We start from the raw sequence: 288,358 nt of genomic DNA on the forward strand, positions 1-288,358 counted from the left end.
TTAACGATAAATTAGGGTTAGGATAAATTCAGTTCCTTCAGATTTCCTATTGTGTTAGCAAAGAAGAAAACAATTATGATACAATACAACTGACTGTACTGTTAAATAATACAGAATCAAGTACGGTAATGGATATCGTATTTATTGTGTGAACAAACACATTAATGTTGAATCTGAAACTAAACCCAGTGGGCCAAATGAAATCAACGAGCTGCACAGGCAGACAGATTGGAGCAGAGGTGTCTTAATGACTCTGTGCAGGCCCAGCTTTACAGATTTGTTGTGTGTGTGTGTGTTCATTTCTTCCTTGTCATCATCAACCATCTACTCTGGTCAGGCAAACCAGTTGTCAGCTCTCTTTACTTATACATTTCTTTAAGTGTGTGTGTGTTTGCTTCCCCATGCAAATGTACATTTATAATAAATTGTGCATGTCACAAATGTTGCAGATCAGTGGGTTGGTCCAATAGGTGAATGGTGCAGACGGCACAAATCCCAATTAGATGCCACAGTTTCTACAGCAGTTTCTGCTGGTCTGTCTTTGGACAGACTGGGATGAGTACTTGACCAGAAACACAAGGTCTGGCGCTCAGGACGAGACAAGCACGATGAAGCTTGCTTGAAAAAGATGGGTCCATTTTTGTGAAGATTGTCACTGCACACGCTGTAGGTCTTGGCATTTCTCTCAACGTTTTGAACATTTTAGAATCAGAATGCAAGCTTAGCTCGATAGCAAATTTTACACATTTACTTGGAAGTGAAATGGCGGCTACCGATTTAAGAAGGAGCTGCACATAAAGTACCTCCGAATGTCTTTTTGGCTGATATTGAAATGCATTCTGTGGATCCACTGGGATGCATCATCTGTGATGTACTGTGGCGTCATCGGGTGTTTCAGGTCTCGCAACATCAGATGCCATCACCCAGGTGACCCAGCCATTGATGATCAGTCCCTGACTTGTGTCCCTGTAGCTTTGCTCCACAGATCACTCCTCTTTATCCAGAGCCATCTTGTGATGGCTCTGATGGCTCTCCTTTTGTCATCCTCTGTCGTGCCTAGCAGAGTGAAGACTCTACAGAGTGCATTGCTGGCAAAGCCCCTACAATGAACTTGCCATCCTTGTCTCTGGTGCTGCTCCAGAAGGCCCTTGTACTTCGCATACGTCCTCTCGTACGACTCCTCCATATGATCCTCCCAGGGCACAATGAGTTCTGTAATCACTAGTTGTCAGACTGAAGACATAGTGCAGCCGTGTGCTTACTCAAGCATTTCAATCTTTTGAAAATGTTATGCTTTGTTTTATAGCACCTTTATCTACTGCAGATATAATGTGTTGGCTTATGGCAGCAGTGCTGAATTATCACCTTTCTGTTTCTTCTTCTTCTTTCATTTGCCTACAGACAACCAGTGGTCCCTCCAGGGTTGTGCTTCCAGCGGTTTTTGTGAGAACCCACTAATTGCAAGTGCCACCCTGGACACTCCTGAAATTTCACAGATCAGCTGCTGCCAGGGCTTCCTGTGCAACAAACCCAGTAAGTGGCTTCACTTTTCTGTTTTCTTCACCAGCAGTCTGGCGATTTCGCATGAATAATATGCCCACTTTTGGTCATCCGTGTTGTCTCTATGTTTGCACTATGGCATCTCAACACGAACTTTAGAATGAGTGTTCTTCACTTGCACTAAAAAGACATCCTAAGAGTTGGAGGCTAAAGCAGCAGAACCAAGGAAAACAGTTAAGTTTAATAAATCTTAGGCACCCATACAAACTAGAATTCAAGTCATAAACTGCTCTGCCTAGATAGATAGATAGATAGATAGATAGATAGATAGATAGATAGATAGATAGATAGATAGATAGATAGATAGATAGATAGATAGATAGATAGATAGATAGATACTTTATTAATCCCAATGGGAAATTCACATTCTTCAGCAGCAGCATACTGATACAATAAATAATATTAAAGAATGATAATAATGCAGGTGAAAAACAGACAATAACTATATATAATGTTAAATGTTAATGTTTACCCCCCGGATGGAATTTTGGGGGAGGAACGATCTCCTCAATCTGTCAGTGGAGCAGGACAGTGACAGCAGTCTGTCGCTGAAGCTGCTCTTCTGTCTGGAGATGATGCCTACAGCACCTTGCTGTACTTTTGTATTCCAAGAGTGGAGAAGAGGACATGTGATATGGCAGGTGGCCACACTCTCCCTGAATGCCCTCTGGTGGTAAAAGTAGTTTTAAAAAAGCAAAAGATCTGAGGCAGCTCCCAAAACTGACAATGACCCCAGTGTAGTGAGTGGTTACTTTTATATGTTAATCATTTGGACACTTCACTTCTTGGCCAATGTAGTCCAGTCTGTCTGGATAGGCAAACAAAACTCTCCTGGGACCCATCAAGGCTGTGTACTGTGCCATGCCTCCATCTTCACCCATGACCGATGATTGCATTGGAGTCATGGACAGAGACTCAGATTTGCAGATGGCACTTCAGTGGTAGGCCTGATCAGAAATGACCATGAGATGAGCTACAGAGAAGAGGTCCAGTATTTGGTGTCCATGAGTATGGAAAACACTAGCAAATCTAAATAGATCATCATGGACCTCAGTGGGATAAGTGGCAGTCGATGAGGCTGAGGTAGAGAGAGCTTACAGCTTCAAATTTCTGGGAGTCCACATTATGGATGTCCTGTCTTGGTTCCTTAATATATCCTCCATAGCAGCGCCCTGTGTTGTCTTGTGAAAATGAAAAGTGTTGACCTGACTTGGAAACTTCTCATCAACTTGTATACAATGAATGCTCAATGGAGAGTCAACTGACAAACTGTACATGAGTGTGGCCCCCAGCAGCAGTGATTAGTGAAGCCTGCCCAATGCATCACTGGCACTCAGTTACCAACCCTACAGGACACCTTTCTGCTTGAGAAGATCCCTTAACATCACCCAGGACACCACCCATCTCCTCCATGGACTGTTCTCCATAATACCATCACTGGCTTCTTCTGCTGAGCTCCATAAACAGACACTCGCAGTGGTCAGCACCATGACTCGGGTAGATCAAGATGGTGGCATCTCCCTAATGGCACCACTGATCACTTTTGTGCATTTCTGGGTATCTACTAACTTGCACAGCTGTTGCCCCTTACCACATTCAGAATGATGTTAATCTGAGTATAATGTAAATAATAAAGAAGACCATCCTCATGTACACGTTGCAGTCATGTGTGTTGTATAGTGGAACATGATACATATGTAAAGAAAAAATGTTAAGGGTTATTACCACCCTCATAGGGAAGAAGGTTAAAGACTTTTTGATTATATCACCATCTTCTAAGACGCACCTACTGACGACTACATGGCTGGAATGTTGTGTCTTTAACCTACTTTCATTTTCATAATAACTACTTTAGATTAGATTAGACAAGCTTTATTAATGCCGGGGGGAAATTCCGATGCACACTGACACGCCCTACACTACCTCCATGAAATGTGTGCTATGCGAGTGTGTGTATATCTTAGTTAGTCTTAACCTTTCACAGCATTATTGTACTTACTTCCCAAGAGTTCCAAAGACTCTTTTCATTGTATGCGTTCTTGTCTATCTAAAATGACAGTCAATTGAATTGAACATAGATGGTGATGGGAGGCAGTGGCACCATCTGGTTAGTGCACAGAAAAGAGATGCCCTAGGAAGGAGAGAGAAGTACACTGGATATCTCCAGATCTCCAGCAAATGCCACTGCATGAGTGTGGGTGCTGCCAGGGGGCAGTAAATCCTTTTGTGCTCCAGAAAATCATAATGAAGGAGCAACACTATGAAAGAGAGCCATGAGGCCTGGTATGTAAAGCTCTCCTATGATGTCAGATTGTAGGCAACCCAGCACTTACTACTAGGCCCTCTGCTTGAGGGCCCTCTGCTTGAGCAAAGATTGCGGAACACGTCTTATTGGGCATAAGCAAGATATAACCAGCCAAAGCGTATCTCTACTGTAATATGTGGACATTTTAAGTGGATGGGCTCACTCAATTCAATAAGTTATGGAAGTAAGAGGAACCGCTGTACTTCATAGGAATTGTTGCATGGGGCTGAGCTAAGGCTGTTGTGGCTTTCAAGATCCAATAGTCCAACAGGATCCTTATTTACACGTCTCCCACAGACCGATGGCGGTGGTACAAACAAATGACGGGCAGTGAATAAAATGACACAAATACAACACTGTGCAATGTCCTGGCTAAGCCAGGGCTCCTCTCCTGGCCTATGTTTAAATGTCTTTTTTCTGTCTTCTCTGTTCCTTATGGTTGATTGTTTTCTATTGTTTCTGATAGCTTTGTTCTGTTCATTTATTATTTGTCTAATTGTGTATTTTCTGTTACTTTTTATTTTAGTTAGTCAGTATTTCATTTCTAGTATTTATATTATGCCCATTTCTGATATTGCTTGCATTTTGTGGGTGGATTGCGGGGTGGGGCGGGGCTACCTGTCAATCACTATTAAGGGACCACCTCAGCCCCATTAAAAAGTCCAGTGCGGTTCATTTAAATGCCCTCCAGTGGATTTTGGTGGTTCTTGTGAGTTTTGCTTTTTTCTTTGTATTTTTCCCTGGTTCTTGATTTTTCGTCTGCTGATCTTGGATTATTCTTGTTGACATCGGTTTAGAACTCAGCTGCCTTGGTTTGCCTTTTATTCACATCTTTTTTTATTACCTTTTGAACCTTGTTGTATTTTAAGTTTTCTTTCAATAAGTCCTTCTTAGTAAGGATGTTTTGTGGCCTTGTTTTATACAAGCCTGGGGTTAATGGTGATCTCCTCTGTTGTGGGGCATTTTGAGTGTGTTTTGCAACATTACTGGATATATTTTTGTGAAATCTAAGAGACAGAAGGCCGAAGCCAGCCACTCAGGGCTGCCTTTTGGTGCCCATCCTCTAAGATGGCTGGTGGGATTCAGGCCTGCTTACTTTTTTATTGGTTTTCAAGAACTTACTCACTTGTGTGATAAATCAAAAGCATACAGTAAATACAAATTCAGACACTCATTTGTCAGTACAAGTGTCACTGTTTCTTGACTCGTTTAACAGGACATTTTGTGTCAGTCCTTGCATGACGGCAGCCATATTGTTTACAGTTGCTACTTCTGTTGCCTCACATGTGACACAGAATTCAAATGACAATGTCATCTTGTCCCACCTATAAAAGATGGCGGCCCACTGCTTCTGACACTTAAGCAGTCAGATCCTTTCCTTTCCTTTAAACAAGCAATGAAGATAAGAGTTAGTTATGGGCAAATAAAACAAGCTAGTGTGAAGACTCTGCAATATTTATTTTGCCTTTGTGTTTTACATGGCCTTAACAGTCAATTTTGATGGTGACATTTGCTTTTCTGACTTTTTGAACACTTCCCAGCTGTTATTTCTCCTTCCATTTGCTGTTCATTTTTCTGTTGTTCCTATTATTTCCTTTGTACGCTTGTGTCTGTGTGTCTATATTACAAACTAGCAAAATACCCGCGCTTTGCAGTGGCGAAGCAAGCTTATGTAAAGGAGTGAGAGAGACTTTACCACCATTACAGCACAAACCAGGAGACTTGCATTTCCACCTAAGAGCTTGACAATACTCACAGTGAACATCGATGGATCCAATGTGTACTGTTTTGTCAGATTCATAATGTATGTTTGGGTCATACGCAAATCCACAATCGGCTTTTTTGAGCCAAACCTGTTGTTTTCGTATGATCGTACCTAGAAACAGAAGCTCTATGAACTTGTGGATTTTTCTGCGAGTATTTGGTGGCAGCGTCATGAAGTTGTTTCCGTCTAGCTGCATCAGAAAATGTACCACGACGTCTGACACACCTCCTTTTTACTGTTTTCTCACAGCCTGTATTGCTGCTGTCATAATCGGTTTCAGTTTCATGGTTTGTTTCAATTACATTAGTATTTGCAGGAGTTATTGTGTTGAAGTGACATTCGGCATCTGTCAAGCGTTGTAAGCATACAACCGGTTACCGGTTTCATCGATAACTTTGTATCCAGCTTTTGAGAGTTGAAACATTCATAAACATCAAAGTGACCACTACTCAAATCGTCGCCTGTGAATCTAAGATGTTTAAGAGGCATTGGCGGTTGTCCAAAGGTGTAAAATATTTGGCCATTTCGGTACACTTCAAAGCGACAACTGAACAATTCAGCGGCAGCCATCAACTCACATGCAGAACCATAGGTGAAGGGCTTAAGCATTTCACTCTTCTAGTGCTCCTGTGTAGTTTAATGATCTCCTGTACCGTCGTCAGTCCACACCTTGAACCTGTCCCAGTCATTCAATACATAAGACACAATCTTTCTCCGGATATCAAAAATCAGCCTGATATGGCCGTGGAATATGTAACACAGAGAATGGAAAAGGCAGGCGCCAACTCCAGGCATGGAAACCACTCGGTGACAGTTCTTTGATCGATGGTGATCACCTCGATAGACATGTTAATGGGGGTACGGTTGGAACGATAAAGGAAATGGGTACCTGAACAATGTAAACTAAGTCTAAAATACCTACACAATAACTATAATCGTAATAAACGAACAATAAAACAGCAGAGAAGCTGTGGATTAAATAAAAAGGCTGCAGTTATCAGCAGGGAGACGTGAATACCGTGGCGAAGCAAGGAAGGGAATGAAGAGACCGAAGCGACGGACGGCCTTATATAGGAAGGCAGTCAACTACGTGGGAGGCATGGGAATGGGGAACCCAACGCCGCCTAACACGGCGACTGAGCTGCAGGCTATGGACGTATATATGTACATAAGCAGGATTCAGTTACGACCGTTATGCGTAGAATTTCTAAATCAATCCTGCTTAACTTTTGTAAGTAAGCTGTAAGGAATGAACCTGCCAAATTTCAGCCATCCACCTACACGGGAAGGTGGAGAATTAGTGATGAGTGAGTCAGTGAGGGCTTTGCCTTTTATTAGTATAGATGATTGTATTATCAGTATTTTTATTGCCTTTGTTTTTTTTTTTTAGGTGATACATTAATTTGCAATTATTGTACTTCATCATCTTCAGAAGCCTGCATTAATGGAATAATTCATTGTAGTCCGTCAACCTTAAGCTGTGGAATGATTATAACGTCAGGCCTAAGTAAGTAAATGAAAATATTTTCAAGTTCTTGTTATTTCAAACATTGGCCAGCATGTGATGCAGGCATGGAGACTGTGCTGTGTCCTTCTTACCTGGACATCGAGCTGGCCTTTGTCCAAGGCGGCCACTGGACTGCACAGGACAAGGCTTCATGTTCTGACTTTCTGTAGATCTTCTGCATTAGATCTCGCAACACATCGGCTCCCTCTTCTCCTAAACATTTCAACACTTCTGCTTGTATTTCATACGGTCCTGCTGCCTTTCCATTTTTCAATCTTGTCATTGCCTGCTTTATTTACCTCCCACTTTTCCATTCCATCGGAACTAGTGTGGTGCTGAGGTGTTGCCCATTTCATGGCTGCACTCGGGTCCTAATCTGAGTTGATTTGTCATGCGGTGGGTGCGGCAATGCGCTGTATCAACGCGTACTCCTAACCACCTCCTCCTCCTCCTCATTTACCTCCCCACTGCTTACTCTTGATCCTAGCCCTTTGTTTGGGACTCCGGCCTCAAGTACTACCCTATAGCTACCCTACAGCTTTTCAAAGTACCTCTTCCATCTAATCTTGACAATTTAACACTCACTTATCACCACACCTTGCTCATCTTTCTTCTGCTTTATCTGACTAACATCCTCTCCAGCCTTGTTCCTTGTCTTTGCTATTCTACAAATCCTTCTCTCTCCCTCTTAAGTCTCTCCAGTTTTTCATACACCTCCTCCAGAGCTTGTGCCTTGGCTCTTGCTACTGCCCTCTTTGCTTCCTTGTTTGTGTGTATGGAAGGAACACTTGGAAGAAGGTGTCAGGCGTATTGTGTGATGGAAGAGGAGATGGTTAAAGGTAATGTTTTCAAGACCGTGGTAAGACCACCAATAATGTTAATGAGCTGAGAGCAGGAGAAGAAGTTGGATGTGGCAGAAATGAGAATGTTGAGATGGATGTGTGGAGTTACAAAAACAGGACAGAATTAGAAATTAGATGATCCAAGGTACAACAAAAGTGGGAGAGAAATCTAAGAAAGGACAGGAAAGGAGGTTGAAGTGGTGTGGGCATGTGACGAGGAGAGACAATGAAGATGTGTGCAAAAGAAAGATGGGAATGGAAGTACAGGGGAAGACAAAGAGAGGAGGATAAAGTGGATGTAGAAGGATAAAATAATAGAAGATCTGAAGGAAAAGGACTTGACTGAGGAGGAGGTGCAGGACTGAGGTGTGTAGAGAAGCTCAATCAAGCACATCAACCCCACACAGAAGTGAGAAGAAGAAGCTTGCTCAGGGTGAACCTGAGAGGGTCCCGTCTCCTGCCTATAGTAAGGCTGTATCCTCGTAAATCCCCTCTATGTGCTGTGATCACTGATGAAAGGCGCTACATGAGGCAAAGGCTGTAAGTTTCTGGCTAGGTCAGTTGTCTATGTTGTAAAATCAGATGAAGCAACAATTCTGTGAATTTCCAAATGTTACTGGAGAATATTAAAAATGTATAATCAAACTTTACGCGTGACATGCTGCATTTTAAATGGGCCGCAGGGAGGCGCTGAATCACCTTACTGCCTTGGCAGTTCAAATCCTGGACCAATCTGGTCAATGTCTGTCTGGAGTGGCCACCTTCTCCCTGTGTCCACGGGCATGTGCTGCTCCTTCCATAGCTCATCATGAGTTGGGTGTACTCTCTGCTAGTCTTTGTGCACCTAGTGGCAGACTGGCAAGTCCTTTATGGTTGCATATTGTGGCCCCTGTGAGACCTTAAATGGGATGAAGTAGGCCAGTGGATGGATGAACGGGGCAGAACCTGATTAAAATGTGTAGGTTTCAGTCCATTAGAATTATGACTGCTTAACTGGACTTTGAGTTTTGGATTTGTGTGTGTTTTTGGTGTTTTAGCCCCATATCATGTCCTGTCATGTTTTGCAAGGCAATTAGCAAGAAATGAGGACATAATAAGTTATGTTTTAGGACTTAAACATGATTCTAAGGAGTAACCCACTTGCAGAGCTGGATAACAAATGTTCTGTTAGCATTTCATTTTCTCTTTCTTTGAATATCTGTCCCCAGTAATCAATATGGCAGGTGTGCTACACAGCCTAATGCTTTCATAAACTCGTTTGCTATGTTGTGAAGACCCTACTGTCATTTTTATGGCTGCTAATTCCAGAATAACTATCACTGAAAGCACCCACCTGTAAATTAAAGAAAAGGCTTAACGCTGTAGGACACTCTGTCTCTGTAAGTGAAGGCCAAATCTCCTTCTTCTTTGCTGTCTTCCAGGTCAGAACAGTTACACACTCAGCTGTGTGGCCTCCTCGATGTGTAACTCTAGCGTGTCGATGAACTACGGACTTGGGAGCCTTGTGTGGATTTCAGAGTGCTGCAGCTCTGACTTGTGCAGCACCCATCAAGGTGAGAATGAAACACACATGTAAAGCGCACACTGAAGCTACAAGTTCAAAGTGGAGCTTAAGGAATTTGTGTGTGAGGAGTTGCCAGATTGTTTGGAATAACAAATGAAATCACACATTTGACTTACTGAAAAATACGGTAGGTCGGCTATATTCAGTCATAAGAACATAAGAAATTTGACAAATGAGAGGAGTCATTCAGTCCATCAAGCGTGTTTCTTTATGTAACAGCTAGGCTGTGCCAACATCTCATCCAAATCCTTCTGTTTTGTATTGGTAGAGTGATATTTTACTCTCCTTTCCCCTTTTGTATTATTAATATGTAGCCTTTGTCAGAATGCCTCAAATCTCACAGACTTACCACAGTTTATCACATATTGTACCATATAAGTTCTCCCCACCTTCCCTTCTACATTTATAACCTCAGGCAATTAGGTGTAGTAAAAGACAAGCAGGAGTTAAGTTACAATTTATATAATGTATTACTGATAATATTTATAAATAATAATAATAGGCAAAGTACAAGTGAATACTGGCAACCATACAACCTGATAAATGCTGATGTGTAGTTTCAGGCGGCACACAGACTTGTTAGTTACTTAAAATGTCTCTAGTTAAGTCTTCATTTTGTGGTCAGCTTTCTTCAGAACAGGTCGCATGCCTGTCTCAATATAGCGGCCGAGTTGTGCTCCTCATGGTAAAGGTGTATTAGAGAGATGCTTCTTCATGGTGATGTTTGTAAGACAGCTAGGGAGGGGTAAAGCAAGCAAATTTATAGATTCTCTGTCCAAACCCTACAGCCAATAGGGCATCATGGTACTTAATGGCTTCTGATATAAGCCAATTTCAACCAGCCATACTTCAGACCAATGGGGGAATAGAACACCTTCACACCAGCTGGGTAGTTGGCCACCATGCCAGGGTTGACTGAGAGAATCCTGCAGAGAATCACTTGCCAAACTGGTTTGAGGCACTTCCCCTAACCCTGTCATAAAATTACAAAGAGACTCAGTCCTAAAAGTGTGTGTGTGTGTGAGGGGGGTGGAAAGGCAGTTCAAAAAGAGACCCCTTTCCAAGTAGGTTGAGCGTGCAGTGGGTATAAATGCAACACAATACACAGAACAGAACACAAGTAATCCTCAATACAATACAATAGTAAAATAATTGGCCATTCCACAGCTGAGACAGCGCTGGGCCAGCAATCCAATGAAGGGACCACTCTTTCCCACGATTCCTGCAATTCTCGATCAGAGATGACTTTACCTTAGGCAGGCAAAACAACTTGGCAAGTGGGCCGTGGCACCAAATGTCTGTGGTATAGCAGGTCCGTGGCTTCAAATGTAATTAAGTAGTGATCAGAAATAACTTCATTTAATGGAGTAATATTTAAATTTTGAATTTCAACTTTGTAAGTTATAATTAAATCTAATGTGTGGTTATGATTATGAGTTGGACCTTTGACAATCCGACAAAATCCTACTGAATTTAACAAATAAGTAAGACATTTGCTAAAAGTGTCAGTTTCCATATCAATGTGTACATTAAAATTCCCCATCACTACTACGTGATCATAATTTATAGCCAAATCAGATAGAAGGTTGCTAAATTCAGTCATGAACAATGAATACGGCCCTGGTGGTCTGTAGACTAGGACTATAATTGTGTTGGAATCTGTTTTAATATTTATAATGAATGCCTCAAAGGATGTAAAGTCGCCTACATTTTTAGACGTGATTTGCATTTTGTTACAGTGAATTATTCCAAGGCCTCCTCCTCGACCAGAATCTCTAGACTTATGAAGGAACGAGTATCCATCTGGTGACGCCTCAGCTAGGGGGACAGTGTCACATTTACTAAGCCAGGTTTCAGTGAGAAGACACAGATCAGATTTTGTACTTAATATAATATCATTTACCAAAACAGCTTTAGTGCCAAGAGAGCGAAAGTTCAATAAGCAGCATTTAAAACTGCAAGCTTCTTTCTGAACTGCTGTTATAGTTTTTGTTTTAATTTGAAGTAAATTTCTGTTAAGAAATTATTCTAAACGTATTGTGAGGGTCTGCTGGGAATGTCTGGCAGAGCCCCCTGTCAGAAGTAGCTACAACTCCCACCTCTGGCAGAACTTCGACCATGTCCCGAGGGAGATGGGGGACATTGAGTCCGAATGGGCCATGTTCCGTGCCTCTATTGTTGAGGCAGCTGACCAGAGCTGTGGCCGTAAGGTGGTCTGTGCCTGTCGTGGCCGCAATCCCCAAACCCGTTGGTGGATAGCGGCGGTGAGGGATACCGTCAAGCTGAAGAAGGAGTCCTACCGGTCCCTTTTGTCCTGTGGGACTCTGGAGGCAGCTAATAGGTACCGGCAGGCCAAGCGGAATGCGGCTTCGGTGGTTGCTGAGGCAAAAACTCGGGCGTGGGAGGAGTTTGGGGAGGCCATGGAGAACGACTTTTGGACGGCTTCGAGGAGATTCTGGTCCACCATCCAGCATCTCAGGGTGGGGAAGCAGTGCAGTGTCAACACTGTATATGGTGGAGATGGTGCGCTGCTGACCTCGACTCGGGACGTTGTTGGTCGGACAGGGGAGTACTTTGAAGACCTCCTCAATCCCACTAACATGCCTTCCAATGAGGAAGCAGAGCCTGAGGACTTGGAGGTGGGCTCCCCCATCTCTGGGACTGAGGTCACCGAGGTGGTCAAAAAACTCCTTGGTGGCAGGGCCACAGGGGTGGATGAGATACGCCCGGAGTTCCTCAAGGCTCTGGATGTTGTAGGACTGTCTTGATTGACACGCCTCTGCAACATCGCATGGACATTGGGGACAGTGCCTCTGGATTGGCAGACCGGGGTGGTGGTCCCCATCTTTAAGAAGGGGGACCGGAGGGTGTGTTCCAACTACAGAGGGATCACACTCCTCAGCCTCCCTGGAAAAGTCTATTCGGGGGTCCTGGAGAGGAGGGTCCATCAGATAGTCGAATCTCGGATTCAGGAGGAACAGTGTGGTTTTCGTCCTGGTCGCGGAACGGTGGACCAGCTCTACACCCTTGGCAGGGCCCTGGAGGATGCATGGAAGTTTGCCCAACCAGTCTACATGTGTTTTGTGGACTTGGAAAAGGCGTTCGACAGTGTCCCTCAGGGAATCCTGTGGGGGGTGCTCCGGGAGTATGGGGTACCAGACCCCCCGATAAGGGCTGTTCGGTCCCTGTATAACCGGTATCAGAGCTTGGTCCGCATTGCCGGCAGTAAGTTCAACCCATTTCCGGTGAGAGTTGGACTCCGCCAGGGCTGCCCTTTGTCACCGATTCTGTTCATAACCTTTATGGACAGAATTTCTAGGCACAGCCAGGGTGTTGAGGGGGTCCGGTTTGGTGGGCTCAGGATTGGGTCACTGCTTTTTGCAGATGATGTTGTCCTGTTTGCTTCATCAGGCCGTAATCTTCAGCTCTCTCTGGATTGGTTTGCAACTGAGTGTGAAGCGCCTGGGATGGGAATCAGCACCTCCAAATCGGAGACCATCAGCCGGAAAAGGGTGGAGTGCCCTCTAAGGGTTGGGGGTGAGATCCTGCCCCAAGTGGAGGAGTTCAAGTATATCGGGGTCTTGTTCACGAGTGAGAGAAGAATGGAGCGTGAGATTGACAGGCGGATCGGTGCGGTGTCCACTGTGATGTGGGCTCTGCATCGGTCTGTCGTGGTGAAAAAGGAGCTGAGCCGTAAGGCAGAGCTCTCAATTTACCAGTCAATCTATGTTCCTACCCTCACCTATGGTCATTAGCTATGGGTAGTGACCGAAAGAACGAGATCACGAATACAAGCGGCTGAAATGAGTTTCCTCCGCAGGGTGTCTGGGCTCTCCTTTAAAGATAGGGTGAGAAGCTCAGTCATCCGGGAGGGTCTCAGAGTAGAGCCGCTGCTCCTCCGCATCGAGAGGAGTCAGATGAGGTGGCTCGGGCATCTGATCAGGATGCCTCCTCGACGCCTCCCTGGTGAGGTGTTCCGGGCACGTCCAACCGGGAGGAGGCCCCGGGGAAGACCCAGGACACGCTGGAGGGACTATGTCTCCCGGTTGGCCTGGGAACGCCTCGGGATTTTCCCGGAAGAGCTAGAAGAAGTGGCCGGGGAGAGGGAAGTCTGGGCATCTCTGCTCAAGCTGCTGCCCCCGCGACCCGACCTCGGATAAGCGGAAGAGGATGGATGGATGGATGGATGGATGGATGGATACATTTCTATTACAGATGCCCCTGGTGGAGTGTCTGGTTTTATCCCTTGGTCTAATACACCTTATTTTTTTGGTTATCAAGTAATTTAAGGTTTGCATCAAGACTAAATTTACTGGTGGCCCCACAACAGGGATTATGGGTAACAGCTTCAGGATAGTAACAGGTGGGATAAACAACAGCCTGTGATTTAAGATCACATGACTGTGGCCTGGATGGTGCTCTGATCAGTCAACCAGGCATATTTTGGAATAATAATAATAATAATAATAATAATAATTCATTACATTTCTATAGCGCTTTTCTCATTACTCAAAGCGCTATCCACACAGGTAGGAACCGGGAAGTGAACCCACAATCTTCCACAGTCTCTTTACTGCAAAGCAGCAAGATCCCCTCCAGTTAGGATGAAGACCATCTCTTTTGAAAAATCCAGGCCTTTCCCAAAAATCATCCCAATTGTTCACAAACGCTATGCTTTTATTTGCACACCAGGTTTCTAGCCAGCAGTGAAGGGAATGCAATTTGCTATAAATCACATCCCCTCTATATAATCTTGGTAAGGGTTCTGATACAACTAAATTCTGACATTTTCTTTTAGCTTTGGTGCATAAGGGGATGAAGTTGCTCTTTAATACCTCAGATTGCTGTAAATGAATATCATTAGTACCGACATGCAGCAGTAAGGTAGATACTTCATCGTCAGCGACACGGTCCAATGCGGCCTCTATGTCAGAAATCTTGGCCCCTGCGAGGCACTTAACATTAACTGCTGGTTTAACAGAGTTTGGAATTCTAACATTCCGTACTATGGAATCTCCATTTATGAGCACTTTCTTATTCTCAGTTTCCACAGGCACGCTGCGGAGTGCTGAGAATCTGTTCTGGGTCCAAATTGGTGACCTGGATGCCAAGGGACTAAATTTTGGCTTCTTAGACCCCCATCTTACTGTTACCCACTCGCCCTGTGGCTGAATTGGTGCCGCTGACTTCTGCCACATACTGACTACAGTGGGACCAGGAGAGACTGACGCCGAATCAGAGGTAGCTGAATTATCTAAACAAACTGAGTCAATTCAATTCTCAGTTTGCCTAAGTGCTATCAGGTTCCTAATGCGGTCCTCCAATTCGCGTATTTTCCCGAACAACTCTAAATTAACTAAACATTTTTGGCAGTTGAGGCTGTCAACACTGTCAGCCGGAAAACCTGAACTGTACATGCTGCAGGACACACAACATATAAACGTGCCCTCAATTGACTTTGATTTCTCACTGCCAGTTATTTCTCCTGGTCGGCTGTCGGCTTTACTCCAGTTTGCAAAGGGCTATGTGCCTATGGGAGACACCGCTGCTCTGTGCTTCTGCTCGCTGCTACTCCGAAGAGGTGGGACCTAAAACAGAGAGAGAGAGCATATGCAAAATATTAGATATTAGATACAGTAGATATGCAAATTTCACACCACAACACCTTCCTAATTGTCCTTACAAACTCTGCCATTCATTTTTCATCATCCATCCCATAGAATTTTGTCTTCATGTGCTAATGGCATAGTATTGTAATAACCTGAGCACAACACAATCAGAGGAGCCCGAGTCTCCCAAAGGCTTTCACCAAGCTTACCTGTTCATCTTCATTCTAGTCAACTTGTCTAGTGAGCCCAATGGACTGGTATGCTGTGCGGGGAATGATGGAAGATGCCAGAACATGGTCAACTGCACAGGCATGGAGGAGTTCTGCTTTGCTTCAGGTATGTAGCTGTGTTTTTAATGTTACCACAATTGTTATAATGACAAATAGCCACCTTCAGGTTCTTCTGTTAGACATTCTTCTCCTTGGTCTTAAAAATGGCCTGAATGCTTTTATGACGCTGGTACACGAGGATCACACAGAAAAAACCTTGACATGGGACATCTGAACATTTTGATGCTTGGGCTCAAAGCATGGGCAAGGATCTTGTTGCTTCCATTTCCTGTGTAGCTCTGTTTTGGACTGTAGAACAAATCCATGTTGTTGAGATGATCAGATTGATAAACAGCTATTTTGGTTATTGTTGTACATTGCAGATGACGGAATTAATGTGTACTATGGATGTGCTTCGAGAAGTGTTTGTGAAAATCCAAGAATTTCAAGCTACGTCTTACAATTTTCCCTCACTTCACAGACTGAGTGCTGCCAAGGAGATCTTTGTAATATGCTCGGTGAGTGATCTTCTCAGTGGGGTGCGGTTGTGATTTGGCATTGATGAAGCCAACGATTGAAATGTTGCTTCCTCTCCTCATGATAACAACGATAACCAGTTCCAGGCCCAGAGACTGAAATGATTTGCTTTGTTGTTTCAATCTCCAGAGTGAGCAGATTAAAAGAAAAACGAGAGCACCAAGTACAGAACGTCATCCGATGTAAGGAGATGTGGCAGATAAGAGACAGATGCAGCATATATTTGCAGTTTCTCTCACTTCATGCTTAAGACAGACATAAACATCAGGTGTGAAAAATTCACAGAAAACAAAGAAAATTCAAAACCTTGAGTTTTGATCCCACTATGGAGATTTTATAGCACATGTCCTGTCATCTAATTTCATCACAATGAGTGTCTCTCCTCACTGCTGTGGTGGGACGATCCACAGATCTCACAATACCTCATCATTGGGCGCCTGATAACAATACATTAGTGTCCCCAGAGTTCCACAAGGTGATTTAGGATGTTCTAGTTTGGCCCCCCATTTCTGGATACTTAGCTGGTCAGCCTGTGCTTTGCAGAAAATGATAACAAGTGGCAGATATAAAATACGAAGGGGCTGCTTAACCAGCGGCTGAAGAAGAGGAGAGGCAGCAAATCAAAGTGTGAAGGAAACAAAAGAAGCACAAATTCCAAGTAAAAACTGAGCAGCAGTGAAAAAGCCTCTAGAGGCTGGGAACATTCATTTGAATGATCCAAAGGTATTGTCATTGAACAGGTACAAGGAACTGTGGTTATCGCATACCCCTTGGAGTCAAGCGCAGGGTCAGCTATCATGCAGCACCCCTGGATCAATCGCAGGGTAAGGGCCTTGCTCAAGGACCCAATGGAGTAGAATCCCTTCTGGCAGTAATGACCTTCCAGATAAATGGCTGGACGTTTCATAGTAATTTTGTCTAAGCTACTAAATGATGAAAATTCCTTAGAAAACACAACGATTATCTAAATTTCATAATGAGGGCTTTTGTAGAAAATCAGGTTGACCATGTAGTCAGTTTTCCTTCTAGACTGGGTTCCTTCCACCAGGGCTCCTGTTCTAGTAAGGCAAGAGACATGAAAAAGCAGGGCACAGACCCTGGCTCGCAGTAATCGTGTTATCCCGAATTCACCGCTGAACGGTCCAGCCAAATTAACATGAACAGACAAAAGCATTCATCTGCCTTTTGACTGACAAAGCAGCCCTGGGTAGGCAATGGCTATAAATGTAGAAAATAAAGAATATCAATATATTAAAATAAAGAAGTGGACTTCACACACTCATTCTTCTTGTTGTCCACGCAGGCACACAGGTCCACACGCAGCTGTGTTCAGATTGTATCTTCTTCACCTAACGGCACGTCCTTGTTGTTGTTTTTTATTCTCTTTTAGCTTCTCCATTGACTTGTAACAACTGTTCTTCTGATCCTTCCGGGTCGTGCAACAACACCGCGACTGTCTGTAGCTCTCAGTGGAGACAATGTGCATCCATTCAAGACTTTTACAGATATAGTGAGTAAAACAAAATAATTAAATATTAAGTGAAAACATTTTAAAAACTTAATTGTCACAGTTTCATTTCAATGCCAAAATATGTGATCGCTATCAAATTTGGTCTGTTTGTGCACAGTAACCTTAATTGTTGTATTTGCTTGTCCTGCTTTTTTCAGTCAAGAATTTAAATGATAGTAGAAAGCCTTGGATGACCATGAAGCTTCAATGACGGCCTCAAAATCACTGGACTGGGCTAAATCTTTAAAAAAAATCAAACAGAGCAAAATGTCAGAATTGGCCTTTGATCACCATGTTACACGCATTCAGACAGAAATGGGCCATTCAGTTCACTACACAGAGCATTCACTATTATAATGATAGAAGAGACCGTCCCATGTTGACCCTGAGGTGTTCCATAGTTGTGGTAGAACCCTAATCTGTAGAGCTCAACCCATGAGCTTTTAACTGGATTGAGATCTTTTGAGGGTAAGGCTGCAACAAAATGGTTAAAAGCCATGTTCCTAGAAACATTTCTGTACTTTCCTAAATTTGTTGCCTAGAGCCTCATTCTGCTAAAAGATATGGTGGGAGATGAATGTTTGAGGAGTCAGTGCTGCCTGGGGCCACTGCTTTTGTTGATATAAATAAATGATTTGGATAAGAATATAAGTAACAAGCTGGTTAAGTTTGCAGATGATACCAAGAGAGGTGGATTGGCAGATAAATGAGAATCTGTTGAATCATCACAGAAGGACTCGGACAGATTTGTGGACAATGAAATTTAATGTCAGCAACTGTAAAGTATTACTTGTAGGAAGTAAAAATGTTAGGTTTGAATACACAATTGGAGGTCGAAAAATTGAAAGTCCACCTTATGAGAAGGATTTAGGAGTCATAGTGGACGATCAACTTCCAGACAGTGTTCAGAAGCCACTGAGAAGGCTAACAGACTGTCAGGTTATATAAGTCACAGGAGGTTCTGCTCAAGCTGTATAACACATTGGTGAGGCTTCATCTAGAGTCCTGTGTGCAGTGTTGGTCTCTGAGCTACAAAAAGGACAAAGCAGCACTAGAAAAGGTCCAGAGAAGAGCAACTAGGCTGATGAATTATGAAGAAAGATTAAAAGAGCTGAGCCTTTACAGTTTAAGCAAAAGGAGATTAAGAAGAAACCTGAGTGAAGTGTTTACAATTATGAAGGGAATTAGTCCAGTGGATCGAGACTGTTATTTTAAAATGAGTTCATCAAGAACATGGGGACACATTTGGATACTTGTGAATGGGAAATTTCACAGAAACATTAGGACGTTTTTCTTTACACAAAGAATGATAGACACTTGGAATAAGGGAACAAGTAGTGTGGTGCACAGGAGGACTTTAGAGACTTTCAAAACTTGATTGATGTTATTTTGGAAGAATTAGATGGACAGGACTGAGGAGGTTTGGTGGGATGAATGGCCTGTCCTCATCTAGATTGTTCTAACATTCTAATGTCCCCATAATGGGATGCAGTGATGTCCAGATGCCATTCCAGTGCAGCTCCTCTGGCATCCCAATGTGAGCATCAATCTGAAAGCCTGTCAACTGGCAACATGGATCCACAGCTCTTGTTAGTTTTTCTCTCATCAACCCAGTATAGTGAATGAGCATCATCTCAACTCTTCACCCAGTCCAATGTCCAGTTTCTGTGTCCATTAGCCAAAGACAACTACAACTTCTTGTGTTTTCAAAAGAAAGGAATGGAGCTCATTAGCGGACATGAGGGCCGTTTTTCGTAAGCCCTGACTAGCGTCCACTGAAACATGCAGTGTTACATCTCATCTGATCCAACGGACCATCTCTGCCATCACGTCCACTGACACTCAGAGAGCACACGTTCTTTTTCTGTGTGGTATGACTGCATTTCTTAATTGAAAGTGCACTGCTGGTGTCTGCTAAATTTCCAATAAAATATAAATAAGAATTTTTTTAGCAATAAGATTCTGTAGTGAAAGGTTGAGTTTCCAGTGTACAGCATACAATTACAATTGGTTGTAAAGACATTTGCTTGTAATAAATGACTAGTGACTCCAATGCAAAGATCAGCAGAATTAAGAGTCACAAGTAAAACGAGTGACACTTTAAAGATAGCTTGTCTTAATGCTAGAGGTATCAAAAATAAAACAAGTGAGTTAGAGTTGTAAGTAGAGGAGCATAATTATGATATTATAGCAATAATGGAAACATGGCTAAGTAACAAAGATGGGGATGAGTGTAACACAGAGGGATACACATTTATTAGGAAGGATAGACAGAACAGAAAAGGAGGTGGGGTTTTCTGTTAGTGTCAAAAACACAGTCCTCTTCAGTTGGATGATGAGCCCCATCTTAGTGAGGATGTCTGGGTTCATCTGGAAAGCATTAGGGCCCTATTTTAGAGTGGATGGCTTCATATCTGGCATCTCTTTCTGTTCCTAAGCAAGTGATGTCTCAGTTCAACAAGTTAGAGAGGCTTGTGTGTTTCTTGGGATTCTGACTTTTTTATATGTAAGTAAAAGCTGTGGTTATTATTGGACACAGAGAGACCTTTAGCACCTGTGAAGGAGTCTTCTGTGTTAAAGCTGATTCGCTCTCCAACTTTATCTCCAGTCCTACAGTGAGCACACTGGAGCTAAAAGTGGAGTTTCAGTTTCTTTGATGTGAAATGCTGTGTATTGACTCCTGGATTGTAACGTCTTTTGCAGGCAACGGGTATGTTCAGAACCAAACTAAGAGAAGCTGCATCCTCTCAAGCGCTTGTAATGTCAGCATATCAGTCGAGCACGTGAACTGGGCCTGGGGATGGACCTCACAATGCTGCGACTCCGATTTGTGCAACGATGACGGTAAATGACGCTTTTGTGTTCCTCTAACATAAGGTCTTATACTTTATATTGTGTCCTTTTGTAGCACATGGGGACTTGTGTCTTCCAATACTAATTCAAAACTGACAACACACTTTAAGAACATTTTGCTGCTGCCTCAAGGATCCAGCGACTCCAAAGGGCCAGTGGACACAGCAATGGACTGGCACCTGGCCTTGTGCCTGGCACTGCCTGGGTTGGCTCTGGTCCCCCATGAGTCTGCATTGGCACAGGTGGACTTAGAATGCTGTGTCAATTTACATTTATTTCCTGCCTTCCGCCCTGGTGCCAATGATTTGGGGACTTTTTTGTGCATCTGTGTATGAAATTAAAGCAAAGTTTAGAAAGGCTTTGTTGGTCTGTAAATGAAAGCAGAAAAAAGAATCCACTGTATGGAAACCATTGCTGGGTCATCATGGGAGACAAGCCACATGGAGTAGGCAACCTAATGGCTCCTGGACGAGACCTAATAGTCCTCAAGATCTAACTTGTGCCACCAGGCCATTACAACAAAGTACAGAATGGGTGGACATGCAAATGGAAGGACTGATAATTCAAACAGAAATTATTTGAAGGTTGCTGTACTCAGTAAGCAGGATGTTTAGGTAACTACATGATGACAGAGCTGCCCTTTGAAGTCCATGCATGAATTCTGGAAGGCCTTGACCTCCGTTTTCTTCTTTGTGTCCCAGTTAATACGGAGCCAAATGGACTGGTGTGCTGTTCAGGGAATGACGACACCTGCCTCACCACCGTGACCTGCACTGGAGACCAGCACTACTGCTTCATCTCAGGTAATGTTTATTTAATTGGGCATATTAATAAGTTTTGCTTTTTTTTATCTGGATTTGCAGATTTGTGACTTTATGGCTTTGTTTTTCCTTTTTTCAAAAATATGTTTTTGGCCCAGTGGTCAGGTTCACATCCTATGTGTGCATAGGTGGCCATGTTAGACTGAGGGGTGCTTCATGTGGCTGTGCCCTACAGCAAGCTGGGGGTCTCATCTAGGGTTGGTTCCTGCCTTGTGCCCCCAAGAAGTTAAACTGATTTAGCTGGTCTGATGATGTTATAACTTCAGAGAATGACACAAGAATGAATTTTAAAAAGTACAGACTGAAACAGACTGAATAACTTCATGTAAGGTTCACAGTTTTTAGTGCTTTGACAAGCAAAGGTTCACTCATAAACTCTCCTCATGCCTCACATTGTCCCATAACCACCACATTTACTTTGACTTCACGTATAAAACCCAAAACACAGAAACAATAAAAAAGTAACTCTTCTGCATCTCAATGTCCCCCCACTCAATTTGTTTATACCTTCTTGCATTAAATGACTGCGTTTTCAGGCAATGAAATACTTCAGTACTGAAAACAAACAGAAGTTAAACATTTTGGTTGGGTGCTACTCAGTTACTTTATTTTATTATTTTCAAAAGAACGAGAATGTGAGATGTTTGACAAATGAGAGTTGGCCGTGTAGTCCACGTGTTGCATCGGTGGTTGGCTCGTATCTCGTCCAAAGGCTTTGAAAACTTGAGGGGACTTCCACTTGAACCCCATAACTCAGCGTTTTGTCCCAGAAGTGATTCTTGGCTTAGATCTTCTCAGTGTTTTCAGATGCCGACCCAGTGCTGTGCCTTATGGGTCTGTTTGACCCGATTCTCACACCTCCTTCAAGGTGACCCTGATATCATACATTTCACACCAGACTTGTTTTGTATTGATTGACCAACCTTAACTGCAGTAGTGATGAGCGTAGTGTTTAGGCCAGGGGACAAGTACAAGTTTTTTGTTGTGAGCAAACAAATACTTTAAATTCAGTAGACAATCTATTAAAGTCAATAATCCAAAGAACACGGCAGCTTTCAAAATGTGTAGCAGATTAACAAAAATCTGGCATTTGTTATTTGGGACTCTTTGGCCTGCTGCTGTTCAAAGAATTCATAAGCACTATGGACATTCCATCCACTCCGGAGCTTTTTACAGATCCTTAGAGAATTAATACTTGCAGGAGATTCTCCCAAATGTAGATGATCCTTCCAGGCTTCACCTCATCTTGGCTGTCACAAACGTGAGTGATGAGTGGTCTTTCTCCAAGCTCAGGCTAGTGGACATTACACTCTGATGCACAATGGGACAGGAGAGGCTGAATCATTTGACATCAGTTGTGAGTGTTTTGGTCTGGAAAGTGAATTTTAGTGATCTTGTTGTCATTTTTGATTCCTCCCTTTCTTATTCTGCCCACATAAACCACATTAAGAAACTTTCTTACTTTCACCTCTGTAACATATCTTGAGTTCGCTCCTTCCTCTCCTTTTCTAATGCTGAGAAACTTGTCCCTGCTTTTATCACATCCCACATCAATTATTGTAAGTCACTACTGGCAGGTGCTCCTTCTAATCTTATATCACAGTTCCAGCTTATTCAAAACTTGGCTGCAAGAGTCCTGACTCGAAGCAGCAGCACATCACACCCATCCTGCTTCGCCTTCGCTGGCTCCCTGTGTCCTACAGGATTGAATATAAAATTCTATTAATAACCTACAAAGCTTTAAATGACCATGCGCCAAACTACATCAGTGACCTTCTAAATCACCAAGGTCCTCTGATTCTGGTAATCTTGTTGTGCCTCACACTAACCTGCACTGTATGGGTGACAGCAGGGCTTTCAGCTCCATAGCACCCAGACTTTGGAATGACATCCCGAAATTAATGAGATCAGCTGACTCCATTCATTCTTTTAAAAAACAACTTCAAACTCATCGATTTAGGGAGGCTTTTAACTTCACTTGACATTCTGCCCTTTCTTTCAGTTTACCTCTCTGTCCAGGTGCTCAGGATCATTTGTGTGTCTGTTTTATCACAAATTAGGTTATTTATTAGGCTTTTCTTTTAGTATTGAATTTAGTATTTTACTCGGATTTATTGTCCTTTATTCTATTAAATGCTTTGTTATCTTTTTCATTTTTCTGTTCAAGTAAACATTTGTATCCAATGTTACATATACCCTGCTGTTTTGTTCTAAGACTCTGTGAAGCACCTTGAGCATGGGACAGGCGCTATATAAATAAAATGTATTATTATTATTATTGTAAGAGCCATTTTCCTTGTTCTATAAGATTCATGAATATTTCTTAGATGACAATGCATAAATAATGGGAGGTTCCTATAATCCCCGTAAATAGAATCGTATTGGTATATTCTTACCATTTCTAACAGCTTGGAGTAAACATTATTAGTCAGTTAGTTAGTGACAGCCTTGCCTTGTATAAGGTGTAGAGGCATACGGTTTTTAACCGTGATTGCACGTCACCGTGCCTGGGCACTTGCACTGTGCCAACCAGCTTACAAGCCTTTTGAGTGTGTGAAGTAAATATGCACTTAACAGCACTTAATTTATGTGTTGTGCCGTACGTAAAGCATACAGAGGAAGAAGCTAAGAACCTTTAAGTAGAGAAAAAGAAACGTGACCGCACGTAACAGTACTCGATGGCCTACGAGCTCTTTGAATGTGAGAAATAACAAGTAAAGAAAACTTGTTTACTTAAGTACCGCACTGTACGCTAAGGCATACAGAAGAAGAAATAAAGAACCTTTAAGTATAGAAATAACTAAAGTCTTTCAAGAAAAGCTAAGTTTAAAGAAGATACATTTTTCTCTTTTTTTTTGCCTTTTATTCTACGTGTGTAACTATTTTTTCTTTTATTCTTGTGTGGATTATTTGCTTTTAACTTTCACTAAATACCTTTAAAATGAACTGTTGGACTCTCAGAATTCTTTTGACACGCGTCTTACCCGTACCGGATGACACCTTATATTTCAGCGGCTACAATTATTATTATTATTATCATTATTATATGATTGAAGACTTTGATGCAAAGAAACCTAATAAAGTACAATTTTGAAAAGCAGGAATGCATGGCCTATGAAGTATTTGACATTCCTGTTCTTGTGGCTCTCAATTTACCAGTCGATCTACGTTCCTACCCTCACCTATGGTCATGAGCTATGGGTAGTGACCGAAATGAGTTTCCTCTGCAGAGTGTCTGGGCTCTCCCTTAAAGATACGGTGAGAAGCTCAGAGTAGAGCCGCTGCTCCTCCACATCGAGAGGAGTCAGATGAGGTGGCTCGGGCATCTGATCAGGATGCCTCCTGGACGCCTCCCTGGTGAGGTGTTCTGGGCACGTCTAACCGGGAGGAGGCCCAGGGGAAGACCCAGGACACGCTGGAGGGACTATGTCTCTCAGCTGGCCTGGGAATGCCTCGGGATTCTCCCGGAAGAGCTAGAAGAAGAGAGGGAAGTCTGGGCATCTCTGCTCAAGCTGCTGCCCCTGCGACCCGACCTCGGATAAGCGGAAGAGGATGGCTCTTGTGGTCGTTTTCAGAAGGGTCTGTGGCTGGCTTATCAAACCTTGGTTTTTGGTGGTCATTTGTCATCTCACAGCAATGGCTCATTATTTCTGAGTGTAAGCCCATGTCATCTACTTCTGTCCTTCAGATTTTTGCCATTCATTTTAAAGCTCAGACTCTTAGTCGTCATTGACTGTACTCCATTAGCCTCAGAGAAGGCCTCCAAAAATGTCTGTAGGTCATGAAACCCGGCCCTGTGAACACCTTGGCCTGACATAAGGACAAAGCTGAGTGTCTTCTGCTTGCAAGAGAATGTGAAGGTCACGTCTTCCAAAGAAAACACATCCAGTGTAAACTGTAAGGGTCCAAATTCTGAATCCTGAGGACCTCCATTTTTGACTTCTGATGATGACGACAAAGCTCTGCCAGCACATTTGTGTAGAGACTGAAATGGATGTAATAAAAATTATTAAAATGCAGTATTTCATGTGAGAATAATCATCTAGCACAAACAGCTGGGATTCAGGGTCCAGAAGGACAGGCAGAAGCACATGAAGATGGCTGCTGGACAATACAGCGCCCCAAATAGAGATAAGGTAAGATAAGGTTTTCATTTTAAAATGATGCGGTGGCCAGTACCGCTGCCTCCCAGGTACTCCCGTGTCGCCCCACATTCACAGGCAGGGGAGGTTAACCGAGACTCTGAATGGTGCCAGTGTCAGTGGGCCCTGTGATGGAAGTCACTGATAAATTTTCAGATTCTGTGTGCTTTGTCTTTCAAGACAGCGATGACTGATTTGATTTATTTTTTAAATTAAAGAAACTGAATATGAGAAGGGCTGCACGTCAAGAGCTGTCTGCGAGGATCCAATAAACGCGTCCGCCTATCTGCCAGAAACCATCGGCGCTCACATCAAGTGCTGCCAAGGAGCCTTCTGTAACAAGCCCAGTAAGTCGTTTGTTTGGAGGTTTAGTTCATTGTGCTGCAGATTTCTTAGCAGTCATTCATTCATGAAGATAATTTGAGATGCAGATTGAAATCACGGGCAGCTTCAGGGCAGGGCAAGAATCTCTCTTTCTCTCTTTTTCTTTTTTTTTAATAATTGTGTTTTCTTCATATTATACTGATTTTTAAAAAAAAATCATATTTCAAATGTTTATATTTTTATTGTGGTGCATATTATTCTGAGCATATTTACATTAAGATCTCAATTAAATGATTTTTAAAGACAAGTGAATAGCTAAGCAAACACCCGATAAAAAGTGCAAAAGCACATGAATGTAAAAGAGATGAGCGTTAATAATTTACTCCGTTTAAACTGTGTCCCATTTCCTTCTACTTGATGCCACTGAAGTCACTTTAATTCATTCATTAATGAGTTTCCCTTTCTCAAAGAAGACGTTAGTTCAGGGCTGCGCCTGGCACCATTTTTTAACCCGTCTTCAGGACATTCAGGGGAGACCTTCATTACGCCCCCAGATCCAGCAGCTCTGAGTGAGTACAAGATGGCAGTTAAGCCAGTGGCCATACCTGGCAGAGTCGTTTGCATTCAGAGATGCCCCACACATGCACACACCATGTCCAGGTGAGTGTGTGACTCTGGGTCCCCGGAGGTGCTGTGATGTGTGTGTTCAAAGAGGACTGTGATGTCATCATTTAGAGTCTCTGTAGGTTCACAGGTGACAAATCAGGCTAATCTGGGCCCAGAAGAGTCTGTGGACAACTCTGACTGGAAGGCTGATTTGGTGCTGAGATTTGCTGTCTCTACTTTCTTTGCGCATCAGCAAGATGCCTTTTGTCATAAGCTGAGGTGGCTGCACACACCAAGGCAAATGTTTCCCAGTTGTCTGTGTTGAGTCCAAAGCTCAACAGGGAGACCTTCAGAGTGTCTTTATCGCGCTTCCTTTGACTACCAAGAGAGCTTTTACTATTCAGAAGTTCACCACAGACCTCTCCCCTGGCAGGCTGTCCTGTGGCGTAAGCACCGCACGGCCAGATGAGGTTATCTGGGCCTTGCATAGCCTGGTGAAAATGCTTGTCACGCCAGAGTGGGTAAGCACCTCGGTGAAAGAGATCTTGTTCTGTCATCTCATTAGCAAATGATGGTGACTGTAGACAATCCATATCTCACATCCGTGTTGGTGTGAGGGTAAGACTTTGAGTTTGTTTTAGTCACCTGCTTGATTCCCACACTGAAAGAGGAGTGGGCCAAACGTGCTACAGGCTTTGGAGATCCACTGGATCACCCAAACACTGCTGGACTCTCATCATTTTGCTGAAGTGCATTTGTAAAGGACCCTAACCCTCTTCATCCATAGCTGTCATGGTGGGTTACTTTACAAGGCTGCCAGGAAAGGTTTAGGATTTCTATGTTAAAATTCCACCAAATTTCATTGCTGACATCATCTTGACATTGATTATATGGTAGTTGTATGCATTTCATTGTACTGGGCACATTTGGGTTAAATAAAACTTTTATATTTGTATTAAGTACATTTAGTCACATCACTCAACATGGTGGATTGAAGCCAACAGAAATGGTGGCCAGCTCCATAAATGTGCTAATTCAGACATCAGTGTCATTTAAGATGGAGTTTGAGTTAAGTCTCTTTGGATAAAAGTGTCTCCTGTACAAATAAATGTACAGTAAATGTAAGTGCAGTCATGCTGTGGGCACAGAGTGTCAAGGTCAGCAATAATAAGCAAACTTGATGGAAAACCAACAATAAAAACATAAATAAGTTAACCCAACCTGATTGGAGAAGCTGTTTTTGTTAAGAGGCCATTGCTCCTTTGATTTTTTTGCAGATTCCACTCTGCTGTGCCAGAATTGCTTCTCCGGCTCCTGGGAGTTTTGCCAGCAGCAAGTTGTTTCCTGTAATCGCCTGACGTCCTCCTGTGGGGTCATCCTGGAGTCCAATCATTGTGAGTCAAACATCATGTGGGCTTCAGACGTTTTGCTAGGGTCTTTTTTTTTTAACTTTTTTTCTTTTATTAAACTTACTTGCTGTAAATGTGCCAAACTTCAAATATTAAATATCGACTGCATTATGATTATCATATTTATTATGTACACACGTCAACAGATCCATAACCAGATCAAAGAAGTAAGTACTTTGAGAAGTTTGCTGGTGCAGACCTCCTTTAACTGGGATCCTGACTGTGTCGCTGATGCTGGGTCCTCACTCTCCCTTTCACATCTTTCACAATCCTTGCACCTCAGACCTTATGACATCTGTAGTATATGACATATTGAGAAAACTGAAGGAATGTGGTGAGCAGTTCCCTGAAAATACATTAATGAAGAATACGACTGCTTTCAATATACTAAATAGGAAAAAATCCAATAATATACACACAAAATGAGCAACTTGTACGAATATTGGGGTGAACCCCAAACTTTGCTTGCTGAACTGCCCTGCTAGTGGTCTGGATGACGTGTTTCATTTTTCTTCTGGTGTGCACTGGTTAGCTCGCTGCCTTTTGGGTTCTAATCATACACCACTCATTGCTCTCCGGAGCTGACACATTCTTCTCATTTCTGTATGGGGTTTCCTCCCACAGTCCCCAGTAGGTACAGGTTAAGTTAAGTTAATTTTCCCTACCAAAGTTAAACTTAACAGTTTTAGTCTGCATCTGCACTCTTACAAAACACTGGGAATTGTGCTATATTATGGTCACGTGACCCTAGTGGTTCAATCACCTCTACACCCTCAATTCTCTCCTGATTATTATCAAATACTAAATCCAGACAGGCTTCACCCGTGTTGGCTCTATAACATGCTGTGTTAATAAACTGTCACTGATTACTTCTAAAAACTCCACCTTGTGCTCCTCCATCTGCAAGGTTATCCCAATTAATATTTGGATAATTAAAGTCCCCCATGACTATAATATCTCCCTGTAACTTGCCTTTTTAATATTACTGAAAAGATGTGCCTAGAAATTACTGTCTTCATTGGGTGGTCTATAACATACTCTTTCCTTAATGTTTTCCTGATGAAAACAGATGTCCTCACTAAGATGGGGTTCATCGCCCAACTGAAGAGGACTTGCACATAAATTCTGTTTGGCATTAACAGCAACTCCACCTTCTTTTCTGTTCTTTCTTTCCTTTCTAATAAATGCACACACCCCTGTCATACGCATCCCCATCTTTGTTATTCAGACAGGTTTCTCTTATTGCTATAATATCATAATTATGCTTCTCATCATACAACTCCAACTCACTTGCCTTATTTTTGATACTTCTACCATTAAGGCAGCTATTTTTAACGTGTTACTCTTTTTACTTTTACATTTACTGTAAACGTTGGGATAGAATTTACATTGCTATGCATTTTTATTTTACTCTACGGTTTGTTCCTCCATGTATAGATCTAAACCTGATCTGTCCTGGACTCCCTGGCTCCCCATTCTCTAGTTTAAATAATTCCCAGCTAACCTACTCATATGCCTCCCCAACTCATTGGTGCCCCTCCAGTTCAGATGTAACCCATCATGGATGAACAGGTCCCATCTGATCCAAAATGAGTTCCAATGCCCCATAAACCTGTACCCTTCTACCCTTCACCAAGATTTGAGCCACACGTTAAGCCTTCTAATCTCCCCAGTCTTACCAGGAATGGTGTGTGGCACAGGCAGAACTTCAGGGAAGACCACCGTGTCAGTTCTGCTCCTCAGCCTGGCACCTAACTCTTTAAATTTGGATTGCAGAACTGACAGACTACCCTTTTGTATGTCATTTATTCCCACATGGACAATTCTGGGGTTGATGCTCCCAAATTGTGAGCACCCTTTACCTTGAGCCTTGTGACAGTGACCCACGTATCTCTACCTGTAGAGTCTGGATTCTCCTCCCACGCCACCTTAGGGGTGCACACTATCTCTGTCTAAAGGACACCTTGGCCATGCCCACCTATTCTCTACTAAAACCCATGTCAGCCAACTCCACCTCCAGTTCAGCGACCCTGAGCTCGAGGTGCTGGATCAGCTGGCATCTCCTGCACATGTACGGTAGCCCTCATAGACAACGGACTCCCCCAAGCCGTCATCTGAAAAGCCCAGCATCCAACAGGACTTACATTGTACTGGCCTCATTGCTAAAATTTGATTTAGGATTAGTAAAACTGCCCTTTTTTAATTAAAATTAAATGATTTAATTTAAATAGTAAAACTAAAACCAATGAATCCAAAGAAATTAGATTATAGAACTGCTACAGCTATTTTACACCTTTTCTCCCCCTTAACTCCTGTAATCTCATGCCCATCGACTGCCATCTGTTTGCCCTTCTATGAGGTTAGCTTTACTTTTCTCTGTTCTCCTAACTTAGCACTCCTCACTTAAAAGCTCTCCCCTTACACCACTTGTACGCCTTCGTATTAATGAACCCTTATGCTGTCGCCCTCCTTACTTCCTGACAGCTAAGAACTCAGTCAGTCAGTCATTGTCCAACCCGCTATATCCTAACACAGGGTCACAGGGGTCTGCTGGAGCCAATCCCAGCCAGCACAGGGCGCAAGGCAGGAACATATCCCAGCCCACCGCAGAACACACACACACACACACACACTAGGGACAATTTAGAATCTCCAATGCACCTAACCTGCATGTCTTTGGACTGTGAGAGGAAACCCACGCAGACACGGGGAGAACATGCAGACTCTACGCAGGGAGGACCTGGGAAGCGAACCCAGGTCTCCTTACTGCAAGGCAGCAGTGCTACCACTGCGCCACCGTGCCGCCCACCATCTAAGAACTGTTCAATTTACAATAAATAAATAAATAAAACTTACTTAGTGAATACTTGCTGACAGTCAGGTTCTTACTGTCTTATCTGCTCCTATAGCCCCTTGTGCCTGATCGGGCATCATAACGCTGGCCTTCCCCATTATTACTTTGAAGACAGTTGTGTTTTCATTCTCTCCTCCTCCACTATGACCTTCAGAGGGTGTCCCATAACTGAGTCTGCCCTTTTAATTGGCTTGTTGATTTGGTGGTCCTCTCTTGAAGTGATGTCACCAGCCCAGCACACCACACTGGCCATCACAGAGTTGTAGAAGTTGTGAAGGAGGTCACTTTTTACATTAAAGGAGCTCATTCTCCTAAGAAAAATAGTCTACTCTGCCCTTTCTTGTATGGTTCCTCTGTTTTATGAAACCAGTCCAACCTGCCATTAATTTGTACTTAGAACAGCCAACAACTCCATATCTACACCTTGAATAGTAATTGGACATAAAGACTCTTTGGTGCCTCCAAAATCAATAAGTAGTTCCTTGGTTTGCTGATGTTGAGCTGTAGACAGTTGTCAAAGTTCTCCCCCGACTCCTCTCCTCTGTCTTATCCCCCTTATCAATACACCCCATAAGTGCAGAATCATCTGAGAATTTCTGCATGTGACCTGACCTGCTGTTGTATTTATAGTCAGAGGTGTACAGAGTGAGGAGAAAAGCAGACAGGCCTGTTCTTGTGGTGGTCCAGTGTTCCTCACATGTCCTTGAGTCTGACAAACAGCAGTCTGTCCAATAGATAGTTCATCAGAACACCACAGGCTGATCTACCTACACATCTCTTAGCAGACCCCTTAACAGTGTTGAAGACACTGGAGAAATCAAAACAGACTTATCAGAACTTCTGGTACTGGTGCACTCTAGTAGAGCTGGATTGAAATGCCGGTTTATTGCCCAATGAATCCGTTACGTAAATTCTGATTGTTATATTTCTTCTTCACACAGTAATATTAATTCATAATATGACATACAGGGGGTCCTCGGGTTACGACACAGTTCCGTTCGTACAACTGTGATGTAACCCGAATTTTGGTGGAAGTCAAAACACACCCTAGCCTAAGTCACTTACCTATCCTAACACATTTGCAAAATCATAATCTAGAACATAAAAGCACAACTAAGCCACAGAAAAAGGACATAAATATGCTGTACTGTACACTGTACTGTAGTAACAGAAAAAATGAGTGTAAAAAAAAATTCCTTACCTTTATTCCTTCTGATCTCTTTACAATGTCTAATTTCACTTCCATCGTGATGGCTTTCCTCTTCTTCCAGGCACTACCATATGAAGACTCACTTTCATTTAGGAGCCATGATAAGAGACACAAAGTTGGCAAACAAAGCAACACAAACAGAACACTTGTGCCGTACGCAACCAAACTAGTTCGCCAACTCCCTCACTCAATCGGCGTGTACTTCCGCCGCGTACAGCCAAACTAGTTTGCCCACGTAGTCTGTAAGTACGATGCTAACGCCGTAAGCCGAAACACTCACGTCTTAATTTTTTTATGGGAGTGAGTGTTGTAAACTCGAAACGTTGTATGTTGAGACGTTGTAACCCAAGGATCCCCTGTACTGTATCTTGCTAGTCTCTTTTTGTGGCCCATGTCATGTCATAAATTGAATTTCTTCACTGTTTACAGACTGCCATCAAGATGTCCCTTTATGCTCAGGCTGGTATCCCTTGTTATTTATTGGGAGAGCATCTGGAGTTCCTTCTGTTCCCAACACTTTTGCTCCCAATATTTTACTTAACTTCTAAAGCACTCACACTCACACACACACACACACACACACATGCACACTAACACAAACACCCCATTACTCCCCACACACACACACGCACACACACGTGGGTTAGGGTTAGATATTTGAAAAAGTAGACATACTGTATTTGAAGAGAAAGCTGCCGTGCTGAGTCATTCAAAGCCTTTGGACTGAAAATGTTCAGGTTACTTTGTGAGCAAATTGCTTTTTGGTTTTAAGGTACGGCCCACATCTGACTTGCTCTACTCACTGATCATGGCAGCCAGGAGTTGTGTCCTGCTGTTGATTAGACACACAAGTAGCCATTTGAATACACTTTATGTGGATGACAGTCCTCCATGTTCTCAGATAGTGCACTGGAACTCCTCAGACCACATCAGTTTTTCCTCTTTGAGCCAAGTCTAGTGTGATAAGCTGCCCGGACGCAGACAGACGGACACCATATTCAAGTAAACCACACGTTTATTGTTCATAATAATAAGTCCAATAAAGTGCACAACCCAGTGCTTCTCACACCAAACTCCCCCAAAGTCCAGGCCTCTTTCTCTCTCTGCCTGCTCTTCAGGCCGCCTCCTCTCTCCTGCCTCGAAACCTTGTCCACTCCTCACCCGACTCCAGTCCTTCTTTACAGGGAGGCGGCCCCTTTTATAATTACCCGGATGGGCTCCAGGTGATTCCCGACACTCCTAAGACACTCCCCTGTGTGGCGGAAGTGCCGGCTATACTCCCAGAAGCCCTCCGGGTGTTCCCTGTCTTCTTTCCCCCAGCACTTCCTGGTGTGGCGGAAGTGTTGGGGTTCCGGGTCCTTCAGGCATGGGGGCGCCCCCTGGCGGAGACCACGGGCTCCTACAGGGTTGGGCATCCAAGCCCTGCACCTGTGGTCCTCAAAGGAACCAGGGCGGCCGCCCCCTCGTGCTCCGGAAGAGGAATGAGCCCTCCTCCTGTCCTCCTGGGCATCCCGGCTGGGCACCACCCCCAGCCGCGTGTCACACTAGATAGATAGATAGATAGATAGATAGATAGATAGATAGATAGATAGATAGATAGATAGATACTTTATTAATCCCAATGGGAAATTCACATAATGAAGTCTATTAATGAAGTTCCCAATCCTCAAATTGCACAATTTACAATTAAATATTTCCTTATACCTTCACAAAGCACTCTGTCAATCTGTAGGCCCAGTCACGGAGCACAGGGTGGTGTCGCTGGGCAGCCATCACTGTGTACTCGTCCCGCCGGTGGGCCGCACTCCTGCTGTGTATCTTGAAGCAGCTCTTGCTCAGTGGGACTTTTTGTTGTGACAGCTCACAAGGACACGAGTTCACTTCACAATTGTTGCAGGTTTCAATGACATAATCCTAATGCTCTCTTCTCCACAGACGGGAACAATTACGATTCTTTTTGCCGAGGCTGTTCATCCTCTGATAACTGCAATGTGAGTCTGTCCATTAACTATGGCTATGGGAGTTACTCGCGGATCACAAAGTGTTGCAGCTCTGATCTGTGCAATACGGAAAATGGTGAGTGTGCCACGGCCTCTGTAACTCAAATAGTGGGATAACCTGACTTTTCTTAATATTGTGATTTATGTATTGTTTAAATGTGGTTCCTCCTCCTGAGGAGCTCTTGGCCCACCACAATTCCAGTGTGACAGCAGAGTCACAGATGTGTGTGTGCAGTCAGTGTGACCTAACACTACGTTTGGCTTCTTGTCATTTAAAAACAGTCACCATGTCCAGTGAACCCAATGGGCTTTCGTGCTGCAAATCGACAGATGGCAACTGCCAGGGGTCTGTGACCTGCACAGGAATTCAAGACCACTGCTTCACTTCAGGTAAGTCACAGTTGTTGTAGAGGTTCATATTTTGTTCTTTAAACATCTGTGTTATGCAATTTATTTTGAACTATTTTGTTTCAAAATCCATTAATATAAGAGTGCAGTTTTTCTTTGAGCTCCCTGACTCGACACAACTGCCACAAACGACATGAAGGTGTTTAAATCTGTGACTGCACTGAAAAGGACTTGTGAGGACGTGACCTTTATAATTATCTGAACCCGCTGCTGGCAGGAAGGCTCCTCTCATTGTAATCTTCTTACATAAAGCAATGCCATGACATCCAAAATATGTAAAGCGAGACAATTTGTTAAATAGCTAAGAGTTATTAGAAATGCAGTTATGCACATTGAGCATTGATATGTGCTCGCAGACACACAAACATACACACACACACACACATGCACACATGTTCATACGTGAAGGTGACATGTGAAGACTTTTATGGTAAGCTAAGCCAGGGGTAGGCAACGTCGGTCCTGGAGTGCCACAGTATGTGCAGATTTTTGTTCCAACCCAGTTCCTTAACGAGAACTCAATTATTGCTGATGAAGCACATATTGCTTAAGTGACATTTTAATGCTTCATTTTAGTGGCCTCGCTTGTTAAGGTTCTCCAACCTTAATTGCTTATTTCAATCTTAAACTGCTGCATTCAGTGTTTTAATTGCTCCTTATTAGCAATAAGATGTAAAACAGGGGTAGGCAATGTCGGTCCTGGTGAGCCGCAGTGGCTACAGGTTTTCATTCCAACCCAATTTCTTAATTAGAAACCAATCATTGCCAATCTCAGACCTTATTTAATTTTATGGCTTGTTAGTCTGTGCAATGTAAGGCTTTTATATCGTAGATTTTTTTCCTTTCCAAGGATATCATCCAAATGATTTGAAGCCTAAAACAGATCATTTTCAGTCTGTCACATTTTTCTATTAAGTGTTTTATTAAATCAAACCGTGCATGATGAACACACACAGATGTAATTGGAAAAAAGATAGCTGGAGAACTGCTGGCTGCTTTGTCTTTTACATCTTATTGCTAATAAGGAGCAATTAAAACACTGAATGCAGCAGTTTAAGATTGAAATAAGCAATTAAGGTTGGAGAACCTTAACAAGCGAGACCACTAAAATGAAGCATTAAAATGTCACTTAACCAATATGTGCTTCATCAGCAATAATTGAGTTCTCGTTAAGGAACTGGGTTGGAACAAAAACCTGCACATACTGTGGCACTCCAGGACCGACGTTGCCTACCCCTGAGCTAAGCAATAACCAGCTACTGATTTTATTCTACAAAGGTCACTGCTGAGAACTGTTAGTAGGGTCTGCCATTTTTATTCTGGAATAAAACGACTGTTTGGTGAACAAAGAGACCGAAGTCACAAACTTTCAAATAATTTTGTGAAGTTTTCTAAATAAGTAGGACTCCATCTCTGATGCCTCTGTATAAATAAACTCAGCCTCAGGCACACTTCATGGCTCCACAGAACACAGAACGTAGCTGACAGTCGTCATCATTTGAAACCTCCGTCTTCATGAAGACACCCGACACGCCAGATTTGGCACACCACACTCCCCAGCTCTAATCCAGGCTTTTATGTACCAAGTCCAGTAAGATGGTGCATATGAACTGTCACTACTTCTCATTTTTATTTTCAATTTTCACAAATCTCATAGACACACAGCTTCAAGAAGTTCATAGATCACTGTACGTTTCACTTGTGTTTTTATCCCAGTTACCCAATTACAGGTGGTCTTCTGCACAGTTTAGCCCTTATGAATGACCAACACAACTTCAATGCCATGGTTACTTCACCCAGATTGGCTCCTTTTTCAGGGCACTTGTAATGCCCTGCGAAGTTTCCAATAATGGATGGCACCTAAATCTGCTAAAAGATCTTTTGCACAGCACTGGGCTATCAGCAGCCACCCATTACCAAGGTAGTCACTGAAGGGACTGTGAAGCAAACAAGTCTCATTCTTCCTATCTGAACCCATTTAACACACTGAGAATATCTGGGTTCACCCTAAATTATTGCCCAGCCATCTCATTGTTGCATGTCTCATCTTAATCAAAATTGAATATGGCCACATAAATAAAGAAATACAGTCAATAAGAGTAAGTTGAAAAATGAATGTACATTCTAATTCCTGATTAAGCAGCAGGGGGCTACAATACACAGTGCAGGGCAGGTAAGGTCAGTTGGCTTATGGCCTGGTGGACGAAGCTGTCCCTGAAGACAGTGGAATGAGGGGTGAGGCTTCCCATAAGGCAGAAGTGACATCAGGGGTTTGAGCTGGGTGGCTGGCGTCAGGGATGATGGTATCAGCTCTCCTCAGACACCTGGTTGAGTAGATGGTATGAAGGTGTGGAAGGTCAGCCCCAATGAGTTTAGAACCTAAGGGATTACCTTAAACCATTGGTTTGTGTAAAAACAGGGTAAACTAAGAATCTTTATAGATAAAAGATGAATTAACAAAAATAAGGCCAAAATACCAAAGAGAGCACAAAAGGTGACCTTACGAAAGGTGAATCACAGCAAACAAATCCCAATTTGCAGACCAGGAAAATACAAGGCAAAACAAAAGCAGAAAATCCAACAAGACTCACAAATACGGCACTGTAAATGAATGACCTCCGGCCCCTGAGCCTTCTCAGCAGCCTTAAATAGGCAGAGGGAGGGATCAGTGATGTTAGGGTGGCCCCGCCTCCTGGGACTCCACCCACAAAGAGCCATCAAAGTGAAACTAACAGAAATAATATCAAGACATGAAAAACAATAATTCATAAAAAAGAATTGTAGACAACCAATCCAAACCAAGGAGAGTGATGTCCAGGGTCAGTGGTCGTCATCTCAGATGATGGCAAACACCTTTGACATCGGGCAGCGCTGCCCTTCAGTTAGTCAGGACAGTTGGGCACTTTAAAAAGCCACCCAAACTTCTCTAGAAATTCTTTTTTTTCCAGTGCCACATGGCTTTTGAATAAAATACGTCAGAGATAAGAAAAATTGAAATGTCTGTGTTGTATGGCTGCTGTTATATTGTTAGAGGTAGGCGGTAAATGATGTTAAATAATTCAACCTTCTGTGTAGCCTTTAATGTGTGGTTCCTATGTGTTCAATGTTTTTCTGTTTTAGATACACCTCTGAAGGTAAAATTAGTGTTTCCTTAAGTAAGTTTGATTGAATAAACCCCTTAAATCCTCGACATTTACAGTGCGATAGCCTGCAGCAGTCCTGGATATTTGACTGCAAACTGAGCCCTCAAGGACTGATTGCATTTATTACACTCAACAGTGATCAATCGACTGCATGCAGAGTTCAAATATTAATTCACACACATCAGCAATTCACATCACCCATCCATCCAATCACTGCTGCTGGAAAGACACATGAAATGGAAGCCCAAAAAGAATCTGGCCGTGTGGCACACAGATCTTCTCAAGTCGCGTCTCTTTTTCCACAGATATGGGCTACATGGGATGCATTTCCGGAGACGCCTGTGAGAATCCAGCGATTGCATTTGGATTCCTGCAGACCTTACATGTCAACTGCTGCCAAGGCACCTTTTGCAACAAAAACTGTAAGTGAAATCGGCGGTGACGCCACCTTCGAGATGTTCTTTTGACCCTTTCTGATGTTATAGCTAATCAAGAGTTATGAATGGGATCTTAAATGCCAGATAGAAATCTTAAATGTTAAAAAAGTCAGACAGCAAAGCCAGCAATGTGGCTTAGTGGTCTGGAGTTGCAGATTCTGTGCCCACTATGGACCCACGACAAGATACTCTGAACTTTCCAGTTATAGGTAGAGTGGCAGACTTGTTCTGAACAGACCAGGAAAATCATTTGGTGAGTTTTGTGTTTAATAGTTAATAAAAGGATGATCAGAGAAAAATGGCCAATGACAGCACTTAATGATGAGGCCACAAACACAAAGCAAATGCAGATTGGGAGCAACAACAATAAATAATAAAGTCCGCATCCATCTGACTAAGGTGAGACCAAACTGGAAGATGTTTGGATGCGATTTTAAACTGTGCAAATGGCAGCTGGTTTGAAAGGAGTTGTTTATAACTGAAGGCTTTAATGTTGCTCATCACAATGTTTACGGTTCTTCTGAATTTCCTTCCACCGACATTCCAAATAGTGGCTGCTTCTCAGAGTTTAGCTTGTGGACATTCACAAACGATTCCAACTTAAACAGATTGTCTAGAAGATCCTGTGATAGGAAATTTAGTTCTTTGTGCTGAAGACGTTTCTGCTAATACTCCATCAAAAATAAAATAATTTAACTCCTATCAGCACTTCTGTAGCAGTTCTTGATGATGAATGAACATTGAGGAGACACCAGGTATAAAAGTCTGCAAACAGAGGAGGCCTTTATTGAAGACACTTGACCAAGGCAACACAGACACAGTGGGCCAATGTCCTCTGAGATACGGCGTCCACTATAGCTTGGCATTGAGATGATGAAAATCAGGCAGGGTCACTAAGAGCCCTCGAGACCTCCACACTGAAGGTCAAGTTACACTTTTAGCCTTGACTTTTAGCGCAGAGAGTCAGTGTTTTTAGTGGAAGGAACCTGACAGGCTCTAAAGGGGGAGCTCAGTGAATGTCCTGAGGTGGCTGTCACTCTTCTTGTTGGCAGTGGGCACAGCTTCAAGTTCTGTATTGCCCTTTTCACTGAGCTGAAACATCAACTTGAAACATTACATCAAAAGTTAACTCACTGCTGCTTCAATCATAATGAACTTTTACTAATATGATTTGCAGAAAGGCACTATATTAGTACAGAATTGATGCAAAGCACAGTGGACCCTTGACTTACGAACTTAATTCGTTCGTGAGGGCCGGTTGTAACTCAAGTTGGTTGTAAGTCAAGACTATTTTTCCCATAAGAAATAATGGAAAAACCCATAATGCGTTCTGAACCTCCCACTGCAACACTTACTTAACCTTTTCATAATAAAAAAGGGTTGTATAATGTGCATAATTTACCAAAACACCAATAATTTTTCTAATGTACTAACCAAAAAGTTATAAAAAGTGCCTAGCCTACCAGAAGTAGGCTAGATTAAGCTAGGAGCATGGCGGCGCGCATGGTCGCAGCGGCTCAGGGCTCTCCTTTTCAGTGCACTTTTTTGTTGTTTTTGTATTTTTTTTTCTTGCTTCTTTGTGCATTATCGGTTCGGCGAACATCTGCTACACCCGTCAGAACCTTATAGACATCGGTGTCCAGAGCCAGACATCTGTTTCGAGTGTTTTTCATCACACGCACAACATCCCAGACAACATAGCGAGACCAGCGGGCTCTCCGTGGATTGTTGTCGGGTCTAGGAGATGACGCAGACGGAGGAGGGAAAGGAAGCAGAAGCGGGGCCGCAGATCCGGCGTTATGCTAAGGCTAAAGAAACAACCATACAAGTCCTATGCAGAACTTTTTTTTTTTGCAACTTTTTTGCATCTTTTTGCACCATTTGTTTATTTGTTTATTTACTTGTTGTGTTCTACACATATGTCTGCACTGAAGGAGCTGCTTTTAATCTCATTGTACGTGTGTATAGTGACAATAAAAGGCATTCTATTCTATTCTAGAAACAACAATTTCATACTGTACTCACCATTTAATTTGACATCTTTGGGCTGCAGGAAAGGAGGAGGAGGAGAATGAAACGAAAGGTGGTTGTTTAGAAGAAGCCTCCTTATGCAAATCTTTTCTTTGTAAAATTGTCGAGATGGTGGATTTCGACATGCTGTACATATTAGCGAGATCGGTCACATGAACAGCACTCTCATATTTCCACACAATTTCCTTCTTTGTTTCGATTGTGATCGCTTTCTTTACCTTCGTTACCTTCTCTTCCTTCTTTAGAAATTATGTGTCTTGCTTGCATGGTCTTAGTGAATTATATATATAGGTAAATCACTGCACTGACCGAAATTATGTCCACAAACACATGTATCTGGGCTCTGACTGACGCTTACTAACGCTCTTGGCTGTTTGTTTACAATCGCGCAAGCGGATACACGTGACCGCATTCGGGTCGTAACGCAAGATGTTGGTCGTAAATCAAAACAAAAATTTTGGTCGTAAATCAAGTTGTTCGCATGTCAGGCCGGTCGTATATTAAGGGTCGACTGTAATAAAATGAAAGCCACGATTTTCCAGTTTTAAAGCAACATGTGAACAATTACAAAATTTGGTATCTGAAGATGGACAGTTCAACCACCATACAATGGCAAGTGCTGCCAACAAAGCTTTATATTTAAAGCACCTATTGTGGTGGCCGTGTCGGTCTGTCTGTCTGAATGAAACAATAAAGTTCACAATGGACCAATTTTGTTGAAATCTGACAACCTAATCCTTCAAGGGAATTTGTCAGGACAGCTGAGTGTTCATTGAGATATCTTGAATGGAGTGCACTGTGCAAAGCGTGGGGATTTTCAAATCTACCTTTGAAAGGCATTGGCAAATTTGCAGTCTTGTTTGTCTTAAAACCAAGGACTGTTTTGTGCAATTTCAATTATTTCAGATTTAGTCTGAGACGGGTCACTGCAGCTCGTGTATTTTGTAGGTTTTCCTTTTTTATCCTCTCCTGATGACGAAAAAGGTCCCCAGTACAGGTTAGTTGAACACCAGGAGAGCTGCAGGTATGGCCACCCACTTCTCTGCTGTTTGTGGTCAACTTAACAGTAAAGGTATTTACTCTGCACCGCAAACATATTTCACATTATGATGATTCAGCGTTTCTCAGACCTGCTCTATATGGTGGTCCAAAGTAGCCAACAGATTTAACTTGAGAGTTGGAGGTATTTTTATTCTTGTTTTTATCTATACTAATAAAGGCCCTAGTGTGTGCTTGGTGTGTGGGTGTGTTTGTGTGTGTCCTGCGGTGGGTTGGCACCCTGCCCGGGATTGGTTCCTGCCTTGTGCCCTGTGTTGGCTGGGATTGGCTCCAGCAGACCCCGGTGACCCTGTGTTCGGATTCAGCGGGTTGGAAAATGGATGGATGGATGGATGGATAATAAAAGGCAAAGCCCTCTCTCACTCACTCACTCACTCACTCACTGACTGACTGACTGACTGACTCACTCATCACTAATTCTCCAACTTCCCGTGTAGGTGGAAGGCTGAAATTTGGCAGGCTCATTCCTTACAGCTTACTTACAAAAGTTAGGCAGGTTTCATTTCGAAATTCTACGCGTAACGGTCATAACTGGAACCTGCTTTCGTTTACTATATACGGCCATAGCAAGCAGCTCGGTTGCTGTGTGAGGCGGTTGCATCTTGCGTCTTGCATCATAATGCCTCCCACGTGATTGAGTGCCTGCCCATATAAGGTAAATATTCGCGGGTGAAGGACTGTGCTTAGCATATTCATAAGCAAATCCACAAGTTCATAGGGACGCTGTGGCTAAATACTCGCAAGCACATCCACAAGTTAATAGGGACGCTGTCGCTAAATACTCGCAAGCGAATCCACAAGTTCATAGGGACGCTGTCGTTAAATACACAGAGGCAAATCCACAAGTTAATAGAGCTTCTGTTTCTAGATACGATCCCAATAATGAAAAGTGGCTCATATGAAAACAACAGGTTTGGCTCAAAAAAGCCAATTGTGGATTTGCGTACGACCCAAACATACATTATGAGTCTGACAAAACAGTACACAAACCTAATTGAGGCAACTATTTTTACTGGCAGTGGCTCAGTGGAGAGAGTTTTTATTCCTCGCATCCCCGTTATACCCTCTGATCTCAAATTCAATTTTTGATCTCTTGATTTCAATTCAAACGCCTCGAATTTCCAGTAAGGCTCTGCTTCACAATGTCTATTAATAAGTCTCAGGGACAGACCCTATAAAAGGTTGGCATTGATTTGAGGCAAGATTGCTTTTCACATGGCCAACTATACGTTGCATGCTCAAGAGTAAGCTCAGTGCACAGCTTGGTCATATTACAACCAGTGGGGCGAACTGACAACGTGGTATACAAACAAATCCTTAACAAATAATTATTTGTATATTTTCCCTCAGTTTAAAAATGTTTACTTTTCTTCTTAATAACAATTTTAAGGCAGTACTTCGCCGCTGTGAAGCGCGGGTATTTTGCTAGTGTTTAATAAATGTGAAGTCTGATTCGTGGCAGACCATCCACAACTGACAGCTGTGCATCAGTCGAAGCTGTTTTCACATCACTTGAATTCGACTGAGTTGTCTGTTGCAGCTTTCGAGCATCACAAAGCCTATTTCAGATAACCCCGATATTGTAAAGAGTTCATATTTAATGTAGTCTACTAACACGTGTATTAGGTCTCTACTATTGCTCTCATGTTTGGATTTGAGTCGCTGCTACAAAATATTTGATAAAAACTAATTTGGTAAGTAACTCTTCAAAGAAGGAATTAAAACATAGAAAATGCTTTAACTTTCATATTGTATCTGAATGTTACGCTCTGCTTAGATTTTCTAACGATTTAATATTTAACTTTAAGGTTTAGGGTTAGGAATTCTAGAGGTTAAGATTTCAAAACTTGTTCGTATTTTTTAGTAAACATGCTGTCTTCATCTTTTTTATTTTCAGATAATCTGACATTTAAGTTATTGCTCTGAAATTCTGTTTATTGAAGGTTATCTTTTTTTTTTTTGTTTTGCATGTGAATTACGTTTTGATAAGAAGCAGACATTCAGCCTAACATGGCTCTGTTCTCCATCTTCTCCTAACCTTAGCACAATATTGTCAAGTCGAGTACCCTGATGTTGGCTACGGCCACTAATTCTATTAATCCGTTTTCAGGAAATCAGAAGCTGGCATTCACTGCACTAATTCCAGTCCTAGTATTATGATTTCACTCATTTTATTAAAAATGCTATCTAGCTCAGTCATCACTGTGCCTGATTTGGGCGCTTGTTTGTAAGTATTTAGTAATCGTGTCTCATGTTTGTCTTTAAAAACACTCCATGAAAGAAGGGCCCTTAGTCTTTTGTAAAATGTTCTTAAAGACCCCTGTGACAGTCTGCGTGTAATGGACCAACAGTCACTAACTGCCATGTTTTGTTTCTTTGTCCTCTTTAGATGCTGGTTTAGCATGTGTCAACTGCAACTCTTCTTACTCCTTTGACTCTTGTGGTGATCTTGTTGTCTCTTGTGACCCTGAGACGTCGGCCTGTGTGTCATATCTACAGGCTCACGGTGAATGTGAGTACGATGAACACAATGGAGACTCAAGTGCCACTCTGCTGTCTGTAATCTGAAATTTTTTTGTTTGATTGCACAACTTTGTGTTGATAGAAATAAAGCAGAAAAGCGACTGTCGCCAAAGAATATGACCTGAAAATCACTTTTTAAAAAGTCAAACCCAACATCACAGGTATACTTCTGCAGCCCCAAATGTCCAAATCATCCTCTAACGCGTCAAGCCCAGTGCAACCCTCTTTTAATGGCGCTCGCAAACGGGGAGGCCGACTGGCACCAACTGGAAATGACTATAAAATGAGTGGAAATTTATAAAATGGAGGCCCACTCTGTGTGCTGCTGCCAGAGTCGCACTGATGTCTGAACACTGATCTGAGTGAAAAAAAACAACTCCTTAGGTTTGTGTAAATTCACCACCTGTACCCCCCTGTTCTTCATAAGGCGTTCCCTTTAAACCTGATGGCTACTGTCTCTGTTCTCTAGCGATTCCCTTTGTAATTTTAAACCCTTTCCTTGTGTCACTCCTCTGTCTCCATTTGCTTTAGCAGCAAATCTCGTCTTCCCCAAACTTTACTGCAGTCAACAATTCAAGTTTCAACTCTTCTGTGAAGGCCTTTGCCCCGTCACATGCCTTTCAGAGGCCAGTAATGTCAGCGTATTGCATCAGGCCTGATGAGTTTATTGCACAGTTTAAGAACTGCTTCACTGGCTGTATTAAGACAAGGAAATGTAGTAAGGTCCAACCTGTCGTCGGCCATGAGTAAGACAGGCGTCAAGATGAAATGTTGGGGTGCCAACCGGGCTAGCCTATTTATTTAAAATAATATGTTTGTTCAAATTAACAGGCACAGCAATAGCACCACAAGAAAACCAAAGCAAAATGTAGCCGTAAATGGCCCCCGAGAGCAGTCAGGCCTCGTGGCACCGGTGGCTCATCTCCTACTGAGTGCGCCCGGCTCTTATAGCTCATGAACCGGAAGGGGTGGGGCCAGTTAACCTCAGTGGGCGGACACAGAGACAGAAGAGTCAGCGATCGCTCCTCCTAGTGTCCTGGGGTGGTAGTGCTTATCACTGGTAAGCTTGGAAGGTGACTCTCTGACGCACATACATGACAACATGCAGCATGTGTCCAGGAAAGAATATGATCAGTAAAAATAATGATAACGGCCCCCCACTTGTGACACACAGAGAGGCCACCTGGGTGCCTCAGCCAGAAACAAGAATAGATTGGACGGGGCTGGGTGTGCCACCAAATCAAAATGGCATATAAAGTGAAAACATGTCTGTCATTAGTGCAGTGAGCTGTGTATTACCCCTGAGCTGCCCGAATAAGGATATTCAGGAGTGGCACATTACTGTCCCATCACCCCCTAGAGCGTGAGAAGTGTGGATTATGCGGTGAGCCCAATATGGATTTGTTTTTCTTTAATTCATCCCTTTTATTCAAGCACATAGGAGCAGTGATTTGGTGCCCTTGTTAGTGTGAAACTTCACTGACACAACTTCTGATCTGAATATGTTCATTTTTGACATCACCTGTTTTTTAATAAAGAGCTGTCGTACTTTCGGTGTAACTATGAGATGCCCCCTTGTCAGACCGCTGTGAGGTGTGTGGAGGGTACGAGGCGTCGCACTGCTGATTTACTTGCTCAAGTGTCTCTGCTTGCTGTTAGTGTGTTTGGTTGATGTCTTATATGGCACTTGTGTTATCGCAGCCCTCTAGTGAAGCTTTGCATTCATCCAAATTTCAAGGTGAAACCAGGTGCCTGAAGCCCACTATTAACACAGGTTGACAGAAGTGTGCAGGACAATGAACAACAACGTCCTATTCTGAAGAATGACCTTTATAAGCACACACATAAAAATGATCTTAACGCACTCTGACTGTTCTGCTACTGGTGCACATCCAAATGACTAGCAGGGGTCTGACGCAGAAAGGCTAACAAATCAGGCAACAAACACCCAAAACGCACAGTCTGAACAGCCCAGCCAAAACTCTGAAAGCTGAAGAACCTTACGGCACGGTACAGGTCAGTTTTTGGGTTATTCATCTACAAGCTATCATCACAACAGACGCCATCATGCTGATGGTGTCACATGATGTGATTTCCGAAGCCATGCCCCTCACCAATGGGCTGTCATGGCAACACACCATCGCCACACCAAAAACAAAATGGCTTTGTGGTAAATTCAAAACATAATTAAACTTGTTGCTCAAATTCCTTGTTTAGGTCTTTTTTGCTCATGTCTGATTTCTTTCTTTTTGTTAATATTATTGATGTCATTTGCATTGTTGGATGTATTGTTTCATTTCTTTATGCCTGTGCCTGATCAGTTCTGTTCCATGTGTCTCGTGGGTGGTTCACCAAGGGGTGGGCTCACATGTCCACCCTATAAAGTTCCTTGTATGTGTACGCTGTGTGCGCTGAGTGTTGGTGAGCTCTCTGTGATTTTTGCTTTGCTTTCTTTGATTCACTGGGATTTACAACAATTCTAATTGTAATTGCACAGCGCAGTACTAATGAAGTCAAGCATGTAATGCCCCGACATCACGTAAAGCCCACAACGTCAGTCACAAAACACCCATTGCGTGCCCAGCTACACTATGGTTAGGTTTAGGATTGTGGAGTTGTGAGGGGCTCATCTGACTCAAAGGGCGTTTTGCGACTGACTTTCAGGGCATCACCTGACTCACATTATACAGTAGGTACTGCAGGCCGCACTTAGACCGGATTTTGACTTCTTTTGCTCTGTTTGTTGGACATTTTCTCTAGATTTGTGTATTGGGATTTGTTTGCTTCCTGGCATTCAGAAAACACAGTTTTGGAATGGAGGATTGATTTTGATTCCGTAGCTATCAATAGTTTTATTTTAGCTTTTGACTGAATTATATTTGTCCTTTTTTTTCAGATGCCAGCAGCTACACAAAGTACCGACAATACTGTGGGGCCCCAGTTGGATGTAACATGACCGGATCGCTTAACTACGGATACGGGAGTAACATTTGGAGCTCGGTGTGCTGCACTACGGACATTTGCAACTCATATCCTGGTTAGAATGAAATGCGCTTTTTAGTGTCATCCCATTGTCTGCTTTTACTGCCCAAACATGAAGGTGACAAACATGGATGGCTGTTCTTGAGATGAATTTGAATTATATCGACTGCATGCAGTTTCTGAAGAGGGTGCATGAATTCTGTACACAATGACATTCTTTTAGTAACATTACCTTCTTCTTCTCTAAGCATCCAAGCAAAACGTTAAGTAAAAAAAAAGAAGAATGGAAAAATCTAAAGGCGCTCAGGCGGTTGAAAATGGAGGATCATTGGAGGATCATTTAATCCATTATTTTAGACAGAATAGTCTGGAATGCCTTTTATTGTCACTATACACATGTACAATGAGATTAAAAGCAGCTCCTTCAGTGCAGACATAAATGTAGAACACAACAGACAAATAAACAAATGGTGCAAAAAAAAGTTCTGCGACACTATATCTATATGGAAAGAATAAATAACTATTGCACTATTGGGTTATTGCACATTATTTAAATACTATAAAAAACATTGTACACTAATGATGATCATGTGCAGTGAGTAGTGGATGTTGGGCCCAGAGAGTAATGATATTGAACAGTTATTATCAGTACCATTTAGATATTGGATATTGCACAGTATGGATAGAAGGAAGTCCAGGGGTTGGGGCGTTAGACTGTGTAGTCAGTGCACGTGTGAGTTTAGAATGGTTATGGCTTTCTGTTCTTGAGTCTGTTTGTCCTTGTTGTGACGCCCCTGTAGCGCCTCCCTGAGGGCAGCAGGTCAAACAGATCAGAGCCAGGGTGGCAGCTGTCCTTGATGATGTTTTTTGCTTTGCAGAGACAGCAGGAGGTATAAATGTCCATCAGGGAGGGGAGAGGGCAGATTTAACAGTCCCTAGCGGTCCAGCGGTAGAACATTTAAGTGGGTGACAGGGTAAGAGTTCATTAATACAAACAGTGTGATTGGAGATTTTATAAGTAAGAGGAGCGCAAAGTTAGGAGAAGAGACAGAGAAAAGTAAAGTTAACTTCATGGAAAGACAAATAGCAGGCAGCTGAGAGGGAGAACAGCACAGGAGCTTAAGGGGAAAAGGTGTAAAATATCTGTAGCAGATCATAGCGTTACCATTTAAGTTAAGGAGCAGCCAAAAGAAGAAGAAATTTAATTTTAAGGAAAAAAAAAGTTAAGGCAGTTTACTAATCCCAAATCAAATTTGAATAATGAGGCCAGTGCAATGCAAGTCCTGTTGGATGTTGGACTTTTTAGATGATCGTTTGGAAGAGCCAGTTGTCTATGAGGGCTACATCTGCAGGACATGCCAGCTGATCCAGCACCTCAAGCTCAGGTTCGCTGAACTGCCCTGCGTTGTAAGAGAATTGGTGGACTTGGCCCAGGTGTCCTTTAGAGAGATAGTGTGCACCCCCAAGGTAGCGCAGGAGGAGATATCAGACCAGACATGTAGAAATAGGTGGGTCACGGTCACAAGGCATAAGGCAAAGGGTGCACACTGTCCAGTAGCATCAACCCCAGAATTAGAAGTGTCAAACCGTTATCATATCCTTGCGGAGCTGGACGGTGTCTCTGATAATTCTGAGGTGGTAGGCAGGGATGAGGAGCCCCAACAGGCCACCTCAAAACCAGTTCCCAAAAAGAGAGAGGTAGTGATAGCTGGGGACTCAGTCATTAGGGTGATCAAAGCGCAGGTGTGCTCCAGATAGAGAGACAGTCTCGCACGGTGTGTTGCCTTCCACGAGCACAGGTGGGGGACCTCCCTGGAAGGGTGGATAGGCTCTTGGCCAGAGTGGGGGTGGATCCAGTTGTCATTGTCCATGTTGGAACAAATGACATACATAAGGGTAGTCTGTCAGTTCTGCGATCCAAATTCAAGGAGTTAGGTGCCAGGCTGAGGAGCAGAACTGACAAGTTAGTCTTCTCCGAAGTTCTGCCTGTGCCACGCGCCAGTCCAGGTAAGACTGAGGAGATTAGAAAGCTTACCACGTGGCTCAGATCTTGGTGCAGGGTAGAAGGGTATAGGTTTATGGGACATTGGGACTCCTTTTGGAACAGATGGGACCTGTTCCACCGTGATGGGTTACATCTGAACTGGAGGGGCACCAATGTATTGGGGAGGCGTATGAGTAGGATAGTCGAGGATTGGGGGGGCAGGGAGTTTAGGACAGGCCAGGTTTAGATCTATACATGGAAGAACAAACAATGGTGTAGAAATAAAAATGAATAGTAATGTAAATTCTAAGCAAACATTTAAATGTAGAAGGAGTAACACATTAAAAATAGCTTGTCTTAATGCTAGAAGTATCAAAAATAAGGTAAGTGAGTTGGAGTCGTATGTAGCAGAGCATAATTATGATATTATAGCAATAACGGAAACCTGGCTAAATAACAAAGATGGGGATGAGTGTAACATAGAAGGATACAGATTTTTAGGAAGGATAGACAGAAAAGAAAAGGGTTGCTGTTTATGTCAAACAGAATTTAAATGTAAGTCCTCTTCAGTTGGATGATGAGCCCCATCTTAGTGAGGACATGTGGCTTCACCTGGAAAATATTAGGGAAAGAGGTCTTATTTTAGGAGTGTGTTATAGACCACCTAATGCAGACAGTAATTTCAACACACATCTTTTTAGTAATATCAAAAAGGCAAGTTTACAGGGAGATATTATAGTCATGGGGGGCTTTAATTATCCAAATTTTAACTGGGATAACCTTACAGATGGCGGAGTACAAGAGCAGGAGTTTTTAGAAGTAATCAGTGACTGTTTTTTTTAACTCAGTATGTTAAAGCACCAACACGGGGTGAAGCCTGTCTGGATTTAGTGTTTTATAATAATCAGGATAGAATTGAGGGTGTAGAGGTGATTGAACCACTAGGGTCAAGTGACCGTAAAATAAAATAAAATTGTTAAGTTGAACTTTGGTAGGCTAATTTTGAGCATATGCGACAAAGTCTAAGCAGGATAGACTGGGATAAGCTTTTAAGTGTGGAGACAGTCAAGGAGCAGTGGAACAGGTTTAGAAATGTTTGACATGTAATGCAGGACAGATACAGACCTCAATTTGGAATTAATAGGAAACTAAAAAAAACTCCATGGTGGATTAATAAACACTTAAAAAAGAAGTTGCAAAGGAAAAAACAGATGAATAAGGCGTATAAGAATAATAACTACAAAGTGAATCATAGAGTATACGAGAACATGAGGGCATCCATCAAAAAGGATATCAGGGAGGCTAAAAGACAGTTGGAGAGGAATATAGCAGATAAGGAGAAAGACGACCCTAAGAGTTTCTTTCAGTATTTTAGTTGTAAAAGAACAGTCAAGTAGGAGGTCAAGTGCATCAGGAATTAAAGGGGAATTAAAGGGGGAATTAAAAGATACAGACAGTGAAATAGCGGATGCCCTACACTTACATTTTTCTGAGGTGTTCACAAGTGAGCAAGTGGATAACCTCAGAGCAGTAACAGGGACTACTAAGGAGGTACTGAGGGATTTGGAAGCTATAGAGGAAGAAGTGCTGCTCAGATTAAATAAGCTGAAATCAAACAAATCACCAGGACCAGATAATATTTATCCTCGAGTTCTTAAGGAGGCTATCGAGTACAGATATATACCCTAGAAACATATTTTTAGGAAGTCACTGCGCACTGGAGAGATTCCAAAGTACTGGAAAATGGCAACTATCATCCCAATATATGAAAAGAGTGACAGGGCAGATCCAAACAACTATAGGCCAGTAAGCTTAACATGCATCACAGGAAAATTAATGGAAGGAATTATTAAGGATAAGACTGAGCAACACCTGGCAAGGACAGGACAGTCAGCATGGGGTCAGAAGAGGGAGGTTGTGTTTTACTAACATGCTGGAATTCTATGAGGAGGCAACAAAAGGATACGATCAAAGTGGAGCAGATGATATTATTTATCTGGACTTTCAGAAAGCATTTGATAAGGTGCCACATGAGAGGTTGGGCATCAAATTAAAAGAAGTAGCAGTTCAGGGTGATGTTTGTAGATGGGTGCAGAATTGGCTCAGATACAGGAAGCAGAGGGTGATGGTGTAAGGAACCACATCAGAACTGGCCAAGGTTAAGAGTGGTGACCAGCAGGGGTCAGTGCTAGGGCCGCTGCTATTTTTAATATATATAAATGATTTAGATAGTAATATAAGTAACAAGCTGGTTAAATTTCCAGATGATACCAAGATAGGTGGATTAGCAGATCATTTGGAATCCGCTATATCATTACAGAAGGACTTGGATAGCATACAGGCTTGGGCAGATTTGTGGCAGATGACATTTGATGTCAGTGAATGTAAAGTATTACACATTGGAAGTAAAAATGTTAGGTTTGAATACACAATGGGTGGTCGGAAAATCGAGAGTCCACCTTATGAGAAGGATTTAGGAGTCACAGTGGACTCTAAGATATTGACTTCCCGACAGTGTTCGGAAGCCATTAAGAAGGCTAACAGAATGTCAGGTTATATAGCGCCTTGATGTGTGGAGTACAAGTCACAGTAGGTTCTGCTCAAGCTTTATAACACACTGGTGAAGCCTCATCTGGAGTCCTGGGTGCAGGTTTGGTCTCCAGGCTACAAAAAGGACATAGCAGCACTAGAGAAGGTCCAGAGAAGAGCGACTAGGCTGATTCCAGGGCTACAGGGGATGAGCTATGAGGAAAGATTAAAAGAGCTGAGCCTTTACAGTTTAACTGAACGAAGATTAAGAGATGACCTGATTGAAGTGTTTAAAATAACGAAGGGAATTAGTCCAGCAGATCAAGACTGTTATTTTAAAATGAGTTCATCAAGAACACGGGGACACAGTTGGAAACTTGTGAAGGGTAAATTTCGCACAAACATTAGGAAGTTTTTCTTTACACAGAGAATGATAGACACTTGGAATAAGTGACCAAGTAGTGTGGTAGACAGTAAGACGTTGGGGACTTTCAAAACTTGACTTGATGTTTTTTTGGAAGGAATAAGTGGATAGGACTTGACGGGCTTTGTTGGGCTGAATGGCCTGTTCTCGTCCAGAGTGTTCTAATGTTCTAATATCAGCTGCCATATTATGCAGAATGACACCCTTGATTAGTTTGTTCCTTCTGTTTGTAGATGTTATAGAAATAACCTAAAAAAAAGACATGTGGCATTCAAAGCAGGTTAGCAAAGTTGCCTGACAGAGCATCAGTTCAAAAAGGCAACTGCTTTAGACAGAACATTTAGGAAGAAAGGACCTGTGGAGACACCAATGGCAGGTCAGGTTGGACCATCAATAGAGTCAGGGAGCAAAGCCAAAGCATACAGTCGGGGAGGCTGGGGTCAGGCGGCACCTCCGACAGGGCGACTTGAACCCCAGATAAACACGTCGATCTTTTTGCTTTATTGTATAACAGCCATTTTTGGACAATGGAGACAGTTCAGCTGGTGTGCAATGAACAAAATTTTCAGTCTGTAAGTTTCATAAAAAAGGATTTAATGGCGAGTTGGGTTTCTAAGGGAATATTTGAGAAGTCAAGCAAAATGAACCCCTTTATTTACTAACTAAAAAGATTACAATCTGCAAGCTTCCAAGGCCCCTTCTTCAGGTTACTAATGAAGTGCTGCATGCAAACTAGGAAGATGTCTAAGATCATGTCTGTGCTCCCCAAGTCCACCCATGTACTCTTTGCCATGATTTCTGGTTTCTTATTAACACCCTGTTTCATTTTTGAGCATTTTTGTACAAGTTTATGGATTTATTGCGCTAATTATTCACTTTGTGTCATTTTTCTCAGCACCATTTTGTTTTATGAATAGTGTCATTTTGAGTGACAGCCATGTGATTTATTATTGATATGCCTGTTGCTGGTCATGTGACAGACACAAGTCATGTGACATGATCTCCTCTCCTCCTCCTCTATAAAGCTGGTGCCATTTCGGTTGTATCTGAGCTTGTGGACTCTCTAAACACACCACGTGCAGCTCTCTTCATATTTGAAAGTCTTGCTGAGGGCACTTCAACGTTTGGTGTGGTTTTGAACTTTCAGCAACATCTTTAGACCGCTGACGTTTTGCTCTTTTTATGTTTTTTTTTCACCCTGCCAGTTTATTAGGCTTTCAGTTTTCCTGCACCTTTGCTTTGTCATCTCCTCATGTTTTTATTCTCCTTTTTATGCCGTTATCAACAGTCCTTTAAAAGCTACCGTAGCTTGATGGGTGACTTTCACTTGTCCCGTTGTTAGACTGCAGAAAGCTGGGTCCATCTATTTATCATTTTCTTCTCAACACTTTCTTTCAAGCTTCTCTTCCCTCTAAACCAAATGGACTCGAGTGCTGTGCTGGGACAGATGGGACTTGCCAGAGCACGGTGATCTGCCTGGGGATTGAAGACCACTGCTTCATCTCAGGTACAAACATCTCTTTGACAATTGAATAAGATGACGTATTTGGTAACATCACAGTGGGACATACAGTACAGGAGAGCCTGGACATGAACTGTGTATTCATTTTTATGGAGAGCCTCTTATCTCTTTATGGTTTTATTTGAATGTTCCTTTACTCAGTCCGAGTCTCATGAACTTTTGCTTCTTCATTCAAGGCAAGGGTAGGCCATTAAACATATTAAAGCAATTTGCTTGTCGAGAGTTGCTTCACACTGATAACATAATGAAGTTGACATTTTATCTGATGGACTTTTGTTTCATATCCTCATCATGCATGTCTTGGCAAATGATAGCAACCATCGACTCCACCAAAGCTAATCGCTCAGCCATGATGTTCACCTCTCAGTTTAAACATCTGGCAGATGGAAAAGAAGAAAAAAGACAATGGTGGCAGACCACCAACAGTTAATTGAGTGGCTAGTCTGGGAAGAACAATCTTCAGTAAAAGTCAAGTTTTAGACCAACAAGCGAGTGCCGTCACAGTGCCATCCGTCCACTCCACTTGAACTTGAATGGAAGGCGGGAGTCTGCATTGGTGAGCCGCCATCCCAGGTTGAATTCGTTTTGTGGTAGGAGGCGTTTAAGTACTGAGATAGCCCCCTGAGAATTCTTGTGAAAGAAGTAAAAATGAATGAGATTTGCCCGTATTTGTTTAAACTGCTTATGTCCAAGTGAAAGTATTCTGTATCTGCTCATTACGTTATGAACTTTACAGATGTACACTGTTGGGGGACAGTTGGGATCTAAATGTGACTTTATGGCAGATTCCATCTGTCCTTGTCCTAAAGCTGCAGGGTCATGGGAAGATGGAGGCCATCACAGCAAGCATTGGGGACCAGGCAGGAACAAACCCTGGACAGGGTGCCAGCCAATCGCAGGGTGACCACACAAACACACACACACCAGGGGCCAATCCAGCTAAAGTACGTGTATTTGGGGTGTCGCAGCAAACCCCACTCAGACACGGAGAGATCTTACAAACTCCATGGCAGGAGCACCCACTGCCACTGTGCCTCCGTGACGAAGGGCACCTCTGTGTGAGAATATATCTAATAAAACCAAAGGCCAATGTGACTAAACTGACACAAAAGAACACAGAAACCTTTGACTGGCTTGACAATTCACACAAAGCATCTCAGATTCTCGTGTGTCACCTCCTCACAAGGAGACACAACAGGTGACGTGTTATTATGAACATTTTCTTCTTTCCTCACTGACTTTACTAAGTGTCACTTTTTGAAAATGTCTGATTGACATTGTTTTGACGGACATTAATGGTAATGTTAGTCCTTAAACAGGAGTAAGAAATGGTGAAAGATGTCCCCTCTTTGGTGAGCTACATGCTTAATGGCTTCAACTTGTGAATAAACGTCAACTGACCTCTTGTATCACTTGTTTCTGTGTCTGCTTATGTCATGAATGGTGCTCCCTGCATTGTGCCCCTCAGATGATGGGACCAACGTCTACCAGGGCTGTTCCTCAAGAAGTGTCTGCGAGAATCCAGGAAACTTCAGCTCTTTCTTGCAAATGTCGCTGAGCCAGTGGACGGAGTGCTGTCAGGGGAGCTTCTGCAATCGACAGAGTAAGTGCTGGCACTAAAACGTCACTGCATCATTGTCTTCTCCCAATGTTAAAACCTCTGGGAAGTTAAACCCCACAAAAAATGAGGGGGTCTCCACTTTACAGGGACAAGGGATGGGGGGGGGGGGGGAGTCCCTGTGACCACCTACACTCTAGCAATAAGTACAGTAAGCGAGGACCTCCCGCATCATGACTGTCACCAAACACAACAGAAGAGGACAGTTTAGAGTCTGACTACACTCCATGAAAAAGAACAAAAGGAGGGACGGTTAAAATAACATTTAATATTAGATTTAAAGAACAAAGAAAGTCGATCAGGAGAAATGATGAAAAAAAAGAAACAAAGAAAACGCATAGGCTAAAAACCCCTGGGACAATGACATCACGCAGAGAGAACATTGGGACATGTCCCCTTGCAATGCCTTGTAATGTCATAGTGACAAAATGGTGAGGCATTTGGATAAAACTGAAACTAAATGTTGTCCCCCGTGGCTCCTCCCACGTAGTAGTGAAACAGAACAAACTTTAAAATTCAATTAAAAAATATATATATATGTAATTCGGGGCAAGCGGAAGGTAGGTACGCTGTAATGTCAAACACTGGCACGCTGTCTGATGGTGTTCAGCTCTGATGGGAGAGTGTTCCCCGCGTGGCCCGTGATATCTCTGCCCTCTAAAACACACGTAGCTCTGATCGCACTCTCAAAAACGTCAAATGTTACTCCTTAACAATCTCTAGATGATAATGCCTGCTGAACAAACAGTATCACTAGATAAGCAGTGATAAGGTCCGCTCCATCACGTGGTGAGAGGTACAGCAACTCGAACAGATTTGCACAAAGAAATCGGTACTGCAAGTGAACTATGACACTTGATACAATGAGAGAAGTCGCAAAATCAACTGGAATGTTCAAGCAAATTATAGAAAAAAACCTGATCTAACTTTGTGGAATAGTTCTCTTGTGAAAAGCAGACAGACAGACAGACAGATGTCGGATTTTATATATAGAGAGATAAAGGAAAGAAAAACAAAAAACATTAAATTATATTACAATATAAAGAGCTGATAAAGATCTTTGGAGCTCTGCCACACCTGGAAGTGAGTGATAGGAGTCACTGGTCAACTCCACACCATTAGAGACCCTGAACAGGTGATCACCAGTCGTGAGAGGGACATCCCTCTGACTTGTTTTTTTAGCCAAACTCGGATGTGTTCATTCTGATTTTATTACATTTTTAGAGAACCTTCTCAATTAAAAACCATCCCACTTCAAACGTCAACCTGAAGCAGTCACTTCTATGGCAGTTGGATGAGTGTCATCCCCCAACCTAAACACACACACACACACATGCAGACCCTTGTGACCTTAAGCACTAATCATCTGTGATTCTCTGAGCTCCTCGTGTCCTCTTCCTCCACAGTTCTCTTGTTCGAGACAGCACAATGTCTCGTGGTTTCAATGTGAATGCTTGTCACAGAAACATGCAGTATCTACTGGTCTTGATTTCGATGACAACATTCTTTGTGTGTGTGTGTGTGTTTGTGTGTGTGTGTGTGTGTGTGTGTGTGTGTGTGCATGTGTGTGTGTGTGTGAAGACCTCAACTCCATTTCTCAGTCAGGTTTAATCATCCCTAATGTAGGAGGACTCTTAGGGTTCACCAGTCAGGCCGTTTAGAGGGTACCTCTGTGTCAAAAGCAGAGCCCTCAAGAGGCCACAAGTGGTCCTCCAGAATTTCAACAGGGCACCATACCATGTGAAACACATGGCGATGGCCGTGGAGAATGTAATGGTCACTGTGAGGGAGGACACAGACAGAAACAAGTGGCTCCTCCATGTTACTTTTTCAAGTAGCAGCTGGTGACCTAAACTGGACACTCAGTGCTTTCAAAATTGATGACTTGAGGATATTAAAAACAAATGGGGGCCATTTGTTAGAGATCAAAGACACTGGAAGTGGTTCTGAAGCTTGAATGGAAGACATCCCATAAGTAACTTTAAAGATGCCACACGACAACGACCTATTTCTGTCAAGTGTCAGTGGTACTGAATTTGCAGGAGAAAGTCCTTCTCAGTGTCGGCAACATCTACCACTACTTTTTTGTGCACGTGTGTGTTTCTAAGCTCCAATACCTGGCTGAGCTACACTCTGAAGGTAAGCTCACCTAACTTGTCTACCACCATGTTACAAACAGAGGTAGTTACAGTGATCCTCTCCTTGTCTGGTGTCCTCTGTCACCTGATCAGTCTGTCCGTAACGCAGCATCCTGCATTGTTCCTGTTCCAAAGCAAGCAGTTGTCTCTTCATCTAATAGCTACAGACCAGTGGCACTTAAGTCTCACATCATGAAGACCTTTGAGAGGCTGGTCCAGGACTCTTTGAGTCCTCTTGTGGTAAACCAGCTGGACCCACTTCTGTTTGTCTATCAGATCAAGGCTGGAGTGGAGGATGTAGTTATCTATCTGCTCCACAAGACTCAACAAAGCTGGCTACACTGTGAAGATTCTGTATTTTGATTTCTCCAGCACCTTCAGTACCATCCAGTCATCCTTGTTAAGGGGTAAACTCAGAGATATACAGGGGGATGAGGCTGTGATGTCCTGGATGATGGACTATCTGTTAGGAAGACCACCATCTGTGAGAGTTAACAACACTTGAGTAGCACAAGGAACAGGCCTGTCTGCTTTACTCTTCACTTGGAAATATAACAGCAGGTCAGGTCACTTGTAGAAATTCGCAGATGATTCTGCACTTATGGGGTGAACTGATAAGGGGGGTGAGACAAAGGAGAGGAGTCAGGGACAGAACTTTGAGAAAACTCTACATCTCACCATCAGCAAAACCAAAGGAGCTGCTTATTGACTTTTGCCACACCAAAGACCCTCTATGTCTGGTTAATATTCAAGGACTGGATGTAGAAGTGGTCCACTCCTACAAGTTACTTGGGGGTCCACATCAATGTCAGGTTGGACTGGCCTTGAAACACAGAGGAACTATAGAAGAAAGGGCACTTCAGGCTGGTTTTCCTTAAGCGTTCCTTTAATGTAGAAAGTGACATCCTTCACGTCTTCTATAACTCTGTGATGGCCAGTGTGGTGTGCTGGGCTGGTAACATCACTTCAAGAGAGGACCACCGAATATCAACAAGCTAATTAAAAGGGCAGGCTCAGTTATGGGACACACTCTGGAAACCCTGAAGGTCATAGCAAAGGAGAGAATGAAGACAAACTGAGTGCCATTATGAACAAAGCTGCACATCCTCTCTGTGACAGACTAACAGTGATACGTCTGTATAGTGCCTCTAGGGACTGGGACTGCCAAGTCACAAGTTCTCTTTCTTTTTAGTCCTTCTGGTTTTTGTGCGTGTGCATATTTAGGTATGTAAGCAGGCAGGCCTTGTGGTGCAGTGTTTATGGCTTTGGACTTCAGACCCTGAGGTTGTGGGTTGAAATCCCGCTACTGACACTGTGTGACCCTGAGCAAGTCACCTGACCTGCCTGTGCTCCAATTGGAAAAACAAAACAAATGTAAGCAATTGGATCATAAAGTCGCTTTGGTTGAAGGCATCATCTAAACAAGTAAATATATGTCAGTATAGGTCAACCGAAGTATTAAAAGCAGAGATTTCTGTCTGTCCACCTAACATCTTGGTCTTACAATTCCAAACCTGATGGACACCAAACTCCACCATGACTGAAAGCGTGATCCTATATACCTTACCACTGATAACACTCTGCATCTCATTTATGTTCCAGTGTTTGTCAAAGGTGGCGATGGCCAAACATCGAAGAGACCATCCGACCAGTAGTTTAAGTGTTGAGTCCCAAATCTTCTGTGTCTTGTTGTCCTTGTTTTCTTTGGATACATATTGTGTTCTTGATGTCTTTTCAGATCTGACGATGACCTGCCAGAGCTGCATTTCTACTGCGATCGACTACTACTGCCCGAATGCAACGATCCAATGTCCTTCTCAGTGGAGAGTTTGTGCGACTTCTGTAGAGCTGTACACGAGTTGTGAGTAACCTTAGTGAAGCTCTGCATCTGTCTTGCTATTCACTTTGATCCCATGGAAGATGCTGAACAACTGACAATATAACTTGATTAATCTCAAAGCTGATAGTTTACAAGCATTGGTTTGAAAGAAAAAGTAAAATGCCGTTTGTATGTGTGATAAACTAGAGAAGAAACAGAGCGTAATGTTGGGTGTCAAACGGTCAGCTCTACACTTGGCATGACAAATGATTGGAAATTCTGATCCAGACCAGATTCAGTGGCAAAGAAACAAATACAAATAGAAGGAGGAAATGTTGGAAGAGAAGTGTCCATGTGTAAAAGACGAGGGAGAGAAACTACAGTATATGGTTGTTCATAAGATGCTTCCACAGTTTGATGGTTCCTGCTCTGTGTTGCAATGACAGGTTACCAGCTTTCTCCTGATTGGCAGGCCTCACTAAGAACCTCTCTGACAAAGAGAGCGTCACTAAAAGGTTTTAGGCAGGGACGTTGGCAAATGCAACATTATGGAGTGGTTAAGAAGATGACAGCCTAGGTGTAGCACACAATGCACCCCAGAGAGACACCTTGCCATTTATCCACAGGGATAGTTAGCCCAGAGTGGAAAAATCAAGATCACCTGTCCAATCGAGGGTATGCAGTAGAAGGAGCTCAGGCCTGTGGCCTTAAACTAAGTGCCGATCACCCTGGAGTGGGTGGCAGTCCTGAGCTGGACGTGATCCCTTTGCTAAGGTTTAAAGCCACCTCACCATCACAGATCATTTCCGAGTTTGATGGGAAGAGGAATGTGGTGCTTTGGGAAGAATTGTGGAAGTTGATCCTTGTGGAGGGCTGTGTAGGTTGGCATGGCCGAGCCACCTGTCTTGACAGATGAGGACTCCAGTCTTGATTAGGAAGACTTGGAGATACGGCAGTGGATTTGATCTCTTCTGGTTGTCATTTTGGCGACTCATTTTTTAGTTATTTTGTATAAGAAATGTGACATGTTTATACACTTTTTGTGATATTCTGGTGTCTCCTGGATGTCATTCATGGTGCTGCCACAATCACAACATCCTAACACACTGCACATTCGGGGTGTATTTGCACATTTGGACTTCATTCTCATTCAATGACATGGCTACTACTACATTTCCGTGGATTGTTACCGATCAGCGGAGCCTTCTCTTGTATTTTATTTCTTGTATAACTTTTCTTTCTGCTGATGTGTTAAGCCTATAATTGACTGTTTGGCAATTCATCTAAATGGGTGCCCTTTCTTCTCCAGATCAGTTCGATGAGCTTTTCTACTCCTACAATGGTTACTACAAATCCCCATATTATTCTCGTCTCTGTGTGACTCCAGACACCTGTAATGGCAGCGGATCTGTTAACTACGGATACAAGAGCTGGACAAAGATTGTGGAGTGTTGCACTTCTGACATGTGTAACAGTGAAGGAGGTAGGAATAAAAGTGAGACTTGTTCAAGAAACAAATTTGATTTTACACACGGCCAGTAGCTCAGAGATGTGCGGTGCATCTTCTGGACGTGTCTTGTCGGCTTTAAAGTGAAGGCCCCTGATGTGCTGTCTATGTCGGTGACAACTGAAAAGACAGCAGATCTCACAAAGTGCCCTCTCTGGTATCTTGGGGCCGCTCTGCATGTGGCGCCCTGCTGGCACTTTACTTCTCGAGAGGCACGTTCTACATCTGTGACCACAGCTTTTCACTCCAAACAAGTCCTATTTTCCCGTTTCTGTCTTTTATCCTGTAATTCCTTACATCATCCTCTCTTTCCTTATTGGTCTTATTTATGTAGCAAGATTCTTCTTCTATTCGTCTTGCTTCTTGTGAAATAGTTTTGATAGTTAAAGTGCTGCTAACTGAATTGGAGGCAGGTGGAGATCACCATGGAGTTTTGCACCCTCGGCTGATCTGCTCTTTGTTAACTCTTTGGACAGAATTAATCCAACCAAAGAGCTTCTTACGGGGCCTAAAAACTGGGACTGAAATCCAAAGTGCATTTGTGTCAAATGATAGTAATTGGTAGCAACATGAGAGCAGAAACGGGACACAGCGATCCCACGTGTGGTCTTTGTCTGTCAGGAGTTCTTTGCACGTCTGTGTGGCTTTTCCGTTGGGTTTCCTCCTGCATCCCCAGAGATGAACAGGTTAGCCTTCAGCCCCCCGTAATGCAGAACTGGATAACCTGGGTTTAAGAATGTCAGCTTGTGATGGGTGATAAGCTTCATGTCTGTGCTGTGACGTGAGAATGAGATGTCATTGTCATTGCAGGTGTCATACCCAGTGAGCCAAATGGACTGGTGTGCTGCTTTGGAAGTAGTGGTGATTGTAAGATGTTTGTGCCCTGCAAAGGCACTGAGGACCACTGCTTTACTTCAGGTAGGTGAACAGTCATTTCAAGGCAATCTCGTCATAATTTAGTTGGCTGCTCTTCAGAGGCACTTGACGTGACATTGTCAAATGTAGAAAATGTTACATTATTAGAACTGATACAATGTTTTGAACCTTTCGTCAAGTTTTTACTTGTAAAATGAAGATGTAAGAGGATCAGTGTGTAATGAAGAGTATCCTAAGAAGGGCTTACCTTCACGCTGTCGTTCCTCAGCTTGGGTTGGCCACTCTGGACTCACACAAATTCCTGTGCTGTGTGCGTCAGTCAGCAGGGCGCCATGAAATGAATGGGCCCAACTCATTCCATAAAGTCGGCCTCCTCTCACGCGTCTCAGGCCATGCTGGCATTCTGGTTCCCACTTGATGACCCATTTCACATTGTGCCACTCAAAAAACAAGTGTGTGATTGATAGATAGATAGATAGATAGATAGATACTTTATTAATCCCAATGGGAAATTCACAATTGATTATTGATTGATTATTATAAGAAACTTTTAATGCATTTTGACATCTTGCCTGAAGAAGGGGCCTGAGTTGCCTCGAAAGCTTGCAAATTGTAATCTTTTTAGTTAGCCAATAAAAGGGGTCATTTTGCTTAGCTTTTCTCAACATCATTTAACCTAAAACATGAATCTGCTTTCACCAACTCTGATTGAACAGAGCGAAAGAAATGAATGGCATCCAGAAAATGACACACATTTCTGCCTAGATTTAGAAAAGTTACTATATTTGGTTGAAAACGTAATTAAGGTAAACTTCTAGCTATCCAAGGCTCTGGATGAAGGGTCAGTTCCAGTTATTTCCTCGTTTGCTCTTTACAAGTTACATGGTGGTACAGGTTGCTACGAGGTTTGCGGTGGTAGCCGATGTAATTCCTTTGGAAGTTGCTAACAGGAACAAACACATCTTAAACTGGAACTTCTTCCTGAATTGCATATCTGAGGTTTGGTTCAGGTCCCTCAATCAGTGGCGTCATATTGAAAGAAGAATCTTCAAGGCCAAGAGATGACCCTTAGGGGCCTGTGTTGGGGCCGCTGTTATATTTAATATATATAAATGATTTCGATAGGCATATACATATTGTGCATAACAAGGTGGTTAAGTTTGCAGATGATACCAAGACAGGTGGACTGGCAGATAATCAAGAATCCATTGACTTATCACAGATGGGCCTGGGCAGATGAAATGTAATGTCAGTAAATGTCAAGTGTTACATGTAGGAAATCAAAATGTTAGGTTTGAATACACAATGGGATATCTGACAGTTGAAAGTAGCCTTATAAGAAGGATTTAGGAGTCACAGTATACTCCATGCTATCAACTGCCAGTCAGTGATCAGAAGCCATGAAGAAGGCTAACAGAATGTCAGGTTATATAGCGCCTTGATGTGTGAGTACAAGTCACAGGAGGTTCTGCTCAAGCTTTATAACACACTGGTGAGGCCTCATCTGGAGTCCTGGGTGCAGTTTTGGTCTCCAGGCTACAAAAAGGATATAACAGCACAAGAGAAGGTCCAGAGAAGAGCGACTAGGCTGATTGAGGGCTACAGGAGGAAAGAGTAAAAGAGCTGAGCCTTTACAGTTTAAGGAAAAGAAGATTAAGAGGAGACCTGACTCATCCATCCATCCATCCATCCATCCATCCTTTCCGCTTATCCGAGGTTGGGTCGCGGGGGCAGCAGCTTGAGCAGAGATGCCCAGACTTCCCTTCCGGGAGAATCCCAAGGCGATCCCAGGCCAGCCGGGAGACATAGTCCCTCCAGTGTGTCCTGGGTCTTCCCCGGGGCCTCCTCCTGGTTGGACGTGCCTGGAACACCTCACCAGGGAGACGTCCAGGAGGCATCCTGATCAGATGCCCGAGCCACCTCATCTGACTCCTCTCGATGCGGAGGAGCAGCGGCTCTACTCTGAGCTTCTCACCCTATCTTTAAAGGAGAGCCCAGACACCCTGCGGAGGAAACTCATTTCAGCCGCTTGTATTCACAATCTCGTTCTTTCGGTCACTACCCATAGCTCATGACCATAGGTGAGGGTAGAAGCGTAGATCGACTGGTAAATTTCACCACGACAGACCGATGTAGAGTCCTCATCACGGTGGATGCCGCACCGATCCGCCTGTCGATCTCATGCTCCATTCTTCTCTCACTCGTGAACAAGACCCCGACATACTTGAACTCCTCCACTTGAGGCAGGATCTCGCTCCCAACCCTGAGAGGGCACTCCACCCTTTTCTGGCTGAGGACCATGGTCTTGGATATGGAGGTGCTGATTCCCATCCCAGCTGCTTCACACTCAGCTGCGAACCGATCCAGAGAGAGCTGACAATCACGGCCTGATGAAGCAAAGAGGACAACATCATCTGCAAAAAGCACTGACCCAATCCTGAGCCCACCAAACCGGACCCCCTCAACGCCCTGGCTGCGCCTAGAAATTCTGTCCATAAAAGTTATGAACAGAATCGGTGACAAAGGGCAGCCCTGGCGGAGTCCAACTCTCACTGGAAACGGGTTCGACTTACTGCTGGCAATGCGAACCAAGCTCTGACACCGGTTGTACAGGGACTGAACAGCCCTTATCAGGGGGTCCGGTACCCCATACTCCCAGAGCACCCCCCACAGGATTCCCCGAGGGACACGGTCGAACGCCTTTTCCAAGTCCACAAAACACAGACTGGTTGGGCGAACTCCCATGCACCCTCCAGGACCCTGCTAAGGGTGTAGAGCTGGTCCACTGTTCCATGACCAGGACGAAAACCACACTGTTCCTCCTGAATCTGAGGCTCGACTATCCGACGGACCCTCCTCTCCAGAACCCTCGAATAGACTTTTCCACGGATGCTGAGGAGTGTGATCCCTCTGTAGTTGGAAAGAGGGGGACCACCACTTAACTCACATGCCATTTAGTTGAAGTCTGAAAGTTCAGAAAGTCCTCCTGTCCACCACTCTGTTTGGTTGTTTGGAGACCTGACTGAAGTGTTTAAAACTATTGAGGGAATTAGTGCAGTGGATCGAGACGGTGACTTTAAAATGAGTTCATCAAGAACACGAGGACACCGTTGGAAACTTGTGAAGGGGATATTTTGCACAAACATTAGGAAGTTTTTCTTCACACAAAGAGCCACAGACACCCGGAATAAGTGACCAAGTGGTGTAGTAGACAGGAGGACTTTAGAGACTTGATAGGACTGGTGTGCTTTGTTGGGCTGAGTGGCCCGTTCTCATCCAGAGTGTTCTAGTGGACCTTTATTGTGGGCCATTTGGTTGAACACTTCTTGTCAATATCCACTTAACTCACATGCCATTTAGTTGAAGTCTGAAAGTTCCTAAAGTCCTCCTGTCCACCAGTCTGTTTGGTTCTTCCTTTTAAAGCTTCAGTCTTTGCGTATACTGTATGTCATCTTCTTTAGAAAAAAGAAATAAAAAGATAAAAATGTTCAGTGTTCACCATGGCCCTGCCACCCTTCTCTGACACTCTCAATTCTTCATCCCATAAAGGCTCATTTTATGGTGGCCCAATTTATGTGTCTGTTCCACCACTGACTGGCTGCCCCTCAAGATGTCCAAAATCTCCAACTTGTGACTGAGACGTGAGACTTGAGAAGGTGCAGGACGTGTCGGAAGGCCTGTCACTCGGTGGATGCCTAATTTGTCAGCAGGAATGACATTTTATGTTTTGTTTTTCCCTTTTGAGTTTTGCTTTTGGAGTGGATCAGCTGTTCAGTTCTGAGGCCATGAACGTTAAATTAGCAGTAGTGTTAGGGTGAACATGGCGCAGCTGTTGCACTGTAGCTTTGTTTGCTGGGGACTGTCATATCCCACAAACCAGCATGCCTTCCAGGTTCATAAAATGAGCTCCTATTGTTTCTGGATTATTGCAGAAAACGGATTCCTGGGATGTGCTTCAAGCAGTGTGTGCAAGAATCCAGGAATAGCAAACCAAATCTTGGAAATTTCGAGCCCTTCACAGATCTCCTGCTGCCAAGGCTATCTTTGTAATAAACCTCGTAAGTAATTTCTTGCATTTGCTCAAATTGTTTTGCCAAAACAGAAAAAAGAATACTGGGAATTTTTTGCATTCCATAAAATGTTGTGTGTTTTCCTCAAAACAAATCTTCTCAACATGAATAAAATATGACCTTTAAAGGTAAGAATTATTACAAGGTGTACAAATAAAAACGTAGAGTATGTTTTATATCATGCCGTTTCATTGAAAGGCAGACTCTGATGTGGAATGAGGTGGTATGACTGGAGCTGCAGACTCCTCGAGGATCTCATGGGAGTGATGGGCTTGTCTTACTGGTGTGGTCCTGTGGTGGTCCTTGCTGTGCACTTTTCATAACTGTATTGTTTCTTTTTTATAGACAAACATAAGAATTACAAAAAAATATTCACGTCTGCTGTGTATACTGCATATAAAATTTAGTAAAGAGCTCTGTTGGTGCCTGCAAAGGGAAAACAAAATGAGGTTATTCCTGCACTGAAAAGGGGAGATGGCAATACAGACAACATTTCAGCTGCATCTCCCGTTTAGCCGTGCTACTGATTCCAAAGCTGGGAATGAGCCCCCGATCTCTAGGAGTCACCTGCTGTATTTCTGAAATGAAATTCAGCCGTGATGCCAAATCTTAGGGTTTCAGAAATTCATCCAGTTTAGCATCCTACAAATATGAGCAGAGCACTGGCTGGGACCCCTTATGTCACATCATGAGATGGTGACCTGATGTTCACTGAGTAATAAACGCCCCAGCTTCCAGTTTTGCATTTAGTCAGATATGTGCCCTGTGCCAGTCTCGGAACAGTGGAAATGCAGGAATAATGTGGGCGAATGAATTCACGTTATAGACGAGGGTCCCCAAAAAAAAAAAAATAAAAGTAAAGAGACTCTGTGGGTCTTCAGAGGATGGGTGACCTTCTTGGGACAACGACAACGCTGTAAGTGGCACGATCACAGGGGCAAGGAAACTACATGATGTACTGAGACATGAGAGGCAACAACGAAAAATGTAAAGGACCGCAAGATACGCGTTAGTCCAAGAACCACACCAAGGTGAAAATCGTGAACTCCATCAGAGCCAAAGGGGGACAATGAAAATTCAGGAGCCAGGACTCAGAGCGAGAAATTTATTACTCGGAAGTCAATACATAAAAGGCTTTTAATAGATTGGAAAGGAAAAGTTTTATCTGCAAAACTTGGATAGGGAAGGTGACCTTTTAGCTGCTTCATGTAATTAATGCCTGACGTCATGATGACGAGATCAGAAAATAGCTGCGCTCACTGAAAATAAAAATGGTGTCATGGCAAGATGCTAAAAAATACTCTACTTAGACATTTTACTTTAAGAACATGACATTCATAATCTTTGTGTCCCAAACCTTAAACAGAAGTGTAGAGTGAATCAGTTGATGCATGGTGAGCCGCATAAAAAATGTAAAAAAATAAAACCAATTAAAACACGCGAGCGACGCAGTGAACGTCAAGGCTGTGTGTGGCCTACTGGCTAAGACATGGAGCCCAACCGTAAATGAGACGGCTGCCCGCTCTCGCGCTGTCTCAGCCTCTGGGCAGTCTTTCATTTTCAGCAGATAATATGACCTGCCAGCCTATGTTGTGCGACACGTCAGTACTTAGAAAGTGGCTCAGCACAGGGTTCAGCTTTAAAGATATTCTACCGAAGCAAGTGAGTTTAAACATAAACAGTTACAATGTTCAACTTACTGTAATGGCCAACAAGAAGAGTTCTTATTAATACTTTATTCCAAAGATTGTTCTCCTCACTTATTCCAATTTCTGTTTGGATTTTACAGCCTCCATACTGCTTTGTCACAACTGTCATATTTACAGTCCTGGGGAAACTTGTGAAAACAAGTCTAACTCCGTTGTGCCCTGCGATTCTTTGTCCTCGATGTGCAGTTCTGGACAGGATGGAAATGGTGAGTCAATTGCTGAAGGTATGCGCAGCTTTAGACCTTCCTGTTATGGGTAATCACAGTAAATTACGAGTTGTAGACGCTGAGGCCATTGGAGCAAATGCACCTCCTGGTGCCGATTTAGGTGTTTTTAGAAAAGTAGTAAAACCAGAGATCATGGCGATGAATCAAATAAATCAGCAGTAGCAGGCAAGCATTAAAAGGTAGGATGGCAAGCAGACAAATACAGGAACGAGGTAATGGGGGGTCTAACTTCCCCATAAAAAATGTAATGACAGCTTGAGGGCCCAGCTCTGAGCACTCACCCAGCAAGGTTCTTCACATGTCTTATCTGGCTGTAATAAGAGGTCCAAGAGAAAGAAAGCAGAGGAGCCATCATCATCATCAGGCACTCTTTGGACGTGAGCAGGTTGGCCTGGAATCAAAATGGCAAAGATTTTAGCAGATGTTTGTTAGTCAGCAAATGTTAAGCAAGCAAGATGATATCTTTTCTACAAGGACACATCTTTCAATTGGAGGGCAGTAGAAACGTAAACAACCTGAAGGGACAGACTCAGAATGAGCAGGAAGAAGAAAACGACGTCAGCCTGCAAGAGCTGAGGTGAAACCGACATATTGTGAGGCTTTGATGAGAACTGGCCACTCTGCCGAATTTGACTTTTCACTTCCTGTTGACCTAAGCACAGGAAGAAGAAATGTGAAGTCAGTCAGTCAGTCATTATCCAACTCGCTATATATCCTAACTACAGGGTCAAGGGGGTCTGCTGGAGCCAATCCCAGCCAACACAGGGCGCAAGGCAGGAAACAAACCCCAGGCCAGGGCGCCAGCCCACCGCAGAGAAATAGGAAGCTTTTTTAAAATCTCTTTAATTGATTACACGTGCGTTCCTGTGGAAGACTTTGCTTTAAAGTAACAGTTGGCATCCACTCCACGTACACCTTTCATATTTTTCAACACATCAAGTATGTTCCCTCTTACTCTCCATTTGCTTAAACTGAAAACGTTCAGCTCCTTCAGTCTCTCCGCACAGCTCAGATGTCTTAGACCTGAATGTGCACAAATCAGCCTGGTCGCTCTTCTCTGGACTTTCTCATTTCTATAACAGGGACACCAAAACTGTCCACGGTAATCCAGGTGAGGCCTCACTAGAACATTATACAACTCCAGCACAACCTCTTTTGGCTTGTACTCCACACGTTGGGGGTGCTATATAATCTGACATTCTGTTAGCCTTCTTCATTGTTTCTTGATGTCAATGAAGGCAAGTCCACTACAACTCTCAGCTTCTGTACTTTCAGGTTTCAGACCTCCATTGCGTATTCAAACCTCACATTTTTATTTCACCACGGAACTCTTTGCATTTACTTACAATAAATTTGATCTGCAACAAGTCTGCCCAGGCCAGTGCTGTCCAAGTCCATCAGTAACAATTTAGCTGACCTCTGCCTATGTTGGTGTCATCCAGCACCACACTCTCCACATGGTCACCCCGATAAATAAAATGTGTAGTTGATGATTTTCCTTCTTATTGCTCAAAATTATGGGATTTCTAGCAGTGTACAAGATACTTTATGGTAATCGAAGGTCCCGTTACTGCGCATTGATGACCAAATGCTGTAATCTTGCTCTTGTACCATTGTACTGTATCTACTGTATGTATATAATAAAATGCTGCATATGCCCAGTCGCTCAAAGCAATCTGATTTGTTCGTTTGGCTTTGGTCTGATTGGTCAGTTTCACTGTGGCTGCTCAGTCAAATGTGACTGGAGACAGGAAGCACCAGGCAAGGCATGCTGACACACATGAGGATTCTGAGGAAAGGCTTAGGAGGAACACTGAGAGTCCCCTTCAAACACGGGAAATAATCACAAGAATATGGAAGATGTTTCCAGAGAGGGCAGTCAAAATGAAGAGCTTGAGAAGCACGTTTTAAAGGAACACAGTCAGGACAGGAAGTGCTGGCTAAGACAAGTTGAGACACACAAAGATAGTAAAGAAAAGTGCAGGACAAACACTTAAGGCAAGAGGGGTAAATATTTATAAATGCATTCTATTGTAGCTAATATGCAATAAATCAAATATGAAAAATGCTCTTAGTTAAGGCTTCTGTAGCCGAGGATCGGACTGCCAAGGTCCCCGCAATCACATCATACACGGACACGGACTACGCACACAAAGGCCACCCCACCCTGAACTTCTGACCGGCATTAAGCCCATCAGAGGCACATTTAGATGCTGTGTGTGAAATGGCGCTGTAATCTGCTCTAGGCACCTGTCTCATGCTGAACACCAGTCCAGCCTAAACTCAAACTGTGCACTGATTCCTCCCATTGCTCCCAGCACACTGCAGGTGACTGCTGGGAACTGAAGTCCTCTCTGTTACTCTGCCATTGACACATTGCAGGAATGGACTTGTCCTTGAATAGACAGAACATCCTCACATCAAACTGGTCACCTGATGGCTGTTTTATGACACTATCTGCTTTATCTGCCCCAATTGCTTAACATTTACCTTTTTGACAAGCATCCCCTTCTCATTTACATTTACTTTTATTTGCTTAGCAGACGCTTTTACCCAAAGTGACCTTAAAGATCAAGTAACATTAGGCTAGGGTCTATTTGTAGTAAGTGTAATAGGAAAGGTAAAAAAAAGTTGATTACCACAAATGAAAAGATGTAATAACTCATACATTTGCAATCGTACATTATAGTCAATGAATAAATGAAACCAAATAACCAAAACTGTAAAGTATCACAGCACAAAGGCTTTTCATTGAACAGATGGGTCACCAATCACCATTTAAATACATTGAGGGAATCAGCAGTACAGGTTGAGGTGGGCAACCTGTTCCACAAACTTGGAACCACCCGTGAAAAGAGTCTGGATTGAAACTTGAGGCCATGTAGAGGTGGCATCACCAGCCACTGTTCTCTGGCAGACTTGAGTGGACAAGAAGGACCATAGCACTTCACCAGTGTTTCCATATACTCTGGTGCTGACCCATTGACTACTCTGTAAATTTGAACTTAATGTGTGCTGCTACAGGGAGCCAATGTAGCGACTTGAAGAGAGGAGTGACATGAGCCCATCTCAAATGTATCTTGAAATGTTTTTGAGATTTTATGTTAGGTGTCAGTTTTGTGGCCCCACCACACTCAATTATGTGAGATTGTTCTCTTCATTGGCCAAACCAGTAGTACACAGACAACCTGTCTACAGACCCACATTGTATTGAAAATCTCATCAGAAACTTCCAAAGACTTTGCTGGACATTTATCGTATCCAACAATCTTGACCAGACATTGTTCTCCTCTCTTGCTTAATGAATCTTAGTCTGAAGAGGTCTATGGATGTTTTACATCTAAGATGTCTCACTTAAAGGTTTTCCAATGCTGTATCTTGTCCTAGAGTGTATATAAACACAGGGAACTCCAGTTTCTGTATTACATCTCACCTGAAGAAGGAGTTGCCTTGAAAGCTTACATATTGTAATTTTTTAGTTGGCCAATAAAAGGGGTCTTTTTGCTTTACTACTCAATACATTGGCCAAACTTGATGTTCTTCTGCACAGGGCACTGTGACCAGATGCCTAGACAAAGGCAGCCAACTTAGATGGATAGATAAATAAATAAATACATAAATAAATATGAATACACACACATTATGATCTGAACACACACACCAAAATGACAATAAAGGAAGAAAAATTAATAAAAATAAAACTTCAGCCTTGACTTTTACAGTCCCAGTGAGGTGCTATACAGGCGTATTGCTGTTGGTATAAAAGAACACCAGTTGTGTTTCTTGGCATGCTTCTGCTAAATAATCATAATAATAATAATTTGTTGACTGGTTTGTCAGAGAGCGGATATGCAGCATTTTTTATAATGGCACCCAGTTTTGTTTTAACTCTCTCCTTCGCTTCTGTCTCCAGAGGGTCCAGGTTGTGTCCCATAATTGAGCCTGCCCTCTCAGTTAGCTTTTTGATTCAGTGAGCCTCTCTTGAAGTGATGATGCCAGCCCAGTACACCACACTGACTATCACAGAGTTGTAGGAGATATGAAGCATGTCACTACCCACAAGCAGTCTCCTAAGGAAAGAGAGCCTGCTCTGCCCTGTCTTCTGCACTTGCTCTGTGCTCTGAGACCAGTCCAACCTGTCATTGATGTGGACCACCTCCACACCCACATCCTGAATAGGGTCTGGACATGTGGCAAAGGTGAATAAGCAGTTCTTTGGTTTTGCTCATGTTAAGTTGCAGACAATTCTTAAAGTTCTCCACCTGACACCTCTCCTCTGTCTCATTCTCATTACTAATAGACCCCTTAAGTGTAGAATCATCTGAGGATTACTTCAAGTGACATGATCTACTGTTATATTTATAATTGAAAATGAACAGAGTTAAGAGAAGAGTGGACAGGCCTGATCTTTGCGGTGTTTCAGTGTTGCTCACACAGTCCTTGAGTCTCAAAAACTGTGGTTTGTCAGACAGATGGTCCATCATCTAGGAGACCACAGGTTGATCCATCTCATCCATCCATCCATCCGTCCTCTTCCGCTTATCCGAGGTCGGGTCGCGGGGGTAGCAGCTTGAGCAGAGATGCCCAGACTTCCCTCTCCCCAGCTTCTAGCTCTTCTGGGAGAATCCCAAGGCATTCCCAGGCCAGCTGGGAGACTAGTCCCTCCAGTGTGTCCTAGGCCTTCCCCAGGGCCTTTTCCCGGTTGGACGTGCCCGGAACACTTCACCAGGGAGGCGTCCAAGAGGCATCCTGATCAGATGCCCGAGCCACCTCATCTGACTCCTCTCGATGCGGAGGAGCAGCGGCTCTACTCAACTGAGCTTCTCACCCTGTCTTTAAGGGAGAGCCCAGACACCCTGCGGAGGAAACTCATTTCAGCCGCTTGTATTCGCGATCTCGTTCTTTCGGTCACTACCCATAGCTCATGACCATAGGTGAGGGTAGGAACATAGATCGACTGGCAAACTGAGAGCTTTGCCTTATGGCTCAGCTCCTTTTTCACCACGAAAGACCGATGCAGAGCCCTCATCACTGCGGATGCCGCACCGATCCGCCTGTCGATCTCGCGCTCCATTCTTCCCTCACTCGTGAACAAGACCCCGAGATACTTGAACTCCTCCACTTGGGGCAGGATCTCGCTACCAACCCTGAGAGGGCACTCCACCCTTTTCCGGCTGAGGACTATGGTCTCGGATTTGGAGGTGCTGATTCCCATCCCAGCCGCTTCACACTCAGCTGTGAACCGATCCAGAGAGAGCTGAAGATCACGGCCTGATGAAGCAAACAGGACAACATAATCTGCAAAAAGCAGTGACCCAATCCTGAGTCCACCAAACCGGACCCCCTCAACACCCTGGCTGCACCTAGAAATTCTGTCCATAAAAGTTATGAACAGAATCGGTAACAAAGGGCAGCCCTGGCGGAGTCCAACTGTCACTGGAAACGGGTTCGACTTACTGCCGGCAATGCAGACCAAGCTCTGGCACTGATCGTACAGAAACTGAACAGCCCTTATCAGGGGGTCCGGTACTCCATACTCCCGGAGTACCCCCAACAGGATTCCCCGAGGGACACAGTCGAATTCCTTTTCCAAGTCCACAAAACACATGTAGATTGGTTGGGCAAACTCCCATGTACCCTCCAGGACCCTGCTAAGGGTGTAGAGCTGGTCCACTGTTCCACTGGTCCAGGACGAAACCACACTGTTCCTCCTGAATCCAAGGTTCGACTATCCGACGGACCCTCCTCTCCAGAACCCTCGAATAGACTTTTCCAGGGAGGCTGAGGAGTGTGATCCCTCTGTAGTTGGAACACACCCTCTGGTCCCCTTTCTTAAAGAGGGGGACCACCACCCCGGTCTGCCAATCCAGAGGCACTGTCCCTGATGTCCATGCGATGTTGCAGAGATGTGTCAACCATCTCCATATCTCTTAATAATAATACATTTTATTTATTTGTAGGCGCCTCTCTAAACACTGAAGGACACTGAGCAATAGATAAAACACAGATTATAAACAGAAGTAAAATACAACATTTAAAATCAGACAGAGCAATTGTAGTGAAAGAGAAAAAGCAGTTTTAAACAAATGAGGTTTAAGTTTAGATTTGAAGAGTGAAAATGATTCAATATTTCTAAGCTCAGATGGTAGTGAGTTCCAAAGCTGGGGAGCAGAGCAACTGAATGCTCTGTTCCCCATAGTGGTAAGACGGGCAAAGGGGACAGTCAAGTGGATGGATGAAGAGGATCTAAGGGTATGGGAGGGAATGGCAACATGGAGGAGGTCAGACAGATATGGAGGGCGAGGTTGTGGAGAACCTTAAAAGTTAACAGAAGAATTTTGAATTAAATGCGGAACTTCACTGGAAGCCAATGAAGCTGCTGCAAAACAGGAGTGATATAGTGAATAGAGGGGTTTCTAGTAATGATGCTGGTGGGCAGCTGAATTCTGGACCAGTTGAAGCTTATAAAGAGATTTGCGAGAAAGACCAAAGAAAAGGGAATTGCAATAATCGAGACGAGACGTGACAAGTCTATGAACGAGGATAGCAGTGGTGTGGCGAGTGAGGGAGGAGCGAATACGATTAATGTTACGAAAGTGGAAATATGCAGACAGGGAGATATTGTTGATGTGGGACTGAAAGGATAAAGTACTGTCAAAGATGACACCTGTGGGGAAGGGGAAACAGAAGAAATATCAATAACAAATGAGACATGATCAGTTTTGGATAATGTTGATTTTGTACCAGTAAGGAGAACCTCAGTTTGACTTTTCTTTAAATGCACCTTGGGGATGTCACAAAATTTAATTTTGTTGTGTTACACAATGACAATAAAGTGCTTGAACTTGAACTTGAAGTTTTGTCACTATTTAATTTAAGAAAGTTTGAAGAAAACCAGGATTTGAGTTCTGCTATGCAATCAATAAGTGAGGAGGGCAAAAAGGAAGCAGTAGGTTTGCTAGTGAGACAGAGCTGGGGGTCATCAGCATACCAGTGGAAGCTAATGTTATATTTATGAAAGTGGAAGGAGATAAATAATTAACAGGAGGGGCCCCAGGACAAAGCCCACCTGAAGTAACAGCGGTGGGTTGGGATTTGAGTTTTAAGCTGAACAAACTGAGTGTGGCCTGAGAGGTAGGATCTGAACCAGTCTAGTGGAGTGTGGGTAATGCCAATCGAAGATAATCTATTGAGAAGAGTCGTGTGACAAATAGTGTCAAAGGCTGCACTCAGATCAAGGAGGAGGAGAATTGGAATTAAACCAGAATCAGCTGCCATAAGGAGGTCATTAGTCATTTTTATATTTGCCGTTTCTGTACTGTGGAGGGGACGAAAACCGGACTGAAACTGTTCATACAGATTATTTTGAGATAAATGAGAATGAAGTTGAATAGCCACTATTTTTTCAAGTATTTTGGAAATGAAGGGTAAATTAGAACTTAGTACAAAAATTACTGAGATTAGTTGGATCGGCACCAGGTGTTTTGAGTATTGGGGTTAGTACAGCAGTTTTAAAAGATGAAGGAACAGTACTAGTAGTGAAAGAAGAGTGGATTATAGCAGAGATAAGGGGGACCAGAAAGGGGGGGCAGGCTTTGACCAGAACTGTAGGGAGGGGGGTCCAGTTGACAGGTGGATGGCTTAGACTTACAGAGATCTGAGATTTATGAGAAAGTAAAAAGTGGAAAAGATGAAAATGAGTGAGTTGGTGAGTGAAATTCAAATGAAGTACTGGAGGAATTCGTACAGAGAGACTGGTGTATCCACTGGATTTTTTCATTAAAAAAGGACATAAGGGAATTGAAGAGCTCAGTTCCAAAATCAGCTAAGTACAAAAGAAAAATTTTGGACATAAATAGGAAAATCTGGGTCTGTAAGCAGATTTTGAAACTAATTTCCTAAAACTATAGCGTTACACTGTTGCAAATTAGCAGGTTTTGAAGCTCAAACATATTTTCGGCGCATGACCAACTGTATGAAAAGTCACAATCACAAGTTCATTAAATTTTACCAAAAGGTGTAATTAGCAGATTTTGGAACTCACATCTTCAATTGCAAAATTCAGTTGAGTAAAGGTGAGAAGGTGAAGAATCTGGGGGTTGTGTGATATTGTTAAGTAGTGAAAACAATGACTTGGTGTTGCCTTCACTGGAAGAAATAATGAGAGTATAATAGATTTAGTTTGGGCAATACAGTCCTTGTAATCAAGTATATGGTTTTTATACATCTCTTTGTGAACAAAGAGTCCAGTTTTTTTATAGAACCGTTCAAGTTGCCGGCCTTTGGCATTCAAAAGCCGAAGTTCAGGTGTGAACCAGGGAGCAGAAAAGGAGAAAGAAACAGATCTAGTTTTTAATGGAGTGACAGAGTTAAGAATCCCATTAAGTCCAGTGTTATAGTGTGAGACCAGTTCTTCAGGAATGTCCATAAGGGAATCAATACTAGAAGAAAGAGAGTCTAAGTTAATATTCTTAATATTACGGAAAGACAGAAGGGAAAGCTTAGTATTGGAAAGTGCAAGATTAACATTGAATGAAATAAGAAAATGATCAGTTCTGGGGAGTTCATCTGCAGTACAATCAAGTGGGGTAACTCCAGGACAGCAAACCAAGTTCAAGATATGTCCTTAGGAATGAGTGGGAACATCAGTGTGCTGCTGGAATCCCAAACTCTCAAGACAGGATGTCAAGTCTCTAGTAAGAGGGACATTGATATTATCCATATGTATATTGAAATCCCCCAGAAGGATTATGTTTGATGAAACAGTAGATAAGTGTGTAAGGAAAACAGTAAAGTCTTTCAGAAAGTCATTATTTGGTTTAGAGGGCCGGTAGACAGTTGCAATAATAGTAGGAATAGAGCCATTTAATTGACATACAAGAGATTCAAAAGAACTGAAGGCAGGAACAGACAATTGCAAGACTTTCCATTTCTCATGATACATTAACACGAGTCCTCCACCTCGGCCAGAGCCACAGGGTTGAGAGATGTAAACAAACCCCAGGGGAGTGGATTCGTTAAGTTGGGAAAAGTCATGGGGTTGCTGCCATGTCTCAGTTAGACAGAAAAAGTCAAACTTATAATCAGCGAGGAGATCGTGGATGAGAGGCCCCTTACTCGTGAGTGAGCGGATGTTCAGCAGACCGAAGTTGACAACGGCGTTATTGCATTTAGCAATGGTGTTAGCCGACCGGGCTGGGCTGGCTAACACACTGTGGTCAGCGACTCTACCTAAATTATGTGGAGGACGTTGAGAACTTGTCCAGATAGAGTTTATTATTATCGAACTGTCAGCTTGGATACTCTGTCGGGACCTGCGGTGGATGTATCTCCGATGGGGGATCAGTCAGTGGAGGCTCGGACAGGTGAAAGCGGAGTCGGAGTAGCTCGGCAGCTGAGTACTGGAGCAGGCCCATCACAGGTTAGATAGTGAGTGACAGGAGGGACCAAACAAACACGAACCAAATAAATATCCTACTGGTCCACATGTTAAACGAAGATGCAGACAAGGGAAAGCAGAAGACAGACAACTCAGATGTCCGGAGAACAAATCCAGGTAAGTCTGAAAGCGGGGATAGGCCTCAGAATAGTCTATACACAGCCAAATCAGCTAGAAATCAGTCTAGCTTTAAATAATTGAAAAATAAAACTCAACGAATAAAACTGTCCACAATGAAAAAAGCTGCTTAGTCCATTAGATTGTAAAAAAAAAAAAAAAGGTTAATCGTAAAAAAGTTAAAAAAGATAAAAAGTTACTGGAGAGCAACGGCGACTACGCCATGCCAGCGTTCACTCAACCGGAAGTTTACCCCTTAGCAGGAATGGCTGGATGGTTTTGAAGACGCTGCCAGGTGAAAATATGGCCTTGTGGAGCAGACAGATAATTGCATCCTCCCCTCTAATCTTTGTCCAATAGGCAAACTGCAGTGGATCCAAGGTGGTCTACCATAAGGGGACTTGTATAGTCCAGGACCAGCCTCTCAAAGGTCTTCATGACATGAGACATACAGTAAGTGCCTGGTCTGTAGTCATGGCAGCTTCTGATTGTGTCAGTAATGTGCTGCTTGATCTTCTCCTTGATTGTGACTTCCATTATAAGCTGACTGACCTTCAGTTATTTGGATTAGAACAGCGTGCAGTCCTTGCCAAGCTGTTACTATCATATCTCTGATATCTGTGCCATCGGAGATCTCTTGTAAAAAGTCTGATTCATGTGTGAAAGCAAATTAATCTCAGAACTAACCAACTTCTGAAGGTAACTAAACAGCTGAAAAATTTTGAATATGGAGTTAGGTTTTAATTTGGTTGCAGGGCTTTGGTTAACATGTAAGGGTCGTTTTCTGAAAATGTAAATATTAGAAGTGGAGTCCCCCTCCAATCAGTGCTGTGGCTGAGGCTTTTTAAGAGATACATCCAGGTCAGGTTCAGGTTAGGTTGGGGAGCATCACTGATAAAGAGCATTGGCGCACCCTCCACACAATGAAAGAGCTCGGGATCCCAGTTTGCAACCCCCGAGGCAGACACACTTTCCAGTCCCACACTCCAGAACTGACCATCTATTTGGTGCAGCCAGGTGTTACATGGGCGACCCCTTAGCCTGGTTCAGCAGTTCATTTCCTCAGCAATGAAACTTCCGTGAGCCGAATCACATTTGAGGAATCATGCCACATGGCCGTTGTAGCTGCTTTTTTCCAAAGTTATCAAAGTTCAGCAGCTCTAACTCAAAAAATGGGATTCAACAAAAACCTGACGTGCAGAAATGATTCCACAGACAAAATATCTTCGAATTTAAAAGTTTAGTTAAGTTTCAAAGTAAAACAGTTCACACAAAAAAGAAAATTAAAATAACAAAAAAGGGAAAAATTTATAATAAGAAAAGTTCAGTTCTAAGCTTAATCTTGTTCCATGTTAAATCGTTACTATTCACTTATCATTTCTGAACCATTTCAAAATGGTCAGAAAACTGTATGCTTATCCCATCTCTGAGTAGAAAATGAGTCTTTCAAGTCCTTCTTTACTGGGACCTGCTCTAAACACAACAGAATCTAATATCACACTGTTGCTCAGTTATAGCAAGAAGGTTCTATCTCTTACTAACTTATAGAGGGAAAAGACCATACCATTGTCTATGACTATGGAAGAAATTATATTCTATTCAAATTAAGCAAACATTAATATGAGTTTAACTCAAAACTTTAACTTTCTAAGATTGGCTCTTACAGCTGTATTGTTGTAACTGACACTCCCTTACAATGCAGGCAATGTAGCTGGTTTGGGACTTTATGAGTAACTGCTCGTTCAACACAAAGTCAAACCAGCGGTACCAATGGATTCTCCGAAGAGGTACCAAAGGAGTTCAGTCTTCTTCTCAGGTCACTGGATAGCGTCCATGTCTTGCAGTCATATAGCAAAACAGGGAGCACCAGGACTCTAAAGACTGAGACCTTCTTGTCCTTTTGTAAAGATATCAGGAGCGCCACACACCCCTTTCAGCGACCTCACGACCCCCTCATGCTCTCTCAATCCGTCTACTGACTTCATAGGAAGAGTCACCAGAGACATGAATGTCACTGCTGAGGTAAGTAAACCTCTCGATGACGAGGTCGACACTCTCTCTGCAGACAGACACACTGCTGATGGCCGTGCCCAAGAGGTCATTAAAGGCCTGGATCTTGGTTTTTATCCAGGACACTTGCAAGCCCAGACACTCAGACTCCTCACTCAGTCTCTCAGGTGAGGAGTCTCTCGGGAAAACTAGCAACACCAACACAACCCTCAAAATATTGAAATGTGACGACACACAATTCTCATATTACCCCAATACCCATGACTAAACGGTGAGGAGCAGGCCTAACATCCTTGAGAAGTTTGCTGATGACACAACAATAATGAGTCTTATTTCTAATGGTAACGAGACTAAATTCAAAGCCCAGAAAATTCCATCTTCCTCAATGTGGCCAAGATGAAAGAGATAATAGTGGCTTTCAAGAAGAAAGAAGACAAACACTCCACTATCACCAACAACGGGCCTGCTATGGAGCCGTTTTAAGAGCTCACATGGACTGTCCATATGGAAAAATTGGTGAAGGAAGTGACTGAAGAAGTTTGGCATAAATCCACACACCCTCAGGCCATGTTAAGGAGCACCATTAAGAGCATCCAAACTGGTTGTGTCACTGCCTGATATTTATGCTGCACTGCCCTCAATCACAAATCATTGGAGATAACGTTCCTAACCTACAAGACATTCTGTATTACTTAGGTGGTAGCTAAGGGAAACCAGGAAAATCATCAATAGCTGCTGTCATCCAAGTCATGGACTATTCACATTATTACCTTCAGGCAGACAGTACCATAGCACTGGATCCATGACCAGCAGGCTCCAAAACACCAAGTTCTTCCATCAAGCAGTTTAGATGCTGAGCTCTGCATAGTGACAGGCCAAAGACTTATCAACAGCCCACCTGCCAGGCGCATCTATGCTGCTGTTCCCTGGTGCCGACAGGCTATCTCTTTACTGCCATTAGTGTATGAGTCGTCGGTATGTCTAATTGTTTACTTACAGTATGTGATGATTTGATATTTACTGTATGTTGATTTATTATGTGTATACTCTAAATGTATTTATTACATGTATGCTTTCATTTAAACATATCTATTTTGTGTATTCTCTATTGTGTATATTTCCACTCAAATTTGTTTTGGACTTTGCACGCTCACTTGCACATGCGTGTTAAGTGACGTGACAATAGAGTTGAATTGACGTGACTGGTCAGTCTCATGTCTGATGTTCATTTCCTCTTGCAGGTGAAGAGTTTCTTAGACAATGCACACCTACTGAGTTGTGTAACAAAAGTGTGTCTTTTGACTATGGAATCGGAAGCATAATGTGGACTTTCAATTGTTGCAGTTCCGACTTGTGCAATTCTCAGAACGGTAAGACTTTATCCCCGCCTGATGGTTCTGGTGTAATGGTGGACTTTTCTCTCCTTCCTTGTATGTTCTGCTTTGTAGTAGATCTTTACATCGGCATGGGTGAGTGATTTGAAAGACACATCTGCTCTATCGGGCTACTTTCACTGTAATAAGGTTTATTTTTTTATTTTTTTGTTTCTTCTAACTTTTGTTGTTTTTTGTATTTCGAAATCCCACATTATGGTAGATAATTCCCTTCCTGGATTTCTGAGCTGAGACTTCATTTGTCTGTAAAAGAACCTGTCATGGAGTCTTCAAGTGGTTGGATTAAAAGTAAAACTAAGGAGTGTAATGTAAAAATAACTAATAATTTAATATTTTCACTTTAGCTAATCCACCGCTTTTCATAGAAGTCTCACAGTTTGGGTAAATGTAACTGAAAGATAAAACATAAACATCTGAGTATCTTCAATATCAAGCAAAAAACACAAACTTGCGAATCAATGCAGGAGAAATAAGCAGCCATAGGAATTTCTTTTGGACTCACGTTCATCCCTTGTTGGAGCGTGTTGGTCATAAATTGTAAGGGACGCGTTGTGCATCCACCATGGTTGTGTTCTTCACTGGGCTGGCATACCAAGGCACCTGAGCACCAGAGGCATTGAAGAAAGAAGGTCAGCAGTGCCTTATGTGTTCCTACTTGAAAATGTCTTTTAAATTGAGCATTTCTCTTTTGTTTTCTCCCATGTAGTCACAGCAATCACATTTGGTGAACCTAATGGACTTGTGTGCTGTGGAGCTGATACTGGCATTTGTGGCAATCTTGTGCAATGCACAGGCATCGAGGAATTCTGCTTTACAAGTGGTGAGTAAGACACCCAGAAGGAAATGCTGCTTTTGTTCATTTTCTGAATTATTTTTATTTTAGTTTAGTTGGCTACTTATTCCTTTGTTCCTGTGATCCAACAATAGGCACAGTGCCATCATGTAATGCTGGAGATGATAGGGAAAAATTGAAGTCCCTCATCCACTTCAGCATTCGCACATGAAAAGGTTCTTCTGACTGCAGCAATATGTAAGAAATTCATGTATTAAAGATGCACCTGGCATTGTAATCTTGGGCGTGACGCCAGTCCTTTATTAGACGAAGCCTTTCTCATGTAGGAATATTCAAGAGAATATCTAGCAGTTTGCTGTAAAAGCGAATCCAAAAAGATAACTTGTTCATCTAATACAATGGCACATTTCATCATTGGGTATTTGGTTACACAGAGACATCCCTGGTGCTTCATTGAAGCCAGGAGCGACCTTGAGGGTCTGCATACTAGAGTGAGGTCATCCTACTTGGACATGTCAGACAAAAGGCGATAGAGCTGAAAGGATTAACAGACTAAAAATGTTACCTAAAGGTTTTCCACTACAGGCTCTTGACCACATAACATGGTAGTTTTGTGACCACATGTTGATGGGTCACATCGAGGTGGTCATACACAAACTTACCAGACACCCTTCTGATCTTTTTAAAATGATTATTGTCTATTTGACTGACACTGGTGTCTTACACAATCCTGGTGTTTATCACCTTATTTGGATGTCTCGAGGAGTGCTGAGTTCAAGGTGAGAACTAAGCAGACAGCCTTGTGTTTACAGCCCACCACACCACACCACCATCACCAGATTGCCGTTTTTTTTGTATGTTGCACTTCTGATTGGCTGGTTGTTCTTCATCTTCATCATGTTTGTTCTGTCCCTTATTTCTTTTGCTTGCTGTTATGAACCGAGAGTCCCCAAACACTAGAGAGCCCCATAAATGCTCAACAGATGCCCACTGGGGGTAATTCACCCTTAAGCCCTGGCTAGATATAAGCGCAACAACAGGGTCTTTATAAAATAAAAGGTTTATTACAAAGTCCTGTTGGAGCACAAAAGGCAAAAAACAAAATTTCTGAAAAAATAAGGCAATCCAGTGGATAGAAAGCAATAATTCAAAAATCCAAAGGGGCAATAAAAAGATGAGTCAATGAATCACAAAAGCAAAGCACAGAAATATCACAACAACTCACCCAAAACTCTGAAGTGAAATCAGATGAACCACAAGAAACTGTGGGTTGTCTCCCCTTTCATAGGACTGAGGGCAGGAGGACCACCCATGAAACACACGAAACATAACACAGGCATAGAAAACAAACTGACGCAACAATGAACAGAAGGGACAAAAACAAGGAATTCAGCCTCAGCCAGAGGAGGAACCCTGACACTTGAGTTACAGTGGTTTGTATCCATAAGGGTCGAGGTTACCGTGCAGGGTGACATCAATGTTTGCTCGCGTTTAGACCAGCAATTTGCCTTAGCAGGGCTTTTAGCCCCCACAGGCTGTCTTCATTGTTTGCTCAGTTTTGGTGTCCTCAGCAGTACTTTCTGCACATAGTCTTTTTTGATCTTAGAGGCCTGCTGGTCACGTCTTTACTAACATCTTTCTTTTATTCTGTGCCTGGATTGCAGACAACCATTTGCACCAAAAACTTGCATTCCCTTCACCCTCATCATTTCTTGCAGTCCAGTCCCACCTGTTAAAGTGAAGGCCACAGCCTGTTTTGAAAGATCCGTCACACATTCTGCCTCAGGACCCCCAAAATATGCAAATGGGGACAACTCTGAATAAAATGGTGGCAGGCCTCATGTACGATGGTGGGAGGAAATGACTGGTCCGGCATTGGCAAGAGTATAAAGATTGTGACTGGGAATGCTGGGAACATAATGGGAAAACCACTTCTGTGATTTTCAACAAGTTTAGCAGCTCACCACTTTGTTTTCTCCCATCTGCCCTGTCTCTCTGTGTGTGTGTCCCACAAAGAAATATTGTTAGGGTTAAATTGTTTTAATTATCAATAAAGTGTAAAAGTTCAGTAACAGTGAAGCCTAGTGGTCACTCAGAAAAACACTAAGACACATGGTGACACTAAAATCAGCATCTTCTAAAATGTCCTTACTAGATGTTTACTGCCTTTAGTCAATAATGTATCACTTTGCAGAGGTGTTGGGAGTTAACACAAGATACAATCAAGGCTGTGCGTCACAAAGCGTCTGTGATACTCCATGGAGATCCAACGTCAACCTGCCGTTTACACATGCCATCAGCTGCTGCCAAGGTTTCCTGTGCAATAAGCCAGGTAAGTGACGCTCAAGAGATTATCCACTGTTTTATTTTTATAGTTTGTAATCACAATAACAAATTAAGGGTGGAACCTCGGGCAGCCTTTTTGTTCTTGGGCACCGTGTCATGTACATTTCGTTTCATGTTCTCATCTTTAAATCTGCCTCTGTGTGTGTGCGTGAGCTGAGCTGGACTCAGCGCTGCTCACCACATCAAGTTGGTTTGCTTGCACTGTGTTATGGTTGTGTAATTGTCTACTGATGTTAATTATGACTACACACACTTGCAACTTCGAATCAATGAAGGAAATTTGTTGTGTCCATCATCAATCCTTGTTTCCAATCTGAAAGTACAGTAAGTGTTTGAAGTAACTGAGGTGTTACTGATGTTGTGATCACTGAAGATGATTCATTTACTGGTATGAAGAGCTCTAGACCCGTGGTCAGTGGCACAGCTAATTAAGCAGGGCATGTTGGGTTTTAATGGTGCTAGAAGTACCGTCATAGTGTTTTTGATTTACAGCAAATACGACCTTGAGTTCATCACTGTGGATAGTGCTATATAAATGTAATGAATTATTATTATTATACATAAGAGACGAGAGTGAGATGGACCTCATCCCACACGATGCAAGGTCGCAGGTTAGCACTTCTGCTGAACAAGCCCAGAGCTAAACACCCATCAGACGTACACAGAAAAGCCAACACACATCACTCAGCATGATGCTCAGTATAGTAGAGGATGATAAAATAAAATAAACTTAAAAAGTAAACTCAGGAATACAAACTCAGGAAAGTCTGTTCTGTAGTTCAGCCTACCGCTGCATGAAGCTAACAAGGCCACTAAAGTAATGCCATTGAGCTGTCAAAATACTCTAAATACCATAGACAAAGTAAAACTGAGCGATATTAAAATCTTTAAACACACAAATACAAAGGCAGATGCTAAACCACTGCACTCACCATTAGAAGAGTCGAAGAAGAAGAGCATGCTAAAGGCTGAAATGTGGACAGTAACATAATGAACCGGAGCAAACGTCAACTAGGACACACCAGCCACAGCTAGATAGATAGATAGATAGATAGATAGATAGATAGATAGATAGATAGATAGATAGATAGATAGATAGATAGATAGATAGATAGATAGATAGATAGATAGATAGATAGATAGATAGATAGATAGATAGATAGATAGATAGATAGATAGACACTTTATTAATCCCAAGGGGAAATTCCCATACTCCAGCAGCAGCATACTGATAAAGACAACATTAAATTAAAGATTGATAACAATGCAGGTATACAGACAGACAATAACTTTGTATAATGTTAACGTTTACCCACCCTGGTGGAATTGAAGAGTCGCATAGTGTGGTGGAGGAACGATCTCCTCAGTCTGTCAGTGGAGCAGGACGGTGACAGCAGTCTGTCGCTGAAGCTGCTCCTCTGTCTGGAGATGATCCTGTTCAGTGGATGCAGTGGATTCTCCATAATTGACAGGAGTCTGCTCAGCGCCCATCACTCTGCCACAGATGTCAAACTGTCCAGCTCCGTGCCTACAATAGAGCCTGCCTTCCTCACCAGTTTGTCCAGGCGTGAGAAGTCCTTCTTCTTAATGCTGCCTCCCCAGCACACCACCGCGTAGAAGAGGGCGCTCGCCACAACCGTCTGATAGAACATCTGCAGCATCTTATTGCAGATGTTGAAGGACGCCAGCCTTCTAAGGAAGTATAGTCTGCTCTGTCCTTTCTTGCACAGAGCATCAGTATTGGCAGTCCAGTCCAATTTATCATCCAGCTGCACTCCCAGGTATTTACAGGTCTGCACCCTCAGCACACAGTCACCTCTGATGATCATGGGGTCCTCCTAAAATCCACCACCAGCTCCTTGGTTTTGCTGGTGTTCAGGTGTAGGTGGTTTGACTCGCACCATTTAACAAAGTCCTTGATGAGGTTCCTATACTCCTCCTCCTGCCCACTCCTGGTGCAGCCCATGATAGCAGTGTCATCAGCGAATTTTTGCACGTGGCAGGACTCTGAGTTGTATTGGAAGTCCGATGTATATAGGCTGAACAGGACCGGAGAAAGTACAGTCCCCTGCGGCGCTCTAGTGTTGCTAACCACAATGTCAGACTTGCAATTCCGAGACGCACATACTGAGGTCTGTCTTTAAGATAGTCCACAATCCATGCCACCAGGTATGAATCTACTTCCATCTCTGTCAGCTTGTTCCTAAGGAGCAGAGGTTGGATTGTGTTGAAGGAGCTAGAGAAGTCCAGAAACATAATTCTTACAGCACCACTGCCTCTGTCCAAGTGGGAGAGGGATCGATGTAGCATATAGATGATGGCATCCTCCGCTCCCACCTTCTCCTGGTATGCGAACTGCAGAGGGTCGAGGGTGTGGCGGACCTGTGGCCTCAGGTGGTGAAGCAACAGCCTTTCCATGGTCTTCATCACATGCGACATCAGAGCGACAGGCCTGAAGTCATTCAGCTCACTAGGACGTGATACCTTTGGGACTGGGGTGATGCAAGATGTTTTCCAAAGCCTTGGGACTCTCCCCTGTTCCAGGCTCAGGTTGAAGATGCACTGTAGAGGACTCCCCAGCTCTAACGCACAGACCTTCAGCAGTCGTGGCGATACTCCATCTGGACCCGCTGCTTTGCTGGCATGAAGTCTCCTCAGCTCTCTGCTTACCAGGGCTGCTGTAATTGTGGGTTGGGGGAAACTCTCTCCTATGCTGGTATCCGCAGATGGATGTGTGGAGGGTGCAGTACTCCGAGGTGAGAGTGGGTTAGGGTGGTCAAACCTGTTAAAGAAGTTGTTCATCTGGTTTGCTCTCTCCACATCTCTCTCGATTGTGGCACCCCGAGCCAGTGATGATCTTCATCCCATCCCACATTTCATTCATGCTGTTATTCTGCAACTTCTGCTCCAGCTTTCTCCTTTACCGATCCTTCGCCACCCTGAGCTGGACTCGGGGTTCCTTCTGCACGCGCTTGAGCTCATGCTGATCACCGCCTTTAACACTAGAATTACCAGAGTCTACGAAAAAACTCGTAGATCCGGCCCACCTTAAATTGCTTCTTAAATCCGTTCACACCTCTTCGCCAGCGTCTTTTGTCCTCTAAATGTGCTGATAAAAGACAAGCTGCCAGCAGCCTGCTATTCCATCCCCCCTCCGACTTAGAACGTGAACGCACTTTTCCCAGCTCATGCCTTGATTGATTGTCTGGGAGTGAACTGGAGTTTTAGACTTGAAATAATACATCGTTATTTGGAACACACAAGTCGGAGGGGGGATGGAATAGCCGGCTGCTGGCAGCTTGTCTTTTATCAGCACATTTAGAGGACAAAAGACGCTGGCGGAGAGGTGTGAACGGATTTAAGAAGCGATTTAAGGTGGGCCAGATCTACGAGTTTTTTCGTAGACTCTGGTAATTCTAGTGTTAAAAGACCTTTTCTTCTGGTTCAAAAGGCCCTTGATGTCACTTGTAATCCATGGTTTGTTGTTAGCATAGCAGCATACTGTTCTTACTGGAACTTCAATGTCCATACAGAAGTTGATGTAGTCAGTAGTGCAGTCAACAACTTCCTCAATGTTTTCACTATGTGATCCCTGCAGGATATCCCAGTCTGTAGTTCCAGTCTCTCAGAGCCTGCTCTGCCTCAGGGGACCACTACCTGAATGAGTGCGTGGTTGTAGGTAGGACCCTCACTCTTGGTTTGTAGTGAGGCTGAAGCAGGACCAGTTTATGATCTGCTTTCCCAAGCGCAGGCAGCGGGGTGGCGCTGTATGCATCTTTAACGTTTGCATACAGTAAATCAATAGTCCTATTTCCTCGGGTGTTACAATCCACATACTGGGAGAAGGCAGGTAATGTTTGTCCAGCGTTACATGGTTGAAGTCTCCAGCAATTAGCACAAGCGCCTCAGGGTGATGCGTTTGCAGTTTAGCAACAGCAGAATGGATGATGTCACCCACTATCTCCACATCTGCCCGAGGAGGGATGTAAACAATAACAACAGTGACGTGTTCAAACTCTCTGGGCAAGTAATAGGGACGCAGACTTACGGCCAACAGTTTGATGTCCCTGCAGCAAGTGGAGATTTTAACGTTTACATGTCCAGAGTTGCACCACGTTGTGTTCATATAGAGAGCGAGTCCACCCCCTTTCTGCTTTCCGCAGGTATTTGCGTCTCTGTCCGCTCTAACTGTGGCAAACCCGGGTAGCTCCACGGTAGCATCTGGGATGTTAGTTGTTAGCCACGTTTCACTAAAACACAACAAACTGCATTCTCTGTAGGTCCTGACATTTTTCAACAGCGCTTTTGCCAGTTCGTCGATCTTATTTGGTAGCGAGTTCACATTTCCCAGGATCACAGAAGGCACCAAAGGCTTGTAGCGCCACTTTCTCGCTAAACGCTTGGCTTTTATCTTAGCGCCGGCTCTGTTGCCATGATACCGTCTTCTTACCTCGTCAGGTAAATAGGGAACCACACCAGCGTGGGCATTTGTTCTCAGCACCTGAAGTTGATTACTTGAGTAGACGAGTCTCGGTGTGTAAAAATCCATGTTAAAGTAGTAAAAAGTGTCCAGGGAACAAGACCACATAAAAGAAAGTGGTAGGAGTGATCAGTAAAATAGAGCAAAAGGTAGAAAGATAAAGTCATACAAGGAGCTGCTGGAAAGGCTGCCACAAGCGGCGGCGCCTGAATCATGTAGCAACATACTGATAGGTGAGAACATTCATCGTAACAAGTCCTGAATATTCACAGTTTAACTACTCAGCTGAAGAATCCAGCACTGGAAACAGAAGACCTTGTAGGCAGCATCAAGATGTTACACAATATAAAGGCACCTCTGACAATCAAACCAACAATTGAAAGTTCTTCTTCTATCTAAATGTGACATCATTATTCCTGCTCATAGGCGATTTGCTAGTGCTTGACCCTCTATGACTAGTATATCACGTTCGGCCTTCTCCACACGGCTGTTCCCCTTATAATATTAATTTCCTCCTCCTTGGGTTCTGCTGCAGTGAATGGATTTCTCCTTCACACAATTTGTCGCAGAGATTTTAACTTACACATTATGATGATGCAATTTGTAAAAGACAAGTAAAATGTTAAGTGAAATTGTGAAAACTATTGAGTGTACGTCAAGGGGCTTTGTATGCAGACTACGTTATGACATTGTTTCACCTTTTTCTGTTTTTTTTTTCTCCAAGCTTCCATGTTGGTTTGCAATCAATGTTCTTCCTCTTCTCTGGAATTGTGTGACAGTACCATGAGTCTTTGCAGCTTTCAATTTAACAACTGCGTGACGGCCCTAAGCCTGTATAGCTCTGGTAAGTCCATTTGCACCACTGTGAAGAAACTGGACTTCACACACACATCGCATCCTAGAGTTTAACTGCAGAAGCAATATAAACTGGGGACCACATTTCTTTCCTTGGGCCTCTTGGTGGATCTTCCACTCTATAGTTGGCCTGATGTTCTTTCAGTGTTCTTCAATGAATGTCCTCTATCAGAATGTTTTTACTTTGCCACATTCGATTGCCTTTCCCTGTGTTAAGGTCATGGATGACGGGATTCTCAGATGACTAACTGGTGTTCCGGGGTCACTGAGGAGTGTGTAATTAAATTAGGTTATTTCATTACATTCCTGAATCTACTCTGCATAATCTTACCGAGCAGACTTTTTCTTCAGTAACATTTCTAAAAGTGTAAGACATTAAAACAATAAAATGAACAGCAGTTGGAGAAAGCTTTACAAAACTACCAAGACGCACGGAGGACACCGGAAAGGCACAGCATGTAGAACTGCTGACTCGCAACATTTGGGCCAAGGCTCAGTTCTAAGTTGCTTTTTCTTTCTTTGTTAAGGAGACTCTGTACTGTGCAGCTATCTTGTCCGCAGTGTCTTCAATCCACGTGTTTCAGAGTGAGAAACCACTCACGTCCTTTTCTAACAGCCTTTTCAGGCAGGAGCAGTTGAAACAATCCTGTGTCACAGGTCAGATAAGAGACGTATGTGGCCATGGCTCTGTTTTTTTATTGCTAAATGTTTTTTCTGCAGGTTCACATAACAGCAGCAGGTTTGAGCGGGATTGTGCAATCATAAACAAATGTAACACGGTGGCGTCCTTTAACTGTGGAGTTGTCAGTGAGACATGGATCACTGAATGCTGCGACACTGACTTTTGTAACAATCAAAGTGGTAAGTAAGCCTTTGGTACTCAATCGTATTTCATGTCTGCATCTTTAATTAAATGAAACAACATCAAGAATTTGAGAAGCAATGGAAACTTTTTATAACTATCAGGCAAAATGTACAAACATCTCATAAATTGGACTGAAAACTCAAAACTGATATGTGAATCGGGTCTGGTGTGCAGTACAGTAAGTGCTGATGCAATGAAAGGCTTGGGCCAGTGAATGTCCAGGCTCTCTTAGACAAGGCTTTTTGAAGAGAAGTCTGCCTGCCTAAATCAAAATGAAAGTGGACAGTCGCCTTGCAGAGCAGGGCATCCACTTATATATTTGAACATTAGGACAATGTCAATGAGACTAAGCCATTCAGCCCAACAAGCTCGCTAATGCTATACTGTACATGAGATTTCTTAACAAAAACATCAAGGAGTTCTGTGGACGAGAACAGAACATTCAGCCCAACAAAGCTTGCCAGTCCTACCAACTTAATTCCTCCAAAAAACATCAAGTTGAGTTTTAAAGGCCCCCTCGGTCCTGCTGTCCACCACACTACTTGGTCACCTAGTGTGTTTACAGCTCACTGTGTGCGAGGTTTTGTGGAATTGACCCTTCATGACTTTCTCACCATGTCCCCGTGTTCTTGTTGATCCTCTGGACTAATTCCTTTAAGAATTTTAAACACTTCAGTCGGGTCACCTCTTCCTCTCTGTTTGAATTAGCTTCGTTTGTCTTTCCTCCTCAGCCATAATTCAGCCTATTCGCTCTTCTCTGGACTTTCTCTTGTGCTGCTTTGTCTTTTTTGTAATATGGAGATCAAAGGTGTGCACAGTACTCCAGGTGAGGCCTGACAGTGCGTTATGAAGATTAAACCTGAAATTGTTCTCCTCCAGTCAGGGCGCTATATAACCTAACATGCTATTTGCTTCTTAATTGTGTCTGATAGTGATGAGTCTACTGTGACTAGCTGGTCCTTCTCATAAGGTTTCCTTTCATGTTTCAAAGGTCACATTGTGTATTCATATCTAACATTTATATGTCCATGTTTAATATTTTATATTTATGTCATCGTCCACAAATCTGTCTACTCCCGTCTTCTGTCCGGGTCCCACTATAAAGATATAACTTCTCTTTGTTTGTTTGTCTGGATAATTGTTAGGTTTAGAATTCGACTGATTGCAAACGACTCGTAAGCTGACATAACAGCTATCGGAGCGCTCTGTTCTCTCCTGTGTTCACGACCAGCACTGAAATTGCAGTCTTAGCAGCTCGCTGAATGTTAGGCAGCAGTAAACGATACAACGGCTTTCTCAGTGAAAACGACGTGACAGTCGGCGTTTCTGTTCAAATAAGGCCAGGCAACGTGTGTCACTGATGTTTCCCCAATGTTTGTATAACCGCTCATGGGGCTAAGAAAGCAGAACTCAACCTGCCGTCATGCAGACTCGCCCCACAGCTTGTGACTTACAGCCTGTGCTGTCAAGCTGGGCACAGAAGAAGTAGGACAGCTGGTTTGGTGCTGATGACGGTGTCCACAAAGTAACGGCAGCAGATTGGTTGCTGAAAAACATCAAGGACAAAACTGGTTTACCCTGAATGAACTGGAAAGAAAATTAGAAAGAGCTGAGGCACCTCGAAGGTTTATTTAATGTTCAAAAATGAAGAAAAAGGCAAAAAAGGGTTTAAAGGTCATTTCAGACTACAATCATATTAGTGACTGGCAAAGATGGCGGTACCACACCTTAAAAGGAGGCCAGACCAGACGGGGTGGGGCCTTGAGAAGGTAACCTGGAAGTGATGTCACCGGGACTGGTGATTGTCCAATCTGTAAGAAAAAAAGGAGATGATGCATTAGGCAACAGCGCCAGCCCTCAGCTCGGGGTGGCATTGCGACTAGATGAGCCCTCAAGCTGTCTCCCAACACCTCCATTTCTCACGATGGGTGTATTAAACATTTCTGGATTTAGGATGAGTCCTTTCTTTTTAGTCATATGTTGATGTTGTTTGGATTTAAAGGTCATTTCTATTGAGATCCACTAGAGATTCCTGCACTCCTGTATTCATTCAGGCTCTGCTCATTTTTTAAACTATAAATGTCAAGAGTGAAGTGTGATCTTCTAGGAAGTCCTAACTGCGATGCGTGTAAGACGGGCCCAGTCTGACCATTTTTCTTTGTGTTTTTATTTTTAGTCACATATCATGGCTACAATGAATCCAATGGCCTTGTGTGTTGTGCAGACCAGAGATGCCAGACGACTGTAAACTGCACAGGTCTTGAAGACAGCTGCTTCATAGGAGGTAAGGACCACGCTAAGAACACGGAGGGCCTGTTAGCTCAAGCTGCCCTCCCACTTAGGTGTCACCCTAAGCCAACTGCTTCTGAAGACTGAGGACTATAAGGGACAGAATCGGCCGTGGCACCTCTGCTAACATTATACTTCTTTCAATCCAAGAATAACTGTGTTGTTAATTCTGCATTTCTCTTATTGCATTTATATTTTCTAACTAAAACATTCTGAGAGATGAGAAACAATTTGTAAGAAATGTGCTCTGTCTAATCGTTGAGTAAAGTTGAGAACACTGCTAGAGTCACATATTCAGGTTTATTATCAAGTAATTCAAAAATCGACTAACATCACGCAGGATTTTCAGATCCGTTCAATTACATTCAAGAGCCCCTCACAGCAGCATCATGTGCAAGGCAGGAGTCACGTCATGGGCCTGTGCGAGTGACAACGGCTCATGTGAGGAGTTTGAGGCACTGCGCATGTCACACTTTGACGTCTGATTTGTTTTGGGCACAAATGAATGGCAGATTGACAAAAAGAAGCCAATTCAACGTGCAGCTTTCAGTTTTACCACCATAAACACCTAGAAGTGAGCCTCTCTTTACCTGATATAGTGCCACTCATTGAGCACAGCATCTCAGGGTGCTTTACAAAGAAATGATGGATATATTTCAAAATAAACACTTCAAAAGCCTTCGGTTAATCTTAACAATGAAAGACAAAAGTGAACACACGTAAAGAAAAAAGTGAGCAGTGGAGTGGAGAAGATGGAAGGCCTGGGAGACTTGCTGGGAGTTGAAGTTTAGCAAAGTGACAGAAGAACTGGATGACCAAAATGATCAGAATGCCAGACAGGGCAGCGGGTTTGGACTTTATAATATAAAATTGTCATTGGCCAATTTCCTTGAATGTGAAATGATTAGACCAGACTTTCACTTGCAGTTGGCCAATCTGAAATCACCAATCAAGTGACAGAGTGTCGGAGAAACTCGAAAGCTCAAGTTCACAAAGTCGCACAGTGCCTGAAATAAAAAAGAAATCACATATCAAAGTCGCAGTGAAAAGGCGAGTCGTAGCCCACCGTCTGAGTGTCATATGAAAGCTTATTAGGGTACAGACAAAAAAAATAGGCACACAGTGGGAAAAAAGCACGAAATGTCAACTTTAATCTCGAAATTTCCGCTTTAATTACATAGTTTATTTTGTCATTAAAGTAGAACATCATAAACTTCATCTTAAAATCATTTAATTTACTAGTTTCTCAAATCCCATCGTAACTAAAGTAGCACATTAAATGCTTTGTTCTGTGTTTGATCTTCTATGTGCTCTATGTGTGTGAATCACTACCTGCTTCCGTTCTTTCTCTTTCTCCAACAGGACACAGAATCCATTACATTCGTGATATTACAGCTCTCTGAATAATTAAAATACTGAGATGTATACGTGATATCTTTTTCATGATGATAGGAATGAAAGCGTGTTATTAAACATGGGAACACGGTGGCGCAGTGATTGTTCATATCTCACGCAAGAGGCTTGCTGCGCCATGTGCGACCTTCGATGAAATAATTTATCACAGCAGTACTGTCTCTTTCAAACGTACTAACCTCCAATTCCTGTCCTTACTTTTCTTTCTCCAAATACCTAAATCACCACACAATCAGCTCTGTAATAGACGTGAAGCCATCTGTACGCTTAGAACGCCGATTCTTCAAAACTTTTAAGGAACATTGAAATATCTTCAAAGTACGTGTTTAATTATTCTATCTATCTGTCCTACCAGTGTCGCGCCAGCCCAGCAAGAATAAAGCACGAGGTATAGAATAATCTGTGAACTAGCCAGCGCTGCGGCACCGTGTCCTCACATGTTTGATTATTAACAATATAGATTATTTAAATGAAGTTAAAGTTATATCTGTATAATATAATCAACATATTTTGCTGCATTTCATCTTAAAAATGATATCGTCATCATATGTAAATACGCGCTTTATAAAGTGGTGCAGGTTGTGTAATATTATAACTGTAGTGCAAGTTTACAGTGAGGTGATTGTACTTATAAGTCCAAACAGTTCTACAAGGAGCACTTGATGGACTGACTGAGTGCGTTTAAAGTTCTTGGAATGAAACTGTTTGTGAACCGCGAGGTCCGCACAGGAAAGGCTCTGAAGCGTTTTGCCGTGGCTGAGGCAGCGTCTGCTTGATGCTGTATTCCTGATAATTCTCTTTCCGATCAGCTGCTGCTGTGATTCCCCACTCAGATACAGTGATATAAATACTCCAAGTGGTGCAGTGAGAGTAATATGGAAAAAGATGATCTGCTGTGGCAACCCTTAACGGGAGCAGCTGAAAGAAGAAAAAGAAGGTGCAGTGAGAGTAACAACGCTAAAGCAGTTATGATATTTGGAATACTATGGCTATTCCCTGGACCATTATATTATTACAGGTTAATTACAATCAGATGCATTACACTTATAAACAATATGCAGTGTGGAAAGTCTTCCAATAAAGAATGAAACGTTCACTAAAACAAAGTTTTGGGGACCGTCCCCTTATATTGTCCTGCAGACAAAGTAGCAAAATAAATGATCAAAGAGAACCAAAGAGGTAACATTTGACACTGTTTATCTGACAAAATGGCATTTTTATACAGTATTGAATTATGGGAATAGGAAATGGTTAGCAGGATGTGACGTTGCAGCAGGAAGCAGAAACAGCGTCGTTTGATGAAACCGGAAGTGATGTCTTTTTGAAGCGTCGGAAGTGACGTCAGTTCATGTGACCGGAAGTGACGTCGTGACGGCCATTTTGGAACCTGGAAATGTTGGAAATTATTTTTCCTCGGTTTTCCTGTGGAGAGAAGAGATTCCAGTAAGTACCACGTGACAACCCTTCATCTCGCGATGTTTCACTCACCTTTAGGCTTTTTGACTGCCTCCTAATCGCACGTGTGTGACAGCAGTTAGTTTCAGTGTATTTATAATGCCGCGTCAGGAATGTGGATCTAAAAAGGAAAGGGTAACCACACAGGAACAGTAGCACTGCTTTGATGCTGGATGCTGCCATTCTCCAAAACAGAGCAGAGAACTTGCGTACGCCAGGGTATGAGCTACCGTGGAAATGTGCATGGCTTTACGCCAAGTTAAGGTTTTATACATTGCGATTTGAGCGTGGAAACGTTCGCATGTAACATTTTTGTGTGTACGCACCGTTTATACATGAGGTCCCAGTTGACTTAACTGGAACATCTTATAAGTTCTGAGAGGAAAAGTAGAGTACCTGGAAGACAACCTGCACAAACATGGGGGGTATGCAAACTCCACATGGACGACAGCCAAGGATGGGATTCCAGCACGGGTTGCTGACTTCCATCATGCAGCTATTTTCAAGGTGTACATTTGAAAGCAAAGAATTCGAAACGTTATTATGGATATTATATGAATTTTCAGCTTTTTTCATTTCAATTCGCTGAGTCCAGGCTCAATGTACTGTAACACATTTAATGGTTAAATACATTTACATTTATTGACTTTAATTACATTTATTGATGCTTTTATCTAACGCAACATAATGGAGTAATCATCAGTTTGAGGAATGATAAAGATGGAGAGTTACAGAAGAAGGAGACATTATTGATCATCACAAGTAAAGAGCTCAGAACCAAATGGAACAACACAAGACTAGTTCATCTTCTCTTAGCTAACAAGAGCCCATCATCAACAACTCGACAGACATTCACAGAACCAGAGGACCTTCAAATGCTTCTCAACACACTGATGGTGCCAGCGTTTCGGATGGAGGTGGGCAGCTCCTTCCATCAGCCAAGAGCTCCACTTGTGGCCTAAGGTTTGATACCACGCTGAGGGGGCATCACCAGAGACCGTTCACTGGCAGACCTGACTTGGGCGAGAAGGAGTTTAGGAATTTATGGGTGCCTCCATACACATGGGTGCTGATCCACTGACTACTCCTCAGCATCAAAGAACTGAACCTAACGAGTGCTGCTACAGGGAGCCAGAGGAGTGACCTGAGAAGAGGAGGGCCATTTTGGCTTATTGAAGACAAGATGTGAATCGCCTTCAGTGGCTTGGCAGCAAAATGTAGGTACTCATCTTGTATGGAGTTTCCTGGACCAGATGTGATGCGTTGTACTCCGTCAGATACACTTTGATTTTACAAATGTCATAGAGAGTGAACCCGCATGAGGAAGAGTGAGTTTTAAATGAGGTCGGTGAAGGAGAGCAGGCCATCCATCATCACCCTAAGGCTGCATGCTCACTTGCCATGTCAGATTTATTTCCAAATAAAGTCTTAACCCAATAGTATGTGGAGGTAATTACCCACAAGGCCAGGGGGTGACGTGGTCCAATAAACCCATTTCTGTTATCTCTGCAGGCCAAATACGCGAAAACCTACCTGATTTAACAGCAACGATGCCACTTCCAGTTCTGGCCTTTTGATGACATCACTTAAAACCGCCATCATCTCACTAATGAAATCCGTTCAGCTGTGGGACTCCAACAGAGCACTACTTGATTTACTTCTTACCCTTTAACAATGAGGGACAATATAAGGGTGGCTGCCCCAAACCTTTTTTGTGTGTTGAGACGTTGATTCTTTCACAGCACATATATAAAAATGTTCATTTAACATTTTTTGTTATTCTTTTTGAAGTTTTTCTGTTTTAAATTAGCAGAGTTATAGGAGGGAAAATAACAGAGAGCACCGTTGCCTCAAAATGTATCTCTGCTGTAAGAGGGAGCCTGCGATGCTGTTGACTGTTTGTCTGCTTTTGTCCCTCTGCACAGAAGTCTACCTGGGATGCATCACAAGAAACATGTGTGGAAGACGAGCCTACATTGCTCAACAGTTTGAAACGTTTCTTGGAGATCAAATAAGCTGCTGTGACAGTGATCTGTGCAATACATACTGTAAGTATCTGTAATGGCGGTCACTGCCTGTCACTCTGTTTATGAAGAGATGCAATGTTAGTACACGGAGTTCATTTCTGCAGGCTCTTAGTTGGCTTTATATGAGCAATACCATGAAGTTTGCTTCTCTTCACTCACTTCAAGTTTACAAAGATGTTTTTCTTGAATGTGTTAGAGTTGCTTAAGGGTCAGCTGACAAAATCACGCTGCTTCTTGGCATACGTTATCATGACAATGACTACCTGAGTATGGCTGTCGTTTTTGTATTTGGTGCCTTTCTGAAATAAAGGTAAGTTTTTCAAGTGAGGTCAGTTAAGGTGTTGACATTCATTTCACATCTGGAGTTGAGTCACTTGTGCAGAAACTGAACTGGCGTCAAATACTCTGACCAGCAGTCAGGACCACGTGGACAATCCACAGTTTTCAATGGCACAGTAATGTGTGTCAGTAAGACGTAGTTTCCAGTACATGGTTATGGTGCCCATTAGGTTTAGTTCACAGACCTGCAACATGTCATTAAGCCAGAAATCAAAGACCACAAATCACGCTGCTGCCTCTTAAATTCAGGTACTCACTTAGCACGTGACTGACTGACTCTAAATGTGTCTGAACAACTCAGAATGAAGCTCTGGAACCTGCCAGTTGTCTCATTGGGCAACCATTGGTGTCCATTGTATGAAGTGAGAACAAGCCAGTCAGAGGAGGAGAAAAAGCCAAAGTTAAACAGTAGGAATGATGCCGCCTCTCGTTTACTTTTCCAGATCAAACGTGCTACACTTGTACCTCGCTGTATTCCTGGGAGTCATGTGAAAACCAGACTTCTTCATGCAGTTCTCATTTCGACAGTTGTGCAAGTGTCATGGAGTCCAGCAGTCTGGGTAAGTGTACTGCGGAGACCTTCAGGGATGTCAGCTTCACGTTTACCGGGAGTCCTCATTGCAGTCTGACTAGTGGGCTATGAGTTGCATTTTCAATCTTGAAAGATCTTAGTGAAGTCAAATCCTAAAGCCACAACCACTTTAAAACTCTGGGGTTGGTCCAGCAACTTTAACTCTTTCTCTTAAATAATAATTCTGTACAAGTCACTTTAACTATTAAAGAAAATGCATCCTTTGATTCACTGCGATTTTCACACTGCACATCTGACGGCCTCGATCTGATGAAGATGTACAAAGCTTGTAGGCACTTTTGTCAGTTTTTGAAGTAAATCATTTCAGGAGGCACTGATCAGCTGCTATATATTGGATTCATGAAATAACATTTTTTACATCTAAGAGGTTAACCATTACCTTTAAATGCAGGATGATCTTTGGATTCCTGTGGCCTTCCAGGTAGCTCAAAACTATTAACAGCAGGTGGCATCGGCTGGAGGTATCTTAACAGGCTGACATGACTGACAAGTGAGGACCCTGACACGTTACTGTTAAAATGTCCAGTTTTGACTTGTCGGCTCTTTCAGGCTTCTCAGGACATTCTTTTGCTTGTTTGTCCTTTTGTGTTCTCGTATTTCTGGTGCCTTAAAGAGTACAGCACTGGAGACTGGGACTTGTTGAAGAAATCAGGTGATGGGGATGGATGAGCTTGTTGGCCTGACTGGCCGTCCTCATCAGATTTTTTTGTTGATGATTCTTAAGACTAGACATGGCAGGCTCTTCAAAATTATGAACATCTAAGTTTAAACTGATGGTTTTTTTTGTGGCCATTTTGAATCCAGTTACTGAAAATAAAGTTCATTCACAGAGTCCTACATCCAAGTCGTCAATTCAGGGTGGTGGATGGCCAGAGCCTGTCCTGACAGCACTGAATGCAAAGCAGGTGTTCTCGATGTGGTCAAAATGTATCATTCTACATGATTTCCAGTTATTTATTTAGCAAACACCTTTTATTCAAAGCGACTTACAACATTCAAGGTCCAATCAGTTCCATTCCTTTTGTTTTTCCCATTGAAGCACAGGTGGGTGAAGTGACTTGCTCAGGGTCATACAGTGGGATTTGAACCCACAACCTCAGTGTCTGAAATCCACTGGACCACACTACCTGCCAGTTGCTAATCGATTCTGTTGTTCATCTTGAAATTATTTTTATAACACACTGAGGTGCATTTGTGAGGCTTTGCTTCAGAGTTTGTCATTTTTATTAATTTTCCACTTAGCTAAGAGAGTTGTTGTGTTTGTCTTATTGGATTATTAAGGAACTTGTCATTTAGCCCGTTACAATAACGGGTGCTAGAACAGTAGTGCATAAACATTAGTAGGAACTGTCTATATTAAATGGCAAGGGACTTTGACCTCATTCTTTTTGTTGGTCGTATTTTTCTTTCTTTCAGCCTTTCTTTTGTTGATGTTTACTTACTGAGCTGACCGTTCTTCGTGGGCTGCCGCCGTGTATTGTGTGTCTTTAATTTTCTGTGACAGTAATACTGTCTTGTGCGTCAGTAATATACCTTTAATTTTCTCTGGCGGTAATACAGGCGTGCGCGTCGGTAGTATGCCTTTAATCTCCTCTGACAGTAATACTGGCTTGTATGTGGCTGTAATGTGCGTCACTGCATTGTGTACCTTTAAATTCCTCTCGCAGTAATACTGGTTTGTATTTCCGTAAAATGCCTGTAACTTTCTCTGACAGTAATATCGCGCATCGCACCGAGCCCCACGCATGCACACTTCACCAGAAGACACACACACAGACACCTGGACGCACAAAGGGATTTTATTAAAGAGGATGTGAAGATGGAAAAGTCATTTTCCTGGAACTGTGATGGCCGTATTTTCTGTATTTCTGAGAATTATTTTTCTGGATTTACTCTACTGTTAATTTTTAAATTAGTGGCCACATACTTATTAAACTACAGAACATTCAAACACATCAACCCATCTGTTTCGAGTCTTGAGAGTCTGCAGTGCACCAAATGGCCTCCTCTTGTTTCTTAAGGTTCTCTTGTTCTTTTGATGAAAATCACACAAATCAAAGAGCTCTGACTGAACCAATGATTTACTAAATGAAACAGGAAGACAGGCAATGGAAGAAAGGGCCAATTAGCCATTGAGAAGAGGTCACACCTAATAAAGTCCAAAAGTATCTCGGTGGACCCTCAGTGCTATCCTTCACAGGAGTCCAACTGAAGTCCATGATAGCAGTTCCTTCATACAGCTCTGAACCGGTCGCTGTGATTGCAACACTGGTGTTGTGTCACTCAGAGGAGAGGAACCACAGAGCTCATTATCTAGTAAAGTCCAGAAGGTGTTGACTTCCTCACACGTAAGTCATGAGCCAAGTCTTTATAGATTACACACTGACTTACCGTCTTTAAAGGGGATGTCAGGATACCAGCAGCCTAGTCCGACAAACACAACCTCTCACTGAGAAGGTATACAATCTGAAAATAAGAACTTAGATAAATCATTTATAACACAAAACAAATATACAGTTATTAACAAAAGCTCACCCCAGTAACCCACAATAACACACACAAACACAGAGCAAGCACAATCCAGTTATCAGTTGTGGATAAAACAATCCAAGTGAAGAACCCTTAGGACATATGGAAACTTTGTCCTACCGTATGATTTGTAAAGGTCAATAAAGCAAAGAGCGCGTGCCATTTGATGTCAACTCCTAATGGACAGTGCAGTGGAGCACTCCAAACAATGTGACAAAGGACACTAAATCCCCAAGAGAACTGTAATCCTTAGTGTTGAATGATGATGAGAAATACAATCTGAAATGTACAAGGCTGCAGCTGTAGATTGAACAGACACACCCAACAAAATCCTCCTTCTTCTTAAAAGCCAGCGTCCTTTTGAAATCACCACCATATTAGGCTCCTTCCCAGTCCTATGAGGCAGAGTGGTGGCTCTGAGGCTAGGGATCTGCACCAGCAATCGGAAGGTTGCCAGTTCAAATCCTGTCAACATTGGAAGTGAATCTTCTCCGTTAGACCCTTGAGCAGGGCCCTTAACCTGCAATTGCTTCATCCTGGGTATGACATTAATCTGCATCCAGCCCTGCAAGCAGGTCCTCCAAGTTACAGGGAAAAACTTGGGGGTTGGTGGCTGGAGTTAAAAACCTCACACTGTTGGTTCAGAGGTGTCACCCGCTGCACTCGGGTCCCAATCCAATTGGTTCATCGTGTGGTGGGTGCGGCAACATGCTATCAATGCATGCTCCATCCAGTCCTATAGGCTGACTGGAACTGCAGTTCTTTTAGGCAGGTCTGTTATCTGTTTTTTCATGTTATAAATGTTTTCTATTGCTATAATTATTAAATTACAGAACTGCCATCATGGATTGTAAATTTTTTTATTGTGTAAGCCGCCATTTTATGTGGTTTTGCATGGCTGTGGCCATATTGTTTGCAGTTGTAACATAAAGTTTTATGTGATATATCCTCACCTATATAAGATGGTGGCACACTACACTCTGTGCCCACATATTGTGTTCAGTCTTTGTCATGTGTTTAACTAATCAAAAGAACCTTTTTAGAGAGTTAAGATCTACAGTGTGTTTTCTTGATTTAGAATTTTTGGATTATGTTTAGGTTTTGGTATTTTGATTGAACTTTTCCTGACTTTTCACCTTCACCTCTTGAGAAAATGATGTTTTCTTACCTCCATATCTTGTGCAAAAATGTTTGTTCCTGCTGTTTTCCATGGGTAGAAAAACACCCCACAAGTTCCCCTCATGTCATCTGTCTTATTATCATATACTCATTTTTCTTGTACATTGCAGATGTTTTGGAGTCCAGTTAATTGATTTATGATCTCTTAAAGCCCTTGATGTTAGTAACAGTAAAAAGCTGGTGGAGGCAGGAAGATCGTGATGATTGTCTGATGGGTCTCATGTCTTATGGGCTGTCTATTGTTGTCTGATGGGTCTCATTTCTCTCTGCAGGTTGGAGCGGTTACACTCTTTTCCAGCAACTCTGCTTGCCCTGGGACAGCTGTAATCTGAATGTGTCTCTCAACTACGGATCCGGGAGCATCACTTGGAAATCAGAGTGTTGTACTTCTGATCTTTGTAACAATGGGAAAGGTTAGAATGAGAACATTTTAAAATAAATTTTGGTATCTTTTCTTTTCATTTCATTTCATTGGAGGCTTGACCAATGCATTCAGAAATGTGAGCATGGCGTTTAGCACCGTGTGGTCTTCCAGGTTCAAAGCCATTTTTTAAAATGCAAGTGACATGGGGAGTCTTACTGCATGGGGAGTGTCATTCGTAAATTCATATAAATAAGGCAGTTTTAACCTGGTCAGAATCCCTGGAATTACCAGGTCAGACCAACTTCTTTCAGGCACATGTGGTAAGACCTCCTGACCACTACAAATCACTAGAAAGGAAAGTGCAGCACTGTGCAGATCATCTAACAGGGTGGGCAAAATGGAGGCTGCTGGGGAGACCTGGCACTCAAGAGTAATTTGAGGGTTCATGGGTATAGAGGCAACAGTCAGGAGAAGAAAGAATTTGGAGCTGATGTTCCTGGTGCAGACAGAGGGATACCACTGACTGTAGAAATCATTCTGGGACTGGATTAGAACTGGAATAAGGTTCAAATCACCTCAACATCAGTGGCAAAGTGTGTCTGCAGTTAGGAGAAGAGTGGGGTTGAGAGACCAGAGTCACAAGAGATGAAAATGGGAGTAATGAGGACACATGGACTGGCTGCTCCACTAGAAAGAAACGCAAAGGTTCAAGAACAGTCTAGGCAGGCCCAATCAGCCTGGAGGTTTTTATTTTGCTTATCTCTCCTGGGTTTTTAATGATAATTAGGTATAAAGCCAAACTGTCACTCTGCTGCAAGAAAGCTTATTAGTGTCCTTTGCTTTGACATATAAGGCAATGGCCAAGTTGCAGCCCACACATGATTTGAACCCAAGGGACAGCTGACTAAGTAGACTTGAAGAGAGCTTTACTGAATGGCGTAACTGATCTCAGATAACCACTTCCATGTTGTTCACTGGTTCCCACATGTTGGGCTCTGTTTTTGTGTTCACATGCCTTCTTTTAACAGATTGTTGACTCTGGTAATCAAAGGAATATCCTAATCTGACTACCATTTTTTATTTGTCTACTTGATGCCAGTCAACATATCAAGTGAGCCAAATGGCCTGGTGTGCTGCGCGGGAAATGACGTGATGTGCCAGACCACCGTGAGCTGCAAGGGAGTTGAAGACCACTGCTTCATCTCAGGTACAAAACTCAGCCGCTTTGTATTTCATTTCTCTTTTCATTTTCTTTTCTTTTTTCTATATATTCATATATAATTGTGGTATATATACACACTCTGAAAGTGAGAACTTGATGTCTGCACCTTATTAATCTGTGCATGTGATGAGTGGACTCTGATGTGGCCTGTTATGAGGGTGTAAAGCCAATTAAATGGGGAGACAGAGAGAAAGAATAGCACGATATAACAGATAGATAGATAGATAGATAGATAGATAGATAGATAGATAGATAGATAGATAGATAGATAGATAGATAGATAGATAGATAGATAGATAGATAGATAGATAGATAGACAGTCCCAGCCCCAGTGAGGTGCTCTTCAGATGGATTTCTTAAGGTATTAAAGACCCCAAGTCGTGTTTCTTGACACACTTCTGCTGAATAATTTATTGGCCTAAAGTCCTCAGTGTTGATGTGTCAAATGTGTGCAGCTTTGTCTATATTGGCACTCAGTTTTGTCTTCATTCCCTCCTTCACTATGACCTCAAGGGGGTCCAGAGTGCTGCCCATAACCTAGATGCCCTTTTAATTAGCTTGTTGATCTGGTGGTTCTCTCTTGAAGTGATGTTACCAGCCCAGCACACCCCACTGGCCATCACAGAGTTATAGAAGGTGTGGAGGATGTCACTTCCCAAATTAAAGTAAAACAGTCTCCTAAAGAAAAACAGCCTGCTCTGCCCGTTCTTCCTCAGTTCCTCTGTGTTCTGAGACCTGTCCAACCTGTCACCAATGTGGATCCACAAGTACTTGCAGGAGTGGACCACCTCCAATCCACACCCTGAATAGTAATCAGTGATGGAGGCTCTTTACGGTGGTGAAAGTCAGTAAACAGTTCCTTGGTTTTGCAGATGTTAAGTTGCAGAAAGTTCTCCCTCTGACTCCTCTCCTCCATCTCATCCCCCTTACCAATAAACCCCATAGGTGCAGACTCATTTCTACAAATGACATGTCCTGCTGTTGTACTGTATTTCTAGTCAAAGGTGCACAGAGTGAAGAGTAAAGCAGACTGGCCTGTTTCATGTGGTGCTCCAGTTTTGCTCACTCAATCCTAGAGTCTCACAGATGGTGGTCTGCCTGACTGATAGTCCGTCGTCATCCAGGACTCCACTGGCTCACCCACCTGCGTGTCTCTGAGTTTACCCCTTAACAGGGATGGCTGGATGGTATTGAAGGCGTTGTCAAAATACAAAATCTTCACAGTGCTGCCTACTTTGTCCAAATGAGAATAAGCAGATAGATAATTGCATCCATCAGTTCAAAGAATCGCAGTAATGAAACAAAAGCAAAGAGTCAGGAAACCTAAAAGGTAAGAACTAAACACACACATGACAGATTGTTTTTAGGGATACCTGCAGACTCTGATGATGATATATCCGAAGCTCCACTTTTTATATTGTTGCATTGATGACGTTAATAATGTCATTTTCAGAGTCACACTCTGTTGCGGATAACCCCATGTTGTAATCCTAATATTTGCAGCGATTTCTCCTCTATGTTGTTTCCAAGCAGTGCAGCGTATCTTCATTGTCATGTCCTGCTGATGGAGGTGCACCTCTGTCGCTGCAGATCTGCACTTTCTCAGGCAGGAGTCATTCTGATCCTGTAGTCTTATAGGATGTCCACCATGTGCCAGTTTGATCACCTTCAGCCCACGCTACCTAATTGAATTTTGTCACCCAGTCTTATTGTGCTTTATTTCGGTCACTACTCTGTGCCATAGCCTGGCCAGACACATTTATTTTAGAAACGTGGCCATTTTGCTCATAGAGGGTCCTATCGATTCCGTGCCACTTGACATTTTATGGAGGACAGCAACAGAAATATGGTGTGGAAAACAACAAATGTAGTCTGATAGACCAACCAAGAACTTCTTGGGCTAACGTTTATGTGCTGTCAGTGGGGTGTGAGGTCTCGGCTGCTCCTCTAAGTGGGTTTAGGACTGCTGAATGTGAAATGATAATCCTTGCATTCATTTACGGCATTTGCTCAGCTGCAGTGGAAGCAAGATGGTGCTCATGTCTTGGATAAAAAAACAGATTGTGTGGAGATTCCCAATTCTGTATTCTGGTTTCTGTGAAGTGACATGGCATGTGTGTCTCTTATTGTGTCTCTCTTGAACAGATGACGGGACTAACTTATACCAGGGCTGTGCTTCCAAAAGCATCTGTGACAACTCGTCAATCTCCTCCAGTTACCTCCATATTAATCTGAACGCAGGCATTCAGTGCTGTCAAGGAACTCTGTGCAATAAGCTTGGTAAGTCGTGTGCTTCTATTCTCCACCATGGTGGCCTTTCATTTGCGTTTTAATCTATGTGTTATTTAGGTTCTTTTTTATTCTTATTTATTATGATCATTGAACTGCTAAGCACCTGTTCTCGTACATGACAAAGCAGTAGAGTCCACTTCCAATGTGGAGGACCAGCCAAAACCCATGTGAGCCTTGAAGGAACTCTTGAGCTGACCCCAAACCTGAAACACAGACACACAAATCAAAAATAACCATAAAAACAATGAAAGAATAATAAAAACAAAAGAATGACAAAGTACAAACCAAACACAAAGATGACAGAGCCCTCTGCCTCAGGACCTGCCTAAATAGTAGCAGTCCCTGACTATGCAGCTCTCGCATGCTCCCTACTAACCTTACCACACTCTTGTTCTTCTTCCTTGTTCTTGCCTTCAGCAGCCATCAGACTCTCAGATCTCTGGACCAAGTGATGGAAGGCCTTATTAACAGTGAGCACTTCCAGGCTCCCAGATGATGACATTGATCAATGGTCACATAAAGGCAGATGTCTCCCTACTGCTGCTAGGTCTTCCTGCAGCGTCCCTTCACTATGGAGGTGTTCCCTCCTGAGGCTTCACCAAATTTCTAGATCTCTAGATGCTAAGGGAACCTCAAAGACTGTGAGAGCATTCCTCTTATAGAACACGGGGCCTTGAGTGACCTCAGCTGTGATGGTGGCGTCTGATCATGACGGGTATCACTAACCCAGATTAGCTTTACCCCGGTCTCCATGAACTGTGCCTCTCCACTGTCCCCATAGCCTTGGCTGTTTGATTCCTGTTTATTGTGCTAACCCAGAGTGTCATCTTTATTTGAAATTTTAGTTATTCATTTCTATCTAGTGTGTTTTTTAACTGAGATTTGTCTATGCCTGAGATTCTGTTGAACCATCTTCACAATTTATGGCCATAGCTAAAGCACTCTACAAATAAATGGATTGCTGCTACTTCCCTTTACAAATCCAGCTAAGATGTCACTTTAGAGAATAAAAGGTAAAGTATCACTTCTGGTTAATAGAAATAGCCCAAACGTTGAAGGAAATCTATGTTTTGTACCTAATACTTGTATGTAAAATTTGGTTGACCTAAGTGAAAGCGTCCTCAAGTTATCGTGTTTACACACACACACACACACATACACGCACACACACACACACACACAGACACACAGACATAATTCCAAAAACGGTATTTGTGGACTCGGGGAGGTATAAAATGTCGAGATTCATCAAAATCTCAACATTGAATTTTTGGACAATTACAATACTTTCCCTATACTTCATATATGAGAAAGTAAAAAGCAACTTACTACATATAAAAAATGGATAAATAATCAAAACAAATTAACAGGAATATCAAAAGCAGCAGTTAAAGAGAAAGCCATTGGCCTTGGAGAGAAGCAGTGAAGCTCAGAGGATTGTGTCAAAGTGCATGAGGAGCCACTGGCGCTCATTTCACATCCTAAACCAGCGAGTTGTAAATCTTGAAACAGGATGAGCTCCTTTAGGCCAACAGGTAGACCATGCTGGTCACCAAAATGTGGCTTGGCAGGGGGCTGGGCACAGACGAGCACGGGGTACACACTCTGTGATATCCCAGAAATGGACGACGGTCAGACACAAAATTGTTCTCTTAACCAAAAAGAGTGGAATGTCCCGAAGCTACCAAATGGAAAGAAGGTTAACTTAAGTGCTCAAGCTATACAAGAAAGCTAAACAGATCTCATATGTGACCTCTTCTAATCTGGTAATGTTTGTACTGGAAGAGGCACAGCCAGGAGACACGCGTGTAGAACTGCTGCGGCTTCACCATTGTCTTGCTGTCGTTTCAGGTTCAGGCCTAACTTGTAGTGACTGCCAGAATTCGTATTCATATGCGAATTGCCAATTGAAGCTGATGTCCTGCGCTGCTGAAGATTCTGCTTGTGCCATCGTCACCAGGCGGACTCGTAAGTTAAACAACTTTGTAATCTTTTTGCGACGTGGAGAAAACAAGAACTGGGCACCCAGGTCTTAAAGAGCAAGACGTCTTGTGCATATTTGGGTTGTGTTTGAATAATTACTTTCATTCAGCACCGTGTAAGAGGAGGCTGACTGGGTGTTGCATCGCTTACTCTGTCGGCCATTACAAATGAAACACCGCTGGTAAATCCCTTGGGCGTGCGGGGCCACTTGATCAACACTACAGTATTTCCTGTGGTAGACCAACAATCCGGAGGCTTTCTTTCTTCTGAAGTTCCAGTGACTTTGCTTTTTGTGGATGTGTACTCTCAACAGCTTTGCTCTGCTGCTCCTAAACCACTTGGGCCTGCACCTCTGGCCACTGTTTGTTGCTTTGTTAGGTGACTTCCATCATCTGGAACAATTTTACTGAGAACATGCCATCAAGACCCACAAGCTCGCCAATCATATTCAACTTTCTTCTCCAAAATAATATTGGGGTCCTCACAAATCCTACTCTGCAACCATCACTTGGTCAATTATTCCATGCGTCTGGATTTCTTTGTGTGAAGTGAAAGTAACATTTGTGTGAAATTTATTCTTAACAAGTTTCCAACTGTGTCCCTGTGTCCTTGTTGAAGAATTCATTTTCAAGTGACAAGCAGCATCCTAAGCCTTTCATAATTGTAAACTCTTCAGTCACGTCACCAGTCACGTCACCTCTTGATCTCTGTTTGAATGTGCCTGTAAGTCCATCTCCTACATTGGGTGTCTAATTTAAGGGTCCACGACTCGCAGCTGTAAAGAAGTGTTGACCCCAATATAACATGTCAGAATCCAAAGCTTCAATTTTAGATTTAAAATGCTTTCACTTTCATAAATGCAGAAGGTGCTCGTTCCACCTTGGTGTCAAAGTCCTTTGCAGATATTTGTGAACCTGATCAGTCGCAGTGACATCACCGTTAATCCTGTTTTGAACTCTGTTTTCTGGACACTCACATTAAGATCCATTTGAATACTTGCATCTCCCACCATGTCCAACAGGTCTTGCATGTCTCCATCAGTTGTGGTTAAAAGCCAAGCAGCGTCCACATGCCTTATGTCCTGTGGTGAGAGGTTTGTGGTGCTGTGCATTTGAAATAAATAAACGGAAGTCTGCAGGCAGGTGCAGGTGGAAATGTGATATGGGTGCTTCACATGCAGATACGAGCGGATCGGTCAAGTGCTTCATTCACACCTTGGAGCAGGTAACTGCAGCACCTGAGCCCGAATGGTGCGTTAAAGGGAGCCTGGGCAGGAAATGGGTAGAGAGGAGAAAAGGAACAGAACAAAGGAATGGAGGTTAAAGGAAAGAGAGAGTGAGAGGCAGGATTAGGGGCCATGCTGCTCAGGATGAAATCAGGTGGTCGGGCGTGTGGCCCAGTGAGGGGCCGAAGAAGATCGCTTCTGCTGAGTGATTAGGATTCTGTAGGCTTGCAGGGTCCCACATGTAACCTCATTTTTATGGATTTATTTAATGCCATTTATCTGGACTTTTACCCTCCTTGATTTTATGGATTATTTATTTATTCATGAAGAACGGAGGCACTGCACATTTTGGACACTTTGTTGTGCACTTTGCACAAACTCTGTGTGTGTCCTCCTTTGCCCAACTCAATGAAGATCAAGTGCACAACATAAAATACGTCAGATGAGCACCCAGCACAAACACAAACAGTTTAGGCCACACAGGAGCTCTGTCCACTACCAGGTTCGGGTCTGAAATGAGATGCTTCCTTCTGGGCCTGTCCCATTTTATGGACTCTGACCAGAGTGGGGGGGCATTAACTTAGTCAAAATACCCTCAACTGGGTGTCTTCTCAGAGCTGCAGGTGGAAGAGGAAGGTCAGTTAGTGGCAGCGCCTCCTCTTGGCTCGTTCTGATGTCGTTTACCTCTATGACTCCTGAAGGTGACCCCCCAAGTGCACATGCATGTCGATGTTCGTAAGATGCTTATGCTCTACCTGTCAAACACGTTTTCAACATCTACAAAGCATACAAATAGATTGTTCTTCATATTAAGGCATTGTTCTACCAAAACCAAAGACTCTCATGGGCTTCTTGGGGTCCCAAACCTGCCCTATATCCAAATGTGTGCATCGCTGATGAATGCTTCACATTTATTCTTTGGATTCTTAAACTACTCACCACATGTGACTCATTAAATGTTTTGTCCTGTACTTGTTGCATTTCTTGGAAGTTGTGACAGATTCTGATTGCAGACCAGTATTGTGGGGTCTTCCTCTAATTAAGTACGGTCGATTGCTGAACGACTTCTGAACGGATTCAGTAGCAGTGCTCTTTCCAGGTTTCATAAATTCAGAATGAATTTTTTGTGGGTTTCTTTGGCTGGAAATTCTCAAAACAAAACTACAATTGTGAAGGCAGCAGTTTAAATATACCAGACACTGTCTTTGTAGAAAGGATTGAGTTTCCGTTTCTCTTAAAGTTATGTTACCACAAGTTTAACGGAGTTTGTGCCAATTTCTTTTCTTTTTTAAGTTTCTTCAGGATTGTTCAATCAACTTACGCCCATGCAGATCATTTTCCGGAGGTACTGCGTTGCCCCTGATGACTGCAGCATTGGCTTCTCCTTTCAAGATAACAACTATGTGTTTTCATGGACTCTCCAGTGCTGCACGTCTCAACTCTGCAATGCCGGGCCTGGTCAGTGTTGGATTTGCTCTGAACCGCCGGTCCTAGCTAACTGAATTCATTCATATTTTGATATTGCTCATGTTGGATGAAGAACAAGCTAATGCTAACTCTTGGCGTTGTCCATTCAGGTAGCACCACATATGTGCCTAACGGCCTGGTGTGCTGTTCGGGGTCAGGCGCACTCTGCCAGAACATCATCAGCTGTGTGGAAAATGAGGACTACTGCTTCACATCAGGTAGGATGGCCTCAGGTGAAGGATCTTATAATCAGCAAAGGGAGATTTGAAGTAAATTTAAAGGTATGTTACAGTGAAGGAAGAAATGACAGAGCACTTTAAACAAATCTAGTGGCGGTGCATTCAAATATGAATTTACTGTAGTAGTGTACCCAATATTGTGTCACTGTGGCAAACAAGGACACTTTACTTGGCATGATGGAATGTGGTGCTCTGGCTATCAATACAACAAAGATGGCTTTTCTCTTAACAGTCGAAGGACCAAACATTTACCAGGGATGTGCTTCATCACGTGTGTGCGAAAGCCCAGGAAACGCGTCCTCCATCCTCCAGATGGACCTCAGTCCGCAGATCCAGTGCTGTCAAGGCAGTCTGTGCAACAAACCAAGTGAGTCCTCTCGGGCCTCTCAATTCTCTTTAATGGAGCGGTCTGGTAGCACAATCATCACACAGCTCATGGGTTCGAGCCTGCACTTCTGGGGTTTGTCGTTAGGTTAGAGGTAGGGTTGTATCTGTAGACTCCATGTTTCCTGTCACCTTCTTCCCAAATCCGTGCAGGTTATAGCAATGAACAGGGTTAGCCAGTGTGGAGCTGATTCCAGCCACGAGGTCAGTCCAGGCAGAATTAGCTCTCTACACTGACTCGCAGATACGTTAAGTGAAAAAGAAAGGAACTGCTAGAGGAACCATAGTCCAAGAAACAAGCTGAGGTCATAATTGTGAGGCAAAGCGATGTTACATCAGAGCCAAAGGGAAACATTCAGGACTCGAGTACCAGAGAAAGACATTTGTTACCTGGAAGACAATAAATGAAAGGCTTTATCTGCAACACTCGGATAGGGACGAGCAGCTAAAGGTGGCCTTTTAACTCCATCATGTAACTGAGGCCTGACATTGTGACCCTTGTGACCACAACCAACTGGCATGCTGACGATGAGATCACAGCAAATTAACGTGACAAGGTGCTAAAAATATTCAGCTTAGTCAGTTTACTTCAAATGCAAAAGCTAACATCAAGGTAGCTCAGAGGCTCAGATCCTAAGACCTTTAAACAGAGTGGATCCATGAATGCAGGGTGAGCTGCCAAAATCAATTTGGAGACACACAGACTGACATTTTCCATGTCTTGTCTATGGTTTGAATTAAAACATCTGTTTCCTTTTTATTTAGGCTCCATAATCATGTGTAACGAGTGCATGTCTACATTCTCCTGGGAAACGTGTCAAGACTTGGTAACAGCATGCTCTTCTCCGAGCCCCTATTGCACCACTGTCTTCAGCACGTCCTCACGTGAGTCTTCATCCACCGGCTTAAGTTTCTGTCTGTTTAGGGGGTCCTCATCAGTGCTACTCTTGGGTGTCTGAATTGGGCATCTTCTGTTGTGAATGTTAGCAGAAGTTCATTTGATGGTATAAGAACAAGACAAAAGTACCTTCAATGTGTTGGGGTCCAAGGCGGTGACCCCATTTCAGAGGAGTAGCTTTCTTAGGGAAAACTGAATGACTTTCCATATTGAAATAAGGAGGACTGTTAGTCCAGGTGATTTAATCATCTGTCTGCAGTGGGATCAGCATCCAAAACAAACACCGACTTGATAGGACCAGAAGGGGCAAAAGTGAGGTCATAGTCCACTCAAAATGTCTTCCTCCACTCAAGAGAACAAAAAGCAACAGCGGTTACAGAGTGTGCTTCACCCCCACACCTTTCCATGATGGCTTTGAGCAGCACAGCAGGCAGCTTCGTCGATTACGATGAAGTTCGGTGTTGTCTCTGCCCAGGCTTTATTCAAACTGCTGTGAGAAGAAGAAGAGCTGTATCCTTCCTCATTCCAGGCAGCATGTGGTGAAGATGTCTGCTGGTCCATCCCACCTTCTGCACCTTCTCTTTCAAAGAGTTCTAAATGCTGCCAGGTAGCTGTAGACAGGTTGATGGGCACATTCTGTAAAGAACTTGCATATCTGAACCAGGTTTATCTCTTTGTAAATATCTCTCCTGCCCTTCCTTGGACTTGAACAGTTTGTTTGTCAAGGCTGCTTGGTTCATTGCTCTAGTCGCTAATATGCTCCAGCAGCCTTGCACATCACACCTGTGCACTTGAACATCTGAGCTGGTCCTTTTGGCGATGTTCTTCTCTCTGTGCCATGTTTATTCTTATTGTTTGGTTAGTGTCACTTGCAGGAATGCACTGTGCCATTATGCCAAATTCCTACATCAGGTGTACCCAGTTGGCAACGTGTTTCTGATTCTCTTAGTTGTTCGCCTTTTCTCTTTCAGCAGTTTCCCAATAGCTGAATGCATGGGGTAGCACAATGGTTAGAACTCAACCATTGGACCTCAGTGCACCTCACTGATCCACTGGCTTGGTTTGAGTTCTCAGTCTGAGTGATTTCTTTGTGATGTCCGCATGTTCTCTCTGTGGCTGTTTTAGCTCACCTCTCACCTCCCCAAGAACTTGCAGGTTAATTGTCCCCAGTATGAATCCAAACTGACAAAAGAAATCTGACAAACGAGTCAAGCTTGTCCTAGCTAAGCTGCCCCAATATTGTTTCATCCAGATCGTTCTTAAAGGTTGTCACGGCTTGATAGTGTGGACACCAGAGGGCACTGATGCTCCTCAAAACCCAACACACAGACACTGAGGACAAGTTAAAAGCACCCAGAAGCTCTTCACAATGGTTCTCCCACCACCACAGCCACAAGTAAAAAGTCCCACAGCACACACATGATTCTTTCTCCTCCGATCCTCCCAGCAATCTTTGTCCACCTTCCGCCTAACTCTGGCTCATCTCTGTGAGGTCGGTCCAGTCCACTTACATTAGCTACCCCGGATGTGCTTCTGCTCTTCTGCCCACATGGTCTGTCAGCACTTCCTGGTTAGACAGAAAGCTCATACCATATAAGTCCTCCACAGCACCCCCTGGTGGCACTCACGTCACCAAACAGGACTGAGACAAAGAACTCCAAGTCCCATGGTTCCCTGCGGCCACTGTAATCCTGGAGAGCTGCCATCTAGCGTGTTAGGGGAGGCAGTGCCCTACACCTTTCCCAATCCTTCCCTCACTTGGGCGTCCCGAACGGGGTTGTCTGCCGGCCGTCTCTTACAGTAGTTTGTTTCAGACTCCCACAACTCTTTGCATGGAGAAGTGTTTCCTGGTTTCAGTCCTAAATACACTTCCCCTTAAACTCCACTGATGTCCTCAAGTATGTGTTCACCATTAAGGTGAAAGAATTTTGCAGGATCTTCTTTATCAAAGCCTTTGAGGATTTTGAAGACCTGAATTAGTTTCTCATGCAGTCTCCTCTGCTCGAGACTAAACAGGTTTAATTCTTGGAGGCTGTCAAAGTAAGTCCTGGGATTCTCCTGGCTGATGTCCTCTGTGCAGCTTCAAGTGCTGCTATGTCTGTTTCATAGTGTGGTGACCAGAACTGCACACAACACTCCCGATGTGTCCCACTAGAGCAGAGTGCCCCTTGGTTGTTATTCAGCAGTTTTAATGATATAACCTAACATTTTATTTGCCATCTTAATCACTTCAGCACATTGCTTAGATGATGAGAATGTTCTGCCATCATAAACCCCAAAATCCTTTTCAGAGATCTCTTCCTGTAGGTCAGTGGCACCCTTGTTGTACTTATAACTGTGTAGTACTTTGCAATTTTCTGCATTCAACTGCATTGTCAACGTGTCCATCCAGTTCGGAAGCTTGTCTTGATTAGTTTTTGCTGCCTCCTCAATGTCTGCCATTGATCCAATTTTAGTATCCTCTGAGATTTACTAACTATACCAAAATCTGTCTCATTAACTCTTTGAGGGCTAATTATTTTTTTTCCATTTTGGCCCAATGCTGAATATTTTTTCAAAAAAACATAAATCGTCATAAAATATTTATTTATGACAAGTGTCCTGGCATTGAATGTTCCATGAGCCTCAACACTATGTGAACTCACATATGTCTTACACAGCATAGTCCTGCGAGCTGCAGCAACATTAGAAGCAGCCAATAGCATGCATTGCTACATTACATTATTGCAGTATGTGCCGCTGTTTCAGGCGTCTGTTGCTGTATCCTGTGACTGCTGTGGCAGATGGTGCCAGCTGTGTGAAGGCAGCCTGGCAAAGGCACCCATCTCAGCCCAGCCGACACAGCCGTCTTCAATCAGCCATCTTCACGCAGCTGTCCTCATGCAGCTGGCACCATCTACCACAGCGGCCACAGTATGCAGCAACAGATGCCTGTGACGGCTGCACCAGTGTAACACATCCTGTAAGCAGCATACTGGTAGCAAATAGAGCCGCACTATCAGGTAACAGCAGGTTTTGGCAAAATTTACAGCTGATTACGACCCTCTACCCTTGGATGTCAACTAATGTGAACTCTGTGTGTCGACGTATGTGGACACCAGCCCTGAAAGACTTAATATTAATCAGAAAAAGTAAGGGTCCTGATGTCCACATTCCACGTGTCTTTATCTCCTGCCCATTTCCCAACCTGCGCTCCAGTTTTGTAGGTTGCCAGCGATGCCAACAGCTTCTAGTTTCAGAATTCATCTTCAGTGTGGCACAACTAAGTCAAAGGCTTCTTGACCGGGTACTTTGCATGTCATCTTTTGCATCCGGTGCTTCAGATGTAGGCCTCTGAGAGCCTGCATTGGAACAAGTGGGTTTGTGAAGGACGCTGATGCGTATGTCATAAGAGATGTCAAGAACTGCTCCTGTTGTTTCCGGTGCATTGTTCCTAATGTTGAATTGATGAAGCTTGTCAGTTTATCAGGGTCCTCTTCACTTTGCCTTTCCTCCACAGTGTCACGGTCTTGTGCCGCTCCGGAGAGTTGCAACTTGAGCATCTCTGTCAACTACGGCATTGGGAGCAGCACCTGGATTTCGGAGTGCTGTGACTCTGACTTGTGCAATACTGGAAACGGTAAGGCCAGGGTTCAAGGGCCAAGTGGGGACGACTTGGGGGAGGAAGGCTTCTGTGGCCATTAGTGTTAGTCTCCATTTGAAATAAATACTTTAATGAATTACCACCTGTTCCACTGTTTATTTTCTTTGAACAACTTTCTTTTGCCTTTAACTACAGTTTCTGTATCCTATGAGCTAAATGGGATGATGTGCTGTGTGGGACCAGACAACGAGTGCACCAGCACTGTGAGCTGCAGCGGCATTCAAGACTCCTGCTTCACCGCACGTACGGAAATGTCTTGACGTTCTCTTTATGTTAGAGTATGCTGGGGACTTGTTTTACTGTCACTCGCTTGTCTTATCTGCATAGGTTTAGTGTATTTCAGGACGTTTTTGTAAAATACAGCAGTTGTCAGACTTTACATTTGGAGAGGGGTGAAACTACTGTCATGCATTAGAAACGCGGCCCTCATTGTGCTCAGCGGGCTGGCAGTTGTTTTTATTCATTCATCATCAGTTCCAGCCTTTCACTCAAGTCCTGTCACCTCGTGACTTCATGGATTCAACTTTAAAACACAAAAAGCTGACATACTTCACAAGACGGAGGCACCTTCATTACAGCTATAGTCACATAGGACTCATTTTATTCCTGACACTTTCATTTCCACTGCTCACTTTTCTTGTTGATTTTATTTTCTTTCTAAATTGTTCACTGTTTATGGTGACAGTGACAAAGTCTTCTAAACACACACAAGTCCAAATACAGAGAGGACTTTGGAACCAACAGCGTATGCATAATGGTAGAGACAAAATCAGGGCTGAGTCTGAGAAACTCCACGCTGGAGTCCACGCATATCTTCAGCTTTAATGTTCTGTCCATTGATTGATGACTGCAGAGGCCACTGGTCTGATTGTCATGTGTGCCTCCATGTTTAGGATGAGTTCCCACTTCCCATTGCCAAATGTCATTCTTAAAATACTTGCTGTTCCATTTTTGACCTTCTCTAACATTTAGCGAGGTTGAGGTTCAGTCTGGAGTTTTAGGTCCCCAAACTGCATTCAGGCTTTTTGATGAGCAGGTTGAAGTTAATACTCTTTAACAAAACTGCATACCACTATGGTGTCCTGTCACAACTCTACCACTGATATTCACATATTCTCAGGGAGGATTACCAGCTGTTGATGACAATTTCAAGACGAGACGCCCATGTAATGCCTGTCTACAGCAGATAGATGGTCATTTCTGGGGGGTGGGATTGGACCGCATGTCTGCCTGAGGTGTTGCCAACCGGGATCCCGAGGTGTTTCATTGTGTGGTGGGTGCGGTAACGCACTGTGCCAGTGCATGCTCCCCAACCGTACTGACCTGACCTGATGACAATTTCATTATGAAATGGCAGCCATTTTGGCCTCCACCAGGATGAGTTGGCCATGGCCTGCTGTATAAATCACATCACTTTATTCAAACTAATAACTTCTGATTCTGGAAATCATGTTTATGTACATTTCTAAGCAAAATTGAACAAAGACTCCTTGTTTGTTATACTTTTTAATGGATTGTTTGTGTCCTGTACTACAAATGTCCCATCGCTTTACTGGTTTGTGCTCATTACTCGCTGGTTTCCATGCTCCATGTGTTTCTCAGCATCTTTTTTTTTTATCAATATCTCACCAATATCTTGTTTTCATGTATACAGTAGACAGTGATGGACAAGTTCTCACGGGATGTGCCTCCCGAGACGTTTGTGAGAATCCCCTCATTGCAGCCACCTACCTGCAGGTTCCTTTCAGTTCTCAGATCAGCTGCTGCCAAGGGATCCTCTGCAACAAACCGAGTGAGTTTGTGTGTCCTTGTAGGATCAATGTCCACATCTGACTTCACGTCTTCAGATCAGACCTCCACCCTCATGTTGTTGGCAGGGCTGGCACTGTCAGAAGTTTGCTTTTCTTTTTTAAAAAGGATTCTGGCCTCGTTCTGAGCCTTTGTTCTGTTTGTCTCCAGCTTTGCTTTGTCCTTTCTCTAATTTCCTAATTTCATTTTGTCACATCACATTGCTGTCTTAGCCCTGAACTTGACATGGATGGGTCTCTCATAAAAGTTCATTGCCTTTACAGATTCTAGTTTGGTGTGCAATGACTGCTTCTCCACCTATTCTTGGCAATGGTGCCAAGCTGGACCTTCTTTCTGCACCTCTAATTCCTCTACCTGTGCGTCTGTTTTGGAATCAATTAATTCCAGTAAGTGAAATAAGAGTCCTTCATATTAATATTTGTCTAAAATTAACTTGGGTTTTAATGACAGCATACACAAAGCATACACTTTATAAAGAACTTACACCAGAAGCCAGTGCTTTCATAAAGGATTTTCCCCTTTCCGGTTTCTACATGTGTTGCAGATTTTGAACCCTGAATTATTCCAGGTCTTCAACCACAATCTAATAGTGTTATGACCTAGGAAGGTCCCAAGTGCAAAAGTCCCAAAAAATACTCAAAATGGCCAGTAGAGAGGGAAATAGTATGAAAAGCTCGGCTAGTCACTCAAAGAACAACGTAAGATCTTTACAAACATAAAAAAATATTATTCCAAAAAAGTTCTATTTAACAAGAAGCTCTGAAGAACACAACAACCACAGAAGGCCACAGCTAACCACAGGCCCATTACGACTTCCAAGTGGCAAAGTCAAAAACCAGAGCAAAGAGTCACAAAAAGCCATACAATCAGAACAATCCAAAAAGCAATAAAAACAGGAGACCACCAAGAGCGTCTTCAATGAGCCACAAGAGATGGTGGGTAGTCCCTGCCTTTGTAGGGCCGAGGGCAGTCCCTTAACGGTGATGGACAGGTAGCCCTGCCCCTTGAGGAACCACCCACAAAACAGAATACACATCAACACATGGAAAATAAATAATCAACATAGAAGATGAACAAAATAAACATAAAAATGGTATCTGAACCTCAGCTAGGGGGTGAAACCAACAAATAGTAGAAGAAGTGCACCTGAGTGGACAAATAACTCATTTCTTTTTACCTATTTTATGTATCTGATGAACAACACATAATGACACAATCAAAACTCTTAAAGAATTCTGGATGAAAAGAAAAGAAAACATATTAATATCTATCAGCTTTCAAAGGCCTACAAAGCCATATCTGAGGTTCTGCAACTCTACTGAACCACAGGGAGAGCCGCACTCTGCCAATGGAGGAAACCTGGAGCAGTAGAAGGAGTGGTGGGCCTGCCAAAGTTATTCTAAGGATTGAATAAAACATCCAAAGAACTGCAGGCTTCTCATGCCCTGCAAAAGGACAACATTGAAGACTCCACAAGCAGAAGCAAGCACTGGAAAGCACTACTGGGCAAGAAGAACAGAAATGAGCTTCTCTCATTTGACAGAGAGCCTTCTGGGATAACATTCTGTGGACAGACAACACAAAAATGAAACATCTTAGCAGACATGGACCCCAATATGTCTGGTGTAAAGCAAACTCAGCATTCCTCAGCAAGAACAACAGACCAACGGTAAATCATGGTGGTGCTGGAGGGATGGTTTGGAAGGGCATTGCTACTCTTACTAACACCAATCCAAATTAGATTGACTAATTAAACGTACATCTTTGAGATGCAAGAGGACATCAAAGTGCTCAGATGAAACCCCACTGAACACTGGGAAAAGCTAGAGTGCACAGACCTGTTAGCTGATGTGCAGTGGAGATGAGCAGATGGTGACAAACACAAATTGGTGGGGACAGGAAGTGTGGAAACAATAGTTTACTTAATACAACGTTTTTTTATTGTTACAGTGTTGCTGAAGGTTTCCCCCTTGCGCTTGCCAAGTCCTTATCACGTTGTTATTCTCTTACAGATTTGTTTCCCTACACACATTTCTGGCGCTCTTGCGTGTCACCTGAATTATGTAATGTCAGCGCATCCATCAACTACGGACATGGCAGTAACATGTGGATCACGCAGTGCTGCAGCTCGGACATGTGCAACTCGGAACAAGGTCAGCAGTGGACTGTCCTTCTTCTAAGGTGTCACCTCATGGTCCTCAGTTAGTGTCTGTCCGTGTGTGTTGGGGGGAGGCTAAATCTTCTCATTGTGGATTTACTGGTGTGTGTGTGTGTGTGTGTGTGTGTGATGGCTGTGTTATGCAACCTTTCTTCACTGACAAAGTGCAAACACAAAATGGGCAAAGGTGTCCTTAAATTATTCATTCTGGATTTTAAACCAGCTGGACTCACATCATGTACTACTTCTCTCAGGATTACTTAGCTCTCTCTGTCATGGAGTTAGGAGTGTTGACACCAGAAGCTGTGCCATGTCTGTGCTCAGCCGCTTCTCACTTTTTTTCCCATCTTATGGCAGTTAACGTGTCTTCTGATCCAAATGGGCTGCTCTGCTGTGTTGACAACACTTGCCAAGGTATCCTGTTGTGCACTGGCATCCAGGACCACTGCTTCATATTTGGTGAGTATCAGCTGGTCGCTGTCAAGTGAGGTCCGCATCACAATGCCTGCACACCACCACAGCACACTCCCTAAGTTCTGCTATTCTGCTGAACATTTGAACCTTATTACTTTATAAGTATTTTTGTGATTAGATAGATAGATAGATAGATAGATAGATAGATAGATAGATAGATAGATAGATAGATAGATAGATAGATAGATAGATAGATAGATAGATAGATAGATAGATAGATAGATAGATAGATAGATGATTTAATGGATTCCAAATTATCTTGGTATCATCTGCAAACTTGACCAGCTTGTTCCTTATATTCCTATCCTATTCCAATTCTGATGAGGTTCCTCTGCTTCCTGTGTCTGTGCCAGTTCTGCACCCAACTACACTCAGCACACCCTGAACCGCCACTCCTTTTAGTTTGATGCCCACCTTCTCATGTGGCACCTCATCAAATGCTTTCTGAAAGTCCACATCAATCATATCATCTGAACCTCATAGAATTCCAGCATGTTAGTAAAATATTTCCCCAGTGATCAGTGACTTCCTAAAAATATGCCTCAAGGGTTTATATATGTACCAGTGGTGCTTGAAAGTTTGTGAACCCTTTAGAATTTTCTATATTTCTGCATAAATATGACCTAAAACATCATCAGATTTTCACTCAAGTCCTAAAAGTAGATAAAGAGAAACCAGTTAAACAAATGAGACAAAAATATTATACTTGGTCATTTATTTATTGAGGAAAATGATCGAATATTACATATTTGTGAGTGGCAAAAGTATGTGAACCTCTAGGATTAGCAGTTAGTTTGAAGGTGAAATTCGAGTCTGGTGTTTTCAATCAATGGGATGACAATCAGCTGTGAGTGGGCACCCTGTGTTATTTAAAGAACAGGGATCTATCAAAGTCTGCTCTTCACAACATGTTTGTGGAAGTGTAGCATGGAACGAACAAAGGAGATTTCTGAGGACCTCCGAAAAAAAGTTGTTGATACTCATCAGGCTGGAAAAGGTTACAAAACCATCTCTAAAGAGTTTGGACTCCACCAATCCACAGTCAGACAGATTGTGTACAAATGGAGGAAATTCAAGACCATTGTTACCCTCCCCAGGAGTGGTCGACCAACAAAGATCACTCCAAGAGCAAGGCGTGTAATAGTCGGTGAGGTCACAAAGGACCCCAGGGTAACTTCTAAGCAACTGAAGGCCTCTCTCACATTGGCTAATGTTCATGTTCATGAGTCCACCATCAGGAGAACACTGAACAACAATGGAGTGCATGGCAGGGTTGCAAAGAGAAAGCCACTGCTCTCCACAAAAAACATTGCTGCTCGTCTGCAGTTTGCTAAAGATCACGTGGACAAACCAGAAGGCTATTGGAAGAATGTTTTGTGGACGGATGAGACCAAAATAGAACTTTTTGGTTTAAATGAAAAGCGTTATGTTTGGAGAAAGGAAAACACTGCATTCTAACATAAGAACCTTATCCCATCTGTGAAACATGGTGGTGGTAGTATCATGGTTTGGGCCTGTTTTGCTGCATCTGGGCCAGGACGGCTTGCCTTCATTGATGGAACAATTAATTCTGAATTATAACTGAGAATTCTAAAGGAAAATGTCAGGACATCTGTTCATGAACTGAATCTCAAGAGAAGGTGGGTCATGCAGCAAGACAACGACCCTAAGCACACAAGTCGTTCTACCAAAGAATGGTTAAAGAACAATAAAGTTCATGTTTTGGAATGGCCAAGTCAAAGTCCTGACCTTAATCCAATCGAAATGCTGGGGAAGGACCTGAAGCGAGCAGTTAATGTGAGGAAACCCACCAACATCCCACAGTTGAAGCTGTTCTGTACGGAGGAATAGGTGAAAATTCCTCCAAGCTGGTGTGCAGGACTGATCAACAGTTACCAGAAATGTTTAGCTGCAGTTATTGCTGCAAAGGGGGGTCACACCAGATACTGAAAGCAAAGGTATACATACTTTTGCCACTCACAAATATGTAATATTCGATCATTTTCCTTAATAAATAAATGACCAAGTATAATATTTTTGTCTCATTTGTTTAACTGGTTTCTCTTTATCTACTTTTAGGACTTGAGTGAAAATCTGATGATGTTTTAGGTCATATTTATGCAGAAATATAGAATATTCTAAAGGGTTCACAAACTTTCAAGCACAACTGTACTCTGTGGAAGAAAACCCCCCGAGGAAGACCGGACAAGTTCAATCAATTCGATTTTTATTCAGTCACAGATGAGTACCTGGATTCTACGTTGTAAGGCAGAAGAGCAAAGTTATATTTTTTTTCGATTGGCTTTTTATTATTTCTTCTTCCTCCATTTTCCCCTTATTTATAACAAAAAAACATAATATCATTTACTTAAGCATTTTATTTTATTACGCTAATGGGCCATCTGTTCTTACTCTTTTCGCTTGCCAGATAGACCCTAACAAGGAAAGGTCATCTTTCCTGTGTCAAATATATGAGGCATTCCTAAAGAAACTGGAAATTGTCTTCTTTGGTTAGCTTACTGCAGCGTCTTATAACAGATGCCTGTATGAACAGCCTGCTGTTAGAGCAAAACACCTTCGTCAGCTATTAACCCTCAGTGGCTTGCAAGCGGTTCATTTTTCTTTCTCAACTCTGCAGCCTCCTTAAGAACTCAATTGTAAATATTATCTGGTCCTGATGATTTGTTTGATTTCAGCCTATTTAATCTGAGCAGCTCTTCTCCCTCTACAATTTCCAAATCCCTCAGTAAGTCCTTAGTTGTCCCTGTTACCACTGGGCGGTTATCCAGTTGCTCACGTGAACAATGTGAGTTTAGAGCAGGGGTGTCGAACTCCAGTCCTGGAGGGCCGCAGTGGCTGCAGGTTTTCATTCTAACCATCTTCTTAATTAGTGACCAGTTTTTGCTGATAATTACTTCTTTTAATTAACTTGACTCAGGCCCCTTAGTTGTTTCTTTTTCCTTAATTAGCGGCCAAGCGATAATGAGACATGAAACAAGTGGCCACATGACCAGCTCACCTGTGCCCATTACACAATATCTGCAAACAGAGAAAGGTGGAGGTCTCAGTAAGTCTGATCTCTCAGGTCATCAAAACATATTGACAGTGTTCTTAGAAAAAAACATAAAATCATCAGTTTTAGAAATGTGGCAGAAAGAATAATTAAATAACGGGTTTAATTAATGGCAAGAATTGGCTTCTCATTAAGAAACTGGTTAGAGTTTGAAGCCCCAGTTTAGCTGGTCATCTGTTGGCTCATTTCACATCTCATTTCTGTTTGGCTGTCATTTAATGAGGAAATGAATCAATTCAGAGCACTGAGTCCTTAAAGACAAGGCTATTAAAATGAAGGGAAAAAAGTGAATTAGCAGTGAAAACTGGTCACTGATTAGGAAAAGGGTTAGAATGAAAACCTGTAGGCCTGGAGTTCGACACCTGTGGTTTAGAGCATCCGCTATTTCACTGTCTGTATTTTTGAATTCCCTTTTCCGAACCCTGATGCACTTCACCTTCTCCTTGACTGTTTTGTATTTTAATGTGGTGACAGAGATGAGGCCTCATGGGTGGGCTGTAGAGTTTAAACAGGGCCTCCATCCATGTTGGGCGCTATATAGCCATACATACGGCCTGATTGAGTGCACTGTGATGTCTTCTTTAAGCCATATTTTCTCTCTTTTTGCTAATCCTATTTCTTAGGCACTTTTTATCTCCAAAAGCAGTGAAAGGTCCCTGATGCGGTCTTCATACTGACTGGAACTCTATGAACTGTGATCGTGCCCTTGGTCTTAAACTCATCTCATCTGTTTTATGTCCAGACAGCAGCGTCGATTCATACAGGGGATGTGTTTCGGCGAGTGTCTGTGACAGCCCAGTCGATGTCAGTGCCCACCTGCAGATTTCCCTTGATTCCCAGATTAGCTGCTGCCAAGGAACTGTCTGCAATAAACCCAGTAAGTACTGGACAGGATTGATGGAGCATGAGTGAAACGTGAGGGAACAAAGTCAGTTGCATGATGAGGCCTTAGATAATAATAATAATTCATTACATTTATATAGCGCTTTTCTCAGTACTCAAAGTGCTATCCACACAGGGAGGAACCAGGAACCGAACTCACAACCTTCCACAGTCTCCTTACTGCAAAGCAGTAGCACTACCACTGCGCCACCTGTGAGGAGACATTACCTTCATTTATTTGTTGGTTTTCATATTTGTCTGAGGGGCTTTCAGAGTGGCACCAGTTTTTGACACCCTTAAAAGCGACTCTCCAGGGAATTATTCAGCAGAAACTTTAGAAATTAACAAGAAGAAAACTGTACTTAACAAACTCCATGTTGTTGCATTTTGATCTTGTTTTGGACGTTGGAGTCACAGTTGACTTGGGCTGCTCTGAGCAGAACTGCTGACTCACAGACTCGCTCGCTGGTTTGGACTTCACATCCCACACCGCGTCTTGGTCTCTGTGGAGTCTGCACGATTTCTTCAAGTGCTCTACTTTTTGTCAAAAATCTTTAATGGCACACAGATAAGGCCAATGGGGGTCTCTAAATTAGCTCGGTATGAGTGTGTGTGTGCCCTGTGATGGACTGTGACCTGGTACAAGTTTAAAACTGCAAGGTGGGCTTAAAACTCTGCAACCCTCAACTGGACACGTGGGTTTGATAACAGCTGGGTGGGCCTTCTCTTTATAAATATGTCTGTGGTTGGCGTGTCACACAACAAATGGAAACAAACAACGGATTAATTCCATGAAACGTATCAAAACTGGGATGGTTTAATAATTTCCAATTTCTTGTTTGATTATGGAGGTTGGTAGAATGTTACGATTACAGCGTTAAAGTTTTCATTATTTAGCTTTGAATTTCCTTCATTTGCTGGGTGGATTTTGAGGTAGCAAATCTATAATGAATGACACATGTGAACGTCCACCCTGTGACACCTGTGTGGCCCAAGAGTGACTTGAATGCTCTCAAGATGGTGTATTTTTTGGCTAAGGGTGCCTTCTTCCTTTTTCTTTATAGATGCAAGTTTAATTTGCTACAGTTGCAACTCGCAGAGTTCCTGGGATGACTGTCAGCTAAACCAGGGGACGCTGTGCGGTTCTGAGGCCTCTGTCTGTGCCACGGTGCTGGAGTCGCAGTCATCAAGTGAGACATTACGAGAGATGGCAGCTCATCCTCCAGACTTCCCTTAAACCCTTCCATGTTGTTCTCTTTTACCCTGAATTGCTCCTCTTTTTGGATATTTTGCTCACAATGACATTTCAAAAAATGTCTTTTTTGTTCAGGCCATCTTTACGTCAAGTTCATTTAAACAGAAATGAGCCACTCAGGAGTTTCCATTAGCTTCACATTTTAATATTTATTTATTTTATTCTGCAGTGTGGGGCACATCCAATTCCTTTGAGAAGTTCTGTTCAACACCAGACATGTGTAACTCAAGCGTGTCCATTAACATCGGCTATGGGAGCACCACATGGACGTCACAATGCTGCACCTCCGACCTGTGCAATGATGGAAACGGTGAGAGCGCCTGCTGTCTAGAGCCTCTGCTTGGTGATTCTGGGTAACGTTCTGATTATAGTATGACGTGAACCGCCCTGAGTGGGCTGTTCAATGGCTGATGTCAAGCCTTCTGCACAACAGACTTATCTGCACCATTCATATCAGATACATTTTATAAGACAGATTGACAAAAAAGTGACCGATGCAACATCTGTGGATGAAACCTGCCAAAATGAACTGAAAGCAGCACACATGTTACTCAAACAGGGCTGACTGTGAGAAAACCTCAACATTTACACTTGACTGCTGTAGCCCTGGACGTGGTGGCCACCTTTTATATTCTGTGCTCATTTATTTGGTATGTCTGACAGCTCTGGCGTGCCTTCCATTGGATTGGCTTAACACTTGGTGAGCTGTGCAAAACCACAAAGCCGAGTGCCAGTGCAGGTACATATAATAAAGGGTGGCACATGGGTGCACGGCCCCAAGGAGTGCTGGCTCTGAGGCTAAGGATCTGCACTGGCAATCGGAAGGTTGCGGGTATCGAATCCCGTAAAATGCCAATAGGGACTCTGCTCTGTTGGGCCCTTGAGCAAGGAAGGCCCTTACCCTGCAATTGCTGAGCGCTTTGAGTAGTGAGAAAAGCGCTATATAAATGCAAAGAATTATTATTATTATTATTATTAAGGACTCAAGTTAAACTCTCAGCCTGGGCGCCGTCTGTGTGAAAGTTGCTCATTCTGTTTGTGTCCACAGACTACAGATGGCTGCTCACTGGGCCAGTAGACCAAATTTAGAGCCTCAGTTGGTGGCCACCATTGAATGAGATTGACTCAAGTGCTGAGTGACACATCCTGCGTTATCACTCAGAGCCAAGAAGTCAGCCACATTTGATTATCAATTTGAGAGAGTTTTTATATCTCCGATGAAACTGCCTTTGTTAATGTGCTTTGGTAATATTCTTTAAAATGTATTTTATAATTCTTAACTACATTACTGCTTAGATTCTATTTTAGGCACTGCAGGGTTTTATATATTTACATAAATGTTCATTGCACCAATGCAGGGAGATGCAAATCTATGTTGGCATGCAGAAGCAGTTAGGCTGGTGGGCATCACATGTGGGTTTCATTTTCTTTTCTTTTCTTTTCTTTTCTTTTCTTTTCTTTTCTTTTCTTTATTGTAGTGACACTCAACACATCAAGCAGCACAAATGGCCTGCTATGCTGTGCAGGAAGTGACGAAACCTGCAACCAGGTGGTGATGTGCACGGGGGCTCAGGACCACTGCTTCACGACAGGTAAGTACGAGGGGGGCTCGGCGGTGCTGATGCTAATCCTATCAGCTGAATTCCATATCTTTGATGTTGAAGGAGTTCAAGTTTGAAGACAGTAAATATGTTTTTATTTATTTTGGTGGTTTGCTTATCTACAGTAACTTACCAGTCACTCATTTTGCCAAAGTCCCGCATGTGAGGCATGAGCAGGCTGAGTTGGTCACAGTGAGAAAAATTTTAGTCTGATGCCTTGGCCACTTGGCCACTCCGCATGTATCGTAAAACGAGGACACTGACTGAGGTCCAGGTGACATGTAAAGACTGGCAGCAGAATGTCTTGGGCATCAAATGAAAAACTGTCAGTATGGGCAGAGGGTGGGCAATCAGAGCCTTCCCGGAGTTTCACTTGAAGTGTCCTGGCTTAGTCATCAGTCATCCATAATGGCAGTAAAGTACAAGGCCACCTGTGTGGACAGTTCACTTGGTACCACTCGAGGCACAACGAAGACAGTCAAATCCCAGTTTCTGCTTTTATCTTTCTTTTGTGATATGCAGTCACTGCTAACGTTAGTCTCTGTGCGCTGTGACTTCTCATAATTCTTCTCCTAGGTGCTGGTGGAAGCGTTTTCAGAGGGTGCTGTTCTGAAAGTGTCTGCCTCAACCCAGTGGGTGCTTTGACCACCTTACAAGTCCCACTCGGACCTCAGTTCAACTGCTGTCAAGGGGACCTGTGTAATAAACCCAGTGAGTGTCTTCTCTCAGCTCCAGTTTACTATCTCTGTTTGATGTTCTCCATCGTTAGTGGATCTTCACCGCACAAGTGAACTTTCTGCTGGCTTGGCCTGGTTTTCTGGAGATAGTTTACTTTGTGATTGTCATCTTCTCATTTAATTTTACTAAACATCAAACTTGTACCTGCATTATGTGAAGCAGATGACATGGCTACAAAGAGAGTGCTGAGCACCTTCTGGAGAGGAGAGCCTGCTTGTGAAATCAGGTTGCAACGCATTCAGTGACCTCGTAGATCTGGGGGCTGAAGTGGCTGCTGATTTTTTTCCCTACATAACTACATTATTAGAGACTAATTATTGCTGATGAATGAACTCCTTTTATTTGACAGCTTGCTAGGGTTTTCATTCTACCACATCAGGTCATTTTTATTTGTGAATTTTTCATCCAAATGTTTTGTGGCCTGGAACATCTGGTAGTTCTCAGTCCTTGGCTGTTATTCTCAGTCCATTTGTTTCCAAATGTTTCATTTAGACTTAATGATGAACACCCAGGCGTAGAAATGAGGAGTCGCCACTTGCATCTCATTGTGATTGGTCAGCTAGTTAAGAAAAACAAGAAATGATTCAAACTGACAATGTCTTGGGAGTCTTAAGAAGGAAGTTTTTGAATATTAAACATGAACAGCAACAACATTTATTTATAAAGTACATTTCCATACAAACAATGAATCTCAAAGTGCTTTACAATACGACAAAGGAAAAGTTACATGAAAAGAAACAATTAAGATTAGGCAATAATATTAAAGAATGAGTAACCAAAAATAAAAAAGGGAAAGACAGATGGCCGGGATGACAGAAACCAAAAAGAAAAAACTCCAATTAGGATGGAGAAAAAAAAACAAAATCTGCAAGGATTCCAAGGCCAAAAAGCCTGGCCAGCCCCCTCTGTGCACTCTACCTAATATAAATGTCCTTAAATCAGTTCTCGTTGTTTTCTTGCTTCACATGACAGTATTTGATGATGCTGGTCTTGTTGACAACATCAGAATGGCTTCATCAGCAGTAATTGGCTTCTAATGAAGAAATTCGGGTGGAATAAAAAGCTGCAGCCACTTTGACCCTCCAGGACAGAACCTGAGGACCCCCAGTGTTTAGTAGATAGTTTTGCGTCTCAGCAGTCATCCACAATGTGCCCACTGTAGGAAGAGCAGCAGAATTTAGTTAGAATAGAAAACAGGAGCTGAGCTCTATCCACAGCCATAAGCGGTAGCTCGTAACCAACATGGGACAAAAATTGCAGGCAGGGATTCAAAAACCAATAAACACACATGAAACCAAAAAAAAGTGACCTTAAATCATAGTCACAACTCATTAACCAGAAATTATTGAGCGCAGCAAAGGGTTTCGAGTTTTAAGGTTTGGGTTGACAACCAGAATGTGCACAATACTTCCATGTTTGATTCGTTTCCTTGTTTCGATCTATTTTTCATTTTCCCGTTGCTATTGTTGTATTTGAGTTTTTATTTTGACCGTTATTTCTGTTACTTAGTTGCCTTCTATCCCCTGTGTTCTGTGGGTGGCACCCCAAGGGGCAGGGACACCCTGACATGACCACTCCCGATGTCCCCCACTAGCTATTTAAGCCCAGAAGACTGGCAGTGGAGCACTGAGTTTAGCGGAGCCTTTGAAAGTTTTATGTTTTCTTTGAATTTGATCTTCTGCCTCGTGACTGTTTTTTTGCTGTGGCTATTGGTTTATTTGATTTGGTTGTGTTTTGGGAATTTGTTTATTACAATTGCCTTTTGGGAAAATTCTTTTTGCTCACTTTTAAAAAATTTGTGATATTTTATTCTTTTGAGCAAAAAGCAAATCATTTATAAAGGTTCCATGTTTGAATTATCTCTATACAACTAGAATTAGAAAGCCTTTATATGAAAATGGAAGTCGTAGTTTTTATGGTTTCTTCTCTTGTGAGGCATTTTTGGTATTTCGAGACTCTAAAGAATCTAAATTTTAAAAGCCAATATCCCCAATTTTGGGCCTAGTTTAGGCCAAAGCCTCAGCTAGCAGTTGGGGACTACAGTAATCCCTCCTCCATCGCGGGGGTTGCGTTCCAGAGCCACCCGCGAAATAAGAAAATCCGCGAAGTAGAAACCATATGTTTATATGGTTATTTTTATATATTTTAAGCCCTTATAAACTCTCCCACACTATTATAAACATTTCACGCACAATTATACAGCATAAACCCTTTGTATTCTCTTAGATATTAGGTAAGATTCGTTGAAATTATGTATGTAAACACAGTTTACATACAGTAAAACCTAAATATTATTTTAAAGATATCGAGCGTCTCCGATATCACATACATTACAGCCATTACAACAGACAGGCCACCAGCAATAAATACGTACAATGCAAGAAAAATTGTATACAGTAAAATGTGTGTACAGCGACACTAAACTATGTACATGTAATAAGTACTGTACGTAAATAATTAATTATGGTTACTCACCAACAATGACACGACGACTTGTCCGATAACAATGAGTTTAATTTTACTGCACAACAAAGGATAGTGTTACAGCTCTTCTAAAGGAGCCTCTTCAGGCGACTGTTTAGCACCGCCGTTGTTCTTCTTCCATCACTCTTCAATCCAAATCCCTAAAGCAGATTCCATCCAGACTACTGCCTTATCACGTCCACTTGCAACTCGTTTTGCGCCCTGGTTAAAGGACACTGCGGCCGTAGTTCTTATATACTTTTCCTCCTTTTTAAATAAAAAGAATCGTGGACTCATTGATGCTGTAATTGTGTCCTGCAGCGGTGAAGCTGTTTCCTTCCTTCAACATATCCAAAACTTTTACCTTTTCTGCAATCCTGAAGCATTAGCAGTAACGTGCATTAATGCTGAATGAGTGAGATGAGACTTCCTGGTTAATGCAGCACTCCATTGCTGAGCCAATCAGCAGCACACAGGAACTTAACTGCGTGCTCTGATTGGGTAGCTTCTCAGTCATCCGCCAATAGCGTCCCTTGTTTGAATTCAAATGCGTCCCTTGTTTGAATTCAAATGGGCAAATCAACTGAGGAAGCACACGTACTATAGACCGCAGATATCCGCGAAGCAGTGAAAAATCCGCGATATATATTCACATATGCTTACATTTAAAATTCGCGATGGAGTGAAGCCGCGAGAGACGAAGCGCGATATAGCGAGGGATCACTGTAGTTAGGTTGCGGTGAACTTTTTCTGGGCTGGCCAGTAAACATCTTAGCTTGCTTTCCCTTGTAGTGTTTATGGCATTGTTCCCCCCGGCTGGGGTATGAATGTTGTTTTTTGTTTGTTTTGTTCATATCTATGTTAACCGATTATTTAGTCTCTTTATATCACGTGGATTCTCTTGTGTTCCTCGTGTTTTGTGGGTGGTCGGCCAAGAGGTTGGACTGTCAAACGACTGCTTTCTGCCCTATAAAGGCTGAGGACAATCAACAGTCTCCTGTGGTTCATTCCGGATGTACTTCTGGTTCTCTTGTGTATTTTGCTTTTTGATTATTTTGTGAAGTCCTGGATTTTTGACCTCATGCCCTGTTTTTGACTTTACTTGCTGAAGTTTTGATTGGGACTCATTTGCCTTGGACAGCCTTTGCCTTTTCTGCCTTTCACTGCTTAACAGAACTTTCTTGAAACTCAGTCTTTAATTATAAAGATTCTTTGTTGCCCTATTTGTGTGGCTGGCTGGGGTTGATGGTTTCCCCCTCTAGTGGTCATTTTAAATCATTGTTTGAGACTTTATGCTTTGGGAAGTCATTACGCTTGTGGCTTTTTTTGTTTTTGGAGGTCTCACACCCATTTTTAAATCTCAGTTATAACAATGACACACACTTTATTACACTCTTGACCCAGATATGTTACCCATTGCACTCCTCCAGCTGACATGGCCATGACAAAGCAACCATCCAGAATTACACCTCAGAAGAATGACAACCATAAGAAAAACAAAATGGCATGACATCTGAGTGGTACTTACCTTCATTATTATAAAAAATGTATCAAGCATAAAATTAGATGTTGCCATGAGATTCCTTGACCTCTAAAAAGTCTAAAAATTTTTTAGGGGTCACAAAGAACTAATAAAAAGATCAGAAACAAGATCCTAATCATTATGCACTTCAGTAAGCTTATATGAAGTCTGACACTCCTGAAAGACACATAGTGAGGAAAAGAAGCCAAGGAAAGTGCAGGGAGACGAGAGAACCAGGGAGTCAGAATTCAAAGTAGACGAGTGGTGACGGTGCCGATTTGAATGCACAGGTCATTCCTGGCTACCACTTGTGGGTTTTGAAGTTGGGTAGCCAACCCATGAAGACAGTATGTGGTAGTTTTGTCACAAATGTTTTTGTAATTTTTTCCTTTTTTTATGTTTTAGGCTCCAGTCTGATCTGCAATACCTGTAACGTGTCTACTTCCTGGGAAGCTTGTGGCAGCCAAATAAGCCAATGCGGTTCTGAGCAGACTACATGTCTCACGTCTCTGTATGCAGTCAGCACAGGTGAGAGGAACTCGCTGTATGCTTGTATGCACATACTGTATATCGTAGGATTCATTTTAACATACTTTATAGGAACACTTCCAAATCCCAGCCCTGGAATTTCCTCTGAAAATTGTATGTAGAAAAAAAATCTTAATTCAATTTTTATATTGAATATCTGATTAAAGAGGATTGTTAAATTTTTGTACACAGCTTGGTGTACCACCTCTTATGAGTAAAGTTTGTAACTGTCAGCTGAATCTGAGTGTTTGAATCGTATGTGTTCATGTACGTTGTGTGCTTGTGTCGTCATGCGTTTTGTGCTCCTCCTTTGTAAATTTAGATTATACATGTTTGTATATCTATAATTATAATTTAATTAAAATGATCTATTTTTTTTGTCTTCATTCTTTTTTTTTCATTGCTCAAAATGATGGCTGTCCCGATTTGTGATTCTGGACATCTGGCAACCCTTCCTGGTAGCCAATGTCGAACAACAGGAAATAAAATTAGAATACCCATGAAAAAATATCAAGTTTTGCATAATCCACATGTCACTTATCCAGTCTTTTCCTCACAATGTCCAAAACACTTGCAGTGTTTGCTAAAATGCTGCTAATTAAACACTTTTGGAAAATTCAGGCATTGCACAAAAGTGCTGTGTGTTCACATGGGGTTGGGCTTTTGAAATGAAGACCAGGGGCCTCATGCATAAGGCTGTGCATAGAATTCACACTAAAACATGGTGTACGGACAAAAGCGGAAATGTGTGTACGCACAAAAAAATGCAGATACATAAAACTTTGCATACACCAACTTCCACATTCTTCCTCTCCATAAATCCCGGTCAGCATGGAAAGTAACGCACGTCCACGCGCCTGCCACCACTCCCCAACTCCTCCCAGAATTACACCTTTTTGAATATGCAAATCAATATACATAGCCCTTTAGCTCAGCGTTCTGTGCAAAGGCAATGGCAAAAGCATGGGGGAAAATAGAAGAAACTGAAAAGTTTAAGTTCAGAAAGTCACAAAATGCCCGAAGTAAAAAAGAAATTGTCATATATCAGAGTCGCTGTGAAAAAACGAGTCGTAGTCCACCATCTGAGTGTCATATGAAAGCTTATTAGGGTTCAAAGAAAAAGTAGGGACATGGTGGGAAAAAAGCTTAAAATGTCAACTTTAATCTCGAAATTTCCACTTTAATCACATAGTTTATTTTGTCATTAAAGTAGAACATCATAAACTTCATCTTAAAATCGTTTAATTTACTAGTTTCTCAAATCCCATCATACTGTAACTAAAGTAGCACGTTAAATGCTTTGTTTTATATTTGATCTTCATAGTGTGTGAATCACTATGTGCTTCCGGGCTTTCTCTTCTTCCGACAGGACACACTCCATTACATTTGTGATATTGCAGCTCTCTGAATAAATTAAACACTGAGATGTATACTTGATATATTTTCAGTATTCATATCATATCAATTAAAGCATGTTACTAAACATGGGAACACGGTGGTGCAGTGGTAGTGATGAGCTGGCACCACATCCAGAGATTGTTCCTGCCTTACGCAAGATGCTTGCTGCGCCGTGCGTGACCTTCGATGAAATAATTTATTGCAGCAGTACTGTCTCTTTCAAACGTAGTAACCTCCAATTCCTGTCCTTCCTTTTCTTTCTCCAAGTACCCAACCGCCACACAATCAGCTCTGTAATAGACGTTAAGCCATCTGTAAGCTTAGAACGCAGATTCTTCAAAACTTCCTCACTGTCCTCACATGTTTAATTATTAAGAATATAGATTATTTAAATGATGTTAACGTTTTATCTATATAATGTAGTAAACATATTTTGCTGCATTTCATCTTAAAAATGATAGTGTCATCATATGTAAATACGCGCTTTATAAAGTGGCTCAGGTTGTGCAATATTATAACTGTATCGCAAGTTTACAGTGAGGTGATTGTACTTATAAGTACAAACAGTTCTACAAGGAGCACTTGATGGATTGATTGACTGCGTTTAGAGCTCTTGGGATGAAACTGTTTGTGAACCGCGAGGTCCGTACAGGAAAGGCACTGAAGAGTTTGTCATATGAGAGCAGTTCAATAGACAGCATGGCTGAGGCAGCGTGTGCTTGATGCTGTATCCCGATAATTCTCTCTCCGATCAACTGCTGTAGATCTGTGATTCCACACTCAGATACAGTGGGATAAATACTTGAGAGTAACAACGCTAAAGCAGCTATGGTATTTGGAATAGTTTGGTCATTCCATGGACCATTATATTGTTACAGGTTAATTACAATCAGATGCATTAAACTAATAAACAATATGCGGTTAATTTCAATGTATATGATAAAGCTGCATCAGGAATGTAGATCTAAAAAAGAAAGGGAAATCACACAGGAACAGCAGCACTGTTTTGACACAGGGTGCCACCAGTTTGCAAAACCGAGCAGAGAACTTATGTACGCCAAGGGTTTAGCTGGCGTGAAAATGTGTGTGGCTTTATGCCAAGTTTAGTTTTTATACATCGCGATGTGAGCGTGGAAACAGGCGTACTCAACATTTTTGTGCGTGCGCACCGTTTACACATGAGGCCTCAGGTTCTTCACTAGTGAGTGAGGGCAGAGGAGGGTCTGCTAGCAATGCCCATTGTTTAAATCACCTCATTTCTAAAACCAAACGGCCATTCAGAGCTTGTGTGACGACCACCAATGTGTGCTCGTTTTTGTTTTAACTTTGTTTAACTTCTTTCCCATACCTGTAATATTTTCTATGGAATGTATATATTTTCTTCAAATTAATAGAAAAGGAGCAATACATTTAAAGGCCTCAATCACATTTTGCCAGAACACCCAGGGGCCCGTGAGGGTATTAATCCGGCCCTGGAGTCACACTGCAATTAGCAGATGGTAGCATGAGAACGTGAACGAGCAGGACGATACTAGGAGCTGCGTGACTCATAAACGTCAAGGAATCAAAACTAAAATTTTTGCTTCTGTCTGGTGTTCTTACACTTATCTCTTTTTCCGTGAATATCTTTAACTGCTCTGTTGGTGCTGTCAGGGAGTACCAGAAACTCTAGTAATTACATTTGAATAATAAAAAAGCATTTCAAAATATGAAATTCAAAATATAAAAACAGTAATTTCAAAAGTGCAAGACTGAAAAACCAAAGAAAAGGACAAGAATTTAAAACAATCATTTAGAAAGCTGGAATTTCCACAAAATTAATGAAAAAATGCTAACTTCCATAAACCATAATCCTAATTGAAATAATTGTGTTCTCAAGTCAGAAATAGTTGAAGAATCAGTGATAATATTTACGACCTTCAACAAGTTTCCTGTGAATTTGTTGGAAACTTGAAAAGCCACTTTGGTGCTCACAAGATGGCTAAAGTCACATTGACTTGACCCAGCATGCACCTGCTGTATTAAAGAAACAGCATAAACATGACATTCATAACGTGCATTTTGTTCATTTTGATTATTCCTTCATAATTTCATCGGATTAGCGCTGTCTCAGCCGTGGAATGGCCAAATGGGGGCGGCAGCTTGATGGCAAATCCAAATCATATTATGTGATATCATCTACGGTTAAATTCTACTCTGTACTTCTAAAATTTTTATTTTTACACTGTATTGAGGATTTGTTCTGTGTACTGTACTGTATTGTATTGTATTGACCCCCTTCTTTTGACACCCACTGCACGCCCAACCTACCTGGAAAGGGGTCTCTCTTTGAACTGCCTTTCCCAGGTTTCTTCCATTTTTTCCCTACTGGGTTTTTTGGGAGTTTTTCCTTGTCTTCTTAGAGAGTCAAGGCTGGGGGGCTGTCTAGAGGCAGGGCCAGTTAAAGCCCATTGCGGCACTTCTTGTGTGATTTTGGGTTATACAAAAATAAATTGTAATATAAACACGAGACAGAGTCGGGAAGTTAAGAACAGTTCAGCCCAAAGACTGGTTTAGAGACTGGTTGAGTAAATCCACCATTTTGTATTCCTTTGTTTCTTTATTCCTTTCCCAGGTGCGTACACTTACAGCGATTTTGTGCAAAGCTGTTCGACCGAGAACGACTGTAATGTCAGTCTGTCAATAAACTTTGGATCTGAGAGCAAAACCTGGATAACCGAATGCTGCAGCTCTGATCTGTGCAATGGAGGAACAGGTAGGCCTCTCCATCTTTTGAGTTACTCACAGGACGCGTATAGGAAGTGGGACAACAGGTGGACTCGTGGCCACCGCCTGCAGGGCCTTCATGTTGCTAAGGGGTCATTTACACGTAGCGGTGACTTATTGTGTCCATGCGCAATGGAAGTCACTAATTGTGAGTCTGTCTTGTGGTGTTAACTTCAGGTTTGCTAAAGCAGCATTTTGTGGTGCAGGTGATAGTTTTATCTTTTATTTACTTTGGACATTTGAGCTCAGTGCTCTGGTAACAGGCCCAGTCAATTAGGACAATGCTAATTTAAGCCGTTTGACAATGGTGGGGCATTTAAGCCATTCTATTTGGTTCATCTCTACATTTGATTGTTCTTTTTTCGTTACAGTTGCTGTTCCTGATAATTTCAACAACCTGACATGCTGTGCAGGAACCTCTGGTGCTTGTGACAGTGTTGTCAACTGTGAAGGGATTCAGGACCACTGCTTCATGGCGAGTAAGTGACAACGTCCGTTGAGACTTCATGTGTGGACTGGGTGGGTAGGAGCAGCTAATGACGCCAACTGCTTCCAAAGAGCCGATGACACTGTTGGAATGTTTCTTCTGCATATGACACGCTTTTGGCATTCGTAACTTTCACAACTGTAGCGTCTTCTGAATACTTAAGTCTGTCAGGTACACAGTCAGATTTGCTATCATTGAATTCATTCCAGCTCGGACAAAAACAGAACACAATGTTAGAATGGGGCGATTCTTGTGTCCCTGCAGCAAACTGCAATAGACAACATGGGTTAGCTGGTTAGCATTCTAGCTGGGATGGGTGGCTCCTTAGCTGGCCTGGAGGCCTTTTAATGGATGGATGTGGGTGGACAGACACCACAACCAGGTTGCTTAGTGGTACCAGTCCTGGTCAGGAAGCTGTCATAATGGAGGGAAACTGTTTCCCCAGTACACTGGGTGGCGACATCCCTCTGACATGCCTCCTGCTCGGACACCTGCAGGGCTGCATGGGAGTTGTAATTTTGGAGGGCAGTCCTTTTGGGGTCCTCGGATGCTGTTAGGGTGAGTTTCTGAAGCACTCCTGCCATGGGGAAGTTCCACCTGACCTGGAAGTGCTTCCTTGATGCAATGTGGTAACGCCAGGCATACTCCTGGGTTGGGTATAAAGGAAGCTGCTCCACTTCACCCAAGGAGTGAGAGTCAGGAGAGGAGAATGGAGGAGTCTTACTGCTGGTGTTGTGGAGTGTGTGAAATTTGTGAAAATAAAATCATTTATTTGCACGTGGAACTGTGTCTGTGCTGCTCTGTCCCCTAGCAGTCAAAAGACACAATCAGAGGGTTCTGAGCTCAGCTCTACTCACAAAAGACGGAGTGGCGGCTCTGTGGCTAAGGATCTGTGCTGGTACCTGGAAAGCTGCTGGTTCAGATCTCGTTACTGCCAGGAGGGATCCTACTCTGTTGGGCCCTTGAACAAGGCTGTACAATGGTTTGACCCTGTGCTCCGACCCCCTTGGGTGTTAGCAAAGTATCTTAAATTAAAAAATCCTTATGACTTTTCTTTCAAGACGTGTGTCTCTTTGTCTTAAAATGTCACAAGTTAGTGGCCACTGGAGTGTCTGATTGGATTTCATTTGCTGACAGACCACAAGTTTGAGCGCTGTGCAGGTGGACTGCAATGGTGGGCCTGTGCCCTGATGAATGTCAGAATGACTAAGGGCTCATTATGTTGCCCAATGCACAGGCACCTGTGATGTCTGATTGTCCTGCTGCGGCCAGGTCTTTAAAAGCAAACCTAGGAGGTCCTCTGTTGTCATCTGTGTCAGTCACCAATATGTAGAACATGTCAGATGTGCTTTCATTGCGAGGCATCAGACTACAGTGTGCTATGACCCAGGTGTCCATGTTGATGTTGTTACTGCTGTCTTTTATAGATAATGGATGGATGATGGGCTGTGCTTCTGAAAGTATCTGCAATGCTCAACTTGGAGCTCTGATCAAGTATGGTTTGGAATTTTCACAGATGACCTGCTGCCAAGGATTCCTCTGCAATCGACCCAGTAAGCACACTTGAGCAGTGTGGTAAGGGCACATCAGGCTGGGGCTCAGAACTACGGGGCACACCTGGCACTCCTGGCACTCACTCCGATATGACACTTTTTATTTCCTGTAACTTGTTTACACCGCGTGACGCTTACTGTGTATTGTACTGTGAGTGTGTGCTAGTAGGCCATTCATCACACTGAAGAGCAAAACAGTGGAGGGTTATAACAGAGGTGGTCCTGTAGGGGGAGGTAGGGGTGTTGTTCTTGTTTAAACAATTAAACAATTAATTTATCTAAAACAATTTTAAGTGCAATTTTATAAATAAATATAAAAATTCAGGGGGACGTTTTCTCGTAGTTACAACCTAGTATCTCATAACTAAGAGATAAGGATCACGAAAATATTACTTAAGTGTCTTATCATTACAAGGTAAGATCTTGCAATTATGAGGTAAGGATCTCATTAATTATGACTTAGTATCTCATTATTTCAAGAAAAGATGAAGATAAGAACTCGTATTTTGAGATTAGGCCTAGGCTCAACATTATGAGATCTGTCATTTATATTATATTATATTATATTATATTATATTATATTATATTATATTATATTATATTATATTATATTATATTATATTATGAGATCATTATGAGATACAAAGTCATATTGTTAAGATCCTTATCTCCTAATTATGAGAAAATGTCCCTCCAGAATGTTTTTCTTTGGTGAACGCAATGCGATTCCATAATATTTAAAAAGTGACGATCACTTCACTACCAACAGCAGCCCATAGGATATGTGGAAGTATCAGGCACGTTTCTCCATTAAAACAAGCAGTGCATATTCACATTCATTTTAACAAACATTTTACTGTCAATGGTGATTCATAACGGAGGTACAGGCAGACATTTTAAAAGAGGAACATAATGGAGGTTCTGTGCCAGACTTTAACATTGCTCTCCATGAAGTGCCAGTGTCCCCTCTGCTTGATGACGTTTTGCTCCTGCCAGATGCTCTGATTTGTTACTCAAATATCGCTGCTGATTTTCTGTATTTTACTGGCTAGTCAGAAAAGCAGTTTGTCAGCACTCTGAGTTTTACTTAAACCCAAACCTGTACATACGTGACCAGCACTGACACTTCAATACATGATTCATTGAAAAAATTGATAAATATTATTTCTGAAGAGAGTAAAAGTGAAGGTGGAACAAGTCCAGCTGACCTCGTCTCGGCCCCTGTGCTGCCTGTCCTCATGACTTTCCTCCACATTGTCACCTCAGTCCTTAAGTCGCGTGTTGTCGGGTGGCCATGTGAATGGATGGATCTACAGTTGCCTTCTTAGATGAATAAGATAACAAAAGTAAAATACAAATGTATCTCATTCTTTTATATTTTCATTTTAGCATCACTGTTGGCATGCTACAACTGTCCATCATTCACTTTCTGGGAAACGTGCAATTCTTTGCAGTTTTGTGCAAATTCTGCTTGTCTCACCTCTGTACAGTCGATTCAGTCAAGTAAGTAAAAAATAAATTCTGAAGTAAAAAAACAAAGATAAGAGGATAATCAAAAATGTAAATGAAATGTAAGAATGTAATTGTAAAAAGTGATGCTGTGCCCAAGGGATGATGCAACGGAAACCATTATTACGCCAGTAGGCTCTCCACACATTAGCTGTTAGGTACTGAAGGGATGAGAGAGAGGGAGAGATAGAGAGACAATTAGAGACAGGGGATGATTAGGGGGCCAGAATGAATGAGGCCAGGGTGGGCAGTTTAGCCAGGATATTCGGATAGACCCTACTCTTTATGAAAGAAGGCCCAGGGATCTTTAATGACCACAGAGAGTCAGGACCTCGGTTTTACGTCTCATCCAAAGGAGAGCACTGTGTCTCTGTTGCTGCACTGGGGTATTGGGATTCACACACAGACCACAGTGTAAGCGCCCCCTGCTGGTGTCCCCCACACCTCTCTCAGCAGCAAACCAAGCTTTTCCTAGATGGTCTCCCATCCAAGTACTGGCCAGGCCTGAACTTGCTTAGCTTCAGGTGGATGACCCGTTCTGAAGTGCAGGTGGTATATCTGTGTAGAGGAGAGGAAAGCCCCCCAAAGCACCCTGGACTGACAGGCTAATGAAATGAAAAGTCTTTACATCTGACTAAAGGCTACCACATGGGGGCCTGATGCCGCTCATCTGAACTCTCAAAGGCATCAAGAAATTTACAAAAGAATCCTGTGAATTATATAAGGCACAATGTTCTTGAGGACACTGAGTGGAGACTAACGAACAGGGCATTCACGATGGAGTCCAGGAAACACTTCTTAACACGAGCGGTGGTGGCAAGCTGGAGAGTCAAGTAGCTTTGTCATAAATGAACTCCAAAACCCACACTGAGAATGTTCAGGCCTCCTCGTGAAACCCACATCAGGAGCTGGAGGAGGCTCCAAGTTGGTATTCCACCTGTAGTTTTCTTATTTGTTTAAGGTTAAGGATAAACAGTTGAATTTCTTCCCATTCCCTTTGCATTCTGTGTAACTTGAGTCACTTAAAATGGTGACAAGCCATAATTGTAGCCCAGATGTCTCCTCACATATCTGAGAGAACCTTAAACCCAAAGTATGAGAAAATCGGGCCAGCCTGGCTGTGAGTCATGCGTTTGTCTTCACGTCCCTGTCCTTCATTTTTAGATGGCTACTCCTGGACCAAGACTTGTGCTGGTTTTGAGAGCTGTAACCTGAGTGCTTCCCTTAACTACGGCAGCGGGACGATGATGTGGATCTCAGAGTGTTGTGCCACCGACCTTTGCAACAACAACAGGGGTAAGAGTCACAGCACACTTATGCATGCAGCTTTTTAAGAAATAAATGACACAATTGCACCAAAAAATGAAGTATGCACAGTTATGGCACCTGGTCAGCCAGTTCAAAATGTGTCATCTCCTCCCAAAACAGCAAAAGATGGCAATGTAATGACTTTCTTTAGGTTCTTCTCTTCTCCCAGACTGGCGTGTTTTGTATTTGTAACGAATAGCTGACCACCCAGGTAGTGTGATTAACAGGGACCACCTGTACAAACATCTCTTCAATCTGTTGTCTTCTCTTTCTGGTGCCAGTCAATGTGTCCAGTGATGCCAATGGCCTGGTGTGCTGTGCAGGAACAAATGGAGCGTGTGAGCAAACGGTGGACTGCGTGGGCCTTCAGGACTTCTGCTTCTCCTCAGGTTTGTAGCTGTGACTGCTCCTGTTTTTATTCCTCTTGAACATTTATAATTTTTAATTGCTTACTTTTCTGCACACCCCCTCCAATGCACTGCTGTCCAGGTCTAATCTCTGCTCTGTGGCCAGTTTAACTCTGGACCCGCAGTGACCCAGATTAAGTGGGTTCAAGAATGACATGACTTGAATAAAACAAGGAGGTGGCTTGGTGGCAAGAGCTGCCATTTGATCACATCTGTAACTTGAGTTCAGTTTGAGGACCGTGTAGCATTTGTGTGGTTTCTCTGTGTCCCTGCCAGCTTTCTTCAGTTTCCTCCCACCTCTGAGAGGAGTGGCAGAACATTTCTTGCTGCGGCTTCACAGCCATGGACATCTGTCTGTGTGAGGTTGTCATGTTTGGCTCTCCTGCTTGTCCTGTGTCCCAAAGTCAAGCAGATCTGATAAAGTTGGACTGTCATGGGTGCACATGGCGAGGGGATAACATGAAGTCAGATGAGAACGGACAACACGTACTTCTCAGAACAAATTAAAATAGTTTTGACTGGCAAAATGAAAAATGAAGAGATGAGCAGAATGAAAGCAGCTCACATAACAACAATCTCAAGTACGTCTGCCAGTGGTAGATGGTCATGTAGTTCTACTCACTAATCAAGTTCTCAGAGAGTGGAGACATGTTACATTTGGAGTAGTACATACAAGTAAAAATGGCACTGTACCCTGTGCATGTGACAAGAAGGACCTCATGAACTTACGAACTAAACCAGAGAGATGGCAGGTCAACGTGTATTGGAAAAGGAAACTAAGAAACATTTTGCCTGGCCTGCTTCATGGCCTTGGTCTCTGTGAAGAGTCCTGCTGTTTAAAGGATTCAAAGCATAAAAGTTTTAATTCATGCAGTGATGTAATTCCATGTTGTCTCCTTTTAATGAACTGTTAATTTATTCATTTTTTCAGCACAGACTTTTCAGTGTTTTGAGATGTTTCAGGTCAGGTTGATCTACTCACTGATGAGGACACCGTGTTGATTAGCCCATACAAGTAAGGACTTCACTGGACTCTGAACTAAGGACAATGAGGACCCTATAAACTATTAAATAAATGTCAATTCATTAGTTATTCTCCTGCTTTGCTTTCCTGAAAATTCAGACTAATTCTCGTTGTGTTATTAGATCAGGAATTTCTTATTTACATTTATCAGTTTGTAAAACTACAAAATTCCATAAGTTTCATTACAAAATGAAAGCTTTAGTGCTGAATCTGCATAAAGTATTCTTGTATGTTATGAAGTTCTCAGAATTCCCTGAAAATTAGTTTGAAAATTACATTTCTTCAGGTGTTCCACTGCCTTAATTAGTTACAACATGGTTCTTTATACAGAACTATCACTTAAGGTTGGCTGTGGTTTTCAGTCGGAAGTATCCTGTCTTGTGTTTCTTCTGGTGAGTAATGCGGTTACAACAAACCCACTTGTTCAGAACTTCCATCTTCCTCTCGCATCAGAACCTCCAGCTCGTTACACATACCTCAGTCAGTTGAGAGCTTTGATCCCTCCGTGGCATCCTGGATTTGTCCCCAGATAACCTCCCAGTGGCACATCTGTGACACATCTCCTGTGGGAGGCACCCAGGGGACCTTCACAGGCTTCTTTTGATCACTAGGCGCAGTGCCTTTGACCCTGAGGTCTCAAAGAGTGTCACAATCCTCACCCTGTCACGGGGAGTGAGATGTTTGGTCACCACCAGGAGTCCATGAGCTTTGGTTGATGAATTACTCTTCAACAATCTTGAAGCACAGCTGAGCAGTCAGACCATTTTGTCTGATTGCTACCCTGTCTTCTTTCTTCTTCTTCTTTCGGCTGCTTCCATTAGGGGTTGCCACAACAGATCACCTTCTTCCATCTCTTTCTGTCCTCTGCATCTTGTTCTGTTACACCCATCACCTGCATGTCCTTTCTCACCACATCCATAAACCTTCTCTTAGTCCTTCCTCTTTTCCTCTTCCCTGGCAGCTCTATCCTTAGCATCCTTCTCCCAATATACCCAGCATCTCTCCTCTGCACATGTCCAAACCAGCGCAATCTCACCTCTCTGACCTTGACTCCCAACCGTCCCACCTGAGCTGACCCTCTGATGTCCTCATTTCTAATCCTGTTCATTCTCATCACACCCAATGCAAATCTTAGCATCTTTAACTCTGCCACCTCCAGCTCTGTCTCCTGCTTTCTGGTCAGTGCCACTGTCTCCAACCCGTATAACATAGCTGGTCTCACTACCATCCTGTAGACCTTCCGTTTCACTCTTGCTGATACCCATCTGTCACAAATCACTCCTGACGCACTTCTCCACCCATTCCACCCTGCCTGCACACTATTTTGCACCTCTCTTCCACAATCCTCGTTACTCTGTACTGTTGATCCCAAGTATTTAAACTCATCCACCTTCACCAACTTTACTCCCCTCATCCTCACCATTCCACTGACCTCCCTCTCATTCACACATATGTATTCTGTCTTGTTCCTACTGACCTTCATTCCTCTCCTCTCATATCTCCACCTCTCCAGGGTCTCCTCAACCTGCTCCCACTATCACTACAGATCACAATGTCATCAGCAAACATCACAGTCCACGGGGACTCCTGTCTAATCTCATCAGCCAACCTGTCCATCACCATTGCAAATAAGAAAGGGCTCAGAGCCGATCCCTGATGTAATCCCACTTCCGTCACTCCTACCACAGACCTCACCACAGTCACACTTCCCTCGTACATATCCTGTACCACTCTTACGTACTTCTCTGCCACTCCCAACTTCCTCATACAATACCACAGCTTCTCTCAGGCACCCTCTCATATGCTTTCTCCAGGTCCACAAAGACACAATGCAACTCCTTCTGGCCTTCTCGAAACCTCTCTATCAACATCCTCAGAGCAAACATCACATCTGTGGTGCTCTTTCTTGGCATGAAACCATCCTGCTGCTCACTAATCATCACCTCACTTCTTAACTGAGCTTCCACTACTCTTTCCCATAACTTGCTGTGGCTCATCAATTTTATCCCCCTGTAGTTACTACAATCCTGCACATCCCCCTTATTCTTAAATATCGGCACCAGTACACTTCTTCTCCACTCCTCAGGAATCCTCCTCACTTCTTTCTCAGCCATTGCACACCCAACTTGTGGTGCATATGCACTAACAACATTCATCATCACACCTGCAATTTCCAGCTTCATAATCATCACTTTGTCTGACACTCTTTTCACCTCCAAAACACTCTTGACGTACTGTTCCTTCAGAATAACTCCTACTCTATTTCTCCTCCCATCCACATCATGATAGAACAATTTGAATCCAAATCCGATCTACCTGGCCTTACTCCCCTTCCATTTAGTCTCTTGCACTCACAATATATCATCCTTCCTTCTCTCCATCATATCTGCTAACTCTCTCCCCTTACCAGTCATACTGCCAACATTCAAAGTTCCTACCCTCAGTTCCACTCTCTTTACCTTCCTCCTCTCCTCCTGCCTCCGGACACGTCTCCCCCCTCATCTTCGGCCAACAGTAGCCCAATTTCTCCCAGCACCCTATTGGCTGACAGTACTGGTGGCGGTTGTTAACCTGGGGCTCAACCGATCCGGTACGGAAATTTGTATTGTTGTCCGCTTATTGATTTGGCAAAATTTTACACCGGATGCCCTTCCTGACGTAATTCTCCCCATTTATCCGGGCTTGGGACCGACACGAAGAAACACATTGGTTTGTGCATCCTCTGTGGCTGGGTTGATTGCTATCCTGTCTACATTGAACAAATCAACAAAATTTTGATTGGCTGATTTTGATATAAAAGACAATCTTGTCATCTCCTTTACAGCTTCTGGTCTGAATACGTACCTGGGGTGTGCCTCACAAGGAGTCTGTGACAATCTGGTGGAATCTTTTCTCATCCTTGGCCTTCCCGTCGCTTCTAATATCACTTGTTGTCAAGGGGACCTGTGCAACAAACCCGGTAAGGGACATGGAGAATACTTTTGGGGTTTTCAAGCCATTCTGTGATATTTAGGGCAGCATGGTAAATGAGCAAACAGCACTGGACCCAAGTTCAGGCCCTAGAAATGGGACCTCCTGTGTCAGCTTTGCGTGTCCTCACTGTGTTTGCATGCGTTTTCTTCTCATAGTACAAACGACAAGGTATCAGTATGATTAGTGAATTCGATTTGGTCAGTGCATCAATGCCCCTCAGTCCTTCTGGCACACATTTTGACCCCTCTGAACTCTTTGAATACACATGAATACACCTCACATACACATCCAGATGGGTGAATGGAGGTGAAGTGGGGCGCTGCTTATGCTGCACCTACAGGCGTTTCAGTGAGAATTCTGGATACCATAATATGTAATGTGCCCTATGCATTTCATTCATGTTCATCTTAGATTTAAAACGTAATGTAGAGACACTGGGGTGGGACAACCATCAAGACTGCAGCCTCAGCACTCGTGAGCTGCGGATTGGAATCCTGAGGCTGGCCTCATTTTCCCTGTTTCTCTGTGGGTTTCTCTTCTGGCACTTGATTACATTGGGGTACCAGACAGTGACACAGAGTTTGGATTCGCCAACATCCACATTTTCAGTTGTATTTAATAAATTTACCTTGAGGTTGAGAAAGACACAATTGAGCAGTTTAAACAAACCTTATTACAATTCATAAAGAAACTGACTTTAAGTCGATGTGACTGTTTGTCTTTCTGTGGCTGTGTGGTCCTCCTCTATCTTCATCATCAGGCCCTCCTGACAACTGTGCCTGTTTGTGCTGACTGGAACAAGAAAGGAGAAAATAAGAAAAGATACACATCACAACATGAACACGTCCAACAGACATGGCCTTCATAACGTCACATACATAAAGCCGATAATCACATCACATTGTGACCATGAGGTTGTGCGCTTAGCTTTGTGTTCTTTCAACTCATACTTTGAGAATTCAGTAGAAATGGCCTTAATAATCAGGACTGGTTCAGTCTGATGGAGTGACGCTGGTGCTGACATGGAGAAGTGACAGTTTCCACTTTGAAAATTCAGAATTGACTTCCAGTGTGGAATAACAGAAGGTGAAATCAGTAAGCCCTTGAAATACAGTTAAGGTCATTTTCAGCTCACAGACAGATTCTATCCACAAACTACCAGGCTACTCCTAAAACAAATGCTGCCCTCTGCTCTTGTTATAATAATAATTTAATAATAAGTACCATATACTCTCTTCATATATACAGTATGTTGCATTCATTGTATGCTTTTTGTTTTTGTATTCCTGCCACCATTCGGAGGACCCATGCAAGTCAGAATTTTGTTATACTCTGACAATAAGTTTGAAGCTAAACTTTGTTAAAAGCGTTGCCTTCAATGTGTCTTAGTCACCAGGTTGACGTGTCTGAGTTGTTACTCTATGGATTCCTGGGACATGTGTGACAACATCTCGATGACATGTACCATCAGTGATGCGGTGTGCACATCTGTCATGGTGTCACAAGCCTTTGGTAAGTAGAAGAAGTGCATTCTGGTGCTTCGCCAGACCCTTATTGTGTGCTTGTTCTGTTGTCTGTCTGCTGGTGTAGCTAAATCCTCTTAAATCTGTGAATTTGGATTGGGGGGATTTTAGCCAAATTCTGTTTGTGTTTTAACGAGAACATCACTGTGGTACACTTGAAGGACACCATGGTAGCTGACCCACCACACTTAGTGATGGGGAGACAAATTTGGTGTATATTGACAGTCGTACGAGGATGATTGTTTGTCCGTATTATAAAATTATTTCCACAAAGCACAAAGCAGAATGCAAAATAATTTCCCCATCACAAGTTTCCAGCTGTGTCCCCGTGTTCTTGATGAACTCATTTTAAAATCACCGTCTCGACCCACTGGACTAATTCCATTCATAATTTTAAACACTTCAGTCAGGTCTCCTCTTAATATTTTTATGCTTAAACTGTAAAGACTCGGCTCTTTTATTCTTTCCTCATAATTCATGCACTCTAGTCCTGGAATCAGCCTAGTCGCTCTTCTCTGGACTCAGGACCTTGGAATGACAAAGTAAAAACAGAATGTTGGGAATTTTTGTAAATGTATTCAAAATAAAAAATGGAATTATCACACTGACACAAGTATTCAGACCCTTTGCTGTGACACTTGAAATCTGGCTCTGGATTCTACAGATCGTTCCTGAGATGTTTCTGTATCTTTGTTGAAGTCCATCTGTGGTCCGTTTCCATTTTTAGGACTGATTAGTAAAGGCACACAACTTTCTATGGAAGGTCCCACAGTTGAGCAAAAACTGAGCTATGAGGTCCAAGGAATTGCCTGCAGAGCTTAAAAACAGGATTGGGTCAAGGCAAGGATATGGGAAAGGCAACAGAAACTTCTGCAGCACTGAAGGTTCCCAAGAGCATAGCTGCCTTCAGAAGTTTGGAACAACCACAAATCTCCCTAGAGCTGGCCACCAGGGATGTTCAAGGCCATGGTAAGAAAGGGGACCAAGAACCAGTGGTCAGTCGAGCTGTGTTCCAGAGAACCTGTGTGGAGATGGGAGAGACTTTCAGAAGGACCACCATTACTGTAAAAAACCACCAATCTGAGCTTTAAGACAGAGTGGCCAGACAGCTGTGTCTCCTCAGTAAAAGACACATTGATGCCTGCTTGGAGTTTGCAGAAATGCACCTAAAGGACTCTCAGACTGTAATAAAACAAGATTTTCTGGTCTAGTGATGCCAAGATTAGAATCCTATCTGGAAGAACCCAGGAACTGCTCCTCAGCTGCACAATGCAATTCCAACAGTGTAGCAAGGTGGGAACAGCATCATGCTGTGGAGTTGTTATTTATTGTCAGTGACTGGAAGACTTGACAGGGTTGAGGGAAAGGTGAACAGAGCAAAGCATGGAGATATCCTTATTGAAAAGTGTTCCAGAGTGACCTGGACTTTGGACAGAGCCAAGGTTTTACCTTCCAACAAGACAGTGACCCTAAACACAAAGGAAAGATAACACAGCAGTGGCTCTGGAACGACTCTGGAAAAATCCTTGAGCGGCCCAGTCAGTCAGAACTTGAACATAATCATTCATCTCTGGAGAAACCCAAAAATATCTGAAGATGCCCATCCAATTTGACAGAACCTGAGGTAATTTGCAGAGACGAATGGCAGAAAATCCCAAATACAGGTGTTGAGTCAGACCCAAGAAGACCCAATGCTAGAATGGTTGCCAAAAGGGTTTCAACTAAATCTGTAGTAAAAAATCTGAATACGTGTGTCAATGTGATACTTCATTATGTTGCTAAAGGTTTTAAAATCCTGGTTATTCTGGTGTTGAGTGTTGCTTGAGGACGGGAGAAATGAATTTAAAAGATTTTAGCACATGGCTGAAACATAATTATACAAGTATGAGAAAGTTGCAGGGTCTGAAGACTTTCTGAATCCATGGCACGTGTAGCAGGATGATGGCGCATGTTAGTGCCGATGATGACAGGTGTACGCCAGCCCTGGTGATACTTGGTGATGTCATTTTTGCCACAGATCATTTTCTTGTGTTTTCCTTTAGGTCAGCAAACTAGCACCAGTTTTGGCCGGTTCTGTGCCAATCCGATGAACTGCAATACAACTTCATCCTTTAATTTTGGGAATGGAAGTTTCATCGAGGTTTCAAACTGCTGTACTTCTGATATGTGTAACACTGAGAGAGGTGAGATATCACAAGAGCTCCATGTCTGATGTCTGAATATTTCACTTCACGCCTCTCATGCTATTAACCCAGCACTGCATGTATGAAACTATTTGATTTCTTTGAGAGCTTTCTCAGACAAATCAAAGTGAAAATGAAAGAAGCTCGTGGTCTTATACCGTAACTAGGAGCTCTCATCTTTGAGTGCTGTTCCATCACTCATGTTCTCTTTTTCCCTTGCTGCATGTTGTTGGTTTCTGAGTTTTCTTCTCTTCCCAGAATGCACACTTTTGACAGTTTAACTCAAATTGCTTCTTGTCTCTTTATTCCCCTATTTACATGTTTGATACTGATAAACCTGACATAACAAAATAATAAGAAATCCTCCTAGTCTCACCAGCTTGTCTCTTCATCTTTCTTTTCAATGGCAGTGAACACGTCTTCTTCCCAGAATGGGCTTTGGTGCTGTTCAGGGACCAATGGAAGCTGTCAGAGTATCATAAATTGTACAAATGAGGAAGACTACTGCTTCACTTCAGGTAAGCCATGATCTGGGATCATTGGAGCACATTTGAGTCACACATGAGTTGGCAGAAGGGAGCCAACGAGGGACAGTAAGGGAAGTGTTTATACCTCCATGTCAATGGATAATCAATCATGAAGCAAGTCCTCTTCAACACCAATAAGGCTGAAGTGTTCCAGCATCAAGCCAATACCTTTGTAGATATTTATGGAAATTGCAGGATAATTCTGGGTTTGTCCAACTTGCAGGTGAGATGGCATCTTGGTGCTGTTGCAGTGCAGGTAACTTGGAAACAAAATGAGCGTACAGCAGTGTGATCTATGGACAGAAAACCAGCACCATGCAGGCTGTGGTGGCAATGTAATGTGGTCGACATTTAACATCTTATTAAAGAATGAAACATCCTCTAACAGGACAACTCAGTATTAAAGCTGCTCATTGTATCTTCTAATTATGCCTTGGCAAAATGCCTTGGAGGGAGCGTTCATCAAAACCAGTCTGTTACAGCCTGGTGAGAATGGTCAGAGAAACAAAGAATAGAGGTTCATTTTATAAACTACTGGATTTACATCCATGTCAATAAATACATACATTTTACTCTGGTTGGTTCATTGGTTTATTTATGTGATATTCTGGTTCTTCTTCTACCTTTTGAGAGGAGTCACCACCCTTGAAATTTCTGTGCATATAACAACTGTCCATTCTCGCTTACAGCACATCTGCTGACTTCTTAGTCCTCTCTTAGTCATCCTTCACTACACTTTGTATATTACATCAACCTTTCTTCTGGTACATTCTTTATTTACTTGGCCATCTCAGGGTTTTTCCTATTTCAGTGCACATTTTGTTGTTCACTTGACCTTTATCTCATTTCCAACATTTATGAAGCCTTTATGCTATTTCTTAAAGATGAATGCTATGTTACCCTAAAATTATTCTTCCACAGTAATGGTGTGCATGCTGGCTTTCTGAGCAGGTCATCTGGGTTTGAATCTTTACAAGTTCACTTAACTTTTACTCGGACCTCTCCTGTTATTTTTATGATAGCCCCACACCACCTAAGCACAAAAGACTCCAAAAAATACTCAAAATGCCCACTAGAGTGGGAAACCACCAACACCGGCTAGTCACATAAAAGGGCAATGAAGAATCTTTATAAATAAAATGGAGGAATAAAAATAAGCTCAGAGGAGCCCAAGGCAAAAAGCACAGAAGGCAATGACTTTGAAAATATGCAATCCCAAAAGTGAACACAGTCCATCCATTCATTATCCAACCCGCTATATCCTAACTACAGGGTCACGGAGGTCCGCTGGAGCCAATCCCAGCCAGCACAGGGCGCAAGGGAGGAAACAAACCCTGGGCAGGGCGCCAGCCCACCTCAGGGCACACACCCACCCACACACCAAGCACACACTTGGGGCAATTTAGAATCACCAATGCACCTAACCTGCATGTCTTTGGACTGTGGGAGGAAACCCACGCAGACACGGGGAGAGTGAGCACAGTCCCAATATGAAATATGAAATCCAACAGGGGACATCAAAAAACACAGCAAAAGGCATCAGAAATCCATAAAATCAGAAAAGCACAGAAAATAACAGCAGAAACTCAGCACACCATGAGTTCATTCACAATGAACTGCAAGGGACTGTTGTTTTTTCCTGGGTCCTTATAGGGCTCAGCACAGTCTACTGCAGTGATGGGCAGGTGGCCCTCACCCTCAAGCAGTATGGAACATAGCAAAAGAACAAGACAGATGTTAACGAGACATTTGTACCCCAGCCAGGGGTGGATCCCCAGCTGAAAACGTGACAATATCATCTTCAGAGTCATTTCTAACATTTTGGCTTTGCAAGAGTAATCTATAGAAGCAATGCAGCTCTTTCTATGCCTGCATATTTGCTCAGATTTCTATGACAAGTGAGGGAGCAACTCAGAGACAGTCCATGTATGGAACATATGCTGCTATGTAGCATCTCAGTGCTTCAACAGGGGTGGAGAGAGTATCGTAATATACTGCGGTGTGGTTTTCCAGTTTTTGTGCTGGCAACCTGACATGGCAAAACAGAACTCTCAAGGCAATATGGCATGGGAAACAGTGGTGGGGGTGTCACTGATTAAAGAAATTTAAATACAGTGGCTGGGAATGACACCAAATTAAGTGTTTACTAGGCCTGCATCACCATCGCCCCACCATGTCAACTCACCCTTTATAATGATGGACTTGGGGAACCTCCGACAAGCCACCCTGTCTGTCATATCTGAAGCTGCATTCTGCTCAGCGTCACCAGGTAGTCAAATTCCATTGTGACCTGGGATCACCAGTCACATCTTGACCAAACCCAATCAACTTCTCCCACTTGAAAATAACAGTAAAGTTTTGAATTATTAGCCAAGCAACAGTGGGAAATGGGTTAAGAACTTCAAACGTTTATAAACCTTGTAGAAGATACACACATTCTTTCCATATGTACTGCCTAAATGTAATTACTTCTAAAATGCACACTCTTTAGGGTCCCCAATACACTAAATGGGTCAAAGAGGGTTAAAGAGTGAATAAAGGAGTGGATGGACAATTTAATGAAGGAAAGTGCCATTAACTATTTAATGTCTGTGTACTTCACAAGCTACTGTGGTGAGTAAAACCCAGCGTGTGACATAATAGGGAGCTGAGTGGCACCATCCTGAGAGAGGCCAATTAGAATGTCACTAAAGTTAAGACTGCCAACGTAACGCCACCCCTGTCTGTGCTTTTCAAATATAAAGTCCAGACAAATTGGCTGGTCGGCAGTCCCCACATCAATGGCAATGACTGACCGGGCCATCACTGCACCCCTTTGTTGTTTCCATTTAGACCTGCTCAGTCAATGCTGAGGGATATTCTCAAAATGTTTTCTAATGAAAAACACTAAATGTGAGTGTTGATTCAGGGCAGCTTTTTTCATTTGTTTTCAAAAATGTGACATTAGCCACAAATGATGGTAATGATGGAGAGAATACACTGGAACAAAAAATAGAACTGACCAAAAGAGATGAGCTAAAAGAGCAGCCTTAATACGAACAAAAGGGCCTAAACTAGAAGGAGACAGAAAAAAATACAAAAAACAAAGCTGGCATCTGTTCAAAAATCTAAATCTTAGTCAAAAGAAAGCAAAAGTTGTGGTTTAACTAAACCAATATCCCTTATCAATTTCCCTAATCTGCAGGGTGTATTTGTTTGCATCCCTTTCTTAAACGGCAGACAGGCAAATGTATTACATCCAGTGAACCCGGCAGTCCGGTGGAAGCAAGAAAAGCCTTTACAGACATAAAGTGGCATCAGTTAGAATACTGCGCAACAATGGACAATTCTTATGATACGTTTAGTGATGTTATCTGTTGTTGGCTGGAGTCACAAACATGGTGAAATGGGGGTGAGGCCTCCAAAATCTAATCACAAAGCTGTCCCAGAAGAGGCTGGCTCACCCAGTCAAGCTGACTCACAACCCATGACCAGTGGGCTTTGGCCTAGCAGGCTCCAAACAGGGGGAGCTGGCAAAATAACCCAAAATATAGCAAAAGCCCTACAAGAGAGTGGATGACCGTAAACTCTTGGCTTGTGCAATTTAGAAATAAAGGATTTATTGGAATGAAATAAAAGAATATGGCAAAAGTGTTTTAAAAGATCAAAAGTAGGTGGAATGAGATGCGTAAAAGACAATGCTGCAGCAAAAAAGTCCAATTCTTAATTCAGAAGAGAAAATAAAACATGGAAACCAGAAAATCCAAGGAAATTTGCAGTTACTCACAAATTGCTTTACAAACTGAATGATCTCCTAGTACTGAGCCTTCTCTGCACTGACCTAAATAGTTAGAGGGCATGCTCAGGAGTGGTGATGTCACATCCACGAAGAACAAAAAATTGAGGTGCATTTAAAATAGCATGACATAAATAGAACAGTAATAACATACAGTGGTGTGAAAAACTATTTGCCCCCTTCCTGATTTCTTATTCTTTTGCATGTTTGTCACACAAAATGTTTCTGATCATCAAACCCATTTAACCATTAGTCAAATATAACACAAGTAAACACAAAATGCATTTTGTAAATGGTGGTTTTTATTATTTAGGGAGAAAAAAAAAATCCAAACCTACATGGCCGTGTGTGAAAAAGTAATTGCCCCCTTGTTAAAAAATAACCTAACTGTGGTGTATCACACCTGAGTTCAATTTCCGTAGCCACCCCCCAGGCCTGATTACTGCCACACCTGTTTCAATCAAGAAATCACTTAAATAGGAGCTGCCTGACACAGAGAAGTAGACCAAAAGCACCTCAAAAGCTAGACATCATGCCAAGATCCAAAGAAATTCAGGAACAAATGAGAACAGAAGTAATTGAGATCTATCAGTCTGGTAAAGGTTATAAAGCCATTTCTAAAGTTTTGGGACTCCAGCGAACCACAGTGAGAGCCATTATCCACAAATGGCAAAAACATGGAACAGTGGTGAACCTTCCCAGGAGTGGCCGGCTGACCAAAATTACCCCAAGAGCGCAGAGATGACTCATCCGAGAGGTCACAAAAGACCCCAGGACAACGTCTAAAGAACTGCAGGCCTCACTTGCCTCAATTAAGGTCAGTGTTCACGACTCCACCATAAGAAAGAGACTGGGCAAAAACGGCCTGCATGGCAGATTTCCAAGACGCAAACCACTGTTAAGCAAAAAGAACATTAGGACTCGTCTCAATTTTGCTAAGAAACATCTCAATGATTGCCAAGACTTTTGGAAAAATACCTTGTGGACTGATGAGGCAAAAGTTGAACTTTTTGGAAGGCAAATGTCCCGTTACATCTGGCGTAAAAGGAACACAGCATTTCAGAAAAAGAACACCATACCAACAGTAAAATATGGTGGTGGTAGTGTGATGGTCTGGGGTTGTTTTGCTGCTTCAGGACCTGGAAGGCTTGCTGTGATAGATGGAACCATGAATTCTACTGTCTACCAAAAAATCCTGAAGGAGAATGTCCGGCCATCTGTTCGTCAACTCAAGCTGAAGCGATCTTGGGTGCTGCAACAGGACAATGACCCAAAACACACCAGCAAATCCACCTCTGAATGGCTGAAGAAAAACAAAATGAAGACTTTGGAGTGGCCTAGTCAAAGTCCTGACCTGAATCCAATTGAGATGCTATGGCATGACCTTAAAAGGCGGTTCATGCTAGAAAACCCTCAAATAAAGCTGAATTACAACAATTTTGCAAAGATGAGTGGGCCAAAATTCCTCCAGAGCGCTGTAAAAGACTCATTGCAAGTTATTGCAAACGCTTGATTGCAGTTATTGCTGCTAAGGGTGGCCCAACCAGTTATTAAGTTCAGGGGGCAATTACTTTTTCACACAGGGCCATGTAGGTTTGGATTTTTTTTTCTCCCTAAATAATAAAAACCACCATTTACAAACTGCATTTTGTGTTTACTTGTGTTATATTTGACTAATGGTTAAATGTGTTTGATGATCAGAAACATTTTGTGTGACAAACATGCAAAAGAATAAGAAATCAGGAAGGGGGCAAATAGTTTTTCACACCACTGTATACAGCAAATCTGAAAAAGTGACTAAAAAAGACTACCAAACTAAAAAACACATAAATGCAGTCTATTACACAGCAATGTCACCTTTTAAACAGAAAAGAAATAAACCATAAGAAAATGCAAACAATGATATTATATCAAATAAATCTGAAATGCCATAACATGGCCAACAATTAATCTTCAAAAGACATCATGAGAGCCGTATATTCAGATTTCTTCATTTCTGCATTTCTCTCCCCAGTTATTGGATCAACTATCTACCAGGGATGTGCATCTCGCTGGGTTTGTGACAACCCGTCTCAGGCTTTTGCTGTTTTGGACCCAATCAGCAATTCACAGGTTCAGTGTTGTGAGGGGAGTCTCTGCAACCAGCCAGGTAAGGAAGTTCTGCCTCGCAGGCGTTTTGTGCTTTTATTGCTGGATGGGTTTTAGATGATTGTTTTAACACTCTTACAAAAGTTAATCAGCTGGTATTGCTTTGCTTCACTTATTGTTATAGGATTGCGAGAGTTTCATCCTAATCTCAAATTCATTTTTTATCGAATCCTTCTGTTACTTTTAAAGTATTTTTTCATAAATATTGTTTTGAATGATAATTTTGCTTTCACTGTTATATTATTTCCTACTAAATGCATTATTTCAAATTTGTTCCTTTGACGATGTGCCTAATGCAGGGGCAGGGCAGCTGGGGGGCTGACCTCTGGCTGTGGGCTCAGGACCTTAATGAAGCTTTGGTTGTTGGTTACATTCAGTCAGCTCTCTGCGGATTGTGGATTTTTAGATTTTTGTGACTCTTCATGTCTGACTCTTTGGTTTGTGAACTTCTTGATTTTGACCCCTTTTAGGAAAACTTTTTAAACTCTTCAAACACACACATACACACGCACAAATATAGGGTGTAGTAACACAATCTGTTTCAACTCTGCTTTAAGAGAGACAGAGGGTTTTTAAGTAATCAATAGAATTTGGGACACCTGTGCTAACTGTTTGCTTCAGCTTGTAAGGTTTAATTTATTTGAATTGCTGCAAAACATCATTAAGTTATAATCTCTTAGTTGTTCCCTGAAGAAGGCCCATTTGTAATATTCTGAAATTTCCTTTTAATTTTCAGTTTTTGCTAACCTAAACTTTAAATATAAACATTAGGGTTAGGGTTAGGGTTAGGATTGGGGTTACTGCTTACCTTTTCACCACTAGTGTTGATAGTGTATATACTGTATGTATATTATATATATAAAGATATATTGCTGCAATTGTGTTGTAGATTTCATTTTAAAATTTTCCATTTCCCCATCACTCTGTAGATCATAACCTATTATTACAAAGTGAAGACATGTTTTTAGGAAAGGTGGTGCAAATTTATTAAAAGTGAAAACTGAAATTTCTTATAAGTATTCAGGCCCTTGGCTGTGTGGTCCTCTCTCTCCTTGAATTCTTCTTGAGATGATGCCAGCACTTTACTGGAGTCCACCTGTGGCAGACTGTCCTGATTGGACATCATTTAGAAGGGCACATGTGTAACCATTTATAGAAGGTCTCACAATGCACACTGCATGTCAATATAAAAACCAAGCCATGAAGTTCAAGGAACTCCCTGAAGACCTCCTGGATAAAATTGTGGTGAAGCACGGATCAGGGCAAGTGGATCAAACCATTTCTAAAGCTTTAAGTGTTCCCAGGGGCACAGTGACGTCAATGATTGTGAAATGGAAGAAGTTTGGAACAAAAGGGACTTTTCTTAGAGTTGGCCATTCAGCCAAAGTGAGTAAATGGCCAAGAAGGGCCTTGGTTATTGAGGTGAACCCAGTGATCACTTTAACAGTTCTCTGTTGGCAACCTGCAGGGGGGACAACCATCTCAGCAGCACTTCATCAAGCGGGTATTTATGGTAGAGCAGCTGTCTCCCAATAAGAGTTTGCAAAATGTTCATTAAAAGACTCTGAAAACACGAGGAAAAGATTCTCTGGCGTGATGAGACAAAAATGCTGGCTAGGGATGAATTTATAAAAAAAATATTAAAGCAACTCTGCACAGGGAGAACCATAAACACATGCAATAAGTTATTGGGTAGCTTAATGGATGGAAAGGCTTGTGGAAGAGAATTTGGGTATTTTGGACACTGCAGTAGTAGAAACTGAGCTGATGTTAGACTTGAAGGGTGGCTCGCATCAGAAGTTGTGTGCTGATTTGTAATATCACTCCTCTTCTATTAATTATTACCCAAAGACTTATTCTAAATTGCACTTACACCTGTATATGATTATTTCATTTCAGATTCCAGCATAGTTTGTTACACTTGTTCATTCGGACAGCCATGCATTGCTACTCTGTGCCAATCTGGGCTTACAAGATGTGCAACAATGACTCAAATCTATGGGACTGGTGAGTTTGTGTCTCTAAATTCTTATTTGTCTTTAAGTTGAAACAGTAGTAAATCCCAAAGAGGACATCTTCTAGTAAAGAGGAAGACTCAAAGATGAAGACTTCTGGTCTCCAGATCTGAATGTGATCATATTGCCATCTTCTTATTCAGATATGTACCCTTGTCCTTCATTAGTTAAACGGCTTGTTCTACGCTTACCTTGTGCCTCTTAATCCTGAATGAGGCTCATCTGTAACACAACTCAAATGGCCAGAAGAGATTTGGCTAAATAAATGAGTGGGAGAGCAGTATTATGACCACACGTTAAGCAAGATGGAGCTCAACTTCCTTGGGGATCTCTGAAGATTGAGCTAATTGTCTAATGCTCATGACGTGGCCTGCGTTTCGTTCGTAGAATTCAATGTCGGTGTTCTGTGTTCTACAGCTCAAACTGTAAATGTTCTCCTGTAAATGACAACAATTGGCAAAAGGTCTGTAACCAGGATGTTAAAACAAGTTGAGTTCAGTTCAGATAATGTTTATCAAGTGCTCTTCACAGAGTGGCAAGTGACAAATTCAGCAGTAAATGCAGTAACAAAAGGTACGATTTAGTAATTACATAAAGTGTACACCTCAAGACATAGACAGGAGAGCTTGATTCACGTAGTGAGGACATAGATAGAATTGAGTCCTGCCAGCCATATCTGCCCATTGATTATGTTGTTGAATTATGGAGAAGAGGAAAACAAAAGCTCCAGACAGAAGCATTCCATGGGGTTCCATGGCCAGTTATAACAGATAAAGATGAAGGACCCAGTCAGACCCAATCACAGTGATGGAGATCTCGGCCAACTGGCCTCCCACCTCCTCTCCTCCTTCTCCAGATGGAAAGGATCTTTCCATCTGTTGCTTGCAAGGCTTCCATTATGTCAGATTCCTTTCCCAATTGCAAGAGAACAGCTTGGCAGTGCCACAGTAGGATACCAAGAAGAAAAACAGAATTGAGGAGGGCTGTGAATCTTCAGCTTGATTTAGAAGCTGACACTGAGGGGGCACATTTTACAGAAGCAGGCAGATCATTCCGCAGCTTCGGGGCCCTGTAGCAAAAAAGCTTGAAATCCCACTCTCATTTTGTTAATCCTTGTAATCTTTAGTAGGCCGACATCTTGAGATCTTAATGTGCGCTCAGATGTGTAAGTAATGATGCGTTCAGGTAAGTAAGCAGGGCCTTGGCCCTTTAAGGCTTTATAAGTTAAAAAGAGGATTTTGGTATTTGCAGGGAACCAGTGTTAGGACTTGAGAACTGGTGTTATGTGTTCGTACTTTCTGATTCTTTTAATAACTGTTACAACAGCATTTTGAATTAACTGGAAGCTGTATAGAGAACGATTTTAACAGTCAGTGAACACAGCATTCCAGTAATCAATCCTACTAGAAATAAATGCAAGAATGGATAAAGGAATCAATTTCTTAAAAACTTCCGTATTTAGGATATGTCTTAATTTTACAACATTTTAAGATGGAACTGCACTGATACATTGCTCTCTGGGACAGGCGTGAAGGTTTCATTTTAGAAATTAAAGTTATGACTTCCTCTTTTGTTACCAAATTACAATTACTAAAGTGGTGTGCGCAAGATGAGACTGGGTTTGCTGATCTAGATTAAAGTTTGTGAGGTAATGCTGAAATCTGGGAGTCTTATATTGTCAATTATTTCTTTAAAGCAGTTCGTAAAGTTTGCACTGCTACTGTCTGCAGTTGTTTTGAATTGTAGCTCAGAATTTATATTTGTTAGACAAGCGACTGCTCTAAACAGGACCCTAGGATTGTTACTGTTGTTCACTTTTTTACACACAGTATGTCCGTGCAATTCAGAGGACTTGCAGCTTTGTTGCCCTCCAGTTTTTGACATTCTAATTTAAAAGCTTGAGTGCTCTCATGTGCTTTAATCACTTTGTTTTAAAGGGAATCTCCCCCAAATTCACACGATAAATTCAGTGAGCTGATCTAATCTTTCCATAATTAAGAATGATTTTCTGAAATATTTGCAAGCATCAATGCAGAGTTGCAATCTACATGTCACACACTTCGTGTTATACTCTGCAATTGCATTGCTAAAGGCACAAAACATCTCAAACATAATTAAGTAGTGATCAGAGATAGCTTTGTTTACTGGAGTAATATTTAAATTTTAAATCTCAAAGCTGTAAGTAATAATTAGATCTTATGATGGAGAGTCCTACTGAGTTTAACAGACAAGTTCATTACCCTTGATTGACTTTGTGCTTAAGAAAAACATTTTTAATACGGGAACAAAAATGAACTACAAATGTTTTAAATGGAGTTGTGGAATTTGCTTGTGAAGGAAGTAGATGAAGAGAAATGAAATTCACCAAAAGTACACAGTTTGTAATTAGCAGTCAAAGGTGAATTTGACCAAATGCAGTTAATTCTGCTTCCAATGGTGCCATGAATTGTTCAGTATTGTGAGGAACCATGATAGATGTAAATTTGATGATGAACAACACACTGAGAGTCCATGGTTTGAATGCTTGTACAGAATTGTATCATCAGAACAAAAATAAAGCATAATCTGTAACTCAGCCTGTGAAAGCATAGTAAAAATTCTGATTCCTCAGTATGTTCATGCATTGTAGCAACAATCTAAAAAGGTCCAGCAAAAGAGACATCAAGCAGTTGGTGATACATGCCAGATCTCACAGACCTGGGGCCTCATGTATAAACGGTGCATGCGCACAAAAATGTTGCATATGCCTGTTTCCATACTCACAACGCGATGTATAAAACCTAAACTTGGCATAAAGCCACACACAATTTCACGCTAGCTCAAACCTTGGCGCATGCAAGTTTTCTGCTCAGTTTTGCAAACTGGCGGCACCCAACATCAAAGCAGTGCTTTTGTTCCTGTGTGGTTTCCCATTCTTTTTTAGATCCACATCCCTGATGCAGCTTTATCATATACACTGAAATTAACCGCATATTGTTTATTAGTTTAAGGCATCTGATTGTAATTAACACGTAACAATATAATGGTCCACGGAATGGACAAAATATTCTACCATAACTGTTTTAGTGTTGTTACCCTTAATGAACCACTCAGAGTATTCATATCACTGTATCTGAGTGTGGAATCACAGCTCTCAAGCAGCTGATCGGAAAGAGAATTATTGGTATACAGCATCAAGAACACGCTGTCTCATCCATGCGCACTGTCTATTTGAACATCTCTTATACGTCAAACGCTTCAGAGCCTTTCCTGTACGGACCTCGCGGTTCACAAACAGTTTTATCCCAAGAGCTGTAAACGCACTTAATCAGTCCATCAAGTGCTCCTTGTAGAACTGTTAGTACTTATAAGTACAATCACCTCACTGTAAACTTGGGATACAGTTATAGTATTACACAACCTGAGCCACTTTATAAAGCGTGTATTTACATATGATGATGATATCATTTTTAAGATGAAATGCAGCAAAATATGTTTATTACATTATACAGATAAAATTTTAACATCATTTAAATAATCTTATTGTTAATAATTACACACGTGAGAACACGGTGTTGCAGCGCTTGCAAAAATCTGGCGCCCCGTCCAGGGATTGTTCCTTCCTTACTCTGTATTCTTACTGGGACTGGTGTAACACTGGAAGGATAGATGGATAGAATAATTAAACATGAACTACGAAGATATTTCAATGTTCCTTAAAAGTTTTAAAGAATCGGCGTTCTAAGCTTACAGATGGCTTAACGTCTATTACAGAGCTGATTGTGCGGAGGTTGGTTACTTGGAGAAAGAAAAGGAAGGACGGAAATTGGGGGTTAGTACGTTTGAAAGAGATAGTACTGCTGCAATAAATTATTTCATCGAAGGTTGTGCAGCAAGCATCTTGTGGGAGGCAGGAACAATCTCTGGTCGAAGTGCCAGCTAATCACTATCATTGTGCCACCGTGTTCCCATGTTTAATATATGCTTTAATTCCTATCATCATGAAAATTATATCAAGTATACATCTCAGTATTTTAATTATTCAGAGAGCTGTAATATCACAAATGTAAAGGATTCTGTGTCCTGTTGGAGGAAGAGAAAGCCTGTTTAAGAAGCACATAGTGATTCACACACATAGAGCACATAGAAGAACACTTAGAATACGAAACAAAGCATTTAACGTGCTACTTTAGTTACGATGGTATTTGAGAAACTAGTAAATTAAACGATTTAAAAATGAAGTTTATGAAGCTTTACTTTAATGACAAAATAAACTACGTGATTAAAGTGGAAATTTCGAGATAAATGTTAACATTTTGAGCTTTTTTCTCATCGTGTTCCTATTTTTTGTTCTTTTCTCTGTACCCTAATAAGCTTTCATATGACACTCAGACAGTGGGTTATGACTCGCCTTTTCACAGCGACTTTGATATCTGACAACTTCTTTTTATTTCAGGCACTGTGCAACTTTGTGAACTTGAGGTTTCGAGTTTCTCCTACACTCTATGTCTTTTGTTTTTTATAGTACTGTTTAAATCAACAACTAGTACGTTTTTTCTTTGCTTCCACTTGGTATTCGCTGAAATTCTTCTATTTTCCCCCGTGCTTTTGCCATTGTCTTTTCACAAAACGCTGATCTTAAGGGCTATTTATATTGATTTGCATATTCAAAGAGGTGTAATTCTGGGAGGAGTTGGGGAGTGGCAGCAGGCACATGCACGTGTGTTACTTTTCACGCTGACCGGGATTTATGTAGCGGAAGAACGTGGAAGTTGGCGAAAGCACAGATTTTTGCATCTGGATTTTTTTGTGCGTACGTACATTTCCACTTTTGTCAATACGCCATGTTGTAGTGTGAATTCTATGCATGGCCTTATGCATGAGGCCCCTGGTTCCTTTGCTTGCACTGGATTTGTCAATCACAATGCCAGCTCTGAGGTTTCACCATACTGTACAGTTCAACAGATGTCAGCAGATTCCAAACAGGAACAAGAGCAAGCAGATGAGCGGAGACTTGATGTAAAGTGAAGCACATGACACCAATCCAACAAGACAAGCAATAACAGAAAGCCTTCAGATAATTGGTAAAACAATGAAAGATTAAAGCTTCTCAGAAGCATAACAGTAATAAAACCTGGCAAAAGAACAGTTTTGAAAAGAACAAAATTGTTCAGATGCATCAGCCACATGTGCAGAGTGTTCTCTCATACGCCAATCATTGTCTTTGCAAAGAACTAAAAATACCCTGTTGAGTGTCCATCTGTAGACCAATATCGCTGCTGAATAACAATATTAAGATCCTGATTAAAGTTTTGGCCAACAGAATGGAAGAAATACGCCCTTCTGTTTTATCACACAATGAAACTGAAATTGCTAAAGGTTGACATCTATTATTGGACTTTTGCCGACTGTTTGATGGAGTTTAAACCTCTTCAGTGTCCATTGGTCCTGCTCTCCCTGGATGTTCTGGGTGGGGTGGGGTGGCATTGGGTGTTGGTTATGACTTCATGCCTTTTAACTTTCTTTCTTTTTGGATATTGTACTGGTGGATTGTGCTTTGCATCTTGATGAGCAGCTCATATCTCTAAGCTGACATTTAGGAGCAGCAACTAACTAACTGTAAATTTGTGATTCTTTAGCCATGTCAGCTTTTGTCTTCTGATTTCTATGCAGGTCAGAATGCCAGCAGCATCATTGTCACTAAATTCTGCGCCTCTCCAGATAGTTGTAATTCCAACGGCTCTATTACTGATGCCTATCAAACGTACACTTGGAGTGTCCAGTGTTGCAGCTCTGATCTCTGCCTCCCAGAAAATGGTCAGACTTTTTGAATTAATATTCATATTTCTGTCTGTTGTCTATCTGCAATTTTTACTGGTGACATGTTCATTTACTTACTTTTGTGGATTAGGTGTATTTAATAAGTCATGAGAATTTATCATCTTCCTTGAATTTTTTTATTGTATGTATTGAACATGTATGTTTATCTCATGATAATTTTAGCTAATATCATTTTAAGTCAGTTACTAATATGAACCTCATGTTTTCATGACAGAAATTCAAACTGCAAGGAAAACACAAATAGACCAAAAGGCAACCCCTAGAATTTCATGTTTCTCTTTAATGGTTTTAGTGTCACTCAGTGGTCCCAATGGCCTGGTCTGCTGTTCAGATACAACTTGTCAGACTTCAGTGAATTGCACAGGATTTCAGGATCATTGTTTTATCCAAGGTTTGTGAAATGTTACATTTTATTGAGGATTGCAGTGTCAAACAAATGGCAGGCTATTGCTACGTCTTACTTTTTCAGTCAGGAGAGGATTAAACATCTGTGAAGAGAGAAAAGAACTAGAAAGTCTAAATCAAGGAGTATATGTTTACATTATACACTGGGAATTCTTTAGGAAAAAAGTTCAAAAAACTTCCAAAAATGCTCACTAGAGGGGAGATGTTGCCATCAAACTCTGGCTACTAATAAGGACAAACACAGGATCTTTCTTAAATAAACAGATTTATTTTTCACAAGAGTTCTCTGAACAAGAAGCAAGCTCATTGGACCACAAAAGAAACAAAGGGAGTTTCCCAACACAAGTGGCAATCCAAGTGAACAAAATCCCAATCCAAAGTGTGTAACAGAAAATAAAGTCAAAAATCCAATAAATCACAAGGCACAGCAACATCTCAAAGAAACACTCACCAACTCCCAGGTATGTTCAAATGAACCACAAGAGACTGTGGGCTGCCTCACATTTATAGGACTGAGGGCAGTCCCTTGTGATGATGGGCAGGTGGCCCCGCCTCTTGGGGAACCAGTCACAAAACTTAAAGCCGATAACAAAGGCACAAATGCAGATACATAAAAAGCAAAGAGTAATGCAAATTATAAGGAAAGGCAATATAAACAAAGACAATGGAATAACAAATAAACAAGCAAGAAATACAAATAGCGTTTAAACCAAAGCCGGGAGTTTCCCAGAAACAGCTCAGTAATCTGTGATGCCTTTATAGTAAGAGGGAAGATCCAATAGCAGTGATGTCAAAGTGGCCCCGCCTACTGGGACTTCTCTCATAAACCTTTAAACAGACAAGCATTGCACAGCTGGGGTTCACCTGCCTTTATTGTGTCACCTTTGTTCACTGTTGACTCTTTTGTTTCTTTTAATATTTCTGTTTGTTTAATGCAGTATTCTTTGTTTTTGAGTTCGTCTGTGTATGCCAGGCTTCTGTTGTCTTCCATGTGTTTTGTAGGTAGTTCTCCAAGAGGTGGGGCAACCTGTCCATCCCCACAAGGTACTGCCCTATGAAGGCAGAGGGCATCCCATAGTACCTTGTGGTTCATTGTGAATGCACTTGGGAGTTGCAGAGTTTTTGTGTCTTTTGCTTTGATTTTGTGCTTTTGTGCTTTTCTGTTTTTTAACTTTGCCATTGGTTTACTGATTTTGGACTTTATTATCGGATTGCCTTTTTTACAGGCAACTCCTTTTGCCTTTTGTGCTCATTAGAGCTTCTTTTGTTAATGAACATTTTTTAAAAAAGAAATCTTTTATTTTACCAATTTCCTGTGTTTAGCCCTTCACCTAGCCGAGGTTTTATGGTATAACCCCTTCTAGTGGGCACTTTTGGAACTGTTTTTGGGACTTTATGCTTTGGGCCTCCAGTTCATAACAAACCTAATGGAAAATACAGAAAAATTAGGGTTGACAAATAACTCAGACTTGACAATAAAGCATAAATACACTTAATACACACACCCATACATTACACATGCACAGCCATACTGTAAGGCTTTCATTTTCTACCTTTGTTGTGGTTGTGGCTCTTTTGTGTCATGTAGCTCAGAAGATGAAGTTCTCCTCTTTGACTGAAGTCCCATTCTGTGTAAAAACAGAAGGTGATAAATGATCTCAACTCACACCCACAAGCCTCCATTAACTCCGATATTCTAACAGTCCTGAGGCCATCGACTGAAGTCCGTCCTGTCTGTGCTTTTTTGGAAACTCTGCCGATGTAATCGTAAGCCATGACGGTCTTATCCTGACTGAGCAATGACTGCTGTGGTGTGTATTTTATTTTTTTCAGGTAACGGATTGTATGTCCAGATGGGATGTGTTTCAAACAGTGAATGTTCACTGAGAACTTGTTGTGAGGGAAACTTCTGCAATAAACCAAGTGAGTGTTTTTATGTTTTTTATGCTTAAGTTACCCTGTGAGAGTAAATGCAGTAAATGGTTGGTTTTTCTACCAAACTACTTAAAAGCGTCTGAAAGAGTGTGATTATTTTAGTAACAAACTGCATGAAAAGAATGGGTGTAATGTCAAATTTAGCATAGTGGTGCTTTATTATTGGAATGATGGGTGCGGTGCACACCACCGTCTGTGCCATCTGAATCCTGGTGCTTTTGGTGCCACCTCAGTGGCATAGAGTCACAACATGGCTAGAAAGAGTCAGGTGAAGATCAAACACAGTCATTTAATCTCAAGGAAATGGAGGTTGAGAGGAGGAGAAGTGGTGGAACTGCTTAAGTAACTAAACTGATGTTCATTTTATGAATTACGTTTATTGGGATCAACATGCCATGCAGAAGAACGCTGAATCAGGAGAATTTCAAGGTTACACCACAAAGAATCTTGGACACCTAATAGACGTTGACAAATGGTGTACTTGTCGGCAGCACCCTCAGACCTCCAGTTCTCCTCTAAGTTTAGAAATATGAGGTGCTCATCATATTCAGTTTATCAAGCCCATTAGAAAATACACCACATTTACTAAGAAGGGGTGTAGAATCAATTATAATATGAAGAATAGTGATCAGGATTTACAAGACCCACTCCTCTGATCAACTCCATTGGCCATGGCCACCGTTGAAGTGAACAGGAGAGAGTGATTCATAAATGGTTCATATCATGTGCATCTTGGATGACAGTTTAATACTCTCACACATGCATACGCAGACAGCCAAAAGAAATCTGTCTAATGCAAGACGAAGAGTGCGTTATTGAAATCCATGCATTTATTCAACTCCTGCATAGGCTCAGAGCACAGCTGCTGTGTAGTCTGATGACGGTAAAATGCTAAAACTTATAACATCTGCCGAGCTCAACGCACAGGGTAGAATTAAGAAGGTAATGGCGGTGGGAAGTCCTGGTGACACATCAGTGCCAGTCCAAGCAGTTAACAGGGGAAAAGAGGAAAGCAAAAACCACAGTTAGCAAAATGTCTGCAAAACATAAACCACTGGGGCTCCACGTCTCCCCAGATTTCATCATCCTGGCACTCTTTAGTTAGAGATTAAAAACAGCTTAAAAAGATTCTTTATTTGTGATATGCATTTGTTGTTGTTGTTGTCGGTCAGGAGCCCCTCTGACGTGTCACAGCTGCTCTTCTTCAGATTCCTGGGACTCGTGTCTCAGTAGCAACGTGTCGTGCAGCTCCGCAGACTCGCTGTGTGCCTCAGGCGTCCTGTCCTACAGCCCAGGTACGTCCGCCATGTCGTTTTGTTATTTTCCTTTCTGTCTTTGTTTTCCATATCTAATGAGATGTTTATATTTTACATTTCCATTTATTTGCTTAAGAAATTCTTTTATCCAAAGCGACTTATCACTGTTCAGTTCTTCTAGGGGGCCTTGTTTTTGCTTTTTTGCACTGCTCTTCATTTTTACTTTTTTAAATGCTATTCTTTTCTTTAACCAGATAAGTGGATTCAAACAATTCTCATTTACAGTGATGACCTAAAGAGAAGGCTCCATGCCAAACAAGCAACGATACCAACACACAAACACAGATATACAAATAAATACGTAGAGTGGTCATTATATTTTATTTTGTCCATCAGTCTTCTAAAACAAGATGGAGAGCACACATTAAACTCACTGTTTTAACACACAAATCCTCACTAAAATTCACTTGACTTTTCTATTTTTATCCTTTTTATTTCTGTCTGTTCACATTTTTAACATTAAACTTGCTATTTTTCAAGTCAAAGTTATTTCTTTATGATCATGGTACATATTAGTTTATTACATGAAATTGTGCTCCTGCGTTTTAAAATGATGTTCAAGGGGCACCAGTCCAGATGTGTACACAATTTCATGTAGCAAATGAACTTCTACTACGATTGTGAAGAAATAACTTCCAGATCATACTAAAGCTAAACCTGTTCTTTAAATCTCTCCCATGATACGTCCTGAAGACGAGTTCTCCCCACTCTGCTGACTTCAGCATCATTTCAGTTTATCGCCAGTGAATTGCCATGAATGTCCATTGGCATGACCAGCCTATGCTGCTGATGGTTCTGTCATTCCTCCATTTCAGGGTCCCAGACGTACACGAGGACCTGTGTAGAGCCAACCACCTGTAACACAAATGGCTCTCTCAACTACGGTTATGGGAGCGTCACATGGATTTTCAAGTGCTGCAACACTGACCTCTGCAATGACGACACAGGTACGAGTGACCACGGCCATGAACGGCGCTGTTGTTATGCTTAGGCACAGAATTGAACTGTCTGAATGCCATTCATTTGTTATGTTTTTCTTTCAGTGTCCTTTCCTAACAATACAAACAGCTTGTATTGCTGTGCGGGGACAGACATGACATGTCAGAACACCGTCAACTGCACAGGATTGCAGGACAGCTGCTTCACCTCAGGTGCGTCACATCAGCCCGTCTTGTGGCCTCAGGTTGACATCTCTGATGCATCTGTGATCTTTTCATTTTTGTCCTCTTCTAGTTGATCAAGGGCACTGCAGACCACCGGGTTTTTCTGTCTCTAGTAATGTCTGTCTTACTGTTTTTTTACTGAGTTAGCTTTTTTCATATTTTGATCAAGTATTGTAACTTCAGCTTGCTGACTGTTTAAGTTTAATCCATCCTAAAGCTGATGGATGTGTCCTGTGTGAGCTAAACAGCCCGGACACAACCAGACGGACACCAGCAGTTCTTCAAACACACACACTTTAATAAACAAAGGTCCCAAAACCCCAGTCCCGCACACATACAGTGCTTCCAGCACCACAACACCCTTCTACGGGCCTTCAATGTCCGTAGGCCGCCTCTCTTCTCCCTGTCGCTGGAGCGTCGTTCACCTCCAGCTCCTGACTCTCGCTCCGACTGTAGGAAGGCTGCCCCTTTTATATTCACCCGGATGTTCTCCAGGTGCTTGCTGATGACCTTACGGTGGCACTTCCTGGTGTAGCAGAAGTGCTGTATGAGCACCCGGAAGCACTCCGGGCATTCCTGGAAGGTTCTACCTCCACCTGCCTAGGTGTGACGGAAGTGCAGCTTTCCCAGCTTCCACGATACTCGGGGCACCCCCTGGTGGCGGCCACGGGCCCCAGTGGGATTGAACCTCCTGGGTCCATCCCCGTGGTCCCCTCATTATTCAGGGCGGTTGCCCCCTCGTGGCCTGGGGGACGTAAACACTGACTCCCAGTCCTTCCAGGCGTCCCGGTTGGGTCTGCCTCCCAGCCACCTGCCACACCGCATTGCAGTCCGGGGTATTAAACTGAATGAGGAAGAGACGTACTGACTGGGAGTCACTGGGCTTCACCATACAGGCATAGTTACCAAAATGGCTGAATCAAATTCAAGATGGTGTGGCACACGAGACGAGACGAGACCACAGTGCCACATACAATGGAGCTGAGACCCCGAGTGGCTCTGACACTCCACAGCCGCAGAGTTGAATGTGCAGGACTTCAGTCGTTTACCACTCCGCTGGCTGTTCACATTTCATTTGCACAAATCTGAAGAAGTTTGTGTTTAGATGACATTATTCGCTTTTTATTATTGCTGATCAATGAAAATGATCTTCCGATTATATACGTTTAAAGAGTCATTCCAAACACCTTCAAGAAGCCTTTGGATGTCAGTGTTATAGTTTGGAGGCCATATCTGAGACCACAGTTAAGTGGTTAATATGGCAGAATGACATGTGGTGAGCTCCCTTTACAGCTTTTAAATCACAAAATTTTTAGTGTTGACTCTGAGATGCCCAAGTCTTTAGTTTGTTAGGATGAAATACAACCAATGATTGGCTCTTCAGAGGCCTGTGGAAAATGAATGTTTGGAAATCTAAAATGAAATCTTTCTAATGATGCTCTAATACAGAAGAAAAAAAAATCATCTATCAGAAAATTGATTAAAAAAATGTAGGCAGTCTAAAACTTTTGCATGATACGGTAATACATTGAGGTGTAGGCCACTATATAATAGATAGACAGACAGATGGATCAAGCAGTCTCTGATGCCACAGTACAGCCATGACAGCAGTGACACCACTCCACCCATCTGTACAATCTGCTCAGTGGCCTTTCCATTTGAAGTGTTTATGTGCATCTGTCAAAGTCCGCCACTGGTGCACAGCCAAAAAGTGGAAAAGTGGGAGACCACAAAGCCAGAGAAAAACTGCTGTGAAAAGGTGAGGCCTTTAAAAAGACCAACAAAAAGCAGGCCAGAATCCTGACCGACCTTCCCCAAAATAGGACTTACCCGAGGGGATCCGGACTCTAGGAAACTGTGAGGCTTCAGGCCTGGCTAGGACTCAAAATGGAGAACAGGGCTGCAATGTTCAAAATTCAAAAAAGAGTCTCAAATATCTCACAAGAAGTAGAATGTACAGTGAATAAGCCTCGCCAGAATCTTTATAAAAAGAAGATTTAGTAACAAAACAGCAAAAACAACACAAAATTTAAAAGAAGAAAAACAAACAAAAGTAGTCGATTACCAGTGAATCTGAAAACAAACCAGTCCAAAAACACAATTGTAATTTGAAAATCCTTAAAACAGAAGCAAAATCTTTTAAAGAAACTGGAAAAAACAAAGAAACAAAGCATTGCTTGAATGCTTCAATGAACCACAAGGGACTGTGCTAACCCAGCCTGCCTTTATTGGTGGGGTCAGTCCCTTAATGGTGAGTTAGGGTGATCCTGACTCTTGAAAAACCAGCTACAAAACACAAAGAACATAGAAGAACAAATATATGCACATAGAAAAGAAAGCAAAACAAATTAAACAAAATGTATAACAAGACTATATATGTAACCATATTTACATAAAAGAAAGTAAGTAAAGCATCAAAAAAGCACAATAAAAGGAACTCAAACCAATGGGGAAAAACGAAACATAAGTCAGCAACGTGTCAGGCACACCCCAATAAATCAGGCCCATCCTGCTACAAAAAATAAACCAAAGTCGTAGTCAGAATCACAAGCACTCATTCATTTACCAGAAAACATCCACCATCAGCTCCGCTCTCAGAGCTCATCCACAACTTTGGACAATGAGTCACTTGTGGTGCCAGCTTAGATGTGGGCAGTCCAATGATGTCACATGACGCAACTGCCAGGACACGTCCCCTAGCAACTGGACACACCCCTCCCAATGGGATATTACATCACACTGGCAACCATAGAAAAACAGAAAGCCATTGACTTATGAATCAAAATCAAATGAAAAGTTAAGTTCAATGAGTTTTAAAGTCTACAAAAACACTACAATTGGAAACCAAAGTAGCAAAGGATTCTCTGTAATTCTATACTGCAAAAATATATATGTGTGCTCACAAATAAGTTTTATAAAGCTCATAAAACTTCAAAATAATAACAACTGGTACTTTTGTTTTGTTCATTCCATCGTTCCATACGTTCGTCTATCAAGGCTGCTCCATTTGACGAGCTCACGCTCACAATAATTCAAGACGAGCCTTACAAGGGTTAAACGTGAATGTTGTTACAAAATGCAACATTTGCATATGACAAATAAAGGAATGGCGTTAGGATGAACCCCGCAGGGCTCTTGTCCTTAAGGTGAGGGCTCTTTTCTCAGCCCTCCATATCACCCTGATCAGGAGAGAAGAAATTGGAAAACACTCGTAGCTAAACCGATTGTCATGGACCGGTCTTATAGCTTCCATGAGATGTTATGTTTTTGGAATTTCTAGGTTCATGTTTACTGTTATTTATTTATTTTAATATCACAGTGCTGATGTCATTGCAGTGTCATTTTATGCTCAGTTTTTCTCGTGATGGCTCCTATTTTGTGTGTGCTGCAGTGTTGTTTCTAGCAATAACTTTGTTGCTTGTTATATTGTTATAATATTTAAGCTGTATTATTTGCTACAGGCATTGCGTGGTGGAAGGCATTGGGGGCCTGAGGTTTTGTACAGGAATCCAGGAATGTTATGAAGAAGGTCCATGTTTGTGGTTGGTAAAAGTTTAAGTTATAAAAGGAGCTCCAGAGAGTCACCTTGAGCAGCTGTAACACACATTCTTAATTCCTGACCCTGCGAGGTCATTGTGCCAGCCCTATTTAAAATCCTGGTGTCGGATCCCTCTTGTAAATAAACTTTGCATTTGGGGAAAAGAAACTCAAGATGGTGTTAGGACTTCTGACTTCAAATCTTGGTTTAAGGCTTTGGTTAGTTTTTGGTTTCTCAGTTCCCTCTTCAAACTAAAAGTTCGCTTTTCTCTTAAAATGGTGTTGGTCCTCAGCTGGTTAAGTGTTGATTGACAAAATTTACCAAAGTGGTTTCCACAGCAAATATGCTCTATTTTTGCTGATGACCTTGTTTTATAAATTTTTCTTGGGAATGTGCCATGCTGCCAAGTTTAGACTAATAGTTTTTTCCCCAATGGGCCCCACGGAAGATGACAACTGTGTCTTTTGTTGTTTGTTGGCACACATAGCACACATCATATTTTTGACGGCCACAATAATTGGTCCAGCATAGTTGGCAGACACCTCCCTGGCCCCCAGGAACACTTAAAATGAGTTTGGTTCCTCTGCCCGACTGACTTGAGTGCAGTTGAGTAGTGAACTGGTTTCCTTGGCCTTCTCTCATTACTGCTGCTTAATTTCCATCAATTAAAGCTAATCTCTGAACATCTCCTTTATCACAGACATTTCTAACATTCGCATCATGAGGCTTTCTTCTTGTTACGATGAAATATTTATAAAGCCAACATGAATTAGATCAGCTGATATTTAGGGCTCAGTGCCCATAAGAAAAAAACAGAGGAGACAGCATGAGTCCATTTGAAACTGAACATAAGTCGGAGTCTGAGGAGCTTTCCTATAGCTGGTCAATGAGTTGATCTTCACTTTTATGTACCCTAACAGCTAATGGAGCCAGCGTGTACCTGGGCTGCTCCTCTGTGACAATCTGTGAGGACCACAATCTCGCTTCTCTCCTTGGACTTTCTGCCACCTCCGTGATTAGCTGTTGTGAAGGAAACCTGTGCAACCAACCCGGTAAGCCATTGCTTTCACTTGACATGCTTCACATGCTTAATTTCTCTAATTTCTGAGGAAAAAAGGTATTTGTGATAAATCTCAAGGCCGTGCTCCATTACTTGTTCCATGACACATAAACATGTCTTCATTTTTAGATGGACAGCTTGAGGTCCAAATGGGGAACAATTTCATTGAGTCTGCAGCCATGTTTTTAGCATCTGGAGGAGTTGACTCTTTTCACATGATAACAACATTTATGTATACAGCACATTTTCATACAAATGATGTAGCTCAAAGTGCTTTACAAGATGAAGAAAGAAAAGTTCATAAAAAATAAAAATATAAAAATAAAATTAGACAATACTAATTAACAAAGAATAAAGTAAGGCCTGATGGCTGGGAGGACAGAAAAAAACAAAAAAAATCTCCAGAGGGTTGGAAAAAAAAATCTGCAGAAGTTCCAAAGCCACAAGACCACCCAGCCCCGTCTAGGCATTCTACCTAACATAAATGATCTCAATCAGTCCTCATGGTGTTCAGGCATTGCATGGAAGAATTTGATGATGATGGTCATGTGGACCTCTGGCCTTCAATCCATCAATGTAGGGACTACATAGTGCCCTGATCAGGTGGTGGTGGTGCAGAAAAAGAACAGCAGAGAAAGTAGGGGTTAGTATGGATTGCGGAGCCAACATGAATGATATTGATAATTAAATGCATATACAGAATATCAGGGTTCTGAGAAAGCCTTGTTACAATAATGAGTTTTTAGTAGTGTTTTAAAGTGCTCCACTGTATTAGCCTGGCGAATTTCTATCAGTCAGCTATTCCAGATTTGAGGTGCACAACAGCAGATGGCCATCTCACCAGTTCTTTTAAATTTAGCTCTTGGAATTCTAAGCAGACACTCATTTGAAGATCTAAGGTTGCAATTTGGAGTGTAAGGTGACAAACATTCTGAAAAATAAGATGGAGCAGATTATTTAATGCTTTGTAAACCATCAGCACTATTTTAAAGTCAATTCTAAATGACACAGGTAATGTAGTGACATCAAAACTGGTGTGATATGCTCGGATTTTCTTTTCCTAGTTAAGATTCTGGTAGCTCCATTCTGCACTCGTTGTAACTGATTGATGTCTTTTTTGGGTGGTCCTGAGAGGAGTGCGTTACATTAATCTAGCCGACTCAAAACAAAATTGTGAGCTCATTTTTAAGTGTCTTGCAAAATTATAAGGGATCTAACTTTTGCTATATTTCTTAAGTAAAAAATGCTGTCCTAGTAATCTGATTAATGTGCGTTTTAAAATTCAGGTCAGAGTCAATAATTACCCCTAAATTCTTTACCTCTGTCTTGACTTTTAAGGCTAATGGTTAAAGTTTATTGCTAAACCCCTCATTATATCCATTTTTGCCAATCACTAAGATTTCTGTTTTCCCCTTCTTTAGTTTGAAAAAATTACTATTCAGCCATTTAGGAGCACAAGTAAGACATTGGGTCAGTGAATCCAGAGAGTCGGGGTCATCAGGTGCTGTTGATAAATACAGTTGTGTGTCGTCAGCATAGCTGTGGTAGCTCACGTTATGCATTGAGATTATCTGACCTCATGGAGGTATGGAGATTGAAAACAGTAGCAGACCCAGGACAGAGCCTTGTGGACCACCATATAGAATATCAGGTGTCTTTGAAGTATAATTACCACAACTAACAAAGTTGTGTTAAGTAAGATTCAAACCAATTTAAGACCCTGCCAGAGAGGCCAATCCACTGACTAAGGTGATTTCTAAGAATGTTGTGATCAATGGTGTTAAATGCAGCATTCAGATCTCAGAGGATGAGAACAGATAAATGGCCTCTATCTGCATTTACCTGCAAGTCATTGACTACTTTAACGAGTGCAGTTTCTGTACTGTGATTTGTTCTAAAACCTGACTGAAACTTGACAAGAATAGCAGGTTTATTCATTTGGCTCCATAATTACTGCCTTTCCTAGGATTTTACTTAAGAAAAGCAAGTTAGAAATTGGTCTAAAATTGTCAAAAACAAAGGAGTCAGTCTGGGAAGACCCCCGTATCTAATGATGAATTTACTATGTCAAGCACAAATGATAAGCACTAATTCACTTGTTCTTTCATGTGTAAAGAAACATGACAGCAGCGATCATTGTGTGATTTTTTATCAATTATTTAATCATAAAAATTGCTACAGAAGGACTTCTGTGGAGCTTCCCTTTACTGTTAGGCAGAGACACCCATACAAAGCACTGTGAGAAACATCCATTAGAATTGAGGAGATGTATTTCATCAGTCTACTTGACAGCACGATGTCAGCGTCCGCACACTTTTTGCCACATAACTGCTCCTCCAAGCTGTTTTTATTTTGTATTCTTTTCTTTTTTGTAGGTAATGCATCCATCCTCCAAAATGCACTGGTGTGCTGCACAGGATCGGACATCAGCTGTCAGAACACAGTGACCTGTGCCAACACTGATGACTTCTGCTTCATTTATGGTATTGAAGACTTTAACATCAACATCATTTGGGACTGGCATCAGGGGGTCATTTGTGGGGTTTAATGAAAGTCGTGTCTGTGGCGGATTGACTGATAACTTTTATAAAGGAAAGACATTTGGATACAAATTTTATAAGGGGAGCCAAAAGGACCAGTCAGCTTAAAGGGGATGTCCAAGTCATTTTCAAACTGATGCAGTCCTCTTTGGGGTCATGGGAGTACATGGGAGTCCCAGCAGTAGTGGATGTAAGGCAATAAACAGTCCTGGTTGTGGTGCCAGTCTGGAGTCAACAGTCCAACTAACCTGCACTGCTTTGGAGACAGCGTCTGGGTGTAGAAAGAAAATGTTGGCAGTCAATCTGTAGAAAAATACACACACACTAGTGACAGGTGAGGATGCCACCAACAACACAAACGTAGAAAACAAAGCATAGTCACGGGTCATGAAAACATCTCACAAGGGGTGACTGAACCAAGTGCGAAGCTCATTAGCAGTTTAAATACAACACGTAAATGGCTTAAGACTTGATATTTGAAATGGCCATCTGTGACGTGGCCAGGGACAAGCTGCCTATGGAGGGTCTTTAGGTGCCCCTATTCTCCCATTTATACTCTTTACTATGCAAACTCTTACCCTCCTGTCAGTTACTGTCAGTTACTGTAATTCAGCAGGTCCATATTCCTTTTATATCTGTAACCCCAGGCAGTTAGACAATATAAAAGAACAGGCCAGAGAATTACGCTTTTAATTAGTATGTACTAAATGTAATGTAATGAAGCTCAAGAGTCCTAAAGCATGTATGACCTAAACAGTTTCAAAACTGTCCACAAAAAGTGGAAATCCCAACAAAAAGCCAGGTTTAATTCACATGGAATCTTAAGAAATACAAGATTTATTTAAAAAAAAAGGCTTGTTACACAAGGCAGCTCCAAAAGGTACAAGAGACAAAGCACAGAATACCTGCAAAGACAAGGCAATCCAAGACAAACAAGCCCAAAACGTAAAGTCAAACGACAGAGAACAGGTCAAAAATGCAGAAATACATTAAAAAAGCCAAGAAAACTGCAAAGAACGTTGACCTGCCTGTATAGGGCTGAGCCCAGTGAGGGGCAGGTGGCTCTGCCTCTTAGAGTACTACCCACAAAACACACAGAATATACAGTAACACAGGCATAGGAAATACAGAAAATAATAAACCAAAGTAACATTAACATAAATCAGAGACTCAAATGTGATCAAAGCAACATAAAACAAGAATTTAAACACCAGCTGAAATACAACAAGTAAAACACCCAAGATGCTAAACAAAACACAATTGTGAGTGCTGGCCAACCACCATGCCCAGTGGTGCCACTTATGTAGTTTCAGACAGCACATGAACTTGCAGTTACATTCGATTCTTATTTCAAAGTTCATTTCCAGCAGCTCTCCTCAAGTCATCATCTCTATAGGACCAAGCAGCATGTCAGAATATGACGCCTGAGAGTGACATATTCTCAAGATGGAGACTGACAGAGAGAATAGAGAGAGAGAGAGACAGGCAGAGGGACTGAACTTGTACCAGTTGTGGCATAGTGTGCACCCCAATTCAATGACCAATCCCTCAGTCCTTGAGACCCTGCTTTGTACCAGGGGCCTCATGTATAAATGGTATATACGCACAAAAATGTTGTGTACACCAATTTTCATGCTCAGTTTGAGGCACGCACATTTTCACAGCAGCCTTACCCTGTGCGTACACAAGTTTCCACTCATTTTTGCAAACTGGCGGCACCCAGTGTCAAAGCAGTACTACTGTTCCTGTGTGGTTTCCCTGTGTTTTTTAGATTCACACCCCTGACGTGGCTTTATCAAATACCCTGAAATTAATCATATATCATTTATAAATTTAAGGCATCTGATCGTAATCAACCTGTAATAATATAATGGTTCATGGAATGGCCAAACTATTCAAAATACCACCGTGTTAGCCATTATGAATGTAGTGAAAAGTCAAGAGAAAAGCCAAGCAAAATGACCCCTTTTATTGGCTAACTAAAAAGATTACAATATGCAAGCTTTCGAGGCAACTCCGGCCCCTTCTTCAGGCGAGATGTAATACCAAGACTGGAGTTCCCTATGTTTATATACACACTCTAGGACAAGAAACAACATTGGTAAATCTTTAAATGAGAAATTTTAAATGTAAAACATTAATAGATTCATTCAGGCTAGGGTTAATTTAACAAGAGAGAGAAGAACAATGTATTGTCAAGATCTTTGGATAAGATAACTGTCCAACAAAGTCTTTTGAAGTTTGTAATGAGGTTTTCAGTACAATGTGGATCTGTAGTCAGGTTGTCTGTCATTCTGAGAGATGCAAACAATCCTCATATCTGGCCATAAAACTCTTGTCTTTATTCAAGCCATGTTGTAAAGTATTAAATTTTAGCGTGAGTTTAACTTCCCATTCTCTTCTCTCTTGCTGTGTTTAGATGTTGCCCATAAGCCCTGTGACTTTAAAGTCCTTCTCACAGTGTCCATGGCTGTTGAAGTGGGCCGCTACAGGAACATCTGTGTGGCCATGTTTAATGTGGAACCTGTGTAAATTCATTCTCTGGTGGAGTGTTTGTCCAGTTTCTCCCACATAGAGTGCAGTGTCAGGACATTTCATGCAGAGAATTAGGTAGACTACATTAGATGATCTGCAGGAAAATGATCCCTTTATGTGATGTTCAAGTCTGCAGTGTGGTATAACTATACGGTCTGGATCATAAATGTGGGCACATGTTTTGCATCTTTTCTGTAGGCATGGAGATGTGCCATTTTCTGTTGGTTCACTTAGGGAGCTTCGGACAATTAGTTGTTGAAGGTTTGGTGGTTGTCTGTATGCCAGGAGGGGAGGTTCAGGAAATACATTTTTCAGTGTTTGGTCATTGTTTAGTATTGCCTGAAGTTCTTTTATAATTTTTTTGAAGTGTTTCAAGATGTGGGTTGTAGGTGACAACAAGGGGAATGCGGTTCTTGTTGTCTTTGTTTTTATATTCCAGAAGGTTGTCTCTGGGTATGGCAGTAGCTCTTCTTATTTGAGTGTCTGTTGTTTTGGGAGTGTTACCTTGTCTGATGAAATCTTGTCTGAGCTCCTGCAGTTGCTTATTCTGGTCTGTCAGGTCTGAGCAAATACGATTGTACCGTATTGCTTGGCTGAAAATAATGGAGCACCTTTTATGCTTGGGGTGGAAGCTATCACTTTTCAGGTAGGTCCGTCTGTCTGTCGGTTTGTGAAAAACAGAAGTTACAAGGGTGTTGTCTTTCAGTTGAACGGTGGTGTCAAGGAAGCTGACTTCTGTTTTTGAGTAATTCAGCTTCAGCTTTATGTTGGGGTGAAAAGAATTCTATTCATTATGAAAATGGAGGAGGTCCTTCTCACTGGCAGTCCAGATTATGAAGATGTCATCTATGTAACGGAGATACAACATTGGTTTTACGATGCACATTGACATGAAATCTTACTCCAATTTTGCCATAAATAGGTTTGCATAGTGAGGTGCAAACCGACAGCCCATTGCAGTCCCCATTTGTTGCAAGTAGCAATCTTGTCCAAAAGAGAATAAATTATGTGTCTGAGTGAATTTTATCATTTCTGTTACTGACTTTGTTCGTAAATCATGTTGTTTGAGGTACATTTCACATGCCAATATGGCCATCATCATGGGGGATGTTTGTGTAAAGGGCCTCAACATCCATTGTGGCCAGTAAGGTTCCCTCAGGTAAGGGGCCTAAAGCAGAAGTCAGTGGTGTCCTGGATGTAGCTGGTTGTATTATGGGTGAGGGGTTTAAGGATGTGCTCCAGTCAACCAGAAACATTTTCTGTAAGGGAGCCAAATCCTGAGATTATAGGCCTTCCTGGGTTCCCTTCTTTGTGGATTTTAGGAAGCCTGTAGAAGTAACCCATTTTGGGGTTTATCAGGAATTAAACTGTTTACATGATCAAGAGGAAAGCTACTTACTATCTTTTTTAGCTCCTTTTTGTAGAGATCTGTTGCGTCTTCTTACAATTTATAATAATGCATAGTATTGGACAATTGTCTTTGTGCCTCCTGTATGTAATCTGATGTGTTCATGATGACTAAAGCACCCCCTTTGTCTGCTGGTTTGATAATGATTTTTGTGTTTTCCCTTCCCTCCGCTCATCCCCAGTAATGTTTTCTATCCGATTTTGTTGCCTGTTTAAGATTCCTGTTTTCACTCTCTGTCGGAAGCAGTCTATATAATTATCCAGGGTGGAGTTTCTGCCACCTTCTGGTGTCCATGTGGATTTATTGGTGGGGTTGTTGTAACTGCTTGTTGTTGGTTCCTGTGTGTTACTGTTTTCTTTCTTATGGAAAAATTCTTTTAGTCTGAGTTTTCTGAAGAATTCTTCCATATCACTGCAGAGTCTGATGTTGTCAATGGGCTTTGCAGGACAATATGAGAGTCCCTTTGTGAGTACTGAAATCTCTGCTTCATTTGGTGTGTATGAGGAGAGATTAACAATGCAGGTCTGTTGCTCTTTGTTTTTTGCTATTAAGTGTCCAGCTTTCTCTCGTAGTCTATGCAACTTTTTCTTTTTGTTGACAATAAAGAGTTTCTGGAGTCTTTTGTAATAGCGAAATGACAGACAACCTGATTACAGATCTACATTGTATCGAAAAACTCATTAGAAACTTCAGAAGACTTTGTTGGACAGTTACCTTATCCACAGATCTTGACCATACATTGTTCTTCTCTCTTGCTAAATGAACCCTAGCCTGAAGGAGTCTATTAATTTTTAACATTTAAGATTTCTCACTTAAAGATTTCCCAGTGTTGTTTCTTGTCCTAGTGTGTATATAAACACAGGGAACTCCAGTTTCTGTATTACTGTACATCTTGCCTGGAGAAGGGGCCTGAGTTGCCTCGAAAGCTTGCATATTGTAATCTCTTTAGTTAGCCAATAAAAGGGGTCATTTGCTTGACTTTTCACTTTAAGTCACTCATTAATTCTTAATTGACAATTTACAAACAAATATCAAATCGTTAAATGTTAATGTCCTTCACAGATGCAAGCCAAAAACAGAATGTTGCACAAACCTTTTCAGCTTTAGAAATTCTAAAATTGATCTTCCTGCAACAAGTGAGCAGCACCTGTTAGCAGTGCTAATTATGACTCTAGCATGCCATCCATAGGTGATGGCCCACCAAATAAATCGTTAGTCTGTGCTTCACTTTCCTGCCCCTTTTCCATTTCTAACAGCCCCCCTTCTTCAGTCTGAATGTTTCAAATTGATGTCAATGCTTTGCTGTAGCGGCTCCTCTGAAATCCCATCGGTTGGATGATAATCAGGGTCTGGACTCAGACTTTGGTCTCGTAGTCACCTTCTGTCCTCTGTACGTAATGTCGGTAAATGTGAACAAACATGGCCTTGTGCGGAACTGACGCAGACACACATTCAAAATATCATTTTACACATGGAGTCTGGCAGCAAACACACAAGGGCTGTTGTGGGGTGACAGGACTGGCCTTTAACATCTTTGGGAGATTCGAACTTGTCTTTTGAACATTCAGCATATTTAGCAAACTTGGAAAGGTCTCATCTTATACTTTTTAAATGTATATTTCCTTATCTCTTCTTTTTTAAACAATTTTTTTTACAAATGATGAATTATTAATAACATTATTATTTGTTTGCTTTATATTAAAAGATGATGGATGGTCTACAAACACAGGATGTGCTTCCAGTAGTCAGTGTGAAGCATCATCCACTCCCAATGCCACCACACCGCCCTCCTACAGCTGCTGTCAAGGAAATCTGTGTAACAAACCCAGTGAGTATTGGCAAGGAAATAAATGGAGAGAATACGGACGTGATGACATGGCCAAAAATACAGTCGTGGCCCATAAATGAGGGTCCTGATGCACAAACAAGAGTCCGTGCTCATGGGTATTCATATCAGCCATTTGTGATGACCTCTCTATGCTTTTTGTTTTATAACACAAGCAATCAACTTCTAGAAAGAAACCCCTGCAAGATCTTTACAAGTGTGTGACCCATGAATCTGATATTGTATTTTCAGAGCCCACGGTGACGTGTAACTCTTGCTATGCATGGAGCTCTTCAGAGCCGTGTCTAAGCCAGCCAATTCAGTGCAGCTCCTCGTACTCAGCCTGTGCCACCGTGGTGTACTCCGGTGAGTGACAAACTTTGTAATTCTCTTATGAATTTCTTGCCGTTTGTGTCTTTGCTGTCTTCTCAATACACAACATGCAGCCATCACTCATCCTGTTTTAATGTCATTAAAGCCTCGTTCTTTGGTAATTCAGCAATCTGTGTTTATCTCCACTTTATCTCAATAAAGGTCAGTAATAATCCAAGTCAAGGTCTTGTAGATTTTGTGATAAGAAGGTTGACTGCCTTGAACACCATGTTAATACTTTGGTGATTTTTAGACCTTTAAGATCTTGCAGCATCAGGACACGTTCAAATGTGTAGCAAAGCATAACATGTCTTGGATTTGGATCACCTTATGTGATAAAGGTTTTAAGTGGGAAAAGGTGTGTGTCAGTAGCATGTGATCAGCAACTGTTAAGTTTGAACTTCATGTCATGAAATTGTAGTGAAGTTCATTAAAAGGGAGCTGCCAAGCAGAGCTCAAGGCCTATCAGGATGAACGCTGGTAAGACTGCACAGCAGGAGGATGCCATGGGGACATTTCTGAACCTGTTGGACGAGCACTCGGAAGGATCACATACCCTCCCAGGACATCTGTTTCCCGTTGTATCATTGTTGTGATGTGAGATTTTGCATATAACTTAATAAATATTTTGTATGTCTTTATTTGTAACTTAGGCAAAGCGAATGTACTATTAGTGTTACATTGCTGATAATAACAGCAATGATTTGATGGTTTAAGAACCCCTTTCCCCCCACCAGGACTGAGTTTCTTTGAATTTTACGACGGGATTTGGGGGATGTGCCTCACATCAGTTTGGCGAGTGTTTCTCTGCTAAAGTCTATCAGTCAACCACCCGCAGAAAAGCCAGGCTGCCTAACTGCTAAACTTTACCTTAACATATGGTTTTGGGGGCAGATGTGGGGGTGTTCTATTCCCCCATTGGTCTGAAGTATGGCTGTTTGGAACTGGCTTGTATCAGAAGCCTTTAAGTACCATGACATCCTATTGGCTCTTGGGGTTGGACAGAACATCTATAAATTTGCTTGCTTACCTCACACTCTCTCTCTCTTACCAAACTGATGCATGAACTGAAAAAGACAACACAATGAAGAGCACAGCTCGGCAGCCATATTGAGACAGGCAAGCGGCCTGTTCTGAAGAAAGCTGACCACAAATGATGCTTTAACTAGAGACATTTTAAAGTAACTAACAAGTCTGTGTGCCGCCTGAACTACACATCACCATTTATCAGGTTGTATAGTTGCCAACATTCAAATGTACTTTGCATATTGTTATTATCTATGAATATTATCAATAACCTTCTTATTCTTTCGGCTGCTCCCATTAGGTGTTGCCACAGTGGATCATCTTCTTCCATATCTTTCTGTCCTCGTCATCTTGTTCTGTTACACCCATCACCTGCATGTCCTCTCTCACCGCATCCATAAACCTTCGCTTAGGCCTTCCTCTTTTTCTCTTGCCTGTATAATATACCCAGCATCTCTCCTCTGCACATGTCCAAACCAACGCAATCTTGCCCCTCTGACTTTGTCTCCCAAATGTCCAACTTGAGCTGACCCTCTAATGTCCTCATTTCTAAACCTATCCATCCTCGTCACACCCAGTGCAAATCTTAGCATCTTCAACTTTGCCATCTCCAGCTCTGTCTCCTGCTTTCTGGTCAGTGCCACAGTCTACAACCCATATAACATAGCTGGTCTCACTACCGTCCTGTAGACCTTCCCTTTCACTCTTGCTGATACCCATCTGTCACCAATCACTCCTGACACTCTTCTCCACCACTCCACCCTTCCTGCACTCTCGTCTTCACCTCTCTTCCTCAATCCCCATTACTCTGTACTGTTGATCCCAAGTATTTAAACTCATCCACCTTTGCTAACTCTACTCCCTCATCCTCACCATTCCATAGACCTCCCTCTCATTCGCACACATGTATTCTGTCTTGGTGGTCCTACTGACCTTCATTCCTCTCCTCTCTAGAGCATATCTCCACCTCTCCAGGGTCTCCTCAACCTGCTCCCTACTACAGATCACAATGTCATCAGCAAACATCACAGTCCACGGGGACTCCTGTCTAATCTCATCTGTCAATCTGTCCATCACCATTGCAAATAAGAAAGGGCTCAGAGCCGATCCCTGATGTAATCCTACCTCCGTCACTCCTACTGCAGACCTCACCATGGTCACACTTCTCTCGTACATATCCTGTACAACTCTTACGTACTTCTCTGCCACTCCCGACTTCCTCATACGATACCACAGCTCCTCTCAATCACCCTGTCATATGCTTTCTCCAGGTCCACAAAGACGCATGCAACTCCTTCTGGCCTTCTCTAAACTTCTCCATCAACATCCTCAGAGCAAACATCACATCTGTGGTGCTCTTTCTTGGCATGAAACCATCCTGCTGGTCACTAATCATCACCTCACTTCTTAACTGAGCTTCCACTACTCTTTCCCATAACTTCATGCTGTGGCTCATCAATTTTATCCTCCTGTAGTTACTACAGTCCTGCACATCCCCCTTATTCTTAAATATCGGCCCACCAGTACATTTCTTCTCCACTCCTCAGGCATCCTCTCACTTTCTAAGATTCCATTAAACAATCTTGTTAAAAACTCCACTGCCATCTCTCCTAAACACCTCCATGCTTCCACAGGTATGTCATCTGGACCAACGGCCTTTCCATTTTTCATCCTCTTCATAGCTGTCCTTACTTACTCCTTGCTAATCCACTGCATTTCCTGATTCACTATCTCCACATCATCCAACCTCTTCTCTCTCTCGTTCTCTTCATTCATCAGCCTCTCAAAGTACTCTTTCCATCTGCTCAACACACTCTCCTTGCTTGTGAGTACGTTTCCATCTTTATCCTTTATCACCCTAACCTGCTGCACATCTTTCCCAGCTTGGCCCCTCTCTGTAACAACAACAACATTTATTTCTATAGCACATTTTCATACAAAAAGTAGCTCAAAGTGCTTTACATAATGAAGAAAAGAAAAATAAAAGACAAAATAAGAAATTAAAATAAGACAACATTATTTAACATAGAAAAGGAGTAAGGTCCGATGGCCAGGGTGGACAGAAAAAAACAAAAAAAAAACTCCAGAAAGCTGGAGAAAAAAATAAAATCTGTAGGGGTTCCAGGCCACGAGACCACCCAGTCCCCTCTGGGCATTCTACCTAACATAAATGAAATAGTCCTCTTTGTAGTTAGGGTTCTCACGGAGTCACTTGATGCTGATGGTCATACAGACTTCTGGCTTTTAATCCATCCATCATTGTTGGAACATCATGGTGCACTGAGTAGATGGTGGTGGCGCAAGCCACCACCTAAAGGACACCGGAAAAGGAAACAGAAGAGAGAGTAGGGGTTAGTACAGAATTTAAAGCCACCATGAATAGTTATTATAATGAGTTGGATATACAGAGTATCAGGATTTAAATTACTGTGAAGTTATGAGAAGGCCATGTTAAAGTAATGTGTTTTCAGCAGTTTTTAAAAGTGCTCCACTGTATTAGCCTGGCGAATTCCTACTGGCAGGCTTTTCCAGATTTTAGGTGCATAACAGCAGAAGGCCGCCTCACCATTTCCTTTAAGTAGCCCCCCGGTCCTTTTCTCCCTACGTAGTGTTTCTCCTTGTACTCTTGTCTACTTTCTGCATCTCTCTGACTATCCCACTTCTTCTTTGCCATCCTCTTCCTCTGTATACTCTCCTGTATTTCCCCATTCCACCACCAGGTTTCCTTTTCCGCCTTCCTCTGTCCAGATGTCACGCCAAGCACCCTTCTTGCTGTCACCCTTACTACATTTGCTGTTGTTTCCCAGTTGTCTGGTAATTCTTCACTGCCACCCAGTGCCCGTCTCACCTCCTCCCTAAACTCAACCTTGCAGTCTTCCTTTTTCAAATGCCACCATTTGATCCTTGGCTCTGTCCTCACTCTTTTTATCTTCTTGATCTCCAACGTCATCCTACAGACCACCATCCTATGCTGCTTAACTACACTTTCCCCTGCCACCACTTTGCAGTCTTCAATCTCCTTCAGATCAACTCTTCTGCATAGGATTTAATCTACCTGTGTGCATCTTTCTCCACTCTTGTATGTCACCCTATGTTCCTACCTCTTCTTAAAACATGTACAGTATTCACCACAGCCATATCCATCCTTTTGGCAAAATCCACTATCCTCTGACCTTCTTCATTCCTCTCCTTGACACCATACCTACCCATCACCTCCTCGTCTCCTCTGTTCCCTTCACCAACATGTCCATTGAAATCCACTCCAATCACCACTTTCTGTCCCTTGGGTACACTGCTCATCACTTCATCCAACTCACTCCAAAAATCTTCTTTCTCACCCATTGCACACCCACCTTGCGGGGCATATGCACTAACAACATTCATCATCACACTTCCAGTTTCCAGCTTCATAATCATCACTCTGTCTGACACTCTTTTCACCTCCAGGACACTCTTGACATGCTGTTCCTTCAGAATAACTCCTACTCCATTTCTCCTTCCATCCACACCATGACAGAACAATTTGAATCCATCTCCGATCTACCTGGCCTTACTCCCCTTCCATTTAGTCTCTTCACGCACAATATATCAACCTTGCTTCTCTCCATCATATCTGCTAACTCTCTCCCCTTACCAGTCATACTGCCAACATTCAAAGTTCCTACCCTCAGTTCCACTCTCTTTACCTTCCTCTTCTCCTCTTTTCTCCGGACACGTCTCCCCCCTGTTCTTCTTCTTCTTCGTCTTCTCCTTCTTCAGCCAACAATAGCCCAATTTCCACCAGCACCCTGTTGTCTAACAGTACTGGTGGAAGTTGTTGTTAACCCGGGGCTCGACCAATCCGGTATCGAAATTTGTATTGATGTCCGCATATTGATGTGGCAACATTTTACACCGGATGCCCTTCCTGATGTAACCCTCCCCATTTATCCGGACTTGGGACCGACACGAACAAACACACTGGCTTGTGCATCCCCATGTGGCAGGGTTTTATAATACATTGTTTAAATTGTAACTTAACTCTGCTTGTCTTTTACTATACCTAATTGCCTGAGGTTATAGATGTAGAAGGGAAAGTGGGGAGAAGTTACATACTATAATAATACCTTATAAACAGTGGTAAGTCTGATATTTGAGGCATTCTGACAAAGGCTACATATTAACAATACAATAAGGGAAAGTAGAGTAAAATATTACTCTAACAAGACAAAACAATCACCTACTTTTACTACAATCCAGCCTGCCAAATTGTGTTTAGAGTTTTGAATTTTAACTAACAGAACACAAACAATGAAAGTAGTTTATTATCAAGTGAGTCATGTCAAGGTGGCTATCTGTCTCCTCTTCTGTTTCTACAAATGACGGTATGATGTCAGATAAGGAGAGCTGGAGGGCTCTGAGCCTGTAAGTCTGTTACAGGATGAGGAGGAGGACAGTCGTGGACCTGCAGATGAAGAGTTTGTTCAGTGGCTTGATTGCTCCTTTTTACAGCCAAATATCACAAACACCAAGGATATGGCCGCTGATTTTAGATGTGCCACCTCCTTGTCTTGTAAATAATGAAAAGGGCTGATGTGGACAATGAGGAGTATTACAAAAATCTCAGGGCAACCACTGATGAAAGGCTGACCTTTGCTCTCAACAGAGAACAGATCTTTAAGAATACACATTCAGCTATTCTTCCTAGGCTGACTTAGTTGTTTTAAATTATATTTTTTGGTATTATAAATCTTTTATTGAATCTCCTGTCACATGAACTTTTATATGTAGGTTTGGAAACCTTAGCATTAACTGCATCAACTGTCTAAACTTTGTTAAACTCAAACCACCTACACCTGAACACCAGCAAAACCAAGGACCTGGTGGTGGATTTTAGGAGGCCCAGGCCCCTCATGGACCCTGTGATCATCAGAGGTGACTGTGTGCAGAGGGCGCAGACCTATAAATACAGTGCAGCTGGATGATAAATTGGACTGGACTCCAATACTGAAGCTCTGTGTAAGAAAGGACAGAGCCGACTATACTTCCTTAGAAGACTGGCGTCCTTCAACATCTGCAATAAGATGCTGCAGATGTTCTATCAGACAGTTGTGGTGAGTGCCCTCTTCTATGCGGTGGTGTGCTGGGGAGGCAGCATTAAGAAGAGGGACGCCTCACACCTGGACAAACTGGTGAGGAAAGCAGGCTCTATTATAAGCATGGAGCTGGACAGTTTGACATTCGTGGCAGAGCGACGGGAGCTCAGCAGGCTCCTATCAATTATGGAGAATCCACTGCATCCACTGAACAGGATCATCTCCAGACAGAGGAGCAGCTCCACTGACAGATTGAGGAGATCATTCCTCCCCCAAACTATGCGACTCTCCAATTCCACCCGGGGGGGGGTAAACGTTAACATTATACAAAGTTATTGTCTGTTATACCTGCATTGTTATCACTCTTTAATTTAATATTGTTCTTTGCTGCTGGGGTATGTGAATTTCCCCTTGGGATTAGTAAAGCGTCCGTCTGTCCGTCCATCCGTCTATCTATCTATCTATCTATCTATCTATCTATCTATCTATCTATCTATCTATCTATCTATCTATCTATCTATCTATCTATCTATCTATCTATCTATCTATCTATCTATCTATCTATCTATCTATCTATCTATCTATCTAAAGGACTGAACAGGGTTGTCCACATGAGCACTCAAAGAGGATTGTGAACTCTCATAGTTGTACGGGTCTTACTGACCTTTGAATTTTTAGGGGGTCCTGTTGCAGACCTTTAATCGCCTGTGTGTGTGCACTGAATGTGATGATGAAGTCATCTACTGTCTCTGGGTGTATTTTCATGTATCTCTGCAGTAATGTGTTCTGTTTTGTGTTTTTCTGTGTGATCTAAAAGTAAGGAGAACAAACCTGGATAAAAGTTTGGGATCTGCCACACCATGTTTAACTGGGGCAATACCCACATTGAAAGAACAGAAAATTAAAGACAAGGCAGACGGCTGAGCCCTTTTAGCACACGGGCATTTCTCCAAGCACTGGTACTGTGGCTGTGAAGGCACCAGTTGACTGGCATTGATCAGGGTCTTCCTGCCTCAGTGCAATTTATACGGCAAGGCGGCCGGAAGAGGCGGGGCTTCTCTGCCGAAAGTGCTGCCCGGTGTGTCGCTGATCTCCTCCTCCACTCAGGGACTGCAACACAAATAAGGAGTTTGCATGTGTGCAGCCGCAAAACACGTCCCCGTCTTAATGTCAGTGGCGGGGCTCCAAGCAGGCTGCCTCCTCGTGTGTGCGGGTCACCTGCTACAAACAAATCTCCTTCTGGGTTAAGAAATAAATACCTAATATAACTTAAATAATCAAATTGTCTGGGATGCTGGAACATACGGTACTTTTTGTGTGTGCTTTGGCTACAATTAATGGCTTTGCTAAAAATGTACAGTACATTTTTTTCAGTTGTGATTGTCCATGAATAAGGTGTCTATTTCTTTTTTCTTTGCTTTATTAATCTGCAGGCCCATACTATAATTTTAAATGGAAATATTGTCAGAATCTCGTTTACTGCAATCGCAGTTATCTGTATACATCTAGCGATGCAACTTACTCCTACACTTTGCAGTGCTGCAGTGGTGACTTGTGCAACAATGAAACAGGTAAGAACAACAAAAATTTGTCTAAAATGTCTGGCATTGTCATCTTTAGTCTTAGTGTAACAATGTAAGGAAACAGAACAGGCCATTCCAGCCAATCCTCCTTTAATGGTCCAACTCATTAGTAATTCACCAAGCTGATGGTCGATCTGCTACACCTCTGGAATCTTACTCTGTGCATCTGTCATTCTCTGTACTGTGCCCCGTGTTCCACAGCTCATTTTGAAGTTACAGGTCTGCTCCTCTCTGGACTCCCTCTAGCGCTGTTATATCATTTCTGTAATGTTCCAGATGAGTTTAAGTGTCACCTTCCCAATATTCTGTCAGCAAAATAGCACATAAACTTTTGAACAAAAACCGGGAGATGTGCAAAACAATATGTATTTATTTATTTATACAGTATATAAAGAGAAATGAAACTGAAGCCCAATATGAGACACAATAATTGTAGGTGAGAGATCAAGGGGGTCAAAATAAAATGCATTATTATTATTATTAAAAATGAAAGTACATGTGGGAAAAAAGTACAGAGATAAACTTTGAATATTTCAAAACTTAAATATAGCTCCTTTGATCTTGTTCTCTCTTATAGAAAAAGGCACATAATGTGTGAATTCAATTGAATTCTTATCTGAAGAGTTACCCAGGAAAAATAATAATAGTAATAATAATACATTTTATTTATATAGCACCTTTCCCATGCTCAAGGCACTTACAGAATATAATAAAGAACAGCAGAATATACAGTATATAGCATTGTACAAACCAGATAAATAAATAAAGAAGATTAAGACAGTGAATTCTGAAAAAACAGAAACAGACAACATCATTGATGGTCTCGCACACACACATACAGGTAACATGAGCATCTTGACAGAGAAGTAAACTGAGAGAAGGGTAATAAAGTCAAGTAGAGCTAAAAGACAAACTGAACAGATGAGTTTTGAGTTGTTTTTTAAAAGAATTCATGGAGTCAGCTGACCTGATTAATTTTGGTAGGTCATTCCAGAGTCTGGGCGCTACATAGCTGAAGACCCTGCTATCACCCATGGAGTGTAGATTAGTGAGGGGCACAACAAGATTACCAGAATCAGAGGACCTTAGTGGGCGGGCAGGCACATAGTGATGGAGGAGGTCACTGATGTAGTTTGGTGTGAGGTTATTTAAAGCTTTGTAGGTTATTAGTAGGATTTTATATTCGATTCTGTAGGACACAGGGAGCCAGTGAAGACGGAGCAGGATGGTGTGATGTGCTCGCTGCTGCTGGTTTGAGTAAGGACTCTACAGCTGAGTTTTGAATAAGCTGGAGCTGTGATATAAGATTAGAAGGGGCACCTGCCAGTAGGGAATTACAATAATCGATGTGGGATGTGATAAAAGCAGGGACAAGTTTCTCAGCATTAGAGAAGGAGAGGAAGGAGCGAACACGAGATATGTGACGGAGGTGAAAGTAAGAAAGTTTCTTAATGTGATTTATGTGGGCGGAATAAGTGAGGGAGGAATCAAAAATGACACCAAGATTTTTTACAGTAGAGGCAGGTCTGATGAGATCACTGCCAAGATGGACTGGGAAGGAGCTCATTTTATTAAGTTGCATTTTAGTCCCAATTTGCAGGAGTTCAGTTTTATTGCAATTTAATTTTAAAGAGTTCTGCACCATCCAGGTTTTAATTTCACTAAGGCAGGTTGTGAGCTGAGAAAGCTCTGATGAAGTTCCACTTTTAACATTGAAGTAGAGCTGAGTATCATCTGCATAAAAATGATAACCCAGTTCTTAGCTATGAATAATATGGCCAAGGGGAAGCATATAAATACAGAAAAGCACAGGACCGAGGACAGAGCCCTGAGGGACTCCTTGTGTGACTGGCACGGAGTTGGATCTGCTGTTGCCAAGACTAACAAACTCTTGCCTATCAGTCAGACAGGACTTGAACCACTGGAGGGCAGTGCCAGAGATACCCAGCATGTTCTCCATTCTGGACAGTAGGATGTCATGTCTGACCCGAGTGTCAAATGCTGCACTGAGGTCTAACAGAATTAATATGCTGGTTTGTCCAGAGTCTGCTGCCATAAGCAAATCATTGGCTACCCGTAGCAGAGCAGTTTCACAGCTGTGCCCTGACACCAGACTGAAAGGGTTCCATCAAGTTATTAGAGGTTAAGTAATTGGTGAGCTGGGAAGCTACAACACGCTCAAGAACTTTTGACAGGAAAGGTAAGTGGGAAATAGGCCGGAAATTGTTAAGATTGTCAGCATCAAGACCAGACTTTTTTAACATTGGGGTTACAGAAGCAATTTTAAAAGTGAGCGGCACAGAGCCAGCGTCAAGGGATGAGTTTATTATTGTTGTAACAGTCGGGATTATGGCATGAAGGCAGGATTTAAGTAGTGTGGTGGGGATGGGGTCCAGTACACAAGTAGTCGACCTCATCTTACAAACACAGAAGTGACTGGTGAGAACTTAGAGAAGAAGCTGGATGGAGTGGGAAAACAGGGACAGATATAAACAGATGATATATTTATGTTAGTTGAATTATTTAGATCTTTAATTTTGTTATGGAAAAAGTGGAGGAATTCCTCACAGACTTCAGTAGAAGAGGTAATTGGGCCAGATGCGGGTTCAAGTAGTTTATTAACTACAGAGAACAAAACCCTTGGGTTATCGTGGGCACTTTCTATTATTCTGCCATAATGGGTGTTCTTGGCAGAAGTTAGTGCTTCTCTGTAAGCTCTTTGGAAGTCAGAGAAAGCCTGGATGTGCACCGTGAGGCCAGTCTGACGTGACATTCTCTCAAGGCGTCGGCCAGCTGCTTTCATAGATCGCAATTCTGAGTTACACCAAGGAGCTGAGCGTTTAAAGGAAACCTCCTTATGTTTTAAAGGAGCTGTTTTATCTAATGCTGAATGAAGGGCTGAGTTATAGTGGACAACAAGACTATCTAGTGTTGATGGAACAGGTGAAGACAGAAAAAGATCAGAAATGGATCCAGAAAGGACAGAGGGACAGATATTTTTAAGGTTTCTGTAAGAAATTTGTCATTTACAGGTAAGAGGAGGCAGAGATAATGAGACAGTGAAAAATACTGCTTTATGGTCAGAGTCCCAAATCAGTGCTGTAAATGTTGGCAACAGATAGTCCAGAAGTGCAGATCAGGTCCAATATATGACCACCAGAGAGGGTGGGAAAATCAATATGTTGTGTCAAGTCAAAGCAGTCCAGTAAGGATAGGAATTAATTTCTCAGTTTAGATGTGGGGGTGTCAATATGGATGTTGAAATCACCAAGAAGGATAATTCTCTGAGAGTAAGAGCTTAGGTGGGTCAAAAGTTCAATCAGATCGGATAAGAAGGATGCATTGTATTTTGGGGGACGATAAAGAACAATGAGTGAGACAGGACCTGATTTCGTTATTAGTTTAAGAGCCAGGCATTCAAAAGACAATGGACAGTCAATTGGGATTCTTTTAATGTTTAAGTCAACTCTGATAATTACTGCCAGCCCGCCGCCTTGTCTTGAGCTGTGAGGCTCTGAGTGGAAAGTGAAACCAATTGGAGTCGCCTCTGTGAGACACGCAAATTTGTTTGGTTTTTGCCAAGTCTCCATTAGACACAGAATATCAAGTTTGGTGTCAGTGATGAGTTCTGACAGCACCAATGCTTTGCCATTAAGAGACCTCGAGTTAAACAGTGCAATATTAGTTAATGAGGCTTCTTTTTGCACAGAGCCGTGATCAGGGTTTATTTCCACATAATGCAAATTTGGCACACCGACAATTCTATTTCCAGGGTCATGAGAAGAACGGCGTATTCCTGAGCAAATGCTGCCGGTGGTCTTTTCATTCGCAGCACGGCGGTGGCGGCGACCTGACCCGCGATGTATATATTTCGGGCGCTGCAAAATACCGCCGTCCTTTAGGATGTTGCAGTCAGACCATTTGCTCTGGACAAACTGTTTAATAAAAAGGAGTTTGTCATGAGAATATTTTAGCATGATACTGGGTAATACTTATCTGAATAGCAGTGGAGAAGCAGCACAGCACAGTGGAACCGGTAGGACAGGCGGGTGTGGTAGAGTAGGTGAGCGGCGATAGCAAGGCTGCAGAAAGCATAGCAGGAGGAGGTAGCAGGAGTTGGAGGTTCCAATACACAGCCACAAACAGTAACGCTTGGTAATTTCAGGCGTGATCGCCCCGGAGCCAAAAGCCAGATTAGTATGAACATCAGATCAGTTCCCAGTCGTAGAGTACTGTAAGATGAAACGGGAGCAGATCAGCAAAGCGAATTTAATATAATCACGGAGACAGATCATCCCGAGGTCCTAGATTGCCAGGCACAAAGAAATGCTTGTAGGTTCTCGTCCCGTGATCCACAGACTCAGCTGTTCCCAGTCAAAGTAGAGTCCATAAAATCTGTAAATATAAGCCAAATGCATACAATTCGAGTCAGCTGTATCCACGAACTATACGTACAATAAAAGAAATAAAACAAACGTAAGAAAGTGTAGAATTAAGGTGAATTTTGCGAAAAGTGTTGTTTACAGGGAGGAGCGGCAACAACATGCGTGCGCCAGCTTTAAAATGTTCTGGTTTGATTTTTGCTCTTCCAGCCAGTTAAATGGCTGTGTTGTTAGCTAGCTGATAAAGTGTCTGGCGCCTTGCTTCTTGTGTTTCTAGCAGGTGTTGATTTGTTCACAGCTCATCGCTCTGCTTTACCCCTACACTTAGCTACTCTGTGTCTGTGTGTGTGTCTGGGTCGAAATGAGAGTTAAGCTAAGTATGTTGAGGCCCGGCCAATACTTGGATGGGAAACCATCTCAGAAAAGCTTGGGTTGCTGTTGGAAGAGGTGCTGGTGAGGCCAGCTGGGGGTGCCTACCCTGTGGTCTGAAAGTGGGTCCCAATGCTCCAGTGCAGTGACGAGGACACTCTGCTGTAAAAAATGACTCCGTCCTTTGGATGAGACATAACACCGAGGTCCTGACTCTCTGTGGTCTTAGAAGGTTCCTGGGCATCCTTTGTAAAGAGCAGGGTGTATCCTGATGTCCAATCTAAATTGCTCACCATGGCCTGGTCATTCTGTCCCCCTAATCATCCTCTGTTTCTAATTGGCCATCTTTCTCACCACTTCAACACCTAATAGCTAATGTGTGGTGAGTGTACTGGCAAAATGATGTTTGCTGTCCAGGTGGATGCTGCACATTGGTGGTTGAAGTGGCTCCCCACTCGAAAGGAAAAGTGCTTTGAGTATTCAGAAATGTGCTATGCAGTCTAAAACTACAGACTTATTATTCAATATTATTATTAGAGTTGTTGCTCTGAATTTAGGAAGAGAATCTTAAAACAGCCACACATTCCTCCTTCCCCCAGGTCATTACTACTAAGTAACACCATTAGCCAGAATACAGGAGCTGGCTTTATCCTAACTACTGAATTACAATCAATTGTTCTCAGAAGGTTCTTTAAGCAAAAAGAGATTAAGATGGGGCATGACTGTCATGTTTAAAATGATGACGGGAATCAGTCCAGTGGATCGAGACGGTGACTTTAAAATGAGTTCATCAAGAACACGGGAACACAGCTGGAAGGAGAAATTTCACACAAACATGAGCAAGTTTTTCTTTCACAGAGAACCACCGACATGTGGAATAAGCAACCAAGTAGTCTGGTGGACAGGAGGACTTTAGGGAGTTTCAAAACTCGATGTTGTTCTGGAAGAGTTAACTGGACAAGACTGGTGGGCTTTGTTGCTCTGAATGGTCTGATCTTGTTCTAATAAGTTAAAGTTGGTGTACTTATGGTTTTAGTTGTTGTTGACTCCGGCGTAAGTGATGCTTTGTCCTTCTAGGTCAGCGTTCTTCAGATCCCTTTGGCAGGGCCAGATTAAGACCTTTAGAAGCCCCAAGCACTTAAAAATGTTTGGAGCTCCCTCAGATTCTAATTTTGTTGTATTCCCAAGATTAATACATACCATTAACCTCTATTATTACCATTTTATTATTATTTGTATTATCATTTGTATTATTGTATATATATATATATATATATGCATGTCATTTTATCATTTAACATGGGAGCTCCTTTTTATGGAACCTGGTTCAGCTGCACCATTTGCAGTTTTGCACCACATGGTCCATGGTAAATCTGGCAATGGATAATTTCCCCTGATGCCCTAGGCATAGACTTATTTTGCTTAATGGTTAATCCAGCCCAGCCCCTTGGAAGGATGTTCAGTGTGTTTTTCTCTCCATTTGTTAGATCGCTTTTTCCTTTATTGCCTTATTTCCTTTATTGATATTTTGCCATTGGTTTACTGGGTGCCCATAACCCCAACTTTTGGGCTGAGAACTGATGCAACATTTTGTCCATCAAGCTTGCCAGTCATTGAGTCTTGGCTCTTTGTTCACTGACCAAGTGTTTAAATGGTACATCATGGAGACGCCTGTGAAGTGCATTACAGAGAAGGTCAACTCTGTGAGCAAAACATCTCAATGAAAAAGGTTCTGGCAGCAACTTCTTTATGAAAGAACTTGTGTGTCAAAGCAAAACAAAATGGTAACACCAGTCAGTCCTACAGTAGTGTTCCAGGCAAATTCAAGAACTCGGTTAGTTCAGTTCCCCTACTGGATTAAAAAGGTCTCAGCATGTTATAAGATTCTTAAAACTGCTTTTATTGCCTGTGTATTTCTCAGTGTTAATTGTATTTATCTGTTTTTCTTTAATATTTAGCTTACTTCTCACTGGATAGCCCAAATGGCTTAACATGCTGTATAGGAAATGATGGGACATGTCAAGATACTGTGAACTGCACAGGATTCCAGAACTACTGCTTTGCGTATTGTATGACCCTTTTCCTTGTGACTTTATTCTAAAACTCTCTACGTGTATCGTGTCTTTAAGCAGCATACTGTACCTGTAAACCCATTATACATCTTGTGCTCATCCCTCAGCTCTCCATGACACTTCATCTTACTATATCTTTACTTGCTGCCGTATTTTGGTTCTTACAAATGCCAGCTCTGTCCATCCCATTCTTATACTCATCACTCTGATCTTTGTCCTGCTTGTCTCATCTTGCCGTTTTCCATTTCCTTGTACCAATGAGAAATTGTCCTTCCAAAAAGTGTGCCTTGCGTGCCCCTCAAGAGTATGTGTTCACAGCATGCCAGCGGCTTATGGACACTGGTTGATTTGATGTGACCACTGGCAACTGTACCTCTGAGGTCAATGTCTACAGTATATAAAGGATGAGGATGAGGCAGTCTGGAGTGGAGACGACACACACATCTCAGAATGTGGCCATGCTGGTCCCTACAAAACAGTGCTGGGATGTTTTACAGAGTCATAAAGGTCATACTGTAGCTGACAGTGATGATCATCCTCTGAGCCTCCATGTCAGGAGGACACATGAGATGGCTGCCTGTGTCAATAAGAGCATGCAGGGCTGAGGTGCACACTTCAGTAACTGAAGGGTTAACAGTGAAGCCATTTAAGGGTCTCCACTTTGCTTCTTAAACTTTTCTACTATCCATGTGAAAGTTTCAAACAAAATTTACAGAGCTAACGTCAGGGGTGGATTTGTTGTTTTTTGTAAATGTTGAAAGTGAGAACGATGTAAGGAATAGCCATGTAGGACAAAATAGTGATGGTTTACGTCTATGGGAGCAAAGTTTCTCTTTATTGAAATTGACAGTCCTTTTGGAAAGCCATGAGCAGGAGACAAACCTGACAATTTTAACAGAGAACCCAAAGAGGGTGAGGTCACAGGTAGGCTGGAGCTCTCATGAGGTTCTGTAGAAGCAAATTAAGACAGAAAACCTGAAGCCCTCCAAGTGTTATGAAGGCTCCACAACCCAGAGAAGATTGAGGCCTTCAAAAATGATCCACAAAATAGGTCTTACCCCAAGGCGAGCCTGACTCCCAGGAAAATGGGAGGTTTAAAGCCCGACTGGGCCTCAAAATGGAGATAAAGCTTTTAAGCTCAAAAAAGCCCCAAATGAGGGTATTCAGAAGAAACTTAATGATTTACTTCATGAGGCAGAAGTACTGTACACAATAAACAGGAATATTAAAATGTGTGCTTCAATGTAAATGTTTAAAACCTCAATATTCTCCATTGTAATAGAAATCTTTCACCCAGTGGCCAGTAGAAAACTAGTGAAGGATCAAAAATAACATTCATAAACACTGACTTTGGAATGGTCTAAAAGGATACCCCACATGCTTAGGTCTGAAATTTGTCATTTTAAAACGTTAGGGAGTGGCTCCTATTGGGCTAGGGCCACCGGGAAAGATCTAAATATCAAAAATATGATCATCCTGGATATCAGCAACCTCAAAATACCCATTGTATCCCATTAGGGGGTGGACTCCTGGGGTCAGTTAATGTGGTATGCACAACTTCAAGTCCTTCTGATCATTTTTGTTGCAGATACATATTGGTTTACTCTTTTCCTTCAGATTTTCTTTTTCTTTACTCATCCACCTATGCTTTGGCCTGCTTTGCTTTCTCTTACCCTGGACTTCCATTCCCATTATTCTTTTACCCACATCTTCATTGTCTCTCCTCATCACATGTCCATACCACTTCAACCTACTTTCCTTTACTTTCTTAGATGTCTGTCCCACTTTTGTTGTACCTCTCATTGTCTAATTTATTATTCTGTACTTTTTTGTAACTCCCCACATCCATGTCAACCTTCTCAATTCTGCCACATCTAACTTCTCCTTCGCTGCCTTTACTGCCCACGTCTCAGCTTTATACATCATTGCTGGTCTCACTAGTGTCTTAAAACCACTATCTTCAACCTTCACCTTTCACACAACAATCCAGTTACCTTCTCCCAATTGTTCCATTCACATTCTGTGGTTATCTCGGCATCTACTTCTCCATCCTGGGCTATCACTGATCCTAGATATTTAAACTTCTCCACTCTTTTCAATAGTTCTCCCTGCAGGCTAACTTTTGAACCCTGATCATCAGTAAACCTCACATATTCCGTTCTCTTCTTTTCCCTCTATCTTCCAAAGCCCTTCTCCATTCTTCCAACTCCCTTTTCACTTCCTCCTTTCTGGTGTTATACATCACAATGTCCTTGACACAAAGCTTGCACAGGGGGATTGTTCTTATATCCCATGACTCAACACTTCTATAACCAGATCTAAGAGATAAGGACTTCAAGAAGATCCCTGGTGCAGACCTACTCGAACTGGGCTCTTGTCTGTTTCCCCAACACTGCTTTCAACCTGAATACTCACTCCATCATACATATCCTGGACAATCCTCAATCCTCTGGTCTTACTTTCTCTCTCATGCACCTCTAGACCTCTTGACGTGGTGCTCTATCATAAGGCTTCCCCATTCAATAAACACCATGTGGAAACCTTTCTGTTTTTCTCAATGCTTCTTTATGAGTTGACTCAATACAAACACAGCATCACTTGTTTCTCTTCATGGTGTAGCAGCTTTAGAATGGTTGCTGGTGATTTGGAAGAAGACAGACACACCAATATCTGGATTCTGACGTTTATTCTACAAGACAAGCAGTAAAGGGCATAGTCAGCACATGCAGCGTCGGGCACTCTCTATCTCCTGCAAAAGCGTCATCCAGCTTTTTTCTTCTTTTTAACATATATACATAAATACAATAAATACAAATTTAAGAAATGCATATAAACAATAACAATGAAGGACAATAATTAACGTTGCAACCTACCTACAAGACAAGCAGTAAGGGTCACAGTCGGCACACGCAGCGTCAGGCGCTCTCTGTCTCCTGTAGCAAGACAAACAATATACTAATGAGGCTGGATCTCCGTTAAACCAAACACTTTTAAAATCCATTTCTGCTGACCAAAAGTGACAACAGAAACTCGAAACACATCAACAACCACATGGCGTGATGTTTCCATTCAGTTTCAGACAGAAAACACTCATTTAAAACTTGTCAGCTTATACGAGAGATGGAGAGTATTGAGAAGCGCCTTACCTGTAAAAGCGTCATCCAGCTTTTGCCAGGTGTCTGCTGTACGCTACATGTGCGTCCTATGGGTGTTACATTAATTAAAGCCCCCCCCCCCCCCCCCCCCGCTACAACAGACAAACAGGAACTATATACAAGAGATACAATGATTACATTCACATTAAACCAAATACACAATATAGAAAACAGAAGATGTTCACAACAAAATGTTCACAACATAATAAACTAACTCAGCCACAATGGCATAAAACCAAACCGCACCTCCCCTATGGTGGTCTCTTTCCTAAGCTTTCTCTCTATAATCTTTCTCCATATTTTCATCGTGTGTGACCTCAGCTTTATCCGTCTGTAGTTTCCACAATCCTGAATGTCACCCAACTCCATATAAATGGATACAATTACACTGGTCCTCTATTCCTCTAGTATTCTCTCCTCTTCATAGATCTTCTCCATCAGATCCCACAACACATCTACTGCCTCATCTCCTAAACTCTTCCACACTACTGCTGGTGTTTCATCTTGTCCGGTTGCCTTTCCATTCTTCATTCGTTTCAGTGCCGCCTTTGCTTCTTCTATATAATGACTAAAGAGAACAAATTGAACTGAATAAACATAATTAAACCAAGAATAAATGAACAGAACAATATTATAAATAATGATGGAAAACAATGAACAATAATGAATGGTGAACAAAGAAGCCAAAAAAGAAAATTTAAACATAAGATGGGGGGACCCTGGCTTGGCCATATCAGCTGAATGGGGTGGTCTTGTAGTTATTCATTTCAGATGTTTAAGCAGGCCAGTACGTGTCTGCATTTCCCATCATTCACCACTTTATCTGTTTTCACAAAATGTTGACCATTTCTTTTTCTTTTTCTTTCCATGTACAGATGGTGCAAACATGATTAGTGGCTGCATATCAGAAGCTTACTGTACTTCTTCTGTTTGCTGTCAAGGAAATCTCTGCAATAAACCAAGTGAGTTGACACCTGCAAATCCCACTTTATTTTGGATGAATTGCTACCAGCATGAAGAATGGCTGTGCAGTTCAGGGCGACAAAGCATCTCAAGTCAAAGGAAGCTGTCATTGCAGTCTTTAAAATGGACACCATAATCGCAATGAATTGAGTTAGAAAGATGAGGGCCAGCTTTCAGTATTTAACAATTCTAAGTGGATTACGGTGGACAAGGACTTGCGTACAGAAACACAAGGCAGCAGTGGCTGCCCAAACCACATCAATGGATCCAAAAAGGTTTGAGAAAAATGGCCATCAGAGCAGGATTACGAAAGATTTTTGATAAAGACAAGAAGGACGTCAAAGTACAAAGAGGGCCAAAGAAGAAGAAGAAGATAAAGATGATTCCATATAACAATGTCTTTTCTCAGTGCAGTGCCTGAGCTAGAAAACTGATTGGAATTAAAGTCTTACTGTTTATTGCGTATTTAGGTGGCTCTAGCTTGGCTATGCAAATGGAGAATCCTACCTGTTTACCTGTTCTGGAGTGTGAGATGGTCGGCGGTATCCTGCCCTCTTTGAACGGCTTGACCTGAGTCAGTAAATTTCTCCTTTTAGAATTTCAATAATGAACTTTACGTTGAACAGTAGTGTAGAAAAGCGCCCCCTCTGCAGTTGGAATGAAATGGAAGCCGGCATAATGGCTACATCAAGAGTCTCCTGATCTACTCGGTGTGTTGCCATGCTTGTCCAATTTGATTTTCCTTCTGCAGTCTAAAGGCCCTCAGTGTAAGCTGATTAATGGCCGTCGACTGAGTGAGCGTTACTGTGAGGATGTCTGGGTCTCCTGTCTTGGACTAGCATTTCCCATGTGGCTGTTTCCTTGCACCTTATCCACAAGCCTAAAGTTACATTAAACAGATTTAAGAGTGGATGGATGGGTGAACGGATGTTCATTTGAAGGTCGTTACTTTGTTTCAAGGCAGGACAGGATTGCACAGTTGGATGTTTTAGTTGTTTATTTAGAGCTGATCCTTCCCTCATTTCTTAACGTAGAGCCATTTTACCTAATCTGTCTCATATCCACAAGGATGGCTTGAATAATCCGCACTTCTTGTTTTCAGACCCGTCACCTGTCCTGACCTGTTACCAGTGCTCTAATCTCAATGAATCAAGCTCGTGTGACATCCAGCAGCTGTCCTCATGTTCATCACCAGCAATGCAGTGTGGAGTTTCATCAATCCAAACTATACGGAGTAAGCAGAACGAAACGGTTAAAGATTCATTTTTATATAAAACTACTAAGAGTGACCCTCAGAACTGATTTTGTGTTGTCCAATGTGAACAGCTTGTATGAAGTTTTTGTCTTTGACTGCACATTAAGCCTCAGGACTTCAGCTTTCAGTCGTCTCCTCCAGCATTGCCTGATTATTGTGGAACCAGGCCACCAAGAAGAAAAGTCTGCCCTGTGAGATTTAAACATGGCATAATGGTGGTCCAGGTGCAGTGGCAGTGCTGCCCCCTGCGGGTCACACTGTTAGAAGTTCACTGATGGGTCTGGTGTGCAGTCCAGGATCTCTTACAGAATGCAGTGAACTCACCAATGAGAGCTGTGGAGCCCCATGAAGTCCCTGAACTTGTTTTGTCTTTACTCTTTTTTACTTTATTCTCTTCACAAGTGTATGTGAGGTGCAGTGATTCCTGTCTTATTGTATTGCTTTTATCTCCTTCAGATTCCTTAAATCAAACTCAGTATATCAGATCGTGTGTCAATCCAGCCATCTGCAATGTTTCCATGTCCTTCAACACTGGAGAACTGAGTGCCATTTCACATACGGAGTGCTGTCAGTCAAATTTGTGCAACTCCAACAGCACAGAAGGTAATGGAGAAGGTACTTGGCACCCCGGCACTGCCACTAACATATTCTTGAAAGAAAGTGTGATAGGCTTCATAAACTTGTGACAGACATATGAGTCCAATCCAATGATCTATCAGTTTGTCATCAGCACTAAACGAGAGACGTCACTAATACGACTCAAGTCCCACTCCACCAGATGTGGTTGATTTCATTGGTACTTAACAACACAAGTTATTAAATTAGGATTATAAATTTAGGGATTGACAGACTGTATAGTGGTAGAAGAATGGCTTTTGCCATAACATTGGGATTAATAAAGTATCTATCTATCTATAACGGACTATAGATGTGTGCCCTGGTGGTGTTGGTTAATGCAGAATCATCCGTGGCTGTATAGACCAGTATGGGGGAGATGTCTTCCATGTCAGTCATAGTGCTACTGTGCCGAATGGTTTTGAGGGTATTGAAGGTGGTTATACAGATAGGATTCCATCGGGTGCAGCTGCTGGCTACTTCCTCCCAGACATTGATGCTCATATCATTTACTATCCCTAAAGTGCCTTTGGAGCCAAGTTCTCCAGATGAATAACATTTGCAAACACACAGTCTTGCTTGTGTCAAACATGCCTGAGCCATTACAGGTAACCTTTCCTTTAGAAGGTGCTCAGACGTGAAATACCAACAGTTAAGAGGACCTCAGTGTTGGAAACTCAGTCTTACCTGGAAATAGGGAAGACGATGTGAGTGAAAGCATGCAAATAACTTGTAAGTCTGTTTTCCCACACACTTGTGGTAGGACGAGGTAAGAGGCAGGCTGCTTTTCATAGGCACTTTGTCCAGGGAGAGATTATTGCTGATCGACAAACCAGATAGTTGAACTGGTGAACATCATCCAGCTTGTAGTTATAAATAAACACTAAATGGAGGCCATCCTGTCACACTTGTCTTCTTCAGGCTAATGGAGTGACTAGAATCTTCACTGGCCTTACAGAAGCAGTCCAGAATTCTCAACTGACGATCTACAGTGTGATTGTGAGAGTGACTGCCTCAGCCGCACAAACACTGGGCTGAACAGTCCTCTGTCACACTCTTGTCACACTCTGCCCTAAATGTGTTGTTCATGAGCAGAAAAAGATGATTCCAGAAAGTTGCTGTAAGCAAACATCCCTGCCTGATGCTGCTGCAGATCCTTCATGATATGGGACTGATGTCTTCATTTTGTCCTAAAATGATAAGATGATGATAAGCAGCTCATCATCAGTAAAGGTGGCTTTGCTAAGGTCACTAACACCTACGAGAGCTGTCATCATTTTAAGATTTTGCTCCATGCATGACCGTTTCTGTGGGATTTTCGTTTTATTCTTGTTATAAAATAATATTGCTAATGTCACCATTTTGTTGTTGTGTTTCCCTTTGCCATATGGTTGTGTTGTTGGAGATGGCACCATTACTACCAGGTGACTGTATATGATTCGTGACGTCATCCTGTCTGCTCTACTACAGAAGGGGGCAGGAGGATAGTAGGCCGAGGTCTCCAGGTCTGTCACCGTGTCTGACTTTATCTTTGACTTTGTCTTTTATAATTCTGATATTCTGTGTTGTCGACTGGCCGTAGTTCAAGAATTAATTCATGGAGAGATGATGCTGGGCTTCTCTTATGTTGCTCAGTTTTCCGCTTTTTTCTTTGTATCTTTATGCGTGCTCACTCTGTATTTAGTAACCACTGTGTTCTGCGCCTGCACTCTGTGAAGAGCACTCTACATTAACGCTGAACGTTTCATTGTGCTGATTCCTGCTGCTGTGCTTTAAGATGGTGGCACACCACCACTGTTACTCAGGATTCCTGCATTTGTTTCTGATTTTGATGATTTTAGTTTATTCTGATCTCAGAATTGACCCAGTCTGCTTCTGACCTTGTTGTCTCTTTCATCTTCTGATCTTTGGACCTGCCATTTCTAGTCTGGCATTGCAAGATCTTTTTGAAATGCCAGTCATCAAAGTCCGCACATGCCAGCACCCTAACCTCAAGATCTGTTCTGTTGTGTTTCCTGCTGTGCTTGGTGCACATTTTACAGTCCACTTGTCAGGTTTAAATCCTAATCCTCATGCATAAAATGAAGAACACTTCGCCTCCATGGCTGGGGTCTTCACTACTTCAGATCATCAGAAACAGACCCAGTTGAACTGAATTGCTGACAGCCGTTTAACTGTTGTTTCCATGTTGTTTCCACCTTGTACAGTGAACATGGACTGTCCTCTCCAGAGTAAATGTCTTGGACTCAATAATAATGTTTAAATGGAACCAGTTGACAAGTAATATGCTGGACAGTAGGCCTCTAGGGACATTTAAAACTCAACTTGATTTTGTTTTGAAGACATTAGACAGATAAAATTGGTAAGCTTTGTTGGGCTAAATTTCTCATTCCCGTTAAAAATGTTTTTAATGTTCTAATATGAAAAACTGGCTGTTGGTCACACAACACATCTCCTCTGTCACAGGAGGAGCTGAAGTTGGCATCAGACTGCCTAGGATCTCCAACTCTGGACTTTCATTCAGTGATTGACTTCCTCATCGTTCATTTTCTTGAGTTGTGCTTACATTCCAGTGTAGAGTTGGTGTGTGCCTTGTGCCCAGTGCTCCCATTATAAGCACCTGCCTTTTGCGACCATGAACTGGATTAAGAGGATTTAATAACAGTATGGTGTGGTGGCACATTGTTATGTGGTCTAAGAGCAGGTCTGAAATAAGTCCTTCAAAGGCTTTTTTAATTCAAATTCCTTAGTTTTCCTTTTATCATTAAATGTTACATTTTCTAATCAGACATTTGAAGTAAAAAGGACAAAGGCTGTTGCTTCACCAATAAATATCCAAGATCCTATCATCGCACCTTTGTCTTATTTCTTAAACTTTCCATTTTCTTCATTACAGTCATCACACCTTCTCCAAATACCCTGCAGTGCTATTCTGCAACAAACAACGTGGATCAAGTAGTGCAGTGTGCCGGCATTGAAGACCGCTGCTTCACCCTTGGAAGTAAGTCAAGCGTCAATATAGCAGGACATCTCGATCATTGGGAATATATTCAAAAAAGCATGGATTCAGCCTTCCATCCAGAAATGTGTCTTGTTTAGCTACTGCAGTATGTGACCTGCGGGCAGGCTCTTGGCAGGAATCTTCTGTTTAACATGTCTAGGATTGATGCAGTTCACTCTGGGACTTTCTGTGTGTGTCTTTCCCATTGTTGATTTATTTTATTGCACTGATGATTGTAATTGTTGCCCATTGTGTTACACACACGTTATTTGCCCCTTTTACTCTGCTGTTCATTTCTCTTTTTTTCTTTTCTTGTTTAGTTAGTGGTCTTGGACTGGTCCAAGGTTGTGCCTCACAAAGTACCTGTGACAATGTGCAGATGATTGCAGACTACTTTGGATTCCCCACAATATCAAATATCAGCTGCTGCCAAGGATCTTTCTGCAACAATGCAACCAACAGTAGGCATCAACTCTGTTTATAGAGCCAGTAACTAACCTACTCAATGGCATTCATGCTTGACGTGTGTTATCGCGGTATTTTCCTCTACTTACCCTTTACCTAGGGGTAAGTGTACTCATCAGGTCTGTCTACTGTCGCACCTTAAGATTAACACACATACACACAGACTTTATGAATAACACACACACGGCTGTTTAACCTTTGGCACTTTAAACCACACAAGTGCCTTAGGAATAACACAGCCTGTCACTCTCTCAGCACTTCAAGAGACTTACTTATTGTCAGCATGAACAACATACAATGTTTTAAAGATATCTTAGACATAAATATTACTTTAGTCTCTACGAATGTATTCAAACATACAAAGGCCCCACATCCTTGGCTATAGGCCATTTATCAACAAGGAATGCCTTACTTGACGTCCTGTTCCCTACTATTGGGTGAAGCTCACACCCTCAGCTTTAATAAACCTCACAGCATGGAGCGTACGGCAAACCTCTGGATACACCAGGTGCTCAAAAAAATCTACCTTATTACTTCAATCACTCTAGACATGAAGACAAAGCATAGAATGTTAAAAAGTAGCATGGTATTTATTACATGAATAATAATACCAAAGAGAACAAAGAATAATAGAAAATAAGATTGATAGTAAAGTTTAGATATATATAGTAGTCCTAGGGTCTCGCACATGAAGTTGTTCATGAGATGCTTTTCTGACAATCAAAGCACGTTGATGGCGCCCTCTTCTGATGTTGCTCTGCAGACGAGTCTTATTTATTATAAAAGTTTTCCCCGGGGTTTTTCAAGATGTGATTGCTACATACAGTATACCTGACTGGCTGGCTGTCAATATGATGAATGAATATGCTCAAACCCGTTCACCAGTTTGAGTACGGCCGTTGTTTCAAGCGATAAAATTTCTTATGTTTTAACAATCTCCTGTCTCAAGCTGTAATTTCCAGTCCTATGGCATCTCCTTCTGGTCACAGATTGTAAAGTAATCGGGTACAACTTGAACCATAGCATGTCTTCCTTTCCCAAGCTCTAAATCAGTTTGGTCCTGGTGACTTTCCCTTTTCAGGTGATAAAATCATCAGTACAGCTTGAGGTGTCTCCTGAATTCCTGATCAGTTCAAACAGATGGTACTGATATTGGTACATTCAGGAAAACAGATTGCCTTTGATGTTAACTGCCCATGCTAGTGACCTGTATTTAAGTTCATCTGCTGTTTTGTCTTGAGCAAAATATAATGAAAATATAGACCAAAACCTGCAGATTTGGCACACCACAACAACATGGCCGACACACACTACACAATTAAAATGGATCTGCTCCACTTTTGGAAATGATTGAAGGAGTGATTTGGTCCTCTTTTAGAGTTAGAATAAAAAGATGGACTTTCTTATTCTTATTATAAATTTACTATATAATAAAATGCTAAGGACTGTGAGTGTGCTGTTCCTTCGAGCAATCTGGTGGGTCAGTTTAGCTTTAATGTAATTGGTCAGTTTGGTTTTGGTGATGTGATTGAAAGTGGAAGTGTGAAAGACACAAGGAGGCTGTAAAGCTATAGGATGCATGCTGAGAGTCATCTTCAAAGAAGGAAATTATAAAAGTGGACAGGTGGCGACCAAGGCACCTCAAAATCATAGAGTCTGGGAAAGAAGGTATTAAAAATAAGCCTGGTATTTTTCAAGTCAAATTTGTTTCTTCACAAGCATGCTATGTGTGCATCTGTCAAACAAAGTTGTGTACTGAAGTTACAGTAGGTGCTTTCAATAAATTAAAAAAAATTGCCTGCTCTGGCACTTTACAATGGCAAGTATGGGAACAGAGGAAAAGCTTAAAAATGTATGAAATATGTCCATTTTTTTAGCCAAGACAGTTGTCGAGTATTGATCTACGCTAGCCATGTTTCTGACGTGTGTTTGTGACAACAAAGGAATTTATCACATATTCCGGGTACTGTTATTCTTGTGGTAAGGTTAAGTTTAAGAATCTCACATAAATATGGAAGTAAATCAAAACCAAACCAACCACATGGCATGGAAATTTGGTCTTTTGAGAGGAAACCGTACCTATCGGGGTGAAAGGTTAGCAGAAGACTACAAGTGGTGAGCTATCGTACACGGCTGGACTTGTTTAAAAATGGCCAAATCTCATAACATTAGTGTTTTATTACTCTAAAATGAAGTGTATAAACAATTTTAAAAAGTGGAAGTAATTACAGTACACAGATCAATAACTGACAATAATGGACACGTTCAGTTTGTTTTGAAGCTTTTCCTCCTTTCTCCATTGGCTGCAATGTAAAGATGTTTTTAACAACAACAACACTTATTTCTAGAGCACGATTTCATGCACATGATGAAGCTCAAACTGCTTTACAAGATGAAAAGAGAAACAAGAAAAATATCAAAATAAGATTAGGCAATACTAATTAACAAAGAATAAAGTAAGATCTGATGGTCAGGAGGACAGAAAAAACAAAAAACAAAAAACACCCCAGTGGGCTGGAGAAAAAAACCAAACAAAATCTGCAGGGGTACTGAGGCCATGAGACCACCCAGCCCCCAATGAATTTAAAATTTAGAGAAAGCGATTAACTTTAGAGCACAATTTTGTATTACAAATGCATATCCAGTATAGTACAGTATGTTTGTGAAGAAATTACTTAGACTTAAAAAATGTCAAACGTATCCTTTACGGGATTGTGCTTGATAGAGGGAGCGCCGGCTCTGGAGACGCACGAGGATACCTAGGACAGGCTCTGAAGGTGCAAGAAGGGAAAGCGATATAAATACATATTTTTAAATGTACTTAATTGCCTGCCTTTGTGGGGTAACGGCTAGCAAATAATAATTTGTTAAGTCACCAATATGCTTAAGGCTTTTTTTGTGACGGTAAAAGTATAGTAATTAAATGATTTGATGGCTCACAAATTTGAATAACTCCCCAGTTTTTGCTTTTGCTCTAATCAAAACAATGTCATATTACTGTCCGAATTGAAGAAATGCAAGACAATAAAAGAGTTAAACGTTGTGAATACAGACTTCAGATGAAAATGTGCTCATTCATTTTACTTTCAGATTCCAGTTTGACTTGTCACCAGTGCTACTCGCCCACTTCCTGGGACTCCTGTGAAAGTGTGTCTGCTCCCTGCAGTTCTCCAAATGCGACTTGCTCAACGGTTTTTAGCTCAGGTGAGCGCCGATACACCCTGATGTGCATATTATTGTTATTTAGCTGGGAACATTAAAACCTCAACAGTCCTCCACAACAACTTCTTCATCCCAAAATTTGTAAATCCCAGTTCTGCAACATTTGTGGCTTACAATGTTATCATATTTGCTTCAGATCCCAGGCAGCATGGATACCAAAAAACACAAAATCAAGTATCATATCATATAAGGCGGAGTGGTGGCTCTGAGGCTAGGGATCTGCACTGACAATCGGAAGGTTGCCGGTTCGAATCCCGTAAATGCCAAAGGAGACTCTGCTCTGTTGGGCCCTTCAGCAAGGCCCTTAACCTGCAATTGCTGAGCGCTTTGAGTAGTGAGAAAAGCGCTATATAAATGCAAAGAATTATTATTATTATTAACATTGAGGACAGATAATACACCATTATAGTTTCACTGAGTTAACTTGAATCACGGCCTGCTACAGCCAAGAAATGACCTGCAGAATTCTGTCATGGCAGCATGGTCTTTGAAGATGACCCAAAGTCTGGTTGGCGTTTGATTCTAAAGGTGGAAGAAAAGGTTATCAGTGTGCAGTGAATGGTAATGGAGACAGTGACAGTGTATGAGAGAACAGGCGCTATAGTGGTTATGTGTGAGCCAGTTGAGTCAGTTACTCATGAACAGTTAAATCAGTGAGGTCCACGCATGTTAGGTGACATCTGAAGTGAAACAACACCACATGGAATGTTCTCACGAGAATGTCAGGCTGATGAGTTCAGGCTAAGAACAATTTGGGAAGCATAAACAGGGAATTTCATAACTGGTGATGAACCAAACAACAAAGCATTCAACATCCTAGCCAATGCTGGCAAGATCAGACACCCAGTTTGTATTAATGTTGAAGATGAAGTGATCAACGATTATTGGCCACACAAAGCCCACATAGCCAGTCGGTATCACATTGATGTTCAGGGCCATACATCAGGATATGGTATGGATGAGGCTGTCAGCCATCAGTCTCGCTTCTGTTTCACAAATGTCCACGCTGCACATGTCACTCTGTATGATGATGATGATGAGGATGAGGACATCAAGTCAGTGACAGAGGACTGGCCACTCAAGCCAGATAAGGTGTTTCACTGGGGGGTCACAGGAAAGCCTTGTGAGTTCTTTGCGTGTTTTGGTGTGCTGGTATATTTGTTTGGTCTGATGGCTAATTTGTTGGTAGCTTCCCTCATAGATCCCTTTTAATGATGATGCTCTTTTTTTCTTATAAATGATTAGGTTTATTTATTTATTTATTTATTTATTTATTTATTTATGTCTCTTTCCTGTTCACACTCCCTCTTTTGGATTTTGTACAGTAACAGGGTATGGCTTTACGTGCTGCGTATGTCTGTATTTTATGTGTGAGGTTTATGTTCTTGTTTAATTCTTTAGATGTGAATTCATTCAACATTTTCCAAAGACAGTGTGCCGTTCCGGAGAGCTGCAATGTGAGCGTCTCACTGAACTACGGATATGGAAGCACAACCTGGATTTCTCAGTGCTGCAGCTCAGACCTGTGTAATGCTGAAAACGGTAATTTTCCTTATTCATTTTTATTCTATTGTTATTAAAGCTTTAATATTTTGTACCTGTAGGGTTGACATAGTGAGTCATGGTGAGGTTGGGCATCGATGCCAGCCTGCATGCTCACTGTATCTATTTGCTCTTGTTCTCCAAGATCTCCACTTCTCTACCAGTTAGACTTACTGGTCGAGTATCAGTGTGGGTGTGTGTTTGAGGGCCAGTGTGCCCAGGGTTTGCTCCTGGTCTTGTGCCTGAGGTTGCCATTTTAAACTCTGCCTCTTTATAACCTTACGATTGAAAAGTCAGATTGGAACATCCGCTAGATGGATGAAAGGATTTTGTAAATTCCTTACATAGACATAAACCTGAAGGCGACCTTTGGATTGTTAACTTGAAAGAATTCCATGTGGACTCCATGTGTTTCTACACTTTTTTGAGAGTTAAAGCCATTGGACAGGATGTCATATTCAGAATGCGCCTGTGATAAAAGATCTGGATGATATGGTCACTCGTTTTCTTTTTGTCCCCACAGTTAGCGTTTCCAGCGACCCCAATGGCTTAGTCTGCTGCGCAGGATTGAACGGCCTGTGCCAGAGGCTGGTCATGTGCACCGGCATTCAGGGCCACTGCTTCATCTCAGGTATGCCCGTTGGAAGTCAAACCTGCCCTACTTTCATTCGCTAGTCTGTTATTAAGTACGTTTTCAATATTTTATGAGTGCATTTTATACCAGCGTGTCTTCTGACATCTTCCTGTTTCTCAAACTTTGGTGATCACATTTTAAACCAAACAATCGTGAAGTGAGTGCATGCCATTTAGTTTCATTAATTAACCTGTGAAGTTATTGAATGTCATTTACGTGTGCTTACCTGATCTTTTGGATGAGAAAGAAACTTCAGGGCAAGAAAAAGTCAAATCAAACTCTACATTTCATCATGGTGGTAAAGACTAGGACGTTTAAATATATTTTGTGGAGCTTGCAGGATGTGGCTTCAAGGCAGAACACTAGCTGGACACATTTGAACACACGGGTCCCTCAGGTGAGCCCCACTCACCAGGTAATGACATAAACCACAATCCCCTTTTCTAACTGTGAGCCTATCATTCTCGGTGTGCACGTGCAGCACAGCGCCAGTCCATCCAAGCGCTGACTCCTCCAGGTGACCACAGTCCTGATGCCGGCTGTCCATCTCCATTGTGTCCTCAGCAGGTGTCATGTTGGTCATCTGTTTTTGACCCCACTGATCCTAAAGAATTTTCTGGAGTCTTGTGCACTTTGTCTGTTCATCCTGCCTCCTTGAGTTACTGTTATATTGCTCTTCTTATTTGCAGTTTTTCTTGCACTGTTTTTGGGGTTTTCAGTAGTGCAGGTCATGAATCTGCCATTTGTTTTTTTAATTTACAACTTACATTTGTTCTTTTATTTTTATTTTAACCATTATCACTGCCATATTTTTGGTAGGTAAAGAAAGAAAAGAAAGCCTCACCTGGCAGGACGGGGCTTCTTTATTGCACTTGGGGTTGTTTCACTTGTAACGCCATGTATAACGAGTATAATGGAGCTCAAATCTGCACCAGTTCTCTCAACAAAATGAATAAATAAATGAACAGAATAAGAGCACAAATAAAGAGGGGAGCCATGCACTCATAAGCCCTTCATCCATTCTCAAACCTGCTTAATTTAATTCAATGCTATGAGCATTGAGTCATCAATGTGGTTCTAAAAATATATAAAATATAAGATTTCCTGTTATTGCTACGCAGATGGCACACAGATATACAGTAGCAAAACAAACTCTCTTACACCCATACTGGAATGTCTGAATTGCCACCGGAATATCCCCAGTTTGCTCAATCTGAACGATAAAAGAACAGAGATTGTGTGTTTTGGAGACCAAGTGACATACATTTTTATTTTAACCATTATCACTGCCATATTGAATGGGTATGGTTGGCACCTTGTTGTGCCTTAGTTGTTGTTAGGGCATCTCTATGGGGGTGTCTTCTGAGGTTGTGACCTTTGACCAATTGGTCTTTGGGTTAAAAGTCACTCAGAAAGATCAGTTCCTTATCGGAGCTGATGGATTCCTAAACAGACCTTTTTGCTGAATGCTTTTGTAATTCATTCTAAGAATCTCCAGATTTCTGATCTTTTGCCCGTCGTTTTGACTCTCATGTTTGTCTCTTGCTCTTACTTTGGCATCTCTCTGTTTAGATATCCAGCTTTTGGCTCCTTTCTTGCCTTTTGCAAAGTCTTTTCTAGGGTTGTGTGGTACACCGGGACTAAAGTACCAAAAAACAAAAAAACATTTCACAGTACAGTATCAGCATTTTAGGATTTTCAGTACCAGAAGTAAGCATCAGCTGTCCTCTCAATCTCCGTTCTCACTTCCGTTGATGCTCTCTATTACAGGTTTGGAAAAACATCCATATTGTAAACTACAAGAAACAAACTACACACTACACACTTCAATGTGATTGGGACTTCATGGGACCCCCAACAATCCTCCCCACTCCACAGTTATCAAAAGGAAGGCTCATGTAAGAAGCTTATTTGCTTCAGAACCATATTATTATATCGGTACTGAGGTTCAAAAGCTGGTCATTTTATTACTGGTCCAACATTAATCTCTTCTCCTGGTTGCTTACATAAACTTCTAGCTGGCAGTTTCAGTATGTTCTCTGGTTGTCCCATAGCAGATTGGATCTTTACCAATCTATTGCCCATGATGCTAAGCCAAGTCAGGCTAGAAATGCAGAAGAAACTGATTCGCTCAGTGGGGTCATTGGCGGCTTTGCTCGTTTCTGTTTCCCATGACTCTTTCCTGTGATCTCCAGAGTGTTGCTTCCTGGTTGCAATCGCAGGTGCACTTTGCATTAATTTCTATCTTCATCCTCATTCAACCCCAAGCCCCTCTTGGGCTCTGAATTTTATGTAAAAATGGTTAAGCCCGAATAACACCTGGGACAGTGCTTTCTGCTGCCATCCTTTGGGTGAAATAATATCATGCTACAGTATAATCATGAATTTTTCTATGTGTTCTACCAGTCTGTGGTAACTCATTGATATTCATGAGTGCGGAGGAGCCTTAAACAAAACACACAACGGCATGTAAACAAGAAGCTGTAAAGCCAGTTTTAGAACAGAGTGAAACTGAACCATTAGTTGTGTCAAGAGATGATGAGGATGATGTGAATTGGCCACCGGATACTGACCTGGATAACCTGGATATGCATACATATGACCGGGCTGCCCTGATATGTGTGGTCGAATTAAGGGTTGCTGTCCAACCAAGTAGAAGGACAAGAAAGACATCAGTCCCCCAAGCACTGTTCACAGTCTGCAGCTGTCAATGTCTGTGTCAGGGGACTGTGGAAGTCATTAAGCCTGGCGCTGTGGTAGGCTACAATAAAATAACGGGTGCGTCACTGGCACAGATCAGGCACTGACATTTTACCCTCTTGTGCATAAAACCAACATAAGAAATATGGTCCCTATGTGTTGGTGACTGTCTCAAAAAACGTGGCTCCAAAGACTTGTGCTAAATCTGCATCAGTACAGCAGTGGACACTTGGCAGACCACGGCTATTGAATTAAGGTTGATATTTTGGCATTTTCACTTTTCTGTTACAAGTAATAACATTTTTTCTTGTTTGGCTTGTTTTTCTGGAGGTACACGTAATGCTAAGAAAATTATGCAAATTAGTCTACAACTCAGACCTTCTTGATGCCTTTGGGGGAGTCAAAGATCTCCGTTCCTTTGTCAAGATGTCTGTTCAAGACGCTGAGCTCCTTCAGGCCTGACATTAACAGGACAGTCACGCCGAGAGCTTCGTTAGGCTTTAACTCTCACCATGAATCATTTCATTCAAAAAATGAAATCTTTAAAGATTTATCAAACTTAAAAACAAAAATCTAAGTAAGTCCAAAATTCAGAATTTGTTAATCCAAAGGCAAAAATAGAATTCTAAAAGAGAGAATTATCCAATGAAAGCAAAGCTAATTATGGAGCCAAAATGTAGAAACCTTTCTAAAGCCAAAATTAATTCATTCTTTTACAGTTTTGGATTTTATGATTTTTAATTTAATGAAAATAACAGACTCATTTTTTGGCATGTCACAATGTAAGGCTGTTAACAAGTGTTAGTGTACAAATCTGTTTTCATATTTTTTTGTTTTAGATACCGGATTATCTGTATATTCAGGATGTGCGTCACAAAGTGTGTGTGACAATCCCGTCACAGCAGCTACCAACCTGCAGATCTCTCTGAGCCAACAGACTCACTGCTGCCAAGGAAATGTCTGCAATAAACCCAGTAAGCCTCCTTCTCGTTCCCGCGTGCCTGTCGGTGGCACAGTGCTTAGTGCTGAAGCGTCTGAAGGGTTGTGTGGTTTGGGTTCAAGTCTGTAGAATTTGCACTTTCTCTTCGAGTGAGTCTGTGCAGGTTTTTTGAATTCCCACATCATTGAAGATGTGTTTTAGGTGCCTTGCTTGCTGATATGTGGGTGAATGTGAGTGTGCCCTCTGATGGGCTGGCACCCCACCTTGTGGACATAAAATGACAGCAAAGATTTGGTCTTTTGTCCCTTGGTTTGACCCCAGTTTTCAATGGACTTTGTTTTAATGTATTTATTTATTTGTTTGTTATCTGACACAATTGAAATAACAAATCAAGACTGGCTTATTGTTTCTTTTTTCATTTCTAGATGTCACTTTAAGCTGCTATGTGTGTCAGCCGTCACCTTCGTGGGACGTTTGTGAAAACACGACAACTTCATGTGATTCTGAAAATTCAGCCTGTGGGTTTTTTGTCAATGTCAACAGCTTTGGTAAGAAGATTCCACTGCCTTCATTGGCATTTCATTTCGTTTTGGTTTTTACTCTTCTGTCTATGATGAAGAAGCCCACTTGATGTAATAACCCAGGTATGGCAACAAGGCCCTGTGGTAATAATGGCGTTAAGTGGCATGGCTGAGGAGGACTGGGGCTTTTTAACCAAAAGGTAGAAGAAATGAGAAAACACAAAATAAAAACTAACAACTTGCTAGTCAAAGAATGAATTTGTAAAGGTTTAAACCAGAAAAGGAGACAGAGGAACACTCAGGCAATAAACACCACATTGGTCAGGAATCAAGAAAGTCCAGGGTATCTGTGTCAAGCGAAAATAAAAGTCAAAAGCAAAGGTCACAAAACATGTCCAAAAAGAATCATCAAATAACAAAGCAAACATGAAAAAATCAGTTACTAGATGTCCCAGGCCTAGGATGCCAGGAGCTGTCATTTTAAATAGGTGGAAAATAGTGATGGAACATGTCACATGACTTCTGTATCAGGTGACCAGAAACAGCAGAGCTGTAGACAATACGGATGTAAGGAGGATCACAAAAGGGGTGGGCCGTACAAGATACAGCCGATAGCTATTCTGTTATTTATTAAGCAGAAATAAATAACAGAAAAGAAAAACAGAGGACTGTAACACGACAAAGAGTGTGTGCGGACGAGAACTCCCGAGTACTTGCAGCTCATTTAGATGATTTGATTGAATGTTCTCCACTGCACACTCCATGGCGTTACTGTTAAACACAACAAAAATAAATGATTAAGAGAGAACTCTATCATCCCTTTCTTCATTCATTTGGCAGGCTTGGGAGTGACAAACAGTGAGATCGAGAGGTCCTGTATTACGCTGGACAGATGCAACACAACAGAGTCGACTAACTATGGACTTGCAAGTAGCATTTGGACATCCCAGTGCTGCAGCACCGACCTGTGCAACACAGAAACAGGTGAGCCGGAAGCAGAAAAGGCCCTGAAAAGTCTACAGCCTCCGTACTACAAATCCTACAAGGTGTTTGAAACCATGGAATGGTGGTGCTGCTTAGCAGGCCCTGGAGATGTCCAAAGAGAACAAAACTCATCAAACAATAACAAGAAACACTCCTGGTTCTGTAAATGAATGTTTGTGGGCAGAGATGTGTAACATTGTAGGGTCACCTGGTGAGGGTTAACCATTGTGACATATTACAAATGGAAAAATAAAATCTTAAGACAGACCCTGAGATTCAGCTTTTGTTGAATTTGTTTTTTTTCAGTCGTGGCTAACGCAACTGGTGCCATAAACGGGCTGCTCTGCTGTGCAACGACGGATGGGACGTGCCAGAATACAGTGCTGTGCACTGGCGTTGAGGACAACTGCTTTACATCAGGTGTGTGTATCCACATGTCCGCTTGTCCTTTTTATTGAGTCTTCAGTTCTGCTCAGTTCTGTCATTTTACATTGGTGTGCAACCAGCAAAATGCCGTCTTGTATGGTAAAAGCTGCGTAAACTTCTAATGTGGGATTACTGCTGGTTTGGTTTCCAATGGAGTCTGCTTTTGTTTCAGATGACGGACAAAATGTGTACAGGGGATGCACCTCCCAGAGCGTGTGCAATGATCCGGCGCACTCCATGACCGCCCGCAGTTGGCCCTTTATGTCTTACAGCAGGTGCTGCCAAGGAAATTTGTGCAATCGACCAGGTGAGTGGTGGGCATTTAAATCTATCTATCTATCTATCTATCTATCTATCTATCTATCTATCTATCTATCTATCTATCTATCTATCTATCTATCTATCTATCTATCTATCTATCTATCTATCTATCTATCTATCATATACTGCCTTTCACATTATCTATCTATCTATCTATCTATCTATCTATCTATCTTTCTATCTATCTATCTATCTATCTATCTATCTATCTATCTATCTATCTATCTATCTATCTATCTATCTATCTATCTATCTATCATATACTGCCTTTCACATTATCTATCTATCTATCTATCTATCTATCTATCTATCTATCTATCTATCTATCTATCTATCTATCTATCTATCTATCTATCTATCTATCTATCTATCTATCTATCTTTCTATCATATACTGCCTTTCACATTATCTATCTATCTATCTATCTATCTATCTATCTATCTATCTATCTATCTATCTATCTATCTATCTATCTATCTATCTATCTATCTATCTATCTATCTATCTATCTATCTATCTATCTATCTATCTATCATATACTGCCTTTCACATTATCTATCTTTCTATCTATCTATCTATCTATCTATCTATCTATCTATCTATCTATCTATCTATCTATCTATCTATCTATCTATCTGTCTATCTATCTATCTATCCTATCTATCTATCTATCTATCTATCTATCATATAGTGCCTTTCACATTATCTATCTATCTATCTATCTATCTATCTATCTATCTATCTATCTATCTATCTATCTATCTATCTATCTATCTATCTATCTATCTATCTATCTATCTATCTATCTATCTATCTATCTATCTATCTATCTATCATATAGTGCCTTTCACTCTATCTATCTGGTTTTTGTTCCACTATGCCCAATCACATTTAAAGATGAAATTGTCACCATGTATTTGAATTGTTTGTTTTACGTGTTTAAAATTCAATTGTCTTCAAAGCTCATGTTTTGTCTTATTAAGCTGTTTGCCCCAAAGCTTGTAAACCTCCTGAACACCTGAGATCTTCTGAGATCTTCTTCCCTTCCTTCCCTAAACTCCGTTCCTTGTGTCCTGCTCTGAGGCTCCATGTCTCTTAGATCTTTGTTCCCAGGTCTCTTTGTGTGTCAAGGTAACAGTCTGCCTGCCATCTCCAGCTTGTTCATCGCCGTTATGATGTTGGTTGTTCTCAGCTCACTCCTCCACTGTGCACCATGCTGAGCTGCTCTGCTACCTTTAGACTCAGAAGTTCTCTGCCTTGTGTCATTCATTGTTGTTTCATATTGTGCCTTGGCTTTTAGAGCTCCTCTTGCTTCTTGATGATATTTTTGTTTGAGACTCTTCTGCTTCTTTTATTTTCTGTAGCTTTTCAATTTGTATTTTTGGTGTAAAGTGCCTTATGATGTTAATTTAAACCCAGTTCAAGTACTTCATGGTCATGCACAATGTGAAAGCTGCTGCATATTTGTAACAAAGATGGCTTCCTGGATGGGCTCACTCTAGCTGAGTGTAACTCTTGCTGAAGATCCCACTCATAAAATGGATGAAACAAGCAGCCCATCCTGCAGGTCAGCCTGGGTCACATGATAATCTAACTAATGGAAAGCACGTTTAGAATGATAATAATGTGCGTCAATTGAAGGTGTTATGAACAAAAAAACGTGTAACATTTGTGGAGTGCAATGGCGACCGAGGATGGGATCATCCCACATGTCTTCAAGTGACTCTCCTCGCTTTATTAACTTTACCATTAGAGTTGACATGACTTGGAGGTTGCTTTGTATTGATTCTTGAGTGACTGTGTGATGACCTAAATATGTTTATCTAATCATTTAATACATGGTGACATTTAAGGAGAACGTGCAGGAGACAGGTGAGCTGACACGTGAATGTATGTCTTTTGCCAAACTGTGTCCCAATACAAACATAATGCCAACTTGTTTTTCAGACACTTTGACTTGCAACAACTGTTACGCCACTTCATGGACAACATGTGAGAGCCACGCTGAGGTGTGCCCTCAGGGTGACATGTACTGCGTGTCCTCTGCTTATTCCTACGTGACGCGTGAGTATTTAATTTTTTGTGTTGCTTTGCATGCCTTAGTGAAGATGGTCAATGACAGACACTTAACTTGATTCCACTGGCACATCCATGTTCCTGTTTGCCAATTGGCTGCATGTAATTGAGATCGGGACACAAGATTGGGTGGACAAGCAAGGCAGGAGAAGTCTCAACGTGAAGACAGGACTGCACTGAAAGTCCAGTTCAGTGACATAACCTGAGCCATCGCAGTCGATCAGAACTGTAATCTGAACATTTCAAAATCTGCATTTACTTCTTTGGTGCTGCTTGAGACAAAGAGAAGTGGCATCCATTACACAACGAGAGAACAGGATGATCACGCGTGCAAGTCAAAAACACAGAAGAACATTGGGGTCGCTGGTGGGAAAGCCACATTTAATCACTGACGAGTAAGTTAAGGTGTGCAAAGACCCTGGTGGCATTTCCACTGACCATGCTGGAAGAGAATCAAGGCCTCTTCATTTGAAACGTTTTGTGACTGAAGTGACGATCTTATGAAGAGTTCCTGTGAGGCAGGGGGTACCAGGGAAATAGGCAGAGTCAGTGGGAAGTCAGTGGTCATGACACACCAGGATGTTGTGATAGTCGTCATATCAATTTGACCATACAGTCTGAAATGCTGGTGGCAACCTCTGTTGTATGGGAGAAGTGCTTTGTTGTTGTAGTGTAGTAGGGTGCCCCTTCTTCACCAATTGCAGGAGCACAAACCTCCAGGTGTCTACTTGAAGGCACTCTATCCATTCAGACAACTACAACTCTCGGTCACTCTGTTGATCAGTGCTGTCCATGTCTTCTGGTTACTTATGGCTACTTTCATTTCTGCTGTGTTCAGTCCAGTACCTTTCTTGATGGTGTTGAGCCATCAAGCTCTTGCATGGACACTTCCTCTTTTGCCATTGACCAATCTAAAGTATGATGTCCTTCTCAAGCGATCTGCTTTGCATGATATGACCAAAGTAGGAGAGCTGTGTTTTGCTGTGTTATCACGGTCTCCAGTGAGATTTCCAGTTTGATGTCTTCCAGCACTACTTGGTTTGTTATTCTGGTTGACAGACATGTCCAGCACTGCAGTTCAAACTTATTGATCGTTCACCTATCTGCCTTCCTCAGTGTCCAGGTTTCACAGACACATGTTTCTTTTGGGACATCACATTCTTCCAAGTTCCAGCCTTCTGTTAATCTTAGGGGTGCAACTTGGAAAATCTTCCACAAGCCAAATATGCTGTTCCAGTGGATACAACAAGGCATTTTTTGGCAGGTGAACAAAGAAAACAAAGTCAACCCTTCATGGGGACTTCCTGCTGACCTCACCTGACTAGTCTGCTGCCATTTAAACCAGAATGGGGCTTCTTTATTGCACTTCAAGGAGCCTTGGCCCTCTGACAACTGACTGTAAACCCTTTCCATAAAGTCTTGGTGTGATTTTTGAAAGTGCCCTCAAATCCGACACACAAATGAACTCCTCAGCTCTGAAAGCCTGTCTCTATCAAGGCGGGGTGTTCACTAAAGTCAAGCCTTCTCTTTCTGTAGCCGATTTTGAAACACAAATTAATGCCCTTTTCTCTTCTTGGCTTGGCCATTGCACCTTATTGTACATCTGAAGTCTACCAATCATCTGTCGATCATCTACAGATCATCCAGAATGCTGCAGAAACAGAATCACATCACAACTGTCTTAGTGAATACATCTCTTCACTGGCGTCCAGTTCACTATTGGATTGATCTTAAAATCTTCTTGTTTGTTTTTAAGTCGCTGAATGGTTTAGCCCCCTGTTTTCTTACTGATCTCTTACACTCTTCCTCTTCCTCATGATCACTCCCATCTAGAAGTTGCTGGTTGTGCCGAGGTCTACATTTCAGCTCAGAGGTGACTGTGCCTTTGTGGCTGCTGCCTCTAAGCTTTGGAGCAGTCAACCCTTTTGTATTAGGTGTGCACTTTTAAATCTGTCTGAAAAGCCATTTTGGCTTTTTAAATTAGCATGAGAGTACTTGTTGTTTGTTTTATCTTGTTTATTTCATTTTACATATTTATTGGTCTATTTATTGAAACTGTACGTCACTTTGGTCAACTGCTCTCATTTTAAATGTGCTCTATAAACGTAACTGACCCGACTTGACTAACAGTCCTGTAAAGGTCACCATTATCGATGCAGCAATGCCAACCAGCCTGGAGACAGCCGCCCACCTTACATAACTGAAAATGGCTGGAGTACTGCAGCCCTTGACCTTTTTTTCAAACTTGCTGATCCCTTTTCCCTTTTTTCTTCTTTTATTTGGTTATTTTCTTTTCAGTGTTGACAAAGCTTGTGTTTCCATTCATATTGAGCTATTGCATGTTTTATAATCTTCTGTCATACAGCTTCAATGAACATATCGTCGTTCAGAAGGTTTTGTGGTCACCCTGAGGACTGCAACAAAACTTCATCATACATCAGTGCAAATGAAAGCCAGACGCTCATTGCTGAATGCTGCAGCTCTGATTTTTGTAACACACAAACAGGTTAGTGACAACATTCCCACAAGTGAAATGTACTGTGTGGTTTAGCAATCTTCTTTATTTCTCAAGATGTTTGCTGTGGTCAATGATAATCTTAGTGTTTGATTTCATTTTTGGATGTTTTATTTATTTATTTTTTGTTTTTTATTGAAATTATTAAAAGCAAGTAACATTCCATACAATAAAGTCAAACTCGACAAAAATAAATTCAATTCAACATGACCCAAAAGGAAAATAGGAAGGCAAACAGCCAGCGTAAATCTTTAAGAGTAGAAAAGACAGAAGAGAAACCTTTTCCCCAATATGAAAATGTTATTGATCAGATCCTGCCAGGTTTTAAAAAAGTTTTTTTACAGATCCTCTAAGTGAGAATTTGATTTTTTTCCATTACAAATAGTACATGACATCAGTTACTCACTGACATAACAGAGGTGGACTAGGATTACTCCAGTTGAGCGAGACAAATCTGCGTGCTAATAGTGAAGTTAAGGCATTTACAGTTTGTTTGTCCTTCTCCATCTAGCTAGGATGTTGGAGGGAATCTTAACATCATTATTCAGAAGTGAGACCGGTCTGTATGATGCACAGATCTGTATGTGGGGCAAAGTGATTTGAGCTCAATCATCAGAGGGACATGGTTGGAGATAACAATAGCATTGTACTTGCAAGATGTGATTATGGGCAACAAATTGTTATGTCTAAAGAAATAATCAATTCTTGAATAACAATGATGTACTGGTGAGAAGAAGGAATATGCTCTTAAGTATGGAGTTCTCCATGGCCTCCCCAAACTCCTCCCATGCCTGAGTTTTTGCCTCAGCAACCACCAAAGCCGCATTCCGCTTGGCCTGCCAGTACCTATCAGCTGCCTCCAGAGTCCCACAGGACAAAAGGGTCCTGTAGGACTCCTTCTTCAGCTTGACGGCATCCCTCACCGCCAGTATCCACCAACGGGTTCGGGGATTGCCGCCACGACAGGCACAGACCACCTTACGGCCACAGCTCTGGTCAGCTGCTTCAACAATAGAGGCACGGAACATGGCCCATTAGGACTTAATGTCCCCCACCTCCCTCGGGATGTGGTCGAAGTTCTGCCGGAGGTGGAAGTTGAAACTACTTCTGACAGGGGGCTCTGCCAGACGTTCCCAGCAGACCCTCACAACACGTTTGGGCCTACCAGGCCTGACCGGCATTCTCCCCCACCATCGAAGCCAACTCACCACCAGGTGGTGATCAGTTGACAGCTCTGCCCCTCTCTTCACCCGAGTGTCCAAGACATGTGACCGCAAGTCTGATGACACGACCACAAAGTCGATCATCGAACTGAGGCCTAGGGTGTCCTGGTGCCAAGTGCACATATGAACACCCCTATGCTTGAACATGGTGTTCGTTATGGACAATCCGTGACGAGCACAGAAGTCCAATAACAAAACACCACTCGGGTTCAGATCGGGGGGGCCATTCCTCCCAATCACGCCCTTCCAGGTCTCACTGTCATTGCCCACGTAAGCATTGAAGTCTCCCAGCAGTACAAGGGAGTCCCCAGAAGGTATGCCCTCTAGCACCCCTTCCAGGGACTCCAAAAAGGGTGAGTACTCCAAACTGCTGTTCGGTGCATACGCACAAACAACAGTTAGGACCCAAAGGCGGAGGGAGGCTACCCTCTCGTCTACCGGGGTAAACCCCAATGAACAGGCTCCAAGTTGGGGGGCAATAATATACCCACACCTGCTCGGCGCCTCTCACCGGGGGCAACTCCAGAGTGGTACAGAGTCCAGCCCCTCTCAAGGAGATTGGTTCCAGAGTCCAAGCTGTGTGTCGAGGTGAGTCCAACTATATCAAGCTGGAACCTCTCAACCTCGTGCACTAGCTCAGGCTCCTTCCCCTTCAGAGAGGTGACATTCCACGTCCCAAGAGCCAGCTTCTGTAGCCGAGGATCGGACTGCCAAGGTCCCCGCCTTTGGCCACCGCCCAACTCACACTGCACCCGACCTCCTTGGCCCCTCCCATAGGTGGTGAGCCCATGGAAAGGGGGACCCACGTTGCCTCTTTGGGCTGTGCCCAGCCGAGCCCCATGGGTGCAGGCCTGGCCACCAGGCACTCGCCATCGAACCCCACCTCCAGGCCTGGCTCCAGAGTGGGGCCCCGGTGACCCGCGTCCGGGGGAGGGAAAACGCTGTCCAAAGTTTTCTTTCATCATAGGAGGTTTGAACCGCTCTTTGTCTCATCCCTCACCTAGGACCAGTTTGCCTTGGGTGACCCTACCAGGGGCATAAAGCCCCGGACAACAGAGCTCCTAGGATCTTTGGGACACGCAAACCCCTCCACCACGATAAGGTGACGGTTAAAGGAGGGGAAAAAAAAAATAATCACTTAAATTAAATAAATTACCCATCACCAATACATATCTCCCTTAAGGCTCAGATAATACATCTGATACTACAAATGAAATTGTTCTATGAATTAAGATACCCACGTCTTTAGTTTTCTTTGTATAGCTGGAGTGGAATATTTGACAAGTCCAATCTTTTTGCATCTGAAACTAATCCTTGCTGATTAAGTGAGTCTCCTGTAAAAATACTATCTTGGCATTTAGACCTGTTAGATGAGAGAATACGTTCTTACTTATTAATTCGTGATTGAGACCTTTGAAAGTCCAGCTCACTATTTGGTAACAGAGACATTACTTCTGAACTTTTGATGTCATTTTATAATCTTAAATTAAGGTAGTACATTATTACATATGATAGCTTTAACCTTAATTTCCAATTTTGCCAGGAGTTATGGCTATGAAGCCTATTGTTGTGTTGGCACTTACAATTGTGGGAGTAAAAAGGATAGATTAGAAATAGCTTGCTGTCTTTCTCTCCTCCCCCAGATGCCCCCCCTTTTGCTTCCCCAAGTGATGATAGACCACACTTCATGAAATCCCAGATCTCTGACATGCCTAGAGACAGAGCACATCAAGAACTAAACAAGCCCCCCAGCAGTAGTGTAGAACAATGAAAGTAGAAATATCTATTGGCAATAGAGTCCAAATACTATAAACCTAGAATATAATCTTAAACAGTCCTGAAAGAATAAAGACAAGGAATGATGTTAAGCATACACATACAGTTAGGTCCGTAAATATTTGGACAGAGACAACTTTTTTCTAATTTTGGTTCTGTACATCACCACAATGAATTTTAAATGAAACAACTCCGATGCAGTTGAAGTGCAGACTTTCAGCTTTAATTCAGTGGTGTGAACAAAACGATTGCATAAAAATGTGAGGCAACTAAAGCATTTTGTGAACACAATCCCTTCATTTCAGGGGCTCAAAAGTAATTGGACAATTGACTCAAAGACTATTTCATGGGCAGGTGTGTGCAAGTCCGTCGTTATGTCATTATCAATTAAGCAGATAAAATTCCTGGAGTTGATTTGAGGTGTGGTGCTTGCATGTGGAAGATTTTGCTGTGAACAGACAACATGCGGTCAAAGGAGCTCTCCATACAGGTGAAAGAAGCCATCCTTAAGCTGCGAAAACAGAAAAAACCCATCCGAGAAATTGCTCCAATATTACGAGTGGCAAAATCTACAGTTTGGTACATCCTGAGAAAGAAAGCAAGCACCGGTGAACTCAGCAATGCAAAAAGACCTGGACGTCCACAGAAGACAACAGTGGTGGATGATCGCAGAATCATTTCCATGGTGAAGAGAAACCACTTCACAACAGCCAACCAAGTGAACAACACTCTCCAGGGGGTAGGCGTATCGATATCCAAGTCTACCATAAAGAGAAGACTGCATGAAAGTAAATACAGAGGGTGCACTGCAAGGTGCAAGCCACTCATAAGCCTCAAGAATAGAAAAGCTAGATTGGACTTTGCTAAAGAACATCTAAAAAAGCCAGCACAGTTCTGGAAAAACATTCTTTGGACAGATGAAACCAAGATCAACCTCTACCAGAATGATGGCAAGAAAAAAGTATGGAGAAGGTGTGGAACAGCTCATTATCCAAAGCATACCACATCATCTGTAAAACACGGTGGAGGAAGGGAGGCAGTGTGATGGCTTGGGCGTGCATGGCTGCCAGTGGCACTGGGACACTAGTGTTTATTGATGATGTGACACAGGGCAGAAGCAGCCGAATGAATTCTGAGGTGTTCAGAGACATACTGTCTGCTCAAATCCAGCTAAATACAGCAGTCACATTGATTCATGATACAGATGGACAATGACCCAAAACATACAGCCAAAGCAACCCAGGAGTTTATTAAAGCAAAGAAGTGGAAAATTCTTGAATGGCCAAGTCAGTCACCTGATCTTAACCTAACTGAGCAGGCATTTCACTTGTTGAAGACTAAACTTCAGACAGAAAGGCCCACAAACAAACAGCAACTGAAAGCTGCTGCAGTAAAGGCCTGGCAGAGCATTAAAAAGGAGGAAACCCAACATCTGGTGATGTCCAGGAGTTCAAGACTTCAGGCTGTCATTGCCAGCAAAGGGTTTTCAACCAAGTATTAGAAATGAACATTTGATTTCCAGTTATTTCATTTGTCCAATTACTTTTGAGCCCCTGAAATGAAGGGATTGTGTTCAGAAAATGCTTTAGTTGCCTCACATTTTCATGCAATCGTTTTGTTCACCCCACTGAATTAAAGCTGAACGTCTGCACTTCAACTGCATCGGAGTTGTTTAATTTCAAATTCATTGTGGTAACGTACAGAACCAAAATGAGAAAAACATTGTCTCTGTCCAAATATTTATGGACCTAACTGTATGTAAAATGTAGCTGATAAGGAAAAAAGTCACACTGCAAAAGGACCAGATTGCAGGTAAAATCTTCTTTGTCTTTGCCAGGACACAATATGACTCTTGATCGTATTTCAAAAAGTGTCGGGATCTTTTTTCTTAGCTTTTTTTTTTCCTTCATACAGAGAACTAAAAATATGGAACTTGCCTTTGATATCCACTCTCAGATTAGCAGGATACAAGAGCCTGTATCTGATGTGATAAGCGCTGTTTAATGTGTCACGTTTAGCAGCTGTTGAAGTGAAAAATCAGGGACAATACAAATGCAGTTATTTTCAAATATAATTTCTTGTTTCAATCTGAGAAGTGACTTCAAATTTACTTTAGATTGTAAATTGTCATAACATACAATAAGGCTTCTAGGCTTTGAGGCATTTGATCACTAAGCTTCTAATATCTTGGTGTCTGATTTAAAGTCAAAGCGAACTTTATTGTCATCTCAACCATATACAAGTATACAGATAGACAAAATTGCCAAGCTCAGGGTCCACAGTGTAACAATATGAAGTTCAAATAAAAAATTAAAATTAGAATTAAAATTAAAATTTAAAATTAAAATTAAAACACAACCAAGACAAGACATTGTGCAAAGACAAGACAAAGAAGTAGCAGCAATATTGACGTGTAGTAAGCAATATGAACATTGATGCAATGTATGGTATTTGCAATCTAGATACATAAATATAGTCAATGAATATGTAATATAATAAATAAATATCAGATATAGATAATACAGAAATGATCAGTGTATGATAATAGTAGTTTAAGAGACGTGTAAACAATGACCGGTCAGAATGTTTCACAGCAGAAGGATATCAAGAATGTCAAATCCATAAAGGTCAGTAGGAGATTTTCAGTTCTTCTCTACCTGCACACTCATCTTCACAGGACAGCGGCTCGCATGTATAAAAGTTCTGTTTTTAGAGGTGGTGGAGGCCGTGTGGAAGATCCCAGGGGGCAGCCTGGTGTTAAGGAGTCATTTCCAATTATCAGATGTTTTAAATAGCAGAATGTATAAGTGGCTGTTAGAAGTTGTTTTGTTAAGAAGAATGTAATTTATTCAATTATAGTGCTCAACTCTGATGACGGTCTTACAGGGCATGCATACGGTACCCAGAAGGATTTTGCTTTTAATTCATCATAAAAATAATGACAGATAGACATATTGTGATGAATCATTCAGAACTCAACAGCCCTCTGACATTTTTTCACTGACAGTTGACACCTCTGCCGGTCCAAACGGACTTGTTTGCTGTTCTGGAGGAGACGGAAGTTGCCAGCCTGTCGTGCAGTGCATTGGTTTTCAAGACAAGTGTTTCACTTCAGGTGAGCCCACAGGAATTGTTTATAATTTATTGCAGGCGTCCATTCATTGTCGTCTTCTTAAAGGTGAATATGTGCTCTTTGTACAGACTTTTTGTGTCATGGTCGACAGAGTTAACTTTGCTTTAATGTGTTTGTGTGTCTTACTGGCTAAGAGGCCCCTGGTTCATCGCCAGGCTCTCCATGTGTGGATGTGAAATGGAAAGGTGAAGGAGCAGGAATGATTTCACAGTGGTGCCAGAAACAAACTGCATTATCTATTTCTACAATTTAAGAGAGTGCTTTACATAAGAAAAGCAGAAATGTTAGCTTTGAATAGACAGTGGGAGGACTGAAACTTGAAAATACCCCAAATGAGGAGGACCGGGGAGTCTTAGTGGACTCATGACTATGAACATCCAGACAGTGGACAGAGGCAATCAAGATGGCTTTTAGGATGTTAGATGTGCAGTACAAGTCGGAAGCTGAATAACACGCTGGTGAGGCCTCGTCTGGAGTGCTGTGCGCAGTTTTAGTCTCCTTATTACTAAAAAAGACATAGCAGTACTAGAGAAAGCCTTGTGGAGAGTGACTAGGCTGACTCAGGACTGAGAGGTCTGAGCTAAGAGTTAGAGTTTCAGTTTAATCAGAAGGAGGTTAAGATTAATAAGACCTGAATGAAGTGTTTAAAATGATGAAGGGAATTCGTCCAAAGGCCCAAGACGGTGACTTTAAACTGAGTTCATCAAGGACACAGGGACACAGTTGGAAACTTGCTAAGGGTAAATTTCACAGAAACATTAGGACATTGTTCTTCACACAGAGAGCCACAGCCACTTGGAATAAGTGAGCAGGTAGTGTGGTAGACAGGAGGACCTTAGGGTCCTGATGTTATTTCAGATAATCAAGGTCAATAGGATGGACGAGTTTGTTGGGCTGAATGGCTGCTCTTGTCACAATTATTCTAATGTTCTACTATTGTTATGAGTCTCACCAAATTTGAAATATGTATTAGAATGACCTGCTTTAAATTAAATTAGTATGTATTCAAAATGTTTAAATGCTACTATATAAAAATATTTATCATTTGTAAATCTTTATGGATCATTCACCCCTGCTTGAAAGGGAGAGACCTTTACGGTCTACATCTGTCAAAAAATGTTAGTGGCCTAACTCACAAAATCTGCTATTGACTGACAGCCTCCCCATTTACACCAGTGAGGGGTGTAATGGTGCCTGTTCACTCATTCATCCCCGTCTTCCTGATGTGAATATGACTTACTTTGGATCAGTTTTAACTTCATGAAGACATACTGTTCAAAGTCAAGACTCAAGTGACCCAGACACGACGGGTCTCCTTTCTGCTTAACCAACTTTCTTAATATTAATTTTGTCTTCACATGGCATTCATCCCAGAACAAAATGAAAACTTCAAAATAACTGCACCATAATGAATCTCAAAGATTAAAAGAAAGGTACAAAGTTATTCATCCGGCATGTGGATGTGACATTCCAGCTCTGAGGTGTCTTACATCCTGATGACATTCAGCTGTGCTGCTGCTTTTGTCCATTCATCAATAAAGTCACGGGAGCCTTGGTATTCTATTAAAATTCATTATCTCATCGTCCAGACACACATCCTCCCTCATTGACACATAGCAAGCCGTGTATATGTATTTGATGTTACTGCTGGAAACATTTTCAGATGCCACCATATTGTGCACTGCTTTTGTTCTTAGGAGGCGTTTTGATGCTTTTGTGTTTCCTTGGGCTAGTGGCTAGCAAGAAGATATTAGTTTCTGTGGGCACGTCTATAACATCTAGAGGAAATATACTCAGCCATGGCTGTTTTGATCCTAGTAACGACCTCTTTGATTTGCATAGCTGCCATTATGAATCCTGTCTGCTGTCTTCATTAACCTCAATTATGCCTTTCTCCACATCCTGGTCATGTGAATCTGGGCAGGATGACCAAACGGCTCTCCTTGTCAAACCTTAGAGGACAGATATCAGGCTGTAGGTTAAGATCCAGGAGAGTGTCACCAATGGAGTCTGGAGGCTGTGGGCACAAACCCTGCCAGGATGGAGACTGGCAAGACACCTTTTCTATAGTGCCCATTCCAAAACCCAGCATGTGATAGATGTTTCAGAAAGCTGTTCTTCAGAAGAGGAGGGCGAAGCAGAGGGGGAAAAAATCAAGAAAAAGAGAACAGAGATCTCCACTTCTGCTCTGTCACAAGACTGTGCTGTTAGGCTGGCGATCACTGCTCTTATGTCCCACTAGGTCCCTGGTCTTTATTTCAGGACTTTACGTAAAAGCCATATTATTCAGTGATACTAAATTGAGTTTATGTCAGCTCTTCAGTGAGGTCTACAGATTTTACTTTTTTTTTTAATCATATTTGATCCAACACTGTTATCACCTCTTCAGGTTCTACCCGAGGATGCATTTCAAACAGCAGTTGTTCCAGTCCCTCGATGAGATGCTGCCCAGTAAATCTCTGCAATGATCCAAGTGAGTATTGATGATGAAGGAGGTGGAGGAGCACTTCAAGCTCACACTCAGTCACTCCCTCATGTAATGACACACACTGGTGAGGCTTCATCTGGAGTGCTGTGTGCAGTGTTGGTCTCCATGTTCCTTAAAAGTCAGAGCAGTGCTAGAGAAGAGCAACTGGTGATGATTCAGGATCACAGAGAGTGACTGAAGAGGAAAGGCTGAAGGAGCTGATGAACGTGATTGAAGTGTTTTATATTATGAAGGTAGTTAGGACAGTGGATTTCAGCTGGTACTTCAAAATGAGTTTTTGAGCACAGGGACACAGATGTAAACTGACTAAGGGTAAATTTCCCACAAATGTTTAGAAGGTTTTACTTCACACAGAGAACCACAGGCACATGGAGAATGTGACCAAGTAGTGAAGCGGACTTTATGGACCTTCAAAATCAACTCCATTATTTTGGAGATATTGAGGAAATATGATGGTCAAGGTTGCTGGGCTGAATGGCCAGATGTCATCAAAATTGTCCTGATGTTTTAATAAAAGTGTCTACAGTTGAGTTTCACAGAAATGAGTTGAGCAGATCGGCTTTAAAGAACATTAGAATGAGAATCTCATACCAGGTGAAGGGCTGCTTGTTCATCCCAAGTGTTCAATCAGAAAGTGTGTCAGCAGTGCTAAGGAGGCTGTGTTTGCATTGAAAACAAGGCAACTTAAAAGTAAATGTAAAAATGTATAAACATGTTGAATATGCCCTGAAGGAACGAGTGCATCTTCATCATCAGTCTTTGTAATGACTGGGGAAAGATGGGTGGAAAAGAAGCATTAGAGCTGAAAAACTAACAGCATGTTTATAGAGAGGAGAACAGGAATGGAGGAGCAGTTACACAGAAAAGGCCCTCAGTAATCACTAAGACTAAGAGAAAACAGAAACGCTTACTCAAGAGCCCACCAAGAACGTGGTGCTTGTCCATCCACAAATGTTTAACAGCTACCTGATGGAGGTCACCACAAACGGGGGGACCTAGAAAGCACTGGAAGATGGCCTATTATGCTGAAGGGCAGATCGTGTTGGTCCAAGCCACTGGCATAAAACGACAATTGTGCAAGCCAGGGGATGGAGGAGCTTAAGCACAGGACACAAGACGTTAGGGGCCAAGGATTCTTTACACAGCTGAGGATCATTTGTGGGGTTCCATAAAGATTAGTGGCATGGCCAATTCTTTTAAAAATTTACATAAAAAATAATGGAGTTGTAACTAACTGGTAAAACTTGCTTGCGACCCCCAGTTAGGCAGAGGAATAGAATTACCAAAATCATTGGAACATCTAGAGATGGATTTGGCCAGATTTTGGTGGGGAAGAAAACAGGCTGAGCAATTCAAATTGAACATAAATAAAATGTATCTTAGCTAAGTTAAAAGTTTAAATCTTCAGTGTAATCATTGAAAGGGGGACCAGAGCTAGAAAATAGACCTCACATGGCAGCAGTTGACTTCTCACTGCTAACAAACAGCAGAGCGCTGGAGAAGGAGCGCCAAGTGGTGGACTGCACAGAGGTCCTCATGATATGCTTTCTTATATTCTCTTTTTCAGTGTTCGATCTGATGTGTTATAACTGCATTTCTAACTCCACTTTGGAAATCTGTGATGGGAATGTAGTGCCATGCAGCTCTCAGAACTCGGCATGCACCAGCATGGTGGAGTCCAGCACCTCGGGTATGTAGTTGCCATGGACATGTTGAGGTCTTCAGGAGTCTGGGATCTGCATTTCTTATCATGTTGTACTTTAACAGTAAAGTCCCATCTTTAAAAGTGATGTTTTATGGATATTTTACAGGCCAGTTTATACGAAGCCTAATATGAAAATTTTAAGCATCTCTTTGGGAGTAATCCGAATTTGTGATGGCTGTAGATAATTTAATACTAAAAAGATCGTGATGATTGAATAATGTTCTGCTTAGCAAAATTTAAGCTGTGAATCTTGGGATGGAACATTGAAAATGTTACTGCATGTAGTTTTTGTGTATTTGAATTATTTCAGTTTGGAAATATTCTGATGAGTGATTCTGCAGTCTTTGCACTCTTGAAAATAGTGGCACAAATGTTGATAGAGAGAGGGCCTTCTGATGACAATGGTGGGATTCAAAGGTGCCCCACGTCACAGTACAACTTGGACAAACCAATGTATTTGACATCAGACTAACACCTGTTGGTATGAGTTACCCAAAATGCCACACTAAAGACACGCCAACAATAGATGTACAGACATATGAAAAAGTTTGGGAACCCCTCTTAATTCTTTGGATTTTTGTTTCTCATTGGCTGAGCTTTCAAAGTAGCAACTTCCTTTTCATATATGACATGCCTTATGGAAACAGTAGGATTTCAGCAGTGACATTAAGTTTATTGGATTAACAGAAAATATGCATCATAACAAAATTAGACAGGTGCATACATTTGGGCACCCCAACAGAGATATGACATCAATACTTAGTTGAGCCTCCTTTTGTAAATCTAACAGCCTCTAGACGCTGTCCTCCTATAGCCTCTGATGAGTGTCTGGATTCTGGATGGCGGTATTTCTGACCATTCTTCATACAAAATCTCTTCAGTTCAGTTCAATTTGATGGACAGCCTGCTTCAAATCATTCCATAGATTTTCGATGACATTCAAGTCAGGGGACTGTGACGGCCATTCCAGAACATTGTACTTCTCCCTCTGCATGATTTGCCTTTGTAGATTTCCAACTGTGTTTTGGGTCATTGTCTTGTTGGAATATCCAATCCCAGCGTAATTTCAACTTTGTGACTGATGCTTGAACATTATTCTGAAGAATTTGTTGATATTGGGTTGAATTCATCTGACCCTCGACTTTAACAAAGGCCCCAGTACCTGAACTGGCCACACAGCCCCACAGCATGATGGAACCTCCACCAAATGTGACAGTAGGTAGCAGGTGTTTTTCTTGGAATGCGGTGTTCTTCTTCTGTCATGCAAAGCACTTTTTCTTATGACCAAATAACTCAATTTTTGTATCATCAGTCCAAAGCACTTTGTTCCAAAATGAATCTGGCTTGTCTAAATGAGCATTGGCATACAACAAGCGACTCTGTTTGTGGTGTGAGTGCAGAAAGGGCTTCTTTCTCATCACCCTGCCATACAGATGTTCTTTGTGTGTAGAACGATGTACAGATACACCATCTTCAGCCAGATGTTCTTGCAGGTCTTTGGAGGTGATCTGTGGGTTATCTGTCACCATTCTCACAATCCTGTTCATATGCCGCTCTTGTATTTGTCTTGGCCTGCCAGACTTGCTGGGTTTAACAGCAACTGTGCCTGTGGCCTTCCATTTCCTGATTGCATTACTTACAGTTGAAACTGACAGTTTAAACCTCTGAGATGGCTTTTTGTAGCCTTCCCCTAAACCAGGAGACGCAACAATCTTTGTTTTCAGATCTTTGGAGAGTTGTTTTGAGGATCCCATACTGTCACTCTTCAGAGGAGAGTCAAAGGGAATGAAGCACAACCTGCAATTGACCACCTTAAATCCCTTTATATCTCATGATTGGACACACCTGTCTATGAAGTTCAAGGCTTAACGAGCTCATCAACCAAGTAATCAGCATTGAGCAGTGACAGACATTCAAATCAGCAAAATTACAAGGGGACCCACATTTGTGCACAGCCAGTTTTTCACATTTGATTTAATTTCATACAACTAAATACTGCGTCACTAAAAATCTTTGTTCGGAAAACACCGCAGTACTCAGATGTTCCTAGGAAATGAAAGACATACCACTGCTATCTTTTTTGTTGAAAGGAGAGTCAGTTATTATGCTGGCTGAGAGAGGTTCCCAAACTTTTTAATATGACTGTACAGGTATATTGGAAGTAGTTCTGCTATAGCCTTTTAGCACAGCGACATGTTCTCCTACTTTTGGAAAGCACAAACTTTATGTCTCCTGGGGCCTCATGTATAACACCGTGCATAGAATTCGCACTATAACATGACGTAAGCACAAAAGCCGAAATGTGCTTACGCACAGAAAAATCCAGATGCAGGAATCTTTGCGTTCGCCAGCTTCCGCGTTCTTCCGCTACATAAATTCCGATTAGCGTGAAAAGTAACGCTTGTGCACATGCCTGATGTCCCGCCCCAGCTCCTCCCAGAATTACGCCTCTTTGAATATGCAAATCAATATAAATATCCCGTAAGCTCAGTGTTCTGTGAAAAGATAATGGGAAAAGCAAGAGGGAAAATGGAAGAATTTCAGTGAATACCAAGTGGAGGCAAGGAAAATCGTACTATTTGTAGGTTTTAAACAGTGGTATAAACAACAAAAGGAAGATGATCGAGTGACAGTGTCGGAGAAACTCGAAAGTTCAAGTTCACACAGTCGCACAGTGCCCGAAAATAAAAAAGAAGTTGTCAGATATCAAAGTCGCCGTGAAAAGGCTCACCGTCTGAGTGTCATATGAAAGCTTATTAGGATACAGAGAAAAAAAAAAGGCACACAGTGGGGTAAAAGCACGAAACGTCAACTTCATCTCGAAATTTCCACTTTAATCACGTAGTTTATTTTGTCATTAAAGTAGAACATCATAAACTTCATCTTAAAATCGTTCAATTAACTAGTTTCTCAAATCACATCATAAGTAAAGTAGCACGTTAAATGCTTTGTGTTGTTTGTGTTCTTCTATGTGCTCTATGTGTGTGAATCACTACGTGCTCTTTAAACCGGCTTTCTTTTCTTCCGACAGGACACAGAATCCATTACATTCGTGATATTACAGCTCTCTGAATAACTAAAATACTGAGATGTATACGTAATATCATTTTCATGATGGTAGGAGTTAAAGCATGTTATTAAACATTGGAACACAGTGGGGCAGTGATTGTGTGCGACCTTCGATGAAATAATTTATTGCAACAGTACTCAGGGGCAGCTCTAGGCTTGTGGCGGCCCTGGGCACAGAAAGAATCGGTGGCTCCTTCGCCTGCCAATGTCAATATGGTATCTAATGCACGGCCGATGGCCACGTCCGTTGCGGACACTGCATAGCCGGCTCATGCTCATGACACAAGCGTTTAACTTTTGCCAAAATTTGCCGCTGTGTTTTTAGCTGTGTCATTATTTTGTCTTTCTGTTTTATATTCAATATACAGTATATTAGCGTGGAGGCCCCTGGGATTTGGCGGCCCTGTGCAGGTGCACAGTTTGCACATGCCTAAGGCCGCCCCTGCAGTACTGTCTCTTTCAAACGTACTAACCTCCAATTCCTGTCCTTCCTTTTCTTTCTCCAAGTAACCGATTGACACACAATCAGCTCTGTAATGGACGTTAAGCCATCTGTAAGCTTATAACGCAGATTCTTCAAAACTTTAAAGGAACATTGAAATATGTTCCTAGTACATGTTTAATTATTCTATCCTTCATGCCAGTCCCAGTGAAGCATACAGGGCGCGACAGGAACCATCCGTGAGCGGAGCGCTAGATCCTTGCTAGCGTAGCAACACCGTGTCCTTTAATTATTAACAATATTGATTATTTAAATGAAGTTAAAGTTTCATCTGTATAATATAATAAACATATCTTGCTGCATTTCATCTTAAAATGTCATCATATGTAAATACGCGCTTTATAAAGTGTCTCAGGTTGTGGTATATTATAACTGTATCGGAAGTTTACAATGAGGTGATTGTACTTAAAGTACTAAGAGTTCTACCAGGAGCACCTGATGGACTCATTGAGTGCGTTTAGAGCTCTTGGGATGAAACTATTTGTGAACTGCGAGGTCCGTACAGGAAAGGCTCTGAAGCGTTTGCCTTAGGGGAGCAGTTCAAATAGGAAGCATGGCTGAGGCAGCGTGCGCTTGATGCTGTATACCGATAATTCTCTTTCCGATCAGCTTCTCCGAGTGGTGCAGTGAGAGTAATATGGAAAAATATGATCCGCTGTGGCAACCCCTAACAGGAGCAGCTAAAAGATGAAGAAAAAGAAGGTGCAGTGAGAGTAACAACGCTAAAGCAGTTATGGTATTTGGAATAGTTTGACCACTCTGTGGACCATTATATTGTTACTGGTTAATTACAATCAGATGCATTAAACTAATAAACAATACGCGGTTAATTTCAGTGTATTTATAAAGCCGCGTCAGGAAAAGAAAGGATAACCACACAGGAACAGTAGCACTGCTTTGACGCTGGGTGCTGCCAGTCTGCAAAACCGAGCGGAGAACTTGCGTACGCCAGAATATGAGCTACAGTGTAAATGTGCGTGGCTTTACACCAAGTTTAGGTTTTATACATCATGATTTGAACGTGGAAACGTTCTTACACAACATTTCTGTTTATACATGAGGCCCCTGGTCTGTGAAACCCTTGAAGTAAATTTTGACGCCATGCTTCTAAGCTTTCTGGATTTGTTATTTAAATATTCTGGTGCCAGCTAGTTGGTAAATGTCATGTTATTTTCATTTAGAACTGTTTGTTAGTGTAAGTCTCATGTGCTCTCTGAGCCCTAGCGCCGTGTTGTGATTATTTATTAGCAAGCAACGACAGGTCAGCTGATTTGTCTTATGTATGTCTTTATCTTCTGTGTGTATTTCTTCTATTTTGATATCATAACATTTTACTCTTTTAATAATGAATTGCCTTATTTGTTTTGCTTTAGACATTTAGGTTCTCCATGAGTAGAACTGTGTTCCACAATGTAAAGTTGCCTTGTCTTTAATTTGGATTATAACAACATTGAAAAAGGGACCAAGACGGTTACAAGACATGTTGGGCAGGATCATTCCTCCTTTTACATCAGTGATACGTTCTCCCTCTTTTGAAAATCATATATGTGTCCTGGCCCCTTAAACCCAGAACTGGAACAGCCCCACTTACACAAGTGGTCTCATGGGATCCATTTCCCAGATGTAGACCTTCCTTTACATGATTATCTTTAGATATGGTTGCCCCCCAAGCACGGTTCATAATTAACATGGGTTTATTGGGTGGGTTTTCATGCCGATGTCCACAGTATTCTGCAAAGTTCTGTCTCGAAGGTAGTGATGATTATGTTGGAACACTTCACCCTTAGCCATGGGGATATATTAGTTGTCTGTCCCCATGTGATGATGCAGGTTCGCTCCATGCTCCCATCTTCCTTCTGGGATCCCTTGAACCCTGCACTGTCGGTAATGTCACCGATGAGCTGGACAGTGAGGCACAAGAATGAAGCAAGGGGATGGTGCAAAATGTGCAAAGTGCTTTTATTTAAAACAGCAACAACAAAGTGTCCAAATTAAATAAAGTGCAGTACATCAAATATAAGTCATTAAAGAAATAATCCGTAAAAACAAGTGAAAAGGTGGAGGTTAAAATCCAATACAAAATAAATCCTTTAAAACCCGAGGTTAACATAATGCCTGGAAGCAGTCTCTTCAAAACACAAATCCTGGTGCCTTTCTACTGGTGACTCCCCTGCTTCTCTTGTCCAGGCTATGCACCAGGGGAGCCACCCTACCTAGCTGACCTTTTCTCTGCTTTCTCCTGCTGGTCTGTTCACCTCGCCGATCCCTGGCTCCGGTTGGCTTCACCAGATCATGACTTGGGCACCCCAGCGACCAGGGTGCTCACGCTGGGGCTTTCACGTCCCAAGTCCTTCTCGGCCTTATGCGGAGAGCCATCCTTCTTCCAGTCACTCACTAAATGCTCAGTGGGAGCGATCACTACCAACTGCTTCTGGGGTGCTGGCCAAACACCCCACGAGGGCTCACTGTCCAGCTGCCTCTCTCTCCACAGACAGCACATTTGCTCACTCACGCACCGGCTTTCCTCTTTCTGCTTCCTGCCTTCTTCTACTTCTAACCTCCATACGTCTTTTCTTCTTTTTTTCCTTTCCCTTTCTTAACGCGCTTCTATTTACTATGGGGACGTGGATCAAATGTGAAAATTAGCAGCTCCCGGCATCAATTACAGATGTGGATGACTCCTCACCTATGCACCGCATCACGAATTCATCCGGGATCCACCACACTACCACACCCCCTCTCTAAGCGGCGATTATTTATTTAAAAAGTGGCCCTGTTGACTTGGGCTGTGGACCTGCTACACCACACCCCATAGTCAGTTTAGCTGGAGATCGGTAAGCCAGGAACCTGCCTTTGATTGAGCCCAAGCTCCTTCTGCAGGTGATTGTCCCACTGGAGGATGGACTCGTGTTGCTCCTTTGGTCTCATGGGTAAAGGCCCAGGCACCAGGTACACACCAATGAAACCCTGCCTCTATGGCGAGGCCCTGGTGTTCATTTTCTGGGAGAGGTTACTGAGTCTTTTGATGAGACTTTCTATAAAAGTCAATATGATCTGCCCTTTGACTTGCATGACCTTACCAGGGACAACTGCCTTGGACAATGTAGGCTCATTGGGACACCCAAACCTCCAATATGATAAAGCGGCGACTCACAGAGGGCTGGTTGTCACAACCCTGTTATTTGTATTGCAATTAGTACATTGGGACCTTTACAAAGAATATAAAGTAATTGTACACTGAGATCGGTAATATGGTGAATCATGATCGATTGATGTAGATGACTTGGAATGTGACCGGTATATGGGTGGGGCTGTTCTGATTCTTGATATTCTGTATTTAACACTTAATAATGAAGGAATTGTTATTATTAATTGTGTACTATTTTATACTGTCAAGGAGTCATTCTCTCATTGATTGGTGGTGTGTCACTTCATATTTTGGCATTTCAGGTACTGAACCTCAGCTGTTAGTTTGATATGAAATACATTTGGTTTTCCAGGTTGTACTGTGATGTGATGGTTATATTTATATATAAGTTGGTTTATTATCTTTAAATGTCTTTCAGAGAGCCTCCTAAACCACTAACAGCTGTGTTTGGTGGGCTAACAGATGGGCATAAAGGGGGGATCTCACAGGTGGCGCAGTGGTAGTGCTGCTGCTTTGCAGTAAGGAGACTGTGGAAGATTGTGGGTTCACTTCCCGGTTCCTCCCTGTGTGGATAGCGCTTTGAGTACTGAGAAAAGCGCTATATAAATGTAATGAATTATTATTATTAAAGACAAAAAAACTGTAATTGTCTTTACTTCACTATTGGCACGTAGGCTTATTTTACTCAACTGGAAGAATTCTAACTCACCTCTTTTTAGTCAGTAGGTAACTGGCGTTATATATTACCTAAAATTGGAAAAAATCAAATTCTCACTTAGAGCAGGGGTCGCCAACTCCAGTCATGGAGGACCACTGTGGCTGCAGGTTTTCATTCTAACCCTTTTATTAATCGAGTGCCCTGTTTGTGCTGTTCATTAACTTCTTGTGAATTCATTTAAACTGAATTGTTTTTTTAAGATTTGTTCTCCTGAATTTCTTCATCGTTCTTCTGAGTTGCTTCATTTCTTTCCTTAAGTGGCACCCAAACAGAAATGAAATGTGAAGTGAGGGAGCCAACAGAAGACCACCTAAGTCACGGCCTCAAACTCCAACCAATTTCACTCCAACCAGCTGCTTAATTAGGCTCTGATTCTTGTTGTTAATTAAACCCGTTTTTCAATTCCATGGCTTGTTGCTGCTTTCATTGTTCAATGGCAGACATTTCTGAAATTGTGGATTTTCTCTTTTCTAAGAGCTCTGGGGACCTGAGCAGATCAGCATTCCTGAGACCCTCACCTTTCTTTATTTTCAGATATTGTATGATGGACACCTGGGGCCTCATGTATAACGCCGTGCGTAGAACTCACACTATTAAATGGAGTAAGCACAAAAGCGGGAATGTGCATACGCACCGTTTATACATGAGGCCCATTTTGGCTCATTTTCTATCTGTATGTTTGGCTGCTAATTAAGGAAAAAGAAACAATTAAAGGGTCCGAGTCTTCAAGAACAAACCAATTAAAATGAGTTCACAAAAAGTTAATTAGCAGCAAAAACAGGTCACACATTCAGAAAAGGGTTAGAATGAAAACCTGCAGCCAGGGTGGTCCTCCAGGACTGGAGTTGGTGACCCCTGACTTAGAGGATCTGTACAAATGATTTTCAAAACTTGGCAGGATCTAACCAATAACATTTTAGAATAAGCATTTAAATTGAGGAAGTGGATTCTCTCCCCTCTTTTTTATTCTAGTTACTTTTATTTATTTACTTACTTACTTATTTTGACTATTATTAAAGTTTTACTTGCTGACCTAGCTCTCTTTCTCATGGTGGGGGGTCGATTTGTTTGGAAATTAGTTTTGGTAAACTTGACTTCCATGTATGGAATGTTATTTGATTTTAATACAACTAATAAAATGTTTAAAAAACAAAACTGAGTTGGTTTATCAAGTGTTGTAGGACTCCGAGGTAAACAGCAGAGACTCTTTACAGGAGGGCAATGAGTGGCACCATTGTGTGGGTCGGCCAAGAACAACTGTGTATGTCACACCATCTTGTGATTGACTCTCAATATTATGGAAACGTCCGAGCTTTCTACACTCTCATTAGATGCTACTGGAATTCCAAAATGAAGAGCAACAAAAAGAGTCACATGAATAATCTACCAAGTAGTGTGGTAGACAGTAGAACTTGAGGGACTTTTCAAACTCGACTTGATGTTATTTTAGAAGAATCAAGTGGATAGGACTGGCGAGCATTGTTGGGCTGAATGGCCTGATCTCAAAATACAAGTCTGCTCAGACTGTTGACCAGGATGCTTTGAGTAGTCATTCCTGGACCGAGGAGTAGGTAGTAGCACACCTCATGTACTTGGTCAATGCAGCAAGTTTACTGTTGGCGGACAATTTACTTGGCTTTTTATTGAATTAACATCTCTGTTTTCTTCGGTTTTGTCACACAGGGTGGACTTTTCAACAATTTTGTGCACCTGAACAAAGCTGTAATCTAAGTTTGTCCATAAACTATGGCGCAGGGAGTCAGACAAGGATTTCGAGATGCTGTCTTTCAGATCTGTGCAATAACCAAGCAGGTAAGAATTCTCTTGTGCGTTTACGTCTTTCTGATTATGCGGACAATTTCTCTAACAATGAAACTTTAAAACATGTCCTTTAAATGAAAGTGTGTATTGACAGAGGTGTTGGAATTATTCTAAAGGACAGTTCTGCTCCACATCTTCAGGGAAATGTCATTTCTAATATGAAGTTAGTACCGTTGACTTGAAGTCTTTTTCCTTTATCCACTAATAATTTGTATTCCTATAGTTTGCCGTAATCCTCTTATCCAATTCGTCACATATACAAAAGATATGATGGCTGTGTCCACATGGCTTTTATTAATCACTATTCTCCTCTTGCAGTCAACGCATCGAGTGACGCCAATGGCCTGGTGTGCTGTGCTGGGACTAATGGCACCTGCCAGCAGACCATCAACTGTACGGGTGTTGAGGACCACTGCTTCACCTCAAGTAGGTGCAATGAGATTGTTTACAGATTCATTTTCATTGGTCGTATTTACTGATATTTACTTCCAGCTACTTCAAATCCAATTCTACTTTACAGTAATTTACTCCTGGCGTTTTTAATACTATGAACCTCCCCAGCACTTTTAAGTGGGCTAAGATACTCTCAATAAATTAAATCAAATATTCTTCAAGAAAACAAAAAAAGCTAATGCAAAACCTCAAACCTGTACCTCGGTGTCTTCTACTTTCTGTATCTGCCATAGATGATGTATGGACGACAGTCATGGGCTGCTCTTCAAAGGACGCTTGTGATCTCTCAGCAAATTCATGGGCCAGCTTGCCAGGTTTTCTTTCTTCTCAGATCAGCTGCTGTCAGGGTGACCTCTGCAATCAGCCAGGTTTGTCACTCAATGATATTTTGATGAAATGTTTAAAAACGGTTCAGTGCTGGCTATCTGATGTAGTGTGCTGCTGGAGAAGCTGATGCTTTGGATTTTTAAATTTGCTTTTTTGTTCCAATATGCATAACTTTTAACAGCTGGATTTGTTGATATTTTTTAGCTCCCAGGCTCAGTTGCAATAATTGTTTCTCCTCCAATTCCTGGGAAACGTGTTACAATGGAATCACGACCTGCGGTTCTGACCAAACGACCTGTGCATCCATCTTCATCGCCCAAACTTCAGGTAGGGCCTCAGCCGATGTGCGCACCACTGAGCTCATCTTGAAATCAGTCTTGGGCCTTCACGGCAGCTTTTCTTCAGTCGGATTGTATTCATCTTAAATCATGTCTTACGATCTTTTAATAACAAAAAGGACTTTTTCATGTGGAAACTTTGAAAAGGTTGTGACTGTTTGCCTCAATCCAGCCCGGCATGTGAGGAATGCTTGGTGTTACACGAGATCATTTAAAATGTTCCTGTTTCATTTATGAGTGTAAAAGCTTGAGATAATATGGCCAAGGCAAAGTTACATTTCACACACCGGCATGATGGCGCTCACTTACAGTTTCAGACTCGTGTCAAAATCAAACAAGTCCTCCTCTGTCCCCACTTAAATGTGTCACTCAACTCAGGAGGATGTCAAAAAAACACTCCAGATTGATTATGGCACGCTAGTGGCTGGGCTCGCTGTGCATGGCATACTGCATTGACTCTTGGGATTGGCTCCAGCAGATCCCCATGACCTTGTGTTCGGATTCAGCGGGTTGGAAAATGGATGGATGGATGGATGTCAGTCCTTTCAGCAGCTCAGTGCTGCACTCGTGACGTCACCGCGCTTCATTGTTTTTATGAAAATCGTGATTTTATAAGTGCCGATTTGATGATAATGGCAGCCTCATTTCACACTGTGATTTACTCAGCGGCATAGCTGGAGGTTTTGCCACCCGGGGCAGTCTTTGAGTTTGCCACCCCCCACCAGTTACAACTTATAGTACACATCATACAAAAAAACGAAAACGACAAAAATTGTAACCACATTTTTAATTATTATTTACAATCGAGGTATTTCAATAATGCCCCTTCATTCTTTTTAATACTTCTTCACTCACCTTTTTCCTTTTTCTAAAGGCAGCACCGCTCTCATTTGTTCGCTTCATCTAGAAATTGAGAGAATAATAAAACATTAATAATGAGATTGGAGGGTTTGTCCCTTTTGGCTGGAATAAGTCGACAGAAAGAGTCTGCCGTCAGAGTAATTCGACGAACTGCTCAAGATTCGTATTTGTAAAATATAACTTTACAACATATGTAACCGTTTTAAAAATTAACAGATGGTGCCATTCTGACACAGATAACACACATTAGCCTGCCAAAGACCTGTCAAACAAAATTGTCAAAAAAGTCTAAAAGGTTTTGTCCTAAAGTGAATTAAAAAGTGCTGCCCAGGGGGCCGACTGCCCCCTCTGCCCATCTGTCCACCTTTCAATTTTGTCAACCCCCTGTGTGCGTTTCTGTGTGTGTGTTTGTCAGTTTTTTTGTTTAATTACGTGTCTCAGGTTGGTGGAGCAGTTTTTGTGATGGCGGATGAGGGGGGTGCTTCTGTTGTTAAATAGCTTAAAAATCATTGATCTTTTATTGGCTTCCTTTTACTATTTTCCATTTTCATTTTATCAATAAAAATTTGATTGAAAAAAATCCCGTACATGAAGAGCACGCTTTGCTATTAACGGTGGATAACCAGGCAGCTTCCACTTTAGGTGATGGACTGATTTATTAACCCTTCATTGACGTTACTGCTGTGTCTGCACATTTCCCTTCCATTTCCTGGACTACGTCTGCCTTTGGTGTGGTTGTGTTCTTTCCAGTTCTGGTTGCTGCTCAGTGCATAGTCTGATTAAGGAACTGGACAGATGGTATTATTAATATTATTATTAGTTATACATCACTACGTAGTATCAACAGAGTATTCCTCACTTTATTTCTAAGTTATCGTTGAGGTTTTGTCTTCATATGCAGTATACTGGGTCAATATGTCCTAACGCCTCCACCTGCTTCTGACCTACTGGGTGACCCTGAGCAAGTCACTTCAATGGCCTGCCTGTTCTTAATGGATGGAAACAACAATGTTATGTAACCCTGATTTCATATCCATCATGTCAGCCAAACCTTGCTGAGTCGCTCTTTTTTTTAGGCTTGTTAGCATTTCCCACAGAAGCAGTTTTGTTTTCCAAAACAGAATTAAAAGATGGCAGCAATAAATAAGTTCATAATGTAACATCTTTTAACAATAAAAAAGCACACATACACATTTTAATAGAATCTCAGTCACAAAAGGCATACCCACAAATTTAAATGTAGTCCCATTTTCTAATGTGTTGCAATATATAGAAGGTCAAAATACAAGCAACATTAATAAAATAAGCTGTGGGTTTTAGGGACGAGGTATGCTGCGTTATTGTCACATATTGTTAAGTTAGAACAATCTCAATGAGAACAGACCAACAAAGCTCACCTGTCCTGTCCACGTACTTCTTCTAAAATAGCATCAAGTTGAGTTTTAAAAGTTTCAAAAGTCTCACTGTCCACCACACTACTCAGTCGCTTATTCCAAGTGTCCACATGTAAAAAAAACTTCCTAATGTTTGTGTGAAATTTCCCCTTCACAAGTTTCCAATGGTGTCCCCGTGTTCTTGATGAACTCAATTTAAAGTCACCATCTCGATCCAATGGACTAATCCCCTTCATCATTTTAAACACTTTAGTCAGATCTCCTCTTCATCACTGTAAAGGCTCAGCTCTTTTCATCTTCTCTCATAGCTCATCCCCTGTAGCCCCCCGTAATCAGCCTAGTCGCTTTTCTCTGGACCTTCTCTAGTGCTGCTATGTTCTTTTTGTAGTCTGGAGACCCAAACTGCACACAGGACTCCAGATGAGGCCTCACCAGTGTGTTATAAAGACTGAGCGTCACCTCCTGTGACTTGTACTCCACACACCAAGGCGCTATATAACCTGACATTCTGTTAGCCTTCTTAATGGCTTCTCAACACTGGCTGGAATTTGATAGCTTAGAGTCCACTATGACTCCTAAATCCTTCTCATAAGGTGGACTCTCGATGTTCAGACCCCCCATTGTGTATTCAAACCTCACATTTTTACTTCCTATGTGTAATTCTTTACATTTACTGACATAAAATTTCATCTGCCACAAATTTGCCCAAGCCTGTCTGCTGTCCAAGTCCCTCTGTGATGATATAACTGATTCCCGATTATCTGCCAGTCCACCTGTCTTAGTATCATCTGCAGACTTAACCAGCTTGTTATTTATTTTCTTATCTAAATCATTTATAGATATTAAAAATAGCAGTGACCTTACCATTGAAGGAGTGCAGTTGCTAAATTCTCACCATCCTCAGTCGCTGCCCCTTAAGTGCCCAATGGCTGATTTTATAGTGGCCTGTCCACTAATTTCAATGACAGAGGAAGCACTTACTTTAAATTTCACACACACTTCTAAAATTTGCTTTTTAGGACATTCAATTATATTTATGCTGAAGCCACTCAGTGTCAATACCGGATTGCAAGGAGCCAATATGTGTCTACTCAATTAGCTCTTCACATCCATTAAAAATGAGCACTCAACACACACCAGTATGACCAGTGGGAAGACACCAATGAACCTGACCTGCACGTGTATGGATTTGAGATCAAGACTAGAATATTCAGAGTAAGACATACTTGCCTGTATGGTAGATGTGTAAAACTACATAAGCAGAGCCTGAGAGGTTCTCTTCATGCAAAGAACCACCGACACATGGAATAAATGATCAAGTGGTGTGGTAGACAGGTGGAATTTAGGGACCTTCAGATCTCGACTTGATGTTATTTTAGATGATTGGGGTGAACAGAATGGATGAACTTGTTGGGCTGTTCTCATCACAGATGGTCCAGTGTTCAAAAAAGGCTGTAACCCTGGAAACACACAATATGCTTAAAGCAAATGTCAAGGAGTCAGTGCTTTTTTAAAAAATAAATAATAAAAAGAACATTTCGGAATATTCTAGAACAGGGGTTTCCAAACTCGATCCTGGGGACCGCCTGTGGCTGCAGGTTTTTGTTCCAAGCAGATTCACAATCGGTGGTAATAATTGATAATAACTGCTCTAATTTAATTAGCTGCTCTTTTTTCTCTTCTTTTATTCTGCATTCACAAAAATACAAGTGTGTTTTTTTTTTACATTTATAAGACATTTAGAAATATTTATATTTTCTTCTAAAGCTATAAATGTTTAACTCTCTTTTCTTGTTTTCCTATTATTTTCCCCTTCTCCCGTGTAGTTTGCTCCCTTCATTTAACCCTAATAGTGACAATTAGCAACCAGCACAGCAGACACCCGGGATGATGAAAGCTGCAATGACTTCAGTGTCAGACTCGCCAATTAGTAAAATAATCAGTTAAATAACCAGAATACCCTTAAAAGCAGAATGAAAATTAGGTTGAAAATACTGTTAACGACTAAAAAAAAAAATCTACATATTCCCTATATAACTGCTTATTACATTTTAATAAAAAATCTACCAAACTTAGTTTGTAATTTCTACATTGACTCCAAAACACAGAAACTGGGAAATGATGACTTAATTAGGCTAAGAGTCCAATGAAAAACCAAAGTTGGTTGGAACAAAAACCTGCAGCCACAGGGGATCTCCAGGACTGAGTTTGGAAACCACTGTTCTAGAAGATAATGTGGAAGATGGAAATACGGATCATCAACAAAGTAGGAGAACTGTGCATCACCCATCAGAGAATAGTTGGGCCTGTGGAGGTTGAGAAGCTGTAGATGTTTGTGTAAATGTGTCTCGTGACTGGAGGTGACTGGAGGTGTTGGCCTCAGTCCATGAATCTGCTCTCTATTATCGGCATATGTCTCACAGTGACTGCCAAGTTCTCAGATTTGGGTAGAGGAGACATGGGCACACTCATCTAACATATGTTTTAACTTAACTGTCTTTATTCCTGCAGGTAAAACAATGCACTAAAATTATAAAAGACCCTAATAAATCCTAAAATACTCTAAAAGTCTTTAATTAATGCTGCTGGAATTACCTTAAAATAAGATTTAAAGTGTATGTAATAAAATTGCTAAATAACACAATAAAACCTGACCCTTACTGATACAGAAAAAATGCGATAATAAAAACAGATTACATTATATTTAAAAAAAAATCTTAAACTATTAGGTTTGGATCCAGCATAAAATTGAATTGAATTGACTATCTAATTTGGATGCAGCCACTTACCATTTCTACATCAGTGACCAATAAGGACACTCAACCTTCACCCCAAACCCTAATGGGACAGCTTGTAGGCGACCTTGGAGCGCTTCTGTGTGACGTCAGGCTGATCTCTCTGCTCAGCCGCTCACTCCCTTGCACTTATGAATGGTTTGAGTGATAAGAAGGGATGTTACCAAATTTTGGTTTTCTATTTATTCATTTCTGTGGTATGTTTCACATGCTATCAAAAAAGTAATTCTGATTTCTGATTTCATCCTTCTCTTCTCCCCAGACATAACCACCTTCAACACTTTTGTCAGGCATTGTTCAACTCCAGAGAGGTGCAATCTTACTTTTTCCATTAACTCTGGATTACAGACGAGCACCTGGGTCTCGCAATGCTGCTCGACCAATGTCTGCAACACTGAAAATGGTAAGAGTTAAAGCGGCACTTGTCCACAATCCTATTTGTCTTGACTTTACGTATGTTGCAAGTTCTACTCTGCGATGGACTTGTGCCTATCCAAGGCTACATCCTGCAGCCTCCATTGCCAAATCAGACCCCAGCTATTCCTATTAGTGAAGTGAAATAACCGAGTTCAAAAGATGGACAGGTGGGTGGTCAACCTGGTCAACAATCCCCAACAGTCTCAGTGAAAGTCCTCGATGCTGACAGACGTTTTCACAGCCAGCTGCTGTATGTTTTGGGGACAGGCAGTGTGGCATACTGGTTATGGGTTTGGACATCAAACCTTGAATCTCAGATGTTGCTGGTTGCCTTGGGTAAGATAAAGGTGTCAGCTTAATAATAAAACACTGAACATGTTATTTTAAAAATGTAAATGTAATTTTAGGGTAGGGAAAAGAGACCCCCAGAGCCACAAATGACCTAACAGTGTAAATGTAGACTGTCGAAGCAGTGCAGTGACAGAACACACACAGAGTGGACTTGAAACCCACTGAATGTTGAGACATGAACGTTTAGCAGGGTCTTCACTTACCCTTCAAAATGGACACTGCTGTTGACTGTGAACGCATCTCTTATGTCACGTTATGAGAAAGTAAGTCTATGGAGAGCCAAGAAGCAGAAGCAGAAACATTGAGATCTTTTCAGGACCTGGATAAGATATTGGGACAGCTTAAAATTCAGCTAAATAAAGAAGCAACAAATGGACTGAATGGCCTCCTCTTGTTTGTCAAATTTTTAATGTTCTATGTTCTTATGGGTCACATGTGTCCTTCAATCTTAACAGCTGACATGCCCAGCATTCCAAATGGACTGGTGTGCTGTGGAGGGAATGACGACTTCTGTCAGATCACCGTCAACTGCCTGGGCGTCCAGGACCAATGCTTCACCTCAGGTAATAAGGGGTCTGCTGTGTCGTTCACAGAATGAGCTTCACATTCAGAACTGTTAGGAGATGTGGACAGCTCTTCATGGATTGCTAAACATACAAAATGATAATATTATTGCTAGATTTATAATTAATTATTGTGATCTTATTCTTAGATTTGACTTTCTGATTAGAAAGACAAGCTGCAGTGTGTTTTGAAGTTTGTTCCTCTTTAGTAATTTGAGCAAATGGAATGAAAGGCTCAATATCAGTGGTCGGTGTCAAGATGAGCATTGTCACCATGTTGTAGACAATAATAATAATAATAATTATTCTTTGCATTTTGGATGTTTCATGCTGACAACAACATGAAGATGTTTTTAATTTGGTTTCATCCTGGCTTCATGTGCACGCAGTCCTTCATTTTGAGAGACCTCCTCTTCATGTTACTACCCTAACCCCACTTTGTCATTTGGTGTTTGCTTGTTGTGGTATCAGACCTTTATGAAGTGCCATTCTCATTTATGTTGAAATACAACTGCACAAGATCCTGGCCATGTCTCCTCCAGGGTTGCTCCATCAGTGTGTTTGCATGATGCCAACCTGGTAACGGGATACACAACGCAAACACACAGAGATCTGCAAAGAGGAGGTATGTGGAAATGAAAGCGTCTACTGCCAAAGCACTTGACACAGGCCACTATCTGAAAGAGGCCACATCCAGTCTGAAAATAACGATGACAATGACGTCTTTATGTCACTTAGTAAAACATTTCAAGATATAAACATTCACAGGAAACCCCAACATGCATGTTTTGTTTTCTAGCCCGCCTGTGAGGTTCAGGACTATTGTCAACTTATAATAATAATAATAATAATAATAATTAATTCATTACATTTATATAGCGCTTTTCTCAATACTCAAAGCGCCATCCACACAGGGAGGAACCGGGAAGCGAACCCACAATCTTCCACAGTCTCCTTACTGCAAAGCAGTAGAATTACCACTATTCTGTTAAGTGTTTCTTTGAGATTGTACTGTGTAGTGGGTGGTTGGAGGTCTTCAGCGATCTGCTTCATAGTTGAGTTTTATTAACAGCTCTGGACAGGACAACCCAGGAAGGCACAAGTAAACCGTTGAAACTGGCCAGATGGCCTGAGGTGCAAGGTCACTGAAGTCTGCCTAGAGATGGAATGGAGTCACGCCGAAACAACTGGCAGAAAGTAGGCAGTTGGCTTTTTGTGTGTTGATTAGGATTCGTCGCTGAATCAGGAGGATCACTCTGTACCACAATGCCCCATTGGTCCAAGATGTGTCACAGGGCACCAAACACTTGGTACAAGTTTTATCTCTCTGCCTCCCTATCTCTCTTCCCACCATTTAACAACCATAGAGGAGGAAAAGAGCACCTGCACCTCTCTCGGTGGCCATATTCAAAGGCCATGCAGAAGAAAAGACCAAGAGCAAGCCACCTGGTAGTCTAAGCAAGATGAACTGATTATTATGCAGTGTAACCACAAGGGGGAGCCACTACAGACAGAATGTCACCCAACACAAGGATTTGATTTCTCCCCAAGACCTTTTCCAATGATCACAGTCACAGTCACTGAGGTGAGGCTGCAGGCATCTTTTAAATCAGACCCAGGACTGCTTCCCTTGTCACTGCACTGGTTGTCCGGAGCACTTCTAAGTTATGTGGAAACCAGGGCACTTCTACCCCTCTATGCCCTCTGGCAGCGCCTAAGGACCCATGCCACCCTGCGAGTGTTCTAACTGGGTCCAGAGTATCACTGCCACCTATCATGTGGGTGAGTGAACTGCTCCTGGCATCTACCACCTACCCCAGTCCATCCACTTTTCTTCCTTCCCAACTGGGAGTCTTTGCTAGGTTGTGTCTCCACTCCTGCCATCCAAGAAATTCTGCTCCATCCCAGTCAGGAAGTCCATCCATCCTCTTTGGCACTTATGCCAGGTTATATTACGCATAATATGTTCGCTAACACTCACATTTGAACTCTGCTGGTATTTTCTATAATAGTTAAATAAATTAACTCCTGTCTGCTCTTTGGAGGTCAAAGATATAAAAGGTGGTGTAATACATGTGGGATACAACAGGGATCTGGGGACATGTTGTTAAGGTCTACATAAAGGGGACAATAGGGTCACTCTAGGACCTCAACATGGCAAATACCTGCTTACCTGCTTAGCTTCATACAATGCCATTCTTGTTGTTGTCATCTGTTTTTGGTTGCTTGGCTATCACATGACTTTTGCTTCCCGAATTTAAGAAGATCTTTATCAGCCTTTGTCTCGTCATGGGCACTCCTTTCCTTGTATTGGTTTTTCAATGTCACTTCTAGTTTAGTCCTTAGATTAGCTTTACCTGACAACATCACAGCCTGACCTGCCTGTGTGACTTCAGTTCTGTATCAACTCAAACCATCTCCTAAAGTCCACGCTGCACAGAGAAGCAGTCAAAAATCCTAATGTTGAGACTCAAGCTGTGTGTGCGACATGCACCTGAACACATAACAGGTGACCGTCCCATAGAAGTACCACAGCCTTTGCTTAACTGCAAGTTCAAGATTGAGTGACGCTCACCGACTAGCAGCAGTTGAGTAAAACTAACAACAGACCACGAGTACGCCATTGTACATTAAATGGTGCAGATGCGATAGAATCCTGCAACTGGAGTCACACAGGCTACACTTTGTCTTATCCATGAAGTGTCTCCTCCTCTCTTTTCATCTCTTCACATACAGACATCGGTGGAATCATCTCCAGAGGGTGCTCTTCAAACAGTGTCTGCGCAGATCCCGTAAATGCAAGTGCAGTTTTACAGATGAGCTTGAGCCCGCAGATGCAGTGCTGTGAAGGCCACCTCTGCAACAACCCAAGTAGGTCACCCTGTTCATGCTTACTGGACTCTGTGGTTTATAATTGCAATTATTTTAAAAATAAGAAGTGATTATCATGGATGACATTGAGACATAAGAGACTTTCCATCTGCTGGTGCGGAGTGTTTTCTCACTAAATGCATTGCCTGAAGTTTCATAATTCAGTAATGGAATCCTTCAGATGCCAGAGGAGCAAAAAATATAAGCCAAGCATGCATTCAATTATTTAAAACAGAATTGATTTAGAAAGAGTTTAGATAATGTATTAATCGTCCTTATGGCGTCTGCTGTCTTCAGACATAAAACGGAGTTTGTCAGGTGAACTGTCAACTGTGCCTACTTTTTCATTCAGAATTGTGTGTGTCAGTTTCTAATGAGAATGGACTCTGAGGGAGAGTTTAGGGTTACTCTGCGATAGTGAGTCACAGGCTTCTGTTGTTCAGGGGGTCACAGTGGACTGGTCAATATTGAAGTAGTAGGTCAGAGTGAATGAGAATAGGATAACTGGCTATATAGTGCCACCAGTGTGTGCAGTACAAGTCAGGGGAGCTTACATTTAAGCTATAAAACTCAGTAATGAGGCCTCACCTGGAGTACTGTGTGCATGTTTGGTCTCCAGGTCAGGTCAGGTCAGGTTGTGGAGCTCACACTGGTACAGCACGTTGCCTCACCCACCACACGTTGAAACAGGTCAGGATCCCATTTGGCAGCAAGTCCCCTTGGCCTGATCCATCCACTTGGGTCCTCAGCAATAAGGATCCTGTGAGCCGACAATGCACAAACACAAAGTCAAACCAGCGGTACCCAAGGATTCTCCGTAGAGACACAATACCAAAAGAGTGCAGTCTTTGTCACAGGTCACTGGATAGCGAACATGACTTGTAGCCATATAGTAAAATATGAAGCAGCAGGATTCTAAAAACTCCTTCCTTCTGCATAGATATCGGGCTACCATCTACTGACTTCATAGCATGATTAACAAGCAGTGCTGGATTAACAATATAAGCAAAGTAAGCACATGCTTAGGGCATCAAGGGTTAAAGGGGCACCACAAAAATTTTTCATGGCCGAATTTATCACATAAATTATTAAATTAATTAAATTTATAGCCATTTTCAAAATTTAATGAAAAATTTATAATGCCTCCCTGTACCTCCCTATGCCGTCACTGTTCGTAGATGGCGCCTTACACAGTGCGTTCTGCATACTGGTACCATCTATGATGGGGAATTCCCGTTTCATGGTGAGATTCCCTTAAACGCCATGTTACTGTATGTCAAAATATTGTGAAAAATAATTCAATTCAAAACAATATGTTTTTATATTTTTAGATAATAGTTAATAGTTGATTAAAAATTATTATCACGTAATTGTTGTGTTTCGTGAATTATCTGTTATTTAACTTAAAATAAATTTCTAGTGTGTAGAAAGTGTTATTTTCTGTTTTAAGCAAAACAAAAAATCGTCCCAGTTTGAGGAAAAAATATTCTGGTAAGTCTATTTAATTGTATTCTTGGATATTTTTAAATTCATTTACATTATGTAAAAGTCAAAATCATACAGCTGATTACTATTAGATAAAATTGTTTATAACTTTTTTACTAATAAAGATTTATTAACAAAATTTTCACAAAATATTCTTCAAATCTTGTACTAAGAATATGTATAAATAGATTTGCTAAATTGACACAAAAGCCATACATAAATTAAATAATCAAAATGGTAAATCTACGGTTTTCATTCCTTCAACAGTAATTTCTCAGCTGAACTTCACCAGTTTCATTTATATGTGCGCCATAAGGTCAGTGCAACAGAAAATGTAAAAACAAGATTCAGTCATGCACAACTTTATAAAATAATTTTAGAAGACAATGTTGAGTGTGCATTTCCAAATGTAGACATTGTCTTTTGTATATTTTTAACATTAATGGTCACAAACTGCTCAGCTGAGCGTTCATTTTCTCGGTTGAAATATATTAAAAATCCCCTCAGAACAACTATGCGTCAAGGCAGGCTGGATGTGTTCTCTCTATTATGTACAGAAGCAGATGTGTTACGTACGATCGATTATGAAGATCCAATCAAAGAGTTTGCAAGGAAAAAAAGTAGGAGAAAATTATTAAGATAAAAATAAAATGAAGCATACAAAAATAAATATTATTTTCCTTCTTACTATAAGTATGTATTGTTTAATTTTGAATTTTCGATAATAAAATAAAATTTTATTTTCTAGTCTGTTATTGTTTTAATATTTTGAATTACTAGTGTAATGGGGCACCAAAATTACTTAGTGCTTAGGGCATCTAAGGGTCTTAATCCGGCCCTGTTCACAAGAGACATGAATGTCACTACCGAGGTAAGTGAACCTCTCGATGAGGTTGACACTCTCTCCACAGACAGACACACTGCTGATAGCTGTGCCCGAGAAGTAATTAAAGGCCTGGCTCTTGGTTCCTATCAGGACCCTCACAAGTCCAGACACTCAGACTCCTCGATCAGAGCCTCCATTGACTCCGCGAACATCACAGCATCGTTGGCGATGTCAAGATCAGTAAATCTTCACCAACAGATGCCCCACAGCCCCTGGACTCCATGACCTTGCCCAACACCCAGTCCAGGCAAGCACTGAACAGAGTAGGAGCAGAACAGACACCTCACGTACTCCAGAAAGAACAGGGAAAAACGCAAAGGTTCTGCCTCCACTCTTCACAGCACTCACAGTACCAGTGCACAGGCCGGACAAGATATCCAGGCACTTCAGGGGGATCCCGTAAAGTCTCAGAATGTCTCACAGGGTAGCTCAATCAATTGAGTAAAACGCTTTTGTGCTCGATGAGAACCCTCAGTGCCAGGATTCGGTCAATGGTAGACTTCTTACACGTACAACCAGACTGTTCTAGTCGCTGGACCTTATTGAGGATGACCCTAGCAAGGACCTTACCTGGCACCGAGAGCAGTGTTATCCCCCTGTAGAATCCAGGAGATCAGCCTTCCCTTTCCAGATAGGGATGACAAGTCTGGTTTTCCAGTCAGTTGGTCTCCAGATTATAAAAAATACAAAGCAGCAGTAGACAAAGTCCAAGCATTTGACACCATACTGTAATGAAAATGAATGGTGAGTCATCTTTAGTTCATCGTCTTTGCTTCCATCTAGTAGATAAAATCATTAAATAATACATTCTAGGTGATTTTTTTCTGAGTGTTGTCAACACCTGCCTTGAAAGTAAGTAAATGGAGAAAATTAGTACAGCGGGTAGGGGCACAGCTAGAAACTTCTTAAGGGCAAATTTTGCATAAATGTTAGAAAGTTCTTCATCACACAGAGAACCACGGGATCATGTCATAAGTGTCCAAGTAATTGATGTCATTTTTGAAGAAATGAGGTGAATAGGACTGGCAAGCTTGTTGGGCTGAGTGACCTGTGTTCATCAAAATTGCTTGAATGTTCACATTTTAGATGACTTTCTGATTTACAACGAATGCTACAGCCGTTCCTGTGACGAGTGCCAAAACAGCATCACCCTGTGCAGCTCACAGTCATCTGCTTGTGGAGTGCTGGTGGGATCCTATAACATGGGTGAGTACCCGTTACACCGTGATGCCTGCGCTTCATGCAGCCCATGGTTGGGCAACTTGAGGTAATGAGTTCTATGCTCGGGCCGCTCTTCTGTTCTCAGAAATGGTGAGGCTAGGGCTTTCTCTGTAATTACATGTGTTATTGAGCTTCAAAACTATAAAATGTTCATTCCACATTTGTATTAAAACAACCACCAAACCTTCAACAACTAATTGTCCGAAGCTCCCTAAGTGAACCAACAGAAAATGGCACATCTTCATGCCTACAGAAAAGATGCAAAACATGTGCCCACATCTATGATACAGACCATATAGTTATACCACACTGCCAACTTGAACATCACATAAAGGGATCATTTTCCTGCAGATCATCTAATGTAGTCTACCTAATTTTCTGCATGAAATGTCCTGACACTGCACTCTATGTGGGAGAAACTGGACAAACACTCTGCCAGAGAATGAATTTACACAGGTGCCACATTAAACATGGCAACACAGATGTTCCTGTGGCGGCCCACTTCAACAGCCATGGACACTGTGAGAGGGACTTTAAAGTCACAGTGCTTATGGGCAACTTCAGAACACAGCAAGAGAGAAGAGAATGGGAAGTTAAACTCATGCTAAAATTTAATACATTACAACATGGATTGAATAGAGACATGGGCCTTATGGCCAGATATGAGGATTGTTTACATCTCTCAGAATGACAGACAACCCGACTACAGATCCACATTGTTTTGAAAAACTCATTACAAACTTCAAAAGACTTTGTTGGACAGTCATCTTATCCAGAGATCTTGACAATACATTGTTCTTTTCTCTCTTGTTAAATTAACCCTAGCCTGAATGAATCTATTACTTTTTTACATTTAAAATTTCTCATTTAAAGATTTACCAATGTTGTTTCTTGTCCTAGAGTGTATATAAACACAGGGAACTCCAGTCTCTGTATTCCATCTTGCCTGAAGAAGGGGCCTGAGTTGCCTTGAAAGCTTGCATATTGTAATCTTTTTGGTTAGCCAATAAAAGGGGTCATTTTGCTTGGCATTTCTCTACATTAAAACATTAAAAGAAATAAACAGCAGAACAACTACAATGAAATCAGGCAAAAATCCTAAAGATGCCAAGCACCGTTCATCACAACAGAAATCAGCTGTTTCAGTTTTGGAGGAATTACATTGAGATGCATGCTAGTTTGTACTTTACTGCACTTAAGTATGAAAAACATGATGTTATAGTATGTGAAATGTTTAGAAACGTTATAATATAAGACACTGAAAACAATAAGAAAACAGAAAACCTAGGTGTAGGTTCAGCCTGATGTGCCAAGTGTTGCATTGCCGCTCGCTTAAGCTGTTTGCCTTGTGCGTGTTTTTAGTGGGCTTTTTTGTGGTAAGCTGTAGACCATTAATGAGGTGGCAGCCCTGTGTCCTCCTGCTCTTCGATTATGCTGTGTGACTTCCTGGAGCAGAGACCACCCTCTAATGCTTAAGTGGGGGGCACAGAGGCACACAGTAAGGAGACCAGAGTTTTGCATCCCGGGTGTGTCACTTTGCATGTAATGACAAAGAAGTTCAGATGAGCATTACTGTTTGAAACGTCGGTGATGGATACTGTTATTTTCTCTTGTATTTTATTTTTTATGTTTTATTACGTGCCATTCATGTAAACGAATGCTCGGCTGCCCTTTTTATCCACTGCGGGTTCAATCCTTAATACGACCTTTTCACTGTGTCAATTACTTAGCTTATCGTATCTTCACTGTTTTCAAGCTCTTCATTTTTTTGTTTTCTTTCTGCAGCCTGGACCAACTACACCATTTTTAATGCGGGCTGCATTCCCACGCAGACCTGTAACTGGAGCCTGTCAATTGACTACGGCCATGGAAGTAATAGCTGGAGCTCCTGGTGCTGCAACTCCAGTCTATGCAATGCTGAAAAAGGTGAAAGAAATCCTAGAGATCTTAGAGCTTTAATTTGGAGGACATCTGTAACTAAAACTTTAAATTATGAATCAAATATAAATTTAATATTTTAGGAGAGTTAAATAGCAATACCTTGGAGATGGTTCTGGTTTTAGCTGGTAGAATGCAAAGGATTCTCAGTCCCACAATTCCATTTTGATTTATTCATTGTCTTCAATTCACAGTTAATATTTCTAGTGATCCAAATGGACTGGTATGCTGCGCTGGAATGGACAGGACTTGCCAAAACTCCATGAACTGCACCGGCATTCAAGACCACTGCTTCATTTCAGGTGAATATGAGTGGCGCCTAGGGATTCACGGACATTTTTCATTCCCGCATTCCCGGGGATGAAACTGCTGTAATTCCCGGGAAAACGGGAATGGCCAAGCTCGCATATATAGCGTGTAAAAGTGTAAAAACCGATCAAGAGTTATAGTTGAAAATAATTAAGGTGGTGCCATTGCTGCAGCTTGCACTTCATCAGACAACAGCTTTGAACAGCAACTTGAAATTGCAATGCGTCAGTCTGTTGCATCCACATTATCTGTGCCAAGAAACTTACCATCACAGAATGATGACAAGAACCTGGATGCATCAGTAAAAGCTGAAATGGCGGTGTTTCAGAGCAACGGCAAGCGGGGCGGGCGTTATTTAGAACAAGTGTATCTTTATCTGATGATTGTGCCACCTACTTCAGTGGAGGCAGACCGTGCTTTCTCAGCAGCTGGCGTACTCTGCATGAAGGTACGCTTTTGCCTGGACGACTGCACACTGGACATGTTAATAATAATAATAATATAATATCGGATTACGACACACAGACATTGATATGATTCTTACTTTTTAATAACTGTAAAATCGTGTCAGTTTCTCATTAGGTTCTCTCCGTAAAAAACAAAGAAACAGAAACCTTTTTTTTAAGAACTACCTTTTTCCTTCTAAAATCCCACCCACTAACATTCTACAGGAAATTACCAACAACAGGAATGTCAATCAACATCAATATAAATTTAACTTGTTACTGAACATACAAATACACAACAAATAATTCATTACATTTAAACAGTATAGCGCTTTTCTCTGTACTCAAAGCGCTATCCACACAGGGAGGAACCAGGAAGTGAACCCACAATCTTCCACAGTCTCCTTACTGTAAAGCAGCAGCACTACCACTGCGCCACCTGTGAGGACGTTGTGCTGTCTACGCTCTTATTACCACAACTAAAGATACGTGTACTTCTATGACAGCATGAACTGCTTGTAGATAAGGTTAGTCTTTTATTTGTGTCAACATATTGCAGTAGTTTTATTAAAAAATAAGTGTCGGTTGTTCTAAATCTGTTCACATGTGAGATGCCCGTGCACTGTGTCATCCCCGGGAGCCCGGGATTCCCGGGAATGAAATGCGGGATTCCCGAATTCCTGGGAATAGATAAACCCATCCTGGAATGGATTCCCTAGTGGCGCCCCAAACAGACATGCAGCTTCAGTGTTCATAAACTGCATGGCTGCAGATCTTATTTCATATTTAACTTTACAACATTCTTATTATTACTGTTTTAAAAAATAAAGTGAGAAATAGTTTGTTAGTAGTGAAGAACCAAATATGAACATTATCTTTGGAAACAATATGGATAATGCTGCACTTCACTCATCTCACAGGCCACAGCTTTTCCTTCATCTGCACTCATAACCCACACAGCTGACCAAGCTAAAGAAGGAAAAATGTGCTCCGCTTGATCCACTTGCATCACGGCACTGAAGCAAAACCCACAACAAAATGACAGGGTGAAACTGTCCTGAAAACATATTGTTGTGTGATAGCAATGATAATGTTGTAAGAACGTAAGAATTTTGATGAAGAAGAACAGAGCTTTCAGCCTTTGTGACATTAGTTTGGTGAGCTAATAGCTCAGTTGTCTCATATCTCCTCCAAATACATTTTAGAAGATGTGAAGGAAGGCTTCTTGATCATTTCCATAATTCACTAGTTTGTTGTAGATTCTCGCAAGTCTGTGCGTAAGGAAATGCTGCCTGGCTTTGCTCATAAATGCATTTCTGATTAACTTCCACCGATGTTACTAACTTCATGATTCACTGCTTAGTAAAGAAAGTATGATTTTCAAAAACCTTCCCTGTTCAGACTGAAGAAATTTCATTCAGTGAACCCTTCAAAGCTAGATAGGCCTTTATGTCCCATGATGCCCTTGGTTGCTTTCCTACATGCTGCTCTGTCTTTATGGTATCATGTCATACACTTTAATGTTTTTAGTCACAGTACAGCATCTACAGCTTAATGTGTTCTTGTGTATGAAGTAATTTAAATTCATGTATACATTTGTGGTGTGCAGACTCATCTTCCCCGTTCCTTGGCTGTGGAGACTGTGACCTTTTCATGTGTCAGCGTATATTCTATTTGTTGTCTGATGTGTCCAAAGATACCAATATAAAGATAACCCAAAATGCCCTTCCCAGATTAAGTTTGTTGGTTACACTGTACTCAGGTGCCAAAGACAGCGAGGTACCAGTTATGTTAATTGCTGTTTGCTATGACATTGCATACACAAAAATGGCAAAAGGGTGTGAGCACTCCCAGGCAGTCTGCCTGTCTAGGCAAATGGGAGATTGGGAAACTGGTTTTTAAAATTCTAATTTTTTGTAACTTGAAATAAGCTTCATCAAAGGGAGAACCATGGCAGCTCTGACTGGTAAAGTGACATATGCCACAAGAACTTTAAAAAAGCAAAAAGGAGTTCAGCCCTAAGCAATGTCCCGAAAACACAATTCATAAGAAGGATCCAATAACCTGAGCAGAGAAAATCGAGTGTTAGTAATCAAAATCGAAGAAAATACAACACTTATGATAAGGCAACCAGACTTCAGCAAAGCACACATTCAATGAACCGCACAGGACTCACATCTCCAACTTCCTTTATGGGATGGGGTGGGCCCAAGCAGTGATGGACATGGTGGGCCTACCTCTTGGGGTTAAACCCCCAAAACATTAGGAGTATAATCACATTAAAAAGACATATAAAGTAGGGTTAAACATAACAAACACAATAATACATTAAAAACATCTACCAAATTATAACTGGAAAGAATAACATGAACAAAAAACATCATAACAATGAAAAGAACTGAAAAATGAATGAAAAAGACAGAGCAAAGAAATCTAAATATAAGCTGAGGTGGGGTACCCTAGCTAAATTATGAAAGTATTTCCTGTTGGCCCCACGTGACTGAATGCATCTGTCAGGATGGCAGCCAACACTTGATGTCATCGGCTGGTGGTTACAGAATCCTAGATGTTGTGTGAAAATAGAAACCCAGGAGAACCACAAAGATTTCTTGCATCACAAAGGACAACCCCATTTTTGAGCCTTTTTGCTAAATGAGTTGTATTTTAAATAATGTCGTAACGTTACAGAGAGATTTGAGTCTTCGCTTCAGGTCCTTCCAAAATGACGGCTGTTCCCTGATGTCGCGTGGGTTTTATCCAAGAGAAAGCAGAAGGCGAGGAGTTAGAAGCTGTTCTTCAGCCACTTCTGTTCTTCCTGGCAGATAGAAAGAGGAGCAAATCAGCTTGTCACTCCCAAACCCGCTCCCTGGTGTCACCTTCCCCAAGTCCTCCCCATGAGGCACAGGCTTCACCTGAGCTATTGACCTTTGGTAAATGAGACTTTGGATTGTTGTCATTATCCAATTACAGAGACTCCTTGTGAATTGCAAAGACAACCTTGGGATCTTCAATCTTCATTATGGTTGAAATATTTTCCAGGTAGTCTGTATTAATGTGGAAAAATGCAGGCATTGTGGATGATTTCTCCTTTCCTCTACAACAGCTAAAAATATAGATTTTCAACATACTTATGTAGTAAGACCTTTTACAGACAAACACTGATTATTTCAAGGACGTCATGAAATCTCTTATTATGACAGCACTCCACTGATTTTCAGACTTTGTGTCCCTAATGTCGTCTGTTTGTCCCCACTGTCACGGTCAGTACTGGAGAAGCCGCAAGTTAAGGTCTGCCTTTTATACAGTGCAGTGAAATGGCAGGTTGTTTTAGTGTTTAGTGTCTGACTGTTTCCCGTTGTTTTGAACAGATAATGGCCAGCAGGTGTACGCCGGCTGCACGTCCAAGGACGTCTGCGACAGTCCGCTCAGGGCGAGCGTCTTCCTGAACATACAGCTCAACTCTCAAATCGACTGCTGTCAGGGACCCCTCTGCAATGAGCCTGGTGAGTGCACTGAATGAAGTGACTGTATGACATGGTGACCAAAAAAAACCCTTTTATGAATGAGTGTGAAATTCGGGATCAAGTATTTGGAAAGACAGGATTTGTTGCATTCAGTCTCAGTTTTGATTTAATTTGTTGCTTTTAATGCTTAATAAAGAAACCAAATGCTTGAGTGCTAATCCCAATTGGCTGCTACTTCTGCCCAGTGCTGTTACTTTAAGTTCCACCTCTTCTGAAACCACCCTGACTCTCCCTGATTTAGGGGGTTTCCAATGTGGTTGAATGGATAAAGTCATCAACGCTTCTTTGTGAGGACCCTTGGCTTGTGATGTGATGTGTATTGTCCATCCATTTGTTATCAGAGCCACTGTATTGAGCTCAGGGTCTTGGGGGGACACAGCGCTGGGCTTAAGGCAGATGCCAGTCCTAGGTGGAGCACCTGGGAAAATCAGTATGATGTATATGGTGACTAAATACCAATGCGATAAATCAGACCACAGATATTATGTTCCTGTCTTTGGTGCGATGCCTAACGTGTTGATATCACCATAGTAAATTGTGCTGTCTGGTCACCTAGTGGTTGATGAGATGGTCAATGATATATGAACATAATTCACAATTCATAACGCTCTGTGGCCTCATTCAATACAATACAATTTATTTTTGTATATCCCAAAAATCACACAAGAAGTGCCACAATGGGCTTTAACAGACCCTGCCTCTTGACAGCCCCCCAGCCTTGACTCTCTAAGAAGACCAGGAAAGACCCTTGTAGGGAAAAAAATAGGGGAAAGGCAGTTCAAAGAGAGACCCCTTAGCAGGTAGGGTGGGCACGCAGTGAGTGTCAATAAAAAGGGGGTCAATACAACACAGTACACAGAACAGAGTGTAAACACAAGTCATCCTCAATACAATATAAAGCCTCGTAACAATTAACAAAAGCATCAGATTGTTTAATTTGTGAAATAACAACACATGAGCTCTTCTTGTGCAAAGCCACAGACTAGAATGGTGTAAAGCTTTTATCCACATTGACCAAAGAGAGGAACTCCGGAGTGAGAGGATGGTCAGCATCCAGTCACCAGGCCTGCATAGACAGTTGCATTCATGGAAGTCACAACTACAAGCTTGGAAAAGTCTGACCACTGGAGACTGAGATGTTGTGCGCAATGAGCCCAAACGGAACTGCATGGAGGCTTAAAGAATAAGAAGAATCTGCGAGAAGAGTCAGAAAACCAAGAAGAACGAGACAAGAACTGATGATCATCAGCGTTCGGAATGAGAGACAAAAAATAGTAAAGCAAGAAAATTCCAAACCTGTGGAATAATCTGTATCTGCCCAGGCTGAGCAAGCTCTTTGGAGGTTTTACCTCCATTTGTTTTATATGTTTAAATGTCAATTTCACTAGGTAATGCAGTCAAAGTAACATGAGTGGCAATGAATGTCATCGCTGTAAGAGATCAGGTGAAGAAAAGACACATGGCCCAAAAGGATGACATCCAAGAAAACTTCTAACTGTTAAATGTCACTCTGATTACATCAAAATAACAGCATGCAAAAGATGATAACTACTAAGAAAAGCTGAGGAAACTCTCACAAATAACAAAATAATTATATATACAATTTGTGCACAGCTTGGAAGAAAATGACCACGTCAGCTCCTTCATCACCTTGAGATTAAAGTAGAGGAGGAGACTGCTGGTGATCGACAGAATGTGCTTGCTTGACCTTTAGAGGCATAATATAAAGACTTTCTATGGAAGAAGTCCCATTGTAGAGAGTGGTCAGCTGCTGGAAATAAGAACAAGCAGGAAGTGTCCACCACTGCCTAAAGGAGTCAGCCCCAGACAGAGAAGCCAGCATTAAAAGCAGGAAATGGACTCATGTGTGCCTATAGCCCAGGAGGCCAGGAGACCACCATGAAAGTGAAGATAAGCCAGAGCAGGCTACCATGTCTGAAACATACTGGTAAGTTTGAAGCTACAAAATCCATCCATCAATTATCCAACCCACTATATCCTAACTACAGGGTCACGGGGGTCTGCTGGAGCCAATCCCAGCCAAAACAGGGAGCAAGGCAGGAAACAAACCCCCAGGCAGGGCGCCAGCCCACCACAGGGCACACACCAGGGACAATTTAAGATCACCAATGCACGTAACCTGCATGTCTTTGGACTGGGGGAGGAAACCCACGCAGAAAAAGGGAGAACATGCAGACTCCACACAGGTAGGACCCAGGCAGCGAACCCGGGTCTCCTAACTGCGAGGCAGCAGCGCTACCACTGCGCCACCGTGCTGACCACTACAAAATCCACTTTATGAAAAACACTTGAGAGTCCTAGTGGACTTGCCCCTCTCCACTTCTCAACAATGCACTGACCAGAAGATTAATAGGCAGAGTTTTATAGCGTCTTTACTGCATGGAACATAAATCGAGCGAGGTCGGACAATTGTGAGGCCAACATAGGAATGCTGTGCAAATTTCCGGCTTCCATGGTAGGGCTGATGAAAGACGAGAGGAGGACTGACTGTTAGACTAATGTTTGAACTGCAAGTCAACTCTTTTCTGTTTAATGGACATTAAGGGGTGGCATAGTAGGAGAGTTTAAAACTATAAAGCAAGTGAGCATGACAGACACTTTACAACCAGGCCTTCAACAATGACGAGGGGCCACAGATGATTACTAGAAGGCTGTGTTTTTGGATGTTCATTCACAAAGTAGCTGTCAGACCTTGAAATGTGAATCAGACAAACTTTGGGCCTACATGAACAAAAACTGACGAGTGAGTGGGACTAAAATGTTCTGAAAATGCAGATTGGAAGAAGCTTCCTGCCTGACTGAGTTGAGGTTCAACACTTCATGGCATCCTGCTGTTTTATACCACAGTCTGTTAACAGATGACAAACATGTCTGAAAGGGTCTCTTTATTTTCCTTTTGATGTGATTCTTGATTTTATTACAGTCACTACTCCTGCTAATGAGAACGGGCTGGTGTGCTGCGCAGATGCCAACTCGACCTGCCAGAATCACATCAACTGCACTGGAAGTCAGGACTACTGCTTCACTTTAGGTGAGTGTGTGTATGTGTGTGTGTGTGTGTGTGTGAAGAAGGCAGGATCAGACGCTGTACACCGGCGACTAACCAGGTCATTTCATGACAGGGAGACGGCTATACATCAGTTTATCCCAAGGCAGCTCTTCCTTAGTAAGGCTTTGTGTTTTTGAGTTTTTTGAAATATTGCTTATTGCTAGACTGATCTTTGTGCTTATTCACGTTAGCAAGCACATTCCTATGCCATTTGCGGAACTCACAAGATGATGGACTTGCTGTAGGAGCAGGGATCTGACATTCTGTTTTCACATCAAGTGAATCACTGCCTGTGGTGTCGCTTGCTGGTAAAGTTAAGTCGTGTCATGTCGCTCATAGAAACAACCTGGAACAGCATTTTGAATACAGACATACAGTAAGCATAATAGATTCATAAATAACCTTGTGGGTTGTAATTATCATGTTGGTTTATAATGTAATGATGATAACAATAACAAACATGCTAATTATCATATCATTCTTCTTCTTCCTCTTCTTTCGGCTTCTCCAGTTAGGGGTTGCCACAGCAGATCATCTTCTTCCATATCTTCCTGTCCTATGCATCTTGTTCTGTTACACCCATCACCTGCATGTCCTCTCTCACCACATCCATAAACCTTCTCTTAGGCCTTCCTGTTTTCCTCTTATCCGGCAGCTCTATCCTTAGCACCCTTCTCTCAATATACTCAAGATCACTCCTCTGCACATGTCCAAACCAACACAATCTTGCCTCTCTGACTTTGTCTCCCAATTGTCTAACCTGAGCTGACCCTCTAATGTTCTCATTTCTAATCCTATCCATCCTAGTCACACCCAGTGCAAATCTTAGCATCTTTAACTCTGCCACATCCAGCTCTGTCTCCTGTGCCACCGTCTCCAGCCCATATAACATAGCTGGTCTCACTACCGTCCTATAGACCTTCCCTTTCACTCTTGCTGATACCCGTCTGTCACAAATTACTCCTGACACTCTTCTCCACCACTCCACCCTGCTGGCACTCTCTTTTTCACTTCTCTTCCACACTCTCCATTACTCTGTACTGTTGATCCCAAGTATTTAAACTCATCCACCTTCGCCAACTCTACTCCCTCATCCTCACCATTCCATTGACCTCCCTCTCATTCACACACATGTATTCTGTCGTGGTGGTCCTACTGATCTTCATTTCTCTCATCTCTAGACCATATCTCCACCTCTCCAGTGTCTCCTCAACCTGCTCCTTACTCTCGCTACAGATCACAATGTCATCAGCAAACATCACAGTCCACGGGACTCCTGTGTAATCCCGTCTATCAACCTGTGAATCACTAATGCAAATAAGAAAGGGCTCAGAGTCGATCCCTGATGTAATCCCACCTCCACATTGAATGCATCTGTCACTCCTACTGCAGACCTCACCAATGGCACATTACCCTCGTACATATCCTGTACAACTCTTACGTACTTCTCTGCCACTCCCAACTTCCTCATACAATACCACAACTCCTCTTGAAGCACCCTGTCATTTGCTTTCTCCAGGTCCACAAAGATGCAATGCAACTCCTTCTGGCCTACTCTCTACTTCTCCATCAACACCCTCAGAGCATCTGTGGTGCTCTTTCTTGGCATGAAACCATAATGCTGCTCACTAATCATCACCTCTCTTCTTAACCCAGCTTCCACTATTCTTTCCCATAACTTCATGCTGTGGCTTATTAATTTTATTCCCCTGTACTTACTACAGTCCTGCACATCCCCCTTATTCTTAAATATCGGCACCAGTACACTTCTTCTCCACTACTCAGGCACCCTCTCACTTTCCAAGATTCCATTAAACAATCTGGTTAAAAACTCCACTGCCATCTCTCCTAAACACCTCCATGGTTCACAAGGTATGTCATCTGGACCAAAAGCCTTTCCATTTTTCATCCTCTTCTTACTTCCTCCTTGCTATGCATTGCACTTCCTGATTGACTATCTCCACATCATCTAATCTTCTCCCTCTGTCGTTCTCTTCATTCATCAGCCTCTCAAAGTACTCTTTCCATCTGCTCAACACACTCTCCTCGCTTGTGAGTATGTTTCCACCTTTGTCCATTATCATCCTAACCTGCTGCACATCTTTCTCAGCTTGGCCCCTCTGTGTAGCTCACCGGTCCTTTCCTCCCTCCTTAGTGTCCAACCTCTCATACAACTAATCATACGACTTTTCTTTAGCCTTCACCACCTCTCTCTTCACCTTGTACCTTATCTCCTTGTACTCTTGTCTACTTTCTGCATCTCTCCAACTATCCCACTTCTTCTTCGCCATCCTCTGTATACTCTCCTGTACTGCTCCATTCCACCACCAGGTTTCCTTTTCCTCCTTCCTCTGTCCAGATGTCACCCCAAGCACCCTTCTTGCTGTTGCCCTTACTACTTCTGCTGTAGTTTCCCAGCTGTCTGGTAACTCTTCACTGCCACCCAGTGCCTGTCTCACCTCCTCCCAAACCTCAACCTTTTAGTCTTCCTTTTTCAACTTCCACCATTTGATCCTTGGCTCTGCCCTCACTCTCTTTCTCTTCTTGATCTCCAGCGTCATCCTACAGACCACCATCCTATGCTACTTAACTGCACTTTCCCCTGCCACCACTTTGCAGTCCTCAATCTCCTTCAGACTGACTCTTCTGCATAGGATACAGATACATAGGTATCTTCCTCCACTCTTCTATGTCACCCTGTGTTCCTCCCTCTTCATAAAATACGTATTCACCACAGCCATGTCCATCTTTTTGGCAACATCCACTATCATCTGATCTTCTTCATTCCTCATCTCCTCTGTTCCCTTCATCAACATGTCCATTGAAATCTGCTCCAATCACTACTTTCTGTCCCTTGGGTACACTGTTCATCACTTCATCCAACTCACTCCAAAAATCTTCTTTCTCACCCATCGCTCACCCAACTTGTGGGGCATATGCACTAACAACATTTATCATCACACCTTCAGTTTTCACTTCATAATCATCACTCTAACACTTTTTTCACCTCCTAAACACTCTTGACGTGCTGTTCCTTCAGAATAACACCTACCCCATTTCTCCTCCCATCCACACCATGATAGAACAATTTGAATCCACCTCCGATCTACCTGGCCTTACTCTCCTTCCATTTAGTCTCTTGCACACACAATATATCAACCTTCCTTCTCTCCATCATATCTGCTAACTCTCTCCCCTTACCAGTCATACTGCCAACATTCAAAGTTCCTACCCTCAATTCCATCCTCTTTATCTTCTTCCTGTCCTTCTGTCTCCGGACACGTCTCCCCCTTCTTCTTCTCCTTCTTCGGTCAACAGTAGCCCAATTTCCGCCAAGACCCTGTTCACTAACAGTACTGGTGGCAGTCGATTTTAACTCAGGACTCGACTGATCCGGTATGGAAATCTGTATTGTTGTCTGGATGTTGATCTGGCAAAATTTTACACTGGATGCCCTTCCTGACATAACTCTCCCCATTTATCCAGGCTTGGGACCGGCACAAAGAAACAGTGGTTTGTGCAAACCCTGTGGCTGGCTTATCATGTCATTATTAATATGAACATTTATTATAATCCACATACACAGACATGGCTAAGAATTGCAGAAGTCATAATGTTGAGTGTACAGTTGAGTTTATGCCTGTTTCGTGTTACTTCCAAGTCCGACCAACATGCCCTCTACATGACGCAGATAGGCAGACAGTAAATAAGAGATAGACAGTAGCAGTCCCCATAATGTTGTCCCAATGCACAGAGTACAGTGACATTCTTGCTTGTATGAATTCTCCCCAAAAACAGATTTCACTTACAATGACATTTATTTACATATCTAAAGAGACTTACAGAACAAGTCAACATAGTCAAGTAAACATCAGTCTGGGGGACTGTTTAGAAACAAATGTGACAAGACACAAGGACAAATTTGATCACCACAAGAAAAGAGCTCAGAACAAAATCAAAGTAAGTTGCACTCCATAGGTTAGCCAGAAATTCACCAACCAAGAGAGTCTTCAAATGCTTCTTAAACACACTGACTGAGTCAGCCATTCGATGGAAATGCGCAGCTCGTTCCACTAGCTAGGAGGTACACATGAAGAGTCAGACCTGAAATCTGATGTCACACAGAGGTGGTATCACCACGTGCTGTTCACTAGCAGACCTGAGTGGAGCAGAGAACCTCACTCGTGTCTCCATATATGTGAGTGAGGATCCATTGACTACACTATAGGCAAGCATTGATAATTTGAACCCAACACTCTTAGTACAGGGAGCCAATGTAGTGATTTGAAGAGAAGAGTGACATGTACCCCCCTCGGGTGGTTGAACATAAGATGTGTCATTGCATTTCGAATCCTCTGCAGTGGCTTGGTGACACATACTGGTACTCCTGCCAACAATGAATTGCAGCAGTCCAGCTGTGACAAGACCAGAGTCTCGACCAGGAGTTGTGCTGCATACTCTCTGATCTAACAGATGCTGTATAGAACGTATAGACCAAGAGACCATAGCAGTGTGGTCAGTGTAGGATAGCGTACAAGGTTACATAACAACTTGGCAGGTGTTAGTGAGAATGAGCAGAACAGAGATTGGCTGTTGAATACCTGTGATAACAAGAAGGTCCATCTTGGCCAGATTGAGCTGGAAATGGTGCGCCTTCCTCCAGGTTGCGTTATCAGTGAGACAGCTGATTCCGTGTGATCCTCTGGAGGGAATGAAAGGTACAGCTGCGTATCATTGAAATAGCACTGATACTAGAATCCATGGGACATGATGACAGGGTCTAGTGACGTGCTGTATAGAGAGGATAGGACCCACACCTATCATGCTTGCCTGATACACCCTTGACTTCCCTCCACGCCAGGACACATGGTAAGATCTGCCCAAGAGGTAAGATTTAGACCACCTGATGTTATATTTGAACCAGATTTCCTCCTCTGGCTTACGTTTAAATTCCTCTTGACTTTATTTTTTGTTCATTGGCTTCAGTTGCTTCTATTATTTATTATTTGCCTAATTATGTCTTTTTTTCTTCATTTTACTCTGTTCATTTAATATTTATCTGTTTAAATATGTTGTATTACGTTCCTTGTGGTTTGTGGGTGGATCTGCAAGTGGCAGTGCCACCTTTACCTCACTGCCAAGGAACTGCCCCCCTCCCTTTAAAGGCAGGTGTGGACTTCGAGTTTCTTGTGGTTCACTGAATGTGCTTTGTGTGGAGGTGAGAGTCGTAGTCGCGAGTCTTTTCTTTCTATCACTTTTTTGATATTATAGCATTTTTTAGTTTTTGTCTTTGGATTTCGATTTTTGGATCTTTGTATGGGGACTTGAACACTGTGGACTTCTTTTTAGGTGATTACATTTTATTTTTTACAGATAATGGACAGTTGGTGCAGAAAGGCTGTGCATCAAAAGCTTTCTGTGACAATTCTGCAGCTGTGACATTACAATTCAATCAGAGCATCCAGTTTAACTGCTGCAATGGGAGTCTCTGCAATCAGCCCTGTAAGTCATTTGTATGTATCCGTGTGTAAAATGTCAGCAGAGACATAAACATACAGTAAGTGTCGAGTCACGTTGGACAGTTGTCACTGCTGATTGACATCAAGCCCCCAAAGCCGTAAGTTTGAATCCAGTAAATGCCATTGATCGTGTTAGGTGTTTTCTGATACATCAGTGCCCCTTATCAATTTTATTACAGATTCTCACCCATAATGCATTGCTTTGGTGAGAAGACATTGGAAAAAAAGTGTACATTGATTTTTCCTAATTTTGATTCTTTTTCTCAGCTTACACCTCCGAAAATATAAGTGGGCTGGTATGCTGTGAAGGAGCAAATGGGACGTGTCAGACCACCGTGAACTGCACAGTTCCTGAAGCCCGCTGCTTTACGGCCTGTAAGTGTTGTCATGCTGCTGTTTAGCCTGTGATGAGGGGCTTCTGTGCTGTGCTGCTTGATCTATGCATGGCAAAGGCACAAGACCAAGTCTCCTTTCATCTACTTTGGGTTATTCATATATGCAACACTTTCACCTGTGGGCTTTCGATGTGTTTTTGTGGGGAATATGTTGAGGATTTTATTAAACTATTCTCATTTTCAGTCTTGGCAACACTAATTGTTATGTCTGCAGCAAAGGTTTAATATAAGACCTCAGGAGATGAACAACTCTGATGGGATGAAGCCGACACAAAGTCAGGGATGGCCTGGGGGGTCTGAATACTCAGAAATGTCCAAATAGTGACCATCTAGTATAAAACGCAAGCACAAGCCTGATAATAACTTGTTTTAATTACCTCAGAGTGACCAAAAATGTTTGTCATATTTTCTCACAAACCCAGTATCTTTATGGTAGCATCTTTGAGCCACCATCATGTTTAGGTGAAGCAAAATGATGTAATGGGCATAGAAATCATGACAGCCATGCAATAAAACAAAATGACGAATGAGAAAATATGCAAACCAAAATGCTCAAGAAAGTGCCCTAGCAGATCATAAGATTCTACTGAATGGAGGTGAGCTTTTGCACCTTCACCCAGGTTCATACTTGACAGCTGCCCGTTTGATGTCCAATGACTGTCCTTGTCCCTGAAATTGACATGCTGGTGTTGGTGGCAAAAATGGAAACACGGGAGAAGCTGCCATGCAGCAATCGTTCAGGAATGAACACCTGAGCCAGTAACACTATCCATCCATTATCCAACCCGCTATATCCTAACTACAGTAACACTAATGAACTTCAATCAAAAACACAGCGAGACCTCCAATCAGACATCAGAGCAGCGTCTTCTCAGACTGCTCTTCTGCTACTTGGGACTCCCCCGTCCACCTTCACAGGCAGCCATTTGTATCTCTGCATTTCTAGTCTCTGACAGGTGTTGTCCGTTTTCACTTCTTCATTTCTGTTCAAAGCATTTCCTTCAATTTTGAACTGCTGAGGGACATTTGTTTCTTTTCACTATGTGTGCGTGCTATTGACACCTGCTTACTTTATCCTATGCAGATGCTGAAGGGGCCATGCTGAGGGGATGTACAACACAAAGCGCCTGTCAGAATTCTGTCCAGTTGAGCCCATCTTCTCAGATGTACTGCTGTCTTGAAGATCTCTGCAACCAGCCGTGTGAGTAGTGCCTCTCACTTCTGACAAAAGTCGTTTGAGTTTATCATAAGCTGAGTCTCCCTCACTTCAGGCATTCCTTCCCATCAATCAGAGCGCATTGTTTTTCATATTGGCAATGACTTGGATTCTGCACTGTCAGATGAGGGTTGTGAAAATAAGCAACAGAAACACGACGGTGTAGTCTGGACTAAGGGGCAGGCAACAATGGCACCACTGGTGTAACATGTATGGCAGACTGTGGTACTTAACAGTGCATGCCAACAGCTGCTTTGAACAGGAGATACGGCTGAATATGAGCTCCTATGGAGTGTGCAGACCTGTGTTAGTTGTGGAATGTTAAAAACATAGAGATAATGGTCAGGTGTGGGATCTGAAGGTGGGATGTTAGATCCATTAAGGCAACAACACTAACTAACACTCTTAAAACAGAAGAAGAACATTTTATGTGTGGCCTGAGAGGATCAGTAACACCCGGACTAATAAAATTGCATTATAGGGGATACAAAAGCAGCAATGGAGTGTGGCCCAATGACAGACTGATATGCAGATAAAGTTTTGGGGTGCCAACCCAGCCATCCCCCTTTACTTAAAGGTTTTAACAAAAACAGAGCAAGATGTTGTTCAAAAGAAACAAAAAGCACTCTGGCTAAGTCGGTCTGAGTGGCTTCTTCAGTTGCTGTTATGATGTGGAGCTCCTCTGCTCAGGTTGCTTTGACAAGATGTGATGCCTCCATCTGGGCCATCTTGCTTTTATGGCCCAGGGGCCAGAAAGGGTGGAGACAGTTGCCCTTACAGGTAACAGCAATGCCCCCTTAATGGCTTGGGGTGGTATCACATACCTGAGAGGGACTCAGATGGTGACTCTTCAACATGAGTTGTGTGGTGTAATAAAATAAAGGCAGGCAGTGTGTTGATTTGGGACACTGGCTTGGTGTTCTCCGTTTAATAAAGGACAAAAAAATACAATGAAAGAGCCCCAAAAAAATGGCCAGCCAATGGCTTTGCTGCGATACACAAAGGTTCTCTCTCCAATCGCAGGTTCAAACTGAGCGCGTACTTCTCATAGCCGAGAGGGTGATAAAGTGGCCTCCTGGAAGGGGTGGGGCTTCTGGTACTTGTGAGAAAGTGAGCTCAAAGGTCTTCCAGGTGACGTTCTTTCAAACTGGATGGAAATGGAGAAGAAGTTAATGACAGCGACCCCTCTTGTCTCAGAGTGGGATTACTTTGTGAGAGCCCTGAAGGAGTCCTCTAATCATATTTGCTTGACAACATTAAAAACATGAAGACCATGGCTTTGGATTGAAGCTCCTCTGCTGGGGAAGAAGAAAAATGAAATAAATTGTTGACAAAAGGTGGCAGTCCATCTCATCTCTTCTGACAGCAAAATATTTGAAATGTCCTGCTTTTAATTGATGTGTTTCTCAGCCACCACTTTGGGTTGCAGGATACTGCGGGAGGATCATGGTGGGTTGTCGATCTGAACATCACGTTCAGTTAATGACAATCGCGCTCGACTCGCCAAGGAGACTGCCTTCCAGCTCTGATGCCTGTCCCCCCTTGGTACATCACAAAGACACGTAATTGGGAAAAAGTGTGTTGCAACTCCAGAAAGGTTGAGGACCACTGGTGCAAAACAGCAGTTCTCGCTGAGGACCAATTAATTCGTGATTTTGTGTGCTGACCGATGTTTTCATGACTCAGTGATTTCATTTTCCTCCCTTAATTTGTTTTTTTTTTTAGCTTCCACCTTGTTCTGCAACAGCTGCCAATCTGTTTATTCGTGGGAAGCTTGTGAGAGCAGCGTCATTCTGTGTGTCTCTCCATACTCCACTTGTGCATCATTTCGGTATTCACTTAATTTATGTAAGTAGACAGGCCATTTGTGGTCCTCCTGGCTCTGACTGCTGGCTTTATTTGTCGTTTTGTTAAACTCGGGTTGCCTACCTGCTACTGTGTTTTATTTTTTTGCTGGATGGGACTCAGCCGCCTCCGCAGCTGCTCTGGAACTCAATGAACGGGTCTGGTAATGGGCTAAGGTTTTTGTAAGTGTGGTTACATTATGTCCATAGGTTTGATTTAATGCTTCTACTTGGTCTTCATTTGGCACTTTTAGGCATTTCCCATTTCATTTTCATGAACTCCTTTTAATGAGCTCACAGACCGTGGCTTTCGCCTACCTGACATCATTATGGAGGCTAGCGCTGCGTTTAGAAGGATGTCAAACATCTTTGGGGATTCCACTTTGCTCAGCTCTTCCTAAAGCTTATCATTCTGTCCAATCACAAGCCACCTATTGCTCTTGATGGACGTTCATGTCTCTTGGCTTAGCTTCTTTACAGTCTCAGGAACAGGAAGTGTCAGTTTCCTCTCCATGAAATTCAGAAAGATGCTCACCAGAGTCGCAGCTCTGCTAACTTGGGTTGGTTGTTGACTCTTTTTTTATGTTTCATACAATTTTATGTTTTATCTCAACTGACCACTAACCCTTAGGGACAAAGAGAGAAACCAGCAATTGTGAAGCAGTTGATTTGGCCAATGTCCGCCTACACATGTTCAATAGAAAGCATTTGATTGGATTCAAGACGAGTTTTGAAAGCCACACACCCAGCTGCTAAAGTGTTTATTGGTTGTCATGAATAAAGTTGAACGTTCACAGTAAGGAATTTCAGACCTCGTGGAATGAAGCCACAGACAAGCTGTCCCTTCAACACAATCCAAACTCTGCTCCTTAGGGACAAGCTGACAGAGATGGGAGTTGATTCATACCTAGTGGCATGGATCGTGGACTATCTTAAAGACAGACCTCAGTATGTGCGTCTTGGGAACTGCACGTCTGACATTGTGGTCAGCAACACAGGAGCGCCACAAAGGACTGTACTTTCTCCGGTCCTGTTCAGCCTATATACATCGGACTTCCAATACAACTCGGAGTCCTGCCATATGCAAAAGTTCACTGACGACACTGCTATTGTTGGCTGCATCAGGAATGGGCTGGAGGAGGAGTATAGGGACCTAATCAATGACTTTGTTAAATGGTGCGACTCAAACCACCTACAACTGAACACCAGCAAAACCAAGGAGATGATGGTGGATTTTAGGAGGCCCAGACCCCTTATAGACCCCGTGATCATCAAAGGTGACTGTGTGTAGATGGTGCAGACCTATAAATACCTGGGAGTGCAGCTGGATGATAAATTGGACTGGACTGCCAATACTGATGCTCTGTGCAAGAAAGGACAGAGCCGGTTATACTTCCTTGGAAGGCTGGCGTCCTTCAACATCTGCAATAAGATGCTGCAGATGTTCTGTCAGACAGTTGTGGCGAGCGCCCTCTTCTACGCAGTGGTGTGCTGGGGAGGCAGCATTAAGAGGAAAGACGCCTCACGCCTGGACAAACTGGTGAGGAAGGCAGGCTCTATTGTTGGCATGGAGCTGGACAGTTTGACATCTGTGGCAGAGTGACGGGCGCTCAGCAGACTCCTATCAATTATGGAGAATCCACTGCATCCACTAAATAGTATCATCTCCAGACAGAAGAGCAGCTTCAGCGACAGACTGCTGTCACTGTCCTGCTCCACTGACAGATTGAGGAGATCGTTCCTCCCCCAAACTATGCGACTCTTCAATTCCACCCGAGGGGGTAAACGTTAATATTTAACATTATACATAGTTATTGTCTGTTTTTACCTACATTATTATCATTCTTTAATTTAATATTATTTATTGTATCAGTATGCTGCTGCTGAAGAATGTGAATTTCCCATTGGGATTAATAAAGTATCTATCTATCTATCTATCTATCTATCTATCTATCTATCTATCTATCTATCTATCTATCTATCTATCTATCTATCTATCTATCTATCTATCTATCTATCTATCTATCTATCTATCTATCTATCTATCTATCTATCTATCTATCTATCTATCTATCTATCTATCTATCTATCTATCTATCTTTAAGAGCAAGAACTGGCTTTTAGGCGATTGATTTCATCTCTGTCTCCGAGGCATATATTCTTTGTCGATGACAGCGGGGGTCCAATCATAGTCCGGCTCAAGGTGGACGTCCCCAGAAATGAAATTTGTAATGAGAGCCAACAGCTGTCTAGTTGGACTGCTTGCTTTGTCGCAGTTCTCTTCAGACTGTGAATTCAGTTCAGTGAGAATTCTGTTAAACTTCATGTCACCCTCCATCCCTTCAGAGTGGGCTCCTTCCCTGGCTGGGGTTCAAATCTTTGTTCTGTGTCTTCTTTGTTCTCTTGTTGGTATTCATTTTATTTGTGTTTGTTTGTCTTTTATTTTGTCTATGTATTATGTGCCTTGTGTTTTGTGAGTGGTCCCACAAGAGGCAGGACCACCTTCCCGTCACTGTCAGGGACTGCCCTGAGCTTATAGAGTTTAGGGTTTCCCACAGTTCCTTGTGATTCATCTCGAATGTTCTTTTGTGGTTTTCTGGAAGTTTGTTTTTTCACTTTGCCTTGGATTGCCTTTGTTGGCCACTCCTTTGTGTGCTAAAGGGACCCTCATGTAATTTCACGGCATTTTCAATAAGAATATTTTGTTTAATAAAGATTCGGTGTGGCTCTCTGTGACACCAGCCAGGGTTTTTTGACAGTATTTCCCCCTCTTGTGGGGATTTTTGGAACTGATTGAGACATACGTGCATGGGAACTCTCAAGTATCACAACTCCCTGGAGGCAGATGAGCATGAATGTGTGCATTATTATTTTATTTGTTGGACAAGAAACATGAAATGAACTGACTGTGATTGTGTGAACAGCATGTTCTGGTTTAGGTTGGTGTCAATTCCAGCTTTAAACTAATTTAGTTAGAAACCCTCAGTAATAGAGAGACAAGCTTAGCAACAAATGTCCCGGACACAGCACTTGACAAGAGTTTTGAAATTTGTGTAGGGAGTTTTAAAAGCAGATGTTAACAACCCGGTGAAACTGGCAGGTCAGTTAATGGCAGGAAGTAAATCTCGATTCATAGTTAATAGAGCTTCAAAACTGTCGCCAGTTTCCTTTTTGACTGTTCTGTTGGGTAACATCATAAACTAAATCTGACAACCCCACCGTCTCCCGTGGTGGTCTTTCAGCTTCACATTAGCACACAATCCAGGGAAATGCAGGCACTTATCCCCTGCTTGCACTTAATGTTCACGGCCAATCAGAATGGTTCTTTTATGGCCAAAGGGCAATTACTGTTTGTTTAGTAATCCGAGACCATGGTCTTCAGAGGAAAAGGGTGGAATGCCCTCTTAGGGTTGGGAGTGAGATCCTGCCCCAAGTGGAGGAGTTCAAGTATCTCAGGATCTTGTTCATGAGTGAGGGAAGAATGGCGCGTGAAATCGACAGGCGGATCGATGCGTCCGCAATGATATGGGCTTTGCATCGGTCTGTCGTGGTGAAAAAGGAGCTGAGCCGCAAGGCAAAGCTCTCAGTTTACCAGTTGATCTGTTCCTACCCTCACCTATGGTCATGAGCTATGGGTAGTGACCGAAAGAACGAGATCGCGAATACAAGCGGCTGAAATATGTTTCCTCCGCAGGGTGTCTGGGCTTTCCCTTAAAGATAGGGGGAGAAGCTCAGAGTAGAGCCTCTGCTCCTCCGCATCGAGAGCAGTCAGATGAGGTGGCTCGGGCATCTGATCAGGATGCCTCCTGGACACAATCCCTGGTGAGGTGTTCTGGGCACGTCTAACTGGGAGGAGGCCCCGGGGAAGACCCAGGACACGCTGGAGGGACTATGTCTCTTGGCTGGCCTGGGAACCCCTTGGGATTCCCCCGGAAGAGCTAGAAGAAATGGCCTGGGAGAGGGAAGTCTGGGCATCTCTGCTCAAGCTGCTGCCCCCACAACCTGACCTCAGATAAGCAGAAGAGGATGGATGGATGGATTGATGGATGGATAGTTCTACTGACTCCTGTTTACAAAAGCAAAATGGAATGAACAGGTCACAATAGGGTGATTTAAGAGTTTGATGATTGCACGTTCATTATTGTGATGTGACCCAAAGTTGCTGTGTGCCTTTGGGCATCACTGCCATTGCTGAGCCTCAGACAGTAAGAAAGCACACAGTTGGTCACTGTAGCTTTAACGCAGGAAGGTGTTGACGTGAAACCTCTCCGTCATCTGGAAAGACTGAGCCAGCACTTTATAGCAGTACACCTGATGGAATCCTGAACTTGGCTTGGGATAAGCAGAAATAATTTCAGGGTGCATTTTATCTGACCAGACATGTTGCTACAATGTCCTTCATGTGATGCCCTACCAAGAGAGCAGCTTCACCGTCGTAGGGACTGTCTAATGTTTCACACGGCTTCTTTATTTTGTTTCTTTTTCCATTGCAGATTCTGCTACTCCCACTACTTTTAAACGCTTATGTGCCTCTCCGGACTCCTGCAATCTGAGCCTGTCCATCAACTATGGCTATGGCAATCAGTCCTGGACATCAAAGTGCTGCGACTCAGATTTGTGCAATGTCGAGGAAGGTGAGAGGGAAGGCATTCTGCCATCTATTTTTCGTTCTTTTGTGGGCACCACTCCCATGTTGTCAAAGAGACCAGGTTTCGATAGTCGCTAGACGTGGCACCTTTGATGTCTTTAGCCGATTTCAAAAGTTTACTTATTAAATCTTAAGTGATGTGAAGAATCTGATCTTGAAAATCTTAGAAAGGAGATTGAGAAAATCCAAAACTGCGCACATGAATAACAGTAACAATCTCATTAAATAGTAATTTGGAGTTCTGTAGAGATTTGAACCCCAGTAAGGATAGATGGTTGGAGTTGCCAAGAGGTCAGATAAGAAAGACTTAATTAAGATAGAATAAATGTGAGTGTCATTAAGTGCGCTTTGGTTTATTGAGCATTTCGACAGTTGTGTCTTGCTCCTCAGACCTGTAAACCTCCATTTGTTCTTTGTTTTCTGTTCAAATTATATTTTTGTCCACTGATGACAGAACATTAGAAAATCTTATAGAGAGCAGGCCATTCGACCAGATAAAGCCTGTTGATCATATCCACCACATTCCTCCACAATAACATTGAAGTTGAGCTCTGAAATTGTCAAACGTTTATCACCCTACTTGGTCCGTCATTTCACATATCAGTGGTCTCCTGTGTGATGCCCTGGGTGACGATGATCTGCGACTGACCGTGTCAATGCCGCTGTTCATTCTGATCATCTTACTGGTATTCATGCTGTAAGAAGAACGCTATATAGCACCCATCCCGGCACAGATTCACACGGGAGGCACGGGTAAAATAAATAAACTGTTTATTATTCTTCAGCTGGAGGGCACGTCTTCCCCGTAATCCCTTCAGCCACAACGCAGTCCCAAGCACAGTACAGTACAGTAACACCAAGCACTTATCTTCCTCTTTTCCACCACCACTCCTCCTCAGCATGCTTTGTCCACCTCCTCCCGACTCCGGCCACTGAGTGGTGGTCACTGGCTTCCTTTTATTGGCGAAACCAGTGCCCAAAAGGGGCCCGCAGCTCCTGCTGCAGCACCCCCTGGTGGCGCCTGTGGAACCCCACAGAGCTGCACAGGACTCCAATCCCCATGAAGCCCTGGAGGGAGTCAGAGGCACCGCTGCAACCCAGAAAGGCTGCCATCTAGCGTCCAGGGGGAGATTCTGGGCTTCCCACACTTGTCCCCCTGGCAGATGTGGTGAAGGGGCATCCTGTCCGGGCAGGATCCCTGGCTGTCCATCACAATGCACTCAGCTTTATTGCCACAGTGTTGCTTCCACCAAAATGAATGGCTTCAACGGTGGCCAACACTCTTCAGAAATCCAAAAACATTAAACCTCGTAATCGAGTAATGCCAGTTTCTGTACACTTCCCGACTAACCTGTGTTGTCTGCACCATAATGTGTGATACAGAACCCGGAAAGGCAGCCATCTGCTTACATTTCTTAGCACCTACTGAAGCACCATTAGATATTGGAAGGAACCTGGACCACCACAATGGCCGACTCTTAGGTGCAGTATATTTGAACTGCTTTAATGCCATTTGCTTAAACCGTATTGTTGCTTTTTCAATGACATTCACCTTGCAGTTTTCACCTGACGTTGCCGATATAATGATTAGCCGCACACCAACCGTTGGTCTTTACTTATTTTAATTCTTCCTCCTTTGCAGTAAACACACCCAGCATTCCGAATGGCCTTGTGTGCTGTGGCGGAACAAACGGGAATTGTGAAAACTCCGTAAGCTGTGTGGATGACCAAGACTACTGCTTCACATCAAGTATGTGGTTTGCAACTCAATCCCAGGGTTCTTTAATGAATTTTTTGATGCAGAACCTGTCAATGAAATGGACTGGCGCTTACTGCTGGGCTGCTAGGCCCATGAAACTCCAGCACGTGGCAAGTGACACTCAATGACATGGACCTGAGCCTCACAGAATGAATTCAATGAAGGAAAGAGAAAATGAAAGAAGCCTTCTAGAAAGCCCTTGAAGACCTCCCATGTGACTTGGCATAAGCTTCATTGCAGCGCTGCTGTCTACAGTGGGCTGCCACCCTCAGATAGTGTCACTGCCTGGCACTCTCAGGCCACCCTCCATCCTGTCTACTGTGGTCTGCTGTGAGGGACACTTTGCTGGGATGAGGGGTTCCGTTCAAAATATGTGAATGTTAATATACAATGAATTTAAATTATGGGACAGAAAATGTATAGAGTGAACAGTTAACTTGCCAATCTGTGACCCCGAGTGATTGAGTCAGTGTAGAAACTGGAGGCTTGTGAATGGTGGGCTTGACTGCAGGAAGGCACGTTACACGGTCAGCCACAGGGTGCACCCCCGAGTCTGGCAAACCAGTCAGCAGTGCCTCTTGGCTCCTCTTTTGATGGATTTATTCACTGAATTGTCACCCTCTTCAGGTAATGGATGGGCTGTGTTCCTCGGATGTTCTTCCAGCAGCATCTGTGACAATCCACTAAATGCAAGCAAGACGTTGCACTTTGACCTTGGACCATCGATTAACTGCTGTCAAGGATGGCTCTGCAACAAACCAAGTAAGTTTCTGTCAACGGACAGAGATAGCAAAAAATTAAATATCAGACGGGTGGGCTCGGGTTATGGAGTGTATTCACAATGAATAGGACATAAAATGGTTCAATGAATCTGATTACTGTGTGCTGCTGTGGTCTCCTTTTGTCCTTAAAGGGTGGGGCCAGAGGGGGCGTCACTGTTCTCCTCCATTGTAGGAATGGAAGCAGAAGTTGGGCAGTAACTGCATTACACTCTTTCATTTGCCCCTGCGTACTCGTAAATTGTTCCCAATGAGACACCCAATAGGCTTTCATGTTTGACAACTGTAAGAATAATGAGAATCAGGCTGTAAGAAGATTTAGAATGCCACCCTGGAGAAAGCACAATTAATGGTGACAAGATAAAGAAACAATGAAAAGGCAGAACAAGAGTTCACAATATGGCTTCGGCCATCCACAAAAGAGTGCCTCTGAATAGGCATGCCGTCACTATCAGCCACAGTTCATGATTGAATTCTGTGTGCTGTCTTGATTTTATGTGGTGGGCTCCCAGAAGTTGCAGGGCTTCTTGAACTGGCAGTTGTCCCTCTGGACTGTGGATGGAAAAAGGGAGATTGAGTTAACAACAGTGCCCCCTCTTGACCCAGGGTGGTACTGCTTACCTGGCGTGAGCATTGAAGATGTCCCCTCCTCACACATGCAACTATCAGGGCAGTACTAAGCAGAACACTGTAACAATCAGACAGCACTAGTAGATGATGGTCAGCAGTGTGGCGTTGGCAGGCCAAAGCAACTGGTGGTGCAGCTAATTGCACAATGGAATCTCAGTCACTGGTCCAGTGTGTGATTGTTAGTGTGTGAGGAGTTAACAGCCGCAGATTAGAGTCTGCTTGAGCGTCTGGTGCTATGACAATGAATGTTATGGAGTAACTTGTTGGATGACAGGCACATGACCCTTCCAAGTCTCCATAAGTCCACAATCCTTTGTTTTTCTGAAATTCTGGGACCATTTAATCATGCAGTTAGTTGTTTAATGTCCTCTTTTTTGGCTGGCTTGTCATTGTCATTGCTGGCATTTATCAATGAGTCAAAAGGAAACTTTGTGTAGTTTAACAGGCTGCCAGGTTGTCTCCTACACCTGCAAATCTTGGTCCCCAGTGCCTCCTGGTTTGTGCAGTGAACACACATCTCAACTCTCATTTCAGCTTCCACACTGGTCTGCAACTCCTGCACATCCAGTAGTTCGTGGGATGCCTGTGACAGCAGCTCCATATTTTGCAGCTCTCAGGATTCCTGTGTGACGTCTTCTTTTTCCACCTACTTGTGTGAGTACCAAGTGTGCCTTCCTTCACTGTTCAAACACTCTTTCTGCTACTGGTTGAATTAAAAATGAGCTTTGGTACGTCATTTCATGAACTGTTCATTTTTTTCTGTCAGTTGCGAGCCTGAATGTGACTGAATGAGCCTGAATGTGTGTGTGTATCAGAGCAGCTTTTACTTTTAAATGGTGTTCTTCAATGAAAACAGGCAGCTAAGACAGTGCGTCTCATATGTCTGGTCAGCTCTCCCCTTCACAGGTAGCCAGAGACGTTAACCACCATTCCTATCGGATCAATCACTGGCTTATCCAGCTTCTTTGCATTGCCTTCCCTGCCTGTTTAAACACTTATACCGTTAAACGTTATTATTAATAAAAATTAACACATATTCTAAATATTATTCTCTATCTTTTGTTCTTTATGTGTACTTTATATACAGAGAGAGAGAAAGATGAAGGTAAATCTACAAAATGTGGCAAAATTCCATTCCAATTTAAAGTAAAAAGAAGGCAGCAGGGCAGCTGACCCTGTGCAGTAGGCAGATTGGCGCGCATTAATGTGTGTCTGGTCCTGTAACATCCTGGGTGTGAGATTGTATGTGGTGCATTTAGTGCCCAAGTGGCATGCATTACTCACATACAGTATGCATATTTGGATATGCCAAGTCCTACACCCTCATCATGTCTAAGAAACACTAAAAACTTGTAAGGGCCGGTTTATACTTCACGTTAAGAACGTGTATGTGCACGCATCATGGCCGCCACACGTTCCCAGCATTCATTTAACGCATCCTCTGAGCAGGTCCTCAGAAATTAACATGACACGTGCGCGAGTTTCAGTACCAGCAAAAAATCAGTTGGTGCAGTGTAAGTCGAAACGTGACGTCAGACTCTCTGTTTACTATCAACATGTGACAGCAAGCTGCTTTGTAGATCCTACAGGGTCAATGTGCGTGCTTCAATGTTTGAACGTTTCAATGTTGTATAGCTAAATGCCAACATACAAATGTTATATTTATATTCCCCAACATAACAACGCGATACATTTTAAAAGTCTCACATACCATCTTCTGTGCCGTCTTTTTTTTTTTTTTTGCACCTTCACAACAGCATCAGAATGTATGGCGGCGTATTTGAGCCACAGAGAAATAAAATTAGGGACAAAATGAAAAGGTGTATTTTGTGATTAAAGTGGAAATTTCGGCTTTAATCTTGAAATGTCCACTATAATCTCATAGTTTATTTTGTCATTAATGCAGACCCTCGTAAACGTCATCTTAAAACCGACTCAGTTGTTAATCGCTACCTGCTTCTGGGGCTTCCTCCTGAACTGACTGCAGAAATCGCCACACAGCACACGTGACATTACGATATTTCAGCTCTCTGCACACTTAAAATCCTTTTATTTATATTTGATATCAATTTCATGATGAAATGCATTAAAGTATGTATGTTACATTTTACAGATGAGTAGTTAACTTCATTGTTAATAATGACACACGTGGGGGTGGCACGGTGGCGGAGTGGTAGCACTGCTGCCTCACCGACAGTCACGTCCCTGGTGTTCCCTGCCTGGAGTTTGAATGTTTTCCTAGGGGGTTTCCATAGACATGAAGGTTTGGGGATTCGGTGACTCTAAAATGACGCCTGTCTATGTGTGTGCTTATATTCACCTTGCGATGAGCTGATGCACCATCCAGGGATTGTTTCTGCCTCGTACCTGATGCTTGCTGGAATGAGCGCATCTCTGGATTAATAATAATTCATGTAATCATAAAATATTAATCCTTTTCAGAGATATCGTGACAAGGTGTCCTCAGAATTTAATTGGTGTTTGACAACACAGCGAAGGTGAATGTTTTCTCACCGTGATGATATCTTGTATTGCAACTTGGTGGAATCTTCCAGATTTATATAAAGTACACGCACAAGTATAAACAGTATAAACCTTATGTAGCGTCCGCAGGAGTATAAATCTGGCCTAAGAGGTTTAATGATTTCCCTTCTTTAAGTGCCACATAATTCCTTTTTTTCCCTTGTAGACTGGTACTCCCCTTTGAAATTTCAAAGATACTGTGCAACGCCGACCCCAGAAATCTGTAACGTGAGTGCATCGTTCAACTTTGGAGGAGGGAGCATGACTCTGGTGTCACAGTGCTGCAACACGGACTTGTGTAACACTGAGAAAGGTCAGGAGTCTTTGTATGTTTGTCCTTCATCAGATTGTCGGTGGCTTTTGTGATTTAAAAGATAATGGTAAATGAGACAGTGTCCATGTTGGTAGGCTAAACAGCACTGTCGGAGAGTTGTTGATGGGGGTTGAACTGGCAGCTTTGCGGGTTAAAGTCTGGTGCCCATAGCCTCTCCTGTGACTCATCATGATTTCTGCTGTATGATTCTCTTCCAATTGTCCAGCTGACTTTGCCTACTAAACTGGAACTCAAGTAAAGTAAACCGCCGACAAGAACCCCACGACTGTTGTAGCATCTCCTTCTTTGTTTCTTGTTCTTTTTGCAGTGAACATATCCAGTGATTTTAATGGACTGACATGCTGCTCAGGGACAGATGGCACCTGCCAGAGAACCGTGAAGTGCACCGACAGACAAGACCACTGCTTCACATCAGGCATGTCAAAGTGTTCCTATTTCAGTGTCTTTAACAGTTATGTGGACTCTTGTTAAGGTTAGGTTGAGTTGAAACATTGCATTGACGTATTTCCTGTGAAATCAATAATAACAATAATAATAATAATAATAATAATAATAATAATAATAGAACATTTTATTTGATAGGCTCCATTCTTAGCACTGAAGGTTACCTTTCAAAGAATTAAACAACAGTAATAAAGATAAAAGCAAATAGAACAATTAAATCAAATATCAATAAGGGTACAAAAGTACAGGGTGCGCACAAAGTCCATATACCCCTATCTTTGGGAGGATTTTGAAAGCTAAAGGTTACCTCTTAGGAATCCAAAACATCTGTATGGGTCCCTCCATGATCTCTGCATAGCCGAATAAGCCGCCAGGTTCTCTTGCTCATGTTCTGCAACATTTGCAGGGTGACTTTCTGGAACGCTGCGCGGACCGCATGTTTCAGTTCATCGTTCATCATTCGATGAATAACGGCGCTTCCGCACGTCTCCTTTGATAAACCCCCAGAGTGCATTACCTGGAGTTGTGAGATCAGGGCTTCTCGGATGCCAAGGAAGAGGAACGGGATTGTTGTTTGATCCTTGTCCGATCCAAGGATTCCCAAAAACATCGTTGAGGCGATCACGCACGGTGATTACGAAATGGGCAGGTGCCCCGTCTTGTTGAAACCAAACACTGTCAGGGATGCCCTTTTTTCTCAGTTGAGGGATGAGCCAGCCATTCAGCATTTCCAGATAACTGATTTGGTTAACAGAACCATCAAAAAAATAAGGGCCAAACAAATGCTGTGCTGTCATTCCGGCCCAGATCATCACGTGTGGTGGGCTATGCTCAATTTCTTCAAAGAAATGTGGATTTTCTTTTCCCCAGAAAAACACGTTAAATCATGCACTCGTCAGAGAACATTACCTTTTCCTTCTCAGCATTTGTTGGAAATTGGTGCAGCATCAGATCAGACAAGCTTCCTGACGTCTGTCCAAGTCGGCATCTGATAACTCGTTAACGGGCAATGGACGCCAACATTTCATTTGCAAGTCCTGTTTGATGTGTTTTCGCATTGTCGATTCCGCTACTCCCAACTCAGCAGCACGTTTATGAGTGGATTTCATTGGGGATCGCTGGACAGACTCTGCCACATCTGCACACGTTTCATTCCTTGTGGATGGTCTTCCACTTCGCGGCGCATCTTGGACGCTGCCTGTTGCAAAAGCCTTCTTCTCCCACTGCAACAACGTCCTCTTTGTCTGCGACGCCTTCCCAAAACGCAAAACAAAGTCATCCATGACATTTTTGATCGATTTCCCAGTAACAGGCCACTCATGAACCCACACAGTGGCCACCAAATGCTCCTCGATCGTGAAAACTCTTGTGTCACCTATCGCTTTGTCTTGGAACAACTGCCATGTTGTTACGATTTCTTGAGTGGCAGCAGGTGGCAGCACCAGACGGGATGTCGGAAACTCACCACGAAATACTGGGAAGACTTGGGCTGATGTCCACAGGAACCAAATTGTCATAGTTATTCCTGTAAATGCTCCTAAAGATAGGGGTATACGGACTTTGTGCGCACCCTGTACTATCAAACATCAGAGATAGCTGGCTGTATCAGAGGTAAAATCAAAGTTGGTATGCCAGTTTAAAATGGGGTTACTGAGTCCAGCTGACGGATTTGAGAGGGAAGAGAATTCCCGAGTTGAGAGGCACTATGGGACATTGCTTCAGCTCCAATAGAACAGAGTTTGATGATTGGAACAGAAAGCAAAGCTGAAGATGAGGACTTGAGGGAGTGAGAGGACGTCTGTAGGAGATCAGTGAGGTAAGGAGGAGCGAGACTGCGGAGAGCTTTAAATGTTAAGAGCAGCATTGTGAATTGTGTTTGATAGTAGACAGGGAGCCAGACTTTCATATGCGTTTGTGGGATGCCAGATAGAATAGCATTGCAGTAATCTGCTGTACATGTGAAGTGACTAAGGCATTCACCAGTACTTCAGTACTGTGCTGTGTAAGAACAGGGGGAAGTCTAGAAAAGTTTTGGAGATGGAGGAAGGCAGTCCGAGAAAAATCATTTATATGGGAAGGAAAGAGAGGGTGCTGTCTAAAATGACACCCAGGCTCATAAGCTGGGAAGAGATGTTTGTGTCAATGTTGTTAATTAAAACGGAAGAACAGTTAACCTTAGTGAGAGTAGGTTCAGAACCAATGAGGAGCACCTTGGGTTTTATTGCTATTTCTAGGGAGAATATTATGAGTCACCAATGACTTTGCCTTGGAGACATGCCATAAGAGTATGTGGAGGGCAAACAGAAGTCGATTTAGTGGAGAGATAAAGCTGTGTGTCATCAACATAACAGTGCAATTTAATGCCATAGCGCTGAAAGATATTGCCTATTGGGAAGGTGTAGATGAGAAAAATAAGCGGCCACAACACAGAGCCCTGCGGAACTCACTGAGTAACGACTGCATTTTCTCACTTATTGTCCTTCACATGAACAAACGGCCTCCTCTCCATGAGGTAGGAAGAAAACCATTGATGGACAAGGCCACAAACTCCAAAACTAGCTAGACAGTTCAAAAGTATCTGATGGGATGTCAGGAAGTACAAGAATTAATAAGAGTCCCATGTCAGCTGCCCAGAGAAGATCATTTGTAATTTTGACCAGGGCAGTTTCTGTGCTGCGTTTAGGACAAAAGACTGATTGAAACTTCAAAAAGATTATGTTTTTGAAAGATGGGACCGAAGTTGGGAAGCAACTATCTTTCTGAGAATGTTTGATATGAATGGAACATTTGAAACAGGCCGATAATTAGATAGATAGATAGATAGATAGATTATTAAGAATATTAAGGTCTAAGCCTGTTTTTTGTTTCAGATTTGGAGTAATTGAGGCCGTTTTTAATGAGTGGGGGGCCGTGCCAATAGTAAGGGAAGAGTTAATTATAGCAGTTACCATGGGGGAGACATGTGACAAACAGGACTTAACAGGGCTTGTAGGCATTGGATCTAATTGGTAAGTGAAAAAAATAGATTCTGTAATAAGCTCAGAGATGTCATTATTAGCTGGTAAACTGAACTCAGAGAATAAGATGATTGCTAAGGGAATATGGGTGATAGTGGAAAGTATGCCATTTTCTACTGGGATAGAAGAAGCAAGTTGCTGGTGGATTTTCTCAGTTGCTGAGCTGAAGAAATCCAAAAAAGTACAGCAGTGCTTAACGGTGAAGTTATGGTGAACGACATTTAATAAATGCAAAGTGCTGACAGCAGCTTGTTGTGCTAACCTGACTGAGATACAACATGTGAAACCTCTGTTACAAATTAAGAACGACGCCATCTTCCTGGCAATGAGTGATCCAGGGCTGTAGAGCCCACCTCAGAGGACAGGTGTTCATTTCAGCCTCCCAAACATCGTCCTTTGGTGTGACGTTAGGTGTCAAAGGTCTTCCTCTAAATTGTTTCCTTGTAAACCTTTGGTTTGTCTTGTCTTGTGAGTACCTCTTAGGTTTTCTCTCTCTCATGATTATGCAGTAAAATGCACTCTCATTTAAAACAACAGGACACAAGGGGACTCTGGTGGCCTCAGGTGACAGTGGATCTAACTTGAACACAAGCCAAATTAAACAATAGCCTTTAGCGTGAAGGCCCGAACTCTGTAGAGAATATGACGATTCGGCTAGTTTTTAAAAACATGGAAATGCTGGACACTACACCCCCTGTATTGCTGATTATAACAATGGATCTAACTTTTGAAAAACGTGGGTTCCAGTTGCCATAACACTGATAACTGAATGCCCAGTGTCTAGCTGGTGTGTTCTCCACCATGGGCTACTCAGTGGGGTTAGCAGGAGTAGGCAGAGCTGTGATTTCCCCTGGGACTTCTGTGATGTTCTCAGTCTATTCTAGGATGTTAGGTGCGGACTTTCATTGGAAGGTGAAGGATTACATCACAGATCCCAGTTTAGCAGCGACAGCAACCAGTCATCGTGGTGGGAAACCAGTCCACTGCAGGGCCTCCTCACACACTTTCATCCTGGGACCACTTGGAGTCACCAAATAGTATAATAAGTATGCTATGGATATGTGTGAGGGAGCGAAATAACAGGACAGAGCACACCAATGCAAACTTCACAGGGACAATCGAAGACCACGCAGAGTGTGATGTAGCAAAGCTAACCATCATGGCCAAAATATGATAGAATTTTACCAGGTCAGGCTATTAATGCAGGCATATTCCCAACTATAACACAGTTAACATGGAGTTACTTTTGATGTCTTCAGTTTCAGGACCCAACATCATAATGGGATGCTCTTCGTGGAGCCTCTGTGATAATCCCAATATTGGCAACAGCATCCTGGGATTTTCAGCATTTTTGTCTGTCACGTGTTGCCAAGGAAGCCTGTGCAATAAACCCAGTAAGTAACGTCTTTAAAATTCACAAAGCTATGCTGTCACAATGTCTGTTTTAAGTATGTTATTACAATATTATAACACTACAAACAAGGACATGCAATTGTCACCAGGCCATAGGATGTAACATGAAGGTGTGTGATGTGATACAATTTAATGAGAGCTGTTCATTTGAAATGGCAGACTTTGAAACACATATGGGGCAGATGGATGGCTAGGTGTACATGGCACAAGATGTTGTCCTAAAGCAAGGACTTTGTTAAGTAAGTTGTCAAGCAAAGCTCCACGAAGGAGCATGGGCATCGTAGATGGGGGAGAAAGGGTGATGATTACCCAGGACTCACTGCCTCAGAGCCTGGAATGAAAAGTTGGTTTTCAAGAAGAAGGGGTCCATGGAGGCTGCTTATGTATAGGGCCCAGAGTTCTGTGGTACACCCCTGTGAAGGAGCACTTGACAGATTTGTCCGCTCTTTGATTTGAGGTCCACATACTCATTTGGGTGAGTTACCAGTGAGACAAGCTGAGCTCACTGTGTTCTGTTCACTTTTCTCTCTATTTCAAGTCCAGAGCAGGAGCTGAACCTGCATCTACGTGTTTGACAGGTCAATACTGAGGCCACTAGGCCATAACGTGTTTTAT

At 42.2% G+C, this 288,358-nt stretch overlaps 3 protein-coding genes across 3 annotated transcripts in view; all 3 read left to right on the forward strand.

The window, feature by feature from the left end:
- Positions 1-7,026: 7,026 nt before the first annotated feature.
- Positions 7,027-91,532, forward strand: LOC127526859 (uncharacterized). Its single transcript, XM_051924009.1, has 28 exons — positions 7,027-7,137; positions 9,401-9,532; positions 15,381-15,488; positions 15,805-15,939; positions 17,349-17,468; positions 20,172-20,312; positions 21,023-21,124; positions 25,503-25,631; positions 27,492-27,608; positions 33,623-33,763; positions 33,970-34,077; positions 37,544-37,660; positions 43,155-43,271; positions 46,185-46,325; positions 52,607-52,714; positions 54,198-54,332; positions 58,224-58,346; positions 59,614-59,787; positions 60,622-60,729; positions 64,620-64,745; positions 66,547-66,672; positions 79,501-79,629; positions 79,708-79,728; positions 80,360-80,473; positions 82,641-82,778; positions 87,997-88,116; positions 88,848-88,988; positions 91,169-91,532. Exons 1-28 carry the CDS (start codon positions 7,116-7,118, stop codon positions 91,366-91,368), a joined length of 3,393 nt encoding a protein of 1,130 aa, XP_051779969.1. The 5' UTR covers positions 7,027-7,115; the 3' UTR covers positions 91,369-91,532.
- Positions 91,533-101,094: 9,562 nt separating this feature from the next.
- Positions 101,095-180,550, forward strand: LOC114669451 (uncharacterized). Its single transcript, XM_051924010.1, has 42 exons — positions 101,095-101,228; positions 102,279-102,386; positions 104,547-104,681; positions 106,545-106,661; positions 109,204-109,359; positions 109,479-109,586; positions 109,840-109,974; positions 110,757-110,876; positions 114,389-114,508; positions 114,668-114,775; positions 116,187-116,324; positions 116,605-116,727; positions 118,354-118,494; positions 118,857-118,958; positions 122,789-122,923; positions 123,993-124,118; positions 124,353-124,493; positions 125,662-125,775; positions 126,361-126,495; positions 130,913-131,035; positions 135,048-135,188; positions 135,571-135,678; positions 137,114-137,239; positions 138,629-138,742; positions 139,913-140,044; positions 140,338-140,445; positions 144,312-144,446; positions 145,850-145,972; positions 148,026-148,166; positions 148,577-148,684; positions 154,483-154,617; positions 156,516-156,633; positions 162,297-162,427; positions 162,744-162,842; positions 164,690-164,779; positions 165,964-166,086; positions 166,923-167,054; positions 167,151-167,258; positions 171,729-171,860; positions 174,244-174,351; positions 180,057-180,179; positions 180,429-180,550. The coding sequence occupies exons 2-42, from the start codon at positions 102,332-102,334 to the stop codon at positions 180,548-180,550; spliced, it is 4,989 nt and encodes a 1,662-aa protein (XP_051779970.1). The 5' UTR covers positions 101,095-101,228; positions 102,279-102,331.
- A 17,625-nt stretch (positions 180,551-198,175) lies between these two features.
- The window catches only part of LOC114669449 (uncharacterized), a 115,636-nt gene continuing 25,453 nt past the window's right edge, over positions 198,176-288,358 (forward strand). The window contains exons 1-42 of the mRNA XM_051924011.1: positions 198,176-198,239; positions 199,086-199,172; positions 200,276-200,407; positions 200,885-201,031; positions 203,940-204,044; positions 204,365-204,505; positions 207,600-207,713; positions 209,133-209,273; positions 209,797-209,904; positions 213,447-213,581; positions 213,973-214,095; positions 214,909-215,052; positions 215,359-215,472; positions 215,651-215,785; positions 217,747-217,863; positions 220,241-220,381; positions 226,397-226,504; positions 228,912-228,995; positions 230,578-230,700; positions 239,836-239,964; positions 240,292-240,399; positions 240,660-240,794; positions 240,958-241,080; positions 246,404-246,544; positions 247,365-247,472; positions 250,209-250,343; positions 253,801-253,920; positions 255,721-255,861; positions 256,068-256,175; positions 259,997-260,131; positions 263,097-263,204; positions 268,596-268,724; positions 269,009-269,116; positions 270,221-270,337; positions 272,078-272,200; positions 276,690-276,830; positions 278,487-278,594; positions 279,231-279,365; positions 280,547-280,666; positions 282,702-282,848; positions 283,177-283,284; positions 287,590-287,724. Of these exons, the coding sequence (XP_051779971.1) occupies positions 198,176-198,239; positions 199,086-199,172; positions 200,276-200,407; positions 200,885-201,031; positions 203,940-204,044; positions 204,365-204,505; positions 207,600-207,713; positions 209,133-209,273; positions 209,797-209,904; positions 213,447-213,581; positions 213,973-214,095; positions 214,909-215,052; positions 215,359-215,472; positions 215,651-215,785; positions 217,747-217,863; positions 220,241-220,381; positions 226,397-226,504; positions 228,912-228,995; positions 230,578-230,700; positions 239,836-239,964; positions 240,292-240,399; positions 240,660-240,794; positions 240,958-241,080; positions 246,404-246,544; positions 247,365-247,472; positions 250,209-250,343; positions 253,801-253,920; positions 255,721-255,861; positions 256,068-256,175; positions 259,997-260,131; positions 263,097-263,204; positions 268,596-268,724; positions 269,009-269,116; positions 270,221-270,337; positions 272,078-272,200; positions 276,690-276,830; positions 278,487-278,594; positions 279,231-279,365; positions 280,547-280,666; positions 282,702-282,848; positions 283,177-283,284; positions 287,590-287,724 (5,125 nt within the window). The remainder of the gene's footprint in view (positions 198,240-199,085; positions 199,173-200,275; positions 200,408-200,884; positions 201,032-203,939; positions 204,045-204,364; positions 204,506-207,599; positions 207,714-209,132; positions 209,274-209,796; positions 209,905-213,446; positions 213,582-213,972; positions 214,096-214,908; positions 215,053-215,358; positions 215,473-215,650; positions 215,786-217,746; positions 217,864-220,240; positions 220,382-226,396; positions 226,505-228,911; positions 228,996-230,577; positions 230,701-239,835; positions 239,965-240,291; positions 240,400-240,659; positions 240,795-240,957; positions 241,081-246,403; positions 246,545-247,364; positions 247,473-250,208; positions 250,344-253,800; positions 253,921-255,720; positions 255,862-256,067; positions 256,176-259,996; positions 260,132-263,096; positions 263,205-268,595; positions 268,725-269,008; positions 269,117-270,220; positions 270,338-272,077; positions 272,201-276,689; positions 276,831-278,486; positions 278,595-279,230; positions 279,366-280,546; positions 280,667-282,701; positions 282,849-283,176; positions 283,285-287,589; positions 287,725-288,358) is intronic.

The sequence above is a fragment of the Erpetoichthys calabaricus genome, chromosome 2, assembly GCF_900747795.2.
Source record: "Erpetoichthys calabaricus chromosome 2, fErpCal1.3, whole genome shotgun sequence".
Lineage (NCBI taxonomy): Eukaryota > Metazoa > Chordata > Cladistia > Polypteriformes > Polypteridae > Erpetoichthys > Erpetoichthys calabaricus.

Bases quoted from the DNA above. Each gene is read 5' to 3' on its own strand.
- LOC114669451 (XM_051924010.1), top strand. From the start codon at position 102,332: ATGTGCCAGACCACCGTGAGCTGCAAGGGAGTTGAAGACCACTGCTTC. The intron at 104,682-106,544 runs GTAAGTCGTGTG...CTGTCGTTTCAG, and splicing joins AACTCTGTGCAATAAGCTTG to GTTCAGGCCTAACTTGTAGT. The intron at 140,446-144,311 runs GTTTGTAGCTGT...TCTCCTTTACAG, and splicing joins GGACTTCTGCTTCTCCTCAG to CTTCTGGTCTGAATACGTAC.
- LOC127526859 (XM_051924009.1), top strand. From the start codon at position 7,116: ATGATTATAACGTCAGGCCTAA. The intron at 21,125-25,502 runs GTAATGTTTATT...TTTAAATTAAAG, and splicing joins GCACTACTGCTTCATCTCAG to AAACTGAATATGAGAAGGGC. The intron at 82,779-87,996 runs GTAAGTGACGCT...TTTTTCTCCAAG, and splicing joins TTTCCTGTGCAATAAGCCAG to CTTCCATGTTGGTTTGCAAT.